This window comes from Sminthopsis crassicaudata, chromosome 2 (genome assembly GCF_048593235.1).
Source record: "Sminthopsis crassicaudata isolate SCR6 chromosome 2, ASM4859323v1, whole genome shotgun sequence".
Classification (NCBI taxonomy): domain Eukaryota; kingdom Metazoa; phylum Chordata; class Mammalia; order Dasyuromorphia; family Dasyuridae; genus Sminthopsis; species Sminthopsis crassicaudata.
The window spans coordinates 657,550,263-657,838,620 of NC_133618.1; the positions used below are offsets into that span (position 1 = coordinate 657,550,263).

Here is a 288,358-nt window from a genome sequence, read left to right on the forward strand (position 1 = left end):
ACCCAAAGCCTATTTTGCCCATAATATTAAAATATAATATGAATGATTAATAATGTATTGTGGAGAGAATGAATCTGTAATTTCATTAAAATGAAGAAGCTTCCTCTACCAATATAGGTTGTCTTGTCTTCTTTTTTGCAATTTATGATCTGAGTTGCTGGGGGACGATGAGAATTTAAATGACTTGTCCACGGTCACGCAGCCAGTATGTAGCTGGCAAGATTTGAGCACAGTGCTTCCGGACCTTAAGTCTAGCTTATCTCCTATGCCTCGCTATCTCAGAAAAGGGGGCTCAGCCAGAGAGGTCATCTCTAAGCTCCCTCCCTTCCTGCTCTAATATAAATCCGTAGAGAAGCCTTTGATTTTTGTTCCAGTGGTATCCTGCTAATAAATGAGTTCTTCTATATTCTTTTTTAGGGGTGGTGGTGGTGAAAGCAATTGGGAATAAGTGACATGCCCAGGATCACACAGCTATCGTCTGAAGCCAGACTGAACTCAGGTCCTCCGGCTGGTGCACCCAGCTGCTCCCGCTCCACTATATTCTGCTGTGTCTCAGGACTGAATCTGTCAGTTTGGGTTTTTTTTTTTTTTTTTAATGCCCAGGGTTGGAAATGCCTTCGGTGACTTACGTTATACTGTGTTGTCCTACAATTTAATATTATCTTAAAATCCATCATCTCTTTTAAGTTTCACAAGAATCCTGTCATTCTGGTGCCCCAGACGTCATTATTCCCAATTTACAAATAAGAAAATATAGGGTAAGTAATTGGTTAGATCACCCAGCTGGAAAGCATCAGAGTCAGAATTTGAACCTGGGACTCCAAACTATGTTCTCTCCATTAAGGTACTCCATGCTGCCTCCCGGCTCTCAGTTGCATGTGTGTATACTGTAAGTATATATGTATGTGCATGCATACATGTGTGTGTAAGTTGTGCATGTGGGGGTGGGTGCATGTGTGTAAGTGCATTCTATAGTTTATGTTTTATATATAAATTATATGATATATATGTTGCACATGTAAATGGTACATATACTCTAAATATATGTGTATGTGTGTGCACGTGTCTTCTATAGTATAGATGTTACACATATAGATTATATAATAAACACGTGGCACATATAAACTATATGTACTGTATGTGTGCATGTGGATGCCTGTGTGTACCGTGGCGTAGACGTTGCATATATATATAAGCCACATAGCACATATGCCGTACATCATACACAGACACCTCCCCGGAGTATTTTCCCGTAGGTGGAACGGCCCTCAAGGGCAAGAACAGCCCGTTTTCCTCCCGCCCAGCACTTAGCACAAAGGCTTGTGCATGGCTAGCCCCGGTAAATGCTCGGGATTGACGTGGACTCCGAGCGCAGTAATTGGGCCTCGCTTGTTTCGGGGCCGGTGAGACGCGGGAGCCTCCGGGAAGGGCTCACTCCTGCAGACTCCGTTTGCAAAGAGCCGTTCCTGCCTCTGGCACAGGGGACTAGTTTCCCGGGAATCGCTGTCTTCGGAGGCTCCAGCGGCGGAGGCAGAAGCCGGAGGGGAGAGGCTAGTCCCGGCCGGCCCTGGAGCCCGGGAGATGGGCGCCCTGACTCGGGGCCCTCTCAGCCTGTCCCCGCTTGGTGCGGAGACTGGGCCCGTGCCTGTGAGCGAGGTCCCTTCTCTGAGGCTGACAGCGCTCCTGCCCCCGGAGCCTGTTAGGATTCCAAGCGGAGGGGGGAGGAGGTGAAGAACGCCCGTTCTGGCCCGAGCCCCCCTCCCCCGTCCCCTTGATGAGGCTTCCGCTTCCGTGTCCAGTTTGTGACCTGAATCCCTGCTTGGGAAGAGGCAGGTGCGGGCCTGTCCCCCCCAAGGTCGGCCTTTGCTTTGGGGCTGCCTCTGTTCCAGGCACGGAGAACTTGCCTGGTGCTTTCCCCCCTGGGGCCAGCCCCCTCCTCCTGCCGATCCAAGGCCCGTTTAGTGGTCGGTCACATTTACCGTGTCACATTTGATCTCCACAGCAGCCTAGAGAGGCTTTTTCTATCATCATCCCCATGTAAAAGATAAGTGCTGTTATCATGCCCATTTTACAGATGAGGAAACTGAGGCAGCAGAAGTGACTTGGTCAGGCTTATGCAGCTAGTAGGTGTCTGAAGCTGGGTGTATATAAACAGGCACTGGAAGAAACTCACCCACCCCCTATCTGCCCCTCCTCCCAATGCAGCACTAAAAATAATAGCGTGGCCACATTTTGGGTTAACTGGGTTTTTATTTGCAACAAGTAAAATGGAAGCTTTTGTGGGGCGGTCTGAGCAGCTAACCATCATTTAGAACATTGTTTCTATGGAAAAAATGACTCTGCAGTAGCCTGCCTGCCAACAAGTGAATATTGATGGAGCCAAAAGCCTCTTTCAGGTTCTGATTGAAGTAAGAAGAGTGTCAAAAACTGGGCATTCCCACGCTTCTGCTGTCAGACCTCCCTGGAGACCCTCATTGGGAGCGAGGTCATGGAGCTTCCGACAACTGGAGCTGGGGACCAGCCTGGGTTCACCTCACCATGGAGGGGGGCCCGGGGTGACTCAGCAGACACGCAGCTCCGCGGGAATCAAGCATTAAGTTTACTTAACGGCAGGGCTTGGCCAGAGAACTCCAGCCCTGTGCCCTGGGTGCTGGCCATCTCAGGACACAAAGAAGGGCAGGGGACAGCCGTCCAAAGAGGTGAAATCTCACTCTCCTTAGGAGTTCTGGACTCGGGCCAGGTAGTGTGCCCAGTCGGGGTCATGCGCCCGTGATGACCACCTCCACCAACCTGGTGGGAAACTGGGGCATTGGAGCGTGGCCTGGAGCCCCCAGGATCCTATCCCTTATGACCCACCAAGCATAAGTCGGCTACACGGGTTTTAAATGGTGTGATCATAAATCTGAAACCGCCTGCCCGCCACAATGATTTTCTTCTCCTGAGAAAGTTTCTCTCCCTTCTTCAACAGACATTCGCACCTACTATGTGCTCGGGGAGTTTGGGATAGACAGACAAATTTGTTGGCCAGTCCTTGGTCTCTAGGACCTTATATATTACTTGTATATGCAACCTATATATCTGAAGATAAATGCAGCTAACACTCCAAAGAGTTTCAAGAGGAGAGAGCGCTAGCTAGTGAATCGGGGACCCTGGGAGGGTCCCCCTGTGGAGGTGGAGCCCAAAGTCCCTGAGAAAGAAGCTGGGGGTTGGGTGGGGTGCAAGGCAGGAGGCAGACTAGAGAAGTGGGAATGGCGGGCAGGCGGGTTTGGCAGGCAGTTGGAGCCTCCCTCCCAGTTTGGGACTGACTCAGGTTACATGTTCTCAGAAGACCAGACCTACTGGGACCAGCTCAGTAGCCCATGCTATGGAGGACAGTAATGGCGGACATTTATATGAAGTCACCAATGGGTTTTATGTACATTATCTCATTTGAACTTACACCTATGAGCTGAGAGCTCAGAATTACAATCTCCATTTTACAAATGATGAAACTGAGTCTCAGCAAGGGTGAGTCTCCCAAGTCCTAAGTGTTGTTTGTAAGGGTCAGAACTCGGGCTTTCTGACTACAAGGTCAGTGTTCTCTCCACTACAAAGGCAGTGTGTTCCAGGGTAAATCTACACAAATGAGCCTGCAGTTAATGAAGAAGAAAAGAAGGCAGGACCACAGTGTTCCTGGACTTGTTATTACAAAGGACTGCTATTACACAGCGGGTGCATGTTCTAGGCGATCTTTCCCACAAGCAACAAGTAGAATTCTCTGCTTTCCCTACTTGTTCCTTCATGGAAAGGGAAAGCTGGTCAGGGCCCCACAGTGCAGGGACCGGGGACCAAGGTCTGAGCCCTCACCTGTACTCTCAAGGCACCAGGCTCCATTTCTCTCACCAGAGGGCTTTGAAATCAGGACCCACCTTTAAAACTGGAGAGCCCAGAGCATTGGTGGTGGGCTAGGGCCCTCCCAGTGGTTGCTGAGCTCCCCAAAATGCTCCATTTAAAAAATTATATATATATATATATATATATATATATATATATATATATATTTTTTTTTTGTTTTGGTTTTGTTTTGTTTTGTTTCTGTGAACTTGTTTTTCCCCCCCTCAGGGATCCCTGCTGTGCTTGGGCACAGGGAGTAAAGATCTGGTAGCCTTGTAGGTGATCTCCAGCCCTTCCGTCCACGAGAAAAACTGGCAAAGCATCTGTCAATCCAGGAAATCCAGGGGAGTTGAGGGAGTGAGCTCCACGATTCCGCTAGCATAAAAGCAGCCAGGGAGAGGGGAGGGAGCTGGAAAAAGAGGAGCCTTCTGACTCCAGCCGTGCAACCCTGGACGGTGGCCAAAGCCTCCCTTTTCTTGAAGAAGTCCTGGCTTCTCTGGAGGAAGTTACCTCCTGCCATTTCCTACCGATCACTGCAGTTGCTGGTGCCCCTCCCTTTACCCTGGAAAAATGCTTTTGTAGGAAACTTTCAGAGGCACCGTGGTGGAGGGAGTAGTGTAGGCTCTTCTGACTGTGGGATCTTGCCCAAGTCCCTCGAGGGCAGCGTCTCCTTTAAGACTCTTAGAGTGGATAGCTGTGATTTATTTAAAAGAAAAAAATAGACTCTTAAATGGCAATGTTTGCCCTCTTTTCCTTGGCAGGGGCCTTGAGGAGGGTTCAGATTTCTCGGTCCTGGCACATAGTAGGGGCTTAATAACTATCAGTGAATGAAATGCATGGAAAGTGGGCCCTCGTGGCCACAGCGGGCCAGGCCTTGCCGGCACCAGCTGATGCACGGCCTAGCCCGCAAATCTGGGCGCTGGGTGGCGGTCCCCGCGGCTCGGCCGGCCGGCGCCTGCAGAGCGCTCCCCATTGTTCTGGCCGGGCGCGGGCCGCGGCGGCGCTAGGACCCCGGGGCGGAGCGAGCGCCGGCTCCGTACACCGTGTTCTCTCCCGAGCCACAGGAAACCCCAAAGTGAACTGAACTGGAGGCTTTGTGGGCGTGTGCTGAGCGCGGGCGCTGCTCCCTCCCGGCCTCGGCCCCCACTTGTCTCTCACATCCTGTGTAACCTGGCCTGGCCGGGCCTGGGGAAAGCATCAGCTGAGGAACAGATGGCCCGCTGGCGGCCCGGGCCAGGCTCGGTTTTTGCTAACCTCAGTTTCCTGATTCAGCCTCTTGTGGTGGAAACTTTGTAAAAGACAGTACTGAGGGCTGGGGAGCAAAGGTAAACTGCAGCCTGTCCCAGGGACAGGGGAAGCAGCTGATGGCCCTGCCCTCCCCCCTCCCCCTCCTCCTCCCCCTCCTCCTCTTCCCCCTCCTCCTCTCTCTCCTCCTCCTCCTCCCCCTTCTCCTCCTTCTCCTCCTCGTCTTCCATCTATTTCTTCTCCTCCTCTTTCTCCATTTCTTCCTTCTCCTTTCTCCTCTTCCTCCATCTCTCCATTTCTTCCTCTTATTCTTCCTCCTCTTCCTTCTTTTCTTCTTCCTCCATCTCTTTTTCGTCCTCCTCTTTTTCCTCCATCTCATTTTTCTCTATTTCTTCCTTCTGTCTTTCTCCTCTTCCTCCATCTCTCCATTTCTTCCTCTTCCTTCTCCTCCTCTTCCTTTCTTCCTCCATCTCTTCCTCCTCCTCCATTTTTCCTCCCTTTCTCTCTGATGTCCCATCCCCTCTGGGACCTGGCAGGCCTCTCTGCCTGCTGTTGGGGACTGAGAGCTGCTGCCAAGTGCAGAGCAGAACATTGTAGGGGTTGGTTCAGTTTTGTTTCTAGGAATGATGGGATATGCTGTTCCACCAAGCTATTTTTGTTGCGTGGAAAACAAAAACAACCTCCCCAACCATCCCAGCACAAAAACAGAATACGCCCGCAGTCCAGTGTGCAATCACAACGTGAACTTCTCACATCTCCTTTCTCTCCAAGTCAGCTCCCGTGGGGTTTGTGGGCCCCTACCCCTGCCCAGGCCGGGTGGACCAAGCTCTTAATCTGGGCTCCGATGTCACCCAATGGGGCTTTACCAGGACAGCTGGTGTAGCTTCTCCCAGCTCCTGAAACAAATTGCAACCCGAACACACCCATGAAATCTGGCCCCTGAATAAACAGGCGAGGTACCTGGTCGTAGGTAGAGGGAGTCAACTTGTGGGGGAAAGTGAAACTCCTGTGAAAGTAAATGTGAAAAACCAAATACTTTCAGAGCCAAAAAAACATCCCAATTACAATTCTGCAACTCAGTGGAGAGTTCTGAAGAGCCAATTTCCCCTCTCACCTTGAAAGTTCTCATTTAATTTTGTTTTTTAAAAATGTGTTTACAAAGGTAATTTGGGAGGGGGAAATTTCTGGGTGAGAGGTAGCCAGAATAATACAATGGCTTTGCCCCAACACCTGTGGCCACTCTCTTATAATGGTCTCAGTCCCTGGGAGAGTGGGCTCTGGCTTAACCACATTTCTACCTAATGCTCCCAAGTGTACTCCCCATTTTAGTGCGGTTTGGGGATGGGTGAGCCTACCTTTCTGCTGCTTCTGGGCTGGGGTAAGCAGAACCTTGTATTTTAAAATAGGGCTGGGTGTGTGCACATTTGACTTATTTATAGGAATCCTTTCACTTGGGGATTTTATAAACTTTCCCACCTGTTTTTCAAGGATTGTTCTGTGCATTAACTTTGGCTCTATTGGAGGAGGGATTGCTCATAGACTCTTTCCTAAATTCGGGGGTTGAGCACTTGGAAAGGGGTAATTAAAATGGCCTCTGCTGTGTTCTGGTCCCTGTGCTGGATGTTGGATTCTGCAAAGCCACCAGAGTGATGGGAAGATCACCTTTGCAACAATCCAAGGAGTAGGTGCTATGATCACTCCCATTTTACAGATAAGGAAACTGAGGCACACAGATTCTATGTCCAGGGTCCCCTAGCTGGCAGGTAACTCAAGTCTTCCTGACACCTGGCTGCTATCAGGATGGGTTTCCTGTAGGAGGTGGAACTTACAGCTGAGCTTTTGAGAAAGCTAGAAATTCTGGGAAGTAGAGGGAAGTGAGTGTATTTCAGGCATGCAGGGCAAGCCTGTGAAAAGGCATGGAGGTGGGAGAGGAGAGAGCAAGTCAGTTTGGCTGGACTATAGTAAGAGAGTAATAAATAAGAGAGTAGTTTGGGGCAAGAGTTTGTATTTAAGAGTCAAAAGAGGCTTTTGATCTGTCTACCTTGTGACCCTGGACTCTGGAAACTATCTAGTTTAACCCTGCCATTTTACATATGAAGTCCTGGGGTGGTGAAGGGATTAAGGTAGTAAGTGACACATGTAGAATTTGAACCCAGGGCTCAGCGGCTAAATCCAGTTTTTTTCATTTTAATTACACCAATGGGGAATTTTGCTAAGAAGGGATGATTCTGCTCTTCTGGTCAGCAGGTTCTACAAGTGGAACTTGAGGCAATTGGGCTTAAGTGACTTGCTCAGGGTCACACAGCTAGGTGTTAAGTGTCTGAGGACAAATTTAAACTCAGGTCCTCCTGACTTCAGGGCTGGAGGTCTAACCACTGCACCACCCAGCTGCTCCCTTATCAATTTTTACAAAGGAAAATTGATGGCCTGATTTTGAAAGATGAAATGATAGAGGTCACTATGCAATAAGCTTCTGATGATTAATATCAGGTGATTTATAAAGCAGGTTGATTCTAAACAGCTAGGCAGGGCAATGTGTAAAGCACAGGAGGCAGGAAAATTTGCATTCAAATCCAGCTTCAGATGTCTTTTGGCCGTATGGTGCTGGGCAAGTCATTTAATCTTTACCTGCCTCAGTATCCTGTAAAATGGGGATGATAACAGCTCCCAGGGTTGTTATGAGGACAAAAGGCGCCATTTGTAAAGTTTTCTGTAAACATCAAAGTACCAAGTGAATGTTACTTCTTGTACTAACTGCGTTATTCCCTCACTGAGATCTGTAGTATCCCCCAGAAGTTGCTCCTAGCCTGCCTTCCAGGTGTGGTGATGGAAGAGGGCCTGTTTGTGCAGTTGGATGGATAACTTGTGAGCTGGCCAGAGGGAGCCAGCTGACACTTCCTCCCATTCTCTCCTTTGCTTATTTTTGGTTTGGACTTGGGATTCCAGGGGCATAAAAGCCCACCAGTGGAAGCAGGGGTCAGCTTTTAGAGGATGGTTGGAGGCCCGAACGGCTAAGTGGTTTGTATCTCTAGAGCCTGGGTATTAGCAGGTGCTTAATGAATGACTCTTGATTGCTATATTGATCCTCTGATTCCAATGCTTCCTCTTTTAATAATAATATTAATAACAGCAGTAGCAGCAGCACTGGACTTGGAAATCAGGAAGAGTTGTCTTCCTGAATTCAAATCCAGCCTTAAACACATATTAATCGTGTGCTCCCGGTTGAACCACTTAACCTGCTTGCCTCGGTTTCTTCATCTGTAAAACTGTACATTTATTACCTTATATAAAATAACAGTTCACAGTCACACAGTGCTTTACAACCTATCGGGTATTTTAAGGTAGCTTCTGCCACTGTTATTGCTTTTATTTGCTAGGTAAGAACAGTGGGCAAGCCCGAGAGGAATGGTTCTCAGGACTGATCCAACAGCAGGTCCCTTGAATCCACCATCTTGTCTTTCCAAGTGGGTCAGCTAGCACATCAGCATTTGGAATATTGTTAAGCCATGTTAAGGAAATGTGTGCACCCAGGTTCTGAAGTCACTTATGGGTGTAAGTGGGGACAGTTTCTCCCCCTTTCCCTCCTTGTCCAAAGGGATGGGACTTTATTGACTATCTTGTGCTTCTTGGGAGAGAAGGGCAGAGCTCTCTGGCTGTTTCTCCCCAGCTGACCTTTCTTCGGGCCTGAATGTCCCGACTGTGTCAGGATGGATGGGAAGAGACCAGCTTCTCTCTGGCTCCCACTCCACTGACTTCCCAAGACTCAAGGACCTCCATCTTCCCCAGTTCCCTCCTGCAGAGTACCCTGTGGAGCTGAGGCGGGGCTCCTTTCCATTAATGAAAAGCTTTTCAGAAATCCTCCCTCCCTCCTGAAGGGTTCAAACAGGATTTAAAAGGCACTAGGCCTCTAAAGCCCTGGAGCTGAGTCACTAGATAGGGAGGTGAGGGCCCTGGTTTTTTCCTAGTCTTTGCGCCTGTTTGCTGGGAGTGAAGGGGCCCCAGCCTTGTCTGTCCAGAGGACCCGGTGATCTCCATTCTCAGATTTGTAGCAGAAAAAAAGGAGCAAGAACACAAGCTAAGCCCTCCGATGTAGCAGTTTGCCTGGCCAGTTGTACAACATTTATAATGTATTTGAAGATTTGCTCTCCATATAGATGCTGCAGTTTCTGAGAATAGCAATTCAAGGAAGAGAGTTGGAGGGTAGTCCAGGCCCAGAGCCACCATGGAGAGAGGAGAAAGACTTTTGTACAGAAGAAAAAAGAGAAAGAACATTCTCAGCATCCACCATCTACTTTAAATTTAATCATTTAAGGCTGTTTCTTTTCCTGCTTTCTTGGCACACAGCCCAGAGGGGGAAGGACCCTTTAGCATCCAACTTTTTTCTTTAAAAAAAAAAATCTGTCAGTGTTCATTTTCCAGAAAGATTCCAAATATGTTCTCACCACCTAGTGGCCTGCAGAAATCTCCTTCAACGCACTCTATTAGCCAACACGTACAGTTTGGCTGCTGGGAATATTGTCTCCCGGCTCTTTGTGTAATTGGAAGAATTGAATTTGGGAAGGAGTAGCCTTCCTTCCTTGATTTTCTGGGGCCAGTTTTAATCTGGATCCTTTAAAGGGCTGACATTCCTTTGAGGGGGCTAGGAAAATTAGGGTGGTCATTTATACTATAGGGGTGGGGTTGTTGAAGCTCTAGATCCTTAATCCTGGCCCCACTGATGGAATGGAATAGAACATGAAGATAATCCATTATTTATTAAGCACTCAATGCTTGCCAGCACTATGCTAGATAATGGGACTATGGAGACAAAAATGAAAAAAAAAAAAAGTCTTTGCCCAAAAGGAGCTTATGTTCTCTTGCAGGGAGATGTGTTCATGTATAAGCAGGTATTGTTGTTTTGTGTTTTCACAGACTGACCCTTTGTGATCCCACTTGTGGTTTTCTTGACTGGAATGGTTTGCTATTCCTTCAGCTTATTTTACAGATTAAGAAACTGAGGCACACAGACTTAAATGACTGAGGCCAGATTTGAATTCACAAAGATAAGTCTTTCTGACTCCAGGCCTTGTGCTCTATCCACTGGGCTACCCAGCTGACAATAAATATCATGCATATATGTTAGGATTACTAGGTGAGAACTCAGGTTGTCTGGACAGTGACAAGGTGAGAATTCAGGTTGTCTGGACAATTACAAGGTGAGAACTCAGGTTGACCTGATAGAAGGAGCAAGCTCATTGGCTGAAGTGGTTCTTCCCAGAAGCCCTTGCATTATCCCACGCCCACTCTCTGGGAGGATAAAAGAGACAACATTGGGCCTGGAGAGCAGATTGGACTGGAGAAGGACAAGAGTCAAAGAGGAGAAGACTCTGCACTACATCTGGCTTGACGCAGCTCTCTGCAGGAAGGGAAGTCACTTCTCTGGACAAGAGTTAACAGCAACTGCCTGGAGACAACGGTTCGTTACAGGAAAAAGAATCTGTCTGAGAGATTTGAGTAGACACAGCAGATCTCTTCCCAGAGAGCGATCCGGCAGCTTCTGGAGACGACAGCGCGCTACACATATATTTTTTAAAAATTAAGATAGTTTTTGGGAGAAAGAGTAAGAATTTTTTATTCACCTATTAGGTGCCAGTACTATACTAAATGCTTTACAAATATTTCATTTGATTCTCACAACCTTTTAAAGTAGGTCCTATAATTATTCCCATTTTCCAGTTGAGGAAACTGAGGCAGGTAGATGTTACATTGACTTGCCCAGTCATACAGCTAGTAAATATGTGATGAGGGGCAAGGTACTAGTAGCTTGGGGCAGGGGATGTTTCACATAGGTGACACAAAAAATAAGCTTTGAAGAAAACTCGGGATTCCAGAAGATAGAGCTGAGGAAAGAATTTCAGGCTTGGAGGATGGCCTATATAAAAAAATATGTGGAAGGGAGGGGTGTCCCAGATAAGGAAAAGCAGAGACACTGGCCAATTTGTAGAGTTCATGAAGAGGAGCTGGGTATAATCAGGTAGGTTACAGTCAGATTTGTATGTGCTTTTAAATGTCAACAGTTTATAGTTGATCCGAGAGATAATAGGGAATTGCTGGATGTTGTTGAGTAGGGAGTGACCATGATCAGACTGTGATTTAGGATATACATACACACACACACACACACATTTTAGGGGGAAGCAATCAGGGTTAAGTGACTTGCTTAGGGTCACACAGCTAACTAGTAAAGTTCTGAAGCCACATTGAAAACAGGTCTTCCAGATTCCAGGACCAGACAGGGTTAGAACTCTCTCCACTACACCACCTAGCTAGCTCCTTTTAGAATATTCTCTCTCTTTGTTTTGCTCAATATTTTATTTTTTTCCAATTTTTTTCCCTAAATATATGTAAAGATAGTTTTCAACATTCATTCCTTCCCCCCTCCCAAATACAAAGGAGTACTATTTACTACTATTTACTATGCGTTCACATAGAAGTTAGCAAGGAAAGGTTTTTTTTTTTTTTAAACAATTAACAAGGTGAAAGACAAGTTCCCTAGTGGGATTCTCATTTGTTAGATGCTATTATAATAGGCCATGAAGTGGGAGTGTGCCATTGACTGGTAGGCTAACCCTAAAAGGGATTTAGCACCCTAAAAGTAACAATAGAGAGAAAGACACCATGAGGCAGGACAACATGGCCACTAACATTTAGCAAAGATCTGTACCACGACATAATTTTTTTTTACAATAGCCTTTTTATTATTTCAAAATACATGCAAAGATACTTTTCAATATTCATCCTTGCAAAATCTTGTGTTCCAATTTTTTCCTCCCTCCCTCCCCACCTTTTCTAGGCAGCAAGTAATCCAATATAGGTTAAACATGTGTAATTGTTCTATTCAAATTTTCACATTTATCTTGCTGTACAAGAAAAAACAGATCAAAAGGGGAAAATGAGAAAGAAAACAAGCAAACAAAAAAAAGAGATGAAAATGCTATGTTGGAATCCATAGTCCTGATAGACCTCTCTTCAGATGCAGATGGCTTTCTCCATCACAAGAGCAACGGAACTGGCCTGAATCACTGTATTGTGAGAAGAGCCACATCCATCAAAATTGATCATCACATAATCTTGTTGTTGCCATGTACAGTGATCTCCTGGTTCTGCTCTTTCACTCAGCATCAGTTCCTGTAAGTCTCTCTAAGCCTCTCTGTATTCATCCTGCTGGTCATTTCTTACAAAACAATAATATTCCATAACATTCATATACCATAACTTGTTCAGCCATTCTTCAATTGATGGGTATCCACTCAGTTTCCAGTCTCTTGCCACTACAAAAAGGGCTGCCACAAACATTCTTTCACATGTGGGTTCCTTTCCCTCCTTTATGATCTCTTTGGGATCCAGTAGTGACACTATTGGATGAAAGGTATGCAATTTTACAGCTCTTTGGGGATAGTTCCAAATTGCTCTCCGGAATGTATCTTTTCACAACTCCACCAACAATGTATTAGCGTCCCAATTTTTCCACATCCCTTCCAACATTTATAGGATATTCTTTTGGCAGCTGTGCGATGGTTTAGAAAGGGAGACTGGAAGAGAAGGGAGCCCATAGAAACAGTCAAGACAGGAGAAACCAAGAAGGCAGAGAATTGTGTATCCAGAACAATCATTTCATTAGTCTTGCTTAGGTCATAGGACCATCTTGTTTCAGGTCATAGCAAAGAGATGAGAGAATTGGGGGTGAGAGAGAGAGATGATGAGGAGCCTTCTTCTTGCCCTGGAGTTCTGGGTAGCCCTGAAGCTTAGGAGCTTGGTCAGTCTTCCCCTTTCCTTTAATTTCTTCCAGCTTTCTACCCTCAAATGCTCATGTTTTTCAGATCCAGAGCCCATTCTCCTAATGACCTTCTACCTCCCTAGTTCCACCACCAGTGAGGGCCTGGGTCTTCTCAATGCCCTATAGAATGGTGATCTTGTTATAATCTGGATCACATTCCCTGATGTTCCTTTTGCCCAAGGACCACTGGAGATGGCCCTGTATGCACTGGGAGACTGTGGCCTTTTTAAGCTAAGGTCTTTAACAGTTCTTTGTCTGACTGAGGCAGCAATTATTCAGGGATTAATGCTGGAGAAGAAATGAGGCAGAGAATGCCTTCTTTCATCTAGTCAAAAGGGGAAAAAAAAGTGTCTTAGCACTCAGACTGAGAGCTGGAAATATGGGCTCATTTAAAAAAGGGGCGAGAATCTTAACTCCAAGGAATGGTAAGATTATGAAGGTCTGGCAACGCCCCTGCACTAATAGAAAGTTAAGGTCCAGAACATTAACATGAACTAATGCTGAGTGAAACAAGCAGGATGAGGAACACATTGTATACAGAAACAGCAAGAATCTGTGTCTTTCCTCTCCTGGGTTCTTCTCAGTGGTTCAGTAGATCCAAAGCAATCCCAATAGACTTTAGATAGAAAATGGCACGTGCATCCAGGAAAAAAAAAAACAAAACAAAAACAAACTATGGTAGATTGAATGTAAATCAGTACATGCTATGTTCACTTCCTTTTTTTTTTTTTCCCTTTTGTTGATTTTTCTCTCCCAAAAAAATTAATAAAAAATTTTAAAAAGAAAAAAAAAGTTAAGGTCCAGGACCTAGAGCGAGGAATTAGAAGGGACCTCCAAGATTGACTGTCAAAAAACAGAACTTTATAATGTTATTTTTGCTCTGGGCTCCTTGAGTCACTTCTGAGATCCTTGTTTGCTTTCATAATCAAAGGAAATGATAAATTTCAAGTTGGAGGCTACTGAAAATAAAGATGTCTTTTTCCCCCGTTCAAGTTTATAGAACCCTTGAAATCTGTAGACCCCAGATTAGGAATCCCTGGTTTTACAGAAGAGGAAACTCAGGTCTTGAGAGACAAAGTGAAAGAGTCCAGAACAATTAAGTCAGTAATAGATCCTGAAACTGAGATTTAAACCCATATCCTTTCACTTCAAGTTCAGGAATTTCTCCACTACAGGCTGCTTAATGACTTAATGGCACATAGTATCAGGGTAAATGGTTAAATGAAGCTGATTATAATACCCTGGAGAACAAAGTTAGAGGAAAACCAGATATTTGCTTTGCCTGTCTAATGCAATGCTAATTACAGTCATTTTTGTGAACTGCTTCCCATTTCCATTTATGCCTAATTACAACGCAACACAAAAACAATTACATACACAGACATATGTGTGTATACATATAGACATAGATAATTAGACATGTCAGATTAATTTTGTTCTAAGTTGAATGTGGTTATGACAGCAAACTATAGAAGCGGAGCTTAGCAGAATCATTAGGATGGGTGGCCCAAGACAGCTGCATTGGCCATCAGTACCCATGGCTGCCTCAGGTCCTTCCCAGCCCCTTATCAAATATTGCACGTTTCTACAGGCTCAAGGAAATAATGGGACCTATGTTGAGTGTGAGCCCAGCAGGCCACACTGCCACTTCCTGGGCCCTGGAACTGTCTCAGCACACACACACACAAAAAAAAAAAGTTGAGATGAAATGAAATTTCTCCACTTTTCTGGGCATTTTTCTTAGATGCAAGCAAATACTTACATTTGCAAAGAACAATATAAGCTTCAAAGCATTATTACTGTTAATCTTAAAACATAACAACCCTCAAATATAACTGATTCCCATCAAAGGAAGAAGGTTTTTTTTTAAGTGATAAAGTTGACACCTTTCTTTGAAATTTATGGGATATGTAGATATATTTGAATATGTTATTATTGTTATAGCACCAATTATTGTAAAGCGCCAATAAAGCAGAAATTAAACCAAATGTGGAGAAAAATCTCTTAAGAAAAACTCCCAAATGTGTATTTTTGACTAAAAAGTTTAAAAACAAACCCTAACATTTTAGCAAACAAAAATATTGTCCTATTCCAAATCTATGTAAATATACATAATTGTACAACATGTAAGCTACCAATTCCATTGACTTCCATTTCTATCACTTCATAAATCTATTTATAATTATATACTTTATTCAATCATTACCACTGTTGGTTGCAAAAATTACTTATTAAAAACTGATTATTTTTGTTGACAGATTATCGATAAGCCATTTTTGTTTTATGTTTGTGTTCACAGGCCTTCTCCTTTCTCATTCCCCCCTTTCTGGCTATCTTTGGGTCATAATTTATACAAGATGTCTCAAAAGTCTCAAGTACAATTTAAAGCTATTAAAAGAGCTTTAAAAAAAAAATCCCCAGCAAGCCCACAGGGAGCTGTTTCCCCGAAGACCTGTTAATGTCTTTTTGTTTGTCAACTATTGGGTGTGAAACAGTATTTTGTATTTCTTTTTATTAGGGAATCTGAACTTCTTTTCATGGGGATATTAATAGTATGAACTTCATTATTTGGTCATTTCTTGAATAAGGAATGCTTAACTGAACAGCTGTATGAGCTTCTTTGTCCCTAGGAGTGATTCAGGAGCTTTCCCTAGTGGGAAGTCAGACAATATAACTTCTAAAAGGTCTTTTTAACTCTACATTTCTATGCCAAAGGAAGTTAATGTTAAATAAATAAATAAATAATAATTTAAAAAAAAAAAAAAATCATACTAACTGTAAAATGTGTAAGACAATGGCTGTGTAAGTTCCTTGGGCAGTTATGTACAAAGTTACAAATGAACTAAAAAGGGAAAAGATATGAAGTACTTTCACTGGAAAAAGTGAAACTGTGTACTGACTTATTAGAGTCAAGCTCTTAGAACTTTTTTCTTTGTTAATTATTAGAAGTTTTGATGCAAACGTAAAATCTATTTAGAAACGAAATTGCTTTCTAAATATGACACTTGTTTACTTTTAGTTGAGAAAAATAAACACGGAAACAAGTTTTTCTGGAGCCTGGAACTTGTGTTTTCTGGTTTGGTTTCTTGGCCAGATCAGTCAGTGGTTGGAGTCGAGAACTCATTCCAAGGTCCTCTATTGACTGAGCTAAATAACCGTGAGGTCTCTAACTGTACAGTACTCCCAGTCTCATATTCACCAGTCAACACCAAGTACCAGCTAATCTCTGTTAAGCATTCAGAACTCATGAAATCAAAGACAATCAGCACCAGGATTTTACTTATTTATTAAACTGGTCTAAATAGATCAATATTAAGTCATTAAAAAACAAACAATAAACCCAATTCCAAACAACTAAGATGCTTTGTAAAAGGTAAGATTTGCACATGGTCCAATAACAATGCCTGCCACTCTGGGACCTCAGAGGGAGAGCAGAAGCGGTCAGTTTTTAGGCTTTCTTATCACTGGAGAAAAAAACCTGTTCAGGTGTACGTAAGAGAAAAAACTCCATTCATCTGTACACAGACAAATCCACTGGATGCAAAGTGAAACATATCTCCATTTATTTATGAGAAAAGGTTTTTTCCTTACTGATAACAAAGCAATTTAACCTCCCCCCTCCCCCAATTCCTGAGACTTTAATAGGATAAAGAAACCAATTTGAAGCCCTTTGAAAGGTTGCTTTGCCACAGAACAGCTTGAGTCCAGCATTGGGAAGGGCCTTCGATTTCTGGGTTTAAAAGGCCCCTGCTGTTTCCCTTCTATACTGTGCTCCCATGAAAAAGGTGAGGTCCTTTCCAATCATTCAGCATGCAGTTAACAAGGTCTTGTCACAAAGTTGGACTCAACAGTGCTGAGATATCTAATGAAAGAAAATACAGCTACGTTTTTTCCCCTGCCCTCCATCTGGATCTGTCCTGATTATAATCCCATTCATCTTTGAAAACGGATGCTATCTTTCCTCCCTCTTTATTCTGACCAAGCCTTGGTGAAGTGCTTCAGGGCCTGAATGACTGACAGGGTGGATTCTTCTCCCAAGTGGACTAATATGGACACATACACTGCTTGTTGAGTGAAGTTTTCTAAAAAAATCCCTCAACCCCCAAACGGAAACCTTCCAATTCTCTGAAACCGATTGTCTTACTTAACGCAATCTCCAGGGGGTTCTTAAGGAAGAAAAATGCTCCCCTGTCAGATAGCCTAGTTAAGTTGTAGTATTTTTTTTTCTCCCCACAGGCGTTCTAACTTACATGGAATGTAGTTTATTACAGAGGCACCAAGTGTGAATGTAAGCAAACCATTCCAGATGCAGCTCTGAATCCCTGGATCCCAGAGACCGTGCAGAAAAGACCCTCCCCAGCTCTGCCCTTGCTTGTGCTCCAGAGGCAACGCCAGCACAGTCAGCCCGAGGAGGGCGTAAACCCCAGCAGCTGCTCGATGGGCTTGTACCGCCATTCATCGGCCTCCAGCTCTTCCACCAAGCCGGCCAGTTTTTCCATCCGAGCCACTTGCTGATCTGGAAAAGACGTGGCATGGCAATATACCTCACACAAATATTTAACAACCACAGAGCTCCTCATTAATAAAATCAATCAACAATTTTTATTCAGCCTTATTAACTAGTTATTAAAAAGCAGCACTACTTTGTGCTGGTTTGACCATTTTACAAGTTTTAATTTGCACAACTGATGCTTCCCAGCAACAAACAACTTTTATGACAACACAATCACAAGTCTTTCCCCCGCTTTCCATTTCATTAGTACACTATAGATCCAAAGGCCTTTCAAGGCACAGCACATCTTTTCATGTGATCAGTCCTATTTAATCCCAATGAATCATCATAGTTTAGAGCTTGGGTTGGGAAGGTATCAAGGAGTCAGTCTAAACTGCCTCATGCTCCATGAATACCCGTGATAACATATTTTGATTTATACTCATGAAGACAACAATAAGGTGGTCTCTCTTCAAGTCACCATTTACAATCCAGCCATGAGAAAGGAGCACTTCTAATTCCTTCCCTATCCCATGCTGCTTTGAATATTAAGAGCCCCAGGCCAAAAGTAAGAGAAGCCTGATACTCTCCTAATGAAGAAATCATCTGGGAAGGTGGAAAAGAAGAGCATCACCATAATGCTTACTGTGTGTAATATAGCACAGATAAATATCAATAACCAACTACAGGCAGAAACAAATGAGGGTTTCTATACAGAGAGGTCTCTGTTAATGGTAATCAAGATGACATTTAAGTTAATATTCCAAAGATAGGAAAGCGTAGAAATGAATGGAGCAAGAAAAGCACTGTAGGAGCAGACTGCAGAAAAGATGACTTCTAATTTCACTGGGGGCAGCTATGAGGGGTGACTCAGGACCTCTGGATGCCCTTATTAGCCGGTAACTGCAGAAGTCCATTTAAACAGCGGGAGTGGCTTTTGGTGACTTGCGTCATTCATGCCCTGACCTTTGGGGTTCTCTTTCTGGGGCCTCCACAGCCAAGTGGGCGACATTCTGGCACTTACCATGTTTCACCTGTTTAAGTGTAGATGCCACTTGATAGCTGAAAACGGACTCGCAAAGGAATCTCTCTGAGCCGTCTGTAAACAGGAAAAGTCGACACTTTATCTGCCCCCAAGGCTTTTATATTCCTGACAAACTGAGTTAAATGCTGCTCATCTGTTGATGGTTTTCTATGCCAGAGCTAATTTTGGTGACTTTCAGGAGTGTCTATGTTTTTCAGTTTTCTCACCTTTGGTCAGTCTTAAAAATATTTCTCAAAAAAGCAAAAACCAACAACCCCACCCTAATGCCCTAGTCAACACCTTCCTCTCAGATGAATGAAGTCTTTCTTTTAACCTTTTCTGAATATGATTTGCTCTAAAAGGTATCTAAGTAACCACTGTGATATCTCTATCCCATTGCTCTGTAAAGCTTCCTGAGACACAAAAAGAACAGAGGGGCTACCTAAGTTCAATTCTTTTCATTCCAAGAAAAATAAAGCTGGAAAAAACACAAAACCCCCCCAGCTGTTGTTGATCTCTGAGATGATACTACTATCCCTCCCTCTATCACATACTGTTGAGTAATTTTATCCTTTAAACGCATACTGCGACCTTGATTTTCCAAATGAACCAAAACATGGAAATTTTGATGGAGAAAAGAGCATGGTGCAATTTTCTGAAATCAGCACTATGCCAATCCCAAGAAAACACACAGCATGCTGGCTGACTCACTCGTGAAGTCAGCACAGAAGTTGGTCTTGCCAGACAAAGGACTTGGAAACTGATTGTGAAAGTGGTGTGACTGGGTATTCCTGGCTGTTGTGCAGGGGCTGCCAAAGAGCACAAGCCGGATGGTGTACGTCTGTGAAGTAGTATGACCCCCCACTCTTCTCCAGGAGAGCAGAAAGCGTCTGCTGCAGCTGTTTTATTGCAAAACCCTAAGCTGTGTGTGTATGTGTGCGTGTGCACCGCAGCTGTTTTTGGTAAGCTGGCCATTCAACATGGCATCCTTGGGTGGTGTACTAACATCAAGTTTACACTGTTTATCAGTCTGTAGTACTTGGCAAAGAGAGAAGGGGTAATTCATTCTGTTCCATATATCAATTTTTACCTTACTTTTAAAAGTCAAAGGAACAAAAAATAAATCAAATGCAGCACATGACATAGCTTGATTACACAATGAGAGAGTAAAAGAATTGCTGAATTGAATAATTATGAAATAGAGGTATGAAAAGCAACCTCTTCCCTGCATATTGTACAATAGATCGAGCCCCTTTTTCCATTTCACCCTCAGCACCTAGCACAGTGCCCTGCACACAAAGAGCAACGCACACTTACTGTCTGACTGGAGCACTTTTAACCTATTCTTTTGACTATTCTTTTTTACTCACAAACTACAATGAATCAACAAGAATTTAGTAAGTGCTTACTATATGTTAAGTGCTAGAGACCCAGTAACTTCTAGTAAAGTCTTGTGACTAACAACTCAATGAAAATGCTAAGTATGGTATGGCAAATAATTGCACTTCAAACCACAGTGGGACTGAAGTGATTATCTGACACCAATGTTGAAATTTATTATTTTAGCTTCTCAGCTGTAATGATCAGGTTCAGACAGAAAGCAGCAGTCCCATTAGTAGTGGGCTATGTGGATAAAATACTGCAGTATTTATAGATCTTTTATGATAGTGAATTTAAAAGTTAAAATAATCTTCTCAAAAGCAGCATGCCAATTCTATTCCTAGCATTACTATCCCTTTATACTCTATGTATCAAACAGATTTGCTGAGATCTGCAACTTAGTATTAACCACAAAATCCATCATTACCTTCCCACATCCTATTAGATATAATGACTATACCAATCTTAAGCCTGCAATTTCTCCAGAGAAGAGTTAGCTTATAATTTTTTAGCTTTGAGTTTGAAACTACCATCAAATTCCCATATAACATACCAAGTAGAGATAAATTAGCTTTCCTCTTAAGGGAACAGGAAAGGTTATAAAATAGAGAAAAATTCAAATGTCTAAATATAACTATCTTGCCAATTCTAACAGATTGCTAATAAATTGATTTAAAAGAGTATCACCTGGTACTGGAAATTAAACAATGACTATCAATTTTATTTACTTTGTATTTTGATAGAAGGTTCTACAGTTTTATAAAAAAGCAGCCATTTGTGGGTTAGAAAGTAACGTGGACTAGTTTGGTATAGAAACAGGCAAGGAAGTATTAGAGCTTACAACATGGGAGAGTCTACTTCTGGACATTTTGTGTGGGGTTTCACAAGTCAGACAGCAGATAGGGGCATCTTACAGGACAAATAATCACAATATCTGTGTTCTGGTCCTTACTCTGTCACTAAGTCACTGGCTGAGCTTGGTTATTATAATCATTTCTCTCCTAGACCTGTTCCCTCATCTTCAAAAAGAAAAGTGCTGAATTAGAAGATTCCCAAAGTTCCTAATTTCTAACCATCTACTGCTATATGGCTCCACTGAGAATTTAACCTAAACTTCTGAACATTAGCTTTTAATCACTTTTATTCAAGAGGCAGATAAATCTCATTTATAGATTCTATGACATTAAAGCAAAAATAAAATTAAAAAAATTGTATATCTATAGATGACATCCACTAGATGAAGACTAAAATGTAAATGAAAGAAACATGGGAGAAAATTCTTACAAATTGGGTTACCCCTATTAGGGCTTATTAGCCCTATTTATAGGTGCTTTATCTTTATTCTAATACTTTCAAATCAATTTTTTCCCCTCTATTTACAAAAATTTATTTTGTCCTCCCATTACCACTGAAAAAAAGAAAAACAAAACTATGTTAACAAAAGAGGTAAACAAAATAAATTCCCACATTACCTACATCCAAAAAAATGTCTCAAACTATATCGAGTCTCATCATCTGCCAGGAAGCAGCATGTTTCATTGTGAGTGCTTTGAAGTCAAAGTTTTTACAATGTTGTAATTGTATAAATTATATAAATTCTTATCACTTCATTGCATCAATCCATACTTTCTTGGGTTTCTCTTTGTCCCTATCATCATTTTTTTTTATAACATCTAGTATTCCATTATATTTATCACTCCTCAAATGATGGGTATTCTCTAATGTCCAATTTTTTGCCACTACAAAACAGAACCGCTTTGGTTCACATGGGCCTGTTTTAGCTTTCTCTCATGTCTCTAGGGTAGTGGTTCCTGCTGTATCACTACCTTTTGGGCAGAGCTCCACATGCCTTTTCAGAAGGGCTATAGTGATTCACAGCTCTCCCAAAAGTGCATTATGTGCCTGTCTCCTCGGCATTCCTCCAACATTTGTGACTTAAGGTTCTCAAATTGGCAAAAATGGTTAGAGAATAACCACCTTCCCATTATTTCTAAGTTTGTTCTCTAAAAGGTTCTGTAACATTTTCCAGATTTTGGTTGTTTTACAACCATGAATGGAAACTTACTGGAGTTAGTTTACTTCAACACTGAGACTCACTAATTTATATTAGAAAACAACCACACCTTTCCATAAAGTATAATGGGATGAGAAAGGAACCAGAACTAGAAAAGCAACAACATTTTAGATTCTATTCAAAGGGCTTTCTTTCCTCTTGCTAATATTCGAGGGTTATCTGGTATACACTGAAAAGTGATGTTAATGACCTTAAGGTCATGGAGATATTGACTTCATCAAAAGTAGTTTTGTAACTAGAATGAAATGTTGCCGATTTAATATACTTATTTTTAAATTTCCTCTTCTGCCTACATGGAAGCTACTAAACCCGAATTCCTCATTCCATGTAACTCATACTACCATATGGATACTGTGCTTGGTAAACAGAACACTAGCTACACAAGCTGCCTACAGGTCACTAATGCTAACACATGCATCCTGCTACACAGTACTCCTAGCTCCAGATTTCCACAAGACTAGAAGATAGAAGTTCACATCAGAATTGTTACTAATTACATTCCAGGAACAAAAATAAAATCTTCTGTTTGACATTTTATACCTTGGCTCCTTCCTTCCTTTCCCGGGTTATTTCCCTTCACATTCTGAGAACCATTCATTTTGTTGGACTTTGCACGAGCTTCTCCATCTCCTCACCCTGTGCATTTTTCTGGCTGTCCCACAAGCCTGCAATTTTCTCTCCCTAATCTTTGTCTCCTTTTTTCCTTGAGCATCCAGCTAAAATCCCATCTTCTACAAGCTTCCCCCCAATCTTCCTAATTGCCTTCCCGCAGTTGATGCTCTTCTAATTAGTCTGCATGTCTTGTCTGTGTATGGCTAGTTGCAGGTGCTCTCCCCCCATCAATCTGTCCTTGAGAGCAGATACTATGTTTTTGCCTTTCTTTGTATTTCCAGAACTCAGCAGTACTTGGCACACAGTAGGAGCTTAATAAATGTGTCAGCACTTGAGTATACTAAGTTTACCCACTCTATTAATCATACAAACCAAGTCTAGAAGTCTTCATGGGCTGCACAGTTAACCCTCCTGCATTTGTCTTTCACAAATTACCTCTCTGCTTCCCCAGGTTAAAAGCACTGATTCCACAAGCTGATTCCTCAAGCGGCAGATTTCACCTTTCTCATGTGTATAAGCAAAGAGAAATTTCCAAAGAAATTTATAAATACAAACACTGAAGTGTGTAATGTACAGAAAGATGATGAATTGCTTTGTGGGAAGGAGGGGGAGGAAACCAACTCTGCACTAAGTCACAGTCCTTCACATCTAGGTTATACTTTAAGGTTGACAATGTACTTTCTTGTAATCCTGAGAGAGAGAGAGAGAGAGAGAGAGAGAGAGAGAGAGAGAGAGAGAGACAGAGAGAGAGAGAGAGAGAGAGAGAGAGAGAGAGAGAGAGAGAGACAGAGAAAGGAGAGAGATACAGAGAGAGAGAGAAAGGAGAGAGACAGAGACAGAGACAGAGAGAGAGAGAGAGAGAGAGAGAGAGAGAGAGAGAGAGAGAGAGAGAGAGAGAGAGAGAAAGGGGTCCACACACCCCAAAGGATAAGCTGGGGAGGGGGGGACTGCATTGTGTTAAGGAGGCGAGGTCCAGGGTTGGTTTCCCCTGTGTCCAGTTACCTTTGCTCTTTTCCATGGCCACAGACTGCATCCCTAACCTTGGCCAGCTGTTTGGCAAATGTCTGTTGTTGGTCACAAGGAGGTCTGAATGAGAGAGTGAGGATGGTTCAATGCAAATCCTTCTCTACCACTGGAAAAACTCAAAAGCACATGCCCTGGCAGTGGGGTTAGTAATGCCATCTTTACACTTAGTCTATTTTAAAATTAAGTTTATGTACACATAGTTAAGTCTATATTAAGGTTATTTTCATAACTACCTAGGTAATGGGGTTTATTGTGCTTTAGTTTGATAAGGATAAAAAACCCCCAAACCCCTGCTACCTAGAGGTCACAGTTTCCATGCTTGAGGGCAGATGCTGGTAGGATGTTAGGGACAAAACAGGGAACTTTAAAAAGAGGATATTTTATCTGAAGTCTAGTACATGTCTATCTACCTTCCTTTTAATAGACCCTTTACTATTTAATCTATATTAATGGCAAATCTGAACCCAACTATTAAGCCAAAAGCAAAGTATGATCACCTTCTAACATTTCCCCAGCTCCTTTGGGGTAGGTGAAAAGGGCTTTCCGTGGTGGGGCAAGGTCTGAGACACTAAAGCCAGATCCAGTCACAGAACTTCCACTGACCCCTCCAGCTGAGGAGGAGGATGAAGAGGCAGCCATCTTCTTTCTAGTCAGGGAGAGAGAAAAAAGCAAGAGTTGGTAAGTTTATAGATTACAGAACCAGAGAAAGCTTAATTTAGTTCTGGGCAGTGGTCTGATCTCCTCTCAGTGCCCCTATTTATGTCCTGGGTAAAATCCTGACTCTAGTTTGGAAGAGAATATAAATTTGCTGGCAATTGGCTTTCTTAGAAATAACAAAAATATCAAACCACCACTACCTTCCCCTTCCCCCCACTTCCCACCTTCTAAAAAGCATCATTATTGATCTGTGAAAAGGAAGATCAGCATAGAAGGTGTTAACAGTTTATAGGTTATGGTCCAGGTGCTGAGGCAGGCAGTGCTGATGTAACAATGTGCCTGGAGAAGAAACCAAACTATGTCATTGAGAAAACAAGTGTGCCAGAAAGAACAATTTGTCCTGGATACACATTTATCATTCCATGCCCAAAACCAAAAACCCGAGAAGAATTTCCAAGTAAATCTCCAGCCTCCGAGATGAACACTGGGTTCCACTCCTGAGGTGAGGCAATCAACTGGAAATAAAAATTATTGGCCTTTTCATTTTTAGAACTTCGAATACCTTTAAAGCAAATGCAGTACTCAAAGTCATCACAAGGTGGCGTCTCCTAACCAAACATACTCATTAAAAGAGCACTAAAATACAATTGATTGTGAAGAAAAACAAAGGTTCCCAGTGGTAACCGAAAACATGCCTACTGAACAAACCAATTACTTACTACAGGCATATCTTAAGAAAAAAATACATTTCTGCCAGACAGGGGATGCATAGTGCCTTGCAAATAGCTGGTACTTCAATGTTTGCAGCCTTGAAATGAACTGCATTTAATCTAAATAACCCTAGAGAAAAGGTTCCTTTTGAAGGATTATTTTCTGAAATAGTTTATTGTCCAGTTTTCCACATCATTCCTCAATTCTCTGATGATAATTTATGGGCTGTCCAAAACTAGGAGTTTGGTTTCTGGTTTTTATGTGTAAATGATAACGAAACAGATTACAGGTTTGTGAGCTATGGACAACTGATATAGCTCAGAGCCCATTAACAGTGTCTTAATGAAATTAGCAATCTTACTATATACTACCTACATCAAAATCCTTTCTTATTTTCCATGAAGTTGATGACAGTCAAAAAGAGAAATCCACTGTAGAGTTGCATTTATGTAGTACCTTCTATTGCAGGTCACTGCAATTTGTAATAACTCCTTTTTTTGCTTTTTTTCTATTGCAGTGTCAGTTAGGCACCATGTGCTTTTACAATTATCTCATTTCATTCTTACAATAACCCAGCAAAGTAGGTACAATTATTATTTTTAGTTTACAGTTGAGGAATTGTCAGTCATACAGTTACTAATTATCTGAAGTAGCATTTGAACTCAGATCTTCCAGACTTCAGGCTCATTGCTCTATCCACTTCACTACCAATGGGCTCTTGGTAATTTTCTCCTTTTACTGACTAGAAAGAAAAAGGGGGTAGGTGTAGAACTGAGGCCCAGAAAGTGGAAATGAAATGTCAAAGAGGTAACGAGTAGCCAAGCTCCAATTAGAACCCAGATCATGTCACAGCAAATTCTCTTTCTACAGCAGCAGGGCTGGCTTCCTAGTGAGGCTGATGGGGATAAGAAGTAGAATGATTAAAATAATGGAGGATAATGAAAAATAATGATTATGATGGTGATTTATATAATTTATAGTAAAAATCTGTTACACGGTCCAAAAGCTGGGTTGGTAAAAAGTGTCTGGATCAAAAGAAGGCTTTACAAGTGATTCTGAAGTTAGCTTGGATAATATGCACAAACAATGCCACACCCCTTTCCCCCTTCTTGGAGAAATCAGAGTCTGTATTTTTCCACTGGTCACATAACCATATCCATTACATATAAAATATTTTTGTGTAAAGCTCACAAAAATTAGATTTATTTTATCTCACCTTTTCTGATTCACCCAAGAGAAACTTTTCTTCTCCAAAGGCAAAAACAAGGCCTCCCCTCCACCCAAGATATCAACTTGCAGATCAGGGAACCCAAGGAATGCTTTACATATAAATTCTAAAGCTTGCCAAAGGATTTTTAACTGAATGCACTCAAAAAGGATCCCCTTTCATCTAGTGTACTTAAAAATGAGTAACAGTCTTACTACTATTCAATTCAAATGAGGAACTACAGTCCCCATGCGGATTTCTAGCAATCATTATTGAGGTGAGGGCATTCATATTTAAGTAAATTCCACCCCTTTAATAATATTTTTGAGATGATATTCTTTATATTAGAAGAAAAATTTAATTAGAAGTGGATTTACTCATATTTTACACAAATCATAATATTTTGGAGCCAAAAGGGACCTTAAAGATAACATAGTTTAATCACTTCATTTTAAAAATTATTTTTTAATACCAGAAATATTTTTTCCTACATCAATCCTCTTCTCCCCAATACAGAAAAATAATAAAACCATTATAAACGTATTGAGCAAAATAAATTTTTGCATTGACCATGTGCAAAAAATTTGTCTTAACAAAGGTCTCATTTCCAAAATATATAGAGAACTGACCCAAATTTATAAGAAACCGAACCATTCTCCAATTGATAAATGGTCAAAGGATATGAACAGACAATTCTCAGAGGAAGAAATTGAAACTATATCCACTCACATGAAAGAGTGTTCCAAATCACTACTGATCAGAGAAATGCAAATTAAGACCACTCTGAGATACCACTACACACCTGTCAGATTGGCTAAGATGACAGGAACAAATAATGACAAATGTTGGAGGGGATGTGGGGAAACTGGGACACTAATACATTGCTGGTGGAGTTGTGAAAGAATCCAGCCATTCTGGAGAGCAATCTGGAATTATGCCCAAAAAGTTATCAAACTGTGCATACCCTTTGACCCAGCAGCGCTACTACTGGGATTATATCCCAAAGAAATACTAGAGAGCGGAAAGAGACATATATGTGCCAGAATGTTTGTGGCAGCTCTTTTTGTTGTAGCTAGAAACTGGAGGATGAATGGATGTCCATCAGTTGGAGAATGGTTGGGTAAATTGTGGTATATGAAGGTTATGGAATATTATTGCTCGGTAAGAAATGACCAGCAGGAGGAATATAGAGAGGCCTGGAGAGACTTAAATCAACTGATGCTGAGTGAAATGAGCAGAACCAGAAGATCACTGTACACTTCAGCAACAATGCTGTATGAGGATGTATTCTGATGGAAGTGGAAATCTTCAACATAAAGAAGATCCAACTCACTTCCAGTTGATCAATGATGGACAGAGGTAGCTGCACCCAGAGAAGAAACACTGGGAGGGGAATGAAAATTGTTAGCACTAATATCTGTCTGCCCAGGGTGCATGTACCTTCGGATTCTAATGTTTATTGTGCAACAAGAAAGTGATATTCGCACACATGTATTGTACCTAGACTATATTGTAACACATGTAAAATGTATGGTATTGCCTGTCGTCGGGGGAGGGAATAGAGGGAGGGGAGGTAAATTGGAAAAATGAATACAAGGGATAATATTATAAAATATATATATATATATATATATATATAAAAAAAAAAAAAAAAAAATTTGTCTTAATCTGTAGTCTGAGCCCATCACTTCTCTAGATAGAAGTCTGCAGCATGCTTTATTATGAATCGTTTGGAATTGTGACTGGTCAGTGTATCGGTTATAGAGTTCTAAAGTTTTTTACAGTTATTTATTTTTATAGTCACACTAAAAATAAAAATTGTTTTGCTTCTGCTAATTTCATTTTTCATTAGTTCGGAAAAGTCTCCCAAGCTTTTCTGAAACTATCCCCTTCATCATTTCTTGCAGTTTAATAATATCTGTGTGGGGTTAACTGAGTGAAGACCCTCTCATGGAAATATGACCTAATTATGACTTGAGACTTTATAATAACAAGTTGAGCTATAGCTAAAAAGTTGCAGGTGTTTCACTGTCTTGAACGAACATTCCCCTCCAATTTCCCACCACCTCTTAATAAGCATTTTGAAGGTGATGATTTTGAATTCTCTCCTCCCAGGATATCTATTAGTATAGCAGTTCTCTGGGGAAATTTAAATTAAGAGTTTATTATTGACTTGTATTGTTTTGTTCTTAGATTTCCAGGTTTAGGGTGTAAGCCTGGACTCCCCCAAACAGTAAGAAAAAAGGTAAAGAGTAGGGGGTCTATTTAAGCTTGTGCTTTGCAGTTTGTACTCCTTTACTGACAAACACCTTGTCAGATGGAGATGCTCTTTCTCTTGAATTTGTAATAACTCCTTTTTTTGCTTTTTTTTTACTCGAGTCTCTGTTGTGGGCACTACTGAACCATAGTATTCAATCGTATTCATACCATGACTTGCTTCAATTGATTCCTCAATTGACCCCACTGAAAAAAATTGCTAATTAATACTTTTGTATATGAGTCCTGCCCTTTTTCTCTTTCTTTGATCTCTTTGGGAGTATAGAATCAGTAGTGGTCAAAGAGTTTATGAAATTTAGTAAACTCTTTGAACACAATACCAAATTGCTTTCCAGAATGGCATTTTAATCATGTCTAGCCATTTGTGACCCCTTTTGGAGACCAATAGATCTTTCTAAAACACAAACCTGACCATGTCACCCCCTATTTGGTAAATTTCAATAGCCTTTTACAGACTAAAGGATTAAATATGAAACCCAGCTTGGCTTTTAAAAGCCTTTCATAATTTGGCTCACTCCTCCCTTTCCACCTTCTTACACTTAACTTCCTGCCTTTGATTTCCTTCAATTCCTCACAAAAATGGCTCAACCTCATGCATTTCACTGGCCATCGCCCTGCATGCCAGGAATGGTCTCCATTATGCCTCATCTTCCTGGCTTCAGATCCCCACTAACATGCTTCCTCTTCTGCAAGAAGCCATCCCTATGAAGCTCTGGGTCAGTCTTGGAGAGGAGGGCTTGTGAGCTGTCACAAGGGAGCAGGCTCTGACCTGGGTAAGACCAGAAGATCAATGACTACACCTGTCCCTGAAGTTGATCACCCAAAAAGCACCAAAAAGTGTCAGGTTAAATCTCAAAGTAGCTGCATGAAAAGGCCTCAAGCTTGGGATAGTGCCTCCCATCCTCAGGTGAAGAGAACCCAATTTTGATATAAAGTTCAAAGTCAAGAAATAGGCCGGAAAAATGAGCAAATGACGACAGCAATTAAGACCATTAAAAAAAACAAAAACTGCACTAGCAGGGAAGACAATAATGTGAAAACAGCTATAACCAAAGCCTCAATGAAAAATGCTAATTGGATAAAGAAAGAGATAAAGGTGGGGGGCAGAAGGGAGAGGAGATTAGTGATAAACACAAAAATACGAAGAGAGCCAATACATTGGTCAAGGAGGCACAAAAAAACACTGAAGAAAACAATTTAAAAAACAGAACTGGCCTGATAGCAAAAGAAGCACAAAAATCCACCGAAGGAAAACTACTTAAAAAAGCAGAACTGTCCAAATGGAAAAAAAAAAAAAGAGGTACAAAAGCTAACTGAGGAAAATATAATCACTTAAAAATTAAAATTAGTAAAGTAAAAGCTAATAACTCTGTGAGACATCAAGACAATAAAATGAAACCAAAAGAATTTAAAAATAAAAGAAAACATGAAATATTTTGATGAGGTTATGTGGTAGTGCAGAGAGTTGTAAGAATCCCCTTCTGGTTGGCGCAGGTCCTTTGTGAAAGAATTCACGAACCGGAAAGTTTAAGTGCAAAAAGGGAAGTTTATTGTTGGATGAGAAGTCAGCTTTGTTAAAACTGACTTCTGAGTGGCAAAGTCCTATTAGGGGAATGGAAGCTGGCACTGAGAAGAGAATGTCTTCACAGTGGACAGGAGTCCTGGCAGGCAGCTATGCCATACCCCAGACTTCTGCAAGGATCTGAAGTTTAGAAATATCCTTTAAAGAAATCTGAGACTCAGGTTTTAGGTTGAAAAGAAAGCCTAGATGTCTCCAAATGAATGGAAATCATTTTTAAGGCTTCCTGAAGGAGGATCTGGCTACCAATGGGGGGGGGGGGAAGGGGAGAAGGGAGAAGGGGAGTGATTTGCCTTAAAAAAGCCCAGCTGAGAAATATGCTCTCTCATAGAGTCCATGGAGCCTGGGAGATCAAGAATCTCCCTTCTTTTACAGATCAAAAGAAGACACAATTTTAGAGTGATAATTTTACAGATTAAAGGGAATATAGTTTCACTCCCCATCAATTTCACTGGATAATCAAGTGACTTAGAAATTGAGAGATAATTTCAGAATAAATCGGACTACCTGAATGTCATGATCAAATAAAAGAATGTAGACATCATATTTCAAGAAATGATCAAGGAAAACTGTCCTAATATTCTAGGGCCAAAGAATAAAACAAATAGAAAGAATTTGTTGATCACTACAAGAAAGAACTCATCAAAAGAAAATTCCCAGGAATATCCCAGAGCTCCCATTTTAAGGAAAAAATATTGCAAGCAGCCAGAAAGAATCAATTCAAACATAGTGGAGCCATAGTCAGTATCCAACAAGACTCAGCAGCTTCCTCATTAAAGAAGCAGAGGACTTGGAATATGAAATTCTGAAAGGTAAAGAAGATAGGAGCACAACCAAAAAAAATCACCTACCGAGCAAAACTGCATATATTCCTTCAGAAAAAAAAGGGTATTAAATATAGGGCTTTTAAGCATTCTTGAAGAAAAGACTGGAACTAAAAATATCTAAATCCAAACACAAGACTTATGAGAAACACAAAAAGGTAAACATTAAAGAGTAATCATCACAGTGGACTTAGGTTAAATTGTTTATTATTCCTTTATGGGAAAATGATACATGTAATTCTAATGAACACCATCATTATTATGGCAGTTAAAAAGGCCATACACAGATAGATCATGGGTATAAGATAATTAGGTTGGCAAGATTTCCAAAAAACATGAAGGGTGAGAATGAGGGAAGCACTAGGAAAAGGAAAAAGGGAGAATAGAATGGGGAAATTTTCCTCACATAATAGAGGATTGTAAGGAAGAACTTTTATGGTACAGAAGCAACGGAAGCGGTGGTATCAGGCAATGCTCACCAGAATTGGCTCTAGAAGAGAAAAAAATATATATATACACACACATTCAATTGTGTATAGAAGGAGGGAATAAGTGAGGTAGTGGTCAGAAGCAAAACACATTTTTGAGGAGGAACAGGATAAATAGAGAGAAAAGTTCATCAGCATAAAATTGAAAAGAGGGAAATACAATGTTAGTAACCACAATTATGAATGGGAATGGGATGAGCTCATCCATAAAATAGAAGCAGATAGTAGAATCAAACAGAAAGCAGAACCTAACAACATGTTTACAAAACACACACACACACACACACACTTTCACACAAATTCTGCTGCTGGGGCAGAATCTAAGATGTTACATTTGAAATAAAAAAGGCAGGGGTAGCAAAAGCAAAAATAAACCTAACTAAAAGATAATTAGGGAAAACTTTTGCTAAAAGGTACCACAGACAATGGTATAAAAAATTATAATAATAAGTTTCTCTGATAAAGCCTAATTTCTCAAATATGTAGAAAAATCTCTTTCTTTACTTGACAAATGCTTGAAGGATAGGGACAGGAAGTTTTCAGAACTGAAAGCTATATAGTCTAAGAAAAAATGCTTTAAACCACTAGTAATTAGAGAAATGCAAATGAAAACACCTCAGAGATTCTATACCACACCTATCAATGCTGGGAGAGATAATAGGCTAATAAACTCTGTGGAATTGTGAACTAGTCCAACCGTATTGGAAAACAATATGGAATCATGCCCAAAGGGCTATTAAAACGTGTATACCCAGAAATACCACTACAAGGCCTGTGTCCTTAAGAGAGCAAAGAAAAAGAAAAAGGATCTACGTATACCAACATTTTTATAGCAGTTCTTTTTGTGTGGGCAACGAGTAGAACACTGATGCTCATTGGTTGAGGAATGGCGGAATAAACTTTGGCGCGTGCCCGTGAGGGAGCGCGGAGGGAAACGATGAAGGCGTGGTTTTAGAAAATACAGGCCAGACCAGAGTGAAGTGAGAAAAATGGCAATGTGGTAATGGTGATTAACTGTCAAAGACTTGGCTATTCTGATCAATACAATGAGCCAATTCCAAAGGACCTCCTGCCTCCAGAGAAAGAACTGGGTGAATTCTGAGGGCAAATTGAAGAATCATTCTTTCTTGGGTCACATGGCTAAAATGGAAATGTTTTCCATGATCTCACATGTATAACTGATTCAATCACATTATTAGCCTTCTTAGTGGGTGAGAGAGCAGGGGGGGAGAGAATTTCAATCTCAAAATCTTAAAAAACCAAAACAATTAAAAAAACTGGAAAAAACAAAACCATTATTGGGAGAAGAGGGCTACAGGCTTCACTGCACTGAGGAAATGGTTTTCTTATCCCCTCTCCCCAAAGTGCAGACGTGTTATGAGCAGGATTGTGCTGAGCGCTGGAGACCCACTTCTCAAAGCTAGACTGAAATTTGGTTCTATACAAGTGTTATTTTCACTCGGTTACTTTGGCAACATGGGATCACCACAGGGAACACATTTCCAGTCTGGTCTTACATTCTTTCCCTACTGAGAAGCCTCCTATTTTTCAGCACCCTCACAGGGAGACCGACAGGCAGGAGACAGAAGAGGGCGCAGCGTCCTCAGAGGCTGCAGAAGGGGAGATGCTGGGGGATGGGCCCGTCGGGGGGAGGGGCGAAGAGCGAAGTTGGGAGGCATCAGTTACATGACGGCTCGGGCTCCTAGTTCAGAGAAAGCCGGCCAAGTGAGGCAGGCCCAGTAAAGCGACCAGCGGCCCAGACACTGCCGCCTTGCAGGACCTTGGCAAGGCCCGTTCTCCCCTCTGGGAAACGAAGTCTCCCTTCTCCAGGGCAGCGCCCGCAGGGGTGGGGGTGAGCAAAGGCCCGGACAACCGCGGAGCCGCAGGGAGTGGGGGGAGGGGGATGAGAGCGGAGGAGAAGCCACCTCGGCGGGCATGTGGGGCTGTCGGAGGACCCGGGTGGAAGAGTGGCCGGGGCTTGTCACTAGGGCTACAGCCACGGGAATTAACAAAGGACATACTGACTGGAGAGACAGCGGAGAACTCTGGGTTCTGACCTCAGAATTAGATCCGGGCAGGGTCGCAGACAGCAAGCCCGCAGGGACTATCTTTTTAAAGTACTTAAATGCCAAGCTTTCGGGCAGTCAGGCCGTTTCCCAGGGCCAAAGGCAAGTTACCCGAGCCGTCACGGGTGGAGGGGGACAAACGTGGTTTCCCCCGAAGTCTGACTTAAATCGGGGGATACGACCTTCTCTTAGACAAAGGATGCAGAGGACATACTACAAGGGGGCGGGTTATAGGTAGGGGTAGAAATTCTAGCGACAGATTTCTCCCTGGGGGTTGGGCGAAGGGATCACAACGCGCACGCGCAAACTTACGGCCAGAGCGTCTGACCCGCATGCGCAGTGGGAGCCGCACGGCCTAAAAAACATTTTCCTTAACATGCCCGCCGCTAGGACAGGATTCCTGCTCTCAACCCGTCGCCTTCCACTTTTTTCTTGTCTTCATTTTGATGGCTAAAGTTCCCGAGACGCCCGTCTTTCCTCCCCTTCTTGCCCGCCCCGCCCTTGCTCGCTTAAGTTCGCGTGCACGACTCCATTATCGAGACCACTCACCTCAGCCACTGGCCTTACGGCAGCCGCGACGCTCGCTGCTCCGTCCCCTCCCCCGGAGGTCGCGTGGGCGTCAGTGACGAAGCGACGTAAGATGGCGCTCGCGCCCGCGCCGCCGTCCGCGCACGGAGAGCTCGAGGCGGGCGCGCCCCCGGTGCGGTGGAACGCCCTCTTCCGAGGCGCTTGCTGGCCGCTCTGGGGCAGTGCTGGGCCACCGTAGGTCTTCTCGTCTCATTTTTCTTTGCCATAGTGGTTTTTCTCCCTTTGTGTCTTAGGCTGCTATGGTGGCGACTCACCGCACTGGGCCTTGGGCTCGGGGCTCGCTTTTAGGGCGGAGGTGTCACCCCGAGGAGAGATGGGGGAGGGAAGGCTTGGGACCTGCCCAGGCCCGGGTCATTTCTCCCCTCCCCCTTCCTCCTTGGGAGCGCCGCGCTGAGCTCTGGGATGGAGTTCTTCCGAGCGCGAAGAGCCTTCGGCCTGAAGGGCCAGAAGCTCGGTCGGCCGGTGGCGGTGGGGCTTGCCGCGCTCTCCTCTCCCCAAACTTCCGCCACTGCCGGTGTATTTGCAGCTTCCTTATTCCTCCTCCCTTCAAAAGTAAAATGCATTCACCTTAGAACGAAGTTCTTTTATTGTCTGGGTACTCTCATGACTTCCCTTAAAATGGCTGCTTTGCACCTAGTGGGCCCACAACGATAATTACTGAATCGAGTTGGATTTTCCTCTCAGGTGGTTAGAGAAAAAAGAACTAATTGTCCCAAACTTGGCCTTGACTTTAGTGGGCTCGGCACTGACCTGCTTTTACCAGGCTTTTTGAGCCTCTATAACAATGTGTGAAGTTGTTGCTCTAGTGGGAATCTTCGTTCAGAACGGAGCTGAAGTTGCTCGTGGTGAGAGTTCCCTTGACGGGAAGCGCCACGGAGTGGTACCCGAGCCTCTTGCTAATTTCAGAGTAATGTGCAAGGAAAACCACCAAACTAGTAGAGTAGCTGAGCCACTAGTCATTCCCAGATAGGTTTTGGCTAATTTCCTTTTATTTAACATGGTGATGCTCTGAAATATTTAATTCTCCTTGGTGACCTGCGCTAGGATTATGTTTAGGGAGGATGAATTTTTCCCAATATAAAGTTTTTAATAAATACAAGTGGATTCTGACAGACCAGTTTACATTCCCCTCCCCCCCAAAGAAGCAATGGAGAGAGATATCTTCTTCTCTGGACATTGATTGACTATGCAATTAAGCTGTTTATTTGGGAATACAGGATATGTTAGAAAAGTTAAATAAAAGCGACATCATCTTTTAGATGTTAGGTATCCGTTGGGGATGAGTGGCGCTTTTTTGTTTATAATGATTGGATTCTTTGTGAATGGAGAGTTATTAAATCCTCAACTTAAATCCTCCACCATTGCCTACAGGAAAAAGCATGGGTTTCTTTATTTTCCAGAATTTTTCCAGAAGATCTTTTGGAAGAAGCATTATGGAAGTCCTCCGGCCGCAGCTCATAAAAATCGAGGGGCGTATTTACAGGAAGAACTTTATACAAGAACAGACCTATCAGCATGAAGATGAAGATGAAGATTACTATGGAGGTAACAATTTCATGCCTTGGGGTCGTTGGAGATAGGCTCTTCACTCACTTTTTATGTTCACGATAAGACTATTTTCTCATACCACAGCAGTGATTCTTTGTTTTAAATGTTTGTTAGCACTTGGGTATGAGGATAGGAGTGAGCTGCATAGCCTAATTTTTCAGACTCCTTTAGAGGATTGTCTTTATATGGATCTGTGATCTTTTTTTTTCAATTTAAAAAATTAATTTTATATTTATAACATTTTTTTGACAGTACATATGCATAGGTAATTTTTTACAACATTGACCCTTGTACTCACTTCTGTTTGGAATTTTCCCTTCCTTCCCACCACCCCTTCCCCTAGATGGCAGGCATTCTTATACATGTTAAATGTATTATAGTATATCCTAGATACAATATATGTGTGCAGAACCGAATTTCTTGTTGCACAGAAGAATTGGATTCAGAAGGTAAAAATAACCTGGGAAGAAAAACAAAAATGCAAACAGTTTACACTCATTTCCCAGTGTTCCTTTTCTGGGTGTAGATATTTCTGTCCATCATTGATCAACTGGAACTGAATTAGCTCTTCTCTATGTTGAAGATATCTACTTCCATCAGAATACATCCTCATACAGTATCATTGTTAAAGTGTATAATGTTGATCTGTGATCTTAACAGTTAATGGTATTTAAACTTAATGGAGGATGACTATGTTGTTAATAAATAAAGATATATTTCATTTTTGGCTATTTAGTAAAAGGTAGTTTCTGCAGGCCCCCATTGATCTCCTTTAATGAAATTGGCTGGTAAGTATTAAGTGTTTGAGGCTGGATTTGAGCTTAAGGTCCCTCTGACCTCAGGTCTGGTGCTCTCTAGTCAAACATCTAACTGCCCCTAATTCAATAATTCTAAGTTTCCTTCATATAAAATTTCTAGGTCAGTAGTTTTTCCAATGAAACAGTTCACATTTTCTTTTATTTTTTTCATTCTTGGATTTTGTTTTATTGTTTCTTATGGAATCATTGGCTTCCACTTGCTCACTTCTAATTGTTAAGGAATTATTTTCTTCAGTGAGCTTTTGTACCTCTTTTTCCATCTTTTTAAAGAGATATTTTCATCAGTAAATTTTTTATCTCTTCTTCCTTTTGGCAAATTCTGTTTTTTTTCTTCAGGATTGTGTGTGTGTGTGTGCGCGCGCGCTTGCTTCTCTTTTTACCAAGCTGTTAATTGTCTTTCCATAGTTTTCTTCCTTTGCTTTTATTTATTGACTTAATTTTTCTTCTTTAACTCTTATCTGATTTTGGAAATCAATTTTTATCTCTTCCAGGAATTTTTGTTGTGTTTTTGTCCAATTTAAATTTTTTTTTTCTTTGAGGCTTTGCCTGTAACTTTTTTTGATTTTGTTGTCATCTTCTGAGTTTGTGTCTTGATTTTCTCTGTCACCATAATGGTTATTTATGATCAGGTTCTTGTTTATCTGTTTGCTTATTTTTATAACTTATTTCTTTATGTTAATGTTGAGCTCTATTGGACTGTATGTGTGTGTCTCTGTCTCAGCCTTCACCTTTTTTCTCCTGTAGTTTTCAGAGCTAGATTTAGGGTTTTGGAGTTTTCAGTGCTTCCAAAGTGGTGTGATTTGGGCAGAGCTGTGGTGACTGCTCCCTTGGTCTTCACTCTGAACTGGAAGTGATACTGCCCTTTAAATCCCAGGTATCTTGAGGTCCTGAAGTGACACTACCCCAGGGCATCTATCCTTCTGGACAGAAAATGTTCTTGTATAGACAGTGGAATTTCCAAACATCAGATAGTATGAGGGTACAAACAGCTAATATGGGGGTACCCTGTAATCTATTTTTGACTGGTTGCCTCTGGCTTAAGAGGTCCCCAAACTGTTGTCTGTCATCATTTCTTAACCTCACTGGTGTTTCATCCATGTGAGCTCAGGCCAGCTTCCTTTCCTGTGTTAGAGATTGCTCTTTCAGACCTACATTGTCTTTGGTTGAAAGAATATTTCGCTCTGATTTTTTGTTGGCTTTGCCTCTCTAAAATTCTATTTAAGCTATTAAAGTTGATGGGAAGGGAATAATGAATGATCTTAGCTGAGATCTACTATTCCATCTCTACTCTGCTATTATTACTCTGTTCCCCTTCATTGACTTTCTTGATCATTATTCAGTCTAATGTGAACTTTAGGTTTTTTCCCAGAGTAGGTTATGTGTGAGCTGGGCAGTTTGCTGTGTAAGACTTCTTTCTTAATCAGAAGTCCCTGGAGATCTTTTAATATTTCATGTATACTATTGCAGCTCTTGTTCTTGCTATCTGTTAATTAATTTCCCTTACATCAGTAACAATAATAATAGCATTTATATAGTATATTAAGTTTTGTAAATTACTTTACATATGCTAATTCATTTGATTCTTACCATTCTGTGAGAGAGGTGTTATTATCTTCGTTTTACAGATACGGAAACTGAAGCTGAGGGAATTTGAGATTGGCCCAGGGTCACTTAGCTAGTAAATGTTGGAGGTAGGATTTGAACTCGTCTTTCCAAATCTAGCATTCCTTGTTCCTCCATTTCCTTTTTTCTAATTACATGGAAAGATAGTTTTCAGTATTTTTTTTTTTTGATATGATTTTGTTTTCCTTTTTTTTCCTTTCCCTCTTTCCCTTTTTACCTCTCCAAAACAGTGAGCCATCTGATTTAGGTTGTATATGTACAATCATATTAAACATATTTTCACATCAGTCATATTGTGAAAAAAGAATCAAAATAAAAGGGAAAAACTTTATGAGAAAGAAAAAAAATTTAAAAATAATGAAAATAATATGCTTCGATCTATAATCAGACTCCATTGTGTTTTCCATCCTGAGTCTTTTGGAATTGTCTTAGGTGATTATTGCTGGGAAGAGCTAATTTTATCAAAGTTGATCAGCTCAAAATGTTACTGTTACTGTGTATGATATTTTCTCTCATTCTGCTCAATTTGCTCAGTATTAGTTCATGTTAGTCTTTCCAGGTTTTTCTGAGATCAGCTTGTTCATCATTTCTTATAGAACAGTAGTATTCCATTATTTGTTCAGCCATTTCCTGTTAATGGGAATCCTCTCAGTTTCCAATTTTTTGCCACCCACAAAAAGTTGTTTTGAACATTTTCCCTTTTTTATGATCTCTTTAGGATACAGACCTAGTAATGGATCAAAAGGTATAGGCAGTTTGTAGCTCTTTGAATATAATTCTAAATTGTTCTCCAGAATGGTTGAATCAGTTCACAACTCTAACAGCTATGTTTTTTTGTTTCAATTTTCCTAGATCCTCCAACATTTATCATTTTTCTTTTCTGTCATCTTAGTCAATCTAACAGGTGTGAGGTGGTTGTTTTAATTTCCATTTTTCTAATCAGTAGTGATTTAGAACTTTTTTTTTTTTTTTCATGAGTATAGGTAGTTTTAATTTCTTCATCTGAAAAATGCTTTCCTTTGACCATTTATCAATTGGGGATAGCATTTTTTACTGTATTCCAACCGGATGCCTTAAAACTAAATCATCTCCTTTTCTGTCATGCATGTCCTTATGTGATGCATTTTTACATGATTTTTTTCCCTGTAAGTCATTTCTAGTAATATGCCATAACCTACTTATATTTTCTATAAGTCTTTCCATTGCCTTGTGGGTAGATACATTTTTGAGTCTTCTGTTTAATGAACTTATAGCCAAGTGATATCACTGGGAGGACTATGATGTTGAAAGATGGGCTTTTGTGGTAGAAAGTAGCTTGAGATCTCTGAAAAGCTCTTTCTCCGAGATGTACCCCATCCAGTTCACCTCCTTAATTTATCCATTTTTAGTGGATGTTTGAGGTATGTGCACTTAGGGAGTAATTTGGTGGGCTATTTTTCCAGGTGTGTTTCAAATTCTAGGTAATATGGATTCTTTCTTCATTTATTTGGTTTTTCCCATATAGCTAATTAGATTAATCTCTTAGGTGACCATGAGCATTATTGAGATGGTTTGTAGTATTTTGGAACTTAATTCATTAAGTACAACTCCTTTCATCTGCTGGGTTCTCAGTAGAGTCCTTATCATTAGAAGGGCTGTGATAATCAGTAATATTACACTTTCATTTATATATCACACAGAGAATTCTTCATAATAGTGGTTAATACTTTTGTTCAGCATTTATTTTTGTTTTTCCTAACATAATGAACATGAATATGAATAGCCCATTTCCATAAACATTTTATGGAGATGTGGAAGTAGGCTTATGAGTAAGTAGTTTCTGTTTTTATTTGTCTTTTTAGTATTTCAGGGTCTATTATTGGTCAGGCACTGTGCTAAGTGTTGAGAATATAAAGACAAAAAGGAAACTGTTCCTGAGCTTAGCATGTTTACATTCTACTGGGAGGGGAGGGGAGAAATACCATTTATACACATTAGTATGTATAAAATAAATACAAAGTATCTCTTTGGGAGGCGGGGAGATTACTGATAACTAGGGATCTTGGGAACAGTCTCATAGGAGTAATGCTCTCTATGGTCTTCTCTAGTTTTTGAATTTCTGCCCTTTTTGTGAAATGTTGAAGACTTAAGTGCTTTTCAAATTATGTTTCTTCCAGCATAGATTTCTTCTGTCAGAAAGAGTTATTCTTTCTTATTTCATCTTCTTAAAGTGCCACTTTGTATGGCTCAGTGACGACCCCTCCCCAAATTGAAATCAGAGACTCAAGGTAGAAAAACAAAAAGGTTTTATTACCATCTCCTGATAAAAGGCAACTTCTAGCAGACATGGGATTGTCAGTAGAGGAGTGCAAAGCACAAGCTGCAAAACACAAGATTACATAGACCCTAACATTTCCCCCTACACCCCGCTAACTTCCCCTCATCCCCTTCTTCCCATTGGCTGGGAGTCCAAACTCCATTCTAAACACAGAAACCTAGCCCAGAAATAAAGAATACCAGCCAATGACACACTCTTTACCATATTAGGAACTTAATGCTAAAGTGCCAAAAGGACAGGGGCAACAGGAGGGAAATGTATGTTTATCTAAGATACATCTGTGGATTTTAGCTATAGCAAACTTGTTATTGTAAAGTTTCAAATTATAATTAGGGTGTAGGCTGAGGGGACATTCTTATGAGAGGCTTCACTCAATTTTGTCCCATTCAATCTCTCTTATTTATTATCCTTTGAAGACTTCTCACATTATTGATACATTTCCTCAACCATCTCATCCTCAATCTCCAATCACTCTGGGCCTGGTCTGCTAACAAATCCAGTTCTTAATTATTTTGATCATTGCTTGGAATGTAGTAAGCCTATTCAGCATATAAAGTGGCCCAGACTTATGGTCTGGATGATCCTTTCTGGGGGCACCTATTGCATCTCCAATAATTGGAGTAGAAAACACTTCACAAATAAAGATGCCTATCACAAGAATCAGCAACAGCAGAAATGCTAAAAGCTTTTCTTCTGCACATGCCCTCAAGGCTCATATATCCAATTGATGGGAAGTAATCTCTTTCTCAGTCACAGGGATAGTTTGAGTCCACAATCCAAGAGAGTAGTATATGGTCCTTTGGCCCATGTATGATGGGTCAGCCTTTCTCCTTGGTCCTCACCATGGTGTCCAAAATCAGTACTTGGAAAGATCCCTCCCAGGAGGGGATGAGTTTTGCCTCTTTCCACATCTGGATCAGCACCCAGTCTCCAGGTTGAAATCTGTGTACAGGGAATTCCAGGGTAGAGTCTGAGCAATCAGTCCTTTATTCTGCAATCAAATGTTTTTCCAGAAAGCGCACATAATTCCTGAGGAATTCATCTCTACTGTCAAATATGGGGTTACAGTTTCCCTCTCTTCCTGAACGAGGATGTCCAAAGAGGAGTTCGTAAGGTGATAACCCAATAATCTCTCCAGGATTTGGTCCTAATACTGAGGAAGGCCAGGAGAAGGCATTTAGTCCATGGCAGTTGTGTTTCTAATCCCAGTTAGTGAGTAGCCTCTTGATCTCCTGGTTCATTCTTTCTACCTTACCCAAGGAAGGAGGGTGCCAGGGAGTGTGAAACTCTCAGATAATATCCAAAATCTTTATCAGAGACTGGAGAACCTTACAGATAAAGTGAGTCCCCTAGTCTGAATCTATCCTTTCCACCCTCCCATTTCTGGGAATGATTTGTTCCAATAAGATCTTACTAATGGCCTGAGCAGTAGCTTGGGTCATAAGGAAAGCCTCAACCCATGAGGTCAGATGATCTCCTGTGGCAAGCAAGTATTTAAGGCGACCTACCAAGGGTAGCTCAGCGAAGTTCACCTGTGTGCTCTGAAGAGGTCTAATTCCCAAGAGTCTCCCTCCTGCTGCTGCCTGATGCTGGGCAGATATATTTGTCCTTTGACAATCTACTAAGCTGGTGCACAAGAATATGCAGACCAGGTGATATGAACCAGATCACGACTGCATTGCACAGATTTTGGACATCCCAATGGCTGTCCTGGTGAAGCTGCTGAAAAATCTGCCTCATACTTGAGGGTTCTTTATTCAACACTTCCCGACCATTAGGGAGACACCATTTACCATTATAGTTCTCTTGGACTCCCACCTCTTGGGATTCTTACAAATCTTCCCTTGTCTTTGAAAATCAATCATCTCTAAACAATAATGTTTTTGTCCTGCCCTTCCTGACCAGCAGTGGCGTTTAGAAAAGAGGCAGCATTTAAGTGATAATCCAAGGCTAATATCAAATCATTTTTTTCTAGGAGTATGGCCTCATAATGACTTCAGGATTCTGGAGTGAATGAGCCATCTCCTGGCCTTATGAGTGAGTACAGACCTAACTTGGTGGGAAACAGTGACAATGAGGGTCTCTCCAGAAGTGTCTACTTCCTGCTTTCCTCCTCTAATATAGCTGTAGCTACAACAGATGGGATACAAGTGGGCCATCCCTGTGCCTGCTCTAGAGAGGAAAGCTACAAGGCTCCTTTGCCTATCTCTTATTTGCACCCAAATGAAATGGTTTTTCTAAGAAGGGGAAAGAACCGGCATAAAAGGTGAGGTTTTAGTTGTTTGAAATTCCTCATTTAATGTGTTCAGTTTCCTCTTCCAATAGATGTTGCTATGGGCTTTTGTCAAAGTGGCACATGAATCAATCCAATTTCTATTATACCCTATTAATCCCAGGAATTTTTGGATTTTCTTCTTTGTTTTGGGCAATGGGGTCTGGAGGATTCTCATTCGGGATCTAGCTTCTTACTTCCTTCACTATTAAGTGTCCCAATATCTTCACCTCTCTACAAACTTTTCTTTGTAACTTTTTCTTTCCTAAATCCTTCTTCCTCTAGATAGTTTAACAATTTACTAGAGACTTCACTGACCTCTCTTTTCTTTCCAGTGACCAATAAGTGTAGTGAGCTGTTGTCTCCAGAAGCTGCTGGATCACTCTCTGGGAAGAGATCTGCTGTGTCTACTCAAATCTCTCAGACAGATTCTTCTTCCTGTAGTGAACCGTTGTCTCCAGGCAGTTGCTGTTAACTCTTGTCCTTAGAAGTGACTTCTCTTCCTGCAGAGAGCCCCGTCAAGCCTGATGCAATGCAGAGTCTTCTCCTTGAATCCTGGCTCTGAATCTCCTCCAGCTCTTATCCTTCTCTAGGCAGACTCACTTTCCAGGTCCACTGTTGCTTTTTATCCTCCCAGAGAATGGGCGTGGGATAATGCAAGGGCTTCTGGGAAGAACCACTTCAGCCAATGGGCTTGCTCCTTCTATCAAGTCAACCTGAGTTCTCACCTTGTAATTGTCCAACCTGAATTCTCACCTTGTCACTATCCAGACAACCTCAGTTCTCACTTAGTAATCCTAACATCTCCCCCTTTCTTTTGATTTAGAACATAGGACAGTCATGACCTTGAAACATAAATCCATCAATATGGGAAGTATTACAGATAATTACATAAATGACCTTGAAACATAAATCCATCAATATGGGAAGTATTACAGATAATTACATAAATTACATAAGCACATAGTAACATAGTAATGTAACACATGCTAGAAGTATATGACATAATCATAATCAAATAATCATAAATTGAAAATTTATAAATGTCCATAAGTCCATTGTCCATTAGTCTCATCTTGTGTGAGGAAGTCCAATGATTCCTGCTGGTTTTTAAAGTTCTTTAACAGTCTTCTTATTATCCATGCTCTTTCAGTGTCAAATGTTTCTTAGATCTTCTCCTTTATTTTGAGGTCTTTCTCTTTTTCTGTCTCTCTCTGATGGACAAGGCGAATATGACTCGTTGGCACCCATCTGATTCCTTCTCCTGCTGAAGAAATACAAGCAAACCCTCTCTCCCAGGCAGTTAACCTATCTAATTTCCTTCTATTTACCATTTTCTAAATCTCTTCTCATCATCTGACAATTACATTGGAGTTGTTTGCACTGGGCACAGCCCTGTTGGTTTAAAAGGCCTGTATTCTCCCCAAGTGTAATCCATTTTTGCAATCTGATTGCCTTTTGACTGACTTATCAGGTAATCCCTTTCTGCCATGTGATTGCTTCTCTGCTGATTGATTAAATCAGAGTCCTGGCCTTCTAAAGGTTCTTTGGGTGTAACATCAGCTGCCATCATGCCCCAAGTCTTTTTTGCCAGGGGCCCAGGGCCCCTCATCCCATTTCCCTGAATTATTCTACACTCTGATGCCCAGTGGAGTCCTCTGTTGCATTTTGGACATGGGGTTTTAGGTCTTCTTTCACCCTGTCTTCTCACTGTATCTCCATACCTACACTGAGCTCTTAAATGTCCAATTTTTCCACATTGAAAACATCGCCGAGTTTCTCTAGAAGGCCCTTGCCAGGAGGGACCCTGTCTTTCCACATTCATCATTGTCCGGGTGTAAAAAGCATTTGTTCCCACTGTAGCACAGCGTCTTATGATCTCCTCTAAAGGAGCATCTTTGTCTAATCCCCATATAATTCTTTTGCAAATCTCATTGGCATTTTCCTTAGCCAGATGTCTGGTCATTATTTCTGTAGCTGAATTTTCTCCAATAGTTCTTTTGACAGCAGTTTGCAAACGTCCCACAAAATCTGCAAAAGGTTCATTGGGACCTTGCTGTATTTTAGTGAAAACCTCTCCACGATCTTTCTGTCCAGGAAGGACACCCCAAGCTTTTATTGCAGCCTTAGCAATTTGTTCATATATTGTCATGGTATAATCAGTCTGTTCTGAATTCTCTCCATACCGACCTTCACCAGCCAAGTGCTCAAAAGTGAATTGTGTGTTAACTCCTATTTCCAAATTGCATCTGACTTGAATTTTACATAATTCATGAAATTCCGCAAGCCATAATAAATTTTCTCCAGGTTCCAGGCATATCCTTGCTATGGATTTCCAATCATTTGGGGTTAGGACTTCATAAGACAAACCATCTAGTAACATTTTGACATAAGCTGATGTAGCCCCATAAAGGGTACAACCTTTTTTCAAATCCTTAATTTTATTCAAATCTAAAGGTGCATATCTTCTCCTTTTTTTACCTACAGAGTCAGTATTTTCAATCACAGGATATGCATGTATAAAATCACTTATATCCTGTCCTTCTCTCTTAGCTTTAACCAATGCTTTTTCTAATCTTGTCATAGGCTTAGGCTTCTTCACAGGCAATTCTGTTTGTGTTTCTGCCTCTTCCCCTCTTTCTTCCTCCATCTCTGAAGGTGGGGTTGATGTGGGCCTGTCAATAATCTGTTCTCTAGGCAGGGTTGAAGCTTCTTCAAGAGAATCATACCATAATTCCTCATTTAAATCCTCTTGCTCTAGGGAAAGATCTTGATCTTTCCTTTTTTCCTCACACTTCCTCCTCTGTTCATTTTTAGAACTTTTCCTTCTCCTACAACTTGCTTGATAGTTTAAGGCTAATTGAACTATGTTGTAGATATAAAATACTTCTGCAGAAATTGAACGAGGCCCATTTTTTGCTTGAAATTCTTTCATTTCATATCCCACTAGCTTCCATTTATCTACATCTATCTTTTCTTCCTCTAAGAACCAAGGGGATGTGCGTCTTAATGCAGCCAAGAGTTTAGCAATCTGTACCCAGGTTACAAGTAAACTCTGCTCCTCAATTATGTTGATTATACTCTCTATAGTACCACTCCTGAATGGGGGTGGAGCTGAGGTTGCTTCTGGGGCTGGGGATGAGTCGGCTGAGGTCCAGGGATTGAATATAGCTAACATCTGCCCCATTTCAGCTATAAGAGATTCCTGGTTTAGCCCTTAACAAGTTAAGTTCCTTATTTATCTATTAGCACGCTCACTTAATCTTTAACAAAGTTTCCTCGTTACTCACGGTTCTGGGTCAGAGAGACTGAGATCTAGATCGGAAGCTTTTTCACTGGAATCAGGACTGTGTCTGTCCCTGTTGGGGCGCCAAATTGCAAAGGTCTGGTCTAGCTCCTCTTGTCAGGATAAGCAAAAGTCCTTGCCCCACGTTGGGCGCCAAATTGTAGTGAGCTGTTGTCTCCAGAAGCTGCTGGATCACTCTCTGGGAAGAGATCTGCTGTGTCTACTCAAATCTCTCCGACAGATTCTTCTTCCTGTAGTGAACCGTTGTCTCCAGGCAGTTGCTGTTAACTCTTGTCCTTAGAAGTGACTTCTCTTCCTGCAGAGAGCCCCGTCAAGCCTGATGCAATGCAGAGTCTTCTCCTTGAATCCTGGCTCTGAATCTCCTCCAGCTCTTATCCTTCTCTAGGCAGACTCACTTTCCAGGTCCACTGTTGCTTTTTATCCTCCCAGAGAATGGGCGTGGGATAATGCAAGGGCTTCTGGGAAGAACCACTTCAGCCAATGGGCTTGCTCCTTCTATCAAGTCAACCTGAGTTCTCACCTTGTAATTGTCCAACCTGAATTCTCACCTTGTCACTATCCAGACAACCTCAGTTCTCACTTAGTAATCCTAACAAATAAGTCATCAACATATTGTAAAATCTAAGTCCTCAGGGGAGCCCTAATATTCCCAAAATATTTTCTAGTAGTTCAGATGATTCTGTATATCACTGGGACAAAACATACCACATATACTGCTGTTTTCTTCCAATGTTTGGGTCCTTCATTCTGATTGTCATGGGGATTATATTTACTTGGCCTCTGTTATTTATGGGGCTGAGTCTAAACCTTGGGATTAATTGTTTTCTTCCAACTCTTTCAATAACAAATTCTTGTGATATAATTTGAGTCCCTTGTGGTATCAATTGGATAGAGAATTTGGTAATCAAATCTCTTCCTAACAAATTTACACCCGCCTCTGAGATGAGCAGAAACTTCCCCAAGGTCAGCATCCCAGCACATTTTAGTTCCAAAACCTCAGTAAGAGGTACAATAAAAGTTTCTCCTTTTACATCTGAAATTGAGAGAATTTCTTTGGACAATCAAGACCCCCAGGGCAATTGAGCTACAGAGGAAATAGTGGCCCTGGTATCTATCCAGGAAACTTATTCCTCTTTCCCTGGTCCCATCCTTAAATTTATCAAGGGCTTGGGGAGGAATGGGGGTCATTTCAATGAACTTCTGACACTTCAGTCTTCCATTTCCATTGTAATGCCGGAGAAACTGAGGCAAGATAGAAATTAGAGAGTTTTTAATATTTTATTTGAAAGGGAGAGATTTGCTGAGATCAAATGGATCCATGGCTTGGTCCCAGGGCTGAATGAGTCTATCATCTCCAAGAATCCAGCAACAATATGAGTTCTCAATGACATATACACATGTGGCATAGCTACAGGGGTAGACGGAGGCAGGGGTGGAGTCAGAGTGCTCAGAGCAGGAACAGGACTATTGATCTGGTTCTGACAGGATTGGGGGAAGCACAGGGGACATCTAATAATGATTACAGAATGGGAAGAGGTACCCAACATTTTGATGATGCCTAAGATAGAAGGTCTTTCTCCTTATCTGGATCATTATGATAAGGAGGGAGAGGTGGTGTTTCAGGATTGACCAGAACAATTAGGAACTGAGGCAGAACAATTCAGGACAAGATAATTTAGGGAAACTGAGTCAGGATAATAAAAGAGAACTGTGGCACAACACCATAAGGGAGAAGATCGTTTGCTCCCATTTCCTCTGGGTAATCCCTCTGGATACATCCTTCTAGTTTGTATTCAAAGCAGGTCAGTGGGGTCCACCCTGAGTCCCCCTTTCTCTCTCTGTTATTACTCAGAACAGAATCTAGGATAGCTGGTCCTCTGACCTCTGCTTCTACCAGCCTGTCCCTTGACCTCTCCCTGGAATGGAGGAAGGGAGTTGTAGAGTCACAGAAGGGAGTGGGGTATGCAAGGAGTCAGGGCTAGGTCATAGGGAGGAGGCAGCGCCAAGCTGGAGTCCCAAGCATGGTTTTTTTTTTTTGGTTCCTGTAGTCAGCAACCACCAGGCTGCACACTCTGTGTACTCACTCTCCTTAGTGTTAACGGCTCTTTTGAATCTGCATATAGAGTCAATTGTTGGCATCCCCTGCCCTGGGAGAACTTTGGCCAGAAGAAATTTCCTATGAGTGAGGTGTCTGCCTACACAAAACAACAGTGTTTAATCATTTTCTTTTTGTCCTTCCCTTTCTATTTTGATACTTCATCCCAATTTTTCGTCTGTTTCCTAATGGGCTCTCTTCCAGAGCCAGTTACCTTAGATTGTTCTTTCCCGTGGTTCACAGTATCTTGTTCCCTTTGATGGAGTACTCACCCTATCTTACAAGGAAAATAGGACGCTCAAAGGTTTAGAGTCTCCCAACCCCAGTCACCAGGCAGCTCACCAGTTCTTGCCAAAGGCATAGCTCTTATGGACTCGAAGGCTTAGAGTTCCCTGGCTCGCCAGTTCTTGTTTACCTGGGTGGTGCCCACAACTTATGTTACTGATGCTGGCTTATCTCCGGAGCTGAATTAATTCTCTATTTTCCCTAGCCCAGTCTGGAGCTTGCTTTTGTTTTTGCTTTTTCCTATTGTCTCTTTGGGAATTTATCCGATTGAAGTGGGAGTTCTTGAGCCCAGTCCTAGGCCTTGCCCAAGGATTCAGTACAGGAAAGACTACTCACGAACAGGAAATAGCTCAGTTGTGCCTCCAAAGCTGTGTGAGACAGTGAGGACCCTTATCCAAATTGAAGTCAGAAACTCTTAAAATAGAAAAACAAAAAGAACTTATGATCTTGTGAGAAAGGGCAACTTCAGGGGCAGCTAGGTGGTGCAGTGGATAGAGCATCAGCCTTGAATTCAGGAGGATCTGAGTTCAAATGTGACCTCAGACATTTAATACTTCCTTTAATGTGACCTTGGGCAAGTCACTTAACCCCAGCCTCAGGGGGGGAAAAAAAAAAAAAAAAGAGAAAGAGCAACTTCCAGCAGACAAGGGGTTGTCAGTAGAAGAGTGCAAAGCACAAGTGGCAAAACACAGGCTTACATAGATCCTACCGCCAAAGTTGTCCCCACTTCTTCTTCCCATTGGTTGGGAGCCTAAACTCTCATTCTAAATGTGAAAATCTACCCTAGAGACAAAGAATGCTAACCAATGACACTCTTTACCTCATTAGGAACTTAATGCTTATGTGGCAAAGGCAGGGGCAACGGGAAATGTATGTTTATCTAAGATAAGCAAACATCTGTGGCTTTTGGCTGTAGCAAACTTGTTATTGTAAAGTTTCAAGTTATAATTAGATTGAGGCCACATTATTATGAGAGGTCTTCACTCAGTTTATCCCATTCAAACTTTACACAGGGACTCAATTATTAGGCTCTGAATACAGTGATTCCATTTTTAATGATTTTCCCTCCACCTTCCCCTTTTTGGGGTTCTTTGATATATTCTGTGCTTAGTACAATGACTGGCACATAGTAGTTGCTTAAAAATCCTTATGCTTATGGACTTGATGGGAGTATAGAACTTCTGGCAAATGTGTTCCATTTTGTGGTTATATGCTCCTATTCCATTTTCCTTGGTAAATGCTTTTAGGATAATTTTGCCTAATTAGATTTCAGTGCTACACTTTCTGCTGGCTGGTTTTCCACTCTGCTGCTTTTCTACTGCTTTGTGAAGTGATTGTATTAATATTATAGATTCAGAGCTGGAGGGCACTCTGGGTTTATCTATTCAGCTTTCTTATTCAGTTTCCTTATTTGACAATTTATGAAATTTTCGCCTCAGAGAGATATATTTGCTTCAGGTCTTCAGGTGGTCAGTGGCAGAACTAGGATTCAAACAGATTTTATAACTTTCAATCTGTGACATCCCATGAGCTCTGGGGTCTGTCGTCCACCACCCTCGTTGTCTATGTAATGTTTTGCATACAAGCTTATATTTTAAAGTAGTTTGCATTCTGTTTGGTAAGGAAATTGAATTTACTGCCTAAGATGGTTTCAGAACTGGGCTTCATCGATATTGAGAATGTTTTTGGTAAAGTGTATTTAGACCCATAAAATCATTGGTGTAAACTCATGGTGAGGAGATTTCCTGGGGCACTGAGTAAGTTGAAGGACTGGCCCAAGGTCACAAGGCATAGTGTGTCAGAGGCAGGACTTGAGCGAAATGCTTCTTGACTCAGCATTCTTTACTCGCTATGCCATAGTAGCTTTTTTCCTTACAATTAATAATCATGTAATAGCTTTTTTTCTTATAATAATAATCATGTAATAAACCATGATAATTAATGTGAATTTATTTACTTGTTTTTATTTTCATTTTTCTGTCTCAACAGCTTATTTAAATAAGGCTATCACAACTGAGTTCAGCTTTCCTCTAATTTGGTATTTTTTGCTGTAACCAGTTAATGATCTGTTTTGAAAGGACAAGTTTAATAAATGCTTTTTACCATTCATTTTGGGAATTATGACACCTTATCATAATTTGTTTTTATATATTATCATGTCCTCCTTCCCAGTGCAGTAGGGATTGTTCATAACCATAAAAATAGTAAACTTTTGAGAGGAACTTTTAGAACATTCTGTGTTGTTTTCAACACTGATGTAAAGGACAGATGTAGCCATCTTTTGTGATGAAAAGAACGTGCTGCCTATTGTGCTACGGAATTTGGTGAGAAAATCTAAAATGACCAAGTTTCCCATTAGTGAGTTAGAGATTCTCTTAAAACTACTTGACTCATCCTCACATTTCTATTTTGAGAAGTTTTTAAGCTAATACCTTTAATACTTAGGATTCATTTTTAGAATAATCTTAATAATTTTCTATAAATAGGACTTTTAACACCTTCTTTAACCCATTTTTACTTTGCTTAAGAGTTTTTTGATTTTAGCATTTAAAGTAAATATACTTCAGTTTGGGGTGTTTTTGGTAGTTGTTCAGTCATTTTAGTTGTGTCTGACTCTTTGTGATCCTATTTGGGTTTTTCTTGGCAAAGATACTAGAGTGGTTTACCATTTTCTTCTTTAGCTCATTTTATACTTGAGGAAACTAGGCTTACAGGATTAAGTGACTTGCTCAACGATACAGAGCTAATAAGTGCCTGAAATCAGATTTGAATGCAGGTCTTCCTGATTCCAGGAGCAGTGCTCTTCTGTCAGGCCATTTAGCTGTCCCCTAGAAGATTTACAATGTTTTAAAATATATTTTTAAGATTGTATTATAGTCCGTAAAAGAATGCATGTATTATTTCTGCCTTTTTATATTTGTTTGCAATATTTCTGTGCCCTTGTCATGCTGGAGAAACTGAGGCAAGATAGAAATTAGAGAGTTTTTAATAATTTATTTAAAAGGGAGAAATTTACTGGGACCAAATGGATCCATGGTTTGGTCCCAGGGCTGAATGAAACTATCATCTCCAAGAATCCAGCCTCCAGCCAGCATCCAGCAGCCTATTGTCAATTGAGTTGTCAATGACATTTATACACAATAGCTAAACAAAGGCAGGGAGGTGGAGTCCAAACTCTGGTGAGCGGGAATCTCCAGGCAGGAACCATCAACTTGGCTCTGGCAGGTTGGGGGGTAGGACCATAAATTCTAGCAAACTGGTATTTAAGAAAGTGTCTAGCTACAGACAGAATGTCTGGAGTCCCGTTTTCTGAGTTTATACATTGACAATCTATAACCTTAGAGCAAATAGCCTTGAGTTATATTAGTCTTCATGAACCAGAGGAGGGGTTTGCAACTAAGGGGATTGAGGCAGAACAATTAGGGAAACTGAGGCAGGACCAATTAGGGAGACTGAGGCAGAACAATTTAGGGAAACTGAGTCAGAACAATTAAAAGAGATTTGTGGCACAGCACCTTTACACATAGTCAATTTTTGTAAAAGTTTGATCTATTACTAAGAAATATGTATTCTTTACTAGTCCTAATAGGAGATATATATATATATTTACATATATATATATTTTTAATTTTAGTTTACCCACTAATTTATTTTTTTTAATTTTTGTTTATCTTTCTGTTAGACTTATCTAGAACTAAAAGACATTTAAATCTCATATCACTTCTGTGTTAGGGTCTGTCTTTTTGTAATTCATTTAATACTTTATGATATATAGAGGTTGACTTTTGGAGCATATAATTTAAATTTTAATATTGGAGTTTTTTTGTTTGTTTGTAGTACTTTTCAGCACAATATAATTACCTTATTTGTTTCTTTTGTTTCAACTATTTGTTTTTGCTTCTGCTTTTTAGTGATACATAGTAAAAAAATTTTCCTTCATGATTTTTTATGTCTTTGTTTTTAAATAGATTGTAGGGTTTTTCTTTCTTATCTATTATGTTACTCTGTTTTATTTTAGTATGTGTTTCCCCCCCCTCCCCCCCCAGAGGCTGGGGTTAAGTGACTTGCCAAGGGTCACACAGCAAGGAAGTTTTAAGTGTCTGAGATTAGATTTGAACTCGGGTCCTCCTGAATTCAGGGCTGGTGCTCTATCCATTGCGCCACCTAGCTGCCCCCCTAATATGTTGTTAAAAATATTCATATTTAAAATCATGAGAGGGTTATAATTTCTTCCTTTTGTCTCTGGTATGATTTTTACTTTTTCAAATTAGGATTCCCTTCTGCCTCTTCCCCTGTAAAGAAAATACTGTGTCTCTTTACATATTTTAACTTGATCTGTTTTAAGGCAGTTCTTTTCATATTGGCTGTTTTCTGTTTACTCTTAACTCTTGTTGCCTTTTCCCCTAGTTTTGTTGTTTTGCTTATTCATTTTTCTTTTTTGTTTTTATCTGTTCAATTTTTCCTCGTCTCCCTCCCCAGTTAAATAGTCAAGTGGTATCCTTTTTTTCTCTCTTCCCCTTCAAATTTTGTTTCAAAATGTTCATCTTCTGCACTTTTTCCAAAAATAAATAAATAAAAGGCTTTCCCTTACTATAGTCATCATTATTATTTATCTTCTCTTTCTATTCTAAAATTTTATTATTTTTGATTCATAGCCCATATACTTTTTAGTCCTTTTTTTTAGTCCTTTAGTATTTGTGTTCTTAATATTAAAGCTTCTAAGGTATCTACTTTGGATTCCTTCTTCTGAACAGTAACTGTGTAGATCTCCTAGATCTTGCCCTCTTATCCCATTTTTTCTTTTGTACTGCACTTATAGAAATATAAATTCTAGTAGATGATAAAAAGAATATTGTTTTCAGGTAGGGATTTTTCTATGGGCTTGATTGTGTATTATTGACTTTTGCCATGAGTAAAGTGACTTGGAATAAGCTGTGCTGTGCTATTAAAAAAAAAATTGTGACGATGGGGGAAAGGTTTGTAGTCCATAAAATTTCTTAAAATATGTAATTATCTCTGTGCAGAGCCCATGGAGTATTCAGAAGAGCTCAGTGACTCGTGTGTGGTGGAGCAGACAGAGAGAGGCTTCCAGTGTGCAGTGACAGTCCCTAGTGCCCTCTTCAAGTAAGTTTTTGTTTCAGTCATGGGGGAAGTGTGATTCTTCTCTGCTGTTTTCCTTTCAACTGAGATACCTAATGGCTAGTGATGTTTTCATTTGTCTATACTCATTGTTCTGGAAGTGAACATTTGCTGAGTCAGGATCACTAAATGTCTTTATTCTTGATCTTTTACAGTCAAGGTCAGGGGGTTAGGCCTAGCTATCTCACACATACCTTCCTCCCTCAAACGCCAGGAGAGACTGAGTCAGCTTCTGTGTCTCACTTCCTCTTCCTCCTCCTACACATGTCACTCCCCCCTCTTTGTCCCACCAATCAAGTCAGCACAGAACAGCTGGGGAGGGTCAACCTTCAAACAAGTTAATAGGGAACTGTCCAATTGGCAATTATCCAAGTGCATTGCTCAGTTCTAGCCCTTTACAAACATTATTTTACCACCAATCTTTCTAATAGAGACTTCTTCATAGTTACATAGACATTTCTTCTGAGCACTGGGTAATATGCTTTTTCTAGAATTGTCTTTGGAGGAACTTGTAATCTTTGTATAAGAGTCATACTGATAAACCTAGTGAACCATACTAAAATTTACTTTGCATATTGAGTATTTATAACAATAATAGCATATGTAAGGCTTGCAATAGTATGTAAAGATTAAGGACTTTACAATTATTAAGGTCACTTAATTTCCCAACCACCCTGGGAGGTAGATATAATTATTATCCTCATTTGCAGATAAGGAACTTGAGGCAAGTAGAGGTTAAGTGATTTGTCCAGGGTCATGTAGCTGGTAAATGTTGGGGGCCAGATTTGATATAAAGCCTTCCTGATTCCAGGTCCAGCTCTCTGTCTGCTGTGCCACCTCCTCATGTTAAAAACTAAACCACTTCTCTCATTGACAGTTTCTCTTTTTGTAATCCTCTAGATGCTTTTGAGTTTATTTCTATTCTATTGTTATGCAACTTTGTTTTTGATATTTCTTCAGTTTCTGATATCAGTACTTATACTGACTTTTAATAAGTTGGAGCCAAGGATTACAAAAGAAAATCCTACTGTACCTTATTAGCTCTCTATAGCATACATGGAGAAAGAAGATAATTTAGTAAATGTACAGAAGGACCTGTGAAGATGGTAAGCGAGGGGATAGACCTTCAGGAATGACAATAGTTGGACCCAGGGTAATAATCCTGCTTTCTTGTGCCTTTAAGGTTTATCTGAAATCTATGTATTTCTCTCTGTTAATAAATTTTTGACTCTTGTTGGTTTTCTTTACTAGTACAGAGTTTAGCATGTTGAGTGAAAACAAGATTGGGTGATACTTTTTCTTTTTAGCTATTTATTTTGCAAATATTTAAATTAGTTTATAATTACAATTACATTTTTATTTATATTAGATATATAATTGGGAAGAAAGGTGAAACCAGAAAGAAACTAGAAATGGAAACTCGAACTTCTATTAACATTCCTAAACCTGGAATGGAGGGAGAAATTGGTAAGATTTATCATGCATGTGTCACAGTCATTCTCACTTTTGTGTATATGTGAAAATAAGGTTCATTTAGTTGAATGTAAATATATTCTTTTTTGTTGTTTTTAAAAATTAAAGATTTTTTATAATAGCTTTTTATTTTTCAAAAACTGTGCAAAGATAGTTTTCAACATTTATCTTCACAAAACCTTGTGTTCCAAATTTTTTCCTCTCTTTCTCTCTCTTCCCCTAGACAGCAAAAATCCAATATAGGTTAAATAGGTGCAATTTTTCTTTTTCTTTTTTTTTTTTTTAATCATATTTTACATTTTTTTATTTTAAATTTTATTTTATAATTATAACATTTTTTGACAGTACATATGCATGGGTAATTTTTTACAACATTATCCCTTGCACTTACTTCTATTCAGATTTTTTCCCTTCCTCCCCCAACCCCCTCCCCCAGATGGCAAGCAGTCTTATATATGTTAAATATATTACAGTATATTCTAGATACAATATATGTGTGTAGAACCGAATTTTTTGTTGCACAGGAAGAATTGGATTCAGAAGGTAAAAATAACAGTTTACATTCATTTCCCAGTGTTCCTTTTCTGGATGTAGCTTGTTCTGTCCATCCTTAATCAATTGGAATTGGATTAGCTCTTCTCTATGTTGAAGAAATCCACTTCCATCAGCATACATCCTCGTACAGTATCATTGTTGAAGTGTATAATGATCTTCTGGTTCTGCTCGTTTCACTCAGCATCAGTTGATGTAAGTCTCTCCAAGCCTCTCTGTATTTTTCCTGTTGGTCATTTCTTATAGAACAATAATATTCCATAACATTCATATACCATAGTTTACCCAACCATTCTCCAATTGATGGACATCCATTCATCTTCCAGCTTCTAGCCACTATGAAAAGGGCTGCCACAAACATTTTGTATGTGCAATTTTTCTAAACCTATTTTCACATTATCACGTTGCACAAGAAAAATCAGATCAAAAGGGAAAAAAATGAGGAAGAAAGAAAAAACAAGCAAGCAAGCAACAACAACAAAGGTGAAAATCCTATGTTGTGATCTACTTTCAGTAGATCCTCGCTCTGGATGCAGATGGCTCTCTCCATCACAAGTCTAGTGGAATTGGCCTGAATCACCTTCTTGTGGAAAGAGCCAAGTCCATCAGAATTGATCATCACATAATCTTCTTGTTGTTTACAATGTTTTCTTGATTCTACTTACTTCATTTGGCATCAGTTCCTGTAAATCTCTCCATTTCTTTCTGAAATCAACCTGTTGATCGTTTTTTATAGAACAATAATATTCCATGACATTCATCTATCATAACTTATTCAGCCATTCCTCAACCAGTTTCTAGTTCCTTGCCACTGCAAAAAGGGTTGCTACAAACATGTTTGTACATGTGGGTTCTTTTCCCTTTTTTATAATCACTTTGGAATACAGGTCCAATAATACCATTGTTAGATCAAAGGGTATGCACAGCTGACAGTCCTTTGGGCATAGTTCTCTAGAATGGTTTGATCAGTTCCCAACTCCACCAACAATGTATTGGTGTTCCGGCAACCTTTATCATTTTCTTTTCCTGTCATTTTAGCCAATCTGAGAGGTACCTTGAAGTTGTTGTAATTTGTATTTCTATAATTAATCTCTAATTAATAGTGATTTAAAATAATATAAAAATATAAAACAAAAAAAAGATTTCAAAAAATTAACAAAAATCTATTTTCTCTCTTTCCTTTAGCCTTATTAGAGGGAAAAAAAACCCAAACCCTCTTATGAATTATTAGTAAATATGTAACAAATATAGTTAAACAAAAAATAATTCTTTCATCAGACATTTAAAAAAATACCCTTTTATGTTTTCAAATATATGCAAAAATAGTTTTCAACATTCATCTTTGCAAAATCTTGTGGTCCAGATTTTTTTTCCCTACTTCCCCCCACCTAGACATCAAGAAATCCAGTATATTTTAAATGTGCGTAGTTCTTCTAAGCATATTTTCCTATTTGTTGTGCTGCACAAGAAAACTGATATCAAAAGGTGAAAGAAAAAAAATAAGCAAATAACAACAACAAAAGTGCACATATTATGCTTTGATCCACATTCAGTCTTCATAGTTCTCTCTCTGGATTTGAATGGCATTTTCCAACACAAAATTATTGAAATTTGCAGTGGACATGTTCAGAAAATGTTATGTTTCAATCTTTATCCTTAGTTTTTTATTTCTCTTTCAAAGGTGAGTAGCATGCTTCATCATGGATCATCTGGATTACTTGGCTGGTCATTTTGTTGATCAGAGTACTTGAGGCTTTCATAGTTGTTTTTGTCTTTTCAATGTGGTTGTTACTGTAAATAAAATTGTTCTTCTGGTTCTAATTATTTCACTCTGTCAGTTCATATGACTTTTCTGGGCTTCTCTGAAATTGTCCCATTCATCAATTTTTACAGTACAGTGACACCAGTGAAATCCCTGCTCTGGCCCCATTCCTGATCTCTGTACCTGGCTGGCCTTTATTCAGCACACTATCATGAGGTCTTTAAAAATGGTCTCTGGGGTCTGTCTGCTAGGTTATTGTTTTAAGTGTTCTCAATTCATCTTTTTTCTTTTAGATTTTCTTCCACACAAGTCTGTGCAAGTTGTGGATCTTGGTTCTAAGTACCATGTGTTTAAACAGTAGCTATATCCTATTCATCTTGCTTTATGGGGAAAAAAAAAAAAAAAGCTTGTGTTTTGTGACTTCTGACACTTTTCTACCTAACTATCTTGTCTCAAGGATATTTTCTTTGTTGTTTTACTTTGCTTAGATTGATTTTGATAAGTCTTTTAATTCATAACATTGTTGCTATCCTAATTCTCTTAACAGGTGAATAATATTAAAAAGAGGATGGCCTGTTAATTAATTTTAGCTCTGTTTCACCACAATCAAGATATTAGGTATTTTACATGTTCTAGAGTGGTCCATTTAAAAATGCATTCAATTGTAAACATTGTGACCTAATCAGAAGAATTCAGATTCTGCCTTGTAATCTTACCAACTGTTGTAATTTGGGCAAGTCACTTACTCTTTTAAGCTTCCGCTTCCTCACCTGTAAAATAGAGATAACAGCATCTGCCTCTCTGGGTTGTTTTTGAGGATCAAATGAGATAACATAGGTAAAAAGGCTATATAAAAGCTAATCATCACCATCATCAAATTTTTTTATTTTTCTGTTTACTCATAGTGATCACAGGCCAGCAGCGAGGTGGTGTCATCTCAGCAAAAACGAGAATTGATGTCCTTGTGGAGAGTTTCCGAAGAAAACAGCCTTTCACTCACTTCATTTCTTTCTCTCTCAACCAACCTGAAGTTCAGGAAGGGTTCTTGAAGTTCCAGGAGAAAGTCTTAGAAAAGTGCTCAATGGTAAGTAGCAGCTGAGATGTTAGCATGATACTGTTCATTATAGGTTTTCTCTCTCCAGCAATACTTTCCCTCTTTTCCATCTCCTGGATTCCTCCAACTCTCTGCTAAAATTCTGCCTTTAACAGGAAGCCTTTCCCAATCCTTCTTAATTCTAGTGTCTTCTCTCTGCTAATAATAGTTTGTTTGTACAAGGCTCTTGTCATGTTGTGTTGTCTCTTTCATTGGGTGATGAGTTCCTTAAGAGAAGGGACAGTCTTTTACCTTTCTTTGTATCCCTAGTACTTAGCACAGTGCCTGGCACATAATAGACACTAAATATTTGCTGACTTATTGATATATGAATGTATTACAATACTATTGTGCCATAAGAAATTACAAAAGTATGTTACTCATTTCCTGACAGAGATATGAAAGACTCAAGGTAGACAGAGCTGTCTGTGCATTTGTTTTGCCTAATTATGCTTATTTTTTTAAACAAGTTGTTTTTTTTCTTTTTCTTTTTTTTCTTTTTCTTTATGTTTTCAGGGGAGAGCAGGTTTTGGTAAAGAGGGAAAGTTAACACAACCATTAAAACTTTTTAAGTGCACAGAAAAGAAGTAAGTTGAGAATAAAAAGCACAGGCAAACAGACAGATTTGAAAGCAACTGAATTTAAATGCTTTTTTTTTTTTTAAAGCTAGTAGTTGAAATGGGACTCAGTATCATACACACACTTTTGTTTTTTAATGTTCTACTATGTGTATGGAAATTTACTTTTTTTTGGTGTTAAAGTACAGAACTAAAACATCATGTTTTAAAACTATATATAATGCTTCTATTAAAATTCAAAAATCATATAAATAAAAAGACATATCTTAAATATTATATCTGTCTAAAACTGAGTTAATTTTTATATTGGGGAAATATTAGATGGCTTTCCAATAAGATTAGGACAAAACAAGGATTTTTGCCATCACAACTAAAGTGTGTGTATAGGCAGAAAGGAAGACAAAGGCAAACAGTATGATGGTTTACTTAAATAATTCCAATGATCCAGTGGAAAAAAAAAATCAAAACAGTAAGTAACTTCAGAAAAGTAGCAGGATATAAAGTAAAAACACAAATATCAGCCTTTCTGTATAATGCTCACAAGAGCCAGGAAGAGGAGACAAAAACAATTCTGTCCAAAATTAAATATAGTATACATAATTGTCTGGAACTCCGCCTAAGACTCATATGAACATACCTACAAAACACTCTTTACAGAAATATACAAAGTAAGAGTTTGCCAATAGTATTGGTTGATTTTTGCCATTATAATGATAGTATTAAAATAAATTACAGATTAAATTCCATTTTCTACTTAGCAACTGCAATCATTCTCTCTGGTTGGCCACTCCCATTTTTCATTTCTACTTCCCAGGACCTTTGGCTTTCCTCATATCTTCAGCCTTCTGCATGAAGTCTTTCCTAGTCCTCTTTTATCTTAGTGCCTTTCCTCTGATAGTCCCATCAGTTTCTCTCATGTCTGTCTTATTTTGTTTATACTGTCTGCCTCATTAAACTATGGCTGCCTAGAGAGCAAGGACTGTCTTCCTTTATATCCTGAATATTTTGCATAGTGCCTAGCACTTAATAGACACTTAAAGAGTTAGAACTTGTAAAACTAAACAAAGTGCCAAAATTCACCTGCAAGAACAAAAGATTGAGAATCTCAAGGAAAATAAACTAAAATTATCTGTTATAACCACCAATTTTAAACTGTACTATAAAGTAATAATCATTGAAATTTTTCACAAATAAGAAATATTTACAAAAGGAATAAACTAGATAAGCAAACCTTTTCAATAACTGAACATAGCCTAAATAAATCCTTGGGCACAAAATTAAATAAGAACTTCCAGTTAGGTTTAAATCTTGCACCAGTTCCACAGTAAGTTTTAAATGGCTACATGACTTGGATATTAAAGATAATAGCATAAAAATCAAAAAAGAATCAGATAAAGTTCCTTTCATATCTATGACTAAGAGTGAATTTTTTTATAATAAACAAGGGATAGAGGCAATTAGAAAAGAGAAAATGGTTAATTTTTATTATGTGAAATTTAATAGGTTTTTCTTGAACCAAATTAATACACCTAGGATAAGATAGGAAACAGTCAACTAGGGAATAAAATCCTTGTATCAAATGTTTCACCAACCTTCCAGTTACCCAAGCCAACAATCTGAATCATTCTAAATTCCCACTCACTCAACATATCCATTCCTCTGTGAAATCCTGCCATTTCTTCCTTGACAATATCTATATATCCTCTTCTTTCTATTCACACAGCCACCACACTAGCACGGTTCTCATCACCTCCTGCTGCTACTAGTACAATAGCTTTCAAATTGGTCTCTCTGCCTCAGCTATTCTTCTAATGCTCTTTTCTTAAAATGATGTTGAAACTTCTATCATTGCCTAAAACCTCCAAGATCAGTTATAAACCTTCTGTTTTGCATTTAAAGTTCTTAATATCTTCGTGTGTAACATTCAAAGTAAGGAGGTCACAAATCTATTTAAATATTTTAGTGTACCTTCCTTTCATGGCTTTTAAAAAAATTGTGTTTGTGCAATTAAAAAAAAAAAGTATACCAAATTTGACATGGCTGACCTGTATGTGTTCACTTTTGAAATTTAAAAAAAAAGAAAATATTTTCTGCAGTTAGCTTTTTTACCTTGGTCTGCAGGTATCAAAGAATATCTCGTGAGGGAGGTTGAATGAGTTGGCATTTTTATTTTATTATTATTAGGAAGAGAATGTGAATCTCTTTTATTTATCACTTTTATGTACAACTTTCTTTTCTTTTAAGTAATAAATTCGCCATATTGCTTTTAAATTTGTCTGGTTTGTCAAGTTAATAACCATTTATTAAGTGTTCACTATTTGCCAGGTAGAGAACTAAATATTTTGAGGGAAAAGAAAGCCAAAACAGTCCTTGATCTCAAGGCGTGCACATGCTGCTGGGGGAAGATGCTGTTCACACAACTGTATCCACACAATAAACAGGGTAAATTGGATATAGTCCCAGAAGGATTTCATGTGTCCTTCCTTCTGTTCTTGTATGTGCATTTCAAAAATGTGTTTTAATGACTTTTTTTCTGTTTGGGAAGCCTCTTCTTGTCTCCTCTCTTCCTACTTTCTTGCCTTCACTGAGAGAAAAGAAAAACAAAGCCTTTGTAACAAATGGGCATAATTAGGTAAAACAAATGTTGTCTGTGTTAGAAAAAGTATGTCTTATTTTTGATTTTAATTCATTATCTCTTTGCAGGAAGTGCGAGTATCATGCTTCATTACTAGTTCTCTAGAATCATGCTTGGCCATTTCATTGATCATAATTCTTTAGTCTTTAAAAACTCTTATTTTTTTTTTTTCAATATGATCGATTTGGGACTTTGTTTTGCCTGATTATTTGTGTTTATTATTTGTGTTTTAAAAACTCCTGTTAAAACAGGAGTTTGCTTTTCTTGCTTTCTCAGTGGTGGTGGGGGGTAACTTGAGAGGGAGAGAAGGTAAATCTTCTTTTGAAAAAAAAAAGAAAAAGAAAAAAGAAATCCCCCCAAGTTATTGGTTCTGTGTTGTATAAATTGTTCTCTTGTTTCTGCTCACTTCACTCAGCATCAGTTCATGCAAGAATTCTCATGTTTCCCTAGACCTTCCTTTTCATCAGTGCACTGATATTATAGTAATTCATATGCCTTAATTTGTTCAGCCAGATCTGTATAGATAGAAACAGTTTAAGGTAGGAAAGAAAGAAGTCAGAAGAAGGATAAGATTACCAATCTGAAAGAATGATAGTACCTGATCCCAGAAGTTGACAGCGCCTCTTCTCAAAATGATCTTATATTTATTTTGTCTCTATTTATATGTGACTATGCTATAGCCCCAAAGAAAAAATTGAAAGTAGAGGCTGTTAGACTTTGCCTATGTATACTCGCACTTAGGACAATGCCAGACACGTAGTAAACATTCAATGAATACCTGTCCATTGATTAATTCTCAAATTATTACCCTTCTATACAAACCCTATACTCCAACCACATTAGACTAATCATCCTTCTCCCCATCCACAACCAGTTTTTCCTGCCTCTACATCCTTGTTGACAATATCCTCTATGACAATGTTTTTAGCTTTTCTTCAAATCTCCTGGTAATTTCCTATTCACTCTTAGACTGACTCAATAAAAAATGGAAAATTACAACTGACAGAGGGAGTGCTTCAAGAAAAAAAGGCATACTAATTCAATGATAGTAGAATTATGAATTGAACCAATAATTCTAGAAAGCAATTTAGAACTTTGTCCAAAAAATCATTAAACTACAAATATTCTTTGAACCCATGATACTACAAATAGGATTATACCCCAAAAAGATCAAGAAAAGAGAAGGAATTTATATGAGCAAAAAACGCATAGCAGTTCTATAAACCGAGAGGATGCTCATCAGTTGGGAAATGGCTGAACAAATTAAGGCATTTGAATTATTGTAATATCATTGCACCATAAGAAATGGTGAAAAGGAAGGTCTAGAAAAACATGAAAATTTCAGGTGTCTCCCTGTTCCAGTCCATCTCACACATTACTGCTGAAATGTTTTTCCTGAAGCACAGATTTGACCAAACTACTCCTTTTCTTTGTAACTCTACAGGTTTTCTGCTGTATCTAGGATCAAATATAAACAGCTCTGTTTAATTTTTAAAGGTCTTTGCAACCGTGCTCCAACCAATCTCTCCAGCTTCATTGTTGCATTACTCCCCATTCGGCACTCTGTGATCCAAATAGGCTTTCTCTCTGTTCTTCCCTCATGATTTCTATTTCCAGTCTTTGTGCCTTTGCACAGGCTGTACCTCAAGTCTGAAATGAGCTCCCTCCTTTTGTCTGACTCATTAGAATACCTTTTTTTAATCTTTTGTAGTAAGTTTATATATTTTTGTTTTTTTAAGCTTGTTATTTTTATAACATGCACAGATAATTTGACAACATTGACTCTTGCATAGCCTTGTGTTTCAAATTTTCCCCTTCTTCCCTCCACCCCCTCCCTAGATGGCAAACAATTCAATATATCTTAAACATGTTACGATATATGTTAAATCCAATATGTATAAACATATATATACAATTCTCTTGCTGCACAAAAGAAATCAGATTAAAAAAAGAAAGTAAATAAGTAGGAAAACAAAATGCAAATGAACAACAAAAAGAGTGAGAATGTTATGTTGTGAACCACAATCATTTTCCACAATCCTCTCTGAGTGTAGGTGACTCTCTTCATCACAAGATCCTTGGAACTGGCCTTAATCATCTCATAGTTGAAAAGAGTCATATTCATCAGAATTGATCATTGTTTAATATTGATGTTGCTGTGTACAGTGATCTCCTGGTTCTGCTCATTTCACTTAGCATCAGTTCATGTAAATCTCTCCAGGCCTCTCTGAAATCATCTTGCTGGTCGTTTCTTACAGAACAATAATATTCCATAACATTCATATATCACAGTTTATTTAGCCATTCTCCATGGGCATCCACTCAGTTTCCAGTTTTTTGCCACTGCAAAGGGGGCTGCCACAAACATTTTTGCACATGTGGATTCCTTTTCCTCCTTTAAGATCTCTTTGGGATATAAGCCCAGTAGAGAGACTGCTGGATTAAAGGATATGCCCAGTTTGATAACTTTTTGAGCATAGTAGCAAATTGCTCTCCAAAATGGCTGCAGCCGTTCACAAGTCCACCAACAATGTATCAGTGTCCCAGTTTTCCCATATCTCCTGCAACATTCATTATTATCTTTTCCTGTCATCTTAGCCAAACTAAGAGGTATGTTGTGGTATCTTAATTGTTGTCTTAAGAGTTGTCTTAATTTGCATTTCTCTGATCAATAGTGATTTAGAGCACCTTCTCATATAATTAGAAATAGTTTTAATTTCTTTATTTGAAAATTGTCTGTTCATATCCTTTGGCCATTTATCAATTATAGAATTCCTTTCTTCAAGACATAGCTAGCATGTCTTTTACAATGAAGCCTTTTGTAATCCCTTCAAATTCCAGTGCTCCTTTTCTTAAACAACTTGTTAATTACTTTGTTATTTATTTTTATTTTCTTTACATTCCTTCCATACATCTACTTAGGTCCTTATTTTCTTCCATGTTTAGAATTTCTTTTGACACACAGAAGTGCTTGTTAACTAGTTGATATAGAAGGTGAAACTTGAATTGAGCTTTGAGGCTATGGAGGTAAGGACAAAGAAAAACAAAATAGTTCCTCTGTCCACTTGGCAGATGAGTCAAGTATTTGAAAAGTTATATAGACTTGCTTTTTTTGGCTTTGAGGGAAAGACTAAGTAATAATACATAGAAGTTGCAAATTGAGGATTTCAGGAAAAATCTCCTCATATTTAGAACTGTGGTAATTATTTCTCCCTTGAAGGTTTTCAGTCAGAGCCTCATAATCATTTATTAGTTAAGTTATAATGAGAATTAGTTTTATGTATTTCTTAGACTGGATGGTCACTGGGTTTCCTTCCAATTTATAAATTCTCCAGTTCTGGGAGGGAGTAAATTCCAGATTTGGGGATGGACTATACAAAGGCATGCAAATAAGAGATGGATTTTTTGTGTAAAGAACATCAAGGTGCCTTTGATTGGATTATTGAATGTACGAGGGTGAGTAATATATAATAAATCTGGAAAAGTAGATTTGAGCTGTGTTTTTAAAATTTCTTTTCTTTTTTCCCCTGAGGCTGGGGTTAAGTGACTTGCCCAGGGTCACCCAGCTAGGAAGTGTTAAAAGTGTCTGAGACCAGATTTGAACTTGGGTCCTCCTGAATTCAAGGCTGGTGCTCCATCCACTGTGCCACCTAGCTGCCCCTGTTTTTAAAATTTCAACAGTATTTTATTTTTCCAATTATATTATTTGTAAGATGTTGAATTCCAAAATTTCCCCCCTTTATCTTCCCCCTCCTCAAGACAGCAAGCAACATGATATAAGTTATATATGTACAATCATTTTAAACATATTAGTTATGTTGTGAAAGAAAAATCAGAACAAAAGGGCCACAAGAAAAAAAACAAACAAAAAAAAAGTAAAAATAGTATGTGTCAATCTGCTTTCATTCTCTGTAGTTCTCTCTGGAAGTGGGTAACATTTTTCACCCCAAGTCTATTGGGAATTGTCTTGAATATTCATCATAGTTGATCATCACATAAACTTGTCTCACAGTAATGTGTATAATGTTTTCTTGATTCCGTTCACTTGACTCAGCATCAGTTCATGTACATTTTTTCCAGGCTTTTCTGAAGTTAGCCTGCTCATCATTTCCTATAGGAAATTTTATAATCTTTGGGAATAGTTCCAAATTTTGAGCTGTTTTAAAGGATTTCAGTGGCAAACAGAAATTTATAATTGATCCTGGAGTCATTTTGGAGTTTATTTGGAGTGATATTGTGCTTTGGAATATCACTTTGCCAATGGTATAGAGGATGGAGCCTCATTAGGAGACTACTGCACTAATCAGGATGAAGATGAAGAACATCTGAACTAACATCGTGGAGAGGAGACAGATGTAAGAGATGTGGTAGAGGTACAGCTTACAATCTTCGCCAAATAATTGATGGGATATCTGTGGAAAAGATGAGAGAACTGAATAGCATACTGAATTTTTGAACCTTGAAGACTGAAGGATGGAAATATCTGTAGTAGAAATAAGGAAATTTTGAAGAGGTGGGTTTATTGGGGGAAATGAATTTATTTTTTACATGATAAGTTTAGAATGCCTTTAGGAAATTCAGTTTTAAATGTCCAATAGATATTTGGTAATATAGGGCAGCTAGGTAATGCAGTGGGTAGAGCGCTAGGCCTTAAGTCAGGAAAACTTATCTTTCTGAGTTCAAATCTGGCTTCAAACACTCGCTAGCTATGCGACTCTGGGCAAGTCATTTCACCCTATTTGCCTCAGTTTCCTCATCTGTAAAATGAGCTGGAGGAGGAAATGTCAAACTACCTTTGCTACAGAAACCCCAAATTTGATCAAGAAGTGTCAGACAAAGTTGAAATGACTGAACCACTGACTACCACAATGTATGCTGGAAGTTAGAAGAGAGACTTGAACTAGAGAAAAGATTGAAAGAGTGACATGGTACCAGAGGGAAGGTTTTGAATGCCAGAGGAAGGAGTATTGGAGATCTTAGATTTCTGGCCACAGACTGGACTTGGGCAAAGAGTTCAAGTTATATTTGAGGAATCTGCCCTCCAACTCTAGAGAGCTTTGTTAGAGTGGGAAGAAGGGACTTAGGAGGACTTGTTTATCAACAGGAAGCCAACCAGATGTGTAAGGAAGCTCAAGGCTCTTTGTTTCTCGATCAGCAGCCTTGGCTTTATTGGTAAAGTCTAAGGCTACCTCCAGGGGGTTTTATCTGTGCATATTTCTATTCTTTGGAAAGTAATGAGAAGGTATGTAGCAGTTCCTCCTTTGGAGAAATAAAAAAGTAAAAAATCTTTGCTTTGTAAGAGCTCATATTCCAATAGGGCAAGACAATATATATCAAGATGTTAAATACAGATCTCATATTCTGTAGGTCTATAGGATGCAGTGGCAAATAGTAAAATATCTTTTCAGTTGATAAAACCAAATCTGTTTCTTGTTTTTAACCATTTTATGGTTCCAAGAACTTTGTTTGGTGAGAACTTTCTTTTCCAGGTCTTTGGTTGTTGTGGCTCCAAAGGGCTGTGTGTGTAGTAACTGAAAGGGCAGTTGCCAGATTGTTTTCATAAGGCTTTTTTCCCTGGTGATGGCTTCCATGTTGGAAGCAGAATAGGTAGGAGGGAGGGGAGAGCTCTTCTCAGAGTGATTAGACTTTCTTGTTCATCGGTAACAGCTGGCTAGTAGATGGTGTTTCACATTAATCAGAAGAGTCCTTTGTCATCATGCTGAAACATAAGGTTGTAAGCTATATCTTTGAAATTGTTTATTTTCCCAGCTTTTGTGATATTGCTAGACATCCAGATGCAATAGTAGCACTCGATATTTCTTTTGCTGGTCATTTGTCTGCATTGGCTAAGTATCTGGGTTAGTTCTTGTCTGTGGTCTACAGTCAGCTGATTTCCAACTTGAATTTTATAGTAGCTGTGATTGAAATGTAGAGTGGGAGGGATCTATTATGCCTTTCACAATCCACAAAAGTTTGACATTTTCAGTTTCTGCTGAGCTTTAGTTTTTTGTTGATTGTTCATACTGATAGCAATGCCAGCAGTTCTCCCCCAGTGGAGTCCAGAGTACTGGATTAAAAAAGAAATCAATCAAGCATCTGTGATATGGGGATTGCTAATGGTAAATCACAGAACTGAGGATTTCATCAAGAAGGTTGAAGCAATGGTGATGCACTTAGACTGAGATCTTTAAAATCAGGAAATGACCTTTCACTTATAGCTGTGTTTTATTGTGCCAGGAAGACTTGTAAGAAAGCCTTTTGTCTTTTAGAAGTCTATGATCAGCATTTACATTTATATCTTAGCTGATAGAGGTTTTAAATAACAAATTGAAAATCTGAAGACTGAAATCCTAAGAGGTTGCTTACTCCTTCCTCCCTTAGGCAAAACTTCCTTGATGGTTCATTTAGGTAACCTTACTTACCTCACCATTTATCTGATGGAATCTCAGCAAGATCTTTAGGTTCAAACCTTGGTAGACAGTATCCCTAAGTGGCTGCCAATGCCAGTCCCTCAGTAGTCACAATTAAAGGTCCTAGCAACCATGAAATGGTTCAACCCAAGAAACTGATTTGGTTTTATCAATTGAAAAGACATTTTTAAAAATCTATTATTATCTGCTTTGCCTATGTACCTTGTCCTGAGCTCTCTTCTTTATACTATTTCACTGGGTGATCTTATCAGCTCCCCAAAATTCTATTATCTCTATGCCAAAGATTCTCAGATCTATTTTTTGTTGTTTTCTTTATATGCTTTGTTTTTACATTTACATTTACAAATTACTTTCCTTCACTGAGAGTTCTCTTGTAATGAAGTAAAGCAATTAATAAAATTAATAACATAAAAACCTCACCTGAAAGTGAATAGAACATCACACATCTGTGGCACTCCTGTTTCTATTAAAAAAAAATGAACAAATCTGTTTTCCTCTCTTATCCTCTAACCCACTGGGAAAAAGAAAAGAAAGATAGGTTCTCTGTAACAAATATGTATAGTCAAGGAACACAAATTCCCTCAATGGTTGTATTCAAAATATATATACATATTATTCTGCACCTTATATCTCAAACATCACTCTTTGCCATAGGTAGCATGGTTTATCATTACTCCTAAAATTATGTATAGTTACTGTGTTGATATAGCTTTCAAGATTGTTTGCTTTTTATAGTTTTGTCATTGTTTTCCTATTTTTATGCATTGTTTTTCTAGTTGTGCCTATTTCATTCTTCCTATATATTTATTTTTATAATATTGAGGTTATAGTATAAAATAATGGTGTCAAAATCATACAGAAATAAAGGCCTGCATATAAGGATGATTGAGGGGTACATATTGACTTAGAAAATGACATTAATAGCTAGGTTTTATTGTATTTTTATTTATTTTGTTAAATATTTTCCAGTTATAGTTTAATTGCATTTGGCAATGTTATAATCTTATTAATTGCTTTATTACTTGTTCTTCTGATTCTGTTTGCTTCAATTTGCAACAGTTCATACGTGATTTGCCTGTATTTTTAAAAATCATTTTTTCTTTATTTCTTATAAGAGTGCAAAAGGATTTTATCACATTCATGTATTATAGCTTGTTCATCTATTATACAAATAATGAACATTCAGTTGTTAGGTTTTTTTTTTTTTCCTGCCATAGCTATAAATGTTTTTGTTCAAATGAGTTTTTTTCCTTTTTGAATTATAGACCTAACAATGGTTTAAATATATCAGAGAGTATGCACTGTTTGGTAACTTATTGTATATTATTCCAAATTGATTTCCAGAATAGTTGTATCCATTCACAGGTCCACCAATCTAGTTTCCCACAGATCCTACAGTATTTATCATTTTCCTTTTTTTTTTTTTTTTTTTTCATTTTTTCATTGGTGAATGTGCAGTGGAATATTGTAATTGCTTTAGTTTGCATTTATCAAATTATTAGTATTTTGGAGCATTTTTTCATATAGTTTTAGATAGTTTGAATTTCTTCCCTTGAGAATTGCCTATCTGTAGGCAGTTTTCGACAGAAATCAAAGATATCTATAGCCATGTGGGGAAAAAATGCTCTGAACCATTTAAAGGAAAAACAAATTAAAACAACTCTTAAGTTACTACTTCACATCTATCAGATTGCCTATTATGATAGAAAAGGAAATTGATAAAAGTTGGAGGGGATTTGGGAAAATTGAGATGTTAATACACTGTAGGTAGAGTTGAGAATGGATACAACCATTCTAGAAAGCATTGTGAAGCTATATCCAAAGGGCTATAAAATTATGTGCCCTTTGATCCAAGCAGTACCACTGTTAAGTCTGTATCCCAAAAAGGAAAAAAGGAACCATTTGTATAAAAACATTAATAGCAGCCCTTTTTATGGTTACAAAGAATCTGAAATTGAGGGGGTGCTCATAATTTGGGGAATGCCTGAACAAGTTGTGGTATTGTGATTGTGATGGAATATCATTGTGCTATAAGAAATGATGAGCAGGATGATTTCAGAAAAACCTGGAAAGATTTACTTTAACTGATGCAAAGTAAAGTAAACAGAACCTGGAGGACATTATACATAACAGTAATATTGTAATGATAATCAACTGTGAATGACTTAGCTCTTTTCAGCAATATAATAATCTAAGACAATTACAAAAGACTCATGATGAATAATGCTTTCTGTCTTCAGAGAAAGAACTGATTTGAAGTCTGAATAAAGAGGAAAACATTATTTTTTATTGTTTTCTTGCACATGACTTGTATGGAAATATATTTGTATGATTGCATATATATAATCTATATCAAATTGTTTCAGGGAGAGAGGGAGAAAAAATTTTGGACTCAAAATTTGAAAAAATGAATATTAAACATTGTTTTTACATCTAATTTGAAAAAATAAAAAATTATTAGAAAACAAAACAAAAAAGAGAATTCATTAGAGATTTGTCAATAATGGTTCTTTTTCTCATAAATTTGAATCAGTTCCTTGTATGAGGAATATATATATAGAAATGAGACCTTTATTAGAAAAACTTGCAAAAATTTTTCTTCAGTCAATTTTTTTTCTCTTTTAATCTTAGCAAACTTTTGGGATTTGTTTGGTCTTAATTTTTGTAAACAGTTTGTACTTGTACTTACATAGTTCTTAAAGGTATCTTAGAATACCTTCCAGATACTTTAAAGGTATCTTAGAATGCCTTCCAGATATTTTATTCCAGTCTGTAGTAATTTTTTAAATAGTATTTTATTTCTCTAAATACATGCAAAAACAGTTCTCACCATTAACCCCTGCTTACCTCTGTGCTTTCTGCTTCTCTTCTATGTTGGCTGCTGTTGGTTTTGTTTGTGCAAGACCTTTTAAATTAGATGTAATCAGAATTACCCATTTTGCATTTTGTAATGTTCTTTAGTTTTTCTTTGGTCATAAATTCATTCTGTAGTAATTTTAAGTGGCATTTTTTTTTCCTCTTTCTTCCTGTTGGGCTTAATTGCTATTATATAGGAGTGCTGATAATTTCTTTGAATTTATTTTATATCATAGGAGATTACATGAATTTATTATTTGTTCCAATTAATTTTAAAAATTGATTTTTTAGGAGTCTCCAAGTACACACCCTCATATTATCTAATAAAAGGTAATTTTTTCCCCCTCCTTTATCGTAGTTATTCCCTTAGTTTCTTTTTCTTGTCTTTACTGCTGTTGTCAGAATTTCCAAGTGAAAAAGAAGCCAAAGAATTAGAGAGTTCCAGGAAGAGTGGAATTGTTCAATATGAATGGGACTGACTAAATGAAGTTTTCTCAAGCCTGAGTTTAGGCTTAAGTCATGTGATCCCTATTCCCAGAGTTGGAAGATCTGGCTTTGGACGTCAGGTTGCAGGAAATCACATGATCTCTAAAAGGTTAAGACCCCAGGTCAGCTGTAAGAAATGACCCACAGGAAACAGACAACATTGGTGACCATTGGTCAAAGATGATTACTTTCTTTTAGTCTATCCAATGAAAAGGCTTGTGTCTTTTGCTATTTAACCCCTGACAAGCTTCTGTCTTGTCAGATTAAGGAGCATATGGTGAGAGCTAAGATAGCTCCCTGATGTGCTGGGGCCTCTGCCTGCAGAGCCTAAATAAATGCTTTCTTTATACTTGAAGATGTCTCTGATTAGTTAATTTGGAAAAGGGGGTCTAGCACCTGTCCCACACAAATAGAAGAGAAATAAAGAAGGATGAAGAAAAAAAAGACAATCAGATTTAGTAATAAGTATGGCATTCCATGGTAAGGAGTCTTAAGGTAGCAAGAGTGGTAACAGTGCCTATAGATGATTCTTTTCTTTTTTAGGTATAGTCGATAATCTAGCTAAAAAAAAATTTTAACTCCTTCATTTTATTTTTATTTTTTATTTTTTTATCCCATGTGGCATGCTTTTTTTCTTTAAAAATTTTTTTTTTAAATTTAAAACATAAGTACAGAATAAGAAAAAAAGATAGAAAAAAGGAAGACAAAAATGGAAAATAAAAAACCCCAAAACAAAGCATGGTCATGTGCCCAGCAGAACATTAGGGAGGATTTAAAATATGCAACAATAAATTTCCATTTCAAGAAAATATATACAATAATAATAAAATTATATATTCATGACTGTCCACCTTTGCTTTCTGGTATGATATTCCTTTATTCTCTGTTGTGCAAGTTTTACTTTATTCTTTTTTTCCCCTTTTGTTCCCCCGTTCCTCATGACCTCCAAGCAGGGCATGGGCATATTTATATATACATATGTACATAAACATATATACATATGTATACAAACATATATACAGATAGATTAACATACACACATATATAAAATATCCACACATTCTACATATATGTATCTATATGTCTATAATACATATACCTGCATGCATACATATACATATTTACAAATGCATTTACATATATGTAGACATGCATCTAAAACAGTATTAATATGGTTGACATGTAATGTATATTTTTCTCTTTACTGAGTCTTTTAAGTTTGACTTTGTCAGAAATCAATAATTACTAGCCCTACTTTTTTTTCTAAAGAATTCTACTCCTGATCCTTGTTATAGTGTTTGTATATATCTCATTTCCTATCTCTTAACTCTTCTTTTGTTTTTAAAATTTTAAAAATTAATTTTATAATTATAACATTTTTTGACAGTACATATGCATAGGTAATTTTTTACAACATTATCCCTTGTACTCCCTTCTGTTCCGAATTTTCCCCTCCTCCTTCCCTCCACTCCCTCCCCTAGATGGCAGACATTCCCATACATATTAAATGTTATAGTATATCCTAGGTACAATATATATGTGCAGAACCGAATTTTGTTGTTGTTGTTGTTGCAAAGGAAAAATTGGATTCAGAAGGTAAAAATAACCTGCGGAGAAAAACAAAAAATACTAACAGTTTACACTCAATTTCCTAGTATTTCTTCTCTGGGTGTAGCTGATTCTGTCCATCATTGATCAATTGGAATTAGACTATGTTGAAGATATCCACTTCTATCAGAATACATCCTCATACAGTATTGTTGTTGAAGTATATAGTGATCTCCTAGTTCTGCTCATTTCACTCAGCATCAGTTGATGTAAGTCTCTCCAAACCTCTCTGGATTCATCTTGCTGGTCATTTCTTACAGATCAATAATATTCCATAACCTTCATATACCATACTTTACTCAATCATTCTCCAATTGATGGGCATCCATTCATTTTCCAGTTTCTAGCCACTACAAAAAGGGCTGCCACAAACATTTTGGCACATACAGGTCCCTTTCCCTTCTTTAGTATTTCCTTGGGATATAAGCCCAGTAATAGCACTGGTGGATCAAAGGGTATGCACAGTTTGATAACTTTTTGGGCATATTTCCAGATTGCTCTCCAGAATGGTTGGATTCATTCACAACTCCACCAACAATGCATCAGTGTCCCAGTTTTTCCACATCCCCTCCAACATTCATCATTATTTGTTCCTGTCATCTTAGCCAATCTGACAGATGTGTAGTGGTATCTCAGAGTTGTCTTAATTTGCATTTCTTTGATAAGTAGTGATTTGGAGTGGAAATAGTTTCAATTTCATCATCTGAAAATTGTCTGTTCATATCCTTTGACCATTATCAATTAGAGAATGACTTGATTTCTTATAAATTAGAGCCAATTCTCTGTATATTTTGGAGATGAGGCCTTTATCAGAACCTTTAACTGTAAAAATGTTTTCCCAATTTTTTACTTCCCTTCTAATCTTGTTTGCATTAGTTTTGTTTGTACAAAAAGCTTTTTAATTTGATGTAATCAGAAATTTCTATTTTGTGATCAATAATGATCTCTAGTTCTCCTTTGGTCACAGATTCCTTCCTCCTCCACAAGTCTGAGAGGTAAACTATCCTATGTTCCTCTAATTTATTTATGATCTCATTCTTTATGCCTAAAACATGGACCCATTTTGATCTTATCTTAGTATGTAGTGTTAGGTGTGGGTCCATGACTAATTTCTGCCATACTAATTTCCAGTTTTCCCAGCAGTTTTTGTCAAATAATGAATTCTTATCCCAAAAGTTGGGATCTTTGGGTTTGTCAAACACTAGATTGCTATTTTTATTCACTATCTTGTCCTGTGAACCTAACCTATTCCACTGATCAACTAGTCTATTTCTTAGCCAATACCAAATGGTTTTGGTGACTGCTGCTTTATAATATAGTTCTAGATCAGGTACAGCTAGGCCACCTTCATTTGATTTTTTTTTTTTTTTCATTACTTCCCTTGGAATTCTCCACCTTTTGTTCTTCCATATGAATTTTGTTGTTATTTTTTCTAGGTCATTAAAATAGTTTCTTGGGAGTCTGATTGGTATAGCACTAAATAAATAGATTAGTTTAGGGAGTATTGTCATCTTGATTATATTCATTCGCCCTATCCAAGAGCACTTAATATTTTTCCAATTATTTAAATCTGACTTTATTTTTGTGGCAAGTGTTTTGTAATTTTGCTCATATAATTCCTGACTTTCCTTTGGTAGATATATTCCCAAATATTTTATACTATTGAAAGTTATTTTGAATGGAATTTCTCTTTGTATCTCTTGCTGTTGGATTATGTTGGTAATGTATAAAAATACCAAGGATTTATGTGGATTTATTTTGTATCCTGAAACTTTGCTAAAGTTCTGAATTATTTCTAATAGCTTTTTAGCAGAGTCTTTGGGGTTCTCTAAGTATACCATCATGTCATCTGCAAAGAGTAATACTTTGATTTCCTCATTACCTACTCTAATTCCTTTAATCTCTTTCTTGGCTGTTATTGCTGAGGCTAGCGTTTCTAGTACTTATATTGAATAGTAATGGTGATAGTGGGTAACCTTGTTTCACTCCTGAATTTATAGGGAAAGGTTCCAGTTTATTGCCATTACATATGATGTTTACTGATGGTTTTAAATATATGCTCCTTATTATTTTAAGGAATAGTTAATTTATTCCTATACTCTCAAGCGCTTTTAGTAGGAATGGATGTTGGATTTTATCAAATGCTTTTTCTTCATCTATTGAGATGATCATATGGTTTTTGTTAATTTGGTTATTGATATAGTCGATTATGCTAATAGTTTTCCTAATATTGAACCAGCCCTACATTCCTGGTTATAAATTCCACTTGGTCATAGTGTATTATCCTGGGGATGATTTTCTATAGTCTTTTTGCTAATATTTTATTTAAGATTTTAGCATCAATATTCATTAGGGAGATTGGTCTATAATTTTCTTTCTCTGTTTTCAGCCTACCTGGTTTAGGTATCAGTACCATGTCTGTATCATAAAAGGAATTTGGTAGGACTCCTTCAATCCCTATTTTTTCAAATAGTTTATATAGCATTGGAATTAGTTGTTCTTTATATGTTTGGTAGAATTCACATGTAAATCCATCTGGTCCTGGGGATTTTTTCTTAGGGAGTTGGTTAATAGCTTGCTCTATTTCTTTTTCTGAAATGGGACTATTTAGACTACTTACTTCTTCCTCTGTTAATCTAGGCAAGCTATATTTTTGAAGGTATTTTTCCACTTCATTTAAGTAATCGAATTTATTGGCATAAAGTTGAGCAAAGTAGCTCCTAACTATTGATCTAATTTCCTCTTCATTAGTGGTGAGTTCTCCCTTTTCATTTTCAAGACTAACAATTTGCTTTTCCTCTTTCCTTTTTTAAATCAGATTTACTAAAGGTTTGTCTATTTTGTTGGTTTTTTCATAGAACCAACTCTTAGTTTTATTAATTAATTCAATAGTTTTTTTTACTTTTTTTACTTTTAATTTTATTAATCTCACCTTTTATTTTTAGAATTTCAAGTTTCATATTTGTCTGGGGGTTTTAATTTGTTCCTTTTCTAGCAATTTTAATTGTAAGCCCAATTCGTTGACCCTCTCTTTCTCTATTTTATGTAAGTAGGCCTCTAGAGATATAAAACTTCCCCTTATTACTGCTTTGGCTGTATCCCACACATTTTGGTATGATGTCTCATTATTGTCATTTTCTTGGGTGAAATTATTAATTATGTCTATGATTTGCTGTTTTACCCAATCATTCTTTAGTATAAGATTATTTAGTTTCCAATTATTTTTTGGTCTATTTTCCCCTGGCTTTTTATTAAATGTAATTTTAATTGTATTGTGGTCTGAAAAGGATGTATTTACTATTTCTGCCTTACTGCATTTGATTTTGAGGTTTTTATGTCCTAGTATATGATCAATTTTTGTATAGGTTCCATGAACTGCTGAGAAGAAAGTATACTCCTTTCTGTCTCCATTTAGCTTTCACCAAAGATCTAGCATATCAAACTTTTCTAGTATTCTATTTACCTCTTTGACTTCCTTCTTATTTATTTTGTGGTTTGACTTATCTAATTCTGAGAGTGCAAGGTTGAGATCTCCCACTATTATAGTTTTGCTGTCTATTTCTTCTTGCAGCTCTCTTAATTTCTTTTTTTAAGAATTTAGATGCTGCACCACTTGGTGCGTATATGTTTAATATTGATACTGCTTCATTATCTATGCCACCCTTTGGCAGGATATAATGCCCTTCCTTATCTCTTTTAATTAGATCAATTTTTGTTTTTGCTTGATCTGAGATGAGGATGGCTACCCCTGCTTTTTTGGCTTCAGCTGAAGCATAGTAGATTCTGCTCCACCCTTTTACTTTTATTCTGAATGTATCACCCTGTTTCAGGTGTGTTTCCTGTAAACAACATATAGTAGGATTCTGGCTTTTAATCCAGTCTGCTAACTGCTTCCTCTTTATGGGGGAGTTTACCCCATTCATACTTATTGCTTTGCTTGCCATCCTGTTAACCCCCGCTTATGCTTTTCTCCTTTCCTTCCCTCTTACCACCCTACCCAGTATTAAACTTGTGAGCACCACTTGCTTTTCACAGCCCTCCCTTTTTATTATCCCTCTGCTACCTTAAAGTTCCTCCCCCTATTTTACCCCTTTTCCTCACAATTTCTGTATTCCCTTCCCCTTAGCTTACTCCTTCCCTCCCACTTTTCAATGAAGTGGAAGAAGTTTCACCATAAATTGAATATGTCTATGTTCACTATGTTCATCCCCCTCTTTTCTTTCTCTCAGATATAATAGATTACCTTTGCCTCTTCATGAGAGGCAAAATACCACCACTTTACCCTTTTTTATGATATAATTTTCTTTCCACCTCTAGTTTCTAGGACAAATTATACATGTGTTCTTTACATATATTTATGGAAGAAATATAGTTCTCAAGATTTCTTTTTACCTTTTTAGAAATCTCTTGAGTTCTGTATTTGAAGATCAAACATTTTGTGTAGATCTGTTTTTTTCATCAAGAATATATGGAATTCATTTATTTTGTTAAATGTCCATCTTCTTCCCTAGAAAATGATGCTTATTTTTGCTGGGTAAGTTATTCTTGGCTGCATACCAAGTTCGTTAGCCTTTTGGAATAACATATTCCAGGCCCTTTGTTCCTTTAATGTGGACGCTGGGTTATCCTTATTGTGGCTCCTCTATATCTGAATTGCTTTTTTTAGCAGCTCCCAATATTTTTTTCTTCGTCTGATAGTTCTTGAACTTGGCCACTATATTTCTTTTTTTTTTCCCTGAGGCTGGGGGGGTTAAGTGACTTGCCCAGGGTCACACAGCTAGGAAGTGTTAAGTGTCTGAGACCAGATTTGAACTCGGGTCCTCCTGAATTCAGGGCTGGAGCTCTGTCCACTGTGCCACCTAGCTGCCCTTTGGCCACTATATTTCTTGGCATTTTGATTTTAGGGTCCCTTTCAGTAGGTGATCGATGAATTTTTTCAATGTCTATTTTACCCTCTGTTTCTAAAATGTCTGGGCAGTTCTCTTTGATAATTTCCTGGAAAATAGTGTCCAGGCTCTTTTTTTCCTCACATTTTTCAGGGAGTCCGATTATTCTCAAATTGTCTCTCCTGGATCTGTTTTCCAGGTCTGTTGTCTTTCCAATAAGGTACTTGAAGTTCTTTTAAATTGTTTTGTTTTTCTGGTTTTTCTTGACTACTTCTTGGTTTCTCCTTGAGTCATTCATTTCTACTTGTTCTATTCTAATTTTCAATGATGTCTTTTCTTCACTCATTTTTTTATATCTCTTTGTATTTGTCCAATTGAGTTTTTTAAGTGAGTTTTTTTCTATCGAATTTTTTTCCATTTCATCAGTTTTATTTTTTAGAGAGCTGTTTTCTTTTTCCAACTCACTAATTTTATTTCTCAATGATTTGATCTCTTTATCCACTCTGGATGACTTTTCCAGACTCTCTTGCAAAGCTTCCCTTTCCTTTTCCCATTTTTCTTCCATCTCCTTTGTGAGAGTCTTTTTGATTTCCTCTATGAGAGTCTTGTGTATTGAGGAGCAGATCATATCCCCCTTAGGGGATTCCTCTGGAGACAGTCTGCTTTTAGTCTCCTCAGGGTTTGAAGATGTCAATGGTTAGAGCCCTTTAAAATTTTTTGTTCATTTTGTCAGAGCTGAATTGAAGAAAACAAATTGAAAAGAGAAACAATTGGTCTGTTTCTGGTGGGAGCGATGGGCCTGGATGGTGTTAATGAGCTTCCTCTACAGACTGAGGGAGACAGCGGGCGGGGCACTAGCAAGACAGCGATGGCTGCTCTGCATCTGCACTCTGAGGCTCTGAGAACCAGCTGAGTCACTCTGGGTGGGGGTGGGGGTAGCCAGGTCCCCAGAGACGCTAACGGGGTTTTATTCTTCACCTCTGATGTTTAAACCTTCTGTGCTGCTCCTGGCTTTCAGCCAAGAAGGAATATCCATACTGGGGTAAAGGTCGTTTCTAATGGAAGGCAACATACCCTTCCCCCCTCCTGTCTGAGCTGTGTGAGCTACCTGCCTCTCTCTGGCTGCTTGCCCTCAGCCTGCGCCCAGTCTGTTCTTCCTCTCCCCCGAGCAAACACAGATCTTTTCTTGCGAATTTCAAGGATGTCTTCTGTTGGTAATTATTTGTGGGTTTTTTTCCGGTCAAGCATTAACTCCAAGGCTTGTCATGAAGTAAATTCTGAGAGAATACATGGAGGTCAAGCAGCTGTCTGCCTCCTCTCCGCCATCTTGGCCGGAAGTCTCTCTCTTAACTCTTCTATTTTAATTCTATTCCTTAACTTGCCTTAAAACTCAACCTCCCTTCTTCCATGAATCCCTCCTTTTTTATCCCATTCCCATTAGTCTATATATCTTACCTCACTCCTCTTAATTTATGCTTACCTTATTCTATATCTTTCCCTCCCTCTTTATTGCTCTCCCATTAATAGACACCTTGTCCCACTATCATAAATCTACATACCTTTCTTTACCCTACCTTATTATTCCCTCTCTCCTTATTTCTTTATAGATTTTGTAGGATGCTATATCTTTCATGGTGTTTGTGTGTGTGTGTGTATGTGTTTTTCCTATTTAACCCATTCCTAATATAAGTTTTCAAAACTACCAACCCTCCTCTCCATTCTAATATCTCTATATTGGTTCTTTCTCTGCACCTCATTTGTAAAGCACAATTACTATTTTTAGCTTTTCCTACATAGTTGTGCTTTTTAGAGTCACATCATACTCAACTCTGTCCCAGTCTTTCTTTTGAGCTATCCAATTTCTGATGTCAATCTTAAACATATGGTATATATTTCCATATAACAAACATAAACAACTTGTCCATGTTGTGTCCCTTGAAATTAATCTTTGATGTTGTCTCTTATATGTTAAATTTTCTGTCAAATTCTGGTTTGGTTGAGGCAAAGTCCTAAAAATCTGCAGATTCATTGAATTGTAATTTTTTTTCCCCATTTAATATTATAGTTAATTATGCTGGATATATTTTTTGGCTACAGGTCTAGTAATTTTGATTGTTATGTATATTATCCTAAGATTTATGGTCTTCTGTTGCAGTTGCTAGTAAATTCTATACAATTCTAATTGTATATTTGATTTTTTTTTGTTTCTTAGAGAATTTTCTCTTTGATCCAGAGTTTCAAAATTTAGCAATAATATTCTTCTATGTTTTCTGTGCAGTATCTCTATGAGATAGTGATTTTTTTCTACTTTTCCTTTTTGTCCTATCACAATTTTCTTTATTTCTTGCATTATTGTGGCAAGGTACTTTTTTTGGTCACAGCTTTCAGGTAGTTCAATTCTCCCCGCCCCCCCCCCCCCCCCCCCCCCGCTGGGGTTAAGTGACTTGTCCAGGGTCACACAGCTAGGAGGTGTTAAGTGTCTGAGACCAGATTTGAACTTGGGTCCTCCTGAATTCAAGGCTGGTGCTCTATCCACTGCGCCACCTAGCTGCCCCCAGGTAGTCCAATTCTTATATTTTCTTTTCTTAATCTGTTCTCCAGATCTGTTGTTTTTCTTATGTTTCATATTTGGTTCTATTTTTTTATTCTTTATATTTTGTTTTGGTATTTCTTGGTCTTTTATAACTTCACTGGCTTCCCTTGGCCCAATTCTAATTTTCAAAGAATTATTTTCTTCTTTAAGCCTTTGTATCTCCTTTTCTAGTTAGTTGACTTTTTCTTTCCATAATCTTGTTTTTCTTGGATGATTCTTCTTATTATTTTAATTTTTCCTCAATCTCTCTTAATTGGTTTTTAAAGTCTTTTTTGAGTTCTTCTATAAATTCTTTCTGGGCAAGGAGCCATTTAATATTATTCTTGGGGGTAGAAGAGGCTTTTTTTTTTTTTTTTTTTTTTTTTTAATTTAACTGTCCTCCTCTGAAGATGAACCCAGGTCTTCCCCATTTCCATAGTAAATTTCTATGGTTGGGTTCTTTCTTTGTTCAATTTTTTTTTCTTTAAATGAGAATCGTTAATGTGAGCACCTCCAATCCTGGGTTGAGGTGGAGTGCTCTAGCTTCACTTCAGCTGTCTCCTCTGACCTAAAAAGCTAAACCAAGAGCTCCCTCCTCCTTCAAATGTCCACTGTTGGCAGCATTCTTGCCACATTGCTTCTGCATTCACCATGTACTGTACTGGTTCCTTCTCATGAAGGGTTATGTCTCTGCAATACAGCTAGGCCTAGTATTTCTATCAGCAGAGGTTCCCTCAGTCTTCCTGGACTTACACTCTCCCTGGAGTTGAAAGTTCCTATGGTTTGGGCTGAAACTTTCGCCAAACTCAGCTAGTTCCAGGGCTCCTAGCTTGTTGTTTCTGCAGAACTAGCCTGGAGATGTTTACACTTCATACCAGAAGGCTAGTTAAAGGCTAGTCCTGGGGTCTTTATTCCATGTTGTTCCAGAAAGACCTCTGTTCTACCTTAAAGTCTTATTTGTGTTTTCACTTGTGTATGTTTCCCCTGAGGTAGAATTTTGTTCTGTTTGTGGGGGAAATATGGGGAGCCTGGAATTTTCTGATCTACTTTCCTATCTTGCCAGAATTAATTGGTATCATCAAAACTGATTAAGAATAAAATATACCATTAGAAACAGTAATATAAAATATTTATATTTTATGTATCCAGCTCCAAATAGAGAGCTGATGGAGTCAGATGTATGTTTTCCACTTGTCCTTCTTTCCTTCTTCCCTTCCTTCCTTCCTCTCTTTCTTCTTTTCGTTTTTTCCATGTATGCCCATAAGTTCAACACAGAGAATCCACCTCATTTGTTGATAACTTTCACTTTTCTCCTGATGTCATGAGTATATCAGTGAAATACATGACTGCTTATCCCTTGTTCTGTCACATGAATGACATATTTTCCTTGTTCAATCATGTATTTCTTTGATAATCCAATTCTTCCTGATTTTTAATTTGTTCTATATTATAGCTTGCTGATACCAAATGTACATTGGTTTTGTGGTGATTCTTCTGAGACTAGTAGTCTTACTATTCAAGGTTAAAGAAAGAGAAGGGGTTGAAAATTGGCATGATATATTTTTCTTTTAATTTAGAGGTTATTTGGCAAATTTCTTTAGTGCAGCCCATTTTCTTACATAGCATTCATTGTGATAAAGCTTTTTCCTTCCCTTTCTTTGACAACAGGATCGTGGGGTCAGCAGCTGCCTTTTCCAAAATCCAGCAAAACTTCATTTAACTATTGGAACTCTAGTACTTCTCAGTGATCAAGAAATCCAGTGGGCATGTGAACTCCTGCAGCAATGTAAAGAAGAGTTTATCAAGTAAGTAATCTAAATGTGTGGGGAAAAGGATAGTCTTTGAGTATAATACATTCCTTTTCAGAGAGTTGTAGTATATGAAGAACAATATTGATTTACACATCTTTGCTTGATCTTTGCATCACCAGTGTTTCACTAATTTATTAATAAAATAAAATTTTAATTTAGACATATTATTAAATTGTTTTGCTTACATCTTCAGTATGAGCAGGTTGAAAGATTTAGTTCATATGGTGAAAAGTATCCTTTCTCCAAAGTGATTTTCTTGTGTTAACCTGAGTCTTATTTTATCCAGAAATCTTTCCCTTATCTTTCACAGTTAGAATTCAGTTTATTCTAGTAGAATCTAACACAGTTTGCCCAATAAAACCTTTTTTTTTTCCTCAAAAGACTCAAAAGATGTCTCAGTATTGGTAGCCATCTCTGAGATACCAGGTAAGATGCTAGGACATGGAGAACTGTCCAAACAATTAGATTTGACTAAGTGGGTTGGGACAACACTGATGCCTTCATTTTAGATCCATCTTTTTATTGATGTTCCAGTTCAGTTGTAAATATAGCATAATAGTTTTCACTTTTGAGTAATTTTGATTTCCTTACCTTACCACATCTATCCTACCTCTCCCCACCCAATAGTAGGTAAAGAGAGATTTGAAAATAAACTTCAAATAATGTTATTTATCCTTTTGTAATTTTAATTTTTTTATGCCCTCATATCTTGTCTTATAGAAATGGACTTTGGTATTGAGTTGAAAAAGGTGAAGGTTTAAAATTTGATTACATAAAATAGCAAACTTTAATGCAGTGATTGTTGTTTATGGGCCATATATGTTCTTCCCCCTCCCCCTGCCTTTATTAGTTTCCATAACGAGACCATTTTCTCAAAAGTTATCACAAGGTGATTTGGTTTGCATTGTGTTTTTAATTTGTAGCCTCTGGCATATAAAATATATCCTGTGTGTTGTACTTCAGTTAATGCTGGATAAAACTGCCTTTTTTTTTTTTTTTTTTTTTTTGAGCTCTTTACTTAGAATTCATAACAGCTTGATATTCTCTTTTTATTATTAATTTTTATAATTATAAATTTTTTTTGACAGTATATATGCATGAGTAATTTTTTTTATAACATTATCCCTTGTATTCATTTTTCCAAATTCCCCTTCTTCCCTCTACTCCCTCCCCTAGATGACAGGCAACCCCATACATTTTACATGTGTTACAATATATGTGTGTAAATATATGTTATAATATATGTGTGTAAATCCAATTTTCTTGTTGCACGTTAAGTATTAGATTCCGAAGGTATAAGTAACCTGGGTAGATAGACAGTAGTGCTAACCCAATGTTACTTCTCTGGGTGTAGTTGTTTCTGTCCATCATTGATCAACTGGAAGTGAGTTGGATCTTCTTTATGTTGAAGATAACCACTTCCATCAGAATACGTCCTCATACAATATTGTTGTTGAAGTGTATAGTGATCTTCTGGTTCTGCTCATTTCACTCAGCATCAGTTCATGTAAGTCTCTCCAAACCTTTCTGAATTCATCCTGCTGGTCATTTCTTTCAGAACAATAATATTCCATAACCTTCATGTACCATAATTTACCCAACCATTCTCCAATTGATGGACATCCATTCATCTTCCAGTTTCTAGCCACTACGAAAAGCAGCTTGATATTCTCAATTCAATATTTGCAAATTCCTAGTACTTATATATGCTTTTGCTGTAAAGAATAAGGTAGATTTAGCCAATTAAAGAATCAATTTTTATTCTTTAATTTGTTCCTAGAACAATTAACTTTAACTCAAAACAAGTATAACAAATAAAATCCAATCCAATAAAACCCAAAATTTCTGGTCATTGGCTTGTTTATTTTATAATCTCTTTCACAGGTAAAGGGATAATAGTGCTCAGAAAGAAAAATTTAAAGGAAGATAAATATTTAGAAAATTATTAGTTTTCTTAATCTTATCAAATTCAGGTCACTGATTTTTGTTACCTGAGTTTTATACTGAAACACACAAGAATTTAGTTGTAAAAGCTTTTTTTTCATGCCTTTTGGGTATCCTTTGTATTAGTTATTAAATGCCAAATAGGAGAATTCTGAAAACATCAAAATTTGTGTGTATGAAGAATAAGGAGGGTAGCTAGGTCATACAGTGGATAGAGCACCAGCCCTGAAATCAGAAAGACCTGAGTTCAAATCTCTGCACTTAACACTTCCTAGCTTGTGACCCTAGGCAAGTCACTTAACCCCAATTGCTTCAAAGGAAAAAAAAAAGAAAGCAGAACAATAGGGAACAAATTTAATTGTTAGTAAGAATTATTGACATAAGATAAAAACAGCATTTGCAACTTTTAAGACTTGGTAGTGATTTTGAAATAAGACAGAGTTGCTCTGCAAATATTCTTTAGCCCATGGGAAAAACTCAAGCCATCTTTTCTAGAATGTCATTTGAATTTAATCAGTTATCCAGTAAACAGTTTGACTATTTATTGTGAAAATATTTTGCTTTTTGGGGGGATTCTTATTTTGGGAGAAAATGAAGTATAAAGATAGATTATCAAGCTGACTAAATGTACCTTGTTTCCCCAAATGAAGTGAAGTCTATGCTGGGTGAAAGCTAAGTTTTAAGAGCTAGAGTAGTTAGTCAATAGGTAATGATAGTTAGCAGGTAAGTAGTATTAAGATCTCAAATTCAAGGGTAAAAATAAAAGTATTAAATAATTTTTTTGCTATACTTTAAATTTCATATAATAGCTTTTTTATTTTAGGATTTTGAAAAATGTGACTGGACTAACTCTTAAATAGGTCAGTGGTCTAGAATATGGGTATTTGAAGAAGTCTTTTGTGCAAGATTGAGTATTTGTTTTAGACTTGGGAATATGTTTAAAGTCTGATAACAGATTGGAAGCTTGACCTTATATTTTATCTCTTCCTCTGAAGGGTCATGTACCTATATAGACTCAAGATGAATAATTCACTCTGGTTAGTGTACTTTAATGTCCTAAATATGTCCCCAGTGGATATTTTTTTCTCTGAGAGAAGTAAAATTGGAGGGATGCCAGTCTAACATTATATACCTACACTCTTGTGAGCAACCTCTTCAACTATTAATGCCACTTTAAGTATGAATCATATCAATTCTAGTAAGCCTTTTTTGAATGTCTACTATGTTTTCAAGCACTGTTCTAGGTACAAAACTACAGCCAAAACAAATAGTTCTAGTACACAAAGAGTTTACATTGGGCTTGGGTGATGCATGTCAGATGGATATAAGTATTCCTTTTTGGGCGTAGGGCATTAAGGGGAGGGGAGGTAGGGTGTATGTGAGTAGCAAATGGCAACCAGCTGACCTGAAAAAAAGGTATGGAAATGAAAATAAAGTAGAAGAATGTGAAGACAGAAATCGTGAGAGAAAAGAAAGAAGAAAAGTACAAAGAAAGAGAAGCAATATTATCAGAAATTATCACATTTGCTTTTTAGTGGGATCACATCCTAGGGTCACATATATTATTTTTGACATCATGATAAAAATGAATTATTAAGATTCTAAAAATTTCCCCTGCTTTAATTGCCACATGGATGAAAATAAATAGAAAGAACTTATTTCACTGTTAACATAATGGTCACTTAGACATAGTACTGGATTTTATTAGATGACTATTTGAGGATATTGAGGTATGTAGGTATCACAGTGCAGAGAGTGCTGGGTCTGGAGTCAGAAAGACCTGAGTTCAAATGTGACCCTACCCCATGTTATAGCTGTGTGACTCAGTGCCCTGTTTGCCTCAGTTTCCTTATTTGTAAAATGAGCTGGGGAACAAAATGGCAAACCACACCAGTAACTTTGCCAAGAAAATCCCAAAAGGGGCAATGAAGAGTCTGAAGAAACTCAAATGACTAAACAACAACAAAATTTAGGGATATTGCTATATTCTTTTCAAAATTATGCAAATTTACATCTCTTAAAGTTTAATAAAGTAAGCTGTGTAAAGTTGGTAGGTTTTGAATTATAGGGTTTTGTTTTGACATAGTTTAGTATCTTTACGAGGAGAAGTGACATCTTAATTAGGGTTTGGTGTGTCAAAATGTAAATTTTCCAATTGAGAAAATTAAGGAGCACAAAGTCTCAGGAAGAACCAGCAAGATATTTGTATTAGTTAGCATAGATACACATTGGTAGTAGCCTGTAGTGGGACTTCTAGACAAGTTGATTGCCTAAATGGAATCAGACTTCTCGGCTCCCATGTAGAGTTACTCTAGAAAAGAAACTTGAAATTCATGCCAAACTGAACATTAGTCAAGGAATCCAAAAAGAATCTGAAGTAAATAATTTCTTTGAGCTCAGAATTTAACAAAAATTCATCCAGAAACCTATGTACAGTAGGTAAGGGAGCTGCCAAGAAAGGCAGCCTCCTACCATGATTGGGTGGGGATGGTAAAGACTGTATCCAGATATAGAAGTGCAGAGAGCTCATCTGAGAAAGTCTGAGTTGTGGGAAACTAAGAGTAGTACAGCACAGCAGTGGTCAGATCAGGACTGCCAGAACTCCTAGTGGCTCTGAGGTCCCTATCAATTTGTTCTAAAACACTGAAGAGGGTCTTGAAAATATAGCTCTCTTGACCATTAAAGATCCAGGTAGTCCTAACTTGAGAAAGTTCTGCAAAACAAGAGTGAGACTCAGTAGGGGCTGCCACTGCACCACAAAAAGGTAAGCAATATGATAGCAGTTATACATATGAATATGAAAAACATTTCCATATTAGCCTAATTTTAAAAATGGGAAAAATACAGTGAGAAAATTTTATTTCAGTTTGCACTTGGAGTTCATAATTTCTCTGGCATTTTTTCATCATGAGGCCTTTTGAATTGTCTCGGATCATTGTATTGCTCAGAATAGCCTTTTTTTTTTTTTAAAACAGTTGATCATTATTACAATGTTGCTGTTACTGTGCACAATGATCTCACAGTTCTTCTTTCTTCACTTTGTATCAGTTCATGTAGATTTTGCCGTGTTTTTCTAAAACAGTTCCCCTTATCATTTCTTACAACATTATAGTGTTTCATCACAATCATGTGCCCCAACTTGTTCAGCCATTCCCCAATTGATGAGCATCCCCTTGATTTCTGATTCTTTGCCACCATGAGAAGAGCTGCTATAAATATTTTTGTGAATATACGTCCTTTTCCTTTTTCTTTGATCTCTCTGGGATACAGACTCAGTAGTGGCATTGCTGACTAAGAGAACAGTAGTCAGTTTTATAGCCATTTGGACATAATTAAAAATTGTTCTCAATTCCATCAGCAATTCATTAGTGTACTGATTTTCCTTTCTCCCTTCTGGCATTTTTCATTTCCGATAGGTGAAACATTACCTCAGACTTGTTTTAATGTGCATTTCTTTAATCAATACTGATTAGAGCATTTTTTCATATGACTATAGAAAGGTTTGATTTCTTCTTCTGAAAATTGCCAGTTCACATTCTTTGACGATTTGTCAATTCAGGAATGATTTGTATTCTTATAGGTTTGACCTTGTTCAAAATAAGAACTTTTTCAGAGCAAGTTCTTTTCACTTTAATAATTAAGTTCTTAATATGTATTATTTCTCCATATAGGAATATAAACAATTTAATTTAATGAGTTTGTTATTATTACTCTTTTATTTGTATCTTTTTATGCTACTCTTGATTTTTATGTTTGAATGTTAGCTTTTCTATTCAGCTCAGGTCTTTTTATCAGGAATGCTTGAAAGGCTTCTCTATTTCATTTGATGTCCATTTTTCCCCTGGAAAGATTATATTTACTTTTGCCAAGTAGGCTATTCTTACTTGTAATCTAGCTTTTTTGCCTTCTGGAATATCAAATTTCAAACCCTCCATTCCTTTAATGTGTGTGTGATCCTTGTGTGTTTGATCTTGTGTGATCCTAACTAATTCTTGCACCACAATATTTGAGTTGTTTCCTTTCTGGCTGCTTGAAGTATTTTCTCTTTGATCTGGGAGCTCTGAAATTTGACTATAATATTCCTGGGCGTTTTCATTATTGGATCCTTTTCAGAAGGTGATCGTCTTAGACTGGAAAAATGGCTTGTTTCAATCTTTTGTTGGCTTTGCCACTCCAAATTTGATTTGAGGAATTATTTTAAAGTTGTTTGGAGGGAAATGTTGAAACAGTTCATCTACCTTGTTGCCTCTAAGCTTCCATGTTGGTTCCCAGACTTTTATATTGATCACTTATTCCCCCTCCCCTGTTTTGTCTTTGTCAGTCAGCAAACATTTATTAAATACCTACTATACATCAGATGCTAAGCTCTGGAGATACAAAGATGGGCAAATGACAGTCTGTGTCCTCAATGAGCTCACAATCTAATTGGGAAGACAACAAACAAGAAAATATGTTCAACAAGCTATATTCAGGATTGAGGAGATAATTAATAAAAGAAAAGCACTAGAATTAAGACAGACTAGAAAAAGCTCAGGATTTTAGTTGAGACTTAAAGGAAGCCAGGAATGGCTGTAGCTAGAGATGAAGAGGAAAAGCATTACAGAGATCCAGAGATCTATTGCTCCAAGGAATCAACTAACTATAGTCAGGGTCACCAAGATCTAGCAGCTTCACTAAAGATGAGGGGAAATCTTTGAACACAATTTTCCAAAAGGCAAAAGATGAAGGCTCATAGGCAGGAATAATTTACTTTGCTAAAATAAATTTAATCTTGTAGGGGGAAAAATGGAATGCAAGACTTTCAAGCATTTCTGTTTAAAAGACCAGAGCTAAATACAAATTTTGAAGTGCAAACACAAAGTCTAGAGAAACCCATAAAGGCAGTTTTTTTGAATAGTTGGAAAGAGTGGTATGATGATATAATTGTAGCATTCTAATGGGAAGAGAAAAAACAAGTATCCTTTCAGCATCTTAATGTCTTTAAAGGGTATTTCAAGAGTTAAATAAGAAAAATGGAGGCCCTGGTAGATTGATTCTATTCTGAGGGTTTTGAGAACATGAAAAAATGTGCTAATGTGGAAAGGATGAAGAGGAGTTACAACTTGCAGTTTTTCATAATTGCCATGTATGAAAAGAAGGAAGAAGGCAGTTGACATCAGGTGCACCTCATTTTGATTTGAAATGATCAAATAGTTACACAAACTGGAGTATAAATATATGAAACTCAACAGGGAAATAAAAAGAGATGATGGGTATTAAGAGAAAGGATAATACTTGGAAGAGGGAATAGTCACAAATAAAACAAATATTTAGATCCTTAACATCAGATTAAAAGAGTTTTTTCTCTTTTAAGAGAGCTAGGGGGGGAAAAAGAACTAAAATGTAAGGTGTTACTTTAGATTGCCTCTTACAGTTGGGGAATGACTGAACATGGTATTGGAATGTAATGAAATATTATTATGGTGTAAAAAATGATGAAAGAAATGAGTCAGAGAATTTTGGGTAGCCTAAGTTGACATGGTGAAGTGAGTAGAAGCAAGAGAAAAACAACTTTGGCAATTATTCTAATCATTACATTGATCAACTCTATTTTTAGAGATAATATTATGAAGCATTTAACACACTGCCTGATAAGTGATGGGCATCTAAAATTCAAAGACATCCATTCTTGGATGTGGCCACTCTAATAGTTTTGCTTGAGTATGCTTATTTGTTATAAGGACTTTTTTCCCTCTTATTTTATCTCAAATAATTTTGAGAGGTGTTGGAGGAAGAAATAGCGATGCCAAGAAAGGAAGGCCATTATCTATTCACACACTCAAACAAAATACGGGTGGCTATCTCTTTGCTCTTTTTTCTTCCTTCCTTCCTTCCTTCCTTCCTTCCTTCCTTCCTTCCTTCCTTCCTTCCTTCCTTCCTTCCTTCCTTCCTTCCTTCCTTCCTTCCTTCCTTCCTTCCTTCCTTCCTTCCTTCCTTCCTTCCTTCCTTCCTTCCTTCCTTCCTTCCTTCCTTCCTTCCTTCCTTCCTTCCTTCCTTCCTTCCTTCCTTCCTTCCTTCCTTCCTTCCTTCCTTCCTTCCTTCCTTCCTTTCCTTTTTCCTTTCCTTTTTCCTTTCCTTTTTCCTTTCCTTTTTCCTTACCTTTCCTTACTAGATATATGCATGGAGAATTTTTCCAGCATTGACTCTTGCAAAACCTTCTGTTCCAACTTTGCCCCTCCTTCCCCTCACCCCCTCCCCTAGATGACTTTGCTCTTAACTTAAGTGAGGAGATTCCCTAAAATGAACACATCTGCAGAGATCCTTCTACCTTCACATTTGATTTTTTTTCCTTTAATACTTATTTCTCTCAGATTTCCCTCCCCTTATACCCACTCTTTCAACAAGATGTGAAATAGTAATGTTATTGATTTAGACATGTATTCTCTACCTGGAGACATAAAGTTCTGAATTCAGATCCTGTCTCAGACATGTAATATCTGTGTGATCATGAGCAATTCTTTTAGCCTCTGAATTTCAGTTTTCTCATTTGTAAAATGTGGATAACAAAACATAGTATAAAGATTTGTTGTGAGATTCAAATGAGATACAAATATATAAATTACTTTGAAAATATAAAAAGCTATATAAATGTCACCAGGATCTGACTCATCATTTGCTAATACTTTCTTTTTGTTTATTTATTTTTTAATTCAATACCAGAATTTGTGTTTGTTTGTGTTGTTTGTTTTTACAATAATTACTTTGTAATGTAATTTAAAATCTGATGAGTTTCAATAGCTTCTTTTTATTTTCCATTATCTCTCTCAATATAGTTGACTTTTTAATTCTTCATTTTATTTTATGTAGTCTTTTTGACATTTTGTTTACTATGTTTGATGTAGAATTAAGCTTACAATTGGAAAAAAAAAAGAAAGGAAAGCCATTGAAACATTTTTAAAAATGCACTAAAGAGGAGTTAAGTTCAGAAGGAAGCACAAATAAGCAGATAATTTTGAATGTAATGTGTTGAATTTATTATACACTTAAAGAAAGCAAGTGGTGTAGAATGGAGATCAATAGTTTCATATATAATCCTCATTTTATTTTCTATTGTACACATGGACCCATTCTTTTTAGGTATGTAAGTTAAGACAAAAACAATTTTAATTCACTATTAGCAGAAGGAAATTAAGAAGAAAGCATAGATAAGCAGGACAGGTGAAAGTAACATGGAATTTATTCTTTTTCTTTAAAAATTAGTTTTCTTTTGTTTTTTTCCCTAAATACAGAAATGTTCGGTTTTTTAATATTTAAGTTCAGAATAAAAAAAAAAGTAACAAAATAACTCATGATAAATAATGTTATTTGTTAACTTGTTATTTGACTTTTTTTTTTTTTTTTTTTTTAACTCTAGGGAAATGTAACAATCCCCGGTTTAAGTTTGGGCTCATGGCATTAAGAAGTGCTCTTCTTTTGTTATAGATCTCTGTATTAAGCATGTCTCATTGGTTTAATAACATGAATCCTCCTTTACTTTTTTTTTCCATTTGAAGCAAAATTGCTGGAGGTAAACCTCTGTTAGCAGAGATGGTGGGCATAGAATACATGAATGATGATCCTGGCATGATGGATGTTCTTTATGCTAAAGTCCACATGAAAGATGGCTCTGACCGGTGAGTTGATTTGTGTGTGTTTTCTTTAAAAGATGTCTGTAGTTATTACTAGAAATAAAAATTAACATGAGGCTCTATTTCATTATTGATCCTAGTGATAAATTGTTGTAACTTTTGGGATCTTATGTTGCTGAGAGGTAAGGTCACTACAACATTTTTTGCTAGTAGAAAATGAACAGACTTTCAATCCTATCAGTCTGCTCTTTTGTGGTAATTATTATTGTTTACTTGTTTCAGTTGAGTCAGATGCTCTATGAACCTTATTTTGAGTGTTTTTGGCAGAAATACTGAAGTGTTTTCCCATTTCCTTCTCCAACTTGTTTTACAGATGGAGACACTGAAGCAAAAGGGGTGAAGTGAGTTTTCAGGGTCACATAACTAGTAAATGTATTAGATTAGATATGAACTCATGAAAATGAGTCTTCTTGATTCTAGGATTAGCACTCTATTCACTGCACCATCTAGCTTCCCCTTTCTGGTAGCATTGGAATTTTTTGCAAGGGAATTAGGCTGATACTGCTTAGGACAGGACCTGACATATTGTAAGCACTTAATGAATGATGTCTCTTTCATCCTTCTTGTCTTTTTGCCTAAAGTAGCATGTATGATATAGATGTGATAATTTATGGAATTTTTAATACTTAAATACTTGAATTAGAAGATAATTGGAGAATAAGTATTGAATCATATGGCTAAGCAGATAGAAATTTCTAAGTGACCCTAGAACTGACATAGTCTTCAAGTGACTCTCCAGATCATAGGGGATCACTATAGAGAATGGTTTTTGGAATGAATTTAGAGTAGACTATAGTCACGGATTTAGTTAAGTTTTAAGAATTAAAAAAAAAAATTTTTTTTAAACACATTCAGATTATTCAAGAACCGTTGTGTATGGGTAAACTATTTCTTTCTAGTTTTGCATGGGAGGGCTAAATGGAAGAAACAAATAATGGATTTTAAGAGAAAGAATTTACCTTGTTTAAGTATGCATAGCTTCTAGGATATTTGGAAAGGAAAGCACCTTTGGACATAGTTGGTTTAGGTAATGGGATAGACCAGGGGTCCTCAACCTACGGCCTGTGGGCCAGTTGTGGCCCATTGAGGATGTTTATGTGGCCCTCCGGGTTATGGCAAAATCAGACCGGAAGTTACATTTGACCTAAACTCACGTTAGCAACGCCACTTCCGGCACTGGGCTGAGGTGGCAGAGACAGAATGTGAGGCGATACCAAGGTGAGGTAAGTTCCCAGGCCGGGGTGTATGGTGTAGGGAAGGGAGAGAGATGCAGAAGACGGAGAACTGATGGCCCTCGACCTTGTAAAGTAATGGAAGCCACCACAACAGACAGGCAGGAGGGATGTATACAGTGCATGCTGCGCACGTCACGGCCGCTGCAAGGGGAATATATGGACTGTGTCTGGTGTGCGGGTATAGTAGCAGTTAGTACTACAAATCCCAGCTTGATGCTATCATTGTCATTATGCTGTAATGACAATGTAATGGCTTCCTCTCTAGCACATGTTGCGGTACTGACTATTATTGTCAGTCTAGAGTGAGGCTCCTGGTACCAGGCCATGGCCCTGTATCGATAGTGTCCTCATATCTGGCTGTTGTGGTCATCAGTTTTATCATTGTATGTATGTTCGTAAAGAGATGGAATATTGCTAATATATGTCATCACCTTATAATCGTTGGGGGTCTGACCTTAGTGCCCCCCCACTTCTCCTGAGTATGAGGGAGTGCAGAGCTGGTGTACTGCTTCATCCCCCTCCAGATTCTTAAGGTCCCCATACATTTGTGCAGCTTCAAGTTGTAGCGAGCTATTGTCTCCAGAAGCTGCTGGATCGCTCTCTGGGAAGAGATCTGCTGTGTCTACTCAAATCTCTCAGACAGATTCTTCTTCCTGTAACGAACCGTTGTCTCCAGGCAGTTGCTGTTAACTCTTGTCCAAAGAAGTGACTTCCCTTCCTGCAGAGAGCCCCGTCAAGCCTGATGCAATTCAGAGTCTTCTTTTTATCTCTGGGAGTCCTCTCTTTTATTCTCCCAGAGAATGGGCGTGGGATAATGCAAGGGCTTCTGGGAAGAACCACCTCAGCCAATGAGCCTGCTCCTTCCATCAAGTCAACCTGAGTTCTCACCTTGTAATTGTCCAACCTGAATTCTCACCTTGTCACTGTCCAGACAACCTGAGTTCTCACTTAGTAATCCTAACATCTCCCCCTTTCTTTTGATTTAGAACATAGGACAGTCATGACCTTGAAACATAAATCCATCAATATGGGAAGTATTACAGATAATTACATAAATTACATAAGCACATAGTAACATAGTAACATAACACATGCTAGAAGTATATAACATAATCATAAATTGAAAATTTATAAATGTCCATAAGTCCATTGTCCATTAGTCTCATCTTGTGTGAGGAAGTCCAATGATTCTTGCTGGTTTTAAAGTTCTTTAACAGTCTTCTTATTATCCATGCTCTTTCAGTGTCAGATGTTTCTTAGATCTTCTCCTTTATTTTGAGGTCTTTCTCTTTTTCTGTCTCTCTCTGATGGACAAGGCGAATATGACTTGTTGGCACCCATCTGATTCCTTCTCCTGCTGAAGAAATACAAGCAAACCCTCTCTCCCAGGCATTTAACCTATCTAATTACCTTCTATTTACCACTTTCTAAATCTCTTCTCATCATCTGGCAATTACATTGGAATTGTTTGCACTGGACACAGCCCTGTTGGTTTAAAAGGCCTGTATTCTCCCCAAGTGTAATACATTTTTGCAATCTGATTGCCTTTTGGTTGACTGATTGGGTAATCCCTTTCTGCCATGTGATTGCTTTTCTTCTGGTTGATTAAATCAGAGTCCTGGCCTTGTAAAGGTTCTTTGGGTGTAACATCAGCTGCCATCATGCCCCAAGTCTTTTTTGCCTGGGGCCCTGGACCTGGGCCCCTCATCCCATTTCCCTGAATTATTCTACACTCTGATGCCCAATGGAGTCCTCTGTTGCATTTTGGACATGGGGTTTTAGGTCTTCTCTCACCCTGTCTTCTCACTGTATCTCCATATCTACACTGAGCTCTTAGATGCCCAATTTTTCCACATTGAAAACATCGCCGAGTTTCTCTAGAAGTCCCTTGCCAGGAGGGACCCTGCCTTTCCACATTCATCATTGTCCCGGTGTAAAAAGCATTTGTTCCCACTGTAGCACAGCGTCTTATGATCTCCTCTAAAGGAGCATCTTTGTCTAATCCCCATATAATTCTTTTGCAAATCTCATTGGCATTTTCCTTAGCCAGATGTCTGGTCATTATTTCTGTAGCTGAATTTTCTCCAATAGTTCTTTTGACAGCAGTTTGCAAACGTCCCACAAAATCTGCAAAAGGTTCATTAGGACCTTGCTGTATTTTAGTGAAAGCCTCTCCGCGATCTTTCTGTCCAGGAAGGACACCCCAAGCTTTTATTGCAGCCTTAGCAATTTGTTCATATATTGTCATGGTATAATTAATCTGTTCCGAATTCTCTCCATACTGACCTTCACCAGCTAAGTGCTCAAAAGTGAATTGTGTGTTAACTCCTAATTCCAAATTGCATCTGACTTGAATTTTACATAATTCATGAAATTCCGCAAGCCATAATAAATTTTCTCCAGGTTCCAGACATGTCCTTGCTATGGATTTCCAATCATTCGGGGTTAGGACTTCATAAGACAAACCATCTAGTAACATTTTGACATAAGCTGATGTAGCCCCATAAAGGGTACAACCTTTTTTCAAATCCTTAATTTTATTCAAATCTAAAGGTGCATATCTTCTCCTTTTTTTACCTACAGAGTCAGTATTTTCAATCACAGGATATGCATGTATAAAATCACTTATATCCTGTCCTTCTCTCTTAGCTTTAACCAATGCTTTTTCTAATCTTGTCATAGGCTTAGGCTTCTTCACAGGCAATTCTGTTTGTGTTTCTGCCTCTTCCCCTCTTTCTTCCTCCATCTCTGAAGGTGGGGTTGATGTGGGCCTGTCAATAATCTGTTCTCTAGGCAGGGTTGAAGCTTCTTCAAGAGAATCATACCATAATTCCTCATTTAAATCCTCTTGCTCTAGGGAAAGATCTTGATCTTTCCTTTTTACCTCACACTTCCTCCTCTGTTCATTTTTAGAACTTTTCCTTCTCCTACAACTTGCTTGATAGTTTAAGGCTAATTGAACTATGTTGTAGATATAAAATACTTCTGCAGAAATTGAACGAGGCCCATTTTTTGCTTGAAATTCTTTCATTTCATATCCCACTAGCTTCCATTTATCTACATCTATCTTTTCTTCCTCTAAGAACCAAGGGGATGTGCGTCTTAATGCAGCCAAGAGTTTAGCAATCTGTACCCAGGTTACAAGTAAACTCTGCTCCTCAATTATGTTGATTATACTCTCTATAGTACCACTCCTGAATGGGGGTGGAGCTGAGGTTGCTTCTGGGGCTGGGGATGAGTCGGCTGAGGTCCAGGGATTGAATATAGCTAACATCTGCCCCATTTCAGCTATAAGAGATTCCTGGTTTAGCCCTTAACAAGTTAAGTTCCTTATTTATCTATTAGCACGCTCACTTAATCTTTAACAAAGTTTCCTCGTTACTCACGGTTCTGGGTCAGAGAGACTGAGATCTAGATCGGAAGCTTTTCCACTGGAATCAGGACTGTGTCTGCCCCACGTTGGGCGCCAGTTGTAGCGAGCTATCGTCTCCAGAAGCTGCTGGATCGCTCTCTGGGAAGAGATCTGCTGTGTCTACTCAAATCTCTCAGACAGATTCTTCTTCCTGTAACGAACCGTTGTCTCCAGGCAGTTGCTGTTAACTCTTGTCCAAAGAAGTGACTTCCCTTCCTGCAGAGAGCCCCGTCAAGCCTGATGCAATTCAGAGTCTTCTTTTTATCTCTGGGAGTCCTCTCTTTTATTCTCCCAGAGAATGGGCGTGGGATAATGCAAGGGCTTCTGGGAAGAACCACCTCAGCCAATGAGCCTGCTCCTTCCATCAAGTCAACCTGAGTTCTCACCTTGTAATTGTCCAACCTGAATTCTCACCTTGTCACTGTCCAGACAACCTGAGTTCTCACTTAGTAATCCTAACATCAAGTCACATGATGACCTCCCCCGGAAGCCCCAATGTATGATTTGTCACTGAAGCTCATTCTGCACATACAATATATCATGCAGTTATATACATATATTCACAGTCTTGCCTGCGATTATGATAAATTACCAGTGCTGCATGTATGATCATATAGCACTGGATCATGAGAATTGATCCCAGGATTCAGAGGAAGCCAGGGCATTTGGGAGAACCTTCTGAGTGATGACTTGTGTGCAGTGAAGGTCTGAAGCAGGAGAGAGAGTGCTGGAAATGGAGGCATCACAGTGCAGAGGCAGCTTGGAGGAAGTTGGACATTGCAGTCTGTATGTCTCTATGTGGGTAAAGTTATTGCTGGTATATTGTTTTTGTAGCGCTGTATATATATTGGTATTTTACTAATAGCAATTTGGAATCCTTTAGAAATAATGATGTCAAGAAAAAGAAAAATTTACTTGGAGTGTAGGATATTCAAAGAACAGTGGACTTGTGATTACTTTTTCATGCAGTACAAGGAAAGAGCTGTATGTCTAATATGCCAGAATATAGTGTCTGTGTTCAAAGAATATAATTTGTGTCAACATTATGAAACTCAACATAAAGATAAATATGATTGTTTGGTTGGAGAAGTGAAAAAAGATAAAATATTAAAACTGAAAAATACATTGACAACTCAGCAAAATGTTTTTATGAAGCAGAAGCAGCTAAATATTTCATCCCTGTGAGCAAGTTTTCAAGTTGCCAAGCTAATAGCACATACTGGTAGACCATTTGTGGAGGAAGAATTTGTTAAAGAATGCCTTCTTTCTGTTGCCAAAGAGATATGTCCAGAGAAAACCGATTTATTTAGTACAGTGAGTTTTTCAGGACCTATAATTACATGGAGAATTGAAGAAATGGGAGACAATGTGCATCAGCATTTGCAAAACTCCACAAAAAAATTTCATATTTTTCCTTGGCACTTGATGAAAGCAATGATGTTTGTGAATCTGCACAACTTCTAATTTTTATTCGTGGGACGAATGATTATTTTGAAGTCATAGAAGAGCTTGCTGCACTGCAAAGCATCAAAGGAACAACTACAGGAGAGGATATTTATGAAAAGGTTTGCCAAACTATGAATGGTTTGGAGCTGGACTGGGCTAAACTAGCCAGCCTGACAAATGATGGTGCCCCTAGTATGGTGGGGTCTAAGAAAGGAGTAATTGCTTGCCTTAACTAAGAGATGGACAAACATAACCATTCTCATCCAATAGCCATACACTGCCTCATCCACCAACAAGCGCTGTGTAGTAAATCACTGAAGTGGGACTCTGTTAGGAAAATTGTGGTATCCTGTGTTAACTTCATTAGAGCTAATGCAATAAATCACAGACAATTTCAGGAATTTCTGTCTGAGCTAAATGTTGAGTATGAAGATGTTCTATATCACATAGACGTCTGTTGGCTGAGTTGAAGGAGAGTTTTAAAACATTTCTATGACTACTTCCACAGATTACAACTTTTCTGCTTTCAAAAAACAAAGAAGTACCAGAGCTCAATGAGACAGAATGGAAATGTCACCTTGCCTTTCTGACAGATGTAACAGAGCTACTCAACAATTTCAATATACAACTTCAAGGAAAGGGGAAGCTCATCTGTGATATGCAATCACATGTCAAAGCATTTGAAGTAAAATTAGGCTTCCTCATCAAACAAGTGAAGGAAGAAAACTTCTGCCATCTCCCCACAACTCAATATCTGTTAGCAGAAAAACCGCTGATTGCATTCCCAAACAAAACACGTGTGGATTCATTGGAAAAATTCCAAAAGGAGTTCCAATTTAGATTTAAAGAGCTTCATCTCCATGAACAGGACATATAGCTTTTCTGTAACCTATTTTCTATTGACATTAAAAATGTGGATACAATTTACTAAATGGAACTGGCTGAACTGCAGAATTGTTACTCTCTGGAAGATGCATTCAAGTTAAGCAGCCCTTCATAATTTCTATGTATCTCTCCCCTCTGAGACATGTCCTCATCTCAGGAACCATGCACTCAAAATGGCAACCATCTTTGGCAGCACTTATATCTGTGAACAGACTTTTTCTAGAATGAAACATTTGAAATCTCCAACCAGATCAAAACTAATGGATGAACACTTGCATCGTGATTTGTTACGACTCGCAATGACAAATATGGAACCAGACATTGACCATCTCATTAGCCAAAAGCAGGCCCATAGTTCCCATTGAAATACTGGTAAGTTTGTTGATTTAACGTCACTTCATTTTAAATATTGTTTTTGTTCCCATTTTGTTTCTTCACTTTAAAATGAGATATATGTAGCGTGCATAGGAATTTGTTCATAGTTTTTATTTTTACTATAGTCCGGCCCTCCAACAGTCTGAAGGATGTGAACTGGCCCCCTATTTAAAAAGTTTGAGGACCACTGAGATAGACTGTTATTCCAGTGTTGATTTTTATATTAAAAGAAGTCTTGTCCCATGTAAAATGAAAGAAATATTTTATTTCCTTAATTAGTTTTTGTTATTTAGGCTCTTTTCTGTCAATTTGCTTAAATGTTATCCACAGTGATATCATTTTCATCTTTGACAATGCTAATTTTAAAATTCACTGATATATATGTATATTTATATGAAATTTTAATCAATAAAGGGAAAAACCATAAATCTTCATATTAGCATATGGCCTTATGAAAAAAATTTAATACATAGATAATAGAATATTTGGATTGAATGTTGACATTTTTTCTGACCTAAGAAACAATTGATTGTGATGTTTTTCCTTCCAGACAGTAACATCATTCTGGATTCAAGTTTTATTCAGAAGGAAAAGGTGTGGTCCCCCTGGTAGAAAATGGAAAAAAAAAAAAAAAGTTAAACAGTAGTCTTAGGGTAGTAGATTAGATAAAATCAGTTGCCCTTAATCTAATAGTCTTTTGGTTATATTGTATTTACTTTTTTTTTTAATTAAAACTTTTTATTTTTCAAAACATATGCACGGATATTTTTTTTTCAGTTTTAATAGTTTTTATTTACCAGATATATGCATGGGTAAATTTTACAATATTGACAATTGCCAAGCCTTTTGTTCTAATTTTTCCCCTCCTTCCTCCCCCCCCCAGATGGCAGGTTGACAAATACATGTTAAATATTATCATATCATATCATATTGTATCATATCATAAATATATATCATATAAATTAAATACAATACATGCATACATGACTAAACAGTTGTTTTGCTGTACAAAAAGAATTGGACTTTGAAATAGTGTACAATTAACCTGTGAAGGAAATCCAACATGCAGGCGGACAAAATTAGAGGGATTGGAATTTCTATGTAGTGGTTCACAATCATTTCCCGGAGTTCTTTTGCTGGGTGTAGCTGGTTCAGTTCATTACTGCTCAATTGGAACTGATTTGGTTCATCTCATTGTTGAAAATGGCCACATCCATAAGAATTGATCATCATATAGTATTGTTGTTGAAGTATACAACGATTTCCTGGTCCTGCTCATTTCACTCAATATCAGTTCATGTAAGTCTATCCAGGCCTTTCTGAAATCATCCTGTTGGTCATTTCTTACAGAACAATAATATTCCATAACATTCATATACCACAATTTATTCAGCCATTCTCCAATTGATGGGCATCCACGTAGTTTCCAGTTTCTGGCCACCACAAAGAGGGCTGCCACAAACATTCTTGCACATATAGGTCCCTTTCCCTTCTTTAAGATCTCTTTGGGATACAAACCCAGTAGCAACACTGCTGGGTCAAAGGGTATGCACAGTTTGATAATTTTTTGAGCATAGTTCCAAATTACTCTCCAGAATGGTTGGATCTATTCACAATTCCACCAACAATGTATCTGGCCCATTACATATTAGTGTCCCAGTTTTCCCACATCTCCTCCAGCATTCGCCATTATCTTTTCCTGTCATCTTAGCCAATTTGAGAGGAGTGTAGTAGTACCTCAGAGTTGTCTTAATTTGCATTTCTCTGATCAGTAGTGATTTAAGACATTTTCATATGACTAGAAATGGTTTCACTTTCTTCATCTGAAAAATTGTCTGTTCATATCTTTTGACCATTTATTAATTGGAGAATGGCTTGGATTCTTATAAATTCGAGTCAATTCTCTACATATTTTAGAAATGAGGCCTTTATCAGAACCCTTGATTGTAAAAATGTTTTTCTGGTTTATTGCTTCCCTTCTAATTTTGTCTGCATTAGTTTTGTTTGTATATAACCTTTTAAACTTAATATAATCAAAATTATTTTGTGATCAATAATGATCTCTAGTTCTTGTTTGGTCACAAATTCCTTCTTCTACCACAGATCTGAGCAATAAGCTATCCTATATTCTTCTAATTTGTTAGTAATATCATTCTTTATGAATAGATCATGAAGCCATTTTGATGTTATCTTGGTATGCAGTTGTGGGTCAATGCCTAGTTTCTTCCACACTGGTTTCTAATTTTCCCAGCAGTTTTTGACAAATAGTGAGTTCTTATCCCAAAAGCTGGGGTCTTTGTGTTTGTCAAATACTAGATTGCTATAGTCATTGACTATTTTGTCTTGTGAACTTAACTTATTCCACTGATCAACTACTCTTATTTCTTAGCCAGTACTGCTTTGTAATATAGTTTTAGGACTGGTACAGCCAGGCCAACTTCATTTGCATTTTTTTCCATTAATTCCCTTGAAATTCTTGACCTTTTGTTCTTCCAGATGAACTTTGCTATTTTTTTTTCTAGATCTGCAAAATAATTTCTTGGGAGTTTGGTTGGTGTAGCATTAAATAAGTAGATTAGCTTAGGTAGTATTGTCATATTTATTATATTTGCTTGACCTATCCAAGAGCTTGATATTTTTCCAGTTGATTAGATCTGACTTTATTTGTGTGGAAAGTGTTTTGTAGTTGTATTCATATAGTTCCTGATTTTGCCTTGGCAGGTAGACTTCTATATTGTCAACAGCTATTTTAAATGGAATTTCTCTTTCTGTCTCTTGCTGCTGGATTTTATTGGTGATATATAAAAATGCTGATGATTTGTGTGAATTTATTTTGTATCCTGCAACTTTGCTGAAGTTGTGGATTGTTTGTATTAGTTTTTTTAGTTGATTATCTAGGATTCTCTACCTATACCATCATATCATCTGCAAAGATTAATAATTTGCTTTTTTTATTACCTACTCTAATTCCTTTAATCTCTTTTTCTTCTCTTATTGCCAAAGCTAGGGGCACCTAGATGGCACAGTGGATAGAGCACCAGCCTTGAATTCAGGAGGATCTGAGTTCAAATTTGGTCTCAGACACTTAACACTTCCTAGCTGTGTGACCCTGGGCAAGTCACTTAACCCCAGCCTGGGGGGGGGGGGGGAAGAGTGATTATTGCCAAAGCTAACATTTCTAATTGTATTTACTTCTGATATTAATGGTTATAATATTAGTTCTAGTAGGTACAATTTGGCCATTATTGGCATTCTAGATTTATGAAATAAGAAAGCAGGATAGCTAGAGAGACCAGATGTTTATTTAAGTCTTAATATGCAATTGCAGTTTGTATATGGTATTAATGAAAAGATATAAGCTCAGTTGCATAAATCTTTTAATTTCTGATAAGATTAGCCTTTCTAAACTCTCTAAAACTTCCTATTATCAAGGGTTTGTAAGTTACAGAGATCTTATGAAATATTGACAATAGTACCTGGCAGTAATTATCCAAACATTTCTGAGTAGCTATCTCCCTAAAGTTGCCTTTCCCCTTAATTTTTTGTGTAGTCTTCATTCTCCTTTTCTATATAAAGAAAAAAGACCTTTTCTTGGTACCTGATTTTCAAAAAAGGGCAGATGAAACAAAGAAACCTGCTTGGTATAAAAGATTTGAATTTATCTCATGTTTATTCTGTGTGTGTGTGTGTGTGTGTGTGTGTGTGTGTGTGTGTGTGTGTGTGTGTGTGTGTTTTGGTACTCTGCATATGTGAAAGTGCTTCCAGCTAAAAGAGAACCTATGCTTTTGGTGGAATAGAAAAAAAGTAGGTTATAGGCATCTTTAACACTCCAGCCTGTGCTTTACACTTGCAGTGAATATTTCAGCGTCTGACCTTGTGTTTAAATATAAGTTTTTGGTGATTGGAAAATATCTAAATCATTTGGAAGCCATTGGATAAGCATCAAGAAGTTTTAGAGACTTATTTTAAAGAAAAATATAGTCATTTAGTGGGAAGAATACTTCTGTACCTGGTTGTTCAGAAGACTGGGATCTATTCCTAGATCTGCTATTCAGGAGCTATCACTTTAGGTAAATTAGTTTACCTCTCTGGGCTTCATTTTCACATCTTTAAAAGAGGGAGTAGTTAAGATGATCTTGGAGAGCTTTGATTCTATTTGTTGTTAAGTTCTCTGATTCTGCATTTTTAAACTTGGCTCCTTATTTAGTGATTTTAATATTATGATTGGATATTCTAGTTGAGAAATTAATTTTGTAGTAACCTCATTTGAAATAAATAGGACATTTATTATTTATATGCTATTCATGTCTGCCATTTTAAAGATTTTTCTTTAGTTCTTAGGAACCCCAACTAAATGATAACTCTTTGGTAATGAGATCTCTTTTATTATGCACTGTTTTATATGTCCTCAATTTTTCTAGATTACAGATGATAGCTGATCAGCTGGTAGAACGGTTTGTGTTGTCTGGATTGATGATAAAGGAATGGGACAGAGTGAAACTCCATGCTACAGTCATGAACACTCTATTCAGGAAAGATCCCACAGGTATGTACCTTTTGGGGACACTGAGAGAGTAAAAAGTCTCTAAGTTTCTCTTTGATGTAATCCAAGTCCTTAAAATTGCTTTCTTAGATTTGATATAGAATTGAAGGTTCTGAATTTTACTTTCTTTTTCTGATAGAATAACCTTACTTCTTTCAAATAGCACTTTAAAGTGCTTAGAACATTTGGGACATCATTATAAAATGTATCCTGAATTGTACAAAAATGTCTTAGAATTTGCTAGATATACGTATATTAGGATCTTTAACTAGGAGAACTAGAATAATACTTTAGAGCAATTGTTAGGTAGGTATTCACCTGTACTATCAATAGGTTAGCTAAAATAGATAGCAGTTGGTGCATCTGCTAATATATCAATTCTGGCATGTCAAATTATGTCTTTGTCATATATTGACCATACTCAAACTGAGAAGAAAAATTTCCTGGGGAATATCAGAAAAATAATGTGTTTTCAAAAAATAACTGGAAAAATAATCTGATATTTAGATGAGTTTACAAGTTTATTTCTATTGACTTTTATTTATTTATTTATTTTAAGGCACAAAAGGAAGAAAAATGTTACTCCTTTCCTGTTCTTCCTTTTCCCTGTCAGTATTGTAATAGAAGTAATTGGCTTAAATATCTTAATACATTTCATTCCAAGCTTTCTAGACCCAGTTGATATGAAAGACATGATTAAAAGTTTACCAGTGTCTTGAATTTGTTCCCTGGTAATACTGTTAGCTTCCAGCACTAGAGAAATCTGCATTGCTAATTCTAGTTGACTGTTATACATTGCTTGCCCTTGGCCAGAGGGGAAAGTGTTAAGATAAAGTATGTTATGAAAATATGGGGGGGGAAACCTTAAAAATTCTTTCTAACAGTGATTATTTTATTCAGAGGAAGGTGAATTTTCATATTTGTCATAAATCATTCAATTAGAATACTAGTTATTACTATAAATATGGATGTCTCTCTAAGCCAATGTGCAAATCAAGTATAAATGTATTTAAAATTGCATCAAGGCAATAGTCATATAATAGAGCTAGAAGTAATCTTATAGTTCATCTTATCCAACTCCCTCCTTTTGCAGATGAGGAAACTAGGGCCAGAATATTTTAATGACTTGAAGAGATCACATAACTGGCATAGCAACATAGTCATTTGACTTCTCTAGTAGAGTGTTTCTAGATGTGTATAAGTATTTTAAAGTTTCTTTTTTTGAAGGAGAAAAAAAAAATCTCCCATTCATCTCTTTATAATTTTGTTTGGTATGTTTATAGCTGAAGACAGGAACAATGCCCTTGCAGGTAAATCTGGTCTTCGAGAAAGAGAATCATTTGATGGCCGAAATATATTAAAGGTCAGTATGGAACAGAAAGATTCTGAGATTTAAACTTGTTTCAATATGTTTAAAATTAGTTGACAATAAGTAATTTTCCCTTTAACACTAGAATATTCCTATCCTCCTACTTTCCACAGGAAATATTGATGGGAAAGGCTATTTCCAAATTCCTTTTTTACATTTAAAGAGGAAAAAGTCATTTTAGCAATGGTAAAGTTATGGCACTTCCAACATGGAGATTCATAGGTAGCTCAGTGGAAAGAATTATGGCTCTGAAGTCAGGAAGACCTGAGTTCAAATCTTGCCTTAGACACTTAAAAGCTTTTGACTATGTCCCTTAATTTCTATTTGACTCAATCCACTGGAGAAGGAAGTATCAAATCACTCCATTATCTTTGCTAAGAAAATCCTAAGGAGTAATACTGTCCTTATAATACTAATAATACTTACTAATACCAATACTGTATGCTGTGGTTTGTGGGTCCATGGGGATTGGAAATGACTGAACAACAGCCTCTATAATTTTCAATATACTTATAGTTGTGGGTGTTTAGGAAACAATTAGATGTCCCCACCTCTTGGATGCACAAGAGAAAGTAATTGTATCTCTGATAGATTTTATTCTTCACTTTTGGAGTATGGACCTTGCATTTTATAAATGAAAATGAATTGCTTGTCTTCTTCTAGTGGCTTTTTTTTGTCACCTATACAGCTACTCTCTCTAGTTATAGTATCTGTTTCTACTCAGGAATAAGAGGTTTTGAAGGGTAGCTTGTCTTTTCCTGACTTATTGGGGTTCTGCTTTTCTGAGGATTAGATTGATCTGTAAAATTTAAATGATTCACTTGAAAATTACATTAGTCTTTTCCTCCATTCATGTGGAGTAGTATTTGGAGAGTGAGAGTTGCTTTTTCTTTGTATCATATATGTTTTCATGCCATTTTGCATCCTGACAAATAGAAATATAAATCATTATGAGCACAAGAAATTTTTTCATTTTCCATTTCACCCCTCCATATGTTTTAAAATCTTCTAAGTCATGCTCTTGACTTTATCGGCTCCTGATGTTTAGAAGTCAGGTGGAGATTATGAGTAATAATTTCAGAGCCAACTGCAATATTAAAAGTGTTTTCTCTTCCTCCCTCTCCAAACCATTCTCTGACTAATTTGGCAGCTTTCTTCCTCTGTCAACTGCCTAGAGATACCCCTGTTGACTGATACTGTTATACCCCAGAGTCCATCATGGCAAGGGGAGCTGTTCATCCAGGCAGGTATTGTAATGTCTGTGTCCTAGGGGGAGGTAGATGCCTTCTTTCTCTCTGGTCTTGTGTCTTTTACTATATTGAGTTTTCTTTTTTTTTTTTCAAAATAGCAATGCTACCTTTGTATTTTAGTGACCAGCTGCCGATTAACATTATTGTAGTAAACTCTACTGATTTGCCTGGGCCACAGCTATAAATATGGTTGGTGGGTTCTTCTGCATCTCTTCTTTTCTTCAAATGATATCATTATCATCATCTTTTAGTTTTCTTTCTATTGTGTTTTTTGAGGAAGACAAAAGGCTCAGTGGGAATTGACATAGAAATTATTCCAAGGAAGCTCAGTTGTCTTGTTGAACCCTGGTTGGGGTGCAAAAGATGTTTGCAAGTCAGGTAGAAAATGGCTTGACTGCTTTATGTGGGGATGATGGAGGAAGACCTTAGGGTGGTGACAAGTAATGTACAATTACCTGGGACAACTTTTTTTAGTCTTAATGTAACCTTGTTAATTACATCAGGAGCCATAAAGTTTTAGACTTGGAAGAGACTAGCAGAAGCCTGGTACATCATAGACACTAATAAATGCTTAATGACTAATTGACTTATTTCATATTATTCCTCTTTATGCACTCTGCATTCCAACTAGACTCGTGTACTAGTTGTTCTCTATTTGGCAGTCCTATTGCCCATCTCTTTAATTTCAAGTAATTGGTCTTCCAGGCGTGGAATGTCCTCACTTCTCCTCTTTGACATTCAGAATCATCCACCTTTTTTTTTTTTTCTGAGGCAATTGGGGTTAATTGCTCAGGGTCACACAGCTAGGAAGTGTTAAAGTATCTGAGACCAGATTTGAACTCAGGGCCTCCTGACTTCAGGGCTGGTGCTCTATCCACTGCACCACATAGCTGCCCCTAATCATCTATCTTTTAAGGCTTAACAGGTATTACCTGCCTTATAGAACCTTTTCTAAGGTTTTTAGGGCACATGCTATAATTTCATTTTTGTCTTTTGTATTCCTAGCATCAGGTACAGGGTTGGCACTTAGTAAATGTTTGTTGAGTTGAAAGGAAAGCAGGTTTTTTGACTCTAAATTCTTGCTCAGTGAATACCAATAAGGTGAAGTTAATTAATGCAGAGTGCTGTATTGGGGACAGAACAGCAGGCAATATATATCCATTAATCCTTTTACACTCTGCTGCCTACATAAGGTGTTTCTTCTGTGTGGAAGGGAGCCATCTGGAATATGAACTTGAGAATACTTTTCTACAATAAGGTATTCAATTGTTTCACATGTTAGGGACAATGAGAGGCCAAATTTTAGTTAACTGGGAATTTTATTTTCTATTGAAAATTTATTGTACTATACCATAGATTATAGGATGTGTCTTCCTTATTTATTTTGTATGCTAGTCTTTTTCAGAGGAAGAGATCCTATGAAAGTCTAGGGAATAGAATTTATCCCCATGAAGCATTCTTTTATCAAAGATCTCACCTAAAATTAATATGGGAATAATTTTCATTATTTGGCCATCACCAGGACCACATAGCTTTAAGAAAATGTAAAAGCAATATTTAAAATATATTGATGGACAACAGAACTAAATTTTTAGCAAGAATAAAAAGGAGAGATTATAATCACTAGCAGTTGCTCCTATAGGAGGTGAAACAAAAGTCTGTGAAGCAGTTATATTCAGTAGACACATTGGGGTATCATTTTTAGTTGCAATGTAAGATCATTCAAGTATATAGACCTCAAAATAAAGGGAGTATTCAGCAAACTAGCACCATCATATTATGATGCTAGATAAGTATTCTGTTCTGAAAGAAAACAAAGAGAGCACTTAATATTACTAGGAGAGGAACTGAAACAAAAAGGCAAACTGCATTAGTCGCTGAGCCAAAGCATCTGTACAAAGCAGAGGAATAGCTCTACAGGCCAAGGATCAAGTAGGTAGCTGAGGAGAGACAAGCTTAAGGAAAAATAAAAATAGACAAAAGATAAAGCATTTATTATAGGTATATTGTATGCTAGGCACTGTGCTAAGATTTGGGAATACAGATTCAAACAGGAAGAAAGACAATCCCTATTCCCAAAGAACTTGCATTCCAGTGGAGGAAGACAGCACAAAAAAGGGAGCTGAAAAGTAGGGGTAGCTTGGGGAAAGCTGGGAAATAGAGAGGAGACAGTGCTTGCATGGGGGCAGCTAGTACAGATTCATGATCCAGATGTGATGTGGTCATGGCTGGTGTAGATACTTCCTTAAATAGATGTTGTAGGGAGGAACTCACCAATCAGAGAGGGGAGAGGTCATCTGGGAAATCTTGGGCTGGGCTGGGTTTGAAGTGAGATTAATTAATCTTATTGCTATTTATTGAGGCATAAAATAGAAGCAATTCAGTGCCTGTTGCTGTGCAAATGCAATCCTGAGTTATCCTATCTTCACCAAGTAGAACTGTGGTCTTTTAAAATTTAGTGTTTGGATTTGCACACTTGGGAGTACAGTTTTGCATTTTTTCATTACTTTTGGAGGAGATGGACATGGCTGCTTTTTTGATCAGCTTTTTTAGAAAGTAGTAAAAGTGTTGTACTCTATGTCTGGTAGCTAGTTGGTTGAATTAGAAACTGGTCAAAATAAGGGTTACCAAAGAGGGGAAATGAAAAATAAAAAGATTGTTCATCATATCTCCAAATGAAAAAAAATTGGAGCATTTTAAAATCAGTATCTGAAGGAAGGATGCTTTAATGGCTGCTCAGAACAATGAAAATTTTTGAACAGAGAAAATGAAGGTGAGACTTAGGCTGAACCTTAAAGGTAGAAAGGGTAGGAGGTGGATTTACACAGGAAGAGATAGGCATAGAGATCCATCAGTGAGTGAAAACCTGTGGAACTAGGAGATGGAGTGTCTTGTTGAAGTGTCACTGCATTTTAGAGTATGTGAAGAGGAGTAAAGTATAAGAAAAGATTGGAAAGGTAGGAGGGAGCCAGGTTATAAAGGGCATTGAATGCCAAGCAAAGGATTTTATATTTGATCCTGGAGGTGATAAGGAGCTACTGGATCTTGTTGAATAGGAGTGTATATGGTCAGTTTTAGTAAGATCACTTTAATAGCTAAGTGAAGAAAGGGTTGAGAGAGGGTGGAGAGAAATCTTGAGGCAGAGAGATCAACTAGCAAGCTATTGAAGTAATGCAAGTATGAAATGATGTGGGCCAGCACCAGAGTGATTGAAGAATACGGTCAACACTAAAGGTTAACTACTGTAAAGAGAAGTAATTTTAAAACAGTTAAATTTAGGGAGTTTATTGAATGATCCAGAGAGTAATAGAATCAGTATTTCATCTTAGTGCCATCAGCAGATTGAATAGAAGGAAAACTTTGTACCTGAGTTCAACTTTAAATTTAAAAAATGATCTAGTGATGTTAGAGCCCAAGATTACATTCATTTCCATACATTAATTTAGGTCGTTTGAATTCCCCTATTTGTATCCAGGTATTTTTGTCTTTGTCCTTTCTTTCTACTGTCTTAACTTGCAAAGCTAATTTCTTAAAGCTCTAGCCTGGCCATAGCACTTCCTTGTTTTCTAAACTCCAGGATCAAATACAAACATCTCTTTTGGACATTTGAAGTCCTATATAATTTGATTTCAGTCTACCCTTATAGCCTTACTATATATTATTGCCCTGAGCTCTTTTGAGCCCAGAGTACTGTAGTCCATTCTGTCACTAGGCCATGGCGACCACTAAGGCTTCCTATGTATCCTGAGACTGAGCTTTCCTTTATGTGCTGTCCTTCCCTATGATCATGGGAACTCTTTGAGAGCTGGGGTGGTGTTGGTTTACTAATTGTTGCCATTTATTAGAATAGGTGAAGAACCTTTTTTTCTATCAAGAGCCATTTAAATATTTATAATATCATTTGAGGGCCATAGAAGATTATCTGCTTAAAAACTCAAGTAATGGGAGGTTGTTGTACCTAGCTTTCTGCTCATTATCAACTGCTTTTGCCTTGGCAGGACCAAACCAAGTGATTTCATAGGCCTTATAAAGCCCATGGACCAGATGTTTCCTATCCCTGGTTTAGGACAGTGCTTGGCACAGTAAATACTTAATAAATATTTTTCCATTTATTTAGGCATGTACTTTATGGTTAGGCCAGACATTCCAGCTAGATCTTATGTATAATATTCTAGTTCCCATTTCCATGCTTTTGTATAGGTTGTCCCTCATGCCTAAAATTCACTTCTTCCTTTCCTGTGCCTTAGTTTCCCCTTTTTTCTTTCAAAGCTTAACACAAATGTTCCTTCTTATAAGAGACTTTCCTGAACCCCTAGGTGCTAATACCTCCCCCCCATTACCTTGTACATGTTCAGTCTATCTTTTCTCAATAAAATATAAATGTCTTGCAGTCAGGAATGTTTTCATTGTTATCTTTGAATGCTGATTGCTATATTTGGGAAAAAATTTCAAGATATAGGGGCAACTAGGTGGCGCAGTGGATAGAGCACCAGCCCTGAATTCAGGAGGACCTGAGTTCAAATTTGGTCTCAGACACTTAACACTTCCTAGCTGGGTGACCCTGAGCAAGTCACTTAACCCCAGCCTCCAAAAAAAAAAAAAAAAAAAGATATATACACACATGTACATTTATAGATATGTGTGAGTGTGTGTGTATGTGTGTGTGTTTGGAGTGTAACATATTTCCAGCAGAAGATATTTTGGAAGAACTCAGCAAAGGTCTGTCTCAACTGGGCAGGCTAATCACAGGGAGGCTCAGGGTAGAGAGGTTTCCTGCATGGGAGGTTCTTAGCCAAAATATATTAGTGTTGACTATTCTATCCTGGTTCAGAAGCCAGTGGATCAGAGAGACCTCCAGTGCAACTACAGAAGGCAAATAGCCCCTGAACCGCAGCATAATAAGTGGGAGTTGGCCACACCCACCCAGCCAGGGAAGGAAGCCAGCAGCACTGTCCCCATGGCAGTGTAAAACCCTTGTCTGTCATCCTGTTGAGGAAACTTGGAACAGTCTTCCCTCTCTCTAAGAGCAGACCTTAACCTTTAAAAATGAGCTAAAAAGCAAAAAGAGCTCTGACTATAGACAGCTTTTATGGAGATAGGGAAGAATAGACCTCAAACCCTGAGGGCATTAAAGGCACAAGCCTTTAAAGGAAGCCTCAAAGGGTGCAACTCAAAAGGCTCTATTGGAAGAATTCAAAAAGAATCTTAAAAAAAACTTAGAAGAAAAATGCAGAAAGGAAATGAAAGTTATGGGAAAAAAAACACAGAAATTGTCCAAAGAAACAGCACCATAAAAATACAAGTGGTGAAATGAGAAAAAATTAAAAAAACATACTGAAGAAGAAATGCAGGCAGCAAACAATCATGGAAAAATGCTCCAAATCTCTAATAAGAGAAAAACACATTAGAACAACTCTGAGGTTCAATCTTAGACCCAAATAATTGTCAGAGATGACAAAAATGGAAAATGGCAATTTTGGGAAGGCCTTTGGGAAAATACGCTTGTTAATATATTGTTGGTAGAAATGTGATTGGTCTGATTATTTTGTAAAGCAACTTAGAACTATAACCAAAAGGTTACTAAGTTTTGCTTATCATTGATTGACCCAGCAATACCATTTTTAACTTATACCCCAAAGACATCAAATAAAAAGGAAAAGACTCATATGTGCAGAAATATTTATAGCAGCACTTTTTTGTAGTGGAGATTGGGAACCAAAGTGCATGAATGTGAATTGGGGAATATTTGAACAAATTATAATATATGAATGTATTAGAATACATTTTAGTACCTTAAGAAATTAGTAAAGGAACATATTCAGAGAAACCTAGGAATAGTTGTTTAAACTGATTCAGAATGAAGAGAGCAGAATTAGGAGAACAATTTATGCAATGACTATAACATTATAAAGAAAATTACTTTGAAAGTTTTAAGAACTCTGATCCATAGTTATTGTTTTTCAGTTGAAGTTTCAGTTCAGTTGAAATACTGAAGTGATTTGCCATTTCCTTCTCCAGCTCATTTTACAGATGAGGAAACTGAGGCAAATGATTTGTCTAGGGTCGTCCCACAGCTAGTAAGTAGTTTAGATTTGAACACAGCTCTTCTTGATTCCAGATCTGACACATTATTCACTGAATTATCTAGCTGCCCTGATTAATTCATTAACCAGTGATAACTCTGAAGATTGATGGTAAATCATGCTTTCCATTTCTTTGCAGTTAATGGCTCAAAAGTATAGAATGTGAAATAGATTTTTATACAAGGCCAATTTGTAGATTTGTTTTATTTAACTACTTATTTGTTATAAGGGAGGACTTTGTGGGAAGTAGGGTGATAAAGAGTATTGAAAATAATGTCCTCTCCAAAATCCTTGAAGACAGAAAAGAAATTCAGAGAAACAGATAGTAGGCCTCACTTTCTCTTCCAATAGGTAATTAAGTGAGGGCATTTAGATGATGGGAGTGGATAGAGCTCTGGGCCTGAAGTCAAGAAGATCTGACTTCCATTCTGGTCTCAGACACTTCCTATCTGTATGATCCTGATGCTCATTTCTAAGATGGAAAAACTCTGGAGGAGGACATGGCAAACAATTCCAGTATCTGTCTTTATGCCAAGAAAAAACCCTGAACAATGAGTCAGACAAAAAGAAGGTGAAAGGGAGGAATGAATAAATGAGCTTACTGTGCACAAAATCTCATGTTTAGCACTGGAGATACAAATGGATAGCAGAATCCCTGTTCTTATGATGACATACTAATAGGTAACACCTGGGTCAACTACAAGGTGGATAGCAAAATCCAAGGGTCCTTCTACTATAGGGCAGATAAGACTTATTGGTCTAGAGAGTTCAGTCCCTGAAAAATCACTTTGGTACATTAAATCCATATTGACATTTGTATAGTAGACATCACAATGTAAAATACTATTGGACAGGTTGCTAAAATGACTTGTTTTGGTGTTCACTTGTTTCAGTTGTATCCAACTCCATTTAGGGTTTTCTTGGCAGAAATATTGACTTAGTTTGCCATTTCCTTCTCATTTTTACAGCAAGAAAACAAGTTTAAGTGATTTGCATAGGGTCACATAGCTAGTAAGTATTTGAACACTGTCCTTCCTGATTCCAGTCCTGATACTCTATCTACTCTACTACCCATCTACTTTTTAGTTTCAGTGTCTAAATTAGGTATACAAAGCATGTATATTGGAAACAGAACATGTATATCCATAGTATCCAATCAATAAATAAGCTAATAATTTTTAAGTAGCAAATAATAGACAATGCAGCAATAGTAATATTAATATATGTAATATCAATTCATACATAATACTAGATATATACATCAGAGTAATATATCAGTAAATGATAATACAATAGTAGTAGCACATTACATAATAAAACAAGTGGTTTATATGTTAGAAATTTTAACACAGCAGACTATAATTACAAAATAGCATATGTAATTCATAAACAAACTGGTTGCACAAGAAAAAAGATCCTTCAAGTATTGCTACTATGATGACCTCTTAATATTTTTTTAAAATGACTGTTTCTTCTTAGAATTTCAGTAATGAAAGAACTTAGCAAATTGATATTCCAGGGTGAATGACTATTGCCATTTAAAGTTAAAAAGAAAACTTAATCACAGGATACAGTAATTTTAACCAGAGTTCTCATTTTAGGGTTTATCTCTCAGCTCTAAACCTAAAAGTCAGTATAAATGTCTCAACCTATAATCATCACATGAATTAGAATTTGCAGTGTGATAGCTTTCCTGTTCTTTTTCAAGATATTATCATGGCTATCTGGCATTCCTTGACTTCCAGAATTCTTAAGAAGGGATAAGTAGAACTAGGGTATAGAAGTATAGGTGGGTAGATGAAAAAAGAGAGGCAGCAGGGACTGTGTGTAAAAAGTAAAATAATACTACTGTAGGGTATGCAGTATGCTATTCTCTTTGGTTCAGACCAAGTAAGAAGGGTTTTTTTTTCTTTTTTAGTTTTATATATATATATATTTTTTCCTCCAATTATACATAAAAACAAAATTTTAAAGTATTTTTAAGTTTTGAGTTTGAGTTTCAAATCCGATCCTTCCCTTCCGATTCTCCTCTCTGAAATGGTAACCAGTCTGATATAGATGTAAAACATTTCATGTTGGTCATTTTGTGCAAGAATATTAAGAAATAAAGGAAGAAAGGAAGGAAAAAAGGAAAGGAGAAAAATTGGATGTTTCTGGAGTCAGACTCTGAAGATAGTATTTTTTATCATGGGAACTTTGGAATTGTTTTGGATTATTATATAATGATCTGAGCTAAGTCATTCACAGTTGATCATTGTACAATACTATTATTACTGTATATCCTCCTGGTTCTGTTCCCTTTGTATTAGTTCATCTAAGTTTTTCCAGGTTTTTCTGAAATCATTCTACTTGTCGTTTCTTATAACACAATAATATTCTTTTTTTTTTAAAATTTTATTTATAAATTTTTTGACAGTATATATGCATGAGTAATTTTTTTTATAACATTATCCCTTGTATTCATTTTTCCACATTATCCCCTCCCTCCTTCTACTCCCTCCCCTTGATGACAGGCAATCTCATACATTTTACATGTGTTACAATATAACCTAGATACAATATATGATAACACAATAATATTCCATTACAGTCATATACCACAGTTTGTTCAGCATTCTCTAATTGATGAGCAATTCCTTCAATTTCTAATTCTTAGCCACCACAAAAAGAGCTGCTAAAAAATATTTTTTGTATAAATAGGTTCTTTTCCCTTAAAAAAAAAATCTCTTTGGGATACCAATCTAGCAGTGGTGTTTATTATAGAATCCCAGGGTATTCAGTTTTATATTCCTTTGGCATAATTCCAAATTGCTCTCCAGAATGGTTGGATCAGTTCACAACTGCATTACAACTGCATTAATGCAACAAGTGCATTAGTATCCCAGTTTCCCCACATCCCTCTAGCATTTAACATTTTCCTTTTTTTGTGGGGGGAAGTGTTCTTTTTTAAAAGAGTTCAATGCATGTCTTTCAGAAGTGGAGGACTCTATGTGAGAAATATTGCATACATTTATTAGATGAAATCACTTTGCTAGTTTTGCTTAACTTGCTTTGTTTATAAGGACTTAATTTTGGGAATGCTATATTTGGGACTGATAGTGATGTAAACACAACAACAACAACAAAAAAAAAACCAAACATTTTTAAAAATAAAATTATTCAGTATTTAAAAGTTTTTCTGACAACTCTTTTACATATTTATCATGCTTCAGATTGCATGAGAGATGAATTAGTCTATAAATAAATAAATTTATTCTTATGCACTTGTATTAAGGGTTTTAAAACATATTTGGAACAAGGAGACCAACTCTCCTTTTACTGCATATGTCAGAAATAATGACTTATTTCAAGATCAAAGGCAAGCAATAAGTAGTAACTTTTCCATTTCTCTGCTAAGTGTTAATTCAACCACCAGTTATTTCTTGAGGAGCTACTATTTGTTTGAAGCTAAGAAGGGCATTCTGGGGTATATTATGTGCTTTCTGTTCAGTGCTGTTTTCAACATTACATAGAATTTTGTGTTTTGTCTATAGGATTTTAACTTGGTTTTTTATTCTGTTCTTGATTCTGTTCTCATCTAGGAAATGTTGGAGTAAAGATAGAGGGATAAATTTAAAATATTATTTTTTAAAAATTTAAAAATAAATTTTATTGATATATTTTGTTTGATATCAGTTTTCTTCTGTATTCTTCCTGCATTCTTTCCATGGTGCTATCCCAAATAGCAAAGCTTATTTTTCAAAGTAAAAAAGAGAAAAAGTCACCTAAGGTGATTAACATATATAGATGAATCTGACAATTTATGCAGTATTCCATACCTGTTGATTCTACCTTGGAAAACAGTGAGGGGTATGTCTTTTCATATGTGTTCTTTGGATTTATTTTTACATATATATATATGTGTGTGTGTGTGTGTGTGTGTGTATAGTTTTGAAATGTTAATTTTCAGTAGTTTTGTGATCTCTTTTTGTGGCTTCTTTTTACTTTGTTTTAGTCTTGTATATTGTTTTTCTGACTACTTCCTTTTCAAGAGTTTGAGCAAGTCTTTCCATGTATATAAATATTCATCTTCATTGCTTCTAACAACCTAATATGTCAAAATTTATTTATCCATTTCCCCTAATTCTTTACTATCAAAAAAAATGGTTCTCGAAATATTTGATGTATCTATAATTATATCAATTACAGCCTTGGAATGTCTAGTAGTGGAATTTCCAAGTCAGAGATGATGGTTTGGTCATTTTATTTACCTAAGTCCAGTTTGCTTTCCAGAATAATTATACTTATTCACAGTTCCATCATTAGTGCTTTACTGTTTCATTTGTTCTTTATCAGAATTCAGTGACCTGCACACAGATAGTATTGATGATCAGCCTTCCTGAAATCCCTTTCCCACAGATCTAACCTCTTAAGTCTTCCCTACCATGATAGTGATCCAGAGGTTCACTTCTGCTGCTGTAAAATCTCTTTGGATGCTTAAGTCAAACAATATTCTTTAGATTCTTCTTTCTTTTTTCTTTTTCTTTTTCTTTTCTTTTTTTTTTTTTTAAAAGGGAATTATCATGAACAATACCTGAGTTAGGGTAAAATAAAAAAAGAGGACATAACATATTAACTGGCACGTAATGGTATTTTTCTGTAAGGATCAATTTGTAGGCAGTCATTTTCCAGGTTTTAAAGGCAAGTGCTTTTAGATTTGCTGGTCATGGGCTAATGGTATTAGAATATTTCTGCTAGCCAACAAGCCACAAGGGACAGTTTTGTACTGGTAAATCTGTAATGCTTTTGCCCTAGGGCAGGGCTTTCTGTGGTACAGATTTTGTAGCAAACTAAATTCCCTTCGTACTAGCTCTGATGCTAATTCTACATGCTCCTGTGGGCACTGACTGGAGAGTATATCTGTGTGTCTGGATTCTATATGTGTTCTGCAGGTGACAGTTCAGCCCTTCCCTTCCCCCACCTCCCATTTTTAATTGAAAGCCATTGCAAGGAGGAGAGTTCCCTTGGTACTTTCAGTATTGAGGAGCTCAGCAGAATTGCATGGTATCTTGTTTTTGTTTAGTGGTTTTAATTCACTTTGCAATAGGTCATTTAGCCTTACCAGCATAGTTTTAGCAAAGTCTTAAACTTGATAATCCTGACATCAGCAGTCAGATTTGGGCCAAAGAGCTAAAAATGCAAACCTTTGTGATTATTTGAAGGGACTTTTAATACATTCATTCTCTGACTGTATTTGCCTGATTTCTTCCTGGTGCCTCCTTAAGCACAGGCATTTAACATTATTTATACTTACTTAATACATTTGAGATATAGAGTGGCCATGGTAAGAGAGAAATTCTACTCTTCCATTTTAAAAAATGCAGCTTATGTAATGCAATATAGCAAAAAAGTGACTTAGCCGCTTATTGCTGGATTACTTTTTAGAATTCAGGTATTCTTTTTTAAAAAATCAATTTATTTTTACGTGCATTTATAATCTATTGCTCCCAGATTCCATCCCCCCTCCAATTATTTTCATCTTTATTCTTCTGGAGTACAATTTATTATTATGTTGATCAATTCAAGTCTTTCAAAGGTATCTTTCTCTATAGTGTTCTTAGTGTTCTTAGTTCTTAGTATTGTCATTGAACAAATTGAGTTTTGCATGTTTTGTCCTATAATCAGTTAACTCTGAAACTATTTCATTATTTCTTATGATAATCATGTTCTGTTACATTCTTGTATGTAATTTGTTCAGGCACTTCCCAATAGGAAGATTTTAATTCTTTGGAGTATGATATTGTTTTGTCAAAGAATATATAGTGCTTATTAAATTTTTGGAAATAGTTCCAAATTGCTCCCTAGAACCAATTCATGGCTCAATCAACAGCTCACTGATCAATCAGATAATCAACTAGCATTTATTAAGTATCATTATCTGGTAGGCCCTGAGCTAAGTGCTAATGATATAAAAAAAGGGCAAAAACCAGCCCCTGCTATCAAAGAACTTACTTTCTAATTAGGAACAACAATGTAAACAACTATGTAAAATCAAAGTATATTCAGGAGAAATTGTGTGCAATCTCAGAGAAAAGGTAGGAAGAGTAATGGGGACATCCCTTCTCCCCCTATACTAGTTCACTTGGTGATCTAATTAGCTCCCATGGATTTAATGATCATCTCTAAGTTGATGATTTTCAAATCTATTCACCCTGCTCTAATCTCTCTGTTTCCAGTCTTGTCTCTCCAACTGGCTTTCCAACATCTCAAACTAGATGTCCAGTAAACATTTTGAAATTAAGCAGATTGGGTAATAGTGATAAAATTTGAATTGGGTCGAATAAGATGCTATATAATTAAAGATTTTTGAAATTCGTAGAAAGCCATTTGACTTCTTTTTTGACCTTAAGGGTTGGATTTCCACTTGTTTTTTAGCCTTTTTTTTGTGCATCAGATTTGTTGTCTTTAAAGTAAATTATGTATGCAGGAAAAAAAAGATTAAAAGTGTGAAAAAGGATGAAAGTCTGAGTTTCATCCTACCTTGGACAGAAACTTAGTAGGGTTGGAGTACCTGGACATCTTTAAAAAAAAAAAAAAAGAAAAGAAAACTTAATAAAAAAAATCTGATATTAAATAAAAATTTAAATATGCAGAACCTCAGTGATCTTAATAGACTTTGCTATATATTTATGCCCTTAGAATGTAATGATCACATCTTCTGGCAGATTTTATATATCCCTTCCTTTTAGAGATTTCTTTCATAAAGATTGCCTCTGAGGAGCAACAGTATTTTATTTTTACCTTAAAAATATTCAAATATTTTTTTTTGGGGGAGACTTATGTAGCATTTCATTCTCAATCACAAGTACAGAATGGGTGAAAAGCTTTGTAATTCTCTGTTTTCAACTCCTTGTGTTTTTTGTGGAGAAAATACATTATTTGGTGTTGTTTTGTAAGAATTTATATTTTTTGAATTCAGTACACAAAATCCAAATTCATTTATGCCTATTTTATAAAAAGTACCCTCACCTAGAAATTTGTACTCAAACTGTTGCCAAAAATCCTAAAATCTGTGCTCTGATTCTCATTAACTTCACCTTGATTTTTATCTAATCTCACCTTTTAAACCTGCTCCTTGTTCATATCATAGGAATTCTTTGGAGGGTTTGGAGCAGGACTTTCTAAAGCATGTTTAGCTGCTTAGATGAAAAATATTATTTATCTGTACTTGTCTGAATGTGAATATTTGTCTGAAGAATTCAAAGCACTCTTCAGACATTTCATTAATCCCCATAATGTCCTGGGGAGGAGGGCTTTTGGTTTAATTTATTATGAAGAACAAAGCTGTGTTGTTGTTATTATTTTATTTCCTCTAAATTAGGGGTAATTGTATTGACTTATCTCACTGTGACCTTGTAAAAATTGGATGTGGGTGAGACAATTAATTTGAGATTTGTGGAAGAAAGGCATGAAGTGGTGTGAGTAGTTTTGATTTTTATTCTGGCATTTGGTTTTCATAAAGTTCAAATGTATACTGAAATAAAGGAATCATCCTTTGGAGGAAGTGATTCATAGTATATTTTTGAAATAATCAGTTTAATCAAATACTTATGTATATTTTGTTTGGACTTTTCTTCCAAGGAGTGAGGATAGTTCAGATTGATTTAAGACTTGCTTTCTATGTGGCTTTCTGATGGACAGAAGAAGAGCAAAAAAATCATGAGTCTGTGAGAGTTACAGATGACTTTAGGCATATTTCATTGTGTCATTCTCTGAGCACTTCAGCCTTCAGAGCTGGGCAGTTCCTGTACTGGCCAAATTTGACAGCAAGCAATTTACCCACTGAAACCACATAGCACTAGTAGCAGATTTCCATGCTAGAAACAGGTCTCTGTATAGATAGACTTATTTCTACCATGTTTTACTCTTTCAGTTGAGGAAAGAATAAACCCAGAAAAGGTAGGGCGGACTGTTGTAGTTTGGGGTTGGAAGATAATCTTTAGAGAATCACTATGTTGCAGACTATTGGCTATTTAAGCTTTTATAGCAGGAGATCCTAGACCCCAGAAAGCTCCTCAGTAATAGTTGCAGATTTTCTTTTATATTCAAGTCAAGGTCTGAGTTGTTTGTGGCCCTTGATGGCTAGTACCTTTGGCTTATCTAAGGAGAAGGGAGCTGTCAGTTAGAGTAGAGCATCTGAAACAAGATAGGAAGGAATTGCTATAGTTGACCCTTAAATCTGTTTAAACCTGTTGATCTTGGAACATATAGCTGCATTACCAAAAATAAATTGTTCCAGGAATATTCTCTCCAGGAAACAAACATGTCCCAACTAAAGATGGTAAGCAGTAGGTTTTTGATTTTGCTTATTATTTTTTTTAATCTTAAATTAAAGAAAAAAAAAAAAAAGATGACAAGCCCAGGTAGAGAGGGTGGCAGAACAGATGGATTTTTCCTTATTTACTGTCCAGGAAAATTTCATCTTAATCAAAACCTGTTTTGTCTTGATGGTTAATTACTTTTTTCTCCCTTTCAATAATAGGAAAAATTAAAGTTATTTTTAAAAATTAAATAAATATTGTTTAATTATTATTTAATAAAGCAATAAAATAAATAACAAAATGAGATAAAAATTATTTAAATATTGAATCGTTAGTATTTAGTAAAGGATGTGAGGCAGGCATAATAGTGCATTAGAGAGCTAGTCCTAGAGCCAAGAAGCCCCGTGCTCATATCCTACTGTGACCTCTCAGGCAAGTTATTCAAGTTGTAGGCTCTCTAGACTGCACTCTAATAATATAATACAGAGAAAGTATTGACTGGCATTGGTAGAAGGAATTTCTTCATCCAGGAATTCTTTATATCAATGAAATTATAAGTTAAGTAACTTTCTATCCTATTAAACTACTACCACTACTAGCACTTAGGTAATGCTTTAAGATTTGTAAAAAGTTTACCAGAATCATCTTATTTTTGTCTTTATAATAACCCTGGGAGATAGATGCTATTATCTTTCCCATTTTATAGATGAGTAAACCAAGGCAAACAGATTAAATGACTAATTCAGAGTTCAATTATTAAGTAACTGAGGCTGGATTTAAACTCAGAGCTTCCTGAGTGTTCCTCTAGAGTGCTCTTATGCACTGAACTATTTCTATTCAGTAAAGAATAACATCAATTTGTATTAAAGTGAAATGCATTCTCTGGTTTTCAGATCGTCTCCTCTTCTTTTTCAGTGTTGGTAATTTATTAAGGATATTATGAAGGTTGTCTTGGAACCTTGACTTTTTAAATATCCCTTATCAAATATTTGCCAAATATTGTATAGCTCTTTATTCAGTCAACAAGAATTAAATCCTTATAATGTACTGGCCATTTTGCTAAGTACTGACGATAAAAGGAAAACAAAAGCAGTGCCTGACCTCAAGGAGCTTACTTTATAATAGAAGACAACATAATATATATGTAGGTATATAAATGATGCATGCAGAGTATATACAAGGTAAACTTTGAGGATGAGGCAGTTTTGACCAAAAAGAATGGCAACAGCCTCGTAGAGAAATTGGTTTTCAAATTGATCTTGAAGGCATCCAGGGGTTCCAAAGGATGGAAATGAGGAAGCAAAGGACATTCCAAGCATTAAAGATGTCACTGCAGATGTCTGGAGTTGGGAGGTAGAACATCCTGTGTAAGAGACAACAATTAGGCTGATATACCTGAGCCCTAGAATATGGGGGAGGGAGTAGTGTGATAGAAGACTGTAAAGATAGAAGGGGCCAGAGTGGGAATAATTTTGTCAAATAAAGGAGCGTTGTTTGATTTTAGAAATAATAGGGAATAACTAGAGCTTATTAAATAGGGGAAGGTAACATGATCACACCTATACTTTAGGAAAAATATCTTTTTTTTTTTTTTTTTTTTTTTTTTTTTTTTTTTTGCTGTGGCAGTGGGGTTAAGTGATTTGCCTAGGGTCACAAAGCTAGGAAGTGTTAAGTGGCCACCTAGCTGCCCCTGGAAAAAATATCTTTAAAATTTTTTTTAGGAGCCGCTAGGTGGCTTAGTGGATGAAGCACCAGCCCTGAAGTCAGGAGGACCTGAGTTCAAATGTGACCTCAGACACTTGACACTTCCTAGCTGTGTGACCCTGGGCAAGTCACTTAACCCCAATTGCCTCAGCCAAAACAAATAAATAAATAAAGTAAATTTATTTTTAATATTCATTTAATTTTTTTTCAAATTCTCCTCCTCCAGGTCCTCCTTCACCATTGAGAAGGCAAACAATATAATATCAATTATACATGCAAAATCATAAAAAACATATTTCTATATTAGCCATGTTGCCAAGAAAAAAAAAGGCAAGAAAAATAAAGTATGCTTTAAAGCATTCAGAATTCACCTGTCCTCTCTTTGAAGGTGGATAACACTTTTATCATAAGTCCTTTGGAATCATCTTGAATCATTGCATTGCTGAGAACAGTTGAGTTATTCTCAGTTGATCATTATATAATATTGCAGTTACAATGATCTCCTGGTTCTGCTCATTTCACATTGCATCAGTTCATATAAGTCTTCCGGGGTTTTTCTGAAACTATCCCCCTTATTATTTCTTACAGTTCGATAATATTCTGTCACAATCATATACAACAATTTGTTCAGCCATTTCCCAATTAATGGATTCCCTCTCATTTTTTATTTCTTTGCCACTACAAAAGAGCTGTTGTAAATATCTTTGTACATGTAAAACCTGTAAAAATCACTCTTGGAAGAGTATACTGGATTGGGAAGAGACTTGAGACAGGGAGGTCAGTTGGAAGACTATTACAGTTATCCAGGAGAAAGATGAGGAGAGTCTGTTTTTTTTTTAAAGATCAGATTTTTAAACAATAGCAACAAAAACAAACAAAAAAAAAAGCTGACTCTTATAACAGCAGAGTTATGTGTTTGAATGGGACAAAAAAGGTTTGTGTTTCAGGATCTCCCAGAGGATTATTATAAAATAACAATAAGGAGGGAATTCTTGTTCCTTGTTCTCCTTAGTGGATTTCAATATCATGACATGGTTATTTTTTTATTGATTTTTTTTCCTGTTGAGCATATTACTTTCTGGACAACAACAATAAAATGCCTTGCTTTTCAATGTATTAGACTTCAGATTAAGTAAATCACATTTTTTTTTTTAAATCTTAAGGTTTGGACTTTCTCTTTTTTCCCCTCATTCAAATGTCTTATTAAATGGTTTCACTTATTTAATTTGTACCCTTTGGTTCCTAGGATTTGGATAAATTTCAGCTGGCTGAGATATAGCCATCCAATTCTTAAACCATTTACAAGAAAAGCAAAAGGGATTTCTTTGTTCCTCACCCCTCTTAGATGTATTCTTTTATAAAATATAGTATATTATGAACTTAATCAAAATCAACAACCTGGAACATTTTAGTATATAAAAGAAAAAAATTGCCTTTGAAACTGAATTTGTATAGTTTTTTTAAAAGTATAATATATGTATTATATATATATATATACATATATATATGTATAATAAAGTAATATAAAACTGTCCTGTTTGTTTCCCCTTCTGAACTTCCTTTTGCTTTGATATATTTTGTAATATTTCATTAATACTTTTCTGTGTATGTGAGATGCTACCTACCATTTTCTCAGTTGTTATTCGTGGTTTTCATCCCTACCTCTGCTCCTGTTCCCACCCTGAAATGCTTATTTGTATTCTTTTTTTTTTTTTTTTCCCTTGCTGAGGCAATTGGGATTAAGTGACTTGCCCAGGGTCACACAGCTAGGAAGTGTTAAGTGTCTGAGGCCAGGTTTGAACTCAGGTCCTCCTGACTTCAGGGCTGGTGCTCCATCCACTGAGTCACCTAGCTGCCCTGGAATGCTTATTTGTATAAATAAATAGTCAAGGAAAACATCCACATATTGTCCACATTTTAAAATGTGTGACTATTTTTGCTCCTCTAATTTATCACTTTTTGCCAAAAGGTAAGTGTTATACTTACGTAATGTTGTTATACTAAATCTATTCTTCACCTCCAGTCTCTCTGTTCCTTAGTGCTTTCCCACCTATTACCCTTGCTAATTTAACCTTACTTTCCGCCTTTTCTGATTTGGCCTCTATAGTTAACCAGTTAGTTCAGTTCTTCCTTGTCCTATGTTCTTGAAATTGATTACCTCCCTATCTTGTTGAAACCCCAATACTGCCTTACTTTTGCCATTTGTTCTTATCTGCTGTTGACCAGAGCTGGAGGAAATCCTGTAACTAAATTGATCAGGTTTGTCACAAATTTCTTACAAGCATAGTAGTTCATCTGATCTCACCTTCTCAACTGGGCCTTCACCACCAGCAGCAATTACTCCTTAATTGATTGTCCTTTTCTTAGAAGCAGTTTTAAATATTAAGTTTCCTTCATTACTTTCTCCCTACCCATCTCAGTTGAGAACTTCCCCTTTCCAGCTGCCAGAAATGGAAACAGCCTCTGGTCAATCCTACTTTCTGCTAGAAAAGAGGACTTAACTTTTGGTCAATCACCCCTTCCTTCCAGAAAGGCAAGTCCAGTCTTTTGAAAAATCTAAAAATCTTATGATTATTTTCTTCATCTACATTATCTGCTACTAAGTGATAGTCTTCTCAGTCTATTAACTGAATCTATATAGATAACTTAGTCTGATTTAGTTTAGGTCTAGCTCTTCCTAAATAAATGAACCTATATCCTGTAATAAAAGTAAAAATAAATAAATATATTTCTTGAGGTGTGAGGAGGTGAGAACCTGTACCAAAGTGGTATCAGAGGAGAGAAAGGGGCATACTATGTGAGAGATCTTATGAAGGTAAAGTTGGCAGCTTTTGTAACAGATTGACTGAGGTGGTGGGGAATTGGTGAGAGAATGAGGAATCTGGAATGATAACTAACTTGTGAACTTGGGTGACTGGGAGGATAATGCTGTCCTCAACAGTAAAAGGCAAGGTAGGAAAGAAGGGGAAAAGATATCTTTCTTGGGGAAAGATAGGGAGTTTAGTTTTAGACATGTCTACTTAAAATGTCTTTAGCATGTCTCAGTTTAAGATTTTCAGTAGACAGTTGAGGATATGAGACTGGAGGTCAGAATTAGTACTGCATAAATAGATCTGAGACACAGTTGCATAGTGGTAATAATTGAATCCATTCGAATTGATAAGTTCACAAAGTGAAGAGAAGAGAAATTGGCCCAGGACAGAACTCTAGTGGAATACCCATTGTTAGCAGGCATGACATGGATGAAGATCCCATAAAAGAGACTGAGAAGAGTAATCAAATAGGTAGAAGGAGGGTCAAGAAAGTATAATACCATGAAAACCTAGAGGGAAAAGAGGATCAAAGAGAAGTGAATGAGCAGCAGTGTCATCGACTTCCCAGAGGTAAAAAAGCATGAGGTCATTGTAAGAAAAGGTCATTAGATTTGACAATTAAGAGACCATTAGTAATTTTGGAGAGAATGATTTCAGTGAATGATGACATAGAAAGCCAGACTACAGAATTAAGAAGAGAGGCACTTATTGTAAATGGTCCTTTATTTTTTATTTTTATTTTTTTTTTATTCATTTTTCCAAATTATCCCCTCCCTCCCTCCACTCCCTCCCCCTGATGACAGGTAATCCCATACATTTTACATGTGTTACAATATAACCTAGATACAATATATGTGTGTAAATACCATTTTCTTGTTGCACATTAATTATTAGCTTCCGAAGGTATAAGTAACCTGGGTAGATAGACAGTAGTGCTAACAATTTACATTCACTTCCCAGTGTTCCTTCTCTGGGTGTAGCTACCTCTGTCCATCATTGATCAACTGGAAGTGAGTTGGATCTTCGTTATGTTGAAGATTTCCACTTCCATCAGAATACATCCTCATACAGTATTGTTGTTGAAGTGTATAGTGATCTTCTGGTTCTGCTCATTTCACTCAGCAACAGTTGATTTAAGTCTCTCCAAGCCTCTCTGTATTCCTCCTGATGGTCATTTCTTACAGAGCAATAATATTCCATAACCTTCATATACCACAATTTACCCAACCATTCTCCAATTGATGGACATCCAGTAAATGGTCCTTTCAAAGAATTTAGTAATAAAAGGCAGGCAATACCCTGGTAGATTAAGTGATCAAGTGAGAATTTTTTGAGGATGGATGAGTCATGGACATGTTTGTAGGTAGTAAGAAAGCAACCAATAGAGACTGAAAATTAGTGAGAATGGGGGCAATCTGCTGGAGAAGACAAGATGGAAGACAGGAATCACTTGTACATACAGGAGAGTTTACCTTGACAAGGAGAAAATTCACCTCTTCATGTGAAATTGGGGTGAAGTAGGAGATGTGGCAAAAGATGTAGGCATATGAGAGGAGAAAAGGGAGCTTTCCATGAATGGCCTCAATTGTTTCAATAAAATATGAGACAAAGTTCTCAGCTGAGAGAGTTAGGGGAGGAGGAGCTGTGCAAGGTTTGAGGAGGGTTGAAAAAGCTTGGAAAAGCTATTGTGGTGAATGAGGTAGTAAAGTAATTAGAGAGTAATTATAAAAGGATTGCCTTGCAACAGTGAAGGCCTGAGATTATATAACAAACTTTCATGATTTTCTCCAGCATCATTCAGCATGTTGTAGGAATGAAAGCAGCAAGTGGCAAAAGTGATCCACTGCTCAAATTTTGCAAGAAAAGTATGATAGTAATGAAATGGGGAAAAGGTACAATAGAAGAGTTGAAGTGGTTCATTAGGGAGTCAAAAAGGGGAAGGAGAAGAGTTTAGCTAGAGCTTGGATCATGATTTGAGAAAAAACTGAAGGGTTGAGAGATTGGCGTCAGGTGTAAATAAATAAGATGTGGGGTTGCAGGGTAGAGGGAGAGGTAGAATGACAGCATTGTGATCAGATAAGAGGATTTCGGAGATCACAAATGTGGAAATGGTACATTTGTGGGTGTTGGTATAATCAAAGGAATGCTCATCTTTGTGCCCAAGGTAAGATGGAGGAATAGGTCATGTGAAACAAGTAAATGGAGGAACTGTGAGGTTAGGGCATGTTGGGGATTATCAGTATGTATGGTTAAAACTCCTTGATCAAAATAGCACATAATTTGTCTTTGTTCCTTTCCCTTTCCTCCCCCCAGTATGAGGATAAGAGTTAAGGAAGAGAGCAACTTGACTTTCTGAAATGCAGATTTGACCAGGTCATTGTCCTGTTAATTAAACTTCTAACATCAAATAAGTTCTTCTTTTTTGGTTTTCTAGGGTTTTTTTTTTAAAAAGGAAACAAAACTTTTATTGAAATTTTTTTGTTTCTTTCAGAACCATAATTATCCCTAGTATCCTCCACTTCTTCCTCCCACAGTCATCCTTATATGGGTGATATAGACATCAGATGATAGGCACCAAAAGTTGGGGCTTGGTCATGTGAAGAATTCACAATGGCCATTCTCTTTGGCAAAAGATAACATTTATTTAGGGGAAGGGGTTAGAGACAAAATGAAGGGATACAGCAGACACCAGGAATGGCAAATATGAAATAAAGAGTTGGGAGAGCATATGAAAGAAAAGTTCCTCAGGGGGACTAACGATTACTCAGTAAAAAGCACCCCATAAGGTTGGGACCATGCCCTTAGCTTCCAGGCTAAATACTGAAAGAATCTTAGCACCCTAAAAGAGTTAGTTGTATGTGGGGTTGGGAAGCATAGTGGGGTTAGGGAAGATACCACATGGAGTAGGGGAGAAGGAAAGACATCAAGAGGCAGATTGCTGTTCCAGGCTGACCCAGAAGAGGGCAGTAGCGATGAGATGGCCCATAAGTAGATTTTATAAGGAAAATTTAACCTTATGCACATTACTAAGATTTCTGATAGGACATGGCAAGGTGAGATTGCTTGAAATCTCTACAAAGAGGGGGTCTCAGGGGTCTGATATAACTTGGATTTCTGACTGGATGACCTGCCCAGAAGGTGGGATCATGGGGCTAAACTTATCTCTATCAGTGCCTTTCTCTGTTTGCCTCAGGGATCATTTCTTTAGTTTCTTTCTGTGTAGCATATCATTCAGGACCTAATCATTCCCACATGACAATTATGTTTTTTAAAAGAGGAAAAAAAGTCAGCATAGTTGATTAATACATTGAAAAGAATCTCTCTTCATTTGATCCCCACTCGATCTTTATAATTTTGTTACATTTACTTTTTTTTTTTTTTGATATGTAGTAGTTATTGTTTATTGTTTTCTTGGCTCTGCTTGCTTCATATATATATTTCCATGTTTCTATTTTTGTCATATATATCATTTCTTACAGCACAATAATATGCCATTACATTCATGTATCACAATTTGTTTAACCATGCCCTAGTTGAAAGGCATCTCTTTTGTTTCCAATTATTAACTATCATAAAAAGTGCTACTACAAATATTCTGGAATATATGGGGACTTTTTCTTGTTGATGGGTTTTTGGGGGATAAATTTGTTTCAGTTTTTGTACCCTTTATAACCTGATCTCAGCCTTTTCCACTTATTATGCATTCCTCCCATTCCTGTACTCTGGTTCAGCAAAACTAGGTTTCTTCTTATTCCTCATACTCCCATTTCCTATGTCCAGGTAATACTTTTTTACCTAAAACCTTTTTGAGATTTCCCTCAAGTTTTCCTTGCATTTATTTTGAGTGTAATTTCTGCTTATATGCACATATGTATTTATATACACATTGTCTTCCCAGTAGAGTGCAAGTTCCTTGAGGAAAAAGACTTTCATTTATGTATTTGTATCCCCAATGCTTTGCACAGTATCAAAAAAGAATGTTTAATAAAAGCTTGTTAGTTCATTTATTTCAGACTTTAGTAGGAAGTTTTGTTAGGATCCCTCATTGTAACTTAAAGAAGGTAGAATTGAATCTTAAATTGAGCCATATTTCAAAGAATTTCATATGAGTGGTTTATATATCATCTTCATTTTCATTACTCACATTAGTAATCTTACATATAGCAATTTGGACATTAATCATGAATGTAATACTCTTATTGGAGATAGACACTGTGAGAGCTAACCTAAAATACTGCTTTCTATTTTTGTTAGGATCCCTCATTGTAACTTAAAGAAGGTAGAATTGAATCTTAAATTGAGCCATATTTCAAAGAATTTCATATGAGTGGTTTATATATCATCTTCATTTTCATTACTCACATTAGTAATCTTACATATAGCAATTTGGACATTAATCATGAATGTAATACTCTTATTGGAGATAGACACTGTGAGAGCTAACCTAAAATACTGCTTTCTATTATTGAAGCCATCAAAAAATGGAATATCATTATTTATTTCCCTAAGATGTTTCATCTGCTGACCAAAAATAGTGATTTTACTTAAATGGTTTTTGGTCTCCATATTTGGTTTAGCTGCTTTATATTTTCCATGTAATTATTTCTTGGCATTTATGTGATCATTGTTGCTATTGCTCTTAATACTATTAATTCATATTGAGTATACTTTCTTGGTAAACAATGAGACTAGGAAAATTGTCATTTAAATATTCCTTGTAGAGTTAAAAAAAAAAAAAAAAGAACGTTGCCACTCTTAAGATTTTTGGAATAGGGATCAAAATGTTTTGTATCTCAAAAGGTTATTTATTACATATTATGTACTATATACTGTGCTAAGCTCTAGGAATACTAATATTAACAAAAAGACAGTACTTGCTTTCCATGAGCTTTTATTCTAAAAGGAAAACACAGTACTTTAAAAGAGAACTAGACAACTGGCAGAAGAGGAAGCTTTGGAAGGTACAGCCTATGTGAGAAGGCCCTGAGGGAGAGGGGCAGAGAACTAATGAGAGGAATCGGAGGTTGGACCAGATTGAGTGTCAGCCTGGCTACAGTGAGGCACTGCCAGAATTATTATGGGCATCATGATTAATAATAATAATAATAATAATAATAATAATAATAATAATAATGACATTTCTTTTGATAATACTGTGATAATTCAGTAATACCATCAAAGGGCTGCTACAAATTATGACATTTCCCTTTTACATTTCACCAAACTGAAGTTCAGAGGGGCTTGTTCATAGTCATATAGTTCATTGTCTTCAGAGGTAGAACGTGAATTTATACTTTCCTGCTTCCACTTCAGCTCTCTTCCCATTATACCATTCTATCTTCTAAATACAAGTTAGTGGTTAATCTGAGGATATTGTTTGTCTTCTGAGGAGCATGTGATCATTCTTACAGTCTTTCCTTACTTAATTCTAATATATTTGCTATAACTCTTTAAAGCAAACAAGAATCCTCCCTTTCCTTTGCAGGAGATTCTCAGATGGAATAGAAACTGAGACCACCTGGCATCAAGGATATTGTCATATAAGAGTAAAACAGGAGAACTACTTGCTTTGATATCTCACACTCAACATGTCCAAAATAGGATTCATCATCTTTCTCAAACTCATCCTGTTTTTGTCAAGGATTCCACTGTCCTTCTAGTTACTCATTTCCTATATACAATCATTTTTTCAAGTTTTGTCTCTGAAATCCATTTCATTTTTTCCACTCACACAGCTACTACAATGCTTTAGAATCTCATTACCTCTTTCCTTGAATAATTTCTTAATTTCTTTCCCTGCTATTTATCTTTCCATAGTGATTATAACATTTGCCCACACACTTTCTATCCTAGCCAGTCTGGCCTACTTGATATATCCTGCATACAGTATTTCATCTCTCACTTTCATACTTTTGCATGGGCTATTCCCTATTTCTGAAATACACTACTTCCACACTTGTAATTTTTAGAATCCTTCATTTCCTTCAAAAGATCATTTAGGCACCACTCTGAAAGGACGCTTTTTTTCTATTTCTTCAATTGTTAGTGGTCTTTCACTCCTGCCTCCCAAATTACTTTGTATAAATTTCATATATTATATATTGTACATGTTGTTTTCCTTTATTATGTATTTTCATCTATCTAGCATTTATTTTTCTCTTACTCATCTCCTTCACCTTTTCTCCTTCCCAATTGGTAAATGGCTTTTATTTTACAAACTTGAATCAGACAGATCCTTATATATCTTGGCTTATATATCTTGGAAACAAGACTTTTATCATAGAAATTTGTTACAAAAATTTTTCCCCACTTAACTTTTTGCTTCTCATCTTAGCTATGTATTTACATATGCAAAAACTTTTAAATTTTGTGTAATCAAAATAATCCATTTTATCTTCTGTGATCTATTCAGAATATAAGATTCTTAATACCAAGGATTATCTTGTTTTTTGTTTTTGTATCTCTAGCATCTAACAATTCTAGACTTATAGTGGGTATTTAGTATTTGCTTGAACTGCACAATTGAATTGAGTTACCTTTATCCTAAGTTTATTTCCTTAAATCATGCCCTCATTTTTTCTACTCTCTGATTTTTGCCATTGAAGCTTTTTTCTCATCACCCAGATTTGAAACCTTGAGATTATCCTTAATTTTTCGTCAATGTTTCCTCTTCCCCCAAATCTAATGAGTCGCCAGTTTCTCTGAATTTTTCTTTCATAATAATGTTCATCTATGCCTTTTTTTTTTAGTTCTCATAATCTTAAGCTCAGATTAGTTTCATAATTAGTCTTTTTGTCTTCCATTTTATAATCCCTTCCAGTATGTACTATATGTCACTACCATATTAAGCTTCTTAAAACATTGATTTCATCATTATTCCTCTTTCCAGAAATCTTCCTTGGGTTCCTGTTAGAGTGCAAAGTCCAAATTGTACTTGACTGTTCAGTTAAAAAATCTGGTTCAGACTTTACTTTCCTTTTTTAAAATAAATTTTTATTGATTTCCTTTTCTTTAATATAATATCATAGTTTCTCTCAGTATTTTTCCTGGAATGCCTTTCCATATAGCAAATAATATTTTTAAGTTAAAAAAAAGAAAAAAAATCAGGATGACTGATCAAAACATTAGGAAAAGTCATAAAATATGGTTTGCAACACTTGTGTACCTTCCACTTTTTCAAAGGGGCATCATAATTTTGCAACATTCGCTTTTTTATGGTTCTGTTTACATTGTTGTCTTGTCCATATTGTTTTCTTAGTTGTGGTTATTTTGGTCTTCTTCATCAGTTCATGTAGATCTGTACATTCTTGTAGCACAATGATATTTTGTTACATTTGTATACCACAGTTTGAAATTCCAAAATCACTGGGCATATACTTTGTTTCTAATTCTTTGTTATCAAAAAAAAATGCTACTTGGACTTTCTTCTTATCGTGAGAACATTTTATCCTTGGGGAATAAGCCTAATAGAATTCTTGAGTCCAAGGTATGGATATTTTAGTCATGTTATTTGTATACTTTCAGACTGCTTTCTAGAATGGTTGTACTGACTCATAGCTCTACCAACAATGAACCAAGTATTAACTATCTTCCTACAACCTTTCTACCATTGACTAGGCCCATCTTTTATCATCTTTGCCCCTTTGCAGTATGTGAAGTGAAACTTAGTGGTTGAATTGATTTGAATACTTATTATTAGAGTTTGGTACATTCTTTCATGTGGTTATTAATAATCTGTAATTTTTCTTTTGAAAATTATTTGTTCATATCTTTTGATCATTTACTGATTGGTCTATCTAAGACCAAAATGACTTTTGGTGGTAGACATACACACATATACTCACATATCTGTAAGATAGGTAGGTGTATATATGTGATTTGTATGTTTTGGATACCAAATCTTTATCAGAGAAATTTGATACAAAGACATTTTTCCATTTGACCATTTCCCTTCTAGGTGCATTAATTTTGTTTATACATCAACTTTTTAATTTCACGGAATCAAAGTTATCCATTTTGTATTTTGTAATTGCATTTATCTCTAGTTTGGTTAAGAATATGTCTTTTAAAAAGAAGAGGAAAAAGGAATACATCTTCTACTCATAGCTATAAGAGTAAGTTTAAAAAAAATATGATCTTTAAAATTAAGGTCACTTATACCTTTAAAATGTATTGTGGACTGTGGTGTCAGATATTGGTCTGAGCCATATTGCTTTCCAATTTTCCCAGCAGATTTTATCTTGGCACATGTGCTGAGCCTTGAAGAAAACTGAAAATTCTAAGAAGAGTAAGAATGAAGAGTCAGAAATGGCTTCTAGGTTATGAATTTGAGTGACATAAGAGAAATAGGGAAATTAAAAAAAAATTTAGTCCAAAAGGCCATTAGTTCATGGAGCTAGAGATCAGCAGATGGCTGGATATGTAGATCTGGGAATCGCCTGTGTAGAGATGATAATTCAATCCACCAAAAGCTAATGAGATCAGTGAGAGACTATAGAGAAAGGAGAAGAGATAGTCCATGAAAGAGCTTTTCAGGAACATCCATAGTTAAAAAGTATAATGTGAATGATTGTGGATGGATGGGTAAGAAAAGGACCATGAGAGAGCAATATAATTATCCCTTTCACATCTCGGGAGTTAGGAGCATGACATCCTTTAGTCTGAGTAAATCTGAGTAAAACTTGTTGGCCCTCACTTTGTACTAGGAAAGAAGTCTGATGTTTCTTTTTCTCTTATGGCATGTTTATAGTACCTTATTATAAAATTTGGATTGATATACAAAACTACACAAATATTTTATGCATTTCTGAGTTCCTAACCTTTTCTATTTCTTTTGTCAGCCTTCTTGTGTCATCTGTTGCTTCTGCAAAACTCCCCCCAAATTTGTTTAATTTTTTATACCGACCCATGATGTATTTTTTTTATTTTTTTATTTTTATTCATTTTTTCCAAATTATCCCCCCCTCCCTCCACTCCCTCCCCCCGATGACAGGCAATCCCATACATTTTACATGTGTTACAATAAAACCTAGATACAATGTGTGTGTGTAAATACCCTTTTCTTGTTGCACATTAAGTATTAGATTCCGAAGGTATAAGTAACCTGGGTAGATAGACAGTAGTGCTAACAATTTACATTCACTTCCCAGTGTTCCTTCTCTGGGTGTAGTTATTTCTGTCCATCATTGATCAACTGGAAGTGAGTTGGTTTTTCTTTATGTTGAAGATATCCACTTCCATCAGAATATATCTTCATACAGCATTGAAGTGTACAGCGATCTTCTGGTTCTGCTCATTTCACTCAGCATCAGTTGATGTAAGTCTCTCCAAGCCTCTCTGTATTCCTCCTACTGGTCATTTCTTACAGAGCAATAGTATTCCATAACCTTCATATACCATAATTTACCCAACCATTCTCCAATTGATGGGCATCCATTCAACTTCGAGTTTCTAGCTACAACAAAAAGAGCTGCCACAAACATTTTGGCACATACAGGTCCCTTTCCCTTCTTTAGTATTTCTTTGGGATATAAGCCCAATAGCAGCAATGCTGGGTCAAAGGGTATGCGCAGTTTGATAACTTTTTTGGGCATAGTTCCAAATTGCTCTCCAGAATGGTTGGATTCTTTCACAACTCCACCAACAATGTATCAGTGTCCCAGTTTTCCCACATCCCCTCCAACATTCATCATTATTTGTTCCTGTCATGTTAGCCAATCTGACAGGTGTATAGTGGTATCTCAGAGTTGTCTTAATTTGCATTTCTCTGATCAATAGTGGTTTGGAACACTTTTTCATATGAGTGGATATAGTTTCAATTTCATCATCTGAGAATTGTCTGTTCATATCCTTTGACCATTTATCAATTGGAGAATGGTTTGATTTCTTATAAATTAGTGACCCATGATGTATTAAAACCATGATGGGCAAAGTCGCATTGTAGAAGGGAAAAATTTTGTATTATAAAAACTAAGAGCTGAGGGTATATCCAAGAGAAAAGGTAATGCCATAATTACAGAGAGGTTGGGAAGAATGAAGACAAAGTTGCATTGATAATTTTTTATTTTTTTATTTTTTTTTACATCAGTGACTTCCAGATGTATCCCTCTAACTCCAGAGAGCCTTTCCTTGTAGCAAAGAAAACAAAGTAGATAAGCAAAACAACACACACACACACACATGGATCTTATTCAACAGTGTATACAAAATTTTATACATATGTTTTCTATATCTCCAGTGCTGATTATTTTCCAGGAGACTGTTACTCTATATATTGAACTCTTAAATATTGTAGAGGAGTATCTATGTCTGTCTCCTCTTTAAGTACTGTAATGCTGACACCTGCAATACTTAATTCTACTTGTGATCACGTGCAAAATTTAAACAAAACAAGGAATTTTAGAGAAAAGTTAAAAGGACAAAAAACTTAGAAGACTAATCCACTGAGGATAATAGAGACAACATAGCATGGAGAATGCCATTTATAAGATAACCATGAACAATTACTGTTAAATAATCTATAGGCAAACAAAAGAATAGGAGAAAAGGAAATTACTTACTAGAGCATGAGAAAGTAAAAATAGAGATAAATGAAGATAAATGCTATTTTTTTAACTAGCATTTGAAATGATGAAGATCCATTGCATTGTTGAATGGTGTGTCAAACAATGTCATTCTTAAGTGTCAAAATTAGTATTAATATCAGGAATGAAGCTACATAGAATGTGATTTAAAAGAACTGCAGAAATTATGAAAGATCATAATTGAAAGATACAACTCCCTATGCCTTGCCCCAAGATTTCAAGATCTTTATTTGAATCCTTTTCTACTTTTATGTCCATAGACAATAGTCTATTACTTTTCACATTGTTTGACTTTGTGATTGGAAGACTTTGGGTTTCAGAGCTCAGTTTGTCATCTATTACCAACATAGCTTTCACATCAATTTAAAGGCTAGCAAAGGATTAGCATGCAGCCATTTCAAGCTGAATTTGTTTCACAAAGGGGGTAGATGTGATCTGTACAGGCTGCCAAAGCCAACAAGAGAAGTTAATTGTGTAAATCAATGCAGGCGAGAGCTAGACTCCTTTCTGAAAAAAGACACAATGTACTACAGACTCTAAATAGATCTTTGGGGTTAAGTTGATGTCATATATATAGAAGGATCAATATTTCCTGGGTTTTGTAAAGTCAGCTTTTAACAAGCCCTGGGTGCTTCCTTGCCCATCAGTGGCAGGAAGAGAAAAGTTGGTCATGACAGGAGCCCATGTTTTAGAGACAGATCTAAAATTCCATACTCAAACAAATGAAAGGAGATAGCAGTTCCTCAGAAGGGATAGACTTCACCACCTGGATTGCTGTTCAAATGTTAGCCTTGGAATTCAATTGGAAAATGCTTATATATTTACCAAAACTTTCCTAAAGTCTTGTTGTCATTCTATAGGAGAGCAGTTTCCTGAATCCTCCTTGACACATGACTTATCCAGGTGATTATGGCTGAATTTTTCCTGTGATGAATTTTTTTTTAAAATTAAAGCTTTTTATTTACAAAACATATGCATGATGGATTTTTTGTTTTGTTTTGTTTTGTTTTGTTTTGTTTTGTTTTGTTTTGTTTTGTTTTTTGCTGAGGCAATTGGCAAGTCACTTGCCCAGTCACTTAACCCAATTGCCTCAGCAAAATAAAAAAACAAAAAAAACCCACCCCAAAACATATGCATAGGTAATTTTTCAACATTAATCCTTGGCAAAACTGTTCCAAAATTTTCCCTCCTTCCCTCTATTTCCTCTTCTAGATGGAAGGTAGTCCAATACATGTTAAATATGTTAAATTCAGTATATGTATACATATTTATACAGTTATCTTGCTGCACAAGAAAAAATGGATCTAGAAAGAAAAAAAAAACCTGAAAAAGAAAACAAAATGCAAGCAAACATTAACATAAAACATAAAAATTCTATGTTGTGGTGCACACACAGTTCCACAGGCTTTTCTCTAGGTATAGATGGCTTTCTTCATCCTATGATGAATTCTGTTAAAATTTTTGGGTCTGCCTTATACATATGTTAAAAGGATGTTCTTCTTAGATCAAGAGTTACCCCTTCTTCATATACTTGAAAGCTTTTATGGAGTAAAAGAAGATTGCAGTAAAGAGCCTTTTGCCTTTAGAAGCACTAACTTGAATCCATAGCCAACTGAAGGCAATTGAAAGAGGTTCTGGGTATCCCTGTAAAGGCATCCTTTGATTGTTTTGCTTGTATATGTACATCTTTATATTCTCCATTAAGTTTTTGGGGCATCTTGATTGCAAATTGTCTTTTGTACCTGATGTGGGGAACTGCTTCAAGTATGTTATAAATGTTGTTGACTCAATATGTATTTTGTAAAATTCTCCATTTTTATGATCATTCCAGCTGATATTTTGATAGGTATTTGTGGATTTATTTGGCCAGAAGCTGTAATTTCATAGGTAGAGAGTACACCTGAGAATGAAACTCTCTCTAACAATTCAGATCAACAACTGTCCTGAACCAGTTGCTTCAGAAAAAAAGACCTCAGTCTTTTTTGTGTAGTAATTTTAAAAGTACATAATCTTTGCAAACTAGGGCTGAGAATCTTTAACCCTTCCCTCACCCTGCCCACTAGTGATAACTATGCTGAAAATATCATGACTGTATCTGCTTTGTTGGTAAAAGTAAAACTGAATTTCCAAACATCTTTACTGAGTTCTTTTTGTTGACACATTTAAAAAAAAATTAGAGGTTTCATACATGCTGATATGAAGAAAGCTTGGAGTTGAAAGAAGCAAGTGGATTCAATAGAAGTCAGAAGTGTGGTGTGAGAATCAATAGAGATAATACAATCAGGTGTAATAAAAGCATAATCTCTAGAACTTCAGAAATGATAGTTCCACTATAATCTGCCTTAATCAGACTACATTGAGAGCATTGCAGTCTGTTCTGGATACCTCATTTTTGGAAAGACATTATTGATAAGCTAGAGGGTGAGCAGAATGATGAATAAGCTTTTGTAGCATGTCTTAGGAGTATTGGTTAAAAGAATTGGTGGTGGGGGTGATGACAACTGTATTTAAATAATTGGAAGGCTTTCTGGTAGAAGTGGGATCAGAATTCTGCTTGACCTCAAACTAGATTGAAAGTTGTTGGGTCAGACTTTTGACTGGATTGAAAAACACATTTCCTTAAGAGTTTCAGAGCATAATGCATAACCTTTGGAGGCTGTTGCTGCCCCCAGCCCTTCACTCCAGATCTCCAAAGAAGGAATGCCTACTTGGGGAGGGGAGGCTATAGAAGGAAGTTTTGCTTGTGACACCAGAGAGGAGCTCATTCTGAAACTTATTGGGGGTTGCAGTAGTTTAGTACTTAAACCTCTGGGTATTGAGATGTCATTTTACCTAGAAGGTACTTTGGTTTTCCTCAGAGATTCTGATTCTTCTTTCAGCTTTTTGAAAACTTCAGCTTTGGGGATCTGTGCCTTAATTCGATTCACATCTCTCAGAGGTTTTCGACAGACAGTTCTGGATACTACGCTTCCTCTGGGCAAGTGGATTTCTCCTGAGGTGCTGTATTTCTTCCTTTTGGTTTATATCACATGTTGAATGTTTTCACGATGCAGGTATCTAAGGGACTATCCTTATTTTATTTAGCAAGGATGGTGTGGAGTCCAGAGGATTGTGAAACAATAACCTGTTAGGGCATGTTCATGTAGACTTAGAATGTCCTCTCCTCTGAACGCTGAGATGATCATTAAACCTTGTCTCAGGTAAAGCAGAGATTGAATATAAGACTTTTACTTATCATTTGACGGCAAGATCCATTTTCTTTTCCAACGCCCATCTCCACAAAGTGACACATAGTTTAATGATGGATTAATTAATAAAATTTTTAAACATGTATTATGGTTCTTTATTCTTTGGGTTTCCTGATCTTAAATTATAAATCCCTCCTTCAATCTCGATTTCTATTTTATAGGCTCTTGATTGATTTTGTTTTTATTATGGTTTCCAAGATTAGTGAAAGTGCTTAAAAATTTACATTAGTCAGCAAATGATTATACCCTTTTGAAATTCTTTTCCTTTTAGATTGTTTTGTGTAGCACTTAAGGTTTTAATATCTATCTTTTATACAGTTATTGGATATAATGTTTTAAGATGAAGGAATTTCAAAAGTTTATTCTTATTTTCTAAGATGTTGGGTTTTTTTTTTTCATACAAGTTTCATACTTTTACATTTGTTTTTCAGATCTTTGTTTTACTTAACTCCTTAATGGAACTGCAGTCAATGTGTGGCGGCTTTTATTTCTCTCTTTTGGACAACAGCAGTGAAAACATTGATGATATCAGCAGGACTGTGCAAAGTTCCCTGGGAGAATGTCAATGCCAGAACCTGTTCACTTCTTGCTGCAGACCAGCAGAGGGAAGAGTACTTACAGCTCTGGCATTATCTCATTTCAACAGTTAATTTGGTTTTTTCTTTTCACCCCTTTCCTCACTCCAAATCCCTTTTCTTTTATTTTTTGTCTCAGGGTAACTCAGAAGTTTGGGAGCTATATTTGAGGTGAATGATCGAGGCCTTCTCAAGTCTTTCCATAATATCCTTTTTCTCCTTCCCCCTTTCCTCCAAAGTCCAAGTACTCATTTTTTAACAAGGTCATTTGACCACATGAGGAATGCTTCTTGAGTTGTATAATGTAATTCTTTAGCTCATTTGTGAATAAATTAATTTCTAAAACTAAATGTGTGATTTTTTTTTCTTTTAGTGTTTCTAAATGTCCTTTTCATAACTTTGTTCAGATTGCTTTTTTTTAAAAAAAAACCCCTATAAAAAATTTGTATTCAAAAATATTTATAATGGCCAAAAATTGGAAATTGAAGAGATGCTTATCAATTGGGGAATGGTTAAAATGAATTGTGGTATATGATTTTAAAAAAATTTTTATTATAGCTTTTTATATACAAAGCATATGCATGCGTAATTTTTCAACATTGATCCTTGCAAAAACTTGTTTCAGCTTTTCCCCTTCTTCCCTTCACCCCCTTCCCTAGATGGCAGGTAGTCCCATTCATGTTAAATATGTTAAAGTATATGTTAAATACAGTATATGTATACATATTTATACAATTATCTTGTTGCACAAGAAAGATCGGATTTCAAAAGAGGATAAAAATAACCTGAAAAGAAAAAACAAAAATGCAAGCAAACAATAACAGAAAAAGTGAAAATGTTATGTTGTGTTCCATACTCATTTCCCAGTGTTCTTTCTCTGGGTGTAGTTGGTTCTGTTCATTACAAATCAATTGGAACTGATTTGGATCCTCTCATTGTTGAAGAGAGCCATGTCTGTCATCATATAGTATTGTTGTTAAAGTGTATAATGATCTCCTGGTTCTGCTCATTTCACTCAGCATCAGTTCATGTAAGTCTCTTTCTGTATTCATCCTGATGGTCATTTCTTATAGAATAATAATATTCCATAACATTCATATATGTGACATATGATTTTAATGAATATTGCTATGCTACAAGAATGATTTCAGAAAAAATGATTCCAGATAATTCCAAAGGATTTATGATGAAAAAGACTACCTGCCTCCAGAGAAAGAACTGATGGAATCTGAATACAGATAGAAACATATTATTTTTCACTTTCTGTATTTGTGTTTTTCTGTGGGTCTGTGGCCTTTATCACAACATGAATAATATGGTAATATGTTTGCAGGATTGAACATGTATAACCTGTCTCTGATTGCTTACCATCTTTGGGCGGAGGAAAGTAAGAGAGGGAGAAAGAAAATTTAGAACTCAGATTTTTAAAAAAAATGACTGAAAAATTGTTTTTACATGTAACTGGAGGAAAAAAAATATTTTAAAAGTATTAAAAATACTTTCATAATAATACCTGTAGCAAGTGCTATATAAATTTCAGATATTAATATTATTAACTATTGTCTAATTATATAGAATTATTATATTATTACTAATCTAATAACTCTGTGGTCCATCTCTATGTAGGCTTTTTTTTGTTTTTTCTCTTCCCTCCCCATTTAGCAAAGGACTTTTTAAATATATTATATATTTTTATAACATGTATTTTTGTATTAAATTTATATTTTATGTAAACATAGATTATTCCCTTATCACCACTTAGCTGGCATGTAGGAATAGGAACTTACTGGAGAGATAGTACTGATTAATTCGTCAGGTTTAGTTTAGAGTTCATTTCCTTTTTTTTTTTTTCTTTTTATTTATTTACTTAATTTTTATAAAATATTTTTTATTTTATAATTATAACTTTTTTTTGACAATACATATGCATGGGTAATTTTTTACAACATTATCTCTTGTACTCACTTCTGTTCCGATTTTTCCCTTCCTTCCCTCCATTCTTTCCCCTAGATGACAGGCAGTCTTATACATGTTAGATATGTTATAATATATCCTAGATACAATATATGTGTGCAGAACCAAATTTCTTGTTGCACAGGAAAAATTGGATTCAGAAGGTAAAAATAATCTGGGAAGAAAAACATGCAAAAAAAATGCAAAAAGTTTACACTCATTTCCCATGTTCCTTCTCTGGGTGTAGCTGATTCTTTCCATCATTGATCATTTGGAACTGAATTAGATCTCTTTTTCGAAGATAGCCACTTCCACCAGAATACATCCTCATACAGTATTGTTGTTGAAGTGTATAATAAACTCCTAGTTCTGCTCATTTAACTTAGCATCAGTTCATGTAAGTCTCTTCAGGCCTCTCTGAAATCATCCTGCTGGTCATTTCTTACAGAATAATAATATTCCATAACCTTCATATACCATAATTTACCCAACCATTCTCCAATTGATGGGCATCCATTCATTTTCCAGTTTCTAGCCACTACAAAAAGGGCTGGCACAAACATTTTGGCACATACAGGTCCCTTTCCCTTCTTTAGTATTTCTTTGGGATATAAACCTAGTGGTAGCACTGATGGATCAAAGGGTATGCACAGTTTGATAACTTTTGGGGCATAATTCCAGATTGCTCTCTAGAATAGTTGGATTCATTCATAACTCCACCAACAATGCATCAGGAAGTGGATATCTTCAACATAAAAAAGATCCAACTCACTTCCAGTTGATCAATGATGGATAGAAACAACTACACCCAGAGAAGGAACACTGAGAAGTGAATGTAAATTGTTAGCACTACTGTCTATCTACCCAGGTTACTTATACTTTCGGAATCTAATACTTAATATGCAACAAGAAAATTGGATTTACACATATATATTGTATCTAGGTTATACTGTAACACATGTAAAATGTATGGGATTGCCTGTCATCTAGGGGAGGGAGTAGAGGGAGGGAGGGGAAAATCTGGAAAAATGAATACAAGGGATAATGTTATAAAAAAAAAAAAAAACAACAACAATGCATCAGTGTCCCAGTTTTCCCACATCCCCTCCAACATGCATCATTATTTTTTCCTGTTATCTTAGCCAATTTGACAAGTGTGTAGTGGTATCTCAGAGTTGTCTTAATTTCTCTGATTATTAATGACTTGGAGCATCTTTTCATATGGCTAGAAATAGTTTCAATTTCATCATCTGAAAATTGTTCGTTCATATCCTTTGACCATTTATCAATTGGAGAATGACTTGATTTCTTATAAATTAGAATCAATTCTCTATATATTTTGGAAATGAGGCCTTTATCAGAACCTTTGATTGTAAAAATATTTTCTCAATTTGTTCCTTCCCTTTTAATCTTATTTGCATTGGTTTTGTTTGTACAAAGGCCTTTTAATTTGATGTAATCAAAATTTTCTATTTTGTGATCAATAATGATCTCTAGTTCTTCTTTGGTCACAAATTCCTTCCTCCTCCACAAGTCTCCGAGGTAAACCATCCTATGTCCCTCTAATTTATTTATGATCTCGTTCTTTATGGACCCATTTTGATCTTATCTTGGTATATGGTGTTAAGTATGGCTCCATGCCTAATTTCTGCCATACTAATTTTTAGTTTTCCCAGCAGTTTTTGTCAAATAATGAATTATTATCCCAGAAGTTGGAATCTTTGGGTTTATCAAACACTAGGTTGCTATAATTATTGACTATTTTGTCTTGTGAACCTAACCTATTCCACTGATCAACTAATCTATTTCTTAGCCAATACTAAACGGTTTTGGTGACTGCTGCTTTATAATATAGTTTTAGATCAGGTATAGCTAGACAACCTTCATTTGATTTTTTTTTTCACCAATTCCCTTGAAATTCTCGGTTTTTTTTCTTCCATATGAATTTTGTTTTATTTTTTCAAGGTCAGAATTCATTTCCTTTTATCCCAGCACCAATCTTGTTTCTTGAAAAATATCACTATTACCTGTTTATTTCCTATCTACCCTTTTCCTTTTCTTGTTATCTAGTTATGTTATCTTTAAAATTCTTAAGGTATTTAATTATATGGCAGGTATGAGCAATGTAGAACAATGTTCCTACCCTTTACAGTCATTAACTTAAAATAAACATTAGAGAAATTATAGTAAATACTAGAATCCCAGTAAAACACCACACAATTTTTGCCTTTATAGTTAGTTCCCTTCTAGAAAGCTGTTAATTCACTTTTCCTTTATCTAAAGGTAGCCTTAATAAGCCAGCATTCTTTTGGAAATAACAAATAGAACTGTTATTTCAGAAAAGAGAGTGACTGGTAAGTACTTGTTTTTTGTTTTTAAAATAGTGACATAAGGAAGCTTCCAAAGCTTAGAGGATGCCAAAAATGTGTGTTCAGAATTCAAGGAATAAACTCAATATCTTTGGTTTAGTACTTAATTGACATTCTTGATAGTGATCAATCTTTTGAACGTAATCTCTAATATCTTACTTTTCTTGACCATGTTTCAGTGTGAAGTTGTATTATTTTGCTGTGTTTGGAATTGTGTAGACAGTTTCTTAAACTTGGTTCAAATTTAGTCTTATTCTTCTTGTTCTGGGAATACCTGAAAAGGGTATCAGATGCTTTGGTAAAGTTTAGTTAAATTGTAACTAAATTGAAATAGTAACAACTGAGCAAGTTTTGAAAACGTGGTTAAGTTTTTTTCCTTTTAGGAGAGAGATTGAGTAATTTGAACAGTCTCTCTTACAGAAAATCTCAATGTTTTCTTCTTAAAACCAAATTATTATGCATTTTGGTGAGGTTTTCTGTCACTCATTGTGTTCTACCCTCCACTCCTAATTCTAAGCCAGTTTGGAAAAATGAAACCTTTCTTTTACAACGTTAGATCTGGCTTAAGAACCTTGATCATTTACTTGCTTTCAATATAGAATTCTTATTGATTTAGCTTAAAAGGTCCTTTAAAAGGGAAGTCATTATTCTAAATCTATGCAGAGGATTATGGGAAATCTCTTAAAGTCTTTGAGTACCTGGACCCCAATTTCTTGATGGAGTGGCTTGTTGACCTTTCCAAATTCACAGCTGGACTGTTGCTTCTTACCCCATTCTGTGAAGGGGTTTCATTTAAGATTGGAATGTACAGAGCAAAGCTAGAATTTCCACTTCAAATTTAGTCCAGTATGTTAGCAGCTTAACAGTTGGAGAACTGATATATACAAAAAAAGCCTTTAGCAAGACCAAGTGGAAGAGAAACAAATGGAGTAGCTCAGTGATCTCAAACACTACGTGGGTTCACAGTCCTCCCCTTCCCTGCCAAAACAGAGCAAGACTTATTTAGTTGGGATTAGATGAAGGCACCAGTGCCTAGGACCCTTAATCCAGTACCACCTCTTAATTGAATTGGAAAAATAAATAAAACTCAGAAATGGATCTGTGATTTTCTGCTTTCCCAATGGGACTCCAGTTCATATCACTGATGTATTCATATTTAATTCCCAAGCAGACCAAACCCAAGCTAAATTAAAAAATTTTAATCCTCCCCTCCTCCCACTTCTTCAAAGATTGAGATCATATTTGTCAGTTCTGTTCAAATTTTTTTTCAGGCCATAATGGCAATTAAATTTGAATGAAAATATAATTGAGGCCTGAGAGTTAACATGTTTTATGTTGTTAGATTATCTGCTTCCTTTTTTAAATTTATTTGTAATGTAAACGCCTACTCCTCTTCTGATCTTAAGGTGGTGCTCAGATTCCTGCTTTCCCAGATTCCAACAAGCAAGCCAGTTACGGGGGCCATTTTACACACACACACACACACACACACACACACACACACACACACACACACACTTTCTGCATATACACATACACTTGTGTGTATTGTAATATGTATATATATAATTAGCCAATCTTTAGATTGAGTATCTTAGCCTCCTCCCCCTAATTAGTAGTTCACTATGTCCAATTTGAGGTGAAGTCCAATGAAATAAAATCATTCAGAATACCAAGGAGGCAGCCTCTTGGCATGTGAACTGGACAGACTTTTTCTTTTTAGAATTGTCTTGGTGAGAACTGACAAAAGCACTGATCTGATAGTCCTCAGCCAGCTGCTTGGGAAGGAAGGACATCTGCCTGTTTTCTATCCATTCAGTTTCTAGCCCTTGTGCCTTGAAAAGAGCATGTGAGTCTGAAGATCAGCAACCAGTTCTTAACCCCCTTTTGTCTTAATAGAATCCCCCATTACCTTAATCTAGTTGAACCGGGCTGGCTTGCCCAGGGGAAGTGCTGAGGTTTACCTGTCCCAGACAGCTCTAGTCTGTGAAATCTGCAGTCTTGGAGTGAGAAGGAAAAGGAAAAAAAAAAAAAAAAAAAAGGGGGGGGGGAAACAGGAACAAAATATCCTTTTAGACATCTGCCCTTGGTTCTACAGACCACAAATTCCTACAGCTTCCTGGAGAATCCCAACTTTGCTGGGAGGATGGGCCTTGCCCCTTGCTACCCTTTGTCCTTCTGGGAAGCCTGTTAAGGTTGTGGCCACCATGGGACTCGGCTTCCCTTGTTTTCGCTGGGTCGGGCTGGATTATTGCTCGGGTTTGTTTTTCTGATCTGGTCGTTTTGCTTGGAAATCGCAGCCTCTAGTTTTTCTGTGCTCCTGTTCTCTCAATCTCACTATCTCAGTATCAGTCTCTTCCTTCCCTCCCCCTTTTCTCCCCCCTCCTTTTTTCCTCAAGCCAGGTATGATGATGTCAAACATGATGCTGATGCTACAGTTACAGACACAGCCCCTCCTGGCGCAGCCTCTCTGATTCTCTGCCTTTCTGCTTCCAGCTCTGGGGGTTTTCAGACAAGTGCATCTCCTAATCAGGTCACATTTCATCCAGGACCCACCATCCATCTCTTCCCCCAGTCATTCCAGTGGTGGAGGAGGAGGAGAGAAGACGTCTTTGGGCTGCATTGTGGTGGGAGAGGGGAGAAAATTAAGGCAAAGAAAATTAAAAAAACAAAAAACAAAAACAATTCTCCCCCTTCCAAAAAAACAAAAACAAAAACAAAAAAAAACAAAGACTAACCAACCCCAATCCAGAGCAAAGATGAGCGCCGGGGGTTTTGGGCTGCGGCTGCTGCTGCTGCCTCTTCTGCTCATTGCCGCCCCTGCACCCGGCTCGGCGGAGGGGGACTCCAAGGGGGTCAAGGATGGCGAGACCCCCGGCAATTTCATGGAGGATGAGCAATGGCTGTCGTCCATCTCCCAGTATAGCGGCAAGATCAAGCACTGGAACCGCTTCCGAGACGTGAGTGTGCAGAGCCGCAGCCCCGCGGCGGCGTGGGACCGTGCCGGGGTAGCGGGGTGGGGTGGGGTGGGAGGCAAAGAGCCGGGCTGGCCAGCCGGGATGAGCTGGAAGGGGAGGGCCCTGCCCGGCGCCCCGGAACGGCGGATGGGCATTTCAGGTGCGCCGGGCTGAAGCCGGGCGATGGGGTGGGCTCGCACAGTGGCTCGGGCTCTGCAGCAGTGGAGGCGGCCGAGCCCCGGGCAGCGGGAGGGGGTTTGGTGCAGAGCCCGAGCGGCCGAGAGGTTGGCAGCCGGGAGCCGGGAGCCGGGAGCGGCGGCGGCGTGTTGCAGCCAGCAGTTTTCGCGGCAGAGCCTCCTAATTGCCTCGGCAGTGAGAGTAAACAACATACACCCGGAGCTCTTGCCAAGCTGCCAGCTCGCCGCCGCCGCCGCCGCTCCTCAGCCCCGCGGGGCTGCCGGTGACCCTCACCCTTACTCCTCTCCTTGAAGGCGAGGGAGGTGGGAAGACCCAGCGCTAGCCTCTCCTTCCGTCCGGGAGAACCCCAGAGATTCAGCCCTCGGGGGCGGGGGTCTGGAATCTCGGGCGGGAGGGGTGGGGTCAGCCTTTGGGGCCTTTAGGGTTAGAGGAAGGGGCTTTTCTCACCTTCCCAAATAAGGGTGGAGAACTATTTTCTTTTGGGGGGGACAGTAGAAGTAAGGGTGGCCGTAGAGGGCAGGGGAAAGGAGATGGTCTCTTCTTCGAGGGGGGGGTGTCTCTGTGCCCCGCTCCTTTTGTCGATTCTAATTTCCTGCCCCTCTCCTGAACGCCCAATCTCAGACTTGGCTCACACGGATGCAGCCAGAGGGGGGTTGGGGGCTCCCGAGCTACGAGTATAAGGTAATGGGCTTGAGAATGTGTGGGGGAAGGGAAACTTCCCCGGGCCATTCTGGGCTCCTTTTCTCAGGCCCTAATGTGTGTGGGGGGGGTGACAGCCATGGGCCCCGTTTTATGTTTTAAATCTTTGATGAGAGAACGAAGCTCAGCCAAGGGATGCTTTGAGGTCCTAGTAGGAGGATTTGGTTTGGGGAAGGAGCTGCATAATTGAGGGCCTGGTTGCACTGGAGCATATTGGAGGAGAGAAGGGAGAGCCTTTCTGTATCCACTCCGCTCGGTCCCCACTCTCCCCGTGGTCAGGGCTTTGCGGTGAAGGAGGGGCTGGGGTGGGGGAGGAAGTTGCAGGGATTGTGCAGACTGGCTCCTGGGCCGGTGTTGATGCAGCACTTTGTTTACTGGCACCTGTAGATCAAAGAGGAGAAAGAGGGCAATTTTCCCAGAAGTGCCATCTCCTCGGAACCTTAGGGTTGTAGGAAGGGAATAGGAGTGTCTGGGACCTTGAAACTGGAAGGACTTTTGAAGGAGAAGGCATACTCCCACGAAACTGACCCAGAGACAGTGGGCCTGTGGATGCCAAGTCAGCATTCTTGCCTTTTGCTGTCAGATTCTTCAGGCCTCCTGGTTGGAATCAGTTTGGACTAATAAACATGAAAATGCATTTCTCCACATTCTCCTCTTAATAAGTACTGCTCCTCTGGACTTGGATTTGAAATGTTTTAAACACAGGAGTGCACACATGCATACACACAATCTACCAGATCCTGCTGTAGTATGGGAAAGGCCTGATGTTGCAGATGGTAAGAAAGCCCAACAGATATAGTGAAGGAGTGGGCTTCTGTGACAGCTGCCAAATAGCAAAATCTAGGTCCTATGTTTAGGAGCAGTAGTCTTTGTGTTTTGCATTGTTTAAAACTGGGCCTACAAAGAGAGCTAATGAGCCAAAGTCAGGTCGTTTCTACTTTTCCCACTCAGTTACTGTTATCTGAACAGAGAGGGTAGATTAGCTGCAATCTCCTGTTACTGCGCTGAAAGCAGTCGGCCCAGTGAGGGGGCAGGAGCTGGCCAAAAACCATGTGTCACTGTGCCCAGAGCCTCACTCATGGCCTCTCTGGGAATTTGCCCCTCTGAGATGAAATCTGTTAAGGTTAGAGGAGTTAGAGAAAATAGGAGTCCTAGTAGATGCATCGGTAAACAAAATTTTAGTAGTTTCTTAAACAAGCTTACAGAATGTCTTCACTTTTTACCTTCCCTCACTTGCCAGGTCAGTTGATGGGAACAGACAATTAATCAAGCGGCCCCTACTTCACAAAACTAACCCTTTCCCTATCAGTTTCTAATGGAAATTTTTATCAGAATAGAAGTTCTAAATTTGAAATTTTCCTTTGGGATCCTTCCTGATGGAAGCTGTGGGGTGCATACCAATTTGGGTGGTCCCTCTAAAGCCTCATCACATACCAGGTGCCAGGTCCTGGCAATGAGAACAGAGGCTGCCTTAGCTGCTAGAGGAGAAAGGGGTGGAGAATTGATCCCTTGGGATCTGTTAGCAGATTCTGCAGGAAAGCCGAAGTATGCTACCCTTGCAGCCAGTGCTGCTTCCTTATCCTTTATCCACTTACAGAACCAGTGCCTGCTGGAAGGCACATAGTTCATCCAAACTGAGCCTGGTAACAATGAACTTTTTTTCAATATTGACCTTGGACATCTCGGCTTCCTGGAAGCTGGTCCTGTTTTGAAAATTCATTCCCTTTATTTTTTATAGGAGAAAGAGTTTCCTTTTTTTTTTTAATTTTTTATTTTATTTTATAATTATAACATTTTTTGACAGTACATATGCATGGGTAATTTTTTACAACATTATCCCTTGCACTTACTTCTATTCAGATTTTTTCCCTTCCTCCCCCAACCCCCTCCCCCAGATGGCAAGCAGTCTTATATATGTTAAATATATTACAGTATAATTTAGGTACAATATATGTGTGTAGAACCGAATTTTTTGTTGCACAGGAAGATTTGGATTCAGAAGGTAAAAATAACAGTTTACATTCATTTCCCAGTGTTCCTTTTCTGGATGTAGCTGGTTCTGTCCATCATTAATCAATTGGAATTGGATTAGCTCTTAAGAGTTTCCTTTTTTTACTGGCAGTTCAGCCTCCATCACAGATGTGACCTGATGAGTCTGGACTTTAGTCCCTTAAAAATGTTAATGGCAAAAGGGTCCCTTCTTTTCACTATAGTAAGGTGTGTGTGGAAATCTGTAGAAGGAAGGTCTTGGGGAATAGGATTGAGGAAGCTTTTATCAAAAAGGTGCCAATGAATCAAATGGAAGATGCCTGGGATGGAAAATTTCATGGAATCTGGAGTCAGAATAGGGGAAGATTCATAGGACTTAGAGGAGTTTGTGGGTAGAAGATTTTTAGAATAAGTATAAGGGAATCCAGGGGAAACAAGAAACACTCTTGTTTGGGATTTTGGGGGACAGGTGAGTTCATGTGGCCTGAGCTGACTTCAAATCCAGCCTCTGACATTACTAGCTTTTTGGTTCTAAGCCTGTCACTTAACTTCTATCTCACTTTCCTCAACTGTAAAATGGGGATAATAATAGCATTTGCCTCTCCGGATTGTTATGAAGATCAAATGGTACAATATCCATAAAGCACTTAGCACAGTGCTTGGCACATATTTAGCACGTAATACATGCTTATTTCCCCAAGAGGAGCTCAGGATAGTTGGCTCTCTGCTTTCCCTTTCCTTAGCACAGGGATGAGATGAAATGTAATATTTATCAGCTGGTTAAATCTCTCCTACAGTAAAACACTATTCTGTATTTAGCATTATCCACTCCCTATGTAAGAATATTTTTTGTAACTTTTTTTTCTCCATCACTTTTAACACCCTACTGCCAATGATGGAGAAATTTAATGTCTTCAGTCAGTTAAGAGAGAAGCCAGAAATCTGTGTGGTTCACCAACTTTGGCCTGTCCATCCCTTCAGTAACTTCAGATTTTGAGAAGCTTGACCACTCCCATCCTTTGCATTGTTCTGACATTAAGAACCTGTGTTATTGACTGTGTAATTTTTCAGGCACCAAGGACATTGACTGGAAACTTAAGAAGAAATAGGCCCATTCCACAGCATTCTCAATAGAATGAAAATTAGGACCATAGCTAGAAAGATCTTGTGGTTACCTCTTTTTATAACTCTCTCTTCTTATTAAATTCCATTTTTGCTTGCATCTCAGGACATCCTAGTTGAAACCTCAGAGAAAGTAAGAAAGGTAGTGGAGGTAATTCTATTCCCTCCCTGAGCCTGGGAGAAATTCCTGCAGCATGGACTGCTCTTTTGGGCTGGAAGAAGGAAGCTAGGTCCTTGAGGCCATTTATTCCAACCTAAATCTACTTCTCTTCAATCCAACCTAAATCTACTTCTCTTCAATTTCCATCTATAGTTTCTAGTCTTGTCATCACACGATGAACAGCACAGCAGCCCTTCAAATTCTTGAAGACAGCTATAGTTCCCAGTGAGTTTTTCCTTCAACTAACCCTCTTGAGGTTTGTTGGTGGGTAGGGAACAAAGCACTGAGTATGAGTCAGTAGACTCGAACCAGAGTGCCTCTGTGCCTTTTTCCTGGCTTGTAAAATGAGAATTATAATAGCACCTATCCCACATGATTATATTGTGAAGAACAAATGAGATAAATAACATTAAGCTGTAGTTCTTAAATCTCCATGTAAATTCAAACTACAATCATTGTCATCCTCATTTCAAGGCCCATGCTTGCTGACTTCTTCTGGACACTCTTCAATCTATCATTATTATCCTTAAAATGTAGTGTCCAGAACTGAACACAGTTATTCAGCTACAACTTCCACAGGGAATAATACTTCCCCAATCTTGGACATTATGCTTCTTTGAATGCTCACCTAAGACCAGATGGACCTAGTTAAGGAATAGTAATAGTAATTAAGATTAAAGTGCTTTCTGGTTGACAGAGTATACTTTTGGAACCTGCTTGGTAAAGTAGGAAAAAGTCCTGGGTTTGGAGCCAGGAGACAGTTCTGGATCTTCTATTAACTATGGTAGACATATGATTTAGAGCAAACCTCCTAAGCTTGGCTTCCTCATTATAAAATGTGGATAATAATCCTTTCACTACCTACCTGTCAGGATTATTGTGACAGAAGCTCTTTGGAAACCTTAAAAGTTTTATAGAAGTGTGGACTCTCATTCTTAACACATTCTAACCACCTCTGCATGGTGGAAATGTTAAATGTTATTATCCTATTTTACAAATGAAGAAACTGAGGATCTGATTGCTAGGTGACATGTTTGTAAGATTCCATAGCTAATAAAGACCAGCTCTCAAAGTGGAATTTATATCTTCTGAGTCCAAGTCTGAAGATCTTGACATTAGCTTGAGGGCAGTTAAAGATCCTCTGTGCTTGATAGAATGAATTTAGGGGATTACTTCTCTTTCAAGACAAAATGTGCATGGAAAAAGAAGGACTATGGCTTATGACTGAGGTGGGGGAGGAAGAGAGTTTCTGCATTTTATAGAAAAAGCCTTTACACAGATAACATCAAAAGGGAACCAATTCCTAACCAGTCCATAAGGGTGTTCTTATATCCATGAATGAGGCTACACTATATATACTAAGCTTATGGAATTTGATGTAAGATGGTGGGTATGGACTGAAAATATTTACAAATTTTAAAAACATGTTAGCAATGAATCACAAATCTATAACTTATTATTAAAAGCAACTCAAATGTTTGGGGGTTGTGCCTGAGATTGGTGATTATGGCCTTCTCCAAACTTTTCTTTAGAACCCTGGGCTAGATGCCCCGAGGGACTGATTCACTGTGGCAGTTCTAATAGTCTTAGGAGCACCAGATGGTCTCAGATACAATTGGTGAGTCCCAGAGGACTCTCTTTGTATATGGTTCTTGACAGCCTTTCTAAGGGCTTGTGGGTGGGTGAGATGGAGCAAGGCCAAAAGATCTTAGAACTCTATCAGAACTGATGCTTTATGATTGGGTTTAGTGAGTTCTGGGAAAGGACAGAAGCAGAGGGACAGGAGGGTCTGCATCCTTCTCAATTTGATAAGGCTCTCCAAGCAAGAGATCCTCCCTCCCTTCTAGTTTTAAAATTATTTCCCTAACTAGAGAGCACTGGTACCTCTCAGAAATGCCCGATATAAAATGATATATCTTTGTGTATCACCAAGAGGTCTCTTGGCCTGTGCCCAAGATCATGAGCCAGGACAGTAAGTAGAGTGGACAGAATGTCCTCCTAATGGGAAGCATGTGGTCTGGAACAAAAAGGACCAGACAAAAAGTCAAATTCCAGACCTGCTACTTATTAGTTGTGTGATCTTGAATAAGTCACCTCCATCCTTCAGTCTTCTTGTTGTGCGTTTGCTTCACTCATGTCTGAGTCTTTATGATCCCACTTGGGGTGGTTTGCTATTAACTTCTCCAACTCATTTTGCAGAAGAGGAAACTGAGGCAAACAGGGTGAAGTGACTTGTCCAGGGATGCAGAGCTAGTAAGTTCTTAAATCTCCATGTAAATTCAAACTACAATCATTGTCATCCTCATTTCAAGGCCCATGCTTGCTGACTTCTTCTGGACACTCTTCAATCTATCATTATTATCCTTAAAATGTAGTGTCCAGAACTGAACACAGTTATTCAGCTACAACTTCCACAGGGAATAATACTTCCCCAATCTTGGACATTATGCTTCTTTGAATGCTCGCCTAAGACCAGATGGACCTAGTTAAGGAATAGTAATAGTAATTAAGATTAAAGTACTTTCTGGTTGACAGGGATGCAGAGCTAGTAAGAGTCTAAGGTCAAATTTGAACTCAGCTCCTTCTGATTTCTGACTATCCATTGTGCCACCTAGATGCCCTTCAGTCTTTAATTTTTATCATATGTAAGTTGAGGGATTTAAACTGATTTGGTCTCTAAAGGTCCCTCCTAATTCTAAAATCCTCTTCTCATATGGGTCCTTTGCCTTTTTTATGTGTCATGGACCCAGATGACCATGGTGAAATCTAAGGATTCTTCTCAGAATGTTATTTATTTGTTTGTTTGTTTATTATTTTTGCTGGGGCAATTGGGGTTGTGACTTGTTCAGCTAGGAAGTGTTAAGTGTCTGAGGGCAGATTTGAACTCAGGTCCTCCTGTTCAGAGCTGGCACTCTATCCCTCACAGTGTTTTTAAATGTACAAGATAAAACACATAGAGTTACAAAGAAAGGAAATTATGTTGAAATATAATTACATAAATAATTTAAAAAGTAATTTCATGAATATCAAATTAAGAATGCTTGTTCTAAGATAATAAATCCGCAGAAAGTTAATAAAAAAAGATGAGAGAAGACCAAGAACTACCCTTGTTGGCTTGGGAACCCATGATGTCAAATTTATCAGATCTGTTGTGCATGAAGGGTTAAGTGTTCCCCCTCCCATTTCTGAGAGGAGGCATCAGAGGGCAGAAGGAGAAGGCCCTTGGATGCCACTGATGGCAAGGACCAAAGGGAAATGTTTCTCTCTGAGTTTGAATTTAAAGCTTTGAAAAATGCTAATCCTGCGATTTCTTTTCTCTACTCCCCCATGCCCTCCCTCCAAGCCTCAGCTGGAAGACTCTTTAGGAAAGGATTTTCCATTCTAAGTCTCCAGGAAGAAGACTTCATTTTTATATCTGTGGCTCATTTATGCTAGGAGTATGTGCTCTTCTAAGAGGGGGAAGTGGTGGGTGCAAGTCCAATAGCAGTATCCCTTTACATAAAGGGAGTGTAGGAGCTTATGTTTCAGGCTATCCACCTGTGTTCTTTTCCTGTGACAGTGTTTATCTGTAGAACTGTGCATGAGAGAATGTATCTTCACAGGTTCATCTCTGTCAGGGGAGACCTGTGGGGGGGAGAGTGGGCAAGTCTGGGCCCAGCCGTTGGCCACATGCATCCAGTTGTACTTAAGGTATAAATATCTTCATCCGTCAGGGCTCTTATCCAAGAAGCAGACACAGGTGCAGCTCCAGGAACACTTTTTACTTCTGATTTTATTAATAAGAGGATCTTGGTGTCTTTCTGGTCTTTTGAAGCAGAAAAAGAAAGAGATAAGTCCTTAAAAGAAGCCAGTTCTCTTCTCTGCATGGTTTGTGGCTAATGGTGGGAATAGCATCAGTGATGGTAGTAGGGGCAGACAGCCAGGACTTGCCTACTTTCCCTGGAGGGGGTGGGGGAATGAAGGGATGAAAGCATCTCTTTACCCTCTTTATTCCTTTATACCTTTATTCCTTGGCTTTGAAATCCACAGGAAAGGAAACCTCTCTCAGTTTTCTGAAGCAATATTGATGCCAGATTTGGAAAGGGGGCTTTGGGCAGAAATTCATTTCAAGTCCTTGGTGGATTCTTCCTGATCAGTCACAGGGATCTTTCCCTGCCATCTGGTCTAGTACCAGTTATCATTCCATCAGCATTTATCCTACATTTTAAAAAAAGTTTTATACTCTTGTTTAGCAGTTAATGTGAATAATGCACTTTGCTTCTGCACCTAGTCCAGAAACATTTTAGAGGCTTGGCCCATGAATTATGTCTTTGTAGTCTACTCGGTGTTCCACACATAGTAGGTGCTTTCTTAATATAGATTTCTAGGAACATAGAATTTTAGATTTTAGTAATCATCTGCATTTTCCTTCATTTTTACAGATAAGAGAAACTGAGGCCTAGAAAGATTGAGTTAATTACCCCAGGTTGAACAGCTAACTAAGAGAGAAAAAATATGAGTCACCCTTGAGATTATACTATGTACTCTCTAATTTATGTGTAAATGAATGAATGAAATAAAATTGCCTCTTGCTCTATTTCTCACCCACAACAACATGCAGCTTTGACAGATTGATGGATGGCACCCTTTGGTCTCCTCCATCACTTCTCTCTCCTGTGTAAGTTCAGATCTATTCTCTTTCAGAAGCAAGTTCCCTCCCCCAACCACACATACTCTGTGACTGTGGCTTGATCCTGCTTCCTAAGGCTTCGAGAGGTGAGCGTCCAGGGATTACCTTTCATTTTCTTGTACCTTTGGGGTTCAGTGGTAGGAACAAGGTAGGACACTTAGTTCCTTTCTGAAAGAAGCATTTTCTTTTTCTAATCTGACAACTTACAAATAAGGGATACCTCAGTCCCAGACTGAGATGCTAAACTTTTATTTCTTGCTTATAGACTTAGTACTCCTCTACTAGGCCCAAAATAAGGAGAACTTGGACATCTCATTATTGGACAGCTCCAATCTGTGATCCTTCCAGATGTCTTAGGGCTTTGGGAATTATTCCTTTCTTCTTCTTTTTGCATGTTATTTTATCTTCCATTGATTTTGGAATTATTTCCTAGATCAAAGAAAGAGGTTTAGAGGGTGTTACATCATCAAAGAAAACAAGACCAGAATTCCAGTTTCTTAATGTATGATTCTAGATTTTTGTCCTTCCTGTCCCCATCCCTTTCAGGGCTAAATTCTGGAATCATGAGGGAGAGAAAATGTTATATTATGGATGATACCCCCAAACATCACCTGTGTAGAGGAGGCAGGGGGAGAAGATGAGAAACTGGGCACCCTTATATTGGCTTATCAGTGTTGCCAGGCTTGTGATCCTCGCTAAGAGCTGTGCCTGGCACCAAAGGAAGGAGTGATAAACACATTCTTACCCTAACAAAAAATTCCTCAGAGCGGGGAGTGGAGGAGAAGATTGGATTTCCAACTTCATTCTGTTTGCTTGAGCTCAGCAGAAACCCTCTTCCAACTTCTCCAAGAGGGGAGTAAATATTTAATGACTCACTTTCCCTCCCACTTCCCCACCTCCAATCTACCTCAGAGTTAACTTCCATATTTAGTTCCTTTTAAGTCCCATGGAAAGGTAGCTTTTCAAAGTATTTCTGGTTCTGCTTCTGTGTACCAAATATTTCTAAATTTTCAATTAGAACGGAGTTAAGAACAGACACTATTCTGAAGCTCCGGAACTGGGAAGGAGACGGAATGGGAAGAGATAAGTGCTTGGAGTCATCTTGCCCTCCAAGGTGTCCTGGCCATCTTTGCCCTCCCCACTCAGCTTTTAACTCTTTCTTCAGTGCTTTGTATAATATGAGAGTTTAGCCCTTTCCCTGAAGGCCTGGGTCTGGGTAGATTTAGGAATCCTGGGCTTAATTTCCTTACCAGGAAAGACTACAAATGGAAGGCAGGTTCCATCCAGTCCACAGGATGTCATTTCTCCTCCTCTTCCTTCCCCAGTACTGTAGGATGGGACCAATTAGCCTTCCGAGGCCCCCCCGCAGTCTGTGGAAGATGGAGAGGTCAGGGGAAGGGGGGGTGAATGTGGGCTGTGAAGCTAGTTAGGATATTAATGAAATGAAATAAACAGCAGCAACTGAAAACACCCACTGTGTGGCTCTTACCCACGAGGGGGGAATCTCCCAAGCCCAGGCTTTCTCTGAGCTTGCAGCAGAGGGCCATGTTTCCATGGCAACGGAGCAGAGCTGCAGAGATCAAAGCTGGAGGTGGGTTAGCTTCAAACCACCACACAGCAGCGTGTGGGGCTTCTGGAAAATGCTTGTGCATGCGCGCACGTGTGTGTGTGTGTGTGTGTGTGTGTGTGTGTGTGTGTGTGTGTGTGTGTGGTGGTGAGACAGAGACAGAGAGAAAGGGAGAGACAGAGAAAGAGAGAGAGACACAGACAGAGAGAGAGACAGACAGACAGAGAAAGAGAGAGAAAGAGAAACAGAGACAAACACATACACAGAGAAAGAGAAAGACAGAGAGAAACAGAGACAGAGAAAGAGAGACAGACAGATAGAGAGAGAAACAGAGAAAGAGACAGACAGAAAAAGAGAGACAGACAGACAAAGAGAGACAGACAGACAGAGAGACAGAGAAAGAGAGAAAGAGAAACAGAGAGACAGACAGAGACAGACAAACAGAGAGAGAAACAGAGAGACAGACAGAGAAAGAGAGAGACAGACAGAGACAGACAGACAGAGAGACACAGACAGATAAACAGAGAGACAGACAGACAAACAGAGAAACAGAGAAAGAGACAGACAGAAAAAGAGAGAGAGACAGACAGAGAAAGAGAGAAAGAGAAACAGAGAGACAGACAGAGACAGACAGAGAAAGAGAGACAGACAGAGAGAGAAACAGAGAAAGAGACAGACAGAAAAAGAGAGAGAGAGAAACAGAGAGACAGACAGAGAAAGACAGAAACAGAGAAAGAGAGACAGACAGATAAACAGAGAAAGAGAAAGAGAAACAGAGAAAGAGACAGACAGACAGAGAGACAGACAAATAAACAGAGAGACAGACAGAGAAAGAGAGAGAGAAACCGAGACACACATTCACAGAGAAAGAGAGAGAGAGAGAGTAAAGAGAGAGACAGAGAGAAGAGAGAGAAGAGAGAGAGAGAAGAGAGAGACAGAGAGAGACAGAGAGAGAGAGACAGAGAGAGAGAGAGAGAGAGAGACAGAGAGAGACAGAGACAGAGAGAGAGAAAGAGAGAGAGAGAAAGAGAGAGACAGAGAGAGACAGAGAGAGACAGAGACAGAGAGAGAGAAAGAGAGAGAGAGAAAGAGAGAGAGAGAAAGAGAGAGACAGAGAGAGACAGAGAGAGAGAGACAGAGAGAGAGAGAGAGAGACAGAGAGAGACAGAGAGAGACAGAGAGAGACAGAGAGAGAGAGACAGAGAGACACACACATACACAGAGGCAGAGAAAGAGAGAGAAAAACAGAGAAAGAGACAGACAGACAGAGAGACAGACAAATAAACAGAGAGACAGACAGACAGAGAGAGAGTAAAGAGAGAGAGAGAAAGAGAGAGAGAGAAAGAGAGAGAGAGAGAGAGACAGAGAGACAGAGAGAGAGACAGAGAGAGAGAGAGAGAGAGAGAGACAGAGACAGAGAGACAGAGAGAGACAGAGAGACAGAGAGAGACAGGGAGAGACAGAGAGAGACAGAGAAAGAGAGGGGGGGGGATGGTGAAGCAGCCTGAACCTCTCTTGCCCAATAAATTTTAAAGTTCCCAAAATGTTTTGTACATGCTATCTTGGGCAAATCACTTCCCCTTTGTAGGCCTCAGTTTCCTTTTCTGTAAAATGAGGGAAGGGTTGGGAGAGATGGCCTCTAAGGACTCCTCCAGCTCTAAATCCATGATGCAATGATGTTATGATTTTGTTTGATTCTCATGAGAATTTTGTGAGATAGGACATTTGTTATTATCTTCTTTCATAGCTGAGAACATTGAGACTCATCTTAAAGGATGCTCACAGAGAGTGAGTCTGGAGCCAGTCCTTGGTTTTCTAAGTCCAAGTCTAGCACCTTCCCCTAATACAACATGAAGCCTCTTTTGACCATTGTCCCCTCTGAGCATTTAAAGCTCTGAGAATGGACTAGGGGTGATGAGTTTCTTCTCCTGAGTTTCCCTCATGCCCTGGAGGACCAGTCATGAGGAGCACTGTAGAGGGAAGTTCCTGCTCAGATTCAGCAAACACATAGGAAATGCTGTATTATGTACAAAGGAGGATTAGTTTAGGCTGTGAGGATAGTTGAGTGATTTGGGTATTAATAAAAATGAAATGAAATCAACAGTTAGGGGAATCTGGATAGGCTTCATGGGAGTGAAATTTAGCCTTGGAGAAAATGAAAGATAAAGAAACAGAGTTTCAAAGGGACAATGTGCCAGTATTGGACTGGATGATACTCAAGGTCCTTTCAAGTTTTGAGATTCCAGGATTTTTTTCTGTGTGCATTGAAAGGAGTTGAAAATCAAGAGATTAGTTGTGTCCCACTCTTGGTGAATCCATTTGAGCTTTCTTGACAAAGAGTGGTTTGCCATTTCTTCCCCAGCTCATTTTACAGATGAGGAAACTGAAGCAAAGAGGGTGAAATGATTTGCTCAGGGTCGAACAGCTAGTAAGTGCTTGCAGCTGTATTTTAACTCGGGTTCTCTTGACTCCAGGTCCAATGCTCTATGCACCTAGCTCCCCCATTTAAGTTCTAGTCTATCATTAATCCAATCACAGCTATTATTATTGAACACTAGCTGTATTCAAGTTTTCTGTTTTAAACCCAGAGATTTTGAAGAGGCATGGGATTTATCCCTTCCTTTCAGGAACTTATAATCCTATTAAGATAGTTAGACAAATACCTATGAAACACTATACCGAGTAAGTGAGATTGAGTTAGGGTGCAGCAACTAACTGTGACCTTAAACCAATTGCTTTATCTGTCATGCTGTTCTGTGATCTGTAAAACAGGGTGAGTAGTAGCTATCTTATTTATCTTCTAAAGGGGTTTTGTCAGAATAAAATTATCTAGTGAGAAAATAGTGCTTTTTGTAAATAAATTTTAAAAAACCTATGCAAATATAAGCTGTTCTGTTGTATGGCAGAGTTCTTTCTCCTTGGAGGTATTCAAACAGGGGCTGATTGATGCCTGGGTGGGGGTGTTATGACAGTGGTTCCGTTGGGGGAATAGATTGAGCAAGATGGCCACTAAGATCCCATTTAGCTCTCTGATTCTGTAATATAATATCCACAAGTGTCACCATCATCCCTTGCTTTGAGTATCCTTGTTAAAGAAAAAATATGGTATCAAGTGACAAGATAAACTAGACTTGGCTGAGTACCTGGCTCAGTTCTGCTACTTCCTTTAAGGCACTGAAAAATGTCACAAAATAAATGCTCATGTTAACAATATGTACATTTAATCAAAAGATTAAAAGGCAGGTAATTCAAAGAAAATCATTTGTCTTCGCTGGGGCTCAGCTTTTAGATTACTGTAACACAAGGGCAGGGATAAAATGATCTTTAAAGATCCTTCCAGACTTGTGATTATATGATTTTATGATATGGTCCACTCTTAAGGAAAGTCTGGTTAAAAGCTTTGATTTTTAAAGGGTTCTTAGAAATCAGACTCCTATGCCTTTGAGCCATATGCTTACTTCTGTTCCAGCCACAATGGAAGGTTGATATGGATGTTGGATCGAGGAGAGAAGGGCTGGTATGATCACTCCCCTTTTCACCCATCAACATGGTCAATGACATGGAGCCCTTGGATGTCTTGAGAAGTCAACCTATGGATCATATTTTTAATTGTATAAAATAAAATCTATGTTATTGCAAAGCAATTATATTGAAAAATAATTATGTTTAAAAAAAACCCAATCAAGTTTCCATATAGTAGGTTAAGAACCACCGTCAGGGTGCTTAATAAAATATTTGTTGTTAGTCAAGCATTGATTGGCCAAGATCTTTGCTAAGAAAATGCTGTGTTGGCCAGTGCAAGGATGAACAATTTTCTATCAGCTGCTGCTCCTGTGCTATCAAACTCCCCCTACCCTCCTCCACAGCCATCTGGAGTGACTTCAAATCAGAAGCAGAATATTTTTGAGCCATATGAAAGTGACCTTGGAGATGACTTCGTACAGCTACCTCATTTTTCTGGATGAGGAAACTGGAGGAGTGAAGGGCCTGCTCAAAGTCACACGCCTGGTCAGTGGCAGAGCTGGGAGAAGGACTTGGTCTCCTGATTCCTTAACACACTGGTGTCATTATTTGGTCATTTTCTGCAAATGTTAATGAGCCCACTTGGGTGATATAAATAAACACATTCCACTGGCTTTATTCACACTTGCTAATGACTATCTCCTTTAGCTTCATAAATGGCACAAATCTAACATGTGACTAAAAGGATAGAGAAGCAAATTATGGGGCTGATGTGTCATCCTTGTCCTAAGGGCCCTTAAATTTGGCCCTGACGGTCTCCCCTAAATTGGAGGACTAGCTCCTAACCTGGTTTTAAGTCCTACCTTAGTCTCCCTGCTCTGCTCTTACTAGTACTCATTGGTTGGTTGGTGGCTGTCCTTTGTTCTCAAAGAGGACCAAAATGGCGTCCCTGTGCCAGAGTTAAGTTACAGTGTGTCCGACTGTGGCTGATCAGACCAGAAGATCAGAATGCTCTGTCTCAGCTCAGGCACAAATGGTCTGTGTCTTCACTGCCGGCTAGTCCCTTCCAAAGAAATTTCCTGCTTCCCAGGAGGCTGTTTTTTCCTTTTGCTATCACTGTGCCTATTCCTCAGCCCATATCCTCCCTTTGGATTCCAATGTTTTTTGTCTTTTCTCCCATTCTCTGAACTGAAGTAGAATCAGTCTATTCTTCACTTATCTCCCAGGGGCCCTTTTCTCCCCTTATTCCCAGAATTTCAAGAAGCATCAAGCCCAGCCCCACCCCACTCACTGCCAAACAGAAATCCTTTCCCCCAGACTTTAAGCCCTTCTGATTTTTACCTTGGATCTCAGGCTTTCTCTAGGGTGTGCCTTACAAAAAGTATACACTTCTCTACTTAAGAATCTGTGATTTCTGCAACGTGGGTAGTCTCTCCTCCCATGTAGATGACAAGCCCTCTTCAGGCAATTTCCGTAAATGGTCTTTGAGAGTTGCCAACTTGGTGATGAGTTTTTTCAAATTTAGTGAGACTGGTCCCGAGGCAAGAGATATACAATCTGTCATTGGATCCATACTTGAAACTTTTCCAGCATCTGCTCTGATGACACAGCTTTAGAAAAGCCAGGGTTATGAGGCATGGGGAATAATATATTCATTCAAATTATACAAATAATATATTCTAAATAAATATTTGCGAATTGATTGTTGGGAGCGAGTCAATCTCCCCTTCCTCTTCTAAAAAGGTCTAGGGACTCTTATTCCAGGGGCTTGGCAGAAGGAATGGTGTAGGGGCTTTTGATAAAAAGTCTATTCTCATGCACCTGCCTGCCTTTGAGGTCATTCATGAATTTCCCATCTGAATTTCCTGGCAAGACTTCCTGAGAGAATTCGTCCTCCCTGCTGTTCAGTATTGACCATCAATAACTTACTTTGTACTGAATTCTGAAGGCCTTTTCCCTACTGTCTCTATTGGAGGTTGAGGCATCTGGGGGGTGACTTGGGGACACGGCCATGGAGAGCTTGAAAGTCCACAGAAGCTGGGACAAAGCATTTTTTAAGGTGAGTTGGGAAATCAAGATGCCCTGTAAGCCACTCTCCACACCGAAGGTTTTGAGCCTTTCCAAAAAGTGCCCCTTCACATACCACAGGTCACTTGAGTTCAATGAGCATGTAAGAGCTCCTACTGTGGACTGATACGGTAAGTGCTGAGGATACAGAGACAAAAATGAATAGTCTCTGACCTGACGAAATTTAACAATATGCTCATTTATGTTAAAAATTAAGGAATTGGACTCAATGATCTCCAAGAGTTTCTCCAGCTTGAACAATGTGTAGAATCTCTGAGCAGAAACTTCTGATTCCTTTGAACCTATGGGAGCCCTCCCCCCACTCCTATGTCAGATCAAGTAGCCTAGAGTCGGGAGAATTTGATTCAAATTCTCTGGACATAAGCTATATGACCCTGGGTAAGTGATTTACCCTCTTTTCTTTCTTCTTCTTCTTCTTTTAAAGCCTTTTATTTTCAAAACATATGCACGGATAATTTTTCAACATTGACCCTTGCATAGCCTTGTGTTCCAAATTTTCTCCTCCTTCCCTCTATCCCCTCCTCTAGATGGCAAGCAATGCAATATAGTTATACATGTTAAAATAGATGTTAAATCCAATATGTGTAAACATATTTATATAATTCTCTTGCTGCACAAGAGAAATCAGATAAAAAAAGGAAAGAAAATGAGTAGGAAAACAAAATACAAGTAAACAACATAAAAAAGAGTGAGAATGTTACATTGTGGTCCACATTCAGTTCCTACAGTCCTCTCTCTGGGTGTAGATGGTCTCTTTGTCACTAAATCATTGGAACTGGGGGCAGCTAGGTGGTGTAGTGATAGAGCACCAGCCTTGAATTCAGGTAGGCCCTGAATTCAAATCTAGTCTCAAACACTTAACACTTCCTAGCTGGGTGACCCTGGGCAAGTCACTTAACCCCAGCCTCAGAAAAAGAAAAAAAAAAAGACCATTGGAACTGGCATCAATCATCTCACTGCTGGAAAGAATCATGTTCATCAGAATTGATTGTCCTATAATATTGATGTTGCTGTATATAATGATCTCCTGGTTCTGCTCACTTCACTCAGCATCAGTTCATTAAGTCTCTCCAGGACTCTCTGAAATCAGCCTGCTGATTGTTTCTTACAGAACAATAATTTTCCATAACATTCATATACCGTAATTTATTCAGCCATTCTCCAATTGATGGGCATCCACTCAGTTTCCAATTTCTTGCCACTACAAAAAGAGCTGCCACAAACATTTTGGCACATACAGGTTCCTTTCCCCTCTTTAGTATTTCTTTGGGATATAAGCCCAGTAGTAGCACTGCTGGGTCAAAGGGTATGCACAGTTTGATAACTTTTTGGGCATAGTTCCAAATTGCTCTCCAGAATGGCCGGATTCTTTCACAACTCCATCAACAATGTATTAGTGTCCCAGTTTTCCCACATCCCCTTCAACATTCGTCATTATCTTTTCCTTTCATCTTAGCCAATCTGAGAGGGATTTGCCCTCTTTTCACTAGCGTTTCTGCATCTATAAAACAGAGATAATAATAAGCAACTATCTTGTAGGATAATCTGTGAGACAAATGAGATAATGTATTTGTATGTGTATCACCTTGCAAACTTGAAAAATACTCTAGAAATATCAGTTATTATTGGGAATACAAAGATCTTTGCAATAATTATTACTCCCAAGAGTGAAGGTGATGTATGAGATTGACCAGGAGTGATGAGAGGAAAGGAGGATGGAGACCCTTGCATGAGAGGAGGCCATATCTCTTATCTCTTTTTCCTTTTCATCATCTCCTAACTTTTCTTCTGGTCCCCCCCTCTCTTGCTGCCTGGACTCCCATCCCTCTTACCACCGAGTAGGGGAGTCCCAGAGTTCTAAAGTGGATTCTAAGACTTCAGAGACTGAAGTCTTTCACAATGGAGTCAAGAGAGTTACAAGAACCAGATGCTGTGACTCGAGGCTGGATGCTCAGTGATGGATTTTTTAAAAATAGAAATGGCTCTTGCTCTTAGTAATTTGGTTTTTCTATGATACAGTCATGTACGAATGTCCCTAGCACTCACTACAGTTACACAAATGGGCTAACATGTGCCTTGCACACACATAGGTAATTCATACCAAGTAATAACACAATCTCTGGCCATGGTGCTGACGATTCATTGCCTTGAATTTTCACTGTCTGTTAGATTCACTTTTCCCTGAGAACCATTTAAGTATGTTCCCTCTGGATTCCTATATTATGCTTTTTCTGATGTTCATTGACTTCAGAGGAGCCACTGAAGTTTCATTATCTCATGCTAGTAGCTGCTCTATGATGGGTGCCTCGTTGCTATAATTTCTGCTTATCCCAAGTATCACCTTCTACTTGAATCTCAAGTTTGAAGGGATCTAGGAGACAGCTAGTCCAAGTCATCTCCATGACTGGTCAGCTGGGAACTTTGCCTTTGCTAGGGCACTTTAGTTTAGTTTTGCTGATTTTCTCTTACAAAGTAGGTGCAGAAGTTGGAGTTAGAGGGGAGATGGAGGCAGAGAGGAAAGAGAATTCTCATATCCACCTAACCTCCTAGTCCTTGCTGCATCAGTTGCTCTTAGTCCCTCCTGGATGTTAGCCCAGAGGCTGTAGCTGGCAGCTGGCTCCTCAATGCAGCAAGGCTCCGGCCCCAGAGAATCCTTGCCTGGCAGCACTCCCACCACCTGTCAGGGAATCGTGAGTCTCAACAATGAGGTCTCTCTGGGAGCCATTTGTCAATTTTCCATGGGTGACTCAGTCCCCTCAGAGGTTGGGCCTGGTGATGGCAGGGCTAGTGGAAGAAGGTGGAGTCTTATGCCAGGGGGTTAGTGTGGGAGATAGCAGCTCAGTCCCCAGACAGCTGGGGGATCAGCTGGCAAAGGATACCTCCTGGGGCAAGATCAGACAGCAGTTTTCCAGAGTCTCTTTATAAATGTGCATCTTCTGTTCTTTTCCCTCCTCCAGTGTTTTGGAAGTGGTATGGCAGCACTGGAAGGACAAGTGGGCTAAGAGTCTTGGGTTTGAGCCTAGACTTTGCCATTGTTGCTATAACCATGGGGTGGTCCCTTAACAACTCTTTGTCTAAGTTTCTTCCTTTGTAAAATGAAGGAGTTAGGTTAGTAGTTCCCCAAGATACCTTCCAGATAGTTGTCTTGTGTCCTGTGGTATTGTGACTAGATAGAGGTGGGCCATGGTAGCTCAGAGGCCAAACATCAAGGAAGGGAACAGTTCTCCTCCAGCTGCTCCAGCCATATTGGCTGTGAAGATCTGAGCAGTCCACTACTAGTTTCATTTGTATTTTTTCGGATTCGGTGGCTCACTTTCCTTTCACTCAAATCCTTAGCAGGCAGGATGAGTTCCAGACAAAGGAACTGAAGGAAAAATTTCTTTTGGAAATGATAGGGTTGGCGGGGTGAGGGTGGGGGATTCCTGAGATAGTGAGTCCCAAACCCCTGTTATTGTGCTGTAGGCGGTCCAAGCAGTGCTACTACTTTTTGGGAAGACTCTTCAGGTGGTGTAGATGATGAGGATGAAACAAGGGTGGAGAACTGTCCCTTAATTTACTACTCTAGGGCTGGAGAATTAATACTTATTAGGCTACCCCAGATTCTGTTAAGTTTAGAGAGGAGTAGCTTTGGTTTCTTTCTAGCTAATCTCTTGCTTTCTTGGCTGGATTCTCCACCTTGAAATCAGAGAGCTGTTGTAATCAGCTGTTGTGGCTACTTCTCTGATGGGGACCTCAGCTTAGTGAATGCAAGGGAGTCAGGGGAAAGAGGAATGGAGCATATATTACCTTTCTCAGCCCTTGGGAAATGGCCTGCTGCCATTTTGATTAAGGATTATAAGATTATAGTTGTAAAGTTAGCAGGGATTTTAGAGGCCATTGAGTTCAGCTTCCTCCGTTTTGCAGATGAAGGAACTGAGGCACAGAGGGTTGGATACTTACTCAAGATCATAGAGCTAGTAATTGAGGCTGGATTTGAACTTTTCCTGGTTCCAACTCTTGTCATTTTAGCCAATAAAATATGGGGTGGCTAACGCATTGTATCACTCTCTTGGGGATGGATCTCACTCCTAGATTTTTCTCTTTTTCTCTTTTCTCCTGCCCCATGTTCTGTGGCCTACTGTCCTCTGAAAGCTCAGGAGGTAGAGGTGAGTACTGGCTGAGTCTCCAATGACTGTTATTTCTCTGCTATTGGATACTCATTTCCTTATTTTCCCTTTTTCCCTACAGATGCTGTGTGTGTGTGTGTGTGTGTGTGTGTGTGTGTGTGTGTGTGTGTGTGTGTGCTGGGAGGTAGTGAATTGAAGGGCTCTGTGTGTAGAGCTGAAGGAGATTAGGAAAGTAAAGTACAGATATATAAGGGTACTCAGTAATGATTAAGGATTAGAAGAACTTTTGTTAGAACTCAAGTAAGATGGAGGTCTCTTTAGCAAGGATGAAGAGAGGCTGGAATGGGGAATAATTGCTCAGGGAATCAATCTTTCCATTCCCTTCCTTTTGCTTCTTCTCTTTCCCTCCCCTTCTTTTCTTTTTTTTTTTGTGTAGGAAATATTTTTTTAAAATTTTATAATTATAATATTTTTTGACAGTACATATTCATGGGTAATTTTTTTTTACAGCATTATCCCTTGTACTCACTTCTTCCTTCTTTTCTTTTCTTTGCTCCCCAAGTCTTTCTTGCCCTCTAAATCTGAATTTTGCTCACCCTGAGCTTGAGCTCTTTTCTAGGATTTCCTGACTTTATTTCTCTAACCATGTTCTCTTTCCCTTTCCCATCTCCTCCGTTCTAGGATGACTACATCAAGAGCTGGGAAGACAATCAGCAAGGAGATGAAGGTAAATAGTTGCAAGAGGATGGGGAGAAGGGTATGTGATACCAGTCAGCGTTAAGTTGGAGAGTCCCAGACTCTGACCTGAGGGATCCTTAGGGAGCTCAGCCTTGAAAAGGTACATAATGGGAGTTACCAGCATCCAGAGAGCTGGGTACCAGAGGAAGAGGGTGACCAAACTGTGGACTTTGGAAAGCGAGATTCCCTGGGTTTTTTGATATGGGTCCCCAAGATAAATTCTATCCCAACCCCATGTCTTCCCAGCTCTGGACACCACCAAGGACCCCTGCCAGAAGGTGAAATGCAGCCGGCACAAGGTGTGCATCGCTCAGGGCTACCAGAGGGCCATGTGCATCAGCCGGAAGAAACTAGAGCACAGGTAGGAAGGATGAGTTTCAGGTCAGGTGTACCCTAGGGCCTCTCCCCCAGAAAGTTAGACATTCTGTCACATTTATCCCAGAGGATGAAGGCACTATTTATTAATAGTCTTTGGGTGGGGGGAGTGGTCAGTGTGGAAGAAGGGAGGTCCCTTGTGCTTTTTGAATTCTCTTTGAAAAGGTTGAATGACTGCTTGCTGGGTCTGTTGTGAAGGAATCTTATTTTGGATTTGGCTGCTGAGATTCCCTAAAATTCCTAAAATTATGAAATTCTTTGATCATAGGAGAGAGGAAAAGGGAGGAATATAAGTGATTGAAGTCCCCTGATTAAAAACAAACAAACAAACAAACAAACAAAAAACCTTCAGTGTTTTTTCAGACATCCTGCTCTGTGCTTCCTCTTTAGGTCCCTCCCCTTTTGGGTCCTTTTATCATCTTTTCCTTCACTCAATACTTTTTTCTCCTGTCTACCTTTCCTTTTCTATTTCCATTTTGTTATTCCATTAATTACCAACAGGGAAACTAGGGAGTGCCATAGTGCACAGGATGCTGGGCCTGGAGTCAGAGAAACTCCAATCTAGTCTCAGACACTTCCTAGCTTTGTGACTCTGGGCCAGTCATTTAACTCTTTGTGCCTCAGTTTCCTCATCTGTAAAGTGGGCTGAAGAAGGAAATGGCAAACCATTGCAGTATTGTAGCCAAGAGCACCCCAAACGGGGTCATAGTCAGACATGATTGAAAACAGCAATTATCAACAAATTACTTTTCCCCCTTTTACCTTCTCATTTTACTTTCTTTTTTGGTCTTGCTTTATCACCTCTCTTCTTCTCCCAATTTCTCTAATTATTGTTCCTCTCCCTTTCTTTTTATCCCATAGGATCAAGCAGCCTGCCTTGAAGCTCCATGAAAACAAAGAAGGCTTTTGTAAACCTTGTCACATGACCCAGCTTGCCTCTGTCTGCGGTTCTGATGGACACACTTACAGCTCAGTGGTGAGGTCTCCAGTGGCCTTCATGGAATGGGATGGGGAAGAGGAATGTTGGGCCAGTTAAGTCTAGGAGACACAGGGATGCTTTAGCCTATGTCTCTGATGTGGAGCTTGGGGACGCAACTGGGGATCCAGAATTCCCCTGGGTGCTTTCACTGACCATCCACCCATCCCTTCTCTGGGACACTGTACCTCTTAGATATAGACAGAGGTGGACACAAAGTCAGTTGGGGTGCCTTAGCAGAGTCTGAACTCAAGCATTCCTGGCACCTTTAGCCTGGCATTAGAGCATTATACCCTCTCCATGACTCCATGGGTGTGGCAACAGTTAGACCTTTGACTAATGGAAGTTTACACTGTTAAGATTGGCATTCAAGGCCCTCCACCATTTGGCATTGATTTTCCAGCCTTATCTCAGCTCTGTTGCTTGCTTTTTGCTTTAGAAAAACTTAATTCCTCTTTTTTTTCCCCTGAATGGATGCTGTACTTTTGCGTTTCTACACTTTTCCCTATGTATGGAATGCTCTGTCCAATTTATCCCATTCTCTAACATCCAAATTCAGTGGTGCTTCATTCAGGAAGCCTTCTTTGATCTCTCAGTCAAATTCCTTTCAGCATTACATAGTCCTTTTCTTTAACTTTCCATTGTACCCTATTTTGTACTAGATTTACTTCAACTTTCATATCTCCCATCAGACTAAAGTACATATTTGCTGGAACCATGTTTCTCCTGATTGAAGTTGGGAAACTAATTAGGGCATTGTTGAAGTGGTCCAGAAAAAAGGTGATGGAGCCCTACTAGGGGAAGATTGTGTGAATGGTGAGGAGGTGGATTAAAAAGGTACCTTAGAGGTATAATTGATAAGACTTGGCAGCTGAACAAATATGGATGATTGCGGGAGAAGAAGAATCAAAGATGATTCTAAGGCTTTAAACTTCAGTATTGGGAATATCACAGTTTCATTCAAAGAAAATAGAGACAAGATAAGCTCAGAAAAGAGTAAAAGGGACTGTCTTCTGCTTCTGAAATAGTTTATCTGCTTTTTTTCTTTCCCTTTTCTTTTTTATCTCCAGTATTTTCATTCATAGCACCCCTCCCCAATAGTGGGAGTACCTCCAGGCTCTGTCTTGAATTCTTTTATCTGGTGACGGCCTTCAGCTACCAGGAGTTTATTTATCCTCCTTAGGAATGACTCCCCTCTCCTGAGTGTCATTTTGGCCTTATCAGCTGCCCACTGGACAGGGCAAGTTGGATGTCCCTGTCAGTATTTAAAACTAAACATATCCCAAACTAAGCTTAGTTCTCAAATCTTATCATTTCTACCTCCATAGTGCCTCTGCCCCTTTCAATCCATCAGTCACCAACCTAGTTCAAGCTTTCATCTTTTTTTCTGGACTACATTTCTATTTTCTAATGAGTACAAAGTAGTTTCAAAGATCACTGATAGTTTGAGGTATGGAAATACTATTTTTCCATTCTTACTTTTGGGGAATTTCCCTTGTTTTCTAGATTTTTTGTTCAGTTTTGTTATTTTATTTTATTTTATTTTTTTTACTTCTCTAAAGGTATTTCTATATATATGTATATATGCATATGTATATAATTGGTATAGCCCTAAAATCTAGTTAACATTGCCATTTTTATTATATTGCAATAGTTCAACCATGAACACTGAATATCTTCCCAATTATTTAAGTTATACTTTATTTTTAATGCAGGAAAGACTTATTTTACATTCTTTCAAAAATTGGTGTTTAGGTTAGTAGCACACCTTTTGAAACTCCAAAGGCAAAATACTTTATTTATTTATTTATTTTTCCTGAGGCTGGGGTTAAGTGACTTGTTGTGAAGTGTTAAGTGTCTGAGACCCGATTTGAACAAGGGTCCTCCTGAATTCAAGGCTGGTGCTCTATCCACTGCGCCACCTAGCTGCCCCTACTTTATTTCTTAAGGAGCATTTTGTAAGCACATTTCTATAGAGATTGAATATGCTTTGGTAGACTGCCAGATTCTTTATGAATTTCACCATTCTTTTGAATAGAACTTTCCTTTTTATAATTCCCTTCTGGATCCTGTTATTATTAAATAGAAATGATATTGATTTTGAGAGGGTGGTTTTATTTTTTTTTTTAAATTGGGGCTTACTAGTGATTCTTAACGTGGCTAGTCTCACACCAACCCGTCCTGAGCATACATACATACATGTAGCTATATGTGTGTATCCCTGTATATGTAATTGTGTGTGCATGTACATATGTGATACCCATTGACACCCACAGATGATGAACACACACACATATATATATATATACATGCTATATATATATACAAAGCTTTGCTGAAGCTGTTGACCATTTATTTCAATTAGTTTCTTTGCTGATTCTCCAGAGTTTTCTAAGTAAACCATCATGTCTCCAGCAAACAAGGTACAATAGTCTTCTTACTGATTTCTTTGTTTCACCTCTCTCTCCTTTCTATGCAGTGGCCAGAATTGTTTTCCTTAAGGATAAATCTGATCATATCATTTCTTCCTCAGTAAACTCCAGTTCTCTATTACAGCTAAGATAAGGAAAGCCTTCTGTGTGGCATTTAAAGCACTTCACAGCATGGTACCAACCTACCTTTTCAGCTTTATTGCATATTACTCCCCCCTGTGCACTTGTAATTTAGGCAGCATGGCTTTTTTTAACTGTTAATTATGCGTGACACACTCTCCCTCATCCCTGTGCCTTTATCCTGACCACCCCCCACAGCCAAGCAGAGGTACCTGCTCACTCCTGCCTCTTAGAATCCCAGGTTTTCTCCGAGACTCCTTGCCACCTTCTGCCTTTTCTGAGCCTCTTCCCCTGAACTGCTCGTGTTCTTTTCTCTAAATCACGTTGCCTCTATCTGCGTGTGTGGATGTGTACATGTGTATGCACACACACATATATTTATATTGGGGTTATAGAACGGCATCAGTAAGCATGTATATATATGTGTGTGTTCATCATCTGTGGGTGTCAATGGGTATAACATATGTACATGCACACACAATTACATATACAGGGATACACACATATAGCTACATGTATGTATGTATGCTCAGGACAGGTTGGTGTGAGACTAGCCACATTAAGAGTCACTAGTAAGCCCCAATCCTTGCAGGACAGCTGTGGGGCCTGCTTGGCTTTGTTTTACTCCCCAGTCACGGGCTTGACCCTCTCCCATGGCCAACATTTCGGGTTTGTTGGCCCAGCCTGGACAGGTTGGGAGAGTGTGGATGGGTCCGCATCAGCCCATCGGGGTTGGGAAGGCCCTCCCATTTGGATGGTTCGGCTGAACAGGCTTGGGAAGCATCTTGTCCCAAAGGGCTCCCGCTTGTTATTGATGAATTTCTCAGGGTAGGAGGGGTGGGAGCCCAGGCCCGGGATCCTTTTGGTTAGCAGTCTGGATTTTCCTTTCCCTACAGTGCAAACTGGAACAGCAGGCCTGCCTGACCAGCAAGCAGCTGACGGTGCGATGTGAGGGTCAGTGTCCTTGTCCCACAGAACAGGCTCCGGCCTCCACCACTGACACCAAGCAAGGTAGGAGCAGCTGTAGCCCCTGCCCCCGGGCTCTGCATAGCGGTGGGGCCCAGGCTCTCCAGAGGATTTTCCCTTAGCTCAGAGACAGTGCACACTGTCCCCCGAGAGAGAAGACAGTTTCTGCTTCCATAGGACTCAGGCTCACTCTGGAGAGAGGGGCAGAACCTGCTTTCACCAGTCCTGAAGTGGAGGCTATGAGCCTTCTTTGGGGTGGGAAGGATCCAGGATAGACAAAAAAAAAAAAAAAATGGAAGGGGGTGAGGAATTGAAGGAAGCAGGAGGGCAGATGAGCAGTGACACTGGGAGAAGGAAGGTGAGGACAGAGCTATAACCAGCCCCAGGGAACAGGGGCCTTGTCTCAGGGTGCTGACCTGAGGGTGGGGCTTAGAAGCAGCCCAACAAGGTCACCTGGAACCCCCAAGCCCTTTGCTGTGGCCTGCCTTTCTGATACTGCCTGCCGTGTCCCTTATGGATCCGATGGTCTCGGCTTCCTCTCTCTGAGAGCTTGGATCCTGCCAGATCCCCAGGACCGCTCCAGCCTAGGAGTTTCCTGGGGCCTCTGTCTTTCTACTTCCTCTCTGACTGACTCTCCCTCCACCCTGCTGAGATTTTCTGGGCTCTGGGGGAGGGCCTCGGCAAGCTTTAGGAGCCCCAGGTTTAGGCGGACGGGAATGAACATAGAATGAGAACTCAGGCCCTCAGCTTTTACTTTCTAGGTATCTGGAAAGGAGACGCTGAGGAGCACAACTGTAGGGGGCTGGAAGGCTAAAATTCTGAACTATTGTTATCATTATTATTTTTAATACCAGGAAGGAGGGTACAGGACTGGTGATGGATGATGTTGTTGGGAAGAGGCAGCGTGGGGGCCAGGAAAGTGGGCAGGGAGAGACCTGGCTTTCCCATTTCCCAGCTGCTCCCTGGGGATGCTCCCCTTGACCGTCATTGCTCTTCCTACCCCCTTTGACCATGGAGGCAGAAAGCCTTTGCTGGCAGAGTGTCCATTGGTGCTCCCTTCCCATCTCCCCCACCCCGCTCCTCACATGCTGTGTTGGCTGCAGAAACCTGTACGGGGCAGGATCTGGCGGATCTGGGGGACCGGCTGCGGGACTGGTTCCAGCTCCTTCATGAGAACTCCAAACAGAATGGTACCGCCGGTGCCGGAGCCAACCCTGTGGGAGGTACGGACCGGACCGGGATGGGATGGGATTTCGATGGGTACGGGATGGGAATGAGACTGGATGGAACAGGATGGGAACAGAAGAGGGACAGGATGGGGATGGGGATGGATGGAAGGAGACCTGGGGAGCATCCTGTAGGGCCTCGGTGATGAGGCTTCACCTCCCTTTTCCCCTGCTTCCCTGGGCTCCCATTTCAAGTCCCCAGAGAAAAACACCAATCCGGTAATAAAAGGAGGGAGGTTTCAGCTGGGCTGGAGAGAGACAGCTCAACTTCTAGGGAGAATTATACAATGAAATGGTGACCAAGGATATAACATTTTCTTCAACATTTGCTGAATTTAGTCAGAATAACCTGGGCTCAGATTCTGCCTCAGATACTTACCAGTTGTACCACCCTGGAAAAGTCACTTACCTCTCTCTCAGTTTGTTTATCTGTGAAATGGGTATTATATCAGCATCTACTTCCCTGAGTTGGTTGTTAAGAGCAAATGTATTTCTAAAGCACCTTGCAACAGTTCCTGGCACAGTGTAAGTAGTGCAGTAGATAGAGCAGTGGGCTAGGGAATCAAGAAGGCTCATCCTTGTGAGTTCAAATCTGCCCTCAAGACACATCCTAGCTGTGTGATCCTGGGCAAGTCACTTAACCCTGTGTGCCTCAGTTTCCTCATCTGTAAAATGAGCTGGAAAAGGAAATGAAAAATGATTCCATTATCTTTGCCAAGAAAACCCCAAATGGGGTCATGAAGAGTAAGAAATGACTTAACGATGACAATATGTAAATAGGCTATGTTAACCTCTGACCCTTAATTTACTTATCTGTAAAATAGGGACAAATATAGCAGCATTTACTTCTCAGGGTTGTTGTGAAATCAAAAGACTTAATAGATATAAAAACCTGCAAAAATTTGCAAACCTGGAACAGAAGCAAATGTTTGGATTTCTTGAAAAACAAGAGGGGCCCATGGCTTTTGTACAGGTAGGAGGAGTGCTTTCTCGAGGTGGGTAGATGGATGAGCTTTTTGGCTCATCTAGGATTTCCAGACTGTGTTTAAGCTGTGCCCATCACAGGCAAACGGGAGAGGGTAGGAGCATTTGATAAACTTGGGGGACTTCAGGGAGGACGTGGAGAGCGTGTGGAGGGGTATGAGTGGAGATAGGGTCGGCAGGGGGCTGCGGGGGCCAACCACAATGCACCCTGAACCCTAAATGCACGCATCCCTTTTCTCCCCAGTCCTGGATAAGAGCCTGGGGGCCAGCTGTAAGGATTCCATTGGTTGGATGTTCTCCAAGCTGGACACAAGCAACGATCTCTTCCTGGACCAGTCTGAGCTAGCGGCCATCAACCTGGACAAGTACGAGATCTGCATCCGTCCCTTCTTCAACTCCTGTGACACCTACAAAGACGGCCGCGTCTCCACTGCCGAGTGGTGTTTCTGCTTCTGGAGGGAGAGTGCGTAGGCCCTTTGCCTTTGGTGCCTGCCCTTGGGAAGCCCTAGCCTCGAGGGTGGGAGTGAGGAAAGGGGCCGCCAGCAGTCAAGGGATCGTGGAAACCGTGGGGGCCGCTCCGCTTGCCCCTTAGCCAGCCCACCCGGCAGATGCTGCAGAGACAAAGCATTCGCCAGCCTGCTCTCTCTCCCTTTCAGACTTTCATGAGGGCCAGATGAAGGGAATCAGTGTCTTTCCTAATGATCTGGCACGTGTAGCAGATGGAGCACCGGGCTTGAGTTCAGATTTAACCTCCGACTCTTACTAGCTTGTGACTGTGGGCAGGTGTGCCTCAGTCTCCTCAGTGAGGATACTCACAGCGCCCACCATTACCTGGTCCTGTTGTGAGGCTCAAGTGAGAGAACTGATTAAAGCGCTTCTCTCAAGGACTGGCTCCATGAAAGCAGAGTCTGTGTTATTGTTATTATTTATTAGCTTCATGGGTGACACCATCCCACTTTTTATAGGGCTGTTCTCCTCCCTTCCCCATACCTTACGGTGTCTAGCACATAGTAAGTGCTTTAAATATGGCCGTTGATCAGTCAGTTGATATGTTCTATGTCATCTTCAGAACCCCCCTGCCTGGCTGAACTGGAGAGGATCCAGATCCAGGAGGCAGCTAAGAAGAAGCCTGGTGAGTACCCAGCAGGAAGGAGGAGTCCTCAGAAGGAAACGGAACGGCAGGTGGGCAAGAGCCCTGGTCACGCAGGCGGGGCTGGAGGAAGTCCTGTGGGAAGGGAGGCAGCCCCAGCCGGTTAATGAGAACTAGGTACATGCTGGGTATTTAACTCGGGCTGGGATTCTCTGGGAATAATGAGAGAATGTATAAAGTGTGGCCAGTGTCTGCCTTCTATGAGTGTCTCATCTAATTGAGATGCCTGATAGGGGGAATGCTGCAAAGTGCGGTAGGGGAAAGCGAGATGGCTCAGTGGAGAGAGACCTGAGTTTAACCCGTGCCTCAGACACTTACCAGCTGGGTGACCTGGGAAGTCACTTTGTCTCAGTTTCCTTCTCTGTCAAATGGGCTGGAGAAGGAAATGCCAGCCACTCCACTATTGTAGCCAAGAAAACCCCAAATAGGTCAGAGAGTCAATCATGACTGAAACAGGAGATCACTGTGGAATGGAGGGACAGAGTTGATTTGATGGAAGTCGAACTCGGCTCTGAAGGATGAGCAGAGAGAAAGGGAAGGGAATAAGCATTTCTTAATTTCTTAACTGTGCTACGCACTTTGCAAATATTATTTGGTTTGATCCTTATAGCAATTCTATGAGGCATCATAATCCCATTTTACAGATGGGGAAGCTAAGGCAGAGTTAAGACTTGCCTAGAGTTACACAGCTGGAAAGTGAGGCAAGAACTCGGTCTTCTTGCCTCCGGGCCCAGCTCCTTTGCTGGAAGGAAAGGATGGGAACATGGGAGAGCATGTTCTAGGGTGCTCCGTGGCATAGGGAGAAGTGGGTCAGAAGGAGCAGGGGATGGTCAGATGACTGACCTGATTGAGAGGTTCACAGTTGTTGGAAATGAGGTTGGATTGGTTAGATAAGAAACAGGCCGCATACAGGCTGCTGGTGGTGCAGTGGGCCTGGACGCCCTTCTAATGCGGCCTGAGCTGTGACTGAATGAGTCCCTTCACTTCCGCCTCAGTTTCCTCCCCTGTGAAATGGGCAAATCCAGGATGTGATCATGTTTTTGTAGTCCTTTGGGGCGGGTAGAGCGCCCCTCTGCACAACTGGATGAGGTAGGAGGTGGCAAAAAGATCGCTGGTTTAGGAATAGCAAAGAAACTGGAGCAGAATGTCAGCAGGGAGGGGTCCAGCTGTGAAATATTGGCTTAGGGGTCAACCAAGATTCATATTCTGCTTTTGGGTTAACAGGGAGCCCGTTACAGCCTCACATTGACCAGTTCTATAAAACTGAGCAAGTCATTTTATCTCCTTCAGATTTAGCTTTCTCCTCAGAAAAATGAGCATAATAACAATGGAAAGGATTACTAATAACCAATAATTTGGGGAGTGGATTTCGCCCCTTCTTCTGAAGTTCAGTTTTTTGAAGGACACTGAAGGACTCACCCTGGGACCCCCACTGCCTCCTGCCCAGGCTGGGGCGGGCCCCAAAGCTGAGGTGGTCTGGGTATAGAGACCTGCCCAAGGGACGTGGTGTCCCCCTCAGCCTTCATCTTGATGGCTATAGCCTGCCTCCCACTGCGCTAACCAGAGAGCATGGCCATTCCTCTAACTAAAGAGCAAATAATCTCTGGGCTGCTGCCGTGATTATCTGTGTCTAAGAGGCCAAATGACCGTCCTTTTTATTAATAACCTGCTGGCCTTACTAATTACAATGATAAAATCACCCAGAAACTGCCTCTTGGAGCTTTCTGTCTCCATGCCTACCAGGAGATGGCAGAACGTCTCTGATGCGCTCGGCCGGCCTGAAGCTCCATGTAAAGGAGAACTTTGTACGCGGTGTCAGGGTCACCCCAAGAAAGGGAGACTCACAAGTGCAGTCGTAGCCTCAGAATGAGAAGCGGCATCCACACGGGGGCTTCGGACCCTCTCACGCGGCCCTTCTCAGAACGAGGCTTAAATGCGTACATCAGACACAGGATGGCTGCCAAAACACCTGCTTAAAAAGAAGCTCCCCGGTCCAGGCGGGGAAGCATCTTGACTAACACAACCCGGGCATTCTACTGAAGAGAAAGAGTGCAGCTCCTAGGTCTCCATTAACGAAGGGCCCAAGCTCTGGACTCCTGGCTGGGGACCTTGGGGGAGATCCGTCTCCTTACTGGAGTCTTCTAAGGCTAAGGGAACATAGGCTGTGTGGATGGGCGGAGCTGGGCCTGGGAGAAACCCCGGGGGCTCCAGGCTGGGATGGTGGAGAAGGCCGAGTAGCATTTGCATAGGGAAGGGAAGGGAATAAGCATTTCTTAGTTCCTTAACTGTGCGAGGCACTTTATTATTTCATTGACCCTTATAGCAATTCCGTGAGGTGTCCCGATCCCATTTTACAGTTGGGGAAGCTGAGGCAGGCAGAGGATGATGCAGACAGACCCGGGTTCTGGGAGAAGCCCGAGGCTCCCGATTCTCCCGGGGTGGGATAAGAGCTTTATTAGACCGCTGGCAGGTCTTTCACAAGCCCCGCCCCTTCCTGCGCTCGGACGCCCCGGCTCCCCTGCCGCTCCGCGGGCTGCCCCCCAGTTCTGGAACGCCCCCGCGGTGTTTCCCGGCCCGGGCTCGGCCTCTGCTTCCGCACGAAGCCTTCCCTTCCGCCAGGGAGTGACCTCCCCGCAGGCCGAGGTGTAACTGTGTTCCTCCCGGGCTTGGTGGGGCGCGGTCCGCTCCCCAGGAGGGAGCTCCCCGGTGTGCCCGGCACGCAGCGGGCCCTCCTGCCGGGCCTCCTTGCGGCCCTGCCCCGCCGACGCCTGTGTCCCTGCTTCCCAGGCATCTTCATCCCCAGCTGTGACGAGGACGGCTACTACAGGAAGATGCAGTGTGACCCGAGCAGCGGCGACTGCTGGTGTGTGGACCAGGTGGGGCAGGAGCTGACGGGGACCCGGATGCACGGGAGCCCGGACTGCGGTAAGCGGGGAGGGGGCGGGGCCCTGGGGGGGTCTGCCTGCCCGGCCCCTGGGCCTGCCTGGCCGAGGCTGAGGCTCCTCCAGGCGGCGCTAGGCTTTCCGGAGGAGGAGGCTCACGGCCTCCCTTTTGAGGCTGCGCCCTCTGCTGCCCCCCACAGATGACATCGTGGGGTTCTCCGGGGACTTTGGCAGCGGCGTCGGCTGGGAGGACGAGGAGGAGAAGGAGACGGAGGAGGCCGGCGAGGAGGCCGAGGAGGAGGAGGGCGAGGCGGGCGAGGCAGATGATGGCGGCTACATCTGGTAGAGGCCCAGCGAGGGAGGCCGCGGAGGGGGATGCTGAGGGACCGACAGCTGGGAGGGAGCAGGAGCCGGGCGGAGCAGGGCAGCCCCAGGACTGGTCGGGAAAACGCAGTCGAGCACAGCTTGACTCCGGGGGCGAATGAGTGCGTGTGAGCGAGTGGGACGTGCGTGGAGTGGGTGCCGGCGTGTGTGAGAGAGTGAGCGTGAGCGTGCGCGTGCCTGCGGCTGTGGGCGGGGTCACCGGGCGACGCCCCTCCGGGCCACAGCCGCCCATTGCCTCCAGCCCTCACCCAGTCTTCTTTTTTTAAACTAGACCTTAACCACAGATGAGGCCGGATGCCCTTTCTCCCTCCGGCCTCCTCCCCAAAGCCCCAAGTACGGCCCTGCCACTGCCCTCCTCCGTGTCCCTGAGCCCTCTGCAGACAGGGGGCGCCATTTGTACCAGACCCCCTCCTTCCCTTCCTGGGCTGCCCCGAGGCCCGGCTTACCCCCGGGAGGAAGGCCCACAGACCACCGCGGCAGAGCGGGGCCTCAAGTTGTGCGCCAGGCTGGCTCCCGAGCTCCCCATCTCTAGCCTCAGACAGGAGAGCGCCATCGGGGCTGTCCTTTCCATGGCTGGGTTCTTGCAAAGCCAGAGTCTCTTCCGGCCCAGGCGGTGGGGGGGAGGGGACAGAAGCTCCCGCAGTCAGGGGAAGGTTAGGGTCAGTGGTGCCGAGAAGGCCTCGCCAGCGGCTCCCACACTGAGCTGGCTCAGACCCCTCGGGTGGGACCCGGTGCCTCAGACCGGGAGACCGACAGAGTGGAAGGACCATGGTCTGGGGCGGGAGTGGGGACAGTGCTGGCTTGTAGGGCCTTCTTGGGCTGGAGCACGGCCCACCAGGACTGCTTTCCTCGGGAGCTCGGAGGCCGGCCATTCCATCCCCCCCTCCCCCCTGTCCCTGCCCCCACAAGGTGGCACTGGGCGTGTCGGAGCTTGTTGGGGAGAGAAGTGAACTCCCCGGAGCGGTCTGTAGTGACTCCCTGGCCCTCTATCAGAATTTCCCCCTCCGTTCCCGGACCCTCGGAAACAGGCGCTCCCACGGAGATGGCGGCTGACGGGAGGGGGAGGGGGGACATCTGCTTCCTTGCCCTTTCTGGGCCTTCCCCCTCCCTCCCCAAACCATCTCTTCAGCAGCCGATGTCAGGCACCCTCTCGGGCTCTGGGCGCGAGGTTTTCAAAGAGGACCAGCCAGGACTGGGACGAGCACCTGGAGTCCAGATGTAGTCTGGGAAAGCAGAGTGGTTTTAGGGGGGGGATGCCATCGGCACCGGCAGGGACTGGGAGGGGCAGGAGCCGGTACTGGAGCTGAGAGGGAGCCAAGGCCTCCGAGGTGGAGGATGGGGAAGCGCTGGGGGAGGGGGGCAGCCTGAGGGGACAGCGCCATGATGGGCCGGCTCCCGCTCTCTGCACTGGGGCCTTCTCCGCCAGGAGCCCCGCAGGGCCAGGGTTCTTCCCACTTACTGCTTCTGGTACTTGGGCGTTGGGATAGGGAGCAGCGGCCCTGGCGGAGTGGAGGGCAGAGGGAGGGGGCGAGGAAGGAGCCGCTGGGGAAAGGCGGGCTTGGCGGGCTCCTCTGAGGGCAGCTTACAGGCCAGGCGCCTTGGCTCCTTTTCTTCTTCAGTTTTTCTCCCCTATAATTGGAGGAATTTTCCTAGTATATGAGAAAGGCCCCCTGTCCTCACCCTCCTGGCCCCAGCGCTCATAGACGTAGTGCACGCGGGACTGTGGGTGTGTGTTTAAGGGCACGTGTGTGAGTGTGTGTGTGTGTGAATGTGAGTGTGTATGTGAATGTGTAGTGTGAGTGTGTGTGTGTTTGTGTATGTATGTGAATGTGTGTATTGAGTGTGTATGTGAATGTGTGAATGTGTGTTGAGTGTATGTGTGTTGTGTGTGTATGTGAGTGAGAGTGTGTATGTGTTGTGTGTGTGTGTGTGTGTGTGTATGTGAGTGTGAGATGGGCCCGGAGGCCGTGGCCAGAGCAAGGCCTGTGAAGCCGGCTCTCTGGGCTGCCTGCCTTCGACTTTCCCTATAAATCCCATCGCTTGGCTGAGCTCAGCCTTGAAAGGCCCTCCCCGACATCCCCCCTCCCCCTCTCCCCCTGCCCAGGGACTCCCTCCTCCTGGGAGGAGTCAAGCTCCGAACGCCATCACCCCACTAAGTGCTCACAGTGCACCGCACCATAGAAAGGTCTCTCTGTAGCTCGGCTCTGATAATAAACGTGTCTTGCCTTCCGAATCCTCCTCTTCCCTCCTGGCTGTCTCTTTCCCAAGCCCCCGCCCCCCCCTCCCATCCACTCCCTCCCTGAGTCCAGGGAAAGCTTGTTTGCGGTCCCCTGCCAGCCCCACATTTCCCGAGGCCCCACTCACGTGTCCCCGAGTTACCCGAGACCCTCGAGTGTCTTTAGGGTCGCAGTAACTCCCTCCCCCCTGATCCGAACCCTGCTCTCGGGACTGCTTTCCGCCTCGCTTCTAGTTCCGTGGCTAGGGAGGGGTGAGAGGGCAGGAGGGCCTGTGTCCCCTTTTCTCGCTGTGTCCCTCCTCCCTCCCCAGGAGGCTTGTGCTCTCTGTCTGCTTGTCCCGGGTCTCTCTCTGGTTGTGCACGTTTAGATAACCTTGTAAATATGTTTTAGAAAGCAAAAGGCGCCATATTGGATGCTGGGCGTGCCCTTCTCCCCGGTCCTGCCGCTCCCCCCATGGCATTCTGGGCTGAGCTTCTCCAGGGTGGGCATTTCTCCTGGCCTGGGCGGGGTCCCAGGGGCCGCTCCGGACGGCCTCGGGCTTTTACTTCCCAGAGGAAGCCCTTCCTTCTCCCTGAGCCGGAGCGGTAGGAGCTGAGGTCACCTGAGAGTGTGGGCTTTGATCCGGTCCCACCGAGCCCTCTTCTCCCCCTGACTGTTCCCATGGAGAGAGGCGGCTGCCAGGCCTCTGAGCAAGGGGAGCCCCCTCAGGGAGAGACCCCCCCAGGCGGCCGCCACAGGGGCAGGACTGTGAAAGTCAGCCATCTGTCTCTGTAGCAGGTGATCCCAAGGAGCTAGGATAAGGCCTGGCGGACATGAGAGGAGGTGAACAATGCCCGGGAACAACTTTGTCCCTCCCCCTTCCCAGGACAGGGACGGCTCCCGGCTCCCCGGTTTGGTCCGGGCTCAAGAGTCTTGGAAAGGGAGGAGCCTGGCCCTTTGGGGCCCACATGTGGGGACTTTTAATTAGGTTTCCGTCAGAGATCCACCCCGCCTCTTTCCCTGGCCCTGAACCTTGATGAGAAGGGCCTCGCTTGGGGGGACTGGGGAAGGCCTGGGTCCCCACCAGGGTAGCATGGAGGAGGGCTGGCTGTGCAAAACCGGACTTCCAAGAGGAGGGGGCTGCCTTTAGCCTGAAACATATTCCAACAGTCTCATGTGCAATACCTGACCTTAGAGTTAAGAATTGTGTTCAAGTGCTTGGATCTCAGTCTGTATATTTAAGTGCTAACACTGTATATCTCAGTAATTTTAGATGTTTTTACAAAAATCACAAAAAAGAAAAACCAAGTGTTAGAATGTGTGTGTGCATCGAACGGGCACTGAAGCATCCAGCGGATCAGCTTTACAGAGCCCCCCTTTCCCCTCCCTTTCCCAGACCCCTTCCTCGTGTGCCCCCCACCCCCTCGGGAACACAGCCTTGTGTCTTTATTTGCCTAATACTTAAGAAGCTAAGGAAACAAATACATACACATACATATAAGTAAATAAGATGTTATTTTTAAGAAAATGAAAATAAAAACTTTATAAATGCTATCTCTTGCTTTTATTTTATTCTTATTCTCCCCTCCCCCAATCAAATTTCCAAAACACTAGCATTTTGCAGAAAAACAACTCGCATTTACCTCGTGCTTTAAGACTTACCAAGCACTTCCCTCACAACAAAGTCATCGCCAGGAAGGGTAGGAGTGTCACCCTCCTGTAAGTGACGAGATCAGGACTCGGGAAGGGCGATTGGCCCGATCACGACGTGAACCTAAATGTGAACACAGATTTGTGCTCTTTATATCCAGAACTTCGTTTAAATTTAAATTTTGTTTAGAAGAATTTAAACGTATAATTTTGTTTTGGTGATTTCCCGTCTAAGAAGGAAGGAAAGGATGGAACCAAAGAGAAGGGAGTCCTTGGGCAGGAGAACAGGACTAGGACTTCTTTCTGGCCACTTACCTCCGGCTCCCCAGATGGCTCGCCTTAGTGGCTTAGACGATAGTATTTCCCCAGTATTCTAAAACCTTCCCTGGGAGAACCAGCAGATTTCTTTTTTTTAATTTTAATTTCATTCATTTATTTTTATATTATTTGTTCGTTCATTCATTCATTCATATTATTTGTTTGTTTATTCATTCATTCATTCATTTGTTTGTTTTTTGGACCAGCAGATTTCCAGGCTGAGGAGCCACTGATGTTTCCTTGCTATTCTCCTTTCTAGGGGCCACATTTCTGTGTCAGGTTACAATGAATCTGGAGATGCTCCCTTTGAGAGTGTAGAAAGAAGGATTCAAAGGAGAAACAGCCAGTGAGAGAGGTTGCTTTGGGCAATGATTGATTTTGGGCAATGAGGATGATTGAGGGATGTGGCAGAGTTAGTGATGATAGAGAAAGATGGACCCGAACAACTAGATTGCTGGAGAGGAAGCTGAGCTGGGCCAAAGATGGAGGCCGAGGGGAGTGCACTGATCCGTAGATCAATCAATGCTCGTATTTATTGAATTGCCCAGGATGCATGAGGTCTGTGGGGGATACAGAGATGAATAGGAATCAATCCCACTCCTCATGGAGGCTGAAATATAGCTGGGGGATGATGCACAAATAGGATGGCATTTGTCCAGTCTCATATAAATGGTACCCAGGAGGTCGGGAGGGGGAGAGGTCACCTTCTTGAGGGGGCCTCGAAGATGGGGAGGAATTAGCAAGGAGAGCAGAGGACACCTCAAGGTGGAACAAATAAGGCAGAGAGATGGAAGTGAACAGTGTAGACAGGGCGGTGGTGAGGATGATTCTGTCACCCCCAACTGGGAGACGAATGCTGCTGTGAGAGAGGAGGAAAGGAAAGATGAGCCGCTGGCTAGTAGCTAGGACAGCTCTCAAGGAACCCCCTCCCTGCCCTCCCCAGCTGGCTCAGGGGAAGGGGAAAGCTCAGGGCCGCTTAGATATACTAGTGGTGACTGTGCTTATACAAGGGGTCTCCTAGTTGGGGCTGACGGAAGCTGGTTCTGATGAAGGGAACTACTTGGTAAATACCTGACGGATGAGGTTTCTCAGGGTCCCCAGGATCTTAGGAGTCCCATTCCACCACAAGCGTGTATTGGACCGGAGCAGGCTTCCACATACAGCCAGCGGGGGACTCTGAAGAACGAGAATAAAAAGTATCACAGAAAACGAGTGGCAGGGGAGAGGAGGGGCTGCTCCATGGTGAGAGAAGGCAGGTGGGGAGCTGAGATTTTTGTGGCTGCCCTTGAAATGTCAGGAGAGAGCTAAAAGGCCTTCAGCACGTCCGGTGGCCTCCCACTTGTGAATGCTTAGAAAAATATCACGGTCAGGGGTGATGGTTGCCACCTGCGTTATTGGTAACAACATCTCAGTTGAGGTAACCACAGATCCATTTGACTATTGATGCCCAAGAGTGTTGACTTTGATTCTGGGAGACGTGACTTGGTGATGGGCTGGTTGGCAGGTGGCTGATGAACAGGCTCGGTCAGAATGTGGATCAGCAGCTGGAATCAGGCTCGGTGTCAGCTGGTTCCTACAGCGTTATCTAGACCGGGGCTTCTTAAACTTTTTCCACTCACAATCTCTTTTCACCTAAATTTTTTTTATAGGTATATAAAATACATTTATAAATCAAACTTTTACTGATAATAAATCATAAGTTCATGACCCTCACATTCAGTTAGGAGACCCCCTATGGGGTCAGGAACCACAGTTTAAGAAGCCGGGGTCTAAATCAATCTCTCTTCTACTACAGGAATCCCAAGAAGTCACATAGACTAGTTGGCAGTCGTGGTCCAGTTTTTTTCTTGCGAACAAAGGTTCTTATGATTATAAAGGGAAAACAATTTCATTGAAAGGCAGTTATCAAAATAGCAAAACAACAAAACTCAGGTTCACAGACTTCAATTTAAGAACTCTTGGACTAATTTCCTCCAACTCTAATGGTCTAGGGCTTTACAGTCAAAGTCACTTTACCTCTTTATTAGGTTACATTAAAATCCTTTTCAGCCTAAATGGTGTGGGAGTTGCTTCCATCAATTCAGATCACAGCTCCTCTATGACTTAATAGGTAAGCTCCAGAGAGTTATTTTATGCACAGAGAGAGAAGTTCAAGATTTGGCCAGTATCACTCAGAAGCAGGATTTGAACCTTGTTCTTCTTGATTGTAAGCCCCCCACTCTCTCCATTTTGTCCCCACTGTGCATAAAAGGAGTCTAATTATGTAATAAATATCAACTATTTTGTTAATATCTGTTAGTTAATATTATATTATTAATAACATCCAGTCCTAGGAGGAAAGCTGGGAAGGAATGGGGACAGAATAAGTAGGGGCACCAGAATGTGACTTCTGGAAATGAGGATTCCCTCCAGGCTGGGGCAGGAAACAATTTGTGCAGAGGCTCAGGACCCATTATCTTTAGCTTGAAATTTTGCCTTGGTCCCATGTCCTGGTGGGCTGCCCACCCCCCATGTTCCAGTACTCCTGTTAGTGATTCCTTTTGTAGTGAAGATTTGGAGGCTGTGGGAAATCAAGGGTGGAGGAATCTGTAGCTGAGGAGAGGAAGGATCCTGAGTGCACTCTCTCAGCCCATCCCCACTCCTGTTGTGTCTGGCAGCTGCCCAGGCTCCATTTCTCACATAGCTGGGGAGAGAGGGGGCAGCCGCCTAGAGGCTGGCAGCTCCCAGATGCCCAGCATGGAGTACATCTGCTCAGAAATGAGTGGGAAATGAGCCCAGAGAAGGAGATCTCAGCGTGTAATAAGATCTCTGGGTCCAAAACTTAGCTTTTCTGTCCTTGTGTGTAAGCTCTGTCCAACCCCTAGCCCTGCCAGAGGTGCCGGGCCCTGCCCAGCCACCCACACTCTCACCCAGACAGCTTTGAGCTCTCCTCCACTCCCATGAGCCTTGCCTTGGCTCCAAGCTTCTTTCTGCTCGCCTCTGTCACCATGCTCTGTCTCCTGGTGGGGGTGACCTTGCTGAGGGCCCTGGCAGCTGCCCTGTTATGGAGCTGACCAATGATTTGTCAGCTCCTTTGGTACTTGGAGTCTTAGAATCAAACCCATACCGTTTAATTCTATTCAACAAATAGGTGCCTACTGTGGGAGGGACACAGTGTCAAGTATTAGGGATATAAAGACAAAATAATCTCTGGCCCAAAGAAGCTTACATCCTACTGAAGGGTGAAAGCATTAATAGATGAATACATGGTGAGTATTTGAGGGGTGGGAAGGCACCCGGAACTCATGGGTGAGACCACAAAAGGGTTGAGAGAAGCATAAGTTTCGGTGGAAATAGGACGGAAGGATTGTGCACTTTCTGTTGTAACTGGATCTTGATGTTGCTGTAAAGGACTATGGCAGAGGAAACATTGCTATCCCAAGGGACTGTAGGTAAAGTTGTCTTTCCCATGGGAAACCTTGTCTCCAGGCAGAGCAATGATCAACAATGTCCAATATGCTAGAATCAATTTTCCTTTCAATAGGTTTCTTGTTCTTGAAATGTTCCCTCTGTATACACCCGTTTTCTATTCTACCCCATTTGTCTTTCAGCCGGCCTCACTTGAACATCGTCTGCTCAATTCATTTGTGAGATTAAATTGTACTTCCTTTTCTTAGCTTAGAAATGATCTTAAATGGGCTTATATCCCAAAGAGATCTTAAAGGAGGAAAGGGACCTACATATGAAGAATGTTTGTGGCAGCCCCCTTTGTAGTGTCCAGAAACTGGAAAGTGGGTGGCTGTCTATCAGCTGGAGAATGGCTGAATAAGTTATGGTATATGAATGTTATGGAATATTATTCTGTAAGAAATGACCAACAGGATGAATACAGAGAGGCCTGGAGAGACCTACATGAACTGATGCTAAGTGAAACGAGCAGAACCAGGAGATCATTGTGCATACCCACAAGATTATATAATGATCAATTCTGATGGACGTGGCTCTTTGTGACAATGAGATGATTCAGGCCAGTTCCAATGATCTTGTGATGAAGAGAGCCATCCACACCCAGAGAGAGGCCTGGGGGAACTGAGTGTACATCACAACACAGTATTTTCAGCTTTTTTATTGTTGTTTGCTTGTGTTTTGTTTTCTTTCTCATTTTGTTCTTTTTAATCTGATTTTTCTTGTTCAGCAAGATATACACATATATATATATATAATATATAGAATTTAACATATATTTTTAATATATTTAACATATATTGGATTACTTGCCATCTAGGGGAAGAGGGTAGAGGGAAGGAGGGAAAATTTGGAACACAAGATTTTGTAAGGACCAATGTTGAAAAATTATCCTCATGCATATGTTTTTGTTTTTGTTTTGTTTTGTTTTGTTTTTTGCTGAGGCAATTGGGATTGAATGCCCCAGGGTCACACCGCTAGGAAGTATTAAGTGTCTGAGGCCAGATTGGAACTCAGGTCCTCCTGACTTCAAGGTTAGTGTTCTATCCACTGTGCCATTTAGCTGTCCCCATGCATGTGTTTTGAAAATTAAAAGCTTTAATAAAAAAAAAAAAATGACCTTAAAAATGGTGGCAGTTAGCGCCTCTGGGGTGTGGCTCTTCCTTTGTCACTGAAAGAAAGAAATGTCTTGGATAATTAAGAAAGTGAATCCATTTTCCAACAACTCTAGAAGCAGAGGAGTGCATCCCAAGCATGGAGAATGAGGTTTTACAAAGACAGGACTAGAGATGGCATTCTGAGTTTGGAGTTAGACGAATGTGGCTGTGACATAGAGGCTCCAAGGAGAGAATTGTGAAATTCTGCCAGAAAAGGCATGCTGTACCCAGACAGAAGAAGAATTTCAGCCCCAAGCTGGGACACTTTAATGGTATCTCAGAGGCATTAGGGATTGGCTTGAGCAGGAGTAACCTGGTCAGCTTTGTGAGGATGCTTTTAAAAGGGGAAAAACTGGGGAAAAGAGATTAATTAGGAAGGCTCTTCCAGGAGTCCAGGAAAGAACAGAGACAAAGGGGCTGCCATGAGAAATATTGTAGAGATGGAATTGCAAGACTTAGCTGTTGGTCAAAGAAGATGATAGTAAAGAAGGGGAAACTTAGGTGACTGAAGAATCGTGGTGGGGAAATGTAGAAGGAAGAGATTAGGAGTTTAAAGCTCCCATACAGTGCAGGATTTTCTCAGCATCCCTGGGAGATGGGGAAGAAGAGCCTCCTGGGAGCTATTCCATACATGTGGGCTATAACTCTAATGAGTGATGAGGAGAGGCAACATGGATATAAGAAGACTCTTGTATTTCAGTACTATAAAGACTTAAGGCTGCCTCCCTCTATTTGTGCAGATCACAGCCGACCTTTGTAGATGTCTTGTAATCTAAAATATTCATTTCCTAGAGACCAAACTTCTGTGATGGAGATCCCCAAGCTGGGCCAGGCTCGTAGACACACAGTCCGTTTCTGGACCTGCTCGCTAAGCCTTTCCAACCTGCTGGGGCAACTCGAGGTTGTGTTTCTCAGGTTTAAAATTCAAGAACCCAGAGCTGTCTCTGTGCTTCAGTGAGACACTAGTGGAGGATCGTGGTTAAGTAGTATCAATAATGTAAATGTACATATCTGTATGCTAGGGCATTTGATAGGACTGGAAAGGTTACATTGTTATTCAGTTGAGTCTGACTTTGTGACCCCATTTAGGATTTTCTTGGCAAGGAAAACCTCAGCTCATTTTACAGGCAAGGAAACTGAGACAAAAAGGGTAAAGTGACTTGCCCAGGATCACTCAGCTGGGAAGTGTCTGAGGCCAGATTTGAAGTCCCAAGGATGAGTCTTTTTGACTTCAGGACTGATGCTAGCTGCCCACTGGCAGGTTTGTGATGTGTTAATTCTGAAGGTAATTCTTCCAGACACATGTCGTAACCCCTCACCAGGAGACGGCCAGCCTACAATGAAATGTGACACGGTCCATGCTATTTTTAAGGTTTACAAAGCCCACCTGGGATTACATTGAATCTCAGAGTTGGAAAAGGTTTCAGAAGTCATACTCCTGATGGTGAGTCTCCTCTACGACAGAACCAATAAATAGCCAACCAGCTTTTCCTTGTCCTCTATTGGAAGGGGAACTCATCTCTGTACATCCATTACTTAGGGAGAGCTCTAATTGTTAAATCAAGTCCAAGTTATGTCCACAATAGCTCCCCTCTCCATGCCCCTGCTCTTCAGTAATCTGCAACTCACTGGAAACTTAGACTAAAATCCTGGATGCCCTGCCTGTGATAGAGCAGCTTTTGCTTTATCTTACGAGAAGGGCCTAAGGCTTCATGACACGGCCCCAGTGTTTCTTTGCCATGTCCCTCCACCAGCATACCTCTGTCCTTCCCCCCAACTTTTCAGCTCCCATTTATGTATTGTCTTCCCCCATTAAAACATAATCTTGAAAGTAAGGATGATTTTGATTGCTGTATCCCCAGCATTTAGTACACTATCTAACAAAGAAGGAAATATTTAATAAATGCCCTCTTTCTCTATTTAGTTCCCTGTTTTTCTGTTTCTGTCTCTATCTGTATATCTATCCTTCAGTCAATCTCTTTCTCTTTCTTTATCTGACTCTATCTCTCATCTATTTACCTACATACCTGTCCATCTACCTGTCTCTCTATTTCTCTATCTATCCATCTATCCACGTGCCTTTCTATCTACTTATCTATTTATTTATCTATCTACCTACCTGTCTGTCTTTCTCCTCCTTCTGTTGTGTTTAGCATAGTGCCTGGCAAAGGTAGGAACTATATAAATGCATATTCCCTTCTGCTTTCTCCCAACTATCTGCCTGTTTCTCGCTCATCTCTTTCTAAATTGGTTTCTTTAGAGTTTCTTCCCACTATATCTAGTTCTACCCTCTGAAGTCAAGAACTAATTTGCCCTCTCTTCTTTATGATTGCCCAGTCACTGGGTCACTGTCATGTGATGTGAACTTCAAGCTCCCACTGTCCTGGTTGCCTCCTTTGGATGCCAGCCATCTTATAAATCCCTCTCCTAAAATGTGCCACCCTCAAGTGAACCTGATACTGTGGAGATCATCTAACCTGGCAGAGTGCAGTGGCAGAGCTCACCCACGCTGAACACTAAGCCTCTCAATGCAGCCCCATCGCATTTGTTTTTCCTGGCTTCCATATTACACTGTTGATTCATTTTGAACTCATAGCTCTGTGATATTAGGGAGAGCAAAAATCATAATATTTATTTTACAGGTGAGCAAACTGAGGTAGAAAGCATGGGATCACGTAGCTAGTAAATGTCAGAGATAACAAAATACCAGCTCAACCATGGCTCCAATTCCATCCCCCAGCCCCACCCCCAAATCTGCCACACATCTTCATAATGGATTTACAGCAAATTGATCCGAAACAAACAAAAAAAAAGCATTATTATAATAATAATACAAGTAGTTTTCTATGGATGAGTCAAATTTTCTTTAAGGAAGTAGAAATTTATTATTAACTTATGTAAATTCAGAGAGTGAGATTGTCATATATGATAAGATTTCTGACTGAATGATAGATAATTATAAGATTGTAGGACTTAGAGTTGCTTGATCCTAAAGATCATTCACACCAATTCTAACTTTTCTTTCCCTTCCTTCTTATATAATAGGAATTTAGGAAATTTGGAATTTTCTTGGCAAAGGTGCCAGTGGTTGACCATTTCCTTATCCGGCCCATTTTACAGATACGGAAACCAAGACAAAAAGGGTTAAATGACAGAGTTAAGTCACGCTAAGTCACTGTTTGAGGCTGGATTTGAACTCAGGAAGATCTTCTGCTTCCAAGCCCAGCGCTCTGTACCCTGTGGTGCTCCCTAGCTGCTCTTGGGGGATGCTTATGCCAAGGCAAATGAGAGAGATGGAGAGCCGTGCTTTAGGAACAGTTGGAGGCACTGAAGAACCTGTTATGTAGAATAATGGTAGCTAGGTGGTGGACAGAGCACTGGACCTAGTCATGAAGATCTGAGTTCAAATTCAGACATTTCCTAGCTGTGTGACTCTGGGCAAGTCATTAAATTTTTATTGACCTCAATTTCCCCAGCTGTAAAGTGGAGTCAGTGGTACCTCCTTCACAGATCTGTTTTGATGCTCAAATGAGATACTTGTAAAATGCTCAGTGCAGTGCCTGGCACATCAAAAGTGCTACGAAAATGCTAACTCTTATTAATAACATACAATAAGATTGGAACCAAGTAGAAAAGGACTTTGAATGCCAAACAAATAAATGAAAAATCCACTGTGCTTATGCCCCTCTTCTTAGAAGTTCCCAGTGCCTTCCCAGATCCTATCTGAGACATCAGAAGTATCTGGAATTTAAGGGCAGATCATTGATGGAGATCTAATATGAGGAATTATTTCTACTTATGGATGGAAAGGATCTTTGCTCCTATTCCATAGATTTGGTTTGAAGGAAGTGGAAATATTTATTCTAGTAAAAAGCAGACTAGGGGAAGGAGGAAAATTGTCTTCAGGTCTCTGAAGACTATGTCAGAGAAGGATTTGGCCTGTTTTCCTTGGCCCCAGTGGGCAGAACTCAGGTAGAAACTGCACAGAGGCTGATCTAGCGCTAGGTGTGATGTCAAGAATAAATTCTCCCTCTCCCCAAGAGTATTTTATTTTTTTCAATTACACGTAAAGATCGTTTTCAACATTCAGTTTTGTAAGATTTAGAGTTCCTAATTTTTCTCCCTCCCTCCCTTTCCCAAGAGAGCAAGCAATCTGGTGTAGGCTACACATGTACAATCATGTTAAACATATTTCCACATTAGTCATGTCGTGAAAGAAGAATCAGAACAAAAGGGGAAAACCACAAGAAAGAAAAAAAAGTGAAAATGGTCTGCTTCAATCTGCATTTAGAGCCCATGGTTCTTTTCTGGATGTGGATGGTATTTTTCCTCAGGACACATTCTTTGGAATTAAGAGGGTTTCAAATGGCAGAGGCTGGTTCCCTCTCACTGGTGGTCCGCAGGCACTTGCTTGCTGGAAATGTTGTAGAAGCCATTCTTTCAAAGGTATTGGGTGGGACTAAAAGACTGCCAACTCAAGTCCCCTCCATCTCCTTGACTGAGCCAGAAATGTCACTTGGTTCTTCTGGCTGGGGACCCAGAGCTCCAGCAGATGGGCATCCCCTGTCCTTCTCTTCGCAGCTGCTCCCCTCATGTGGTTGCCAGGTGATGAAACACCTCCTCCTAGGGACAGGAGCTTTTGTTAGCCTTCTGCTTTCTAGCTCCGAGCTCTCCAGGGACGGACTTGGTTGCCTGGGCCCGAGCCAAGCCCAAAGAGCTCACCTTTTTTTTCATGTCTCTCCTGGGAATGCCCTCTTATTTCTCCCGTTCCTGGTCATTCCTCTGGGATAGCTGCCTGTGCAACCTTGGTAGGGAATTTGTTGGGGGAGTCATTCGGATAGTGTCTGCATTAATAGAAGAGAGACAGAGACTGAGGCTCTTGCTATTCTGCATCGGAGCCAGATCGCGTCCAAGCACGATGGTCAGTTCCAGCCATCAGAGGAGGAGGACGGGGAGCAGGGCCAGGTGACTGAAAACCAAACTGTGGGAGGATCACTTGAAGGATTCGGGGAGGAGGGAAGACTCAGAAGGGGATCTGGCTCCATACTTGATGGACTTTATGTGGAAGAGACATTAATACTGCAGAATCTCAGATAGGGAAGGGACCTCAGAGGGCACAGGCCCAACCCATGCCTGACCAAGAATCCACCTTACAACCCCCCCCCCCCCTCCAAAGGTCCAACCAATCCTCCTTTGGCGGACTGTTCTGCTCCAAATGCTGGCTGTCCCCTCCTCCCATCGCCCCCAATGTCAGGTCCAAAGCTGCCTCCATGTACCTCCATCCATATCACTAGCACTGTCTGGCCCCGGAAGCTGGAGCTAGGAGGAAGCATTTTAAAAAGGAAGCTTCCTCTCCAAATACACAATAACTAGTAACTTTCCCAAAGTGGAATGGGTTGTCTTAGAAGGTAGTGATGTCCCCATCGCTGGAGGTCCTTCAAGTGGAGCTTCATGGTGCCTTTCTGGGGATTTCTGTCTGAATAGGAGTTAAACTAGATGAGCTCTGGGTTCCCTCAAATCCCCTAGAAACTTGTGACTCTAGGCCACAAAAAGGGCTTGATTTGCAGAGGCCAAAGATGACCACCGGGGGGCAGGATTGGCCCATTCACACAGGACACAGCCAGGATGACTGAGGTCAAGCCTCCGTTTGATGTCCTGTCCTGCTTCTCTGACCCCTTCTCCCTTTGCCTCCAACGTTGCCCTCATCAGAGCGGGGAAGAAGGGAGTGGGTGGGTGAGGGCTAAACTCCGTTCCACTCTCGGTGTCACAGACACTGACCCAACTTCCTCTTGTCCTGAAAACCCGGGGGAGCAGGTGGCCCCCCACTTATGTGTGAAGCTGGTTTCATGGAACTCCCCCCTCCTCCCTCCCCATCTCCCAGGGACCAGCACCTGGCATGGCTGTCCCTTCTCAGATGTCCCCTCCCCACTGCCCACATCACATACCCCCCCGGGGCAGGAACAGACTCCCTCCTCCCCACTGTCAGAATCCATCCTTCTCTTCCTTCAGCGCCTCCTCCCGGAAGCCTTGCCTGACCTCCTTGTCTGAAAGGACTTTCCTCCCATAGTCCTGGAGTTCTTGTCGGCTCCATCACTCCCTAGCTGTATTTTTGCTAATCTGGGCATGGGCCGTGTCTTCCCAAGAGAACAGCTTTCCTTGAAGAGAACAATTATGTAACATTAACCTTTTAACACCTAGCTCCAAGCAAGCTGCTATATATATTTTATGTATGTATTTTGTTTAATAAATGCTTGTTGCTTGAAATTAAATTGTGATTCATTTGTGCTAGTTCTTCCTTTCCTGGTAGCTGGTGGTGTAATTGTTAAAGATCTTGCCTTGTTCTGGGCACTAAGAGATTAGGGGAGGGGGAGAAGGATGGCTGTGAAAAAACGAGGATAATTATCAACTCAAGGGCCCGGGGGAAGAGAGCCTGCCCTCTGGACCAGGATAAGAGACATGGAAAAGGGACTGACAGTCACTCTACTGAGGTATCTCCCCTGAGGAATGGTTAGACAGGAAACCAGGCTAGTCTTCACCTCCTGACTCCAGTGCTATTTCCACTAAGTCAGTCTCTTCTACGAATTGTGAAACTTCTGCCATTCTCAAATCATTCCTTGGGATTAAAGAGCTGCCTTTTCTTTAAAAAATGCAATTGTTGGGGCAGCCAGGTGGTGCAGTGGATAGAGCACCAGCCCCGGGTTCAAATCTGGTCTCAGACACTTAACACTTCCTAGCTGTGTGACCCTGGGCAAGTCCTTAACCCCAGCCTCAGCAAGAAAAAAACATGCAATTGTACTAACTGGGGAGTAAAGAGAAAACAAGGAAGGAGGGATGCTTAACGCAAATGAAAAAAATCACTATTTAACTCCAAGCAACAAGCATTGATTGAAAGTAAGAAGAGGAGCAGGGCTGATAAGTCTCTGATTAGGAATTGAGACATTATTCTTTCTAGTGCAATTTCTGGCTGACTGAACTAGGGCTTAAAAAGCCTTGTCCTGTGAGAAAGGCAAGAAACAAACAAATGTTTATTAAGAGCCTATTAATGTGACAGGCATTGAGCTAAGAACTCAGTAGATATTATCTATTTTTATCCTCACAACTTAAGGGCCTGAGGTTGGATTTGAATCCAGGGCTTCCTGAGCCCAGGCCCATTTGAGCCTAGGATATGTAAGTAGCTTTTTCTGTGGCTTATGTACTTTTCCCTTTGAGGCAGCTGGTGATAGCAGTGAAGAGAGTACTGGGCCCAGAGCTAGAAAGATCTGAGTTCAAATCCAATTATAGGCACTTAATCTATAGAAGCAAATTAAAAAAATGGGGGCCTACCTCACAGAGTCATTATGAGGATCTGGTGACATAATAAATAGGGATCAAATGAGAAATATTTGTACAAGAAGTTAGTAGTGTTTGGTACATAGTAGATGCTGATTCCCTTTTCCTCCCTATCCTTGAGCACTTTATGTACGTGACCTCATTGAGCTACACAATAACCTTCTACTCATAATTTTGCCCATTTTAATTAAAATTGAGGATCACAGAGGTTAAGAGAACCACCAGAGGTAGCATTCAAACTCTGGTCTTCCTTCCAAGTCTAGTAGCAGCACACGTGGTCACACTGCTATTTAGCCTGGAGAGGACTTAGGGGACTGTGGGTCCATGGGAGCTGCCTCTTCCAGATATTCTCTTTTAAAATTAATTTTATAATTATAATTTTTTGACAGTATATATGCATGGATAATTATTTTTTACAACATTATCCCTTGTAGTCACTTTTCCCTCCCTCTACTCTTTCCCCTAGATGCAGATATTCTTAATAAAACATGTTTATTCCATGAGTGAAAGGGATTAGACTTATTCTGAGCATCCCCAGAAGCAAACCTAGCACTGGGGGCTAGAAGTTATCAAACGGCAGATTTTAACTCAATATAAGGAAAAACTTTCTAATAATCATGAAATAAATTGCCTTGGGAGATGGTGAGTTTCCCATCACAGGAGGGGCTCAAGAAGAGGCTACACTTTTCATGGATGCCGCAGAAGGAATTCGTCAGATTGTAGGAAGAAGGATCCCAAACCCCTTCCAACACCAAGCTTCCAGGCTGCCATGAAGTACAGATGCTCATGCAGCCACCGGAGGGGGTACCGACCATTTTGCCTTCCTTCTATACTAGGGCTGGCTTGGAAGGTATTTTTTAATTGAAGGGATTCCTACCTCTAGAACTCACTGTGGGAAAGAAGATAAACCTGAACGGTGATTTCTTCACCCCCGAGTGATGTCACGCTGGGAGGGTACTTTGCCCCCCTCCCCATTTTCCCAATGAACTGATATGGTTAGAAATATATGACCCAGCCAACCTCTCAGGGTTTCATTTTCCTCATCATGGTGATATAAATACTTGTTCTGCCTTCAAGGACAGTTCGACAAATATTTGACGTAACCATCATGTGCTAGGAATTAGGGATACAAAATGGTATCTGTCCTCAAGGACCTTGTATTCTAACCACACTATGGCATGGTTAAGGGATAGAATTCTATCCCATTTCATTTCAACTAAGCAGAAATTCTATACCTGGACGCTTTTGTCAAGGCAGACGCACCAGACAAAGCAGAATCCAGTCTCAAACACTTAGAGCTATATAACCCAGCCTCAGTTTCCTCATTTGTAAAATGGGTATAATAGCACCTATGTCTCAGAGTTATTGTGAGGATCAAATGAGAGAACATTTGTCAAGCTTTTGCATACCTTGAGATGCTATATATAAATACTAGTTATTATTATCGTTATCATCAGATGAGAATCTTCAGTTTGAATTCCAGAATCAATTAACTAATCAAGAGGCATGATTTTTACAAACATGTACACAAGTTTATCTATATTCTATGATCCCTATATGAACTAAGGAAGTCTGTTGATTCACTTCCAGGAGTTTTAAAAAGAAGAATTACTTATGTAGTTGTTTATTTGATCAGAGTCTAGCCCAGAGGGGGGAAGATTTTGTTTGGGGAATTTCAGTTCAAGACTTGAAGCTAGGGGGTTTCCCTTTTCAAGTTAGCCAGCCATGGCATCCTGCCTCATGGTATCTTCCTTCTCCTCCTTTTCCCTTCCATCACCTCATGGTGTCTTTCTCCTTGCTATGGCTAACTCTTTTAAGGTGCATCAGTTGGCCCATCAGTCAATGATGTAATCCCTTTCCCTTGCTGACCCCTCTTTGGTTTAATCCCCTACACTCCTCTATGGATTTAGCCGGCCAGTCAATATCAAACTTCACTTCATGGAGTATTCCCTTTCTCCTGGTTAATTGTGAGTTCTACTAGACAATTTCTTTTTTTTTTTTTTTCAATCAATCAAAAAAACATTCATTAAACTGTCACTATGCTCTAGGCACTCTGCTAAGTGTTGAAGTTACAAAGGAAAAAAATGGAAAAATATCGAAAAGTTTTACAACTTATAAGAGGAGGCAAGATTTACATGTTTAGGTATGTGTAAAATATATGCAAAATAAGTATCCTATTAGCATCATAGTAAAAAAAAACAACTTAGAGATTTAAATCTAACCTTTGGTCAATGTCATGGACTAAATCTAAAAACCATACTTGAGAAAATAGTCTCCTTGAGTAAGGAATTGATTAGCAAAGTCTATTTAAAACTGTTTCAAGTTCATCTATTTACTGATGGCATGCTAATTTTTCTTTTTCTTTCTTTTGTGTGTTTTTTTTTCTTTTTTAATGGAAGCTTTTTATTTTCAAAACATATGCAAGAATAATTTTTCACCACTGATCCTTGAAAAACCTTGTGTTCCAATTTTCTGTCCTTCCCTCCCACCCACTCCCCTAGATGGCAAGTAATCTAGTGTTTGTTAAACATGGCAAAAGCGTATGTAACTCCAATATAGGCATACATATTTATACAATTATTCTTGTCGCACACAAAAAAAATCAGGTCAAAAAGGAAAAAGATGAGAAAGAAAATAAAATTCAAGCAAACAATAACAAAAGAAGTGAAAATGCTATGTTGTAATCCACATTCAATTCCCATAATTCTCTCTCTGGGTGTAGATGACTCTCTCCATCACAAGTCTATTGGAATTTCCTGAATCCCTCATTGTTGAAGAGAGCCACGTCCATCAGAATTGATCATTGTATGATCTTGTTGTTGCGGTGTATAATGATCTCCTGGACCTGCTCATTTCACTCAGCATCAGTTCATATAAGTCTTTCCAGGTCTCTCTGAAATTATTCTGTTGGTCATTTCTTATAGAACAATAATATTCCATAACATTCATATACCACAGTTTATTCAGCCATTCTCCAGCTGATGGGCATCCATTCAGTTTCCAGGTTTTTTGCCACCAACAATGTCTCAGTTTTCCCACATCCCCTCCAACATTTGTCATTATCTTTCCCTGCCCTCTTAGCCAATCTGAAAGGAGTGTAGTGGTACCTCAGAGTTGCCTTAATTTGCATTTCTCTGATTAATAGTGAGTTTGAGCATCTTTTCATATGACTAGAAGTGTTTTTGACAACTTCATCTGAAAATTACCTGTCCATATCTTTTGACCATTTGTCAATTGGAGAATGGCTTGAATTCTTACAAATTTGAATCAATTCTCTCTATATTTTAGAAGGCTTTTATCAGAATATTTGAATGTAAAAATGTTTTCCCAGTTTATTGCTTCCCTTCTAATTTTGTCTGCATTTTGTCTAAAATTGCTTTGTACAAAGCCTTTTTAAGTTAATATAATCAAAATTATCTATTTTGTGTTCAATAATGATCTCCAGTTCTTCTTTGGTCACAAATTCCTTCCTTCTTTACAGATCTGAGAGGTGAACTATCCTCTGTTCTTCTAATTGGCTTATAATATTACTCTTTTATGTCTAAATCATGAACCCATTTCAATCTTATCTTGGTATATTATGTTAGATGTGGGTCATTGTCTAGTTTCTTTCATACTAGTTTCCAGTTTTCCCAGCAGTTTTTGTCAAATAATAATTTCTTATCCCAAAGGCTGGGGTTTTTGGGTTTGTCAAACACTAGATTGCTATAGTTATTGACTATTTTGGCCTGTGAATCTAACCTGTTTCACTGATGAACTAGTCTATTTCTTAGCCAATACCAAATAGTTTTGATAACTGCTGCTTTATAATATAGTTTTAGGTCTGGCACAACTAGGCCATGAGAAATTGTCGTTTCCAATGTTAATTCTTAAATTTTCCTTTCCTTGCTAACTATAATATTCTATTGCTCTCTGAATCTATTTCATATTTACTACTCTTGGTTTCTATTTTACTTCCTCATTTTGTCCATAATCTTTTGTAAATAAAGGTAGCTTTTGGCAAAGAAAAAAAAAAACAAACCTTGAAGCTCAATCCCTGAGAAGGAAAACTTCTTGGCAGCAAAGACAGAGTTTTTCTTTTTCCTTTTCCCTCTTGCCTTTGATTATGTTACTAAAGAAAATGGATGAGTATTACATCCAGAACATCCAGTAGAGAGATATAAACAGAAGGTGAATAAAAGTTCTCCCAAGAAAGGGCCCTTTTCCCCTTTGGCTCTCTTATTACATTAGTCCTGAGGCTTATCACCTTCCAGAGGGGTAGAAATTGTTCCTTTCTTGTCCATATGTCCATGGTATCCACATGACAATTGTTTCTTTTGGCTTATTCTTTCCTGATCTTAAGCCAAAGGGTATTCTGAGATGATCACATTCAAGTGATCTGAACAGGTCAGGAGATCCAGAGTTCTCATCAGCCTTGTATCCCTAGAGAGGTAGCTTCTGCACTGGAAGCAGAGTGACATGCTGGAAGCTAGAGAAAAGGCAGCTTCAGAGACCATGATCCCTTGCCAGCTATGGACTCTGCAGAGCACAAACCCTTTAAGCCTCGCAGAGAGCTGTACCTAAGAGGAACTTTATGAAGAAGAAGGAAGAAAAGGACTTTCAATCACCAGATCCTGCAAATCTGGGAGGAGCATTTTGTATCATCTCTTCCTACTATATCCCTGAAAGTAAACACTTTTGCTGAGTGATAACTGAGCTTCTTGGATGATAATTAATCAGGACATACCAATGGGACCAGTTAGTGGCAGATAGAAACCCCAGCCTCTCGGGTCACATCCCTAAAACCTTGAGTAAGAGCGGCGGGTGCCCTCGAAGGGTGTAGTCTGCCAGGGCCGGTGTAACTGGGGGAAGTAACTGGAGCTGTTGACAGACACATAAACAGATGAGCAAATACAAGATGATTTGAGAAAAATCATGTTACCTCTGTTTTTTCAACTATAAAATAGGAATAATGTTAAAACCTAAGTGATTTGACATTTTTAAAGTGCTTTGCATAGTGCCCAGAATATAGGAGATGCTTAATATATGTTTGTTTACAGCTCTTTTTGTGGTGGCTTAGAATTAGAAACTGAAGGGATGTCCATTAATTGAGGAATGTCTAAACAAGCTGTGGTATATGATTGTAATGGAGTGCTTTTGTGCTTTGAGAAACAACAGGCAGACTGATTTCAGAAAAACCTGGAAAGACTTACATGAAGTGATACTAAGTGAAGTGAACAGAATCAAGTGCACAGTAACAGCAATAGTATTTGCTGAAGAATTGTGAATGATTTAGGCAATCCCAAAGAACTAATGATGAAGTATACTATCTGCCTCCAGAGAAGGAACTGAGCTTGTTTGAATACAGCCTAGTTTTTCACTTCTTTCTTTCATTCTTTTTCTTTTGAATCTTCTTGTACAAAATGACTGATGTGGAAATCTTTTATGTGATTGCACATGTGTAACCTATATCTGATTGCTTACTATCTCAGGGTTCGAGGAGGGAGGAGAAGAAGGAAGAGATAGAATTTGGAACTCAAAAATTTAAAAAAAAGTTAATAATTGTTTTAACATGTAATTGAGGGAAATATATTTATGTATTTACAAGTATTACAATATATAATATTATGATTATATAGATTCTTGTTTAAAAAAAGGAAATTGGAGATGGAACATGCCTTTTATTCAGACCAGTAAGTAGGACAGTATGGTAGGAATGTAGAATGCGGGACTATTAGTAAAGTATAAGGAACCTGGAAGGATAAGAAGGAGCCAGTTTGTGAAGACTTAAAAGATAGAGAAGTTTATTTATACATTGTCTTCCTTGGTAGAATGTAAATTCATTAAGAATGATGGTGCTTTTCATTTTAGACGTAGGTGGCGTAGTGCTGGACTTGAAGTCAGAGAGACCTGAGTGAAAATTCAGATTCAAACACTGGCTGTGTGACCCTAGGCAAGTCACTTAACCTCTGCTTGCCTCAGTTTTCTCATCTACAAAATAGGGATAATTGTGCCTACTGCCAGGATTGTTTTGAGGATCAAATAAATGATAGCTGTTGGCTGTTCTATACTCAGTGCCTAGCATCGTACTTGTTACCTTGTAGGGGCTTGATAAATGCGGGTTGATCTTTTGTCTGGCTCCCAAGAAGAGAAGAGGAAATTCATCCTATTCCTTTGAGTGTTGCGTCTTGCATATACTGGTGAATTCAGTGACTATGTCTTTTAATTATACTAAAATATTTTTCTTCAATACTGTAGAGTATCTGCATTAAGTGGAGAGGGGTCATATTCAAACTATGAAATAGAAACAGAAATCATTAATAGCAATTATTGTTACTATTTTAAAGTCCTCATAGAGTTGAGGGGGAGGGTAGAGAAGAAGGGGAGACAGACAGAGGAGGAAGAGACAGAAACAGAGAGACACACAGAGACAGAGACACATAGAGACAGAGAGACATAGAGAAACAGAGACACACAGAGAAGCAGAGATAGACACACAGAGAGAGGCAGAAGGGAAAGAGAAAGAGACAGACAGACAGAGAAACAGGGACAGAATGACAGAGACAGAGAGAGACAGACAGACAGAGAGAGACGGAGAAAGAGACAGAGAGAGAGAGAGAGAGAGAGAGAGAGAGAGAGAGAGAGAGAGACAAAGAGACAGAGAGAGAGAGAGACAAAGAGAGAGAGAGAGAGAGAGAGAGAGAGAGAGAGAGAGAGAGAGAGAGAGAGAGAGACAAAGAGACAGAGAGAGAGAGAGACAAAGAGAGGAGAGAGAGAGAGAGAGAGAGAGAGAGAGAGAGAGAGAGAGAGAGAGAGAGAGAGAGGAGAGAGAGAGACAAAGACAGAGAGAGAGAGAGACAAAGACAGAGAGAGAGAGAATCCCAAAGATAGGCTAGGGCAGGACCACTGTCAGTCAAAGACTCAGTAGGTAATAGACATGGTCACTGTCCTGGGGCTTCCTATTCCTCTGACAGAGATGAACAATTAGTACTGACCTCTGTATGAAGGAATACACGGAATATATAAAACAGGAGCCAGGCAGGCAGAGATAGCCTTTTCAAGTGTGAATCATAGAATTATAAATCATGGAGCTTGAAGGGATCATTAGACACCCAAGCTGTCAGCTTAGGAAATTGAGAACCAGACAAGAAAGGGATTGGCCCGGGATAAATGATTACCGCTGACAACAAGAAGCGTGTCCGGAGGAAGGTGATCAGAATGATGGCGCGCCTCAAGATCATACATCATGTGAAGGCCGCTCGAAAGAACTGAAGATATTTAACCTAGAGGAAGGAAAACATGGAGGATGTGATTGCTGCCTGCGAGGACTTGAAGGGCTGTCGGCTTGGAGGAGAGATCTGATTTGTTCTGCTTGGCCCCAGAGGCCTTAATCAGGAGCTGGGCCAGGAACGGCAGAGAGGCAGAGAACGGCTGTTATCGGGACCAGGAGAGCTGTCCAACAGCGTGAGCGGCTGCCTCTTCAGGTACTCGGTTCCCCTCCGCACTGGAAAGCTTCAAGAACACAGATGCGGGAGCATCGTCGTATTTGAGGGACACTTTAGACGGGTTCCAAGATCCCTTCTGCTTATTAATTCTGGAGTTTTTATTAAGCTTAGTGCCTTCCCTCTGGGATGACTTCCAATTTGTTCTGTCTATGTCTTGTTTTTACCCACTTATTGTATGGTCTCTCCCCCAGAAGGCCATGAATTCCTCGAGAACTTGTTCTTTTCTTTGTATCCCCAGAAGATAGCACAGTGCCTGGCATATGTTGCTGTTGTTTAGTTTTTTTCAGTCATATCCTACTCTTTGTGACCCCTCTTTGAGGTTTTCTTGGCAAAGTTATTGGAGAAATATGATAAGAAATATAATAAGATACTGGAATGGCCTATCTTTTTCCTCCCTTCAACTCATTTTACAGATGAGGAAACTGAGGCACACAAGGTAAAGTGACTTGCCCAGGATCACACAGCTAGTGTCTGAGACCAAATTTGAACCCAGGAAGAGAAGTCTTCCTGATTCTAGGCCCGGTGTTCTATCCACTGTCCCACTGGACATAAAGCAAAGATCTTAATAAATAATGACTGAAAATGATTCCTAAGTTTTCTGGCTCATAATTGAGAAAATATTTATGAAGTGAAGCCTTTATCAGAGAGGCTTGCTGTAATAATACCCCCAGTTTTTTTGCTTTTCTTCTAATGTTGGTTGCATTAGTTTTGTTTGTGCAAAACCTTTTAAAATTTAATAAGATCAAAATTATCCGTTTTACATCTTATAATGCTCTCTCTTTCTTGTTTGGTAATAAATTGTGCTCTTCTCCATAAATCTGACCAGTAAACTATTCCTTGCTTCCCTAATCTGCTTTGGGCATTACCTTTATGTTTAAATCATGACCTTAGTATGGTATATGGTATTGTATTGTAATTGTATACATTGGTCTGTATCTAGATTCTGCCATATTGTTTTCCAGTTTTACCAGAAGTTTTTGTCCAATAGTGAGTCCTTGTCCCCAAAACTGGGATCTTTGGGTTTATCAAAAACTAGAATACTATGATCAGTTACTGTGTTTCATGTACCTAATCTCCTCCATTGATCCAACAGTCTATTTCTTAGCCAGTGCTGGATAGTTTTGATGATTCTAAATGAGTTAATATTTGTAAAAGGCTTTATAAACCTTAAAGTGCTATCATAAGTGCTAGCTATTACTGTTACTGCTATTCTATGCATCTTCTATAAGATTATAGGCTCCTTTAGGGCAGAAGACATCTCACTTTGTAATCCTAGTGTCTAACATAGTGCCTGGCACACAGTAGATACTTAATAAATGCTTTTAAAAATCCAGTTTATTCCTGCACAGTTCACCTCAGAGGAACAAAAATAGATGCTATATGAGTAAGAATATAAGTATTTGTAAATGGAGCTTCTGGGAAAAGCGAAGATAAATTAGCATTTATATAATACCTATTTTGTGCCAGACACAATGCTAAGTGCTTCCTTAATATTATTTCATTTGATCCTCACAACACCCTGCAAGGTAGATTCTGTTATCATCCTCATATTTCAGTTGAGGAAACTGAGGCAGGCAGAAGTTAAGTGACTTGCCCAATATCACCCAGCTGGTAAGTGTTTGGGCCAAATTTGAACTCCGGTTTTCCAACTCAGGGACCAACAATCTATTTGCTGTGCCAATTAGCTGCCTCTAAAGAAGAGAGGTTTCCTGGGATTCTTTTTTTTCTTTGTTCTTATTTATATATTGGTATTAAAAATATGGGACCCCACTAAATATTTACCATTTCTTTCTCTTTTTTAAATTAAAGCTTTTTATTTTTCAAAACATATGTGTGGACAATTCTTCAACATTAGCCGTTTAAAACCCTGTGTTCCAGTTTTCCCCTTTCCCCACACCCTTCCCTAGATGGCAAGTAGTCCAATATGTGTTAAACATGCTAGAAATATATGTTAAATCCAATATATGCATACATATTTATACAATTATTGTGCTGCACAAGAAAAAAAGAGAAGCAAAAAAAAAGGCAAGCAAACAATAACAGAAAGAATGAAAATGCTGGGTTGTGGTCCACACTCAGCCCCCACAGTCTTCTCTAGGGGAGTAGATGGCTCTCTTCATCTCTGAACAAAATTGGAACTGGTTTGGTTCATCTCATTGTTGAAGAGGGCCACATCCTCAGAATTGATCATCATTATTCTTGTTGCTTCTGTGTACAATGATCCCTTGGTTCTGATCACTTCCCTTAGCATCCAGGCCTTTCTGAAATCATCCTGATGATCATTTCTCACGCAACAATAATATTCCATAACATTCATATACCATAATTTACCCAACCATTCTCCAACTGATGGGCATCCATTCAGTTTCCACTTCCTGCCACTACAAAAAGGGCTGCCACAAACATTCTTGTCCCTTTCCGTCCTTTAAGGTCTCTTTGGGATATAGGCCTGGGCTTATTTCTAGGTCTTGCTGGTACTTACCACATTTTCCCTGCCTCCATCCTTATTTCTTCTTCCCCAACTCCAGCTATTTTAAACTACTTTCAGTGGGAACAATGGAGGGCTCAGTGGCCCATTTTAAAAGCTCCTTCTAGACTGAACTCACAATAATCACCAGTCTGGCATCATAAGCATGTCTTGGGCAGTGTGGGCAGCTGAGGCTCCCATGGGCATCCACAAACTGATGGGGAGAGCTGGGACGGGACCTTGCAGCTGATCTGCTGCCTGCCACAGAGCCATTATCTGCCCCTACCCTAGAGCGCCTCTCTTAGCTCTCCCCAGTCATCCCCTCCGCCAGATTGGCCTTTAACAAATACTTTCTTCCATTACTTGAAGAGAGTTAAAGCCTGGGCCTGGATACTTTGGTCCTTGGCCTTCATTTATCTGTCTAACAATTGTGAGGCTGTCTGGTGCCCCAAACTATAAACAATTTATAGCCCTCTGGTTCCTTGGGCACAACCCACTCCTCTTCCATCACTGTCTCTATCCCCAACTCCCTCCCCAAATAGCTGGCAGAGGTCACCTCCCCAGTACCTGGTAAACAACATCTGGAGCCCTCCCAGTGGAGGCAGACGGGGCCAACCCCGAGGACCGGCCCAATTAAAACAGCTGCTGGAGAAAAGAGCCTTTATGAACAGGGGTGGTGGTGGGGAGGGGCTGGAGGCAAATGGTGAAGCCATCCTGGTCAGCAGGGCAGGCTGCCCGGGGATGTGCAGGCAGGGCGGAAGGTGGACCAGCCAAGTGCAGGTGTGTGTGCTTCTGCCCCTGCATGAACACTGTCTGATCCCCAGGGGCTGGCTATTCTATGCGGTGAGGAGATACCCAGAAGTACCCGCCAGGCTCCTTAGAGAGGGTCTGTCCTCTTCCTGGAACAGCCAGCAGATGCCATAGAATGCTTCTCTCTCCAGTTAGTCAGAGTCACAGGAAGAGAAGTTTAGAGCCAGAGGTGGCTTAGAAAGCAGGGTAACTCCTTTGGAGCCTTGCTCTCCTTTCCCCTCAGGGAGCAGAGCTACAAGGTGATAGGATGGGTGCAAAGAAATGTAGGGACCATTACGCATGTTTCCTACGATATATTGCGAACTATAACAGCTGGTGTGAAGAATGGCATTTGTGGCCTTCCCTAACATAATTCTTGCTATTCTCTTTGGAGGTAGGAGTCTTTCCAAAAGGGACGTAAGGGTGATCTTAGTTCTCATTCATGCATAGACCATCATATTTATGATGGATTTGTTGTTGTTCAGTCATTGTTTAGTTATATCTGACTCTTGGTGACCTCATTTAGGATTCCCTTGGCAGAGATAATGGAGTGAATTGCCATTTTCTTCTTTAGCTCATTTTACAAGTGAGGAAACTGAGGCAAACAGGAGTAAGTAACTTGCCTAAGGTCATATCGCCAGTATGTGTCTGAGGCAAGATTTGAATTCAGAAATAGGAGTCTTCCTGACTCTAGCTGGCATTCTATACACTGTGATGCCCCCTAGCTGCCTTGATGATATATATATATATATATATATATATATATATATATATATATATATATATATATATATATATATTTATGTGATAAATATGAGATTATCCAATGTGTGAAAATATATTCATGTGAGTATATTCATGTGCATATATGCATAAATACATTTGCATGGATATGTATGCGTGCATGTATGCAAAAGCATTAATTCTTCCAAATCACTATTGATCAGAGAAATGCAAATTAAGACCACTCTGAGATACCACTACACACCTGTCAGATTGGCTAAGATGACAGGAACAAATAACGATGAATGTTGGAGGGGATGTGGGAAAACTGGGACACTAATACATTGCTGGTGGAGTTGTGAAAGAATCCAGCCATTCTGGAGAGCAATCTGGAATTATGCCCAAAAAGTTATCAAATTGTGCATACTCTTTGACCCAGCCATACTACTACTGGGCTTATATCCCAAGGAAATACTAAAGAGGGGAAAGAGACCTGTATGTGCCAAAATGTTTGTGGCAGCTCTTTTCGTAGTGGCTAGAAGCTGGAAGATGAATGGATGTCCATCAGTTGGAGAATGGTTGGGTAAACTATGGTATATGAATGTTAGGGAATATTATTGTTCTATAAGAAATGACCAACAGGATGAATACAGAGAGGCTTGGAGAGACTTACATCAACTGATGCTGAGTGAAACGAGCAGAACCAGAAGATCATTATACACTTCAACAATGATACTGTACGAGGATGTATGCTGATGGAAGTGGATTTCTTCAACATAGAGAAGAGCTAATCCAATTCCAATTGATCAATGATAGACAGAACCAGCTACATCCAGAAAAGGAACACTGGGAAATGAATGTAAACTGTTATTTTTACCTTCTGAATCCAATTCTTCCTGTGCAACAAAAAAAATTCGGTTCTATACACATATATTGTATCTAGAATATACTGTAATATATTTAACATGTATAAGACTGCCTGCCATCTGGGGGAGGGGGTTGGGGGAGGAAGGGAAAAAATCTGAATAGAAGTAAGTGCAAGGGATAATGTGGTAAAAAATTACCCATGCATATGTACTGTCAAAAAAAATGTTATAATTATAAAATAAAATAAAAATTAAAAAAAAAAAAGCATTAATTCTTAGAGCCATTAAACATTTAAAGCTGGAAAGGACCTTGGATGTGATCAATTCTAATCTCTTCATTCTTCAGCTGAAGGCCCAGAGCAGTGAAATAACCCGTGCACTGTCACCCAGGTGGGACATAACAAAGGCGGAATTTGAACACAGAGTTTCAGGAGTCAAAATCCCCTCGTCCCCAAATGGTCAGCCAGAGATCATGAACATTTTCCCTTTAACCAGTGCAGTCTTCAGGGGAGAGATGCACAGTCCCCACCTGGCCTGATGAAGCAGGACCATTAAATGTGGAGTCAAGAGAATTTCCCAGTTACGGGAGATTAACTGACTTTAATTTTGAGAAGGTCACCGAAACCAATCTGGGCTTCAGTTTTCTCAACTATAAAATAAACAGGTTGGACTAGGCAATCTCTAATATCTAACCCTAATACTTTGTAGCTCTAAATCCTGTGATTCCCCTATCTGTTCTCTCTTCTTCTCCCTCTCCTTCCCTCCTCTCTCTCTCTCTGTCTCTCTGTCTCTCTCTCTCTGTCTCTCTCTCTCTCTGTCTCTGTCTCTCTCTCTCTCTGTCTCTGTCTCTCTCTCTGTCTCTGTCTCTCTCTGTCTCTGTCTCTGTCTCTCTCTCTCTCTCTTTCTCTCTCTCTGTCTCTGTCTCTCTATCTCTGTCTCTCTGTCTCTCTCTCTGTCTCTGTCTCTCTGTCTCTCTCTTTCTCTCTCTGTCTCTGTCTCTGCTGTCTCTCTCTCTCTCTCTCTCTCTCTCTCTCTCTCTCTCTCTCTCTCTCTGTCTCTGCTGTCTCTCTGTCTCTGTCTCTTTCTCTGTCTCTTTCTGTTTCTGTCATTGTCTCTCCATCTCTGTCTCCCTCTCCTTCTCCCCTTCCCTTTCCCTCTCTCTGTATGTCTCTTTCTATCTCTCTGTCTCTGTCTGTCTCTCTGTCTGTCTTTCTGTCTCTCTCTCTGTCTCTCTCTCCCCTCCCCCTATACATGCCAATCTCTCTCCCAACCATTCCTGAAAAAAAAAAAATATATATATATATGCATATATATAGGGGCATCTTTTTGTCTCCAGGAGCTTAATGATGGTTAAATCGACATGAATGAATGAGTTAAATTTTGCCAGTATTTGCAATGAATTCCAGCCCACAAAATGTCAGGGCAATGTGGATTTCACCCCTGCTGCGTCTCCATCAGGATCATTGTCTCTTCCTTCTCATCCATTTTTCATCTCAAATAGTGGTAATTAGTGAACACTTTGTTCTTTTGCTTCTGCTTTTTTTACTCTGTATTATTTCAAAAAGGTCTTCTCCATATTTCCCTATAGTCCTCATATTTGCCTGACAGCTATAAAATATATTTTCAAAACTGTTAAAATAGAACAAACTTAAAACTCCTCTTTGTTTGCAATAGATAAAAGGTTGATCAAAGGAGATGAACAATTTTCTAAAGGGCAGACATAAATTGTTAATAATTACAAATGCTTGACCTCATTAATAATGGAAGAAGTGCAAAAGAAAACAATTTAAAGTAGCGTTTTCTTAATTATGTTGATATAAAACAGCCTCTGGATCTCTGCCCTTGGTGGAGGATGGGCTGGGAGGGTGAATGCCACAGGATGCTTGCCCCTTCATTCAGGAGATTTTTCTTCTGGGGCAGCTTCCCCCTACCTCACCCCCCAATTCCCATCTGCCTCCTGCCCGGCAGAGAAAGCCACAGTCCATGTTTATAAAAATACCCCAGGGAAGTGTGTGGTCTCCCCCTCCATGCATCCCTCCCTCCTTTCACTCCATTTACTTTTGCTTCCCCCTCCTTTCCCTCTGCCTTCTCATTACTCCACCCTATAATTTCCCTGTCTGCACATGGCAAGGTAAGTGTTGTTTGGGGGAGAGTGTTTATAGCCCTGGCTCTTTCTGCTTGGTTGCTTTGCCCTTGGGCTATAGTGGTCATCTCTGCAGGCTGCTGAGACTGGAGTAATTAGGGTTCAAGGGCAGGGACCAGAGTTCTTGGGACCTCAGGGGATCTTTTAGCTCTTCAACCAGGGTTGGCTAACTCTGGCCCATGGGCCGGATCTGGAGGCAGCCTCTTTTTGTATGGCCCTGGAACATTTAACCCCTTCCTTTATCTTAACTTTGGAGACCCAGAGAAAGGGACTTACCTAAGTAGACCTAAGATTTGAAGCCAGGGTCTCTGATTCCATAGGTCTGTATGGATATTTATCTTCCCAGCAGAATGTCAGTTCTTTGAGAATAGAGATGAGTCTGTGTTCTGCTCAAGAGTCCAGCACAGTGACTGGAATATAGTGTTTATTAAATGCTCGTTCAATTGAATTAAATTGAATTGCTCTCTCCAATCCACTCCACTGCCCTGCAAATGTTCTTTCATGAGAATTTTGAGTCACAGTTACTGGACCTGCTGGAGGAGAAAGAAAGGGAGGGGGCTGTGAATGATGCAGAACTTGGCTTTCTAGTTACTGACTCAATATTGACTGGCCTTGTGTTCTCCAGCAACCCATTCACCAGTCTGGGGAAAGTAGAGATTAAATGACTCTAGGCCTTTCTGAGCCTACGTTTAAGATGGCTTTGTCATTCTTAAGCTTAAACTCCTTGGGGTTGTGTAGGGAAGGAGGTGATGGGGAGTGATTAGATAGCCACAACAGGACTCCATATCTTGATCCATACTGTCAACTCAAACGCTGGCTGGCAGGGAGAGATATTTAAGCTCTTTTCACCTCAAAAAATTGTCCTTCAACAGATCTGTTTGGTTACTTAACTCTTACCAAATTATCAATAAATTAACAAGCGCTTATGATAAGTTTACTACAGTCTAGACACTGTACTATTTACTGGGAATACAGAAATGAAAAAACAAACCCTTTGCTGTTCTTGAGGAAGTTATATTTGGCGGAGGAGAAATGGAAATATATACGATGTATATAAAAATAAATTCTGGATAAGCAGTAATAATACATTTAAAATTAAATATTGATAGCAGTACTTTCTGAAACAGCAAAAACTGAGAACAGAATAGCTGCTCATTGGTTGGGGAATAGCTAAACCAATTGTGGTACAAGAGCGTAAGGGAAGATGATGGCTATAGGAAATGATGAATATGATGAGCAATATTTAAGTGAACTAATGTAACATAAAGTAAGAAGAACCAGGAAAATCTAGGAATTCCTTAAATAGAGATAAGGAAGCAATTGAAACTGAATACTATGAAATTATCCTCAATAAGCTTGTCCCCAAAGAAGAAATGAGATATTTCTCCCCCTGCTTCTATGTAGTGATGACACTACATATGGCAGACTTTGGGGATATATTAATTAGTTATACTAACTGTGTTTTCTTATGTTTTTCCTCTTTTGCTCCTCCTTTTCTCTTCTTTCTTATAAAGAATGGCTCAGAGGAAGGGGAAAAAGGGAAACATAAGTTAAAAATCTATAAAATTTATTTTTAAAACTGCATTATATTTACAGGGGTCTTAGAATTTGCCAATGACTCTCAAATAGCAAGTGAACAAATTACGGTCTCTTTTTTTCAGATGATGGAACTGAGGCACAGACAAATTATATCTTTTGGGGGGATGTCAATATCTAGAACCTTTGTCCCTAACTCTGCCTCTAGGACATTGCTCAGCAAAGCACAGGCCTGTCTCATTTTCCAAATGTACAAAGTCACAGAATGCTGCAGTGTGAGATCAGATAAAATTGCCTTGGAAAAGAAATCCCATTCAGCCAGAACAAATTCATCAGAAATGTTAGGGGCAAAAGCTACAATGACAGACATTTTGTATTTCTCTTGAGTAACTCCCAACTCCTAACAATGTACCTCTCAGGTAGAACTAATTATGGCACAAGAAATATAATATAATATGCTACAGCATAGTATAACAGTATAATATAATAATATAAAGAAATTTTCTTGTCAATTAACAGATAAAGAAATTTCCTTATAAACAAGGAGACAGAAATGGGAGGATTTAAAGGCTTTTCAAGTTGGATTCAACCCAAACTCCCCATTCCTAATCAATCAATAAATGTTTATTGCATATCTAAAATAGGTACAGGAGGCACAAAGACAAAAATGAATCACTATTCTCTAGGAGCTTGTGTTTTACTAGGAAAATCAACACATGATTATGTGTGTATATGCATTTATAGTTATATGCATTTCTATATTTAGCATCTATATCTACCCACAAAATAGATACAAGATAATTTGGGAGAAAGACAGGGAAATAGTTTTGTGCAGAAGTTGTACTTAAGCTGAGCCTTGAAGAAAACCAGAAATCCTAAGGAGCAGAAGCAAGAAAGGAAAGCATTCTGGGCATGGGGGACAGCTAGTGCAAACGTTTGGAGATGGAAACAGAGCGTCATATAGAAGGAACAGCAAAAAGAATAGTTTATTTGGAGCAAAGGGTTCATCAGGTAGAACAAGGTGTAACAAGGATGAAAAAGTAGGTAGGGCCCGGGTGGGGTGGGCTTAATGTCAAACAGAGGAAATTCTCTCTGGTCTTTGATGATCACATGATAGAGTCGTTGATGTTGATTGAGGAAGCCAGGGTAGATTCTGTTTTCCAGAGTAACCTCTAAGAAGGCTGAATGGACAATAGAGATGTTTTTAAAGTGTGTCTACATGGAAAGCCCTTTGGGACTGAGAAGGAAGGGGGTGCAGGAACCCTCCCCTTGGTAACTTGGATTGTGGGGGGGATCGAATGAGGTCAGTGAGGACCAGGGAGCCAAGGAGAGGAAAGGAAAAAACCCCAGATCATTTCCTGGCTGGTCAATCAGAGTCAATATTAACTATTTTTGCTTGGTGAATAAATTTCCACATTTAAAGAGATGCTTGTGTGTGTGTGGTGTTTTTTCAAGGAAAACCATTTTCCTGTGTCCAGAAATGAATTCCTTATGTCTAGCTCCTGGGTGACATCACCCAAAGTCACCTATGAGAGGATTTTTCCCATCTCTTCCTTCTGATGATGTCGGTTTGTAAGGTGCAGAAGGCCAGGGATGTATGGAAAGATGTGTGAGACAGCAATGAGGAGGGATCAAATGCAACAGGAAATTTAAAGAGAAGGATGCTGAAGGGCAGCTCTGTGAAGTGGATCAAGCCATAGCTGGGAATCCTGGGTTCTAATCTCGCCTCAGCCTTTTACTAGCTAAGTGACTTTGGGCAAGTTCCTGAAGCTTTCTGAGCCTCAGTTTCTCCTTTGTTAATGGAGAAGGGCTTGTTTAAATGATCTCTGAGATAGCTTCCATCTCGAAATCTATCATTCTATGTATGGGTCATTCTACTACCCTAATTCCTCTCCCCAGCACATCCACTGTGGGGGTTCAAAACAGCAGTAGCCAAAAACAAAACAAGTAAAATAAAACAAAAACAAAACTCGAAATCCCTGCCAAAGGGGGGGGTCTACCCTGTTCTTAGGTTTAATTCTAAGAATATTTGTCTTGTTCTCAGACTATTAAAAAGACTCAGAGCTGTAAGCAGTAGAAAGGAGGGAGCTGAATGCTTCCTCTGGGGTGGGTTCACTCCTGGCCTCTGAAAATTCTATGGGCCTGATGCACGGCGGAACCAAGCTTCAAAGCCAGCCCCGGAGCTTTTTCTAAACTCTGCTCCTCAACTCCTGTCAACTGCTCCCGACCACATGGGTGGGGACGACCATCTTCCATCCGAGAGATGACTTGGCCAACTTCAGTGGAACCGGGTGGGAGAAATAAAAGAAGGAAAGCTGAGGGTCATTCCTCCCCAGCAGGGGAAAATCAGTGAATGAGATCATGAGGCTGTCAATCTGCAGTGAAAGGGGGCTTTAAAAGCCATTTAACCCCGTGCTCAGGGTGGTTAAGGGATTGGCCCAAGTGATGTAGGCAGTAAGAATCAGAGGCAAGCTTTGGGCATATCTTATCCCACTGTACCTGACATCTTTAATTCATCTATTACCACTATTCCCAACCCCAGCAGTATCCTCAACACTCCTCCTCCTACCACCTTTCCTATTGCTACTACTGACCACCACTATTTCTATCACTACTACCAACCACCACCACTATTACTATAACTACCACCACCACTACCACTATTATTACTACTACTACTACTACCATCACGACTACTATCACTACCACCACCAACACTACCACTACTATGACTAGTACTACTAACCACCACTACCACTACTATTACTAGTACTACTACTAACTACCACTACTATTACTACTACTACTAACCACCACTACAACTACTACGACTAGTACTACTACTAACCACCACTACCACTACCACCACTACTACTACTAACCACCACTACTACTACTACTACTACTATTACTACTACTACTACTACTACCATCACCACGACTGCCACTACTACTACTATTACTGCTACTGCTGGTATTACTGCTATTACTGCTGCTACTACTACTAACTGGTTTATACTTTTATATGAGAATTCATATAATTGCAAAGAGCTCCTCATAGTTTATCATCAGACCCTCACAATAATCCTGTGAGGTAGATGATTTATTATTTCCATTCTGAGATTACAAACTAAGACTCAGTGAATTTAAGGGACTGGCCTAGGGTTAAGCCTCCAGGAAGTGGCAGAGACGAGATCCATGCCAAAGTCTTCCTGCCTCCAAGACCTGCCCTTAGGGAAGATCAGCCCTGCAAGCAGCTTATGCCTTTATTTTTTCAATTAACAAGTATTTATTTTCTCTCCCTTTGATCCATCCCAATCCTTTTGGGAAAAGTAAAACAAAAACACAACCTTGTAACAAACGTGTAGTCCAGTAAAATGAATTTCAACATCAGCCATGTCCAAAAATGCGTCTTATTCTGGGTGTTCAGAGGGGAGAATAGTCATGGGCAGGGAAGAGTAGAGATGGTTCTTGGACTGAAGCATTTCCTGGGAACACAGAGTTCTATGTAGAGTTGTAGAGATCTAGAGGCCATCCCTTCTTACCCCCTCATCTGTAAACTGAGAACAAAGAGTTAAATGGCTCGCCCAGGGTCTCACAGCCAGTAAGCATGGGGTGATGGTGGAGAGGGTCCTACTTGGAGCCTCTGACTGAAGGATTAGTGATCTTCTTTGCTGTATTACTCTACTAAATATAATATTCAACTCAACTCATCCTCAAACCAACTCCTGTTGACTAAGCAGTGGCCAGAACAATAAACTCTCAGAGTTGGAAAAGTCTTCAGAGCCCACTGAGCCCAAACTGAGCCTTCCCCAGAATCTCCCAGTCACTGAAGACCTTAGGGGGAGGGACCCTGATGAAGACAGGTGCATACTTTCCTCATACATAAAACGGAGATAATGATCCGGGGTAGTGTGAGGAAAGAATTGTGAAACTTTGAAGACATCTATAAATGTGAGTCATTATGTATAAATGGGAGACTGACTGCTTTCTTTCTCGGTCAGCAAGCCACGTCTACCCTACTTTCCAGTAACCCAACAATCCTGCTGAGAGTGTCTATGGCAATGTCTGAAGTTTTTCCAACTCTGAGAATCTATTATTCTGATCATTGGACAAAAGTTATAGGAGCGAAACGTCCAGTGTAAGTTGGTCAACTGATCAGATGTTAAACATCATTTTATTATTTTATTTTCCAATTACATGTAAAATCAATTTTAACATTCATTTAAAAACTTTGAAATTCACTTTCTCTCCCTCTCTTTGAGAAGATAAGCAATTTAATATAGACTACATATGTAGTCACGCAAAATGTATTTTTTTCCTTTAAATAGCATTTTATTTTTTCCAATCACATGTAAAGACAATTTTAACATTTATTTTTAAGCAAAGTTTCGACTGGCTCAGTCCTTTTCAGGATTAAGCCCACTATGAGGTACTCTCTCCCTCCTCGTATCTTTCTCCTTACTATATAACTGACTCTGCTTAGTCTGTTAGACTCCTCTATGGATTTAACCTGCCATTCAATGACATCCTTAAACGGATTCTTCCAAACTCCTTTCCCTGCTAACCCTTTTGCTCTCCCGAACCTATTTCATATTTACCACTCCTGGTGCCTGTTTTACCTCTTCATTTTGTCTGTAACCTCTTCTCCTAAATAAACCTTTTGGCAAAAAAATAAGTAAATAAAATTTCAGTTGATGTTTATGAAGCACCTCTCATGTGTCAGACGCTGTAGGACATACATATGATAAAGAAAGACATCCATTAGAGCTTCCCATCTAATGGGGGGAAGACGAGACATGGAAGAAAGAAAACACAAAATAAAGCTGAAAAACGAGGGGAAAGTACCAGAGGTTTCATGATGGAGGCTTCAAAGGAGTTTGGAATAAATTCAACCAGGTGGAAAGTGAGGAACCTTCTGTCCTTAAAGGGAGATTGAGGGATAAGGAAGATCTTTCTACAATGAAAACTGTCCAAAATGCTAATAGGTAAAAAGTTTTGTAAGAGAGGGAGTTACCGATGGATAAAGGTACTTAAGTAAAGGATGGATGTTCTAGGCAGGGGTATTATCCAGGGGATTCGTGCATCAAACAGGACTTTGGTCCCATCCAGCTTGGAGATTCTATGATCTTAGCTAGGAATACTCCCGTGTGTGATTCTAGAAAAATCACTGACATCTCTCAGTCTCAGTTTCCTTATCTATAAAATGGATATGAGAGCAGCATCTACCTCAGGGTTATTGTGAGAACCACATGAGATGGTCTCGATAAAGCCATCATCATTTGAAGAAGGCTGAGTCTGAATAGACAGCAGACTCTCTAGGTCTCATTTCTCCCTGAGTTTTCTCGTTTGTGAAATGAAGGGGGTGGACAAGGTCACCTCTGAGATCTCTTCCAGCTCCAGAGCCCTGATCCTCATGGTCAAGCACGACTTTATTCTCACTGTGGGAGTGGAGGGTCAGTCAGAGTCCAAATGGTCCCATCAACCGGATCGGGGCTGTGGAGGGAAGGCTGGATTTGAAGCCTGGCTCTGTTACTTCCTGCCTGGGGGAGTCACTTCTACTCTGTGGGTTTAAATTTCATCATCTAGAAAATGTCAGCATTGGACTAGGAGACTCGGAGACCTCCTAAGACCCCGTCTGCTTCCAACTCTGTGATTCTGTGACCCGTGTTCTCATCGTGCCTCAGAAGGGAAGAGGGGTCAGATGCTCGTGTTGGAGGCGGACCAATTTTTTCAAGATGGATTTTGCTTTATAGGCAGGAAGCTGGAGCCGAGGCCTGAGGAAATCCTAGCAGCTTGGGCTGTTCCCTTTCTTCATGGGGACTCACTTTCCTGTGCAATTGGTGGGAGTCATTTTTTCCCTCTCACTGGTTCTATAAGAGAGGGAGCTAAAGCCTTATTTTTTTTTTAAAGATGTGTCCTTAAAAACCAGTCCCCTAGACAAGGGCCCTTTGTCTCAAGGTGAAAGCTACAGGGTAAGTACGGGACTGGGATCAAGAGCTGCGGTCTGATCAGGCAGGCCGTCTCTGGCAAGCTTTTCAAAATGATGAACTTGGCATTTAAATCTGAAACCCTCCTGTGTGCACTCTGCAAGAGGCTTGCTCTGTGCTGCTCCGGAAAGCGGAGCCACAAGCCCGGCGATGAGGGATAAAGAGGTAGCGGAGATACGGGACTGGCCCTTCCTTGGAGGGGGACGTGGGTAGCTCAGGGCAGGACTAAGGTGACAGAGGCTGCTTCCTTTAGGATCTGGGCACCTGGGAATCCTTATTTCTGCTTGAGCAAATAGGGAGTGTGGATCCCTGGTACCCAGCAGGAGACCCCAGACCCTGAGCTGCTTTCCCATCACTAAAGGGCCTTCTTGTTCTGTGAAGGCAGGGGGTGGGGAAGGTGTCCCAAGCTTGCTTCTGGGCAGCAGAGGATAAACACTGATGGGAATGCTGATGCATACTGGCAACCTATAAATAGATACCACGGAAGAAGTGATGCTATTGGCTTGGAGTTTGTGTTCTGCCTTCTCTGGCTGCCTGGGGTTACGAGATGAATTACCCTTACTTATTTTTTGAGTCTGCCTATAAGACCATTCAGCAGATTTGCAGGATTATAGATTGGAAGAGACCTTAAGCACCCATGCAGTCCAAGCCTTCTTATGTTATAACTAGAAAAGCCAAGTCTAAGGTCCCACAGAGGTAAGACCTTGATGGATTAAATGTCTTTTTTATGCTTTACAGCAGTGGTCCTCAAACTTGTTAAATAGGGGCCAGTTCCCTGTCCCTCAGACTGTGGGAGGGCCGGACTGTAGTAAAAACAAAACCTCACCCTCTGTCTCCGCCCCTCAGCCCATTTGCCATAACCAGGCGGGCACATAAACGTCCTCAGTGGGCCACATCTGGCCCACAGGCCATAGTTTGAAAACCCCTGCTTTACAGATTTTTTTTCTCAACAGTATTTTATTTTTCCAAATACAAATAAATATAATTTTCAACATTCATTTCTGTAAAACTTTGAGTTCCAAATTTTCCTCCCTTCTTTTCTCAACCCCCTCTTCTCCAAGACAGCAAGCAATCTGATATAGGTTAAATATGTGCAATTCTTTTAAACATTATTTCCCTATATGTTGTGTAACAACATGTCATGTGGTACAAGAAAAACCAGACCAAAAGGGGGAAAAAACCATGAAAAGGAAAACAAACAAACAAAAGGTAAAAATACTATACTTCCATCCATGTTCAGTCTCCACAGTTCTCTCTTTGGATGTGGATGGCACTTTCCATCCCAAGTCTATTGGAACAGCCTTGAATTCCTCATTGTTGAAAAGAGTTAAATCCATCACATAATCTTGTTACTGTGTACAATGTTCTCTTGGTTCTGCTCACTTTGCTCAGCATCAGTTCATATAAGTCTTTCCAGGATTGAAATGAGATTTTTGTGTGTGTGAACATTCAAACAGGGATTGGATGACCACTTGCTACAGAATTTGGATTCCCCAACATTGGAAGTATGAAGTAATAATAATAATATTTAATATTTACACGCTTGTTCTTTTGGATCTTCCCAACAGCCTTGTGAGAAGAGTGCCATGTGGATCATTGTCCCATTTTTTGCAGATGAGGAAACCGAGACCCCTCTCGGGGGGCTGAGTGGATTGCTCAGAGTCATGTAAATGTCAAGAGGTGGAAGCTGAGTCCAGTTTAGCAGTTCTGCCCCAAGGGGGACGTGCTCAGGCGCACAGCTGGGAAGTGTCTGGAGGCCAAATTGGAATTCAGTTTTCCCGACTCCATTCCCAGGAGGACCACCATCCCCAGAAGCACCTAGCTTCCCATGGCAGCTGAATGATCTCAAAGATCTTTGCAGTATTTTAAGATTCTACCGGAATTTTTCCTTATATTCAAACCCACTGCTAACTAAAATCTGTGGACATTTTATTAAAATACTTTTTAGCTCAGGACATCTCTAAAACAGGGTTTCCTTTAACAGACTATCAAAGACCTGGAAGGGGCAGTTAGATGGCACCATAGTGCATGGAGTACGGGGCTTGCATCTTTCTGAGTGCAAATCTGGACTTATTTGCTAGCTGTCTGACTCTGGGCAAGTTGCTTCACTCTGTTTGCCTCAGTTTCCTCATCTGAAAAATGGGCTGGAGAAGGGAAAGGCAAATCATTCCAACCTCCTTGCCAAGAAAACCCAAAATAGGGCTATAGGGAGTTGGACACAATTGAAATGACTGAACAACAAAGATCTGGAAGATGGCCTCTGGCACCTTGGGTAGATCCTTTATGGAGGATTCATGGGGTAGACCTGAAAAAAAGAACTACACAGGCTGATGGGTTGTGTTCTGCATTGGTGAAGGTCTTCCTACGTTGATCTCAGGAAGAATTGAAGAACTCTTTCTGCCCAATCATTTGACATTAGGTTTATGCTTTTTTCTTTGTATCTTTAGCTGCTAGCACGCTGACTGGCACATAGTAGGCATTTAATAATCAAGCACATAGTAGGCACTTAATAAATTGGGTTTTTTTGAGGGACTGAAGAACTTTTGAACAATTAGAGCTACCTAACAATGTCACAGACTACTTTGGATGGCAGTCAACATTTTTATTTTGGTATTAAGCAGAAGCTGAATGGCTGGTCGTCTCTCAGAGAGACTATTAACAGGATTCCTCACTAAGTGGAAGGTGAGACTGCACGACCTCTAAGGTCCCTTTCCACTCCATGAATCCATTTCTTCAGACCTATGCAGAGAGCCCCTCCCTGGCACCTCTAGAATCACATATAAAAGCCTCTGTTTCAGAGCCCTTCACAATCTGGATCCTCCCCCTTACATTTTCTAGTCTTCTCATACTTCAAACCACATCCTTTGAGATCAGTGACATTCACCCTATTTATCCTTCAACAAGATGCTCCATCTCCCGACTTTGGAGCTCTTTCCCTCCTCACCTCTGCCTTCCAGCTTCCTTCACCTATCAGCTAAAATCCCACTTTCTGCAAAAAGTCTTTTCTGGAGAGTCTTCCCTCCAAAATTGTTTTCACTTCTCAATGCATCTTGTTTGCAGAGCCGTTTGCTTGTTATTTTCTACATTTGACTGTGGAACCATGTGGAACCTCGCAGCTGAAACCATTTTTGCCTTTCTTGGGCTGTTCAGTGTTTAGCACAATGCCTGACACACAGTAGGTCCTTAAGAAGTATTGGTTGGTTGGACTTGACACCCCATTCTCTCATCCTTCAATAGCTTCAGTGTAGTGTTCGTCCACCAAGGCCTCTCTGCTGTGGGTGCCTGGAAAGGAAGGGCTTGCTGTACTGCTGTGAGGAGGAGAGTTTGTACAAAGAGAGAGGGTAACAGGGAAAGCCTGGGAGGGCTGCTTCATTTGTTTAATGGAGAGTTTTAAAAAGCACCCTAACAACAGCAACAAAAAAAGAGAGGCTGTTGATGTTTTTTTTTTTTTGCAGGTGAGAAATTCTTGGGATTCCGGCCAGATCCTGGGCCTCCAGCCAAGTCCAACAAGCACTGTCCACTTGTTGGCCAAGGCCCCGGTGCTGAACAGAGCAGGAGTGTCTTTGAGGAGCCAGGGAGGAGGGGCGGCCTGTCTGCTGGGCCTGCCTCAAGTCTGGAGGAGACAAGAAGGAGGGTTCATCGACCAGCCTGGGGAACACCCCGATGTACTTAAGGTCTGCCTTCCTACCATCACCTTACATCTCCAGAAATTAAAAAACCAATTTAAAAATTATAAATTCAATAACTGTCCACAGATAAATAATCAAGTATTACAAATCAATGAGAAATCTTGTCTGAAAATTTCCAGAGAGGAGTACATGTTCCCTCACACCCACCCAAGCACCCATTCCCCTTGGGGACAGCGCCAAAGGTTCAAAAACTTTTGACAGCATAAAAGCTCTTCCTCTTTAACTTCTACCCAAGAGCTGATGGACAATAACACAGTATTTTTTTTACTTAATTTTGTTTCTGGCTGCTTTTCTCACATGAATGTTCTTTTCCTACTCTGTTCAGTAAGTAAAATATTCACACAGCGCAGGCATGGAGGTGGGAGATGAAATTCAAATTCAGGGGAAAGCACTTAGTTTGGCTAGAACAATTAGGAATTGCCACTACTTTTTCTAGTTTTGCTAGAACAGAGAGTGCACGCAGAAGCAAGCCTGAGAAGGCATGCTGGGCCAGACCGAGAAAGGTTTCTAAATGGCAAGCCGAGGTATTTTTAGTTTGCCAGGGAAGCAAGAGAGAGAAACTTAAGTTACTTAAGCAGGCCCGTGGCTTGATCAAATGTTGTCTGCTATGGGAAGGATAGACTGGAGAGGTAGAGTCTGGAAGCTTGAGCCATAGGCTACTGAGATCGTGCCTACAGAGCTGCTGAAGGCTTGAACTCCAGGGGAGGTAGGGAGGAGGAGAGTCATTTGAGTGGAGAAAAGGGACTGATGTGAGATGTATGGACGTTCCTAAAATGGGGTGGTATGGAGACAGCCACTCTTGCCTTGGAAGTTCATTTGGATGCAATTCTATCAGAAGGTTAATAAGTTATGTGCCAACTTTACCTATTTGAAGAATGTTGATCCCCCTCATCGCTTCCTCCCGAAGAGTAACAAACTTAAGTCCCAGAACCCGAGTTCAAATCCTGACTCTGATGCCTTGATGGATAAATCTCAGGCAAGTGTTCAATCTCTCTGGGCCTCAGTTTCCTAATCTGTAAAATAAAAGGGCTGCACTTGATGGGTTCCATCATTTGATCCTTCTTGTTCTGGAGCTGGGATTCCCACAATCTCTCAGCCACTGACCCAGAGCCATAGAAGATGGCTTTTCCTACTTTTATTTCTGGGAGGCTGGGACTTCTCCCCATCTGGGTGTTACTTATGGAAGCATTCTCAGAGATCTAGTCCCATGTCCTCATTTTCCAGATGAGGAAACTGAGTCTAAAGAATGGGAGTGCTTTGCCTTGTGTCCCAAAGACAATAAGAAGCAGAGCTGGCCCTTCAGTCAAATTCGGTAAGGAGTTATCTGTAATGTGCTTGAATTGTGAGGGTTCGGTCGTCTGCTCAATTATAATCCTTCACTGGGAGGAGATCTGTAAAATCTTTTCCTCTGTGCACAGGTTTCTTGGGAGCTCTGAATCTCCTCCAGCTCTTGTCCTTCCTCAAATCAGACTTGTCTCCTTTCAGCCTGCTTGGTGTCACAACTCTATCCCAGAGTCGATTCTCTCAGACCCCATGCTGCCCTCTTTTATCCTCCCAGAGAATAGGCAGGTGAGAATTCAATGGAGCGTGGGGAAATACTTCCACCAATGAACTTGCTCCTCTTAGAATTCCTAAGGTGTAAACTCCCTTTAAAGGCCCGAACCAAAGGTCTGAGCCAGAGAACTGTCAAGTCAACCTGAGTTCTCACCTTGTAATTGTCCAGACAACCCTGAATTCTCACCTTGTCACTGTCCAGACAACCTGAGTTCACCTTGTCACTGTCCAGACAACCTGAGTTTTCACCTTGTAATTGTCCAGACAACCTGAGTTCTCACCTTGTCACTGTCCAGACAACCTGAGTTCACCTTGTCCACTGTCCAGACAACCTGAGTTCTCACCTGGTAATCCTAACAGTTATCAGGGACCTATTGTGCTCCAAGCACTGTGCTAGGAAGCCCCAGAGTCTAGGTTGTCTTATTTTATAAACAAGTAAACGGAGTTTCAGAGACATTAAATGCTCTATCCAGGATCACATAGAAAGCAAATGTCAAGGTCAGGATTTGAACCCAGGATCTCTGCTTCCAATCCTGTATTCTTTCCATTGCACTAGGCTGCCTGAGATCCTTGCAGCAATCTCCTTAGGGCAGGAACTCAAGATCTTTACCACATTGATTGCTTTCCCCTGGAAGCTGTCCAGTTATCAATGTCCTTCCTGAAATATGTTTCTCATCTCTCATAAAGAGACCTTGAGATCACACCACATGAAGAAGAAGGACTTGGGGATGTTTAAGCTAAAGAAAGCTGTAACTAGGGTGGGACAAGTGGAGCTCAGCCCAAGGCAGGGCCAAATCAAGAGTAAATCAGATTGGTCAACCTGTTTGTGTTGGGTTTTTACTGTCCACAGCTTGGGATGACTTGGACTGAATAGTCCGGAGGTGATAACCAGGGCAGAGCATGACAGATCTATCACTCTTTTGTGATCCTCCTTCCATCCTCATCTATAATGCCCTTTTCCTGGGTTTTCTATTTAACTTCTTTTTCTGCCATATTGTGATAGGGAAAATCTACTGAACAATTTTAGGGGCCTTATTTATTCTGGTATACTTTAAAATTTCCCTATTTTTACACATTTTCATTCAGAGTTTTGAGTTTTAAATTCTATCTCTCCCTCTATCTCCCCCTCCCTGAGACAATAAGCAACTAAATACAGGTTAAACATGTGCAATTATATAAAACAGTTCCATATTAGTAATTTTACATAAGAAGACTTGAATAAAAGGGAAAGAGGAAAGAAAATGAAAAACACTATTTTCTAATCTGGATTCAATCAATATCAGTTCTTTCTCTAGAGGGGGATAGTATGCTTCATTATTAGTCCTTTGGGATTTTCTTGGATCATTGTATTGCTTGTTGAGAATAGCTAAGTCATTCACAGTTCTTAATGGAACAATATTGCTGTTATTGTGTGCAACATTTTCCTGGTTCTATTTGTTTCACTATTTCATATTCATGTAAGTTTTCTAGGGTTTTTGAAAATCATTGTGCCCGTCATTTCTCATAGCACAATAATATTCCATTGCAATCATATACCACAGTTTGTTTAGCCATTCCCCAATGGATGGGCATTCATTTGATTTCCAGTTCTTAGCCACCATGAAAAGGGCTGCTATAAATATTTTTGTACAAATAGGTTCTTCCCTCCCATTTGGATATTTTTGGGATAGAGACCTAGCAGTGGTATTGCTGGATCACACTGTATGCACAATTTTATGGCCCTTTGGGCATAGTTCCAAATTGCTCTCAGAAATGGTTAGATCAGTTCATAATTCCTCCAACACTGCATTTGTATTCCAATTTTCCCACATCCCCTCCCACATCCAAAATTTTCCTTTTTTGTCATATTATTCATTCTGATAGGTTTGAGTCGGTACCACAGAGTTGGTTTAATCTGCATTTGTTTTTAGAACTTTTTTTTCATATGACTATAGATAGGTTAGATTTCTTTGTCTTAAAACTGCCTATTCATATGTTTGACCATTTATCAATTGGAGAATAACTTGTATTTTTATAAATTTGACTCAGTTCTCTATAAATTTGAGAAATTATGCATTTATCAGAGATACTTGTTGCAAAACCCCCCTCTCCCAGTCTTTTGTTTTCCTCATAATTTAGGGAGAATTATCATTTTTATTAGATTGGCTTAGCCTACCCATGAGCAATTAATATTTCTTCAGTTATTTAGATCTGATTTTATTTGTGTGAAAAGTGTTTTATTGTGCTCATATTGTTCCTAGGTTTGTCTTGACAGGTAGACTCCCAGGTATTTTATGTTGTCTACAACTATTTTATTTTATTGAATTTGATTATAAACTTTATTATTATCATTATCATTGATCATTATTATTAATAACAACTGTCATTTAAATGGTATTTTAAGGTTTGCAAATTTTGCAAACTCCTCTACAGATGTAAAAGTAGGGATGAAACCCCTAATCTAAGCAAAGTAGAAGAGACTCCATATCATTTAACTCTAAACAAAAGTTCTACAATTATTTTAAATTAATTTATTTTTCGATCTCTTGCTATTGGACTTTGTTGGTAATATATAGAAATGCTGATGATTAGTGTGGATTTATTTTATATCCTGCTACTTTGCTAAAGTTGTTAATAATTTCAAGTAATTTTTAGTTGATTTTCTAGAATTTTCAAAATATAATATATCATCTGCAAAAAGCAATAGTTTTGTTTCCTAATTGGCTATTCTAATTCCTTTAATTTCTTTTTCTTCTCTAATTCCTATAGCTAACATTTCTACTATAATATTAAATAATAAAGGTTGATAATGGGCATTATTGATTCATCTCTGACTGTAATGGAAAGGCTTCTAGCTTCAAATAATTCTTGCTGATGGTTTAATATAGATATTACTTGTCACTTTAAATTTATTCCCATATGCCCTAGTGTGTATATTGTCTCATTGTTGTAATTTTCTTTGCTGAAATTATCAATTTTTTTCTGTTTTGTTCTTTGATTCATTTATTTTTTTAGGATTAGATTAATTTCCAATTAATTTTTAATTTCTTTTCCATTGTTCATTATTGAATGTAATTTTTATTGCATTGTGATCTGAAAAGGATGTATTTACTATTTCTACTTTTCTGCATTTGGCTATGAGGTTTTTATGTCCTAATACAGTCAGTTTTTGCATAAGTGCTATATTCTGCTTAGGAAAAAGTATATTCCTTTCTATTCCCATTTATTTTTCTCCGAAGATCTATCAACTCCAACTTTTCTAGAATTTTGTTCACCTCCTTAACTTCTTTCTTGTTTATTTTTTAGAAATAGCTTTTTCATCTAGTTCTAAAAGGGGAAACTGGTATTGCTTTATCATTTATTTTCTCCTTGAACTCATTCAACTTCTTCAAAAATTTAGACATACTATTTGGTGCATATATATTTAATATATTGTCATTGTCTATGGTACCTTTCAACAAGATATATTTATCTCTTTTCATTAGATATATCTTTGCTTTTGCTTTGTGTGTGATCATGGTCACTATTCTGCTTTCTTTGCATCACCTGAAGCATAATAGATTCTGTTTTAGCATCTTACTTTTATATTGTGGGTATGTATCTCTCTGCTTCAGATGTGTTTCCTATAGACAACATATTGTAGGGATTTGGCTCTTAATCTTTTCTGCTATCTGTTTCTGTTTTATGGGTGAGTTCATCCCATTACATTTATATTTATGATAAATTGTGGATTTCCTTCCATGTTGCTTTTCATTTGCTTATCTCCCTCTAACTCTTACCTCCCCCATATTTTCCTTCCTCACAAGTGTTTTACTTCTGATTTCCCTAGGAAACCTTCCATTTTAATCAGTCCCTACTCTTCCTTCTATTACCCCCATGTCTTTTTACTTCCTTATAGGGTAAGATAAATTTCTATATTCAACTGAATATATGTTATTTTCTCCTTGAGTCAATTTTGATTAGAGTAAGGTTTAAGTTTTGCCTGCCACCACTCTCCTCCCTCCATCTTCTTCATTATAACACTTCTTTCATGCTTTTTGGGGATAATTTACCCCATTCAATCTCCCTCCTGCTTCTTCCAATTTTCTCACCCCCTTTTTTTTGGGGGGTACCATTTCACTAAAGTTACCCTATATACACATCTTTTGTCTACATATACTCTTTCTAATTGTTACTATGGTAATAAGATTGTTAAGAGTTATAAATATTATCTTTCCATATAGAAATATTAACAGCTTAACTTTATTGAATTTTCATTTTCTCTTAGTTGTTTATTTTTATTTTTTACCTTTTTATGTTTTCCTTGAGTTTTGGATTTGGAGGTCATGTTTTTATTCAGCTTGGATCTTTTAATTAGGAATGCTTAAAACTCCTCTATTAAAAAAAAAAATATAGGGTAAATGATTCCTGATTTTAATCATAAGTCTTTGGCCTTCTGGTATGTCATATTCCAAGTTCTCTGATGCTCTATTGAGAAGTTCTGTGTAATCCTAACTGTAGCTTCACAAAATTGGAATTTTTATTTTTAGTTGCTTGCAATACTTTCTTTTTATTTGTGAGCTCTGAAATTTGGCTATGAAGTCCGTAGGAGTTTTTGTTTGGGGATCTTTTTCAGGTGATGATTGGTGGACTCCTTCAATTTCTATTTTGCCTTTTAGTTTTAGTGTATCAGTGTGAAGTCCAGATTAGCTCCCTGGAGACCTCAGAATCAACTGGAGTCAAGATAAACAAAAGTCCTTGGTCTTTAGGGGGAAAAGTGAAAGGGATGGACAAAACTCCCACAAACTCTCCACCAATCTTCCTTCTCCTTATCCTCCTCCAAAGTGACTCTGGCTTGTCTCATTCCACCCCTTAATCACTCCTACAATTCTCTGTATACACCAAAAGATCGAGCCAGCATGGAATAGTGAGAAGGGCCATTTTCCCAAGCATATGCTAATATAGTCCAATAGGTAATTACTCCATTGTCTGATTCTAGTGTAGCTATTCAGAGTTTCAGCCCTTTACATATCAGGGCAGTTTTCTTTGATGATTTTTTGAAAGATGTTGTTTGTTTGTTTGTTTTTTATCAAGGCTTTTTAGATAGTCCAATGATTTTCATATTGTCTCTTGTGGATTCTTTTCTATGCCAGTAGTTTTTCCAAGGAGAAATTTTACATTAACTTCTATTGAAAAAGAAAACAACTTTTAAATTTTTTGTTTTGTTTCATCTTGATATCTCATAGAGTCCTTAGATTTCTCTTGTTTGATTTTAATTTTTAAGGAATTATTTTCTTCAGTGAGCTTTTGTACTTCCTTTTCCATTTGGTGAATTTTATTTTTTACGAAGCCATTTTCCTTAGTAAAATTTTGTATATCTTTTCCGATGTTATTGATTCTTTTTTCATTATTCTCTTGCACTGCTCTCATTTCTTCTGTCAATTTTTCCCTGACTTCTCTAATTTACATTTTAAAATTCCTTTTAAGGTTTTTCAGGAATTCTTTTTAGGCCTGAGACCAAATTGCATTTTTTTTCTTTGAAGCTTCACATGAAGCCACTTTGACATCATTATCTTCTAAGTTGATGCCTTGATTCTTCCTATCACTTTAGTCATTTTCTATAGTGGAGATCTTTTTTGTTGTTTTTTTAATTGATTTTTTCTGCCTTTTTGTGACTTAGAGTTTTAATATGAGAGTCAGCCTCTGGTCTTGCACTGTTCCAAGCTTTTTGTGCTGGGGCTCTGGATGTCTTGCTGGCTTTCACTAGGCTTTAGGGCTTAACTGTTTGCTTTCTCTGGAGGGTAGGCTTCCCTTATAGCTAGAGGTATGGGGTGGGCCCTCTCCATTGGCCCCCTGGATGTGGGGTTTAGCTGCTGGCCTGTCCCAGGGGTGGGACCTTGCTGCTGAATTGCTATGGTAACAGAATCTTTCAGTGGCTGACAGGGATCTTGTTGCTGGTCTGCCCCAGGGATGCAGCCCTACTCCTAAGTTGTTATGGAAACAAGATCTCTCTTCTGGTAGGGGAGGGGTCTCAATTTTGGCCAGCTCTAGGGTGGGGCTTTACTACTGGCCAGTAATGGGGTCAAGGTAGTTTGTCCTGGGAGTGGACCATTGTGCTACACATACTGCTCACTAGGGGGTTGTTGGTTTGCAAGAAGGTAGGATTCAGGTCTTCCTCTCTCTAGAATCATACTCCATACTATCATTTCTTCTTGCCTTGGAGTTTTTCTTCAGGCCCTCTGCTGTAAGGCTGGCTGCAGCTGCTCTTGGACCTCCCCTCCCATTTCTGCCTCAGTGAGACAGACCTTTCAGCCAGGCTGGTAAGCTGCCTCCCTGCTCTTAGGTCAATTCTGAGGTGGTTTTCTAGTTGTTTGGAGGGGAATTTGGGAGAGCTGCACTTTAAAAAACTCCATGTCCATGTCCACATTGAGAAAAATCTTCAGTGGGAGCCAGGGGATGGGGTCTCTGGCCCAAACTTATTCCCTTCCCACCTCTCCTTGACATTGCAAGGTTATCCCTTGCTGGTGGTTCATAAGAGGAAAGTTAACAATTTTTTCCTCATGTTTTCCACAGTGCATTTCTGGATGAGTCAGGCTTGGGAAGTATCCTTGGAAGGAGGAGGTTAATTAGGGAAGAAGAAGAAATGAATAAACCTGAAATTGCTTCCTGGATAAACCTTGTCTGAAGGAAGTGGTGGGGTGGGTGAAGTGGAAACCCAAGTTACCTTAGCCAGTGAGTGAGAAAATATGTATTTAGGATGCATTCCTAGCACTATGCTCAGTGCTGGGGATACAGAGAAAGACAACAAGCATCCTTTCTGCTCATAAAGATCTCATATTCTAATGCAAACATTTGTATATACAAGGTATAGATGGGGCAAGAAGGCTCCGTGTGGTCAGCTACCCAATGAGATGAATTCCATGCTTCAAAGACCCATGATTTAACTCCTCTGGAGGTGAGACATACTGAAATCAAGATCCTAACATTTCTCAGTATAGACCATTTCATGGGTTTCTGGGCCTCCAAAATTCATCCCTCCAGGGCCAGCAAACTTCTCCTTTCTTGGGCAGGCTGCTTTTTAGAGGACAAAGGCAATGTCCATCCAGACATAAGAGTCTCTCATCCTTGATGCTTCTTCCATTTTGGGGGGGTCTGCTAAAGTGTGGATTCTGCTGGACTAACCTTGGAGAATCAGAGTCAACTCCATTCCAAATCATAGTGAGGTACCAGAGGAAGTCTTTGGAGGGAGAAAATGACATTAAAATCCCACATATTCAATAAAACCTTTTCTCCTGCTCTTTTAAATAGAAAAATCAATATTTTCCTCCTTCTCTTCTTTCTCCTGCTCTTTTAAATAGAATAATCAACATTTTCCTCCTTTTCCTCCTCCTATCTAGTCTTTATATATGCAGAGTTCTTTATAAATGTTAGCTCAGTTGATCCTCACAACAACCTGCAAAGTAGGTGCTGTTATCTCCATTTTACAAATGAAGAAAAGACAGCAAACAGAATTAAATGACCTGCTCGGGGTCACACAGGTAACAAGAATCTGAGGCCAGATTTGAACTCAGGTCTTCCTCTCTCTAGAATCATACTACAAACTATCATTTTTTCTTATTCTTTTTTCTTTTCTTCTTTATTAAAGGTTTTTATTTTTCAAACCATATGCATGGATAATTTTTCAATATTAACCCCTGCAAAACCTTGTGTTCCAATTTCCCCCCCTTCCCCCGCCCACTCCCCTAGATGGCAAGTAGTCCAATATATGTTAAACATATCGTTTCTTCTTTTGGAAATCTGTTAGGATCATGAAGGACAAAGAAAGAGACAAAAATAAGAGATGAGTAATTAGGGAATGACTAACAAATTGTAGCAGATGAACGTAATGGGATACTACTAAATTGTAAGAATCAATGAATGGGAAGAATATACAGAAGTGTGGGGGAAATTTAGATGATCTGATGCTGAGTAAAGTAAAGACAACCAGGAAAGTAATATATACAATGTAAATATATATATTGATGTACAATATACAATTACTACAACAGTATTAAGGATAATAATAATAATAACGATTATCTGTGCTTACCTATAAGCCTGCTTGGGAAAGTGGGAGGGATGAAAAAGAAAAAAAAGAATAAAGTTTAAAAAGTACACAACAGGGAACAAAAATCCAATCTACAAGGAAACAAAGAAAAGATGGACACTCATGCGTATAATTTCTATTATTGTTATTATTGTATATCTTTTATTGAACTCGTAACTTATTGTTATATATTTTGAAACCTCCCTGATGTTATTCTGGACACATAACAATGTCCTGTTTTGTTTTGTTTTGTTTTCCTTTTCTATTTTTTCTTTTTTCCTATTTTTTTAATAAAAAAAGAAAAAAAACAATAACTTATTTTTATTATATGTATTGTATATTATATAATAACTTATTCTATATAGCACTTTAAAGTTTTCATAAATCTAACTGAATTCTTTATAAGGTAGATATTCTTATTAACATCATTCTACAGATGAGGAAACTTAGGCTGAGAAAGGTTAGATGATTTGCCAGGAATTGTCTGAGACAGAATTTGAACTCATGTCTTCCTAATTCTATGTCCGGATGCACTATCCACTGCACCAATTATTGCATATAATTATAATGACCAAACCTCATTTCATAAAAGAAGCAAGCAAATGCTTTCCCTTCCGTTGTGCATAGGAGGGGAAGGGACAATGGATATAGAATTGTCTATACAACCAGACTTATGGAGCTTAGTTTCTCTGAACTGCTTTTTATCCTCTTTATTTTTTATTTTTCATCACAAAGTATGGTTTTCTGGATAGAGAAGGTAGAAGGGATTTATACATAAATGAAGGTAATGTAAAAATTTTTTTCTAAAGGAAAAAGAAAAGATTAAAAAGGAAAAGAAAAGACAAACCCTGGAACCGAGTATTTGTCACTATCTCCTTTCCTATCACAAGCTAATTTAATATTAGTCACTAAGGGGCCAGATCAGCTGCTTCTCACATGTAATAGATCCATCCCTTTGATTGACAAAGACAAAAAGGACAAAGATTGTTTTCTTTGTTCATCACAGGAGAAACAGTAAAGGAATCCAGTTTCCGAGAATCTGTCCTCAGATTGACACTCAATCTTATTTTGAGGGGAATATTCATTTCCTAAAAGTTGGAAATATCTCTTTCGAAGGTAGTGTGGTGTAGTAGATAGAGCACTGAGAATCAGGAAACCCTGGGTGTCAATCTTGCCTCACATACTCACCAGCTCCATAATCCTAGTTGAGTCACTTAATTTCTCTGAACCTCAGTTTCCTTATCTATAAAATGGGAACAATAATAGCATCTCCCTCATAGGGGTGATTATTTTGGGTGGGGATGGTTCAAATGAGATGATAAATGTAAAGCATTTTATAAAACTTAACATACTATATGTAGAAACTACTATTGTGATTTATTGATGCATTTTTTATTTCTTTAGTTTGAATGTGTTAAAAGGAGTTTTATGATATAAGCTATCTATCTACAAGATTTGACATTTCTATTAGCTCAATTCCAGAAGGCACTGGAGGAAGAAAAACCTAGAAGGATGGGGGAAACTGAGGTCTGGAAAAAAACAAAAAAACAAAAACCACAGACAACATGTCTGGCCCCAAGGACTGTGCATTTGCCCTTGGAGAGTCCTTGAACTTGGCTGGGCAAGCATCGGCCCCCAAAGCCTTGCTGATGGCAGAGGCCTGGGCTGCAGACTGGTGAAATCATCTTCAGAAGCAGCTGTCCGGCCTTTGCTAAGCATTGCCAGCTTCTGGGCAGGAGGCAGAAAGCATATGTGGCTGAGTATTCTCAGATGAGGAGCAGGGCTGCACGGTCTCAGCTGGGTGATTCATCCCCAGAGGGGTGCAGAGCCCAAAGCTGAGTGGGTGCGGGAGTGGAGGAGCGTCGGCCTGTTTTATTTAAGACCTCAGAGTCTGCTAGACTGCAGTTTCCAAAGGGATTGGGGGCACTGACCTTCTCTATGATGAATCTTCCCAGAATTCCTCCAGCATTGATTTTCTGCCCTGTTCATTTTGTCATCAGATCCCTTGCAATGTCAAGTGAGAGGCAGGATTCCCTGATGGATAGAACACTGGACTTGGCTCAGAGGATCTCAATTCATACCTTAATGTGCTTTCAAGCTGTGATGGTGCTAGTCAAGTCATTGAAACTCCGAATTTCTGTTTGCTTACCTACAAAACGGGGCCCATAATAGTCCTTATCTCAGATTTGTTGTGAAGATACAGTGAGATACACACATCCTCGGCTCTTTTGTAAGCCTTAAAGTGTTGTTAAATATGAGCTATTTTGTGAGAGTGTGATTTCTCAGCAAGAATGTAAATTCCTTGAGCTTAGAGAACGCATCATTAATCGTTCAACACATTAGTGTTATGGGGTGGCTACAGGAACAGAGGAAAAGGGGTTAAATTCTTCAGCCATTGCAAAGATGTGGAGACCTCCTGGATCCAGGGATGAAGGAAGGGGGAAAATCTGAGCTGGGGCTTGGTCACTGAGAGAGATAAGAGCTGAGGAGAGGGAGAGGAGGACAGGGAGGAAGATGATACATCCAATTATGAAAAAGACGAGTTTGAGATGATTTCGGGAAATTTGAGAGAACCTTCCTTCCTTCCTTCCTTCCTTCCTTCCTTCCTTCCTTCCTTCCTTCCTTCCTTCCTTCCTTCCTTCCTTCCTTCCTTCCTTCCTTCCTTCCTTCCTTCCTTCCTTCCTTCCTTCCTTCCTTCCTTCCTTCCTTCCTTCCTTCCTTCCTTCCTTCCTTCCTTCCTTCCTTCTTTCTCTCTCTCTCTCTCTCTCTCTCTCTCTCTCTCTCTCTCTCTCTCTCTCTCTCTCTCTCTCTCTCTCTCTCTCCCTCCAAGTCCTCCATTTCCAGTTCTCTCTTCCTCTTTTTGTAGCAAATATAGTCAACAAAACAAATTCCTCTACTGGCCATATGGAAAATTTCAAGTCATTAAAGTCCCTCACGCTTTCATGTTGTGGGAAGCATGCTCTTCACTGGTCTTCTGGATGAGTATGTAGTAAAGGGATTCTTGTTCAGGCATGGGCTGAACTAGATAACACCTGAGATCCCTTCCATATCTGAAATGCTGTAATTCTGTGGACAGTGTATTCTAGTGGAAAGAAGACTGGATTTGAAGTCTGAGAAGACTCACCATTTCATCTTGCCACAGAACCATCCCATGTTTTTCAATCACACTTTTCTCTGATGGCTTCTTCTTTGTGTTTGTATATTTTGACCCCTTAGGGATGCTCAGTTTTAATTCTTAAGAGATTCCATCCATGTGTCCATGTCTATATGTCCCTGTCTGTTTCTTTATTTTTATCTGTCTTTGTCATCTGAATTTGTAACTGTGTCTATATCTATGCCTTTATAGACTATAGAGGGTAGGTCTGTGATTTCATTGTTGTAGGGAGTTTCTGGTGGGAACTTCCTCTGCTAATTCAGGTTGGCACCTTCTCTGCCACTTATAGTCAATGAAAACTGCCTGGAAACCCGAAAGACTAAGGATTTGCCCAGAGTTACACCAGTCTGTGTATGTAAGAAATGGGATTTGAATGCAGATTTCCCTGGCTCTGAGGGCAGCTGTCCATTATATAATTCTGCCATCTCTATCTGTATCATCTCTCTCAGTATGTATGTCTATGACTATATTTCTATCATTGACATAGGCTTGTCTGCACACATACACCCATATACATATACTGAGAGCTGTTCGTATGTGGAACGTTCGTCCCCTTGTTTTGTTTTTTCCTTATTGTATGGTTAGGCGTACTATTTTGAACAGTTATAGTCTCATCCAGACCCTGCAATGTCCTGGGGTTTAATGCAATAAGCAGAGCATCATCTGAAAATAGAAGCATCTGGGGAACCTCTCGAGGGGCCCACTCCTGATTTGGGGGGCATTGGTCCGCCATGTTTTAGGTGTTGTTCAGATTCCCAGTTGGTAAAATCCCTCACTGCTGAATGACCCAATCAAATAAGAAAACTTCCTCTTTTTGTATCCTGGAAGCATCCACCTACGGCTACAGGCAGATGCTGGCATCCCGATTGGCCAGCTGCTTTATAAGACGTTTTGTTATCGTATATCATAGATTATTGCAGAACAAGAAGCCACCTTCGTACTCTGCTCTAATCAATGCCCATCTAGGGGGCTGGATTCAGAGAGTATTATGTTCAGATCTGGATGCTGTAATTTTGGGAAGGACTTTAATAACCTTGGAGAGTGTCAGACAAGGACAACCAGGATAAGTGAAAGCTGTATGGGGATTGATTGAAGAAACTTCAAGGTTGGGGAGAGGGGGGTGACCTTCAAGTATTTGAAGGGCTGTCATGTGGAAGACAGTGAGTTTTTTTTTCCATTTGGCAGAAATGAAAGTGATAGAAATTGAAGAGGAACAAATTTTGGTCTGATGTCAGGAAGGCATTGTGCTAAGAGCTTTACAAATGTCCCATTTATTTCTTCACAAGAACTCTGGGAAGCAGGTGCCACAGGTGAGGAAACTGAGGTAGAATGCAGTTAAGTCACTTGCCCAGAGTCACACAACTAGTTAGGTAAAGATGATTTAAACTCGGGTTTTCTGATTGTTGGACTAGTACTCTATCCACAGTGCCATCAGCTGCTTCCTAAAAAAACTTCCTGACAGTTAAATGGACTGTGTCAGGAGGTAATGGATTCTTCTTCCTGTGCTGTGACAGACACAGATCTGTTTTATTCAGAGATGGCCAGTCAGTATTGACCCTTCCTCCTATCTCACAGAGCTGAGATAGCCCATGTGGGGAGATCCCTACCATCTTGACTAATTCCCCTTCTCTCAATCCAGAAGAGTACCCTCTTGTTTTCCAAAAATCAGAGTTCTCTCTAAATGAGGAGATTAATCCATTGTCTTTCCATCCCCCTGATCGCCTAACCCTGATTGCTCATGTTTCACAACCCAGCCAGTCAGTCATTTACCCCAGGCATTCCTGCCCTGCTTTTCTCTTGCCCACCTTCCATGTTGCCCACATCTTCTTCATTAAAACACAAACCCCTTGAAAACAGGAATCATCTCACCTTTACCTTTGCACCCTTAAGGGCTCAGCTCACAGTAGGCACTTAATAGATGCTTTTTTCTTCCTTCATGCATTTGTCCCTCCCTTCATGGAATCTGTGACTGCAGCCTCCTTCACCTAGGGCCTTTACCAAAGGAGTTCACACCAGCCTTCTCTTCCAAAAGAATGAGACAGCTGAGCCCTAACTGGAAATAGCTGTGTCGTCTTAGTCAAGGAACTGAGTGTATTCCCTAAAAGGTTTCAGTTAGTCTTGGGTACGGAAACATCATTCAGATGTGTTCCTCAGACCTACACGATGTTCAGCAACCAAAAGCATGTGCTGAGCATGTTGCCTTGGATTAAGCCCAGTGGAGGAATCCAGGCCTTTGGGAGTCGCCCGTGAACTCCCGCCCCTAAGGCCTGTCTCCCAAGCCCAGGAAGGACACAACTCCAGAGAGAAAGTGATGATGTTCATCGATGAAAACCCTCTTCCCATCATCCTCCTCTTCTCTTCAGCTGCCCCTGAACCTCCAAGATTGTCACTATGTTTACTTCTATTACAATTTACCCCCCAGGCCCCTAAATCATGGAGCATCTTTGGAGATTGTTTAAAAAAAAAAAAAATCTGTCATAGGACTGGAGCTTCGAGATAAGATAAAAAGATGAAGGTGATCTATTCAAGATCACTTAGGTTTAAGAGACTGAGCCACGATTCAAATCCAGACAATGCACTCACTGTTCTTTCCATTGCATCTTGCTATCTCCAGTGTCATTCCATACCAGTATTGTTGGATTTCTGAAAGTGGAACAGGGGCTCAGTACCTTAGAATCTCAGGGCTTCTTAAACTTTTTCACTCATGACCTCTTTTGCCTGAGAAATTTTTATAGTTTATAAGTTTATGAAATAGCTATTTACATGAAACATTTACTGGTAATAAATCCTAATTTTGTGACTCTCACATACAATTACATGACCCCATATGGAGTCATAACTCACAGTTTAGGAAGCTTTGCCCCAAAGGCCTCTCTCTATCTTTAGGGTAAAGAGAGTCCCAAATATAAGGTCCTACAAGTTTACTCTGAGCAAGTCAGAATACTGATTTCTTAATTTCATATAATTTTCATTTCCTGTACAAAATGAAGGCATTGGACTAAATGACCTCAAAAATCCTTTCTAGCTTAAAGTCCAAGATCTTATATTGAAGTTCTGCCTGCTAAAAGGTGTGGGACCAAGGAATATGATTGACTTTTTGGTCAAATCGGAACTGTGTTAGCAGCTGTCCCCTTCTAGGAATAATTCAATGACCAAGAGTCAAATAGCTTCTTGCCTGGATATTCACCTCTTGCAGTCTTGCTCCAGAGGGCTTCTTTCTTTTTTTTTTTTTTTTATATATATATATATTTTATAATATTATCCCTTGTATTCATTTTTCCAATTTACCCCCCCTCCCTCTATTCCCTCCCCCCGACGACAGGCAATACCATACATTTTACATGTGTTACAATATAGTCTAGGTACAATACATGTGTGTGAATATCATTTTCTTGTTGCACAATAAACATTAGAATCCGAAGGTACATGCAACCTGGGCAGACAGATATTAGTGCTAACAATTTTCATTCCCCTCCCAGTGTTTCTTCTCTGGGTATAGCTACCTCTGTCCATCATTGATCAACTGGAAGTGAGTTGGATCTTCTTTATGTTGAAGATTTCCACTTCCATCAGAATACATCCTCATACAGTATTGTTGTTGAAGTGTACAGTGATCTTCTGGTTCTGCTCGTTTCACTCAGCATCAGTTGATGTAAGTCTCTCCAACCCTCTCTGTATTCCTCCTGCTGGTCATTTCTTACCGAGCAATAATATTCCATAACCTTCATATACCACAATTTACCCAACCATTCTCCAACTGATGGACATCCATTCATCTTCCAGTTTCTAGCTACAACAAAAAGAGCTGCCACAAACATTTTGGCACATATATGTTTCTTTCCGCTCTTTAGTATTTCTTTGGGATATAATCCCAGTAGTAGCGCTGCTGGGTCAAAGGGTATGCACAGTTTGATAACTTTTTGGGCATAATTCCAGATTGCTCTCCAGAATGGCTGGATTCTTTCGCAACTCCACCAGCAATGTATTAGTGTCCCAATTTCCCCACATCCCCTCCAACATTTGTCATTATTTGTTCCTGTCATCTTAGCCAATCTGACAGGTGTGTAGTGGTATCTCAGAGTGGTCTTAATTTGCATTTCTCTGATCAGTAGTGACTTGGAACACTCTTTCATGTGAGTGGATATAGTTTCAATTTCTTCCAGAGGGCTTATTTCTTTTAATTTGTCCATATGGATACTGTTTCTGATGCTCTCTCTCCTTTGCCTAAACTCTCAGATTAAAACAGAATCATGAGAGTTAGAGCTAAAATTCAAATCAATAAAACTTACTGGCTACCTACTCTGTGCCTAGGTAAGGAAGATGCAATGACATGAACAAACAGCCTCGTCTTCAAGGAGCTGCCATTCTGGGAAGAAACTTCGGTTCTAATCCAATCCCCTCCTTTTATGAGTGTAGAGCCAGAAGCCCAAAAAGGGGATCTGTTTGCCCAAAATAGCATTGGTAGCAAGTAGACTTTGAGCTCAGGTCCTTATCATCAAATCTTGTGTCCTTTCTACCATGGCATAATATTTTAAATCTATTAATATTAAAATATTAAATTAATTATTAGTAATTATAAATATTATTAATATTATTGATTATCAATGATTATGAATATTATTAATTATTAAATTAATATTTTAATATTAATATTAAATTAATATTTTTTCAAACTCAAGGTGGGGACATTTTAGACTTTTATTCCCATTTCTGCACACTTTTTCTTTTCCAAATGAGTTGTCACATTGATCCTGATCCAAGAGAAGCAAACTTCCACTTGTTAACAGAGCTGCTCCTACATGTGAGTGAGCAGAAATCAACGGCTGTATCTGACCTAAGAACCAACATAATGGTGATCCTTCTTTTATATGTCATTGTGTTCCCTAATTTTAACGCGTGCTGTTTCTATTTTTGTATCTCTAACACGTAGCATAGTGCTTGATATAGAACTAATGTTTAATAAATGTTTTATTTCATTCCTATGAAAAAATTAATAAAAAATAAAAAATACAAGTACATTTTCAAAGAGAAAAAGCAAAAAAATAAAATAAAATAAAAAATCAATGGCTGTAAGCTTCATGGACTTTCTCTAACAGTATAAGATGCCTTGCTGTGTAGAGGGATCTGGTAGCGCAGTGAATGAGATATGGGACTTGGAGTAATAAAGACCCAAATTTGAATGATGTGGTTCTGGGCAAGCTACTTAACTTCTGCCACACTCAGTTTCCTCACTTATAAAATGGGAATTGTAACAGCCTCTGTCTTGCAAAATTGTTCTGAGGTTCAGATGAGATATTTCTGTAAAGTGCTTTATAAATTTCAGAGTCACACAAATGTTAGCTATTATTATTGTTGTTACTGTTTCTATCTTCCCTTGCCCATGACAAACTCAAATGGGAAAGAGTGCTACCTTTCTCCATCTTTAAGTGGCGCTTTAGGCAGGTGTGCCGGTCTCTGGGGGAGGTCTACCCCTGCACTGCCATCCCAGCTGGCCTTGAGCGGGCTGGGGGCCCCTGCTCTGTGGGCTGCTAGCTGAGGCAGTGGGCAGGGGAAACACCAGCCCAGGAGGCTTTTCAAACAGACTATCTCTAGTGTGGCTGGACTCGGTCATTTTAACATCTTTTTCTAATCCTGGGTAGAACTGTCTCAATATTTTTGGATCTTGCAAAATGCCGGATCTGGGCTAGATCCAGAGCAAAAGCTAGGCCAAAGTGACTGGGGCTGTCCTTCAGGGAGGAGGTGCTGAAAGCGCTTTTTGGGTCCTTCAGGGAGGTAGAAATAACCCAACTCAGCACCTGGGTAACAAAACTAATTTACTAAAATAGCCAGCTTCCTCTCCCAAGTCCCCTTCAGTTCTCAACCTCACTTTGCTTCTCCTAGTTTATTGAATCGAGAGTCAATTTCCTGCTGCTTGCCCCAGGTACAAAAATCGTAGTTATGGCTCTTATAATTCTCTAATCTGATCAATCCGTATGTCACTTCACAAGGGCTTGGACAAGTTTCAAGAAAGTTCTTGAGGAGAACTCAGAGATTACAATTCCTAATAGACACATTCCTAATCCCCTCCAGGAGCTGATTATTAAACATTTAACACTCCTGTCTCTCTACTCTGCCCTTCCTCCCCTTCACCTTCCAGCTCCTTCCTTGGTTGAAGATCATCAGACCAGAAGTTCTGACAATTTCCCTGGTTGTAACCTCAATCACTCCTGCCGCCATCTTTGAGTGTCTCAGGTTAAGACTTAAGTCTTCCCTTGTGTGGGTTAAAATGGACCATTTTGAAGATCTATTGCTTTAAGAGTTACTGGCTTGTCTGATTCTTTTATGACAGCCCCAAACTGTTGTTACAGGCTAGTCTGGGGAGCGAAAACAAAGCTATGGGATGGAAGCCAACCAGTGTTGAATTTCTTTCTTTTTTTTTTTTTTAACTTTTTTTTTATTAAAATTTTTAATGAAGCATATCTTATCCCTTCCTCCCACCCCCCACCTTGAACAATCAAAAAGAAAGAAAAATAAATCCCTTCAACAAATATGCATTGTTCAACAAAACAAATTCCCACATTGACCACAGAGTCGGGTTTGCTGGCAGATGCTCCCATGTGCTTTCCCAACCATTTCAAAAGCTATCTTAAAAACAATCTCAGTGCCCTCAAAGCTATGTTGCCTCCAGCACAGACCTCCTGCGTGTGGATTTGGTCCCGTCTGGCTCCATTTCCCTTCGTGTCCTATCTCCTTCCCTCTGCAGAGGAGGCAGGCACTGAAATGGGACATTAAAATTCAGACGTGGCTTCCCCAGTCTTTGATGGAGAAAACAGTTTGTCAGGGCAACGTCGATAGACCTTTTGTGCATTTTTAATTTGTTTGTCGTCTGTCGGTTCAATGTTCTTGCAATAATTTGGCTTCAGTGGATCTCTCACCAAGCTTTTTATCTATTTATTTTCCCCACCATGCCTGCTTCCTGATTTATAAGGCAGTGCCGCTCATCAACTCCCATCCTCCTCCTCCCAGAGATTTTACAAACAAGTTTATATTCTAAATTGATGTTGCCCTTGGCTGCTGTATCTAAGTCTAAACTTGGCAGGGAGATCAAGTGTTTTACCAGTATGAAGAATGTCCCAAGTTGACCGTGCTATCATCCATCTCCAGCTAGAAGGGACTGCAGGGATCACTTAGTCCAAACCCTGGACTTTACCGGTGAGGAAACTGAGGTCATACAGGCAGTTGTATAGTTGGGTAAATGGGTAAGATTTGAATTCAGGTTCTAGGACTCCAAAGCCAGTGTTCTTTCCATTGTACCTAAGCTTCCAATTAAAATGATTCATTCACTGGAATAATCATTACTAGATTGCCAATATGGAACAGGTAGTGGGACCATCGTGCATTGAGTGCCAGGCTTGGAACAAGGAAGACCATCTTCATGAGTTCAAATCTGGCCTTAGACACGTACTGTGTGACCTTGGACAAGTCACTTAACTTTGTTTGCCCCAGTTCCTCATCTGTAAAATGAGCTGGAGAAGGAAACCATCCCAGCATCTTTGCCAAGAAAATCCCAAAAGGGGTTGTGAAGAGTTGAACACAACTCAAGAAATGACTGAATAACAACAAGCTCATCAATATTAAAATACAAGGGCCCATCCCACTGACTGCTGGGAGGGAGGGCTGTGTTTGAAGATCATAGTTTGAGAACTTACTCAGAAAATCAACTCAGCAATGAAAGGAAAGCTAAGTTTGGGGGCATTTGGAGAAGGATTTGAACTCGAATCTTCCTGACTCCACTTGTAGTGTTCTAGCCCATCTAGACACCATCAAAAATCATAGAACAAGTAAGTTAATTTTGTTAACTTCATCCTAAGTGCATATCTGCTTGCATGTGCACACCCACCCACATACCATATTAGATGTGAATTTTTGCAATATATGCATGGATATATATATATATATATATATATTATACATCTGTGTGTGTACACATACATGTATATAACATACTTATGTGTATAATTAAACCAACAGAGGGGTAGAATGAGAGTAGTATACACAACTAAGCGGTTCAGTGGATAGAGTGGTGGGCCTGGGACCAGGAAAATCTGAATTCAAATCCAGCATCAGACACTTCCTAACTATGGGATCCTGGGAAATTACTTAAACTCAAGTTCCTCATGTGTAAAAAGCAGATAAGAATAAAACCTGTATCCCAAGGATATGAGAATCAAATGAATTAACATATCTAAAGCACTTTGGAAACCTTAAGGTAATAATACTACCTTGGACACTAACTGGGTGAACTTGGGTAAGTCATTTTATTTTTAAATGCTTTTGGCTACTCTCTAGAACTGATCTAACTCATAAAAAAGGCTGTCCTCTTCTCTACAACTTGTGGCAGAGGGAGTTCATTAATGACATTCATGACCCTACACAGTCTTTGTGTATTCATGGAAGCGAAATAAGAGCAACCACAAAATTTATAAAGCATTTTACAAATATCATCTCATTTTAATCTCACAACAACTATGGAAGGAAAATGCTGTTTTCATTCATGTCTGTCTAGCAGACATTGGTTAAATGGTGCACCCAGGATTATATAGCTAATAAGTGTCTGAGGCTGGATTTGCAGTTGGGTTCCTCATTAATTCTTTAAGGATTCAATCTAACCAACAGTTATTGACATATATTGATTGGGTGTCCAGGGCTAAATCAATTAAATTCTCGTTGTTCCAAAAATTAAGTCTATGAGTTGAAAGGAAGGTCCAGACTATGTTGGTAGAAAAATGGAATTCCCTATACCAGTCAAGCACTGGCATGTGCCCATTTTCTGCCGTTATCCTAAGTACAGGGCATTCTGTTAGGTGTTGGGGATTCAAAGACAACATCACGGGCCTTGCCCTCAGGAAACGTAAGTAGAACTAGGAAGACAGGGCAATAGACAGACAGGTAAGCATTTACATGATAATTTGAGGAGGATGAGAATGTCGACCAAGAAGGTATCGAGAAAGGGCTCCCAGAGTCATGAACCTCTGAACATAGTCAATCTAGGTTTGAGACAATACAGACAAAGGCCAGGAGACTGGAGGTGAAAGGCTGAGTTCTAGGAACAGTAAATAGACCGGTTTGGCTGGAACTTAGGGCATGGAAAGGGGAGCAACATGGAATAAATCTGGAAAGGTAATATAAGCCCAAATGATGATCGTAAAAGATGACCATGAGGAATTCATTCACACCTCATCATGGAATGACTAGAGAGCTATAGCAGGATGTGGGTGGAGTGGGGATTCCTAGGGACCTCATCACTTTTTAATGAAAATTCTTTCCTCCTTTTTTTTTTTTCTTAAAGATCCATCTTTCCTAGGCTCTCTATCTACCTACTACAAGTCCTTTTTTTCTCCTCTACTTCCTTTTCCCCCTCCTCCCCTCTTCCTCTTCCTCTTCCTCCTCTTCATCCTTTTTCTTCTCTTCCTCCTCCTTCTCCTCTTTTTCTTCTTCCTCCTTTTCCTCCTCCTCCTTGTCTTCCTCATTTTCCTTCTTCTTTCTTTTCTGTCATCAGGATTCAATTGACTACAGAAGAGAGGGATGGAAGCCAACAGAACTGGATTTGCTGGCAACTCCTCCCTTGTATTCTCTGACCATTGCAAAAGATTGCAGGCTGCAAATTCCCCTCCCTGTTCTGAACATCTGCAAGAAATCCTGTTGAACTCCTTAACCTTTCACTTTCCCAGCCTGGAGGTGGGAAAAAATAACACTTCCTCCCCTTCTCCTTCTCCACTTCCTTCTCATCTTCCTCCTCCCTTCCCCAGTAGGAGAAATGTGTGCCTTATAGAGGCTGAATGCTGACTAGGGAAAGATAGGAGCAATCCAGGAGGGAAGGAGGACTCCCTGTGGTAGAAACAAAGGGAATGGTGGCCTGAGACCAAAGGGAAAGACGGAGGAATGGGATTCACAGTAGGTTAGGAAACAGTCTGACTCTTGCCAGAGGTCACTGTTGACTTTAATAGTCTGATAAGGCATCCAGCCCATCTAGCTTGATATTTATCCCTCAAATTTTTGGGATGGGACATAAATCTATATAAACCCTGCCTCCCTCCATATATGGCTCACTGTTTTTTCACATTAATCACCTTTTTTCTCCCTCCCTCTCTCTGTTTCTTCTAGCAACACTACAGGCATCCCCCTGCCCCTTGCCAATTCTTTCCAAGTCTATTGGATTAAAGAAGATGTCTTAGATTTATTAAAATCAGTCACATATTGAGACCAGATGCTGCCCTGAACTTGAGGTGGCCATCACTAAAAATCAAGTACACACACACACACACACACACACACACACACACACAAGCCAGAGCAATGAATGACAGGTTTCTCCCAGCCCTCTTTGAAAGGTCCTTTCCCCTTCCATCCCCAGTCTTTCTTTGTCTTGTCAATGCTCCTTCTGTCTGACCAAATCAAACATCCAGTCGTATTTTTTTTCATCCCTCCAAATACATTTTTGTAAACTTCCATGTCTCACTCTGGGGCCAGCTCATGAATATGGCCTGGACAGCTCTAACTGGTCTCTCTGGACAGGGGCTGGAGAAACCCCGGAGAAAATGGACCTTAAAAAGTGAGGTAAATATCATTTTAAAAAGTGGTAAGAGTCCATCAGATTGGTAAAAATGGAAAAAAAAAGAAAAAGACAGATATAGATGGGACTGAGGGAAAATGTACATGATGTACTTTTGCGGAGCTATGACCTGGTCCAAGTATTCTGGAAAACAATTGGAAATTGCACCCAGAAAAGTTACCTAACTGTGCATACCCTCTGACTGCTAGGCTTATACCCCAAAGCGATTAAAAAAGAGAAAAAGGACCCATACCTACATAGATATTTATAGCAGGTGTTTTTATAGTAGCCCCCAAATAGAAATTAAAGTAGTGCCCATCTATTGGGAAGTAACTAAACAAATGATGGCATCTAAATGTAATGGAGTATCATTGTACCCCAAGAAATGATGAAATTGTTTCAGAGTAAAATGGGAAGCCCACTATGAATTCCTCCAGAGTGAAGGGAACAGAAGGAGAGCAATTTGTACATTGTTCTAGAGAAAAGAACTTTGAAGGACTTTAGAACTTTAATCAAAGCAATGGTTTATGTGAATCCAAAGAGCTATAGATGAAACTTACAATCCACCTCCTGCCAGAGAGATGATGGACTTAATGAAAATTATATTTTTGGACATGGACAACATGGAAGTTTGTTTTGCTGGACTTTGTATATTTGTTATGAGGTGCTTATTTAAAAAAATATTCAATAGGAGGAGCATTGAGAAAGATAATAAATGCTTATAAAAACAATAAAGTATTGAGATACCCAGGGATCCCCACTGCTCCCATATTCTGAAGTAACTCTACAATTCTATGATGAGGATTCAATGAATTTCTCATAGCTTTTAAAAAACACAAGGGCTTTTATTTTTTATTTTTAAAATTTCATTTATAATTTTTTGACAGTATATATGCATGAGTAATTTTTTTATAACATTATCCTTGTATTCATTTTTCCAAATTTTCCCCTCCCTCCCTCTACTCCCCCCCCATGACAGGTAATCCCATACATTTTACATGTGTTACAATATAACCTAGATACAATATATGTGTGTAAATACCATTTTCTTGTTGCACATTAATTATTAGCTTCCGAAGGTATAAGTAACCTGGGGAGATAGACAGTAGTGCTAAAAATTTACATTCGCTTCCCAGTGTTCCTTCTCTGGGTGTAGTTATTTCTGTCCATCATTGATCAGCTGGAAGTGAGTTGGATCTTCTTTATGTTGAAGATTTCCACTTCCATCAGAATACATCCTCATACAGTATTGTTGTTGAAGTGTATAGTGATCTTCTGGTTCTGCTCATTTCACTCAGCATCAGTTCATGTAAGTCTCTCCAAGCCTCTCTGTATTCCTCCTGTTGGTCATTTCTTACAGAGCAATAATATTCCATAACCTTCATATACCATAATTTACCCAACCATTCTCCAACTGATGGACATCCATTCAACTTCCAGTTTCTAGCTACAACAAAAAGAGCTGCCACAAACATTTTGAACACAAGGGCTTTTAGATGGATCTAAGAAATCCAGGAAACCCAGCCTTCAGAAGTCTTATGGGAAAGTCAAAACCTCGAGTTGGTCATGTTAGGGAAAGAAAACTTGGCAAGATATATAGATGGAAGAATGGTGGTTTCCCTAGCTTCATGGCAGGGGTGAGAAGAGCAGAGGCAGCTAACAGCCATATTGGTGCCAGCTGTTCAAAAGCACATTAACATCTTGAAGAAATTATGAAACCTTCTAGTCTCAGCCTGACATATTTCTGTCCCTGTCCTAGACACTCTTTTTATTTTTAAAGTTTTCATCACTAGCATTATAATCAAGCAATCGACCATCAAGCACTTATTAAATATGTTTGTCAGGTCCTATGCTTCCTGCCTGGGATACAAATCTAATGAGTGAAACAATCCCAACTTGAAAGGAACCTTCATTTTCTTGCCTTTTAAATTTTTTTCTCATTATATTTTATTTTTCCAAATCCATGTAAAGATAAATTTCAACATTCATTTTTGTAAGACTTTGTGTTCCAAGTTTTATCTCCCTTCCTCCCTTATCTCCCTTTTCCCCAAGCCAACAAGCAATGTGATATAGATTATATAAGTACAATATTTTTAAGCATGTTTCCATATTAATCATGCTGTGCAAGAAAAATCAGAACAAAAGGAAAAAAACATGAAGAAAAACCAAGCAAAAAAAAAAGGTAAAAATCTATGTTTTGATCCACATTCAACATCCATCATTCTGTCTCTGGATACGGATGGCATTTTCCATCCCAAATCTATTGGAATTGTCTTGGATCATTGCATTGCAAAGAAGAGCCAAGTCCATCGCAGTCAATCACCATATAATCTTGCTATGACTGTGTACGATGTTCTCCTGGAAACCTCCATTTTCTTGATTGGAATATATATAAGAATATGCAGAATAAATATAAATAACTCGGTTGGTTGTTGTCCTTTGTTTTTGAAGAGGACCAGAATGACTCACTATGTTACAACGTGTCAGACTGTGACTGATCAGACCAACGTGAGCTTGGAACTACCTCAAGTTGGGCACAAATAGTTTGCGTGAACAATGAGGTGGATTCTCCACATTTGCACATCTCATGTTTCTTCTGAGCTAATTCAATTCTGCTGTGCTCATAGAGCACAGAACCTTCTCAATGAGGGCACGCTGTGCTGGGCAGTTGATCCTGTGCCAGGATCCCCCATGTGGTGCAATCGATTCCTAAGTCCTTCAGAGAGACCTTGGGAGTGTCCTTGTATTGCTTCCTCTGACCTCCTTGTATGTGTTTGTTTTGTGTAGTTCTCTGTAAAATAGTCTTTTAGGCAAATGTACTTTTGGCATTTGAACAACATGGCCAGCCCGTCAGAGTTGTGCTCTCTGCAATAGAGTTTGAATGCCTGGCAATTTAACTAATGAAAGGACCCAGTGTGTGGTTTCTTACGCTGCCAGGTGATCTTCAGAATCTTCCTAAGATGATTCAAACGAAAGCGATTCTGTTTCCTGGCGTGGTGCTGGTATACTGTCCAGTTTTCCCAGGTATACAACAATGAGATCAGCACAACAGCTTTGTCAATCTCAGTTTGGTAGGCAGTCCAAATAAATAAATACAAATGAGAAATAAATATAAATAGACAAATAAAGCAAAATAGTTAAATATAAAGTCAAAAGTGAAGTTCTCATGTGAAAGAGACCTTAAAGATCTTTTACCCTAGCCCCACTCCCATTTAACAGATAAAAAAACTGATAGGAAGTATCCGAGGCAAGATTCAAATGCAAGCTTCTGACCGCCTAAATGCTGCTTCCTGGGATTGTCTCCTATAGCCTCTTGTGTCTGTTATTTCTTTTTGCAACAAGTCTTCATCCCTTCAGCCTTTCCCCATGAGCCCAATCACCATTTGCCAAGAATTGCCCAAAGCCTCAGCCAATGTGGATGTCCAATGAATAGCTGTTAATAGTAGTAATAATAACAATTAACTCCATAATAGCAGTAGTAACAACTGGCCATTCCTTTGGCACTTAAGGGTGGCAAAACAGCATACATACAAGAACTTGTCTGAGTCTCACAACCGCCTCTATAACTATTATATTATCTCTGCTTTACAGAGCAAGAAATAGAGGAACAGAGAAGTGAAATGCTTCAGCTGGTCATGTCATGTTAGAAGTAGCATTTGAACCCAGATCTTGCCCTTCCAGATCCAGCTTCCTTTCCATAATTCCACCCAGAACTGTGGGTCAATAGAGAATATGCTTGGAAACACTTTGATGTCACAATAGAGTTGTCAGATTTATGTATCTGGAGGGCTGTCAAGGGTGAAAGATGGCAGAAGGATTTCCTCTGGTGGCAAAATCCACATTGCAAATGCTCCCTTTGGGGCAGTGACCTGAGTATAAGTGACATGCTCAGGGTCCCATAGCAAGTAATTGTCTGAGACCAGATTTGAACTCAGGTCCTCCTGACTCCAGGATTGGTGCTCTATGCATTGAGTCACCTAGCCGCCTCACAAATGCTTACTTCTTCAAAGGCTTTGTTTTATGGACGATCCATCAGGATGCCATTCTTGTGGGACAAGAGTATTGGAGAGTCTAGAACTCTCTGTTTCTTGCTGATTTCTCTAAAAGACTCTGGTACATGTTTCCATACTCCAAAGGACGTGGGACTTCATCAGTGTTGTTATTTTCTCCATCAGTATGGGTCACATCCAACCATCCGAGGGTTGAGTTTGACCACACAGGAACTCCCACCCCATGTAGCTCTAGTCCCTATCCTGTCATGCATCTACGACACAGGCGCTACCGAATGCTAGAGACCTTACTCTATGGTTTTTGATGGTGTCTAGATTATGCACTGGCTAGAACACTACAACTGGAGTCAGGAAGCCCTGACTTCAAATCCAAGTTACGAATGGCTACAATTTATCTTAAATAGGGAAAGGCAAGGGATACTTTAGGGTTTAAATATTAACTTGTCCTTGCTCTGAGACTTACTGGGGCCATTTGCAGGAATTTTATACTCATCAGATCCAGAAATAATCATAATCAATATGAATTGATCAATCAGTAAGCATTTATTAAGCACCTACTATATGCCATGTCTTTTTCCAAGCACTGGGAATACAAAGAAAGTCAAACATGTGAAATTTACCCTCAAGGGGCTCTCATTCCAGTGGGGGGAGTTTATAAAGAGAAGATGCAGAATAGATGGAGTACTAAGTATGTGAAGAATAGGTAGAAGGTAACTTTAGAAGGGCAGAGTTTAGAAGCTGAGTCTTAAAGAAAGCGATGGATCCCAAAAGCTGAGGAAGGATGGCAGGGTTGTCATGGGAGACATGTAAAAGCAAGGAGAGGAGAGACTTTGAGGAACAGAGAGACAAGGCATTATTTACTAAAAAGGGAAGAAATCACTTCTAACTCAGACCAAATAAGAAGATAAAAATCCATTCTATCTTTGAAGATAGCAATTCCCCCAAAAGAGTAATGCCCTTGCCTCTATCACCTAAGATCAATGGAGAAAAAGTAGACATGGCAGTCCATGGAGAAGCAAAGTTTTTAGCTAATACTCTTTTCAAATTTTTTCTCCAGTTATTTCTTCCAGAGGCTCACTATGCCCCATGTTATATCAGCCTTACCTTTCTGTTCTCCTGTTAAAGGAACTATGTGTCTGGAAGCTGTAGTCTTCAGGGCAATGACAAATGACTGACATTGGAAACCAACTTAATGATTCTGGGGCTGCTATAGTGATGATTGTGGGACGGTTTTATGACTGATAATGAGGAATGTTAGTTCTATTGGTTGAAACTGATTTTTTTTGGTTCTCAGGTATTGATCTCTCTGGCTCCTGGTGTGAGCCAGAGCACAGAAGTTATTTATTCTCTTGAAAAGATGATTCTTAAATAAATTGACAGGTAAATAGGGCACAGAACATTCAGAAAACTGACCTAGTCAAAGAAAGCTTTCTTTCAGAGTATCAGAGTTTGGGGGTCATGTGCAGTATGTGCAGGAACAGAGTCTTGCATGTACTTTCTTAGGAAAAAGTTCTGGGAGCCCAAACTGTCTCAAAAACAATTTGGAATTATTTGAGGAAGATGACTATAGTATATATTATACTCCCTTTGATTCAGCATTTTCAGTAGTCAAAGAAGCCAAGGGTAAAAAGAAAGCCTATTATATACCCAAATGTTCAGAGAGCTGCTTATTTTGCAAGCAAAAATAATAGAAGGATTCTCCTTAACTATTAGTTTTCTCCGCCCCCCACAATTACCTTGTGTCTATCAATATATTATTTTAGTCATGTCCAACCCAGCATGATCTTATTTATGTTTTGTTTGTTTGTTTTTTGCAAAGGAACCGACTTGCAAATGAGAAAACTGAGGTAAACAGGGTCAAGTGTCTTGTCCAAAGTCAAACAGCTGGTAAGTTTCTGAGGCTGGATTTGAACTCACAAAGATGAGGCTTCCTGACTATAGACTTGGTATAATTATAAATGTACATGTCTCAGCTGATAAAATGTAAGCTCCTTGTGAGAGATATACCTTCAACAACTCCTATCATTGCAATTAGTATTGAATGAATGCCCATTCATTGGGGAAAGGGCTGAAAAATTATGGGAGAGAAATGTAATGAATATTATTAAGCTGAAAGAAAAAGCAAATTGAAATCGAATGAAAAAATTAGAATCCAGAGAACATTTTACACACATTGACCATAATAATATCAATCACATGAAAATTCAACTCTCAATCACTTAACTAATCAACAATCACTTATCAAATGTTTACTAAGTATCCATAGTACAGGGTTCTGGGGATACAAAGACAGAATAGTTGTGCCTTCAGGAAGTGTACAACTCAATTAAGATTTAATGCAATTACCAATATTGAATTTGGAAAAATATCAAATTTAATAGATAAACACACATACAATGGTTATATTAATTGGTTTTGTTTGAATTTCTCTTCATTACAAGGAAGTGTTCTGAGAAGTGTGTACAGAAGTATAGATGGGAAAATAATTGTGACATGAAAACATAAAGACTATAAAAACAGGGAACTGAGAGAAATTCCTTAACCATTTCATGGCCTCTCAACTGCTTCCAAGACAAGAGCCCTATGGGGTGAGAGGGATGAGGGAGTGATTCCATTCCATTTTTTGATCCACTTTTTAATTCTCAGTTTTTCTGAGACTTTCCCCCTTTCCATGTTGAACAAAGTTATGTCTATTGGCTGAGGGACAGAATCTTCCATGCCCTTTGACTCTGTGAATCACCACAGCAGCCTTCAAATAATCTCCAGGCATCCTGGTCTATATCTTGCATCTGGACCCATATGGCTCTGGAGGGAAAAGTGAGGCAAGTGACCTTGCACAGCTAACTCTCACATCCAATTCACTCGCATGTTGTGACGTCACCTTCCTGATGTAATGGTCTTCTTAAACTCAAACACTTCTGTGGGATTGGGGATTTTTCTTATCGTTTCATGCACCGAATGGAAGAAAGCCAATGGATTCTCTCAAAGCTGGGCAAGAGATTCATGAGAATGGACTGTTTCCCTGGACTTTAGGAATCTGTTTTCTTTCCACTTGGAGAACTTGCTGGGTGGCCAGAGCTTTATGAAACCTATGTATAAAGTACTGTCTTATCCATGTTAGAAGTAAAGGAGGGGAGGAGTTTAAAGTCCACAATTAATGGAGAAGAAAAAAAAGCCAAAGAACTAGCAGAACTGAGACCAAGCATTCAATTCCCAATATTGAATCTGGAAGGAGAGCAAATGTAATAGATACGAACACATGCAATGGTTATATTGATTGGTTTTATTTGAATTTCTCTTCGTTACAAGGAAGAGCTCATGGTCTAGAGCACAGCAAAAGGAGAGGGAGGGACAATTTTTTATAGTTGTAAAATAAAGCCAGAAAATTCACACTTTACAGAACATTGACTTTTACTGTGCGTGGTCTTCCTGGTTCCATTCTATCCCTTTTCTAAATTTATCCTTCATTCTACTTCCCAAGCAATCTTTATAATACAAGGTTCTGATTACAACCTTGGTCTAACTAAAAACAGAAACAAAAAATTAGCTCTCCATCATCTAAAAAGAAAATACAGTCCCTTCTGCTATGATCTTTGCTTAGAAAATGTGAATTTGTTCCAATGGGATTCTGAGTTTACTTCTGTCCTTTTCTTCTAAAATACTGAGAATTCAGAAAGGTCAAGGCAGCGCCTGACAGTAATTTACAGGCTGCAGACCTTCTGAAGTTCCCTCCCAGGAGCAAACTTTCCATTTTTGTCAAGCTAAAGGGCCAGAGATGTTCTATCTTTTAGTGCAGCTGGCACTGTGGGAGGAAGAGGGCTGGTCCCCACCAAACCCTCTTCCACTATGGCCTCCAGCCTGCCCAACTGAGACTTGGCTGGGCCAGAGATAGCACCTGGTTAGACCACAGCCAGCCAGAGGCCATAGCTACCATTGCTGTTTATTGTGATATTTATGTATTTCTGAACCATTTAAACACGTATAAAACTTTGCTACTATTTTAATTAGGTTCCTATTTTTTTAAAAAAATGTGTTTTAGAATGTTGGCCCCAACTCCATTTCCTCTATAAACCCTTTGGTTTTTATCGTGTTATTTTGCACAGCTCCATATGTAATATGTTACATTATAGCAGAACTGACCATCTAAACTCCTTATTCTGGCATTCAAAGCTTTCTAATATTATTTTTTAGTGAAATTGGCCAAAATATAGTTATAAATTTTTTTCTATTAAAAAAATCTCACATTAATGTTGTTTAAAAGTATTCCTCCACATTTCCCCCTTTTTTATACTGTAATATTTATTTTATTTATTTATTTTGCTGAGCCATTTGATTTTAAGTGAATTGCCCAGGGTCACATCTAGGAAGTGTTAAGTATCTGAGACCAGATTTGAACTCAGGTCTTCCTGACTTCAGGGCTGGTGCTCTACCCACTGCGCCATCAAGCTGCCCCAATATTTATATATGTTTATAAACATAAAGTTCAATAAATAAAATATTCAATTAACATTGGTTTTCTTTTTTGGGGGGTCATTGTTATCATTGGTCTCCTTTCCTGATCATTATGTTGCCATATAAAGGAAGGGATAAAAAAAATGATCCACTCCAGGTAACTACTGGGTCACACCTTGATTGTGGATTTTTTGAGCCCATAACCATTTTCGTAATTAGTAACTCCCTAAGTAGCAATTTTTTTCTTGGGCATTTGAGATGGATATGGAAGGAAGTCCTAGTAATCCTAATTTCCCCTAGTGAAAAGGAGGCAACCCTAAAAAGAAAGCAGTGCATGACTGGTACAGGGAGAGCAGAGGTTGGTACCCTGCGCCCCCTTGATATCTGACTGCAGCTGACTGACTGGCTGTCCCCTATGAATGAATCTATGATATAGCTACCTGAATCCCCACTGTTTTACATACAGTAGGTATTTAATGTCTGCTGAACTGTTCCATTGAGGTGCATTGGAGTATGGCTTACAACAGAGATTTCAAGCTTCCAGGGGCATGCTGAATGTAAAATTTTCAGACCTCACCCAGGGCATATAAATGCCTTTTCTCAGTTCTGAGTATCACTGTGGCTAGTCCCCAGACCCCATTTCCCGTGATTAACTGCTCCCAATGGGCTTCCTTTCTTGGCTGTTAACCCCCTTGCTAAGCTGAATAAAAGCCCCTCAGTGTATAGCCTTCACTATGAACCCCTGGGCTCCTTGAGTGAAATGGCTTTGAGCAGTACAGGGCTTGTGTTGTAGTCCAGGAAAAAAAAGCTTTTAGATTTTCTTCCCAAGACTTTCAGGTTCCATCAGGCTGAATATTTCTGGCTATGCATCTGCCATCTCCCCTGTCTGGCTTGCCCCTGACATAGAGTTAGAGAAACTAGTTTCAGATTGCATTTGTGATACTACCTGTGAGAGCTTGGACAAATCACTTAATTTGGACTGTAATTTCTTTATTCGATTTTGGGTCTAGATGGCCTCGGAGCTCCCTTACAGACCTGGCTCTAGAGTCCTATGATAACTAGAATTATCCAGGGCAGAAACATCCAGGTGATTGCTACCTCACTGATCCCTGAGACGAGAAGCCAGTCAAACCCCCCCTGAGTAGGACTTTGCCCATCTCTAAGAAGACAGCTGACCCACTCTGATACTTCCCCAGACTGAAGGATGACTCTGATCTCCCAGCTGCAGCCCTAAAGTGAGGACCCCGAGCTGTGGGTCACTGTGGACTCCCTACCATGGTCTGGGAGATCCTCAACATCCCTGTTTCTAATTCTTCTCTATCCCCTCCCAGATATAATAGACTGGTATTGGGATCCAAGGACTTGGCTTCAAATGTCCCTTCTGATATTTATTACCTGGACAAATCACTTATGCTATCTGTGCCTCAATTTACTTGTCTGAAAAATGGAAGGATGGGACTAGATGGATCTTTCAGATCTAAATCTGTGAGTCTATGAAGTCACAGCCTTTCTGGACATCCACTTCTTCGTTTGTAAAAGGAGAGAGTTGGACAAGATTGCCTCCGAGTTTCCTTTTAGCTGCAAACCTACACTGTATGAGACCACAGAGCAGTTGGCCCTTGGAGTTGTGAGTCCTGTATGCACTGGGAGGGGGTCAGTGGACCACCCAAGCTTGGAGGTGGCCCTTCCCAGTGACTGGGAGGGAGTTGGCCCATTGCCCTAGTTAGAGGTGCTCTTACCCATCACAGTGTAAGGAGCTCATTGACATCCTCTAGTGCTTTTCCTTGTTCTAGCTTCCCAGTTCCCTTCTATATCCCCACTGAAGCCTCCTGCCCTTCTGGCAAACACCAAATACAAAGGCTTACTTTCAGTTTTGACTGGCTCATTGAGTTCTGAAAACAGATTCTTTTTTAGGCTTCAGATTCCCTCCAGAAGAACCTCTGTGGAAGCTGGGTGTGCCTGGCTATTCTGGGTTTGGGGGAAGAATGGATCTTGACTACATTCTCCTGAATGGACTTTTTGATTTAATTAAGGGATCACCCTCCATTATCGCAGCCCCAGGGATCATAAACTCATTGGTCCAGAGCTGAAAGGGACCTTAGAAACCATCAAGCCTGAGTTGTTCAGTCATTTCAGTCCTGCCTGACTCTTTGTGACTACATTTAGGGTTTTCTTCTCAAAGATACTAGAGTTTACCTTTTCCTTCTCCAGCTCATTTTACAGATGAGGAAACTGAGGTAGACAGGATTAAGTGACTTGCCTAGAGTCCCACAACTATTAAGTATCTGAGACAAAATTTGGCCTCGGTTCTTTCCGACTCCTGGCTCACCATCTAGTGTCCTTCTTTTACAGAACACTTCTTTACGGAAGAGGAACTGAGACTTGTTTGCTTAATCTAATATAAGGAGTAAACATTAGAAGAGGGATTCCAACTCAGCTTCTCTGACTCCAGAGCTAAAATTCAGAGGAAGAAACAAAATTGAGAGTGAAAAAAGTACACTACTTGTCTATAGTCAGGCTGTCTGTAAGGGTGCATCCTTTTCAGACTAGATCTTTAGGATATAAGAGGTAAGTCACAGTATCAGTGAGATAGGAAGACATGTCCCATTTAGACCAGGAGTGTATTTTGTGAAAGATGAAATCTTTTCAGCTCAGAGGGAATCATTTTATTTTTGTTTTATGCATATATCTCTATATGTATAATTTTAAAAATAGTTTTCAATTGTATTTTTATTTTTCCAAATATATGCAAAGATAGCTTTCAATATTCACTGTTGCAAAATCTTCTGCTTCAAATTTTTCTCTCTCCCTCTTCCACCTCTTCCCTCCCCAAGACAGCAAGAAATCTGATATAAATTAAACATCTGGGGGGCAGTTAGATAGTGCTATGGATAGAACATCACTCCTGAAGTCAGGAGGACCCGAGTTCAAATCTGGTCTCAGACACTTAACATTTCCTAGCTGTGTGACAGCTAGATAAGTCATTTAACCCCAATTGCCTCAGCAAAATAAATAAATATCTGCAATTCTCCTAAACATATTTCATATTTCCATATTCATCATGCTGTGCAAGAAAAATCAGATTAAAAGAGAAAAAATCATGAGGAAAAAAACCCAACCAAACAACAACAAAAAAATGGAAAATACCATGCTTTGAACCACATTCCATCTTCGTAGTTCTCTCTCTGGATGTGAATGACATTTTCCATCCCCAATATATGGAATTACTTTGAATCATCACATCAACATTTACTTTTTTAAGATTTTGATTTTCGATTTTCATCTTCTTCCCTCCCTTCTCCACAAGATGGCAATTAATCTTGTATAGGTATTACATATACAATCATATTAAGTATATTTCCATATTGTAATATTGTGAAAGAAGAATCAAGGGGAAAAGGGAAAAACCTGAGAAGAAAAAATAAACAAACAAAAAAAGTTTCTTCTATCTTCATTCAGACTCCATGTTTCTTTCTCTGGACCTGGGTAGTATTTTCCATCATGAGTCTTTTGGAATGGTGTTGGATCACTGTATTCCTGAAAAGAGCTACGTTGTTGTTACTGTGCACATTCAAGAAAGGGTTTCCAGATTTTTCTTAAATCCACTTGTTCATCATTTCTTATAGAATAATAGCATTCCATTACATTCATATATCACAATTTATTTAATAATTTCCCAATCAAAGGGCATAGGAGGGGATCATTTTGTACCTTGTAAGAAATATAAAACTTTGAGTAAGTTCATATGTCCACTTACAGGTGTTTATGTACCTGACAAAGGATAGGAAACTTTGAGTAGCTCATTTGCTTATGAAAAAGCCTGGAAATCAACTTAGCACCCTTCACCAATGGTCAGAATGGCCTTTCTTCCCCTTTCTCCCCAACCCCCCCAATTCATTTGTATGAACCATCAGGAAAAATTTGGAATTTTCAACTATAACAATAATTAGGTAGCTCTGAACCTCAGTGCTGTTTGTGATGATTGGCACGCAGGCAAGTGTCCCAAGGGCCAAGTTTCTGGATCTGGGTGAGTGGATACCTCAGTACACTCAGAGCATGTTTGTGTCCATCAGACTGGACTGTCCTATGTCAGTGTCAGATTGCTTCCAGCTATAAGTGATAATATGGGACAAAGTTAGCTGAAATCCTATAGGTTTAACTAGGGAGGATGGTCAGGATTAGTTTTTCCCTTTGACAAGGTGAGGTGAGGGATCAAGAAGGTGACTTTTAGTACTGAATCAGGTGGGAGCTTGGCGACTATTGGGATCACAGTAGTCTACCAATCATTGGATAAAAGTAAATGATGCCAGACAGTACGTACCCCAGAACTCTGAGGGGGAGATATAGAAAAGCTCTAGGAACCAACTTGTCAGGGTTAGGACGGGGTTAAGAATGCCTCAGAGTTTGGGGGGGCTATAAGGCTTTTATGTGGGTGAGAAGTCCACATATATGTGGGAAGTGGTATAATAGAAAGAACTTGGGAATGGAAGCCAGCAAGACTGTGCTCAGACTCCAGCCTTGCTGCCTCTTACCTGGGTGATGTTGGGCAAATCACTTAACCTCCAGAAGCTGTTTACTTAACTGTTGAAAAACTATCCATGAGTAAGAGGGTTATCCTAAATGACCTCAACATTTCCTTCCGGCTCCAACTCTCTGTTCCTCCATTACTCTATGATCCTAAGTGGGACCTGACTCTACTATGGGCTAGACATTTCACCTTGAACCAATAAATCACAAATATCCTTTGAAAAATACTTGCTTTACTGCCCTAAGAAGTTTATTGTGAGGGTCAAATCGGATAATAAATGTAATGCTCTTCATCAAGTGAGCCTGTGCAGTTACAAAATGCAATTGTACCAATAGAAATTATTCTTCTTTTCAGCCACATAGTGTTAGTGCCTCTGCTCAGCTGCCCTAGAGATGGGAACCAGCTTGTTCTTGGTCAAAGGCCCTTTTTTCCCAGCTTTGATTTCCTCTGGGTAAGCCCTATCCTGCTGGGCTTTTATTGCCTGCCGGTTCTTTCAGTGAATTGTATAACGACATTTAGTGAGCTTTAAAAAAAAAAAAAAACTGGTTCTAAAAGGATTACACCTCCAGGGGACCTATTTATTATTGGTAACCTTTATCTGACAGTTTTAGAACCTGTCCTTTAAGAACCACCCAAAGAAAAGGTCTCAAAAAGAAATACTATCTGAGGTAGAGCCTTCACTTACCCCCTCCAAGACACTCCCCTTTCTATGAATGTTAAATAATAATAATATGAGATATTATATCTTATATCACATAATAATAATGATAGCTAATACTTATTAGTGCCTACTATGTTCCAAGCACCATGCTAAGTGACAACCCTGGGAGGTAGGTGTTATTATTACCCCCATTTTATAGATGAGATAACTGAGGCAGACAGGCTAAGTGTGTTGCCCAGGGTTAACAGCTAGCATGTGTGCTACAATGAATTTGAATCTTCCTGATTCCAGACACAGAATTCCACCTAGTGTGTCCTCCACTGAATAGAAGAGGGGATATATAAGGAAACTTACTGGCTGCTTTCGCATGTGAGAAACTGGACACATGGGAGAGGGATTAGATTTATTCTGCTTGGGCCTAGGAGATAGAACTAAAGAGTGATGTTGAAGGGAGGTTCTGTGGACTGCAAAGCTAACCAAGAGAGCTCCCCTAAAATGGCCCATGCTGTCTCAGGAAGCCCCCTCTCTCTCAGGCTTTTCAAGTGGGAGAGGGATGGCTGCTTGTTGGGGATGTCATGGAGGGGATTCTGGCCATGGTCCTTCCAGAGATCCTTCTGACACTGAGATTCTCTTATCATTGTCGACCTGGCTGGGGAAAGTGAGGCACACAGGGTCACAGCATTAGAGGTAGTAGAGATCGCAGAGATCATCTTGTCTGGCTCCCCATTCTGTGCCTGAGATAACTGGTGGCTTTGTGGCTAGGAACAAGATGGAAACTTTGGCACTAATAAATGCTTCTCCAAAAGTTCCTCCTTGACTCTATGAAGGTCACAGTTTTAACTAAAAAGTCACTAAAATGGCTCTAGAAATGAACTAAGGTTAAAGTGTTTTCTATGTGTGCACTTCTCCCTTGACCATTCAGCTATGCTCTCCTTTCACATCAGACATGTGATGGCTTTGAATTATGTTGATTATTTTCCTCATATTGAATCATTCTTGATATATATCCCCCTTGATTATAATTAATGATTTCTTGAATAAATCTCTGTAGTTTGATATTATATATGTGTATATATAATATATATGTATGTATATATGTATATGTATATATATAGTCAGTAACTATATATATGTATATATATATATATATATATATAGTCAATGTCCATGAATGATATTGGATTATTTTTTCCCCTGGGTTTAATTTTATCTTGATTGAAGCATCAGGACCATAGTTACACCATAGAAGGATTCTGAAAGGGTACTTTCTTTCAGGGACAATCGGGGCCAAGTGACTTGCCCAGCTTCACACAGCTAGTGAGTGTCTGAGGCAGGATTTGAACTCATAAAGTTGAGTTATGCTGACTCAATGCATCCACTGTAGCACCTAGCTGCAACAAGTAAAGTGCTTTCTTTCTTAGTTTTTGAGAATAATTTGTGACTTCTTGGTATTGACTGTTCTTCAAATGTTTGATAGAATTCATTAAATCCAAGAGTTTTTTTCCCCTTTGGAGTTCTTTTACAGCTAGATCTATTCCTTTTCTAAGGTCAAGTTGTTTAAGAACTCTATCTGGTCTTCTGATAGTTTCGGTATTTCTATATTTTTGCACTATTTCTTTTTTGTTCTCGATTTTATTAGCATAGAACTGTTAGCATGATATGTTCTGATTGTTCTTTTAATTTTTTTGGTGGACATCATCTGTTCTAAAGGTCCTATAATGGTTCTGAGAATGAGTTGTTTCTACTTTAGCATAACATGGAAAGGAAATGATTTGAGGACTCTCCCCTCAAGAAGGTTTCCAACTCAATTCTCACAGAACCTGATTCTGATTCCTATTAACTCTGTGATCACGGACAATTTATTTAATATCTTTAGACTTCCTCTTCCTCATCTGTAAAATGGGCATAACACTATCTACTGTAATCAGATCACAGGGTTGTTTCAAGGCTCAAAAGAGATAATGAATATGGTGGGCTTTGTAAACCTTAAAGGGTGAGTAAGGAAGGAGCCAGTTAATATTGGTGGCTCAGTTTTCACAGTTGAGTATTGACACCTCAGAAATGGACAAGTACTATGAATCAAGGCTTAATTTATTTTTTAAACACTAGTTTTTAATTTTTGCACTCCAAATTCTCTTCCTTCCCCACCCATTAAATGATTTATTGTTTTATTTATTATCTAGATTCAAGAAAATGATGTAGACAGTGTTAATACTGTAGATAAAATTTTAAAATGTATCCTGCATATTCCCCACCTCCCACTAAGCTAGTTTTTAAACTTTTGCCAGCACATCACTGTCACCTATAATTACAGAATGAAGAATAGACATGAACCTTTGAGTCCAACCCTTCCATTTTACAGATGAGGACCTGAGACTTTGAAAGAGGAGGTATAACTTTCTAAAGATCATGTCATTAGAAGTTAGCAAAGCTAGGATTCAAATCCAGGGCTAGGCTATCTCATTAGAAGCATCTTTCCAGAGTCAGAGAGCTATCCGTCTTCCCTCGGGTGCTGAAATGCTTTAGTGTGTTCCTGTGGGACTCAGGGATTACAGGTGCACCTGCTCACTTATAAACTTGCTCTGATTGTGGCAAATCAGCAGGAGAAAATGTCTGGGAGTCAGAAGACAGCTGAAGGTGAGACAAGATGAAGATTCCAGCTTGGTTTGTGGTGGAGAGGGTGGAGAGTTTTTTCCATCAAAGCCACTTCTCTGCCCTATGATTAGGAACAATTTGTCTCTCCAGGATGCCATTTGTGTCAGGAAAAAAAAACCAGCAGCAAACCAGCCACTGAAATTAATATTTTTAGGTGGAGACTGAGACATCACCTGGTCTGGGAGCTCTATTCCAGTCCTGATGCCTGACACTGTCATTTTTGCCTCAATAGGGTGAAGCATTTCCTCTCAAGATTGATTCTAAGACAGCTCCTGAGTGAGTCAGGCCAAAGGATGGAGAGGAGAGCATGTATTAGCCTTATGAATATGGGCAAGACACAGACCCAGTTTGGGTCTCGGTTTCTTCTACTGTAAAATGGGTCTGGGGTTGGACTACATCAAAGCTTCTTACAACTGGGTTGCAGCCCCATTTGGGGTTGTGTAACTGAATATAGGGATGGTGATGATTTGTTATCAGTAAATGTTTGATTCATATGCTTCTTTTATATACCCATATGTCCAGGTTCACGTAAAATTTCTTGGGTGAAGAAGAATCATGAGTGGAAAAAGTTTAAGAAGCCCCAGACTGGCTGACCTCTAAGATTTGTTCCACCTCTTTCTTATGACCTTCTGACTTGAGATGGAGGACTGGAGGATTGGCTTCTCACTCCCCTTTCTACATTGGTCTTCTCTTCACTCAGGCCCTTCATGATGTGTCCTGGGTGTTCAGAAGCCTCCCTGGGTCATTGTATTCATATTTGTCCTGTCAGGGTCCAAAATGATCCTTCCTTTTCCTCCCCTTGGGAGCTCCATTCACTCAGGAAAGCATTGAATAAATGAATCCATATGAAGCTATGAATGATTGATAACAGCTTTAGATATAGAATCAAAATTATTCGAACTTTGAGGTTATTTTAAGATCATTTTAAGAGGACCATAAAAAGTACAGAGACTACTTCAGTGGGGTGTGCAGGAATAAAGGTGTACTAGAAGTCAGGTGGTCCTTCTACTTTGCTATATTTACTTGAAGCAAATTGTTTAATTTCATTATCTGTAAAATTAAGATGTCTTCTTAGCTCTACAGCTCTGGAATAAGAACTCGGCTCTCCTGGCTCCTGATCCTGGGCACTTTCCACCAGGCTATACTGCCCAAGATCTAGAACAGAATAAAGTAGAAACAGTCTCCTGATATTTCAAGCCAATCACACAGAGTCTGCTTCCACATTATGCTTCTCTGCTTTATTATCCATTACTGCCTTTCATGCACTTTAAGTTCTAGCCATACTGGCTTAATTGATATTCCTCAGCCACAACTCTCAAATGAGGGAATGGGGGCCAAAAGACCTTGGAGGCTCCTTCCAATGCTCAGATCCTGTGATTTCCCTCCTCCAAGTCTTTGCACAGGCTGAGCTCTGTGCTTCCCTCATTTTAGCCCCTTAGAATCTGTCTTCTTTCAAAGTTTGGTCAATGTCCTGCCTCCTATAAAAGGTCTTCCCTGATTTTCCCAGGGCTCCCTCCCTCTTGTCTCAAATCCCAGTGTATCCATTTACAGTTAGATAGTGTTTCATGTATCCCTCCAGTAGAATATAAGTTTATTGAGGAAATGGACTGAATTTTAAAAAAAAATTATTTCTCCACTGGCTATCCCAGTGCCTTTCAAGTAGGAAACTTCATAAATGCCAATAGAAAGAACACTGACTTTAGAATCAGAAGATGTGGGTTCAAATCTCACCTCTGACATTGTGTGGTTTCAGTCAAATCATTCTCTGGTCTTCAATTTCTTCATCTGTAAAACGAGGGATTTGGCTTACATGACTTCTAAGATCTACAACATCTGAATCCACTTTTATGATTAGAAACCTTCCTTCCAGTTGATAAAAAAGCTTTGAAAACATGTCACCCATGATTTCATGTAGAAGCACTAAAGAACCCATAGACCATTAATTTAAAATTGTGAGTAACTTTAGAGATCTCTTTATCTTAAAAGGGATTTTCTTGTATTATATAATTAATTGGTTGCATACTTTATTTTACAGACCAGGAAAATGAGGGGCAGTGAGATTTAAGTGACTTGTCCCAAGTAATATGGGTAGTAAGAGTAGAGTCGGAATTTAAACTCAAATCCTAGGAATTCTCCACAAGCAAATAAATAAACAAGTCCTCCAAATTTAGTGTCCTTTTCATTGCTGGTTTCACCTTTCTACTGAATTTTTCCTTACATCTTTCATTGGGGCCTGGGTTTGCCCTAGACCTGGACTTGAATTTGTCAACCATTTGGTAAAGTTAATTCCTATGATGATCGATACTGTCTGGCCATGATGCATAAGTCAGATCATGTAAAGCTTTAACGTTCCCATGTCTTTTTCTCAGCCATAAGTAAAATGGTGAAACTTAATAATGTTGAAATTCTTCTCTAGCTCTCAATCTTTGACTCTACACATAGTACAGTGAAAAGTGTGAGCAGTACCATCACCACTGAAAGAAGAGAGGAATCCACGTGGAAAGGACCTTGGAAATTGTTTTATCTGGAGAAGCCACATGATTGGCTAATTATCCAAGTAGAAGCACATAGCTTAGAAGAGCTATGATAGACCAAACTTTCACTGAATGTATTGTATCTATAATTATATATATATATAGGACCATTTAAATATATAATAAATAATAATATATAATCTAGTTATAAATCCAATTTGATATGATGATTTCAGAGCTTTATTAATCTATTCTCATATCCTTTTAAGATATCAAGCTGGTTCAATTGTTTTGAAAACATAGAAGACCTAAATATTGACTTGAAATATCTGGGAATCTTAATTCCCTCTTCTAAAATCTAGTGTTCTTATTACCAGAACAGGAGTTCTTAAACTAAGGTCAATGAAATTGATTTTTTTTTTCCTGAGGCAATTGGGGCTAAGTGACTTGCTCAGGATCACACAGTCAGGAAGTGTTAAGTGTCTGAGGCCACATTTGAGCTCAGTTCCTCCTGACTTCAGGGCTGTTCTTTCCTTTGATTTTTTAAAATTATGTTGATAAGTGTATTTCAGCATAATTGTTTTTTGGTAATTTTTTATATCTTATACACTTAGTGATTTGGAGTGTTTTTTCATATGACTAGAAGTGATTTTAATTTCTTCATCTAAAAATTGTTCATATCCTTTGACCAAAATGAGGACACCTTACAAGGTCTTGAATAAAACTAAGAGAAAACAGGAGTTATGTTCTGAGAACTCTCAGGTCCCTAAAGGGGGCAGGAGCCAATCATTGACTTTATACCCACAGGATCTGAAATCTGCAGAGGCATTTGTGGGGTTCACAAGATAGCAAAAGGCTCTCCTGGCACAAAAAGGGTTAAGCATTCTTGTTCTAGAGTCTCTGGAGACAACAGATGTGGGGTGTGTTCAAGGACTGATTTCGGGGCCAGCAGATGTATACATGTAGGTTGGTGCTTTGTCATAGCTAGAATCAATTGCTTCAGAGCTTAGGAATTCTCCACAAGCAAATAAATAAACAAACCAGAAACTTTTGTATTTTCCCAGTCTCCTCACATTTCCTGCAGCCCCACCAGTTTTTGGCCAGGGGTTTCCTCTCATGGTCTCTGGCCAGGCTTCTTTTCCCTCACTAGGCTACCTCCATTCCCTGCTGAATTTTTCTGTCCATTCAGGAAAGTGAGCTTTGCCTCAGCTCTCTGCCAGAAGTTGGGGTGACAGCACCTCATTTAACATCAAATGGGTGGGAGGTCGGCGGCCAAAGGAAAGAACACCCTGAAAGGAGTTGTCTTTGACAAATGGTGACCATATATAATTATATTATACATATTTATATTATATTATAATTCTTGGGAAGAGGGAGATGAAAGGAACGTGACCTTCTAAGACCCTTTCTGCTGCTCTGAGGTTCTCACATTCTTTCCAAAACAGCCCTGAGAGGTATAATATCACAGGATACTCGGCTGGAAGGGGCCTTAGAGCTCATGTATCAAACTCCCTCCTTCTCTCATGAGGACAGGAGCTCCTCGAAGCTGATGTGGCAAAGTCACCATCGGACCTTAGGGTTTCCTGACTTTTATCCAAGTCATTTTTCTATTACTCAGCAACTTTTTTTTCATTTTCTCCTCTTACCCTTTCCCCTATTCAGGGCTACAATTATCCTGTTGTCCCGAAACCTTCTCCTTTAAGGGATCTCCACTTTTGCAAGATAGCTATTTTTGTAGGGAGCCCAAATTTCCTTAACTCTCATTTTTCTTCATAGGCTTGTGAAAATAACTCAATTGTGTCAGCACATCTAATAGGGCTGTTGGAGGGCAGGGAAGGGAGAAGGCGTGATGTGTGAGGTGTTAGCCACTGCCCTCTCACACCCACAGGCTGGAATGTTCCGTACTATTTATAAAGGTTGAGCTGAAGATGTATCCATCAACTCCCAGGGAACTAAATAAATAGGCCAATTGTTGAATGAGTCTCTTGTGCTGGTGGAAAGCTGAGGACCAGCTGAAGCAAAAGTTGAATGGCTTCATCTGTCTTTGAGTCCTTCCCCTGAGATCAGCCCCGCTCCCCCTGGCAAATCACAAAGGGCTGAAGAGGAATTAGGGACTAGTCTTATGAAGGGGTGAACTGCCTCCTTCTTCTCCTTTGTGCCCCCACCTAGCCTTGCTGCTCTTGTCTGGGGGCTCTCTGCATCCAGCACTGATCTGGTGGAAAGAAGGGAAGAGAAAGCACCAAATATGCTTCTTCCAAGATTCCAGGTTTGGATCCTGTGGGTATAAAGTCGATGATTGGCTCTTGGCCCCCTTTAGGGACCTGAGAATTCTCAGAACAAAACTCCTGTTTTCTCTTAGTTTTATTCAAGGCCTTGTAAGGTGTCCTCATTTTGGTCAAATGATATAAACAGTTTTCTAGATGAAGAAATTAAAATTATTTCTAGTAATGAAAAAACCATCCAAATCACTATTGATTAGAAAAATGGAAATTAAAACAATTCTGAGGTACCACTATACACCTCTTAAATTGGCTAAAATGATGGGAAAAGATAACGATAAATGTTGGAGGGGATATGGGAAAACTGGGACGGAATACATTGTTGGTGGAGTTGTGAACTGATCCAACCATTCTGGAGAGCAAAATGGAACTATAAACAAAGGTCTGTCAAACTGGGCACACCCTTTGATCCAGCAGTGTTACTACTGGCCTTATATCCCAAAGAGATATTAAAGTGGGGAACAGGACCCACATGTGCAAAAAATGTTTATGGCAAAATGTTTGTGGCAGCCCTTTTCGTAGTGGCTAGAAACTGGAAAATGAATGGATGTCCATCAATTGGAGGATGTTTGGGTAAATTATGGTATGTGAATGTTATGAATATTATTGTTCTGTAAGAAATGACCAACAGGAAGAATACAGAGAGGCCTGAAGAGACTTAAATCAAGTGATGCTGAGTGAAACGAGTAGAACTAGGGGATCAGTATACACTTCAACAATGATACTGTACGAGGATGTATTCTGATGGAAGTGGATATCTTCAACATAGAGAAGAGCTAATCCAATTCCAATTGATCAATGATAGACAGAATCAGCTACACCCAGAAAAGGAACACTGGGAAATGAGTGTAAACTGTGAGCATTGTTTTTTTTGTTTTGTTTTGTTTTGTTTCTCTTCCCAGATTATTTTTATCTTGCAAATACAATCCTTCCTTTGCAACAACAACAACAACAACAAAATTCAGTTCTGCACATATATGTTGTACCTAGGATATACTATAAGATATTTAATATGTATGGGAATGCCTGCCATCCAGGGGAGGGGGTGGAAGGAAGGAAAGGAAAAACCCGGAACAGAAAGGAGTACAAGGGATAATATTGTAAAAAAAAATCTACCTATGCATATGTACTGCCAAAGAAAATGTTATAATTATAAAAATTAATAAAAAAAAAAAATAAATTAAAAAATGTTTGTGGCAGCCATTTGTGGTGGCGAGGAAGTGGAAACTGAGTGGATGCCCCAGCTGGGGAATGGTTGAATAAGTTATGGTATGTGAATGTTATGGAATATTATTGTTCTGTAAAAAACGATCAGCAGGATGATTTCAGAGACACCTGGGGAGACTGACATGAACTGATGCTGAGTGAAATGAGCAGAACCAGGAGTTCATTGTACACGACAACAAGATTATATGATGATCAATTCTGAAGGACATGGATCTTTTCAACAATTGGTGATTCAGACCAATTTTAATTGACTTGTGATGGAGAGAACCATTTGCAATCCAGAGAGAGTATTGTAGGAACTGAGTGTGGATTACAACAGTATTTTCATTTTTTGTTATTTGCTTCCTTTTTATTTTCTTTCTCATTTTTTCCTTTTTGTTCCGATTTTTCTTGTGTACCATGATAAATATGGAAATATGTATAGAAGAATTGCACATGTTTAACATATATTGAATTACTTGCTGTCTAGGGAGGGGTAGGGAGGAAGGAAGAGAGAAAATTTGGAACACTAGGTTTTGCAAGGGTGAAGGTTGAAAGCTATCTTTGCATGTATTTTGAAAATTTAAAAAAAGTTATTATCTTTTTTTTAAAAAGTCCTCATTTTCCTCCCTTCTGGGTGGTCAATATAAACAGCTCTTGCTTTCTGCTTTCTTCCTCATTTCTTCCTCTCTCTCTCTCTCTCTCTCTCTCTCTCTCTCTCTCTCTCTCTCTCTCTCTCTCTCTCTCTCTCTCTCAGCATATTTATATATATATGACACAAACTCCCTGCAAATAAACTATTTTTTATTTTTCATCTCTTCACAAAATAAATAAATTAATTCAATTTGCAGTGAACAATATCCCAAAGATAGGAAACCCTCCCCTCCCAAGTTCATTCTTAATAGAGTTCTCCAAAAATTTCTGGTGGGAGGAGAGGGATGATGGCGTAGGGAGGAGGGACCCTGCAGCCCCAGAAAGCAACTCATGGGAGTGGAGGGAAGGGCTCCCCCTCACCCCTCAATGCCTGTTAGGGCAGTGCTAGCTGGAACTGATAGCTTCCCACTCTGGGGAGCCAGGAGGTAAAGGAGGAGTGGGGACAGGGAGGAGGGGGAAAGTAGTCTCCTTATTAGGAAAAAAACATTCTGGGCCTGCCAGAGATGTCTTCAGCAACACCACATCCTGAGGTGGGAAGAGGTTCCCAGATGGTGTTACTGGGTTCTATGAATGTCAGTCCAGTTTGTTCAAACTGAAGCTCTCTCTACTGGGAAGGAGGCACGTCACTGCACTGCCCATCCATGGAATACGAAGTCGTGAAAGGCAACAGCCATGGCTCCCCCAAATGGAAGTAGCCCCGCCCAGCAAGGATGAACCCCTCGTGGTTCTGGACACTGTAGCTTGGCTGCCTTTGGGCTCCCCGGAGTGGTGACCAATCTCAAAGTAGAATGTCACCTTTCACCAAATATGGTGGCCTGGGATAACCAGATGTGAAACTGTCACTTGTCTGTGGCCCAGGAGAATGTAAGCTTCGGGAAGGCAGGCACTAATTATTTGTTTTTTTTGTCTTTGGATGCCCAGTCCCTGATCAGAGCTTTGGTCACTTGAAGGCACTTTAATAAATAATGCTGGTGGAATTAACTGTGTATAGCAAATGCATTTTTTTGTTTGCTAATTTTTAGGCCACGGCTCTGAGGGGACAGGGGGATCCTGTCACTGAACACTGTCTTTAGAGACAAACATGTACAGGGAGACAGCATTCTGAGCATTCTGAGGTCAGAGTGCCTCTCTAAGAAAAGGGGGAAGCACCCCCACGACAGGAAAACAATAGGGGTAATGAAGACAAGTCTCCTGAAAAGCAGGACTGGTGGTGGGAGGGGAGGAAGGGCTGAAGGGGCTCAAATTGACTCCAGCTGCCTCCCTTTCTTTCTGGGGACCCCCCTGTAGCAACGGCTCCTGCTCCCTGGGCTAAGGGGAAACCCCAGCCTTTGGTTCCTCTAAGTCTCCCATAAGACCTCAACTGACTTTTCTACCAACAACCTCCAACCAATACTTCTTGTTGGAAGAAAAATAACAAAAGAAGAAACGACATCATAAATAACTCTAAAGCCCCAAATGGTCCCCTACCAAGTTATACAGTTTTCTCCCCAGAAACTTCAATGGAGGAGAGGGGAGCTCAGGGATACTGGTTTGTCACTTTGACAGCTGATTTGTGGTCTGAAGAAGGGGTAGGAAAAGACTAGTGTCTTCTAGAGAGAAATGGGGACTTGGGGCTGTCCTGTCTCCCCTTCCCCTGCATATTCTTTGTAGGCATTGGTCCAGCCTCAGCCAATCAAGCAAAGAGGCCTTTTATTTGTCCCCCTCGCTTTGATGATGCCTTCCAAAGGGAGGCCTGGCAGCCTTCAAGGAGAGAGGCTCGTGCCATAAATAAATTGTAAGAGGCTTGGCCAAAAGCCAGGTTAACGCAGCCGTCTTCCCCAAAGTGGGTAAACTTAGAGATAAAAGGAGGTAGTAGTGAGAACCAGGAGCCCGCAGGGGCCTCCCCGGGGCGGGAGTTTCCCATGAAGCCTTCTGCCCCGGACCCGGCTAGAGCTTTCTCTTACCTCCAGGTCCCTCTTCTACAACAACTAGAATAAACTCGAGGAGAGGCTCTCTTGGAGCGCTTAGGGCAGAAGTCCCCGCAGGGGCCGGGAGGCACTTGGAGGAAGCAGGGGAGGGAGGCAGAGAGGGTGCTGGGGCAGTGAAAATGAGATCGGAGGCAGTGTCGCTCCAGCCCCGGGGAGGATTCCTCCTGGTGGGTTTGCAGGGCAGGAGGCTGCTCTGGTCTCATTCTGTCCTAAGAAATCTGGGGGCAAGAGGAGGAGGAGAAGGGGGGGTACCGGAGGGGTAAGGCCTGCTTCTCTAGCAGGAGGGACGCGCCTGGCTCATTTCTCACTGGACGACCCCTGCCCCCCCAGCCCATCTCTCAGGCCCTGTCACGGCTCCCCCTGTGCGGTGGCGGGTCAGTCTGGCAGCTGACGTCAGGGGAGTGGGGGCGGGGTTGTGGCGGGGGATGCGGGCCCCTCCTGCCATTACGTCACCCAGAAGGTGCCGCGGTCCTCCAGCAGACTGACGGAGCGGTTGGTGAGGGTGGCGGGGTCGGGGGCCAGCTTGTAGCCGAAGAGCCGCATGGCGGGGGCGCAGGCTCCCTGGACCACCTGGGCCAGCTTGAAGGGGATGCTGAAGCGCCACTTGTCGAACTGCTCCGAGGAGTTCTTCTGGGTGGAGTAGATGCCGCTGCTGTCCTGCGGGGCCTGGGTGTTCTTCCGGATCCAGTCCTCCACCTGTGGGGTGAGGGGGATGCCCGCGAAGCGGTACATCTCCCGGGCCTTCTGCAGCGGCAGGCGGGCCACGTCCTCGTAGCGCACCAGCATGTAGCGGCCGCGCAGCCAGGGGGGCTGGCTCAGGCCCAGCTCGGCCGACAGCCGGATGCTCTCGCAGTTGCCCCGCAGCCTCTGGACCTCGTCCTCCCGCAGGCGGGCCTCCCCCTGCGCCACCCACTTCTTCCAGGTCTCGTACTTGCCGGAGAAGGCCACCATGCGGGACGCCTGCACGGCGCGGGGGTCGCGCACCAGCTGGATGATGCGCATGTCCAGGCGGGGGTCCTCCACCAGCGGCCGGAGGAACTCCAGCTGCCGGATGCGCACGGCCTTGAGCGCCATGTGCTCCTTGCGCAGGCAGGCGTCCGCAGCCAGGGTCAGGTTGAGGGGGCCGCAGCGGCGGTTCTTGCAGTGGAACTTCTCGAAGACCTTCTTGACGGCGGGCGTGCACACGGGCTCCTCGCACAGCGAGCGGCTGGACCCTCGGCGGAACATGAACGGGGTCAGGTGGTCCTCGGGCAGCGGGCTGATGAAGTGCTCCAGGATGGAGAGGTCGCACAGGAACAGCTGCTTCAGCACGTCCCGGTACACCAGCGCCGAGCCCGCCGCGTTGGCGCCCCCGGGCTCGAAGGTCACCGTCCGCTCGATGTGCCACAGGGGCTCGAAGAGGTAGAAGATGTTGCCCTGCTGGTTAAAGAACTCCCCCACGAAGGAGGAGCCCGTGCGGGTGGTGGCCATGAGGAGCACGTGGCGGCGCGGGCCCGGCGGCGGCTCGGCCGGCCCGGCCCCCAGCTGCAGCGAGACGTTCCGGAGCCGCTGGCGGAGCTGGGAGAAGGACGAGTCCAGCTCGCTCAGGGACAGCAGGGACGCGTTCTCGGCCAGCAGCAGCGCCGGGTCCGTGCCGTTCGCGTCCAGGAGCGACTGCGGGATTTGCTTCAGCCGGTCCGAGACCCTGGCGGCGCAAAGAAGAATGAGTGAGAACGGAACTCAGACCACAGTGCTGGCAAAGCACGTCAAGTTTTAGATCTTTTCAAAACATCCGCAAAGCTAGTTTTCAACATTCACCCAGAAAAACCTTGTATTTCAATTTTTTCCTCCCTCCCTTTTCCCCCAACCTTCTAGATATTAAGTAATCCAATATATGTGTAACGTGTGCAGTTCTTCAATACACATTTCCACATCTATCAAAGCACTCTGCAAATAAATAATTCTATCTAAAATGATATCGAATAGCTTTTTATTTTCAAAATGTGTGTAGAGATAGTTTTCAACATTCTCCCTTGTTTCAAATTTCTCCCTCCCTTTTCCCCATCCCCTCTCCCAGACAAGTAATCCAATATATATGTTAACGTGCACTTCTATTGATATTTCCACATTTATCGAAGTACTTAACAAATACTTGATTCCATCCAAAATATTATCGCTAAAACGGTCAAGGGAAATGAAAGACAACTTTCAGATGATGACATTAAAGCCATCTATAGTTATATGAAAAAAAAATGCTCTATATCACTATTGCTGAGAGGATGCAAATTAAAACAGCTCTGAGATACCACCTCACACCTCTGATTGGCTAAGATAACAGGAAAAGAAAATGATAATTGTTAGAGGGACTGTCAGAAAATCGGGACAGGAATGTGTTGTTGGTGGAGTTGTGAACTGATCCAACCATTGTGGAGAGCAATTTAGAACCATGCCCACAGGGCTATTAAAAAGTCTGCATACCCTTTGACCCAGCTGCGCCATTACTGGGTCTGTATCTCAAGAAAATCATAAAAGAGAAAAAAGGACCCACATGGGTAAAAATGTTTGTGGCAGCTTTGTTAGGGTAGCAAAGAATTGGAAAAAGAATAAATGTCCTTCAGTTGGGGAATGGCTGAACAAGTTATGGTATATGAAAGTAATGGAATATTTTTGTTCTACAAAAAAATGAACAAGCTGATTTTAGAAAGGTCTGGAAAGATTTACACAAACTGATGCTGAGCAAAATGAGCAGAACCAGGAATACATTGTACACAATAACAAGAATGTGCACTGACCAACTATGAAAGAATTGGTTTTTCTCAGCGGTTCAGTGATCCAAAGCAAGCCCTATAGGCTTTGGACAGAAAATGCCATCCACATCCAGAAAAGAACTAAGGAGACTGAATGTAAATTACTACATGCTATTTTCACTTCTTTATTCTGTTTTTTTTTTTTTTTCTCTCCTATGGTTTTTCCCTTTTGCTTTGATTTTTCTCTCCCAACATCATTCATAAAACTATGTGTGTTGAAAATAAATAAAAATTTAAAAAAGAAGAAGAAATAAAATATTATCAGTAGGGGCAGTTAGATGATACAATGTATAGAGCACTGGCCCTGGAGTCAGCACCTCACACATTTAACACATCCTAACTGTGTAGCAAGTCACTTAATCCAATTGCCTCTCAAAAAAATAAAATAATATCACTGCTAAAATTAATGCCTATGTAAGGAGTCAAATGCCAATATACACGCCATTTCCTTCAGGAAACCTTCTGGGAGCAATTCTCTCTACTTTAATCCCTGACTCAGAGAAATAGGATCCAGGGTTATTCAAAGTCTCTAGTAGACAAAGGAAAAAAAGTGAGAATCAATAAGATCTGTTAATCTGCATAAATTCATAGTTATAGCTAAAGTTAGAAGCAGGGGCAGCTAAGTGCTGTAGTCACTCTGGAGTCAGGAGGAACTGCTTTCATATCTCACCTGAGATACTTATTAACTGTGTGACCCTGGGCAAGACTCTTAACCCCAATTGTGTGCTCCCTCATGAAATAAAAATTAGTGACAGTTAAGAATGGAACTTAGGTATCTTTTTTAAAAATTAAATTTATTTTCCCTCTTTCCATCATCTCCTTAACCCAACTGGAAAAAAGAAAAAAAAGAGAACCTTTATAATAAATATGTATAATATTTAGTTTTGGTCCCCCCAAAAGTGAAGCAGATACCAGTCTGTATTGGGAGAAGTTTTCTCATTGGGAATACCCTATACTAATGAAACAACAGATACAGCTGATAGGTAGGTAGGTAGATTGATAGATGGATGGATGGATGGCTAGATAGACAAATAGATAGTTGGATGGACAAAAGAACAGATAGGTAGGTAGCTAGAGATAATGGATGGATGGATGATTGGATGGATGTATAGGTACATAGGTAGGTAGATATAGATGAATGGATGGATGAATAAATGGTGGATGAATAAGCAGATAGACAGAAAGGTAGGTAGGTAGGTATGTAGGAAGATAGATAGATGAATAGTTAGATAGATGGATGGGTGAATGGATAGACAGACAGATAGATGATGGAAGTGAGTTGGATCTTCTTTATGTGAAGATATCCACTTCCATCAGAATATATCTTCATACAGTATTGTTGTTGAAGTGTATAGTGATCTTCTGGTTCTGCTCATTTCACTCAGCATCAATTCATGTAAGTCTTTCCAAACCTCTCTGAATTCACCCTGCTGGTCATTTCTTACAGAACAATAATATTCCATAACGTTCATATACCATAATTTACCCAACCATTCTCCAATTGATGAACATCCATTCATTTTCCATTTTCTAGCCACTACAAAAAGAGCTGGATGGATGGATGGATGGATGGATGGATGGATGGATGGATGGATGGATGGATGGATAGATGGATGGATAGGCAAATAGATAGATGGATAGACAGGCAGACAGGTAGGTAGGTAAGTAGAGAGATAGATGGATAGATAGACAAATGAAATGAAAGTCAGTGGGTTTGGGTCATTGTTTTGTCTCATCCTATAAGATTGCCAGCTCTATGAGGGTAGGGATAATGTCTTATCCAAAGTTTGCTTGGGTCCCAGTGCCTCACATGATGCTTCATGTACAATGGGCACTTTTGTTCAATGAATGAAGATAATTGTGAAAATAAGGGGAAAGTTTCCTTAATTTCTTACCTTGATATGATTTTATTTTCTTTCTCGATGAAGACAAAGACAATAACCACAAATAGCAGGAAAAGAGCATATTTGCTCCTCATTCTCAGGCTGTGAAGAAGGTCCCGGGTATCTTGAGGCCAAGAATGTCCTTTTTCCATGGGGATCGATTGGAGGAGAGGGAGGGAAGGGCTCTGGGAGCTCCTTCCCCTCCCCACAACTTGCCCAGCCCCTAGCCTTGTGTGGTTAGCTGGACCGCATCTTGGATCTTGCCATCAGGTAGAGGACACCTATGTCCTGCAAAAAGAGAAAAAATGATGTCAGCTGAACAGCTCACATTTTGAAACAAGGGGGAAAAGAGATGTTGGAGCTAGTTGATGCAGGACTCCATCCTTCTAGGGGCTTAACATAACTACAGCCCCTAAGCATGGAAACCTAAAGCAAAGTGAACCTTACATCAGATGAATAATGGATTGGCTAGAATCTGAAATGGAATTAACCCCAAATATAATTGTTATTTAGCCATGAACAGAAGCAACATTATTCTTCATTATGTTTCAAAGAAAACCTTATGATCCAAGGAGGCATGTAATCCAAAGAGGTCAAGGAGAGAAACAAAGGTCCTGGGAAAACCGAAATATTCCTAGTGGTGCTTACTGTAATAGCAAAGAACTGGACAAAGGGCAGGATGCCATTGATTTAAAGAATATCTGAACCAGCGGTGGTATATGAATGTGATGGGGCTACTAAGCATAAGAAATATTAACTATGGAGACTTATCAGGATACAGAGATTTTTATGAACTGATGCAAAGTCAAGTAGGCAAAATTGGGAAAACATTATATACTAGGAGTTATTGTTATTGTTGTTTACTCATTCAGTTGTGTTCAATTCTATATGAACCCATGGACACTTGTCCACGTGACTTTCTTGGTAAAGATACTGGAAAGGTTTCCCTTTTTCTTTTCCAGTATGCCCCCATTTTACAGATGAGGAAATTGAGGCAAATAGGGGTTAGGTGATTTGCCCAAGGTCTCCCTACTAGTGAGTGTCTGAGACTAGATTTGAATGAGACTCCCGATCTAGTGTTCTATGCATTGTACCACCTCACTGCCTCATTATACACAAGTGTATGTAGTTAAAATAATAACGTAAATGAACAATAACAGTATCCAAATTGAACATTATATAATTATAGCTTTGTCCCAAAGAAGAGACATGAGAACATACCTCCCCTCCCTTCCTTGTAAAGATGGGGGACTTCAGAAGTGGAATACGAACAAATTAAGACTGATTGGTTATCGCTGTTGTTGCTCGCTGAACTGCTTTTCCCCCTCTCTTTTTTAAACATTCTTATATGAGGGGCAGCTAGGTGGCACAGTGGATAGAGCACCAGCCCTGAATTCAGAAGGACCTGAGTTCAAACCTGGCCTCAGATACTTAACATTTCCTAGCTGGGTGACCCTGGGCAAGTCACTTAACTCCAATTGCCTCAGCAGCATAAATAAATAAATAAATAGATAGATAGATAGATAGATAGATAGATAGATAGATAGATAAATAAACAAATAAATAGAATTCTTATACGAGAGGTCTATGTAGGTGTGGGAGGGAGAAGGAATTGGTAAATGATGGTGACATAAAAACAAGAGTAATCAGTAACTTAAACATTTCTAAAACCAGAAAAAGTTGGAATAGCATCATCTCCCCCCCACTCTCACCCTAACCCTGACATGGACATTCAGAATGATGGAGTCACTTTTTCTCCCAGCTGGAAGGGATGGCTCCTCAGTGGGGTTAGAGCTACCTCCTCTGTAAAGCATGTGGCCAGTACTCACTCAGTTTTTGCTGAGACACAGAAAGACCGCTTCTTCCCAAGACCATCCATTCCACTTCTATTTTGAGTAAAACATGCTCCACTCTCAGCAAAGAGCTGTTGAATTAGAGATAGGGAGCTAAGTAGGAGGAGTCAATGTGTTGACTGTTTTGCTCACTTTCACTTCTCTTATAGAGGTGGATTCTATCAAGAGTTGACAGGGAGTCACAATGATTTTTTTTTTTTAAGAATCAACAAAACACTTTAAGAAAAGTGAAACAAGGACTAGGTAGATGACACAGTGGATAGAGCATCTGCTTTGGAGTCAGGAGGACCTGAGTTTAATCCAGCCTCAGATACGTACTAGCTGGACAAGTCACTTAACCCTGAGTGTCTGAAAAAATATTTTTTTAAGTGAGACAGGAAATAAGACACTCAGTAGAGCAATGCTAAGGAATAATAGTATCTAAAATTTGTATCGAATTTTAAAGTTTACAAACCACTTGTATTATTACATTTGACCTATCACAACAACCTTGTGAGAATGTTACTATTAACTATATTACAGATGAGGAACGTGAAGCTTAAGAAAGGTTAAGATGATTCAGAGTTACATAAGATGATTACAGAGTTAGAAATGGTTACGGCAGAATTCAAACCTAGTACTTCCTGATCAGAGTCCAACATCCTACCCACTTCTCCACCTTCAGGAAAAGACAAATGGAAACCAAAAGGAGAAAAAAATCTAGGAAGAGGGAGCAGTCAGCATCTTCCAAAGCTTCTGAGATCAAGAAGATGGAGCTTGAGGAAGAACCTGAAGAGATGGTCCATAATCTTGGAAGTCAAAGAAGATGGAGCTTGAGGAAGAACATTGAACAAATGGTCGATAACCTCAGAGATCAAAAAATATCGAGCTTAAGGAAGATCATTGAAGAAATGGTAGCTAACTTCTGAAAGTCTGTGAATTAAGAGCGATCACTGAGGATGTGACCAGGAAGCTACTTCCCAGCCTCTGTCCACAGCAAAGCCAAGAAGCTGTCCCACTCAAATAGCCTGAGAGCACGTTTGCTGTGCTGCACATATGGAGAGCTCTTTTCTCAAAAGAGTAAGAAGGTGGTTGTTTTTTTCTTTCTCAATGGTCCTTATACCAAGAGGGGCCAGATTCCTAGAAACAAATTATGACCTCCCCTAACATCTTACATCAGCAACATATTTCCTGAGGCAAAACTAGTTTTCCCAGAAAAGCTCCTTCCCTTGAATTCTACTTATTGGGAAGCAACCTACTCGTTTTCATTTGTGCAAAATACTCCATGTTTCATGGGCTCAGGATCTTTTGCCACCTGCTGTTTCCCCAGAGGATCCCTGAGGCTTTTCTAGAAAAGGGAATCTGTAGCACAGCACCTTCTTTTGAGCTTCCTTCAACTGAGAAGCTCCAGTTCTCTGAATTCTCGTCCTGTTCTGGCCTCTGGGAAGAGGCAAGGAGAATTGTGGGTGGGTGGTTGGAGATATGGGGTAGTGCACCAAATTTTACCCGGAAGCTTCACTCCAGAGGGATAGTGTCTGTTCCTATCAAACCTCTCTAACCAAATATTTTTGTAGGTTATATAGCCCGTGGTATTTCTGGTTCCTAGAATCTTGCTTTTCAGAAAATCATAGAAACTTGGGGTTTGAAGATGTTAGAAGCTATCGAAGATCAAACCCCACGTACTTAGAGGGCAGTACCCAGTGGACCACTTTCTTTCATCTTCTAATGGTCCTGGTTTAAACTCTGCCCATTCAGACTTGGCTAGGATCACCCCTTTCCAACCTTGCCACCTGCCCTGTTAATATAACCTAAAGACCACAGGGCTTCTAATCTAATTCCATCTTCTTCAGGGCATTGTGCTCTCCCTCCCCCCAACTAGAATGTAAGCTCCTTGAGAGCAAAAACTCTTGTTTTTAATTTGTGTTTATAATATTTAGCATAATATTTTACAAATAATATTACTTAATTGCAAATAATATTTTCCGCATTCCATCTAAACCCTCTCAGAATAAGAATCACTCTACTTCTCTACAATATAGCTGACTTTTGTTCAGCCACCCTTTGTTCACTTAGTCAGTCAATATGCATTTATTAAGTGCCTACTGTATACCAGGTATTGTGCCAATTACTGAGAAATTACAAAGAAAAGCAAAAAAAAAAAAAAATCAGTTCCTGTTCTCAGGGATATAGAGAAGTTAGATGAAATAGTGGTTAGAGTACCACATCTGAAACAAGGAAGACTCATCTTCCTGAGTGCAAAATCAGCCTCAGATACTTGCTGGCTGTGTGACTTTGGGCAAAGCCTCAGTTTCCCTCATCTGCAAAATGAGCGGAGAAGAAAATGGCAAACCACTCTAGTATCTCTGGCAAGAAAAGTCTAAATGGAGTCTCAAAGAGTCAGTCATTACTGAAAAATTACTTAACAGTTCTCCGAGAGATAATGTGCAGTCAACTGTGTACAAACAAGACATATATGGTATAAATTAAGGACAGTCTAGGAGGGAAGCCATTAAGATTAAGGAGGATTTGGAAATGCTTGCTACAGAAAGTAAGACTTTAGCTGAGACTTGAAGGAAGCCAGGGAATAGAAAATGTAGAGATAAAGAGCAAGGTAATTCCTGGTTTAGGGGAACAGTCAGTGAAGATGGGGACGACTGGGAGATGAAGTGTCTTGTGGGAGCAATAACAAAGAAGCCAGTGTCTATATCTAAAAGTAAGCGGGAGTGACAAAGCTCAGAGGGGGGAGGCAGGCCATGAAGGGCTTTATATTTTATATTTGCTCCTGGGAATGATAGGGAGCCACTAGAATCTATTGATTAAAAGGGTCAGATCTGTGCTTTAGGGAGATCACTTTGATAGTTTAGTGGAAGATAGAGTAGATTGGGGAGAGAGCTGAAGCCGATAGAGCCATCAGCTGGTTGTCGAACATCCAAGTAGATAAGTGATGAGATCTGCAGGTAGATAAGGTGATGGGCAATGTTAGAGAGAAGGGAGCATATCTAAAAGACGTTGCTAAGATAAATTCTACAGGATTTGGCAACAGATTGGATGGGGTGAGTGAGGAGTTGAGGATGAAACTGAGAATGTTCAGTTCAGAATGTGCAACAGGTGGTGGGAGATGCAAGGCTGGAGGTCAGGAAACAAATTAGGGATAAATAAGTGGAATTGAGAATCACCAGCATAGAGATGAAAATTGGACCCATAGGAGCTGGGAAGATCTCTAAGTAAAGGGGGTGATGAAAAGGGAGCCCAGGACTAGACCCTATGGAACAACTGCTCTTAGGAGGAATCACCCAGATGAAGATTCAGCAATGAAAACTGAGAAGAAGCAATCAGATAAAGAAGAGGAAGAGAAGCGAGATAGAATAATGTCCCAGAAACCTGGAGAGGAGAGAATATCAAAGAGAACTGGGTGATCAACCATGACAAAGAGTGCAGAGAAGACAAGATGAATGAAGATTGAGAAAAAGTCATTGTCAATTAAGATATCAATTGGTAACTTTGGAGAGAGAAGTTTTGGTTGAACGATGATGTTGGAAATTAAGACAGAGTTTAGAAGGTGAGAAGGACTGAAGACATCCACCCACTCCCAAGGCTGCCTGCTCCTGCTTACATCAGATCACAAATTTGAGCTGAAAGGGATATCAGGGGTCACCCTCTCCTTTTATAGATGAGGGAACTGAGGTTCAGGTGGGGTTCTAACTTGCCCAAGGAAGCAAGAACAGCAGAGATAGTTTTAAACTTGGGTTCTCCAGACAATTAACTTTCCATATCCACCTCTTTGTAACTTCTACTTTGACAGTCATTTTATAGTTCTGAGTCTATATTTCCTTGTGTGTAAAATGAAGGAGGGGAAGAAGGAATCCTGGCATAGTGGATGGATGGCACCTTGGAGTGTATTAGGAAGACCAAGATTTAACTGTTGCCTCAACACAGATTCTCTGTGAGATTCTGGGCAAATCACAACTCTCTGTGTACCTGGGCAAAACTTAAGACTTTGACTTGAAGAGTAGGTGTGCATCTTTTAAGGCAGGAGTTTCCTCAGAAGATGGACTCTACATGAACAAAATTACAGGAGTGGGAGGGTAGAGAGAGACAGAGAAATAAATAGAGAAAGGGGGAGTGGGAGGAGAGAGAGGGAAGAGGAAGAAGGAGGAGGAAGAAGAAGAAGAAGAAGAAGAAGAAGAAGAAGAAGAAGAAGAAGAAGAAGAAGAAGAAGAAGAAGAAGAAGAAGAAGAAGAAGAAGAAGAAGAAGAAGAAGAAGAAGAAGAAAAGGGAGAGAGAGAAAGACAGAGGAAGAGATTGGTGGAAGCATCTGGACTTTAGGTATAAGAAAGAACAACAAAAAAGGTTTAAGGAGTCAGGGAATGGAATTCAAACCCTCTCTCTCTCAGGAGGTGATCTGAAGAGTGAAACAAGGCATGAGAATGAATGAATCCTTCTGGGTTTTGAACATTTTACTACTTTCCTGGAATGCACGAGAATCTTTGTCCTTCCAAAGAAATATAATTGGCTTTTTGCCTACAGAGTCAGGAGAGAGCCTGGGGGAATGTCAGCTTTCCAAGTGTTAAAAAAAAACAACAAACAACCCAGCTTATTGATGAATGCTAGAAAAATGTAAGTAAGCATGAGAGGGCTGCAGCTTTTCTAGACTTAGTTCCATGTGGATGCTGGCAAAGCTTCTGGGCTGCAGGTAAGCATTCAGGGGAGGTGACATAAGCATAGAGACTGAGACACTACGGGGTTTAGGGGACGGTACCCCAATTTTCAGAAGTTTTTATCTGTGGTAGATGAGAGGGAGCAGAAGGCCACAATCCTCTATTCTAGACTTGTCCTATGATGAACACGCCATGAAATTAAGCCACCAAGTGGCCTTTCCTGTCTCATGAGCTTCCAAGTTCAGGTTTAAGTTTCCAATTTCCAAATTACCTAAAAAAAAAGATAAAGCAAACAACTTCACCTTGAATGTCTGGGAGTCCTTGAGAAGAGCACTGGGCTCATTTAGAGGGATATTAATAGTACAATTAGCATCGACTGAACATCAATAAGAGCCCTGTCTTGCCAGAAGGAGAAAACATGACTCTAGCCTGAAGGGCTCACAGCCCAAATGAGAGAAGTACTAAACTCAGGAGGAAAACAGGCCACATCTGCCTAAACACTCTAATGCACTGCTGGGGAAGCTGTGAATTGTTCCAACTGTTCAGAAAAACAATTTGTAAATGTGTGAGAAAAGTCACTAAACTGACAAAGAAGTCTCATAGATGCAGGGAAATCAGAGGCAAAAAGAAAGGAAGGCAGAGGAAACAAAGTCAGGAAGACCCAAGTACAAATCCTGCCTCAGAGACCAGCTGTGTGACCCCGGGCAAGTCCCTTAGCCTTGTTCGCCTCAGTTTCCTCATCTGTAACAGAATGATAATGGTTCCTATGCTCAGAGCTGTTTTTATGATTTAATAAATGCATACAAAGTGTTTTACAAACCTTAAACACCTACAATTCCAATGAATAAGGTAGGAAAGCAGAGAGAGGGCAAAAGTTGGTAATAATAGTAGATTCAGGCTGGGTTTATTAAAAGAACCCTCCCTATCATGCTTTAAGATTTGCAAAGTACCTTACATATATTACATCATTTGCACAGTGTCCAGCACATAGTAGGAGCCTGATAAATTCTTGTTGACTTGACTCATTCTTTGTAGCATCTCTGTGAAGTATTATCCTCATTTTACAGATGAGTAAACTGAGGCTCAGGGAGACTGGCTTGCACATAGTCACAGAACGACCTTTAAGGTTTCTGCTAGTTCAAATCTTATGAGTACGTGTTTAATGGAAGATTTGAACCTACTTCTATCTCCATTCTCATCTGATGCTTCTCCCACGATATCACCTAGTTCAAGCATTCTTGGGGTCCCTCCTAGATGAGGACATACTGTTAAGGGGGCTTCTCCCCATACTGAAGTGCCTGAGAACTCTTCTGCCAATCCACCCATCTATAAACCATCCTGAGGAAGCACATAGACAGCTGTATTTTGTTTCTGAGAAAACTGGCCAACTTCCTTTTCTCAAAATCCGCCCCCCCAAAAAACAGCATTTGGAGTCACCTGGCAGGAAACCTATAGAAACTGGTTCCCATCACAGCATCCACCCAGCACCAGGGACACTGGACAGCAGCCTCTGGGGACTCTTGTTGCTTCTTGAGGAGATATCTCCTTCAAACCTCTGGAAACACTCACAGGAACAGGAAGCAGCGTTCAGGAGGAGACCCTCTCAGAGTCCAAGGCCATATGCTGTGCAGTTTGGGGAGGAAGTAAGGAGGATGATGTCCTACTTTCCTAGCAGGATAGAATCTTTAGCACTGGCTTTTTTCATTATAGTGGGAATACGCCCAAAGGCTGGGAAACCAGGCAATCGTCATCCAGGTTCCAGCTCTGCCATTTGCAATAGTGTCACCTTTCTGACTTCAGTTTCCTCATCTGTAACATGTACTAGATGATCCTCTGAAATTCCTTATAGCTATAAAACTATGAAACCAAATAACTGATTGAATCAGAGTAAATCTTTCCCATTCACTCCCTGCCAGAAATTATCAAGGGAAGGCTTGGGAGTTTTCTGTAGCTTCCCAGAAAGGGAGGAAGAGAAACAGCTGATTGGATTTTCTTGCCTCAGTGATATTTCACAGGAACATGGGACTCAGAGCTGGAAAGAATGTGGATAGTCATGTAATCCAACCCCATCATTTTATAGACACAGAACTAGTGTTGGCTGCATGACTTGGTGCAGCAAAAGAATATAGGGAATTGTTATTTCACCATGAGGAATTATGAATGGGACAATCTCAGAAACACTTGGGAGGGTTGCATAGTAACAGAGAGTGAAGAGAGCAGAACCAGAACAATTCCTGCAGGGACTGAAACGGCAAAGAAAAGCACTGGGAAAGACTTAAGGCTGATGAGTGCCCTGACTGATTACAACTCCAGAGTTCTGGCAATAAACACACTTGCCACCTTTTGGCTCAGGAGTGCTAGACCAGACATGCAGGATGACATTTACATTTTTGGCCACAGCCATTTTGGGAATTTCCTTTGCATGATTATACTTATTTATTACAAACCTAGGGGAGTGGTAGTAGGGAAAACCTTTTTTTGGGGGGATAATTGAGGGAAATTAAGGGGTGGTAATAGTGATATGTAAATGATAAGCTCACTCATGAAACATTTAAAAATAAACAGAAGAGAGCAGAAGATCAGAAGGAAGAGATAAGCAGAGTAGTCAAAGCTACCAGGGTAAACTTGAATTATGCCCAAAACCTACCAAACAGTACACAGTGGGAAAAACCAACAAATGGTATAACAGAAGTTCATGGTTTCATGTTTAATCTCTTTTTAGTTTGTTTGCATATGTGAATATTCAGGTTTGTTTATGTTTAGTAAGTTCATATTAAAAAAGAAAGAGTAACTATATAGCTATCTCTCTACATATATTTACTTTTATATAACATAGTATATGTGTATTATGTACATACATACATACACACAGAGATGGGAGAGAGACAGAGAGAGAGAAAGAGAGAGACAGAGAAAAAGACACAGAGAGAGAGAGACACAGAGAGAGAAAAACAGAGACAGAGACAGAGACAGAGAGACAAAAAAGGCATAGATATGAGAGAGAGAGAGAGAAAGAGAGAGACAGAGAGAGACAGAGAAAAAGACACACAGAGAGAGACAGAGAAAAAGACACAGAGAGACACAGAGAGAGAAAAACAGAGACAGAGACAGAGAGACAAAAAAGGCATAGATATGAGAGAGAGAGAGAAAGAGAGAGAAAGAGAGAGAGAGAGAGAGAGAGAGAGAGAGAGAGATAGAGAGAGAGAGAAAGAGAGAGAGAGAGAGAGAGAGAGAGAGAGAGAGAGAGAGAGAGAGAGAGAGAGAGAGAGAGAGAGAGAGAGAGAATGTGTTATGTATTTTGGAAATGATGTGTTTGAGAGCCAATGAATGGAGCATCCAATGGAAAAGTCCAGCAGGCGGCTGGTAATCCAGAACCAAAGGTCAGAGGAGCTGGATGCATGGATCTCTGGGTGTCATCTACACAGAGATATAATGGACCTCCTAGGAGCCAATGGATCCCCAAGAGAGATTTTAGAGAAAGAAGAGAGCTTAAAACAGAATATTGGGGATACCCACCCACAGTCAGAGAGCATGGCATAGATGATGAGAGGAAAAGTGGATAGACAAGTAAGAGAAGAAATAATGAGGTAACTGTGTTTCAGGTGCCGAAACAGGTCAGAATTCCAGAGAATGAGATCTATAAATGTCATTTACTACTCTTTTTTTTTTTAACCCATCTCATGCTATGGGATGGTCATATGTATTTTGATATTGTGCTTTTTAGCATTTTGACCATGTACAGTGAGGACCTGAAATCAGAGGACCTGGGAATCAAATCTTTTCTCTGACACTTGCTATCTGTGTGAGTTACTCCTGGGCAAGTCATTTACCCTCCATGGACCTCAGTTTCCTCATCTGTAAAAACTGAAGACGCTTTCTAGTTGTGTGACTCTGGATAAGTCACTTAACCCTGTCTGCCTCGGTTTTTTCATCTGTAAAATGGGCTGCAGAAGGAATAACAAACTGCTCCAGTATCTTTGCCAAGAAAATCCCAACTGGGGTCATGGAGGTTGAAGGTGACTGAGCAACAACAGCCACAAATGAAGTGATTGAATTGGATGACCTCTAAAGTCCCTTCCAAATCTAGATCTATGACCTCGTGACAAGCAATTTCTAAGTGAAGGGTCAAGAACAAAATGCATCTAACCCCGTCCTCATTTCTGACTCATGACAAGGACGGTCCTTCCTGTCCCTGTGGATGCTTTTATTGGAGGAAGACTTTTTGGACACGTTGTTTTGCCTTAGAAGGGAAGCAAAAGCTAGAGTAGATTTCCCTAGAGAAAAAGTGATCGCTCTTCCTGTGACACCCTGGAAAATGGGAACAAGCCGTCCTGGGTTTTATGATATCACATATGACCCACTGACAAGTGAGAGGATGGTTCCCAGCAAGAGTTATGACTCAATCCATCTGCTGGGAATGTATGGTGGTTACCAGCACAACAAATGGTGATTAGTAAGAGAGCCGGTCTCCTTCTGTTACATCCAGCTCACTGTGCTGTGTTATTTAAAAGATTTGAGAGACATCATTCTAGATCATTAATCATTTTATTAATAATACCAACATGTTGTTGATAAAAGAGGTCAGTGGCTCTCTCAAATGCCAGAGGCTCTTCATGGAACCCACTCACTGCTTATATTGCCCTTGGAAGGATAGATGTTACAGAGGGAGACAACTGGCTCTGAAGGGTTAATAATTAATGAGAAAATGGATATTATAATGAGGTGTGGGCTCATTCTACTGAGGGTTTTGGGGGTGTGTGACATGGATACCCAAGTCTTGGTCAAAAAGAATTCTCAATTTCAGTATCACAAAAGAGAGAATCCACATTTCCCCATACCCATCTTTGCAAACACAATGAGCAGGAAATTCCTCCATTTGCCTAGACTTAGAATTTTTTTTTATTGTCTTTGATTAGATCTTAGCTGGGTGTTTGCCTGAGATTTCCCATGGTAGTTGATTTCTGGATAAGGAAGTAGAAAAGGGGAAAAAACATCTTGATCTTAATTCAATATTTGGTCATTAACAGAAGAAAGAAAGATTTATTGCTCTCAGTGAGATTTCTTTACATATATCCTGCGGTGGAATCTTGGCTTGTCTTGAGCTGAGGCTTAAGGGGAGAGATGACTGGACTTAGAATAAGGAAGATCTAGAGTCTAATCCTAGTTCTGCTATATGGTCTTACACAAACCACATAGTCTTTTGGGGAGTGCTATCTATAAATTTAGAAATTTGAACTCCATCCACTCATCCATCCATCCATCTATCCGTATTTACTGAGGATCAACTACATGCAAGGACCTATTCTTATATCAGTCAAGGACTGCTATAAAGAATAAAACTTGATCTCTGCCCTCTGGGAGCTTATAGTGTGATGGAAGAAATGAGACTCACATATGCAAATCCAGATAGGATGTGAAAGTACAGTGGGGACTCAAAGAGAAAGCAGAATATTTTGTGGGGAGAGAACAATCAGGGAAGATTCCACTAGAGAAAGGATATTGATAAAATGAAGACTCCAGAAGAATCTAGTCAGAATGATAAAGGATCTTAACATCATCCTCTAGGGAAAGCAAGTCAAGAAGTCAACAAGCATTTATAAAGCGCTACCATATGTCAGGCTGAGGGAACTCGGGCTATTTAACCTTGAGGAGAGAAAATTTAGGAGGTGGAAAATGATGGTTTTCTACAAGTATCTGAAGAATTGCCCACTGGGAAAGAGTTTAGACTTTCATTTTGGTTCCAGAGAACAGAATTAGGAACAGTGGGTGGAAGGTATAAGAGATTTGTATATAGAGATGTGTGCGTATACACACACATACACACATACATATATAATATCCAAAGTGGCTCCCCTGTTAGAATGTAAGTGCTGAGCAGGGATTGTTTCATTCTTTGTACTTGTATTCCTATCTTTAACCTTGTATCTGGCACATACTAGATGCTTAATAAATGTTTGTTGATTGAATGATTGATCCAGGTGGGGAGGTACAGGCAATAGTCAAAAATGAAGATCTGGAGCTTTGGAGAGAAGTAAGGACTAGAGGTACAGATTGAGATCTTTTCTGAATAAATCTGAATAGTGTTGAGGTTGGGAATGGGGACCCCAAAAGTTGGGGTCCCACACAGCTGTTCTGAGGTGTCTCAAAAAAATTTTCATGCTTGAACTCATCTCCTTAGCCAAGGGGCAAAGTTTAATTGTAATTATAACGCCATTACAAAGAGGACTAAATTGTAAGAGAATTCAGTAGAGAAACAGAAGCCAAAAGACATTTATCCAGCTTTTTAGCACTGTTATGCTGTTCTATGGCTCATGGGTAGGATGAGTTTGGTTCTCCTTGGCCAGATTTTCAGTCAGATTATTGTCTCAGGAATTTGATCTGTAGGAGTTTCTAGAGACCAGAAGCTATCTGACTAAGGACTGGTCCATATCAGACAGATTGGGCCTGGGAGTTTCCAAAGACAGAAGATCTAGGACTATTGACTTACTATTAGAGCAGAAGCCCCCCAAGGTCAGGGGGCCCCAAAACCATGGTTTATTTCCCTAGAACCTATATCATATCAATAGGGTGATCATTGAAGGTCTGGGAAGGACAGAGATTCCTGAAGGAACAAAATGTAGAAGGAAGATAGAACAGTACTTCCCTGTGAAAGAAGAAAAGGGAAGTAACTCAAAAAAAGAGGAAAAAGGCCCTTAGAATCTTTTAAGAAGACAGTACTAAATCAAGTGTTCTTAACTTGAGGATCCCTAAACAGGATTCAAGAGGCCTGTGAACTTGGTTAGGAAATAATTTCAACTATAGTTTTCCTAATCTCTGGATGCCATTGTGATCTTGGGTATTTTGTGTGTTTAAAGCATTATTCTGAGGCAGGGACCATAGGCTTCAGGAGGGATCCATGACCCCAAAAAGGCCTGATCCCTAGCTGATCCACCAAGGTCTCTGCCAGTTTTAAAATTCTGTAAAGAAGGGTTAGAAAGTTGGTCTAGGAGAGAAAGGTTTCTCTTTTGTCTGTCTGAGCTTTCTGCTCAGATCAAACTCTGGCCTCCTTCTCCCAGAGGCTGTTTCTATTTTCGATCTGGTTTCAAAATCCCCAAGATCCTTCCCCTCCTCTGGGGCAAAAATAAACTCCTTCTCAGCATTGCTTTAAAAGGAAAAACAAAAGAGGGAAAACAAGAGAGCCAGCCAACAACCACCTATAAGCCAAACTTTCTTGACCCTTTGCTCTGCTGGAGGGCAGACAATACTAAAACTGAGCTGTGTCTGCTTTTCAAACCAGAAAGGAGAAAAAGATTGAGGGAGATTAAAGAGTTCAAAAGGAAAGTAAAGGTCTTAAAAGCCTGGAGGGGGAACAGAGACTAATAAATACTATGGGCCATTGGAGACTCAAGGCCGATGGGTTTTGTGGGTGAAAGTCCATCATGACTAATATGAGAATGTATTTAATATGATTATACCTGTATAATGTGTATACACACACACACACACACACACACACACACACACACACACATATATATATATATATATATATATATATATATATATATATATATATAAAAAACAGGTATTTAGTGGGTAGATTACATTTATATTAATGTATGGGTATACATATGCTCCTCCTAATTGGAAACCTCTTGAAGGCAGAACCTTCATATTATGTATCCCAAGTACTTAGCCAAAGGTCCTGCTGGCTTGTAGGAGGGACTTAATTATTGTTTATTGAATTGCTTTTGCAAAGAGCAAGCTTCTCTCACAACTCTGCACTAATAGACTTGTGGATATGAATGTCAAAACCCATAAGAGGCATTAGGTGGAAGTGGGTGGGACTTAAGTGATACAGAGATGATTTGGTTTATGACAACAATGGAAAGAAGAAAGTTGTTGGGTTAGAATTTGGTGTCTGCAGGAGATCATTATAACTTCAACAACCATACTATATGATGATCAATTCTGATGGACGCGGCCCTCTTCAACAATGAGATGAACCAAATCAGTTCCAATAGAGCAGTAATGAACTGAACCAGCTACACCCAGCGAAAGAACTCTGGGAGATGGCTATGAACCACTACATAGAATTCC

General features: G+C 39.8%; 4 protein-coding genes across 22 annotated transcripts in view; 2 read left to right on the plus strand and 2 right to left on the minus strand.

Annotated features, from left to right (window-relative positions):
• Nucleotides 1-16,203: 16,203 nt before the first annotated feature.
• ANAPC16 (anaphase promoting complex subunit 16) lies at nucleotides 16,204-34,024 on the minus strand. 4 transcript variants are annotated; one of them, XM_074296884.1, is made up of 5 exons: nucleotides 33,901-34,013; nucleotides 24,040-24,188; nucleotides 23,519-23,602; nucleotides 18,451-18,525; nucleotides 16,204-17,450 (listed from the first exon to the last, which is right to left on the minus strand). In XM_074296884.1, the coding sequence occupies exons 2-5, from the start codon at nucleotides 24,179-24,181 to the stop codon at nucleotides 17,335-17,337; spliced, it is 417 nt and encodes a 138-aa protein (XP_074152985.1). In that variant the 5' UTR covers nucleotides 24,182-24,188; nucleotides 33,901-34,013; the 3' UTR covers nucleotides 16,204-17,334. The 4 variants fall into 4 exon arrangements, with proteins under 4 accessions (XP_074152985.1, XP_074152984.1, XP_074152987.1 ...); XM_074296883.1 differs by lacking the exon at nucleotides 33,901-34,013 and adding an exon at nucleotides 24,424-24,504; XM_074296886.1 differs by lacking the exon at nucleotides 23,519-23,602 and having other exon boundaries at nucleotides 33,901-34,024.
• ASCC1 (activating signal cointegrator 1 complex subunit 1) lies at nucleotides 32,928-139,868 on the plus strand. Of its 7 annotated transcripts, none has more exons than XM_074296877.1 (12): nucleotides 32,928-33,137; nucleotides 35,340-35,484; nucleotides 53,229-53,328; nucleotides 54,713-54,810; nucleotides 58,036-58,214; nucleotides 81,944-82,080; nucleotides 91,563-91,682; nucleotides 103,472-103,596; nucleotides 104,877-104,956; nucleotides 134,339-134,428; nucleotides 138,575-138,692; nucleotides 139,375-139,868. In XM_074296877.1, the coding sequence occupies exons 2-11, from the start codon at nucleotides 35,373-35,375 to the stop codon at nucleotides 138,689-138,691; spliced, it is 1,158 nt and encodes a 385-aa protein (XP_074152978.1). In that variant the 5' UTR covers nucleotides 32,928-33,137; nucleotides 35,340-35,372; the 3' UTR covers nucleotide 138,692; nucleotides 139,375-139,868. The 7 variants fall into 7 exon arrangements, with proteins under 7 accessions (XP_074152978.1, XP_074152981.1, XP_074152977.1 ...); XM_074296876.1 differs by lacking the exon at nucleotides 32,928-33,137 and adding an exon at nucleotides 33,992-34,113; XM_074296873.1 differs by lacking the exon at nucleotides 32,928-33,137 and adding an exon at nucleotides 34,281-34,491.
• A 6,062-nt stretch (nucleotides 139,869-145,930) lies between these two features.
• SPOCK2 (SPARC (osteonectin), cwcv and kazal like domains proteoglycan 2) lies at nucleotides 145,931-182,860 on the plus strand. Its single transcript, XM_074296872.1, has 10 exons — nucleotides 145,931-146,800; nucleotides 167,539-167,584; nucleotides 167,842-167,956; nucleotides 168,832-168,946; nucleotides 172,395-172,509; nucleotides 173,568-173,687; nucleotides 174,919-175,137; nucleotides 175,744-175,806; nucleotides 178,612-178,749; nucleotides 178,907-182,860. The coding sequence occupies exons 1-10, from the start codon at nucleotides 146,600-146,602 to the stop codon at nucleotides 179,050-179,052; spliced, it is 1,278 nt and encodes a 425-aa protein (XP_074152973.1). The 5' UTR covers nucleotides 145,931-146,599; the 3' UTR covers nucleotides 179,053-182,860.
• Nucleotides 182,861-267,282: 84,422 nt separating this feature from the next.
• The window catches only part of CHST3 (carbohydrate sulfotransferase 3), a 62,555-nt gene continuing 41,479 nt past the window's right edge, over nucleotides 267,283-288,358 (minus strand). For 7 of the 10 annotated variants that reach the window (XM_074296890.1, XM_074296891.1, XM_074296892.1 and 4 more), the window contains 2 exons: nucleotides 273,802-274,077; nucleotides 267,283-270,804 (listed from right to left, as the gene is read on the minus strand). In XM_074296890.1, coding sequence (XP_074152991.1) covers nucleotides 269,565-270,804; nucleotides 273,802-273,941 — 1,380 coding nt within the window. In that variant the 5' untranslated portion in view covers nucleotides 273,942-274,077 and the 3' untranslated portion in view covers nucleotides 267,283-269,564. Of the gene's footprint in view, nucleotides 270,805-273,801; nucleotides 274,078-275,618; nucleotides 275,714-288,358 lie in introns of all 10 variants that reach the window. The other 3 variants (XM_074296895.1, XM_074296894.1, XM_074296893.1) reach the window with 1 other exon arrangement.

What these genes read in the sequence shown, in the direction of transcription:
- ANAPC16 (XM_074296883.1), bottom strand. An exon ending in GGCCATGGAAAAGAGCAAAG is followed by an intron (nt 18,526 to 23,518) that starts GTAACTGGACAC and finishes TCCTGTTTACAG; the next exon opens with ACGGCTCAGAGAGATTCCTT. An exon ending in ACTTAAACAGGTGAAACATG is followed by an intron (nt 17,451 to 18,450) that starts GTAAGTGCCAGA and finishes CGTCTTTTCCAG; the next exon opens with ATCAGCAAGTGGCTCGGATG.
- ASCC1 (XM_074296873.1), top strand. Translation starts at nt 34,342, where the DNA reads ATGGAGTTCTTCCGAGCGCGAAGAGCCTTCGGCCTGAAGGGCCAGAAG. An exon ending in ATTCAGGAAAGATCCCACAG is followed by an intron (nt 103,597 to 104,876) that starts GTATGTACCTTT and finishes GTATGTTTATAG; the next exon opens with CTGAAGACAGGAACAATGCC. An exon ending in ATGGCCGAAATATATTAAAG is followed by an intron (nt 104,957 to 134,338) that starts GTCAGTATGGAA and finishes TTTATGTTGAAG; the next exon opens with ATATCCACTTCCATCAGAAT.
- SPOCK2 (XM_074296872.1), top strand. Translation starts at nt 146,600, where the DNA reads ATGAGCGCCGGGGGTTTTGGGCTGCGGCTGCTGCTGCTGCCTCTTCTG. An exon ending in CAATCAGCAAGGAGATGAAG is followed by an intron (nt 167,585 to 167,841) that starts GTAAATAGTTGC and finishes ATGTCTTCCCAG; the next exon opens with CTCTGGACACCACCAAGGAC. An exon ending in GGCAGCTAAGAAGAAGCCTG is followed by an intron (nt 175,807 to 178,611) that starts GTGAGTACCCAG and finishes CCTGCTTCCCAG; the next exon opens with GCATCTTCATCCCCAGCTGT.